General features: G+C 44.3%; 10 protein-coding genes and 2 long non-coding RNA genes across 24 annotated transcripts; 6 read left to right on the plus strand and 6 right to left on the minus strand.

Annotated features, from left to right (window-relative positions):
• Positions 1-17782: 17782 nt before the first annotated feature.
• On the minus strand, positions 17783-58230 carry CSAD (cysteine sulfinic acid decarboxylase). Of its 6 annotated transcripts, none has more exons than XM_072654797.1 (15): positions 58099-58230; positions 29999-30139; positions 29363-29489; positions 29170-29260; positions 28510-28616; positions 28072-28187; positions 27178-27257; positions 26403-26457; positions 25710-25826; positions 25535-25599; positions 24671-24752; positions 23850-24049; positions 22920-22971; positions 22719-22808; positions 17783-19370 (listed from the first exon to the last, which is right to left on the minus strand). In XM_072654797.1, exons 2-15 carry the CDS (start codon positions 30119-30121, stop codon positions 19197-19199), a joined length of 1479 nt encoding a protein of 492 aa, XP_072510898.1. In that variant the 5' UTR covers positions 30122-30139; positions 58099-58230; the 3' UTR covers positions 17783-19196. The 6 variants fall into 6 exon arrangements, with proteins under 6 accessions (XP_072510898.1, XP_072510897.1, XP_072510899.1 ...); XM_072654796.1 differs by lacking the exon at positions 58099-58230 and adding an exon at positions 50629-50648; XM_072654798.1 differs by lacking the exon at positions 58099-58230 and adding an exon at positions 47998-48093.
• ZNF740 (zinc finger protein 740) lies at positions 58083-78424 on the plus strand. Of its 2 annotated transcripts, XM_072654804.1 has the most exons (7): positions 58083-58205; positions 60821-61163; positions 72463-72612; positions 73024-73110; positions 73944-74067; positions 74427-74545; positions 75208-78424. In XM_072654804.1, exons 2-7 carry the CDS (start codon positions 61155-61157, stop codon positions 75295-75297), a joined length of 579 nt encoding a protein of 192 aa, XP_072510905.1. In that variant the 5' UTR covers positions 58083-58205; positions 60821-61154; the 3' UTR covers positions 75298-78424. The 2 variants fall into 2 exon arrangements, with proteins under 2 accessions (XP_072510905.1, XP_072510906.1); XM_072654805.1 differs by lacking the exons at positions 58083-58205; positions 60821-61163 and adding an exon at positions 72188-72278 and having other exon boundaries at positions 75208-75425.
• On the minus strand, positions 78307-106096 carry ITGB7 (integrin subunit beta 7). The gene is made up of 15 exons (XM_072654792.1): positions 106027-106096; positions 103389-103598; positions 102807-103008; positions 102473-102643; positions 101163-101404; positions 100551-100709; positions 99799-99894; positions 99559-99648; positions 98448-98591; positions 97978-98168; positions 80806-81029; positions 80404-80620; positions 79980-80188; positions 79573-79733; positions 78307-79159 (listed from the first exon to the last, which is right to left on the minus strand). The coding sequence occupies exons 2-15, from the start codon at positions 103593-103595 to the stop codon at positions 79079-79081; spliced, it is 2394 nt and encodes a 797-aa protein (XP_072510893.1). The 5' UTR covers positions 103596-103598; positions 106027-106096; the 3' UTR covers positions 78307-79078.
• On the plus strand, positions 81246-82061 carry LOC140534137 (uncharacterized). Its single transcript, XR_011977176.1, has 2 exons — positions 81246-81331; positions 81933-82061. It is a non-coding gene; the product is annotated as an uncharacterized lncRNA (long non-coding RNA).
• Positions 106097-107633: 1537 nt separating the features above from the next.
• RARG (retinoic acid receptor gamma) lies at positions 107634-130278 on the minus strand. 5 transcript variants are annotated; one of them, XM_072654799.1, is made up of 10 exons: positions 130044-130278; positions 129184-129237; positions 126101-126432; positions 113849-113997; positions 113330-113471; positions 112485-112645; positions 111913-112089; positions 110729-110933; positions 110211-110369; positions 107634-109044 (listed from the first exon to the last, which is right to left on the minus strand). In XM_072654799.1, the coding sequence occupies exons 3-10, from the start codon at positions 126285-126287 to the stop codon at positions 108845-108847; spliced, it is 1380 nt and encodes a 459-aa protein (XP_072510900.1). In that variant the 5' UTR covers positions 126288-126432; positions 129184-129237; positions 130044-130278; the 3' UTR covers positions 107634-108844. The 5 variants fall into 5 exon arrangements, with proteins under 5 accessions (XP_072510900.1, XP_072510902.1, XP_072510903.1 ...); XM_072654801.1 differs by lacking the exons at positions 126101-126432; positions 129184-129237; positions 130044-130278 and adding exons at positions 115790-115924; positions 116564-116609; XM_072654802.1 differs by lacking the exons at positions 129184-129237; positions 130044-130278 and adding an exon at positions 115790-115924 and having other exon boundaries at positions 108707-109044; positions 126101-126430.
• An 8661-nt stretch (positions 130279-138939) lies between these two features.
• Positions 138940-140926, minus strand: LOC140534140 (uncharacterized). The gene is made up of 3 exons (XR_011977177.1): positions 139866-140926; positions 139375-139483; positions 138940-139114 (listed from the first exon to the last, which is right to left on the minus strand). It is a non-coding gene; the product is annotated as an uncharacterized lncRNA (long non-coding RNA).
• Positions 140927-140958: 32 nt separating this feature from the next.
• MFSD5 (major facilitator superfamily domain containing 5) lies at positions 140959-143341 on the plus strand. Of its 2 annotated transcripts, none has more exons than XM_072654807.1 (2): positions 140959-141055; positions 141724-143341. In XM_072654807.1, the coding sequence occupies exon 2, from the start codon at positions 141742-141744 to the stop codon at positions 143092-143094; it is 1353 nt and encodes a 450-aa protein (XP_072510908.1). In that variant the 5' UTR covers positions 140959-141055; positions 141724-141741; the 3' UTR covers positions 143095-143341. The 2 variants fall into 2 exon arrangements, with proteins under 2 accessions (XP_072510908.1, XP_072510907.1); XM_072654806.1 differs by lacking the exon at positions 140959-141055 and adding an exon at positions 141225-141407.
• A 19133-nt stretch (positions 143342-162474) lies between these two features.
• ESPL1 (extra spindle pole bodies like 1, separase) lies at positions 162475-200312 on the plus strand. The gene is made up of 31 exons (XM_072654808.1): positions 162475-162549; positions 166809-166901; positions 167190-168248; positions 168475-168579; positions 168764-168884; positions 169726-169862; positions 180774-180967; positions 181144-181383; positions 181609-181753; positions 181848-181986; positions 182238-182377; positions 182845-182979; positions 183340-183459; positions 183774-183945; positions 184280-184408; positions 184569-184725; positions 185138-185247; positions 185637-186628; positions 187433-187769; positions 187995-188153; positions 188442-188655; positions 188820-189007; positions 192972-193099; positions 193214-193336; positions 194462-194617; positions 194735-194905; positions 195004-195108; positions 198806-198921; positions 199101-199184; positions 199420-199584; positions 199965-200312. The coding sequence occupies exons 2-31, from the start codon at positions 166821-166823 to the stop codon at positions 200164-200166; spliced, it is 6324 nt and encodes a 2107-aa protein (XP_072510909.1). The 5' UTR covers positions 162475-162549; positions 166809-166820; the 3' UTR covers positions 200167-200312.
• An 883-nt stretch (positions 200313-201195) lies between these two features.
• Positions 201196-210799, plus strand: PFDN5 (prefoldin subunit 5). The gene is made up of 6 exons (XM_072654814.1): positions 201196-201334; positions 201426-201528; positions 201858-201889; positions 203103-203177; positions 203286-203391; positions 210624-210799. The coding sequence occupies exons 1-6, from the start codon at positions 201263-201265 to the stop codon at positions 210701-210703; spliced, it is 468 nt and encodes a 155-aa protein (XP_072510915.1). The 5' UTR covers positions 201196-201262; the 3' UTR covers positions 210704-210799.
• Positions 210800-210876: 77 nt separating this feature from the next.
• On the plus strand, positions 210877-215105 carry MYG1 (MYG1 exonuclease). The gene is made up of 7 exons (XM_072654812.1): positions 210877-211351; positions 211493-211605; positions 211688-211847; positions 213609-213761; positions 213861-213983; positions 214164-214345; positions 214896-215105. The coding sequence occupies exons 1-7, from the start codon at positions 211133-211135 to the stop codon at positions 215080-215082; spliced, it is 1137 nt and encodes a 378-aa protein (XP_072510913.1). The 5' UTR covers positions 210877-211132; the 3' UTR covers positions 215083-215105.
• Positions 215106-215181: 76 nt separating this feature from the next.
• Positions 215182-228524, minus strand: AAAS (aladin WD repeat nucleoporin). Of its 2 annotated transcripts, XM_072654810.1 has the most exons (18): positions 228162-228524; positions 223688-223833; positions 222463-222783; positions 221407-221534; positions 220644-220699; positions 220202-220293; positions 219957-220003; positions 219639-219737; positions 219140-219283; positions 217796-217916; positions 216772-216896; positions 216562-216622; positions 216357-216447; positions 216071-216164; positions 215918-215985; positions 215722-215803; positions 215558-215642; positions 215182-215417 (listed from the first exon to the last, which is right to left on the minus strand). In XM_072654810.1, the coding sequence occupies exons 3-18, from the start codon at positions 222583-222585 to the stop codon at positions 215202-215204; spliced, it is 1632 nt and encodes a 543-aa protein (XP_072510911.1). In that variant the 5' UTR covers positions 222586-222783; positions 223688-223833; positions 228162-228524; the 3' UTR covers positions 215182-215201. The 2 variants fall into 2 exon arrangements, with proteins under 2 accessions (XP_072510911.1, XP_072510912.1); XM_072654811.1 differs by lacking the exons at positions 223688-223833; positions 228162-228524 and having other exon boundaries at positions 221132-221534; positions 222463-222700.
• A 3203-nt stretch (positions 228525-231727) lies between these two features.
• On the minus strand, positions 231728-233180 carry SP7 (Sp7 transcription factor). Its single transcript, XM_072654813.1, has one exon. It carries the CDS (start codon positions 233072-233074, stop codon positions 231836-231838), a length of 1239 nt encoding a protein of 412 aa, XP_072510914.1. The 5' UTR covers positions 233075-233180; the 3' UTR covers positions 231728-231835.
• Positions 233181-284828: the final 51648 nt, after the last annotated feature.

Consider the following 284828-nt stretch of genomic DNA (forward strand, 5'->3'; position numbering starts at 1 on the left):
AAGGGTGCAGCAGGAAGAGAGTGAGATAGAGCTGGGAGAGAGTGAGGCAGAGCTGAGGCAGAGCAGCTAGCTTGAGTGAAAGGGAGAAATTTTGCCTAAGGAAGCTTATTTGTGGGGAGGCCTAATCAAGGGAAAGCTTCAAGATGACAGTGCTCCATATATTAATGATGTATAAACTTCATGGTTATCATGGTGGAATTGCTTTCTGGTATCTGAATAAATATTTTGGTTTCATCTCTGAGGAAGAAAGTTTGTATTTTGCGAATTTGCCCTGGAAATATGCATGCATATCCATAGTGGCTGCTGTGGGTATCGCACTGGCATTACAACAACCAATGCAGGAATATCTTTTGCTTGACTATGCATATTTGTTTCAGATGTTTTATTTTGCTTTGTTTTGTTTTCAATGGGGGGAAGGTGAGAGGAAGAAAAATAATTTTTGTTCATTAAAAAGTGTTAATTTTTAAAGTAAAAAAAAAAATTAAATTAAAAAGCAAGCATTGGTAGCACAGGGGCAACAATCAACAGAAAACTGAAAAGAGAAACCAAAAGGAAGGAGAAAGGACCTCTGTAGTGAAGGGAGAGATTTAGGAGAGCCATTAGGCCTTTTTTAGGTATCTTAGAACAAAGGACTCTGAGGCCTCCAATGGTACTCAGCAAGACTGATGAAAGTTCCTGAGCTTCTTCCCCAACTTCCTCTTCCATATCCCAACTTCTACCTGGGTCTCTCTGGACAATGTGTCTCTCCAGATTCTCTTACCTATCATACAGATTTTTCTTCTGTGTCCTTTGCTGGATCATCATCTCTCTTACCATAGATGTCACACAGGACTATGTTCTGGGCCCTCTTTCTCTTCTCCCTATATAGTATATTTCATTTGGTGATCACATCAGCTCCCATGGATTTAATTACCATCTCTATAATGATGATTTTCAATTCCATCTACCTTGTCCCAAATTCTCTGCTGACTTCTAATCTCCCATCTCAACTGCCTTTCAGACATCTTGAATTGGATGTCCAGGAGACATCTTAAACTCAAACATGTTCAAAACTAAACTCAATATCTGTCCTCCTGAATTCTCTCTACCACCTCCAAATTTCCTGATTACTCCCCCAGGCTCAAAACCTGGATGTTATCCTGGCCAATTCACAATTCCCTATTCCCCACCCCCACCCCCAATATCCAATCTATTGCCAAGGCAACAGATATCACCATTGCAACATCTATTGAATATTACCCTTTCTTCCCTGGGACATCACCACTGCTCCAGCACAGGCCTTCATTCCTGGACTATGACAATAGCCTGCTGGTGGGTCTGCCAGCCCAAAGTCTCTCCCCATTCCCATCCATCCTCCATTCAGCAACTAAAGTGCTTTTCCCAAAGTGCAGGTCTGACCTTGTCAGCACCTGCCCTTATTCAATAAACTCCAAAGGCTCCCTATTATCTCCAGTGTGTGGGATACAGTGACCCTTACTCAAATTAAACTCAAGGTAGAAAGCAAAAAGGAATTTATTGCAATCTCATGAGAAAGGGCACTTCCCAACAAGGAAGTGCACCAGAGTGGATAGAGTACAGCATTATATAGTCCCTAACGCAGAAGCCCACTAGCCTCTCTTCCCATTGGCTGGGAATCCAGGCATACAGTCTAAGTGCTGGGAATCTACCCCAGGGACAAAGAACATGGAAAGGATCGTTGCTCACCAATGAGGGTTTTTGTTACCAAATATGGAACTTCAGGGAAGAATAGCATAAGGGGTGGTGAAGGGGAAGGGTACATCAGGTCATGTCACCAGAATTTTGGTGGTTCTCCTCCGTCCTGGAGCATTTGATTTGCCCAAGGGGGATACTTGGTTATTTTAGCTTTGGCAGGAAGGGTTGGGGTTTGGGGGAATTCATGCCTGAGGGGTCTTCACTTAACCTGATTTCACTCATCCAGGATCAAATTTAAAAATGTATTTAAAGCCCTTCATAATCAAACCCCCACCTTTGTAGTCTTATACTTTATTCCCCAACATGTACTCTTCAATCCAGTGACACTGATCTCCTACCTATTCCATGAACACTCCATGTCTTTGCTCCAGGCATTTTCTCTATTTCCCATGCCTGGAAAGCTCTTCCTCTTTATCGTGACCTCCTACTCTCCCTGGCTTCCTTCAAGTCCTAACTAAAATCTCATCTTCTATAGAAAGCCTTTCTCAAACCCCCTTAATTCTAATACCTTTCCACTTTTAATTATCTCCTCTTTTTGTATCCCCAGTGCTTAGCACAGTACCTGACACATAGTAGATATTAAATATAAGTTTGTAGTTGTTGTATTCGTCCTTTGTTTTCAAAGAAGACCATGACATCAGAGAAATGATGACATGACTTGCACTGGACTTTGTTTTGAGTGAGGGAGGGCTGTGCAAGGTCACCAGTCTCACTTTCTCCTCCTGAACCATCTGGATCCAGTGATCAGATATTCATCAGGATGACTGGAGATGACCCAGGATGCAATGGGAGACCTTGGTCTTTTCAGGTATTCACTTAGAGGGAGGTAACACATTGAGTAAATAGGCCTCTTTAAGAAGTAGTCAGGGAATGGCCCTTTCAGTGAGCAAAAGAAAAAAATAACTAAATCACACTGGGAGGAACAGAGAAATTGTTACTATTGATAATCAACAAATATATGCTTATTGACTTGGCAGATTGGTAACAGACACTACAATATACTCTTTTTTTTTTTTTACTATTTTATCTATGTATTTCCTTTATCCTGATCTTGCCTCAAAAAAGAGTGACCAAAGACTATCTGGAGAGTCACAAAAGTTTAAATTAGGGTTAAGAGACAAATCTCTGCTGGAAGGTTAAGAATTTTCATAACTAGGAGTTCTACAGGAGTAGTACAGTTGTAATTGGGGTGATGCAACTAGACTGCTTTCAAAGACATGGTCTTTGCCTTTCAGGGGTCCAGGTCCCATCACCCCATCACTCCATAAAACGGCCTAGGAGGGAACCTCATGGACCTGAATCATATTGTTCCTAGACAAAAAGAAATGAACTTAGTATTGTTAATAGAATGTATCAGATTAAATTTCTGTCAGTCAACAAACACTGATTAAGTACCTTCTGTGTGTGCCTAACCCTATGCTAAGCTAGTAAATGTCATATCATAAACTTCCTTCCACCCCCTACCCCCACCCCAGAAAATAACAAAGGCTTGGGAAGGAAAGACCCAGTTAAGCTTCATCTAATTGAGAGGAAGGAGCAGAAAGAACTGATTTGTCCAGTTGTTTTTGACTCTTTGTGGACCATACTGTCCACAGGGTTTTCTTAGCAAAAGATACTAGAGTGGTTTGCCATTTCCTTCTCCAGTTGGTTAAGGCAAACAGAGGTTAAGTGACTTGCCCAGGATAGTTTGTGTCTGAGGATGGATTTGAACTTTGGTCTTCCTGACTTCAGGCCTAGCACTCTATTAACTTTGCCACCTAGCTAACTGACTATCAGAAGCTAGCTACGACCCCACAGTGACACCTAATGGTGGCACATTAGATAGGGATAAACACTAATTTCTTTGGCACAGAGGAGATTCCTCCCACCAATGCAAACTGGCACCTTCTCTGCAAATCATAGTCTTAAAGAGATTAGAGATTATAAATTGCCTGAAGCACTAAGAAATCAAATGAATTACCTAGGGCCACACAGCCATGATGTGTCCAAGGCAGAGCTTGAATCCAAGTCTTCCTGGTTCCAATGTCAGTTCTATATTAAGTATTCACACACTGCCTCTTGTTGCTTAAGTAGTTATAATTTTATGCTAGGATAATATTAAAGCTGTAGCTTCCTCTCACAAGGGTTTTTTCATATAGTAAGACCACTGTATCTTAGAGGCATCTTCAAATGAAAAGGTGATGAAATTCAGATGTTTTGGTAAATTCTCATATTCTTTTATCTATGAATGGTTGGCTATTTCCCCCATTTAACACTTGTTAATTTGGAACAGCAATCTCCAGCCAGTTTAAAATGAAATCAGCTTTTCCATGAGGAAAAAGGTCAGTCAATATACATTTATTAAGCATCTACTGTGTGCCAGGCATGCTGCAGATACAAAGAAAGACAAAAACATACCTCTACCCTTAAAGAACTTACATTCTAAGAGAGGAAAGACTTGAATGCATGGCAAGGGAAGGAATATTTTCCATATAAATATTTGCTGGTGAAAATTGCCTAGCTTAATGTCTTTAAAAGCACCTTTACAAGTGGCATAATTAGGTCAATGAGAATGGTAAATGGAAGATAGTTTTTGAAAATCTGTCCTCTGCAGGATCCTTCCCTTAATCCTACAAACATGCTCAAGTCTCTCCCATCTTTAAAAAAAAACAAAAAACTTTTCCTTAACACTGATTATTCCTTCAAGTCCATGTCCTCTTGTCTCAATATCCTTCAAAAAAAAAAAAAGTCTACACTTCCTGCCTCTACTTCTCTTCCAACAGGTCACCACTGAAATGGCTTTCTCCCAAGTCACTACCCCGCCTTCCAATTACTTCTCGTCCTCCTTGACCTCTTTGTAACTTTAGACACATTGAAAAACTCCTTCCTGTTTCTCTTCCTCCTTCTTTTCTTCCATAATAATAGCGAACATTTATATAGGTGTACTATGTGACAGGCACCGTGCTAAGCACTAGACAATTATTACCTCATCTGATCCTCACAACCACCCTGGGAGGTAGGTGCTGTTATTACCCCCATTTCACAGATGAGAACACCAAATTTTCATGGTTCTCTCCCTGCCTCTCTGTTCACTTTCCGTATTCTTTCCCTATCCTACTCCTTCAATGTGTGAGTCCCTCAAGGTTCTGTCCTTGGCTCTTTTCCCTCTCACCTTTCTTTCCCATGGTAATCTCACCTGCCTTCAATGGTTCCAATTGTCATCTCTGCACTGAGGATCACAGAATTCTTCTGAGAATATTGTTTGTTTTTGTTTTTCCTCTGAGATTGGACAGTTCCTTGTATATATTCAAATATCTAAATGAATATGTGATCTCATGAATTTGGAAGTTCCTTTCAATAACACAGATCCCAACCCATCCATCCCTGCTCAACCTGTTCTACTCATGTTTTTGTCCTTCTATAATTTTGCTGCAGGGTGTCCACCCAACCTGCTGGCAGCTTTTGTCATGTAATGTACCAACCCCTTTGTTATGTGGACATTTTAGCTGGTGAAAGAAGAAAAACATTTGTATGTATAACACTGATAAAATCAGCCTAAAAAGGAACAGCCCATTAGATAAAAATGCTCAAGGAGAGAGAGAGACAAGATGTTCAGAAAGGAGAATCATCTCTTTTGGAGACCAAAGCCATGACAGAAGGTTTGGATGGCTGTACCACATAGTTGTCCATCAACTCATTTACATATTACTGTTACCAGGGTTGTGACACATGTAGCTCCTGGTAGCTACTGGAAGAGCTAGCTAGAGGAGAGGAAAATCATTCTTTTGTATGTACAGTCCATTGGATTTATTGACCTTTGGTACCACATACAGCCCGAGAGATGGGAAATCTCTCTGGTTCTTGTCTGTGTTGCTTCTTTATGGCTTATAAGGGAGAAGCAGAGCAGGAAAGACACACAAGATTTTCATCCACTTTTCTATGAGCTATGCTGATTAGAGAAGAAGCTTGGTTTTGCTGAGAATATACTGGAGAAAACAGAATGCCATGTTATTTTGAAGAGCTGGGTGGGAAAAAGCAGCATGGTTCTATCATTATCTACAGATTGAAAGTAGAAAACTTCCCCAGAACAGATCTGAGAAGCTTTGTAGTTCTCTGGTTTAGAGGAACTTCTTATCCCTATAATAACTTAACACTTTGCCTTGCCAGAGATGTCTATATGCTAAAAGAATATGACACTATTTCAGAATCCTCAAAGCAGTAGAAGCAGCTTTGCCTGACAAGTGGTGGAGATTGCCTGAAGATATCCAGGGCATCAAGACCAGCAGTCCAGTCATGAATTCCTGCAGGTAATGGGTTCCATTACTCAAGTGCCTTACTATAAGGTTTCTGTAGCTATATGCCCATTCCTGCTGACATTATGTATATTAGTGGGAGATTATGATCCAAGGTTTATAGGTATAGTATTACATTTCGATTACTCCTGCTCTTGTCTTCTGGTGAGAAAATGTTATGATTATTCCTTTCTTTGTTTTTTCCTTAAGTAAATGTTTATTTTTTAAAGAGTCAGTGTTATCATTGTGAATGATTTTGTGCAAATGGGAAGTATACCAGTGGGGATTCGGATTTACAGTAACACATGGTAGGACCCTGAGAGTGATTCGTATCCATGGGGACACCCCTTTAGGGAACTATTCCAACTTTCAAAGTAGCTGTAGGTGGGGTGACTGAGCCTGCCACAGCGCAAGAAGAGAGAAAGGCAGGTGTGATCACTCCACCTGCAAGAAGAGATAGATATAGGACAATAACTAGTAAGGATGTTTGGACTGAGTGAAGATTTTTTGTTTTGTCTTGTTTTAAGAAGAGGAAAGACAGGGAAATGTTTGTAGGCAACAGGACAGAACACTGTACTGGAGTCAGAAGGTCCAGATCTGAGTATTGGTTCTGACATTTACTATTGTATTACTTTTATAGAATCATAGCTATAGGGAGAGAGGAGACTTTAGAGATCATACCTTGTCTGATACCTTCATTTTATAGATGAGGAAACTGAGGCCCAGTAAAGGTGACTTGCTCAAGGTCACAGATCCAGAATTCAAAAAGAGGTCATTTTTTTTAAAACATGAGAAGAGAAACAGGTAATATACCTATCACAGGTATGGATAAGAAATGAATTTTTAACTAAACAATGAACTGAAGCAATTATAATATATATATACATATATATACACACACACATATGTATATATATACGTGTATGTATACACGTATACATACATATATATGTATGTGTGTATATGTATATGTGTGTGTATATATGTGTATGTGTATATATATGTATATGTGTGTGTGTGTGTGTATATATGTGTATATATATACATACATATATATATATAAAAACAGAAGCCACCCTCCACTTTTATATATATATAAAAACAGCCTCCACTGCCTGGTCAAGTAGGTTGCATCTCACTCCCCCTTTCTAGGGTTCTTTGATCTCTGCCAATGGTTTCAGCTCCCACCAAAGGAATTCCCCCAAGTGTAGGGGGTGATCCTGTGTACCCCAATTCCATTTAGCCACTAATAGTCACATTAGTTTTGATACAGAAAATAAAAACACAAACTTACTCCTCCAACACATGAGAGGCAGAATCCTCCTCCTTCCCTTTACACTACTTCAGTCTCTGAGGAATAAAAGGCTCTCAGCTTAGTTCATTACTTATAGGACATAGTCCTAGTTCTAAGTCCAAAATTCCTCCAAAGCTTGAGTCTCAGACACCTTGGCTTCTTAAGGCTTCCATGTTGGGCAGGCTGAATGTACCACTCCATTTGCAATCCTGGATCCAAGGTCTCCAGGGCTCGAATTCCTCATCCTGTGGGATCACCTGAAACTGAAGGAGGACACATAACACACAACAGAAACAAACACCCCAGCTCCATTTCTTGGAGCTGGGGTGAAAGAAATGAAGGAGAGGAAAATACATCTCCCCTCACTGGTTCAGTTCATGTCATCCTCATTGTGAGTAAACTGGGATCTTCACCCTCTCAGTGAAGCTATTTTTAAAATTTAATTAATTAATTTTTCATTTTCAACATTCACTTTTATAAGATTTTGAGTTCTAAATTTTCCCCTTCCCCAAGACAGCATTCAATCTGATATAGGCCACACATGTACAATCATTTTAAACATATTTCCACATTAGCCATGTTGTAAAAGAAGAATCAGAATAAAAGGGGAAAACCGTGAGGAAGAAAAAAAAGAAACAGAGAAAATAGTCTGCTTCCATCCGCGTTCAGACTCCGTCGTTCTTTCTCTGGATGTGAACAGCATTTTCCATCATGAGTCTTTTGGAATTTGGATGAAGTTATCAAGAGAGCAGCAGAGAGTGAGGGGAGCAGAACCAGGAGCACATTTTACACAGTCACAGTCCCACTGTGCAATGACTGGCTTGGTGGACTTGGCTCTTCTCAGCAATGCAAGGTTATAAGACCACTCCAAAAGATTCATAATGGAAAATGCTGTCTACATCCAGAGGAAGAATTAGAGAGTCTGAATGCAGATCGCAGCATACTATTTGTTCTCTCTTTTTTTGTTTTGTTTTTTCTTTCTTGGGGTTCATTCCATTGGTTTTAATTCTTCTTTACAATATGACTAATGGGAAAATGTTTAATATGGATGTATATGTATCAGATTGCATGCTGTTTTGGGAAGGGGCGAGGGGAAGGAGGGGGAGAAATTTAAAACTCAAAAGCTTGTGGACCTGAATGTTGCAAACTCAAATTTAATAAATATATTTATTTTTTTAAAAAGGGAGAGCAAGCAGCAGAAAGACAGCTAATGGCTAAGTCTCACCAGTTTCAAAGACACAGGCAGGGTAGGGAATGAAGAGGTCTCCATGTTAGGCAATCTAGACATGTTCCAAAGGTCCCTAAAAGGCACCTCCAGTGTTAGGGGCACTGGACACCAGGACTGAATCTAATCATCTGTGTAAACCTAGAACAAGATGGGCCATGGGTTACACTTGGGACCATGCTGCTCCCTAAGTTTTTGCAGCTATAAAATGAGGGGATTATAAACCAGGTGACTTCTAAGGGCTCTTTCTAGCACCAGATCTGTGATCCTACAATCCCTCTCCCCTGATCCCAGCTCATCAAGCAGGTTTCTTCTTTCCTCTTTCAGTGATTCTCAAACTCTTCCATGGTGCTAGAACATTTCTGTTTAAATTGTTGTTGTTGTGTTCGTCCTTCATTTTCAAAGAAGACCATGACATCAGAGAAATGATGACATGACTTGCACTGGACTTTGTTTTAAAGGAGGCAGGGCTGTGCCAGGTCACCAGTCTCACTTTCTCCTCCTGAGCCATGTGGATCCAGTGACCAGATATTCATCATGATGACTGGAGATGGCTCAGGATGCAATGGTGGACCTTGGCCTTTTCAGGTATTCACTTAGAGGGAGGGAACGTCCATTGAGTGAATAAGCCTTTTTAAGAAGTAGTCAGGGAATGGCCCTTTTAACGAGCAAAAAAAAAAACTAAATGAAGCTGGGACAGTTTCTATAGAGCAACAGTTACTATTGATAATCACTCTAAGCCAGCCATTAAATGGAACTTTTTAAATGGGCATTGAAAATGAAAAGCATTTTCACTAGTGACTCCTCCATGGACTCTGCCTGAAACTGAGGCCTAGAGTGTCTAATGAATATTGTATGTGTCCAAGGACAAAAAGTGACCAGTCCTTCAGAGGCCTTACAGTTCAAACCCTTTATGTGAGTCAAAAGTAAACAGTCCTAGAAAGCTGGATAACTCACTGTAAGATCACTAATAAGATCCAAAGACTAAAAATGTCCAGGATTTCAAGAGCTTTTGAGTCAGACCCCCTACTGAGATCATAGGAGAAACAGAGGCCTAGGGAGCTTCAGGGATCTGTATGCAGTAACAGGCAATTTCCTAGACCTAGAGGTAAGAGGGCCTTAAGACCATTTTGACTACAAACTCCTCTCCCAGGTATCTTCCTGAAACTGAGGCCTAGTGAGCCAAAAGACCATTGTATGATCAGCCAGAAGGGTCCAAGGAATAAACGTGACTAGTCCTCCAGAGGCCTTCATGTGCCTCTAAAGGAAACAGAGTCCTAGAGAGCTGACTGGACAAGTGCAAGATCACCCCCAAGCTCATAGGATGAAAAATATCAAGGCATTCAATGGCTTTAGAGCCAGACCTCCTACTGTAACTGAGGGGGTGGGGGGCTGGGGGGAACATGAGGATAAGAGAGCTTGAGGGACCTGAATGTGATCACCTACAGGCTCCTAGGCCTAGAACAAAACTTTGATAGAAATTTTGTACTAAAGTCCTTTAAAGTTATTATTTCTAATGTCTACAACATCAGGATCTTTAAAAAATATTGGCTGGGGATCAGGATGACTCATCTTCATGAGTTTGAATCTGGCCTCAGATATTTACTAGCTGTGTGACCTTGAGCAAGTCACTTAACTCTGGTTGCCTGTAATGTTAAGGGAATTTGAAGATCTTCCCTGCCTTTTAATAGGCCCATGTGACCTGCTTTGAGCTTTGGCCCAGCCCACAGCTTGAGTCACATGAAACCCATGGTGGGAAGAGCTTGATGAATGAGTGCAGCAGGAGAGAGAGTGAGCTAGAGCTGAGAGAGAGAAGAGGCAGAGATGAGCAGAGCAGCTAGCATGAGTGAGACAGGGAGTGATTTTGCCTAAAGGAGATTGTTTGTGGGGAGGCCTGGGGATGGCCGTGCTCCTTTTATTGGTAATGTGTACAAACTTTGTTGTTACCACAGTGGAAATGGCTTTCTGGTATCTGAATAAATATCTTAGTTTCATCTTTGAGGAAGAGTTTATGTTTTGCAAATTTACCCTGGAAATATGCATGCATGTCCATAGTGGCTGGTGCGGGCATGGCATTGGCACCTCATTGCCTCAGTTTCCTCATCTGTAAAATGAGCTGGAGAAGGAAATGGCAAACCACTCCAATATCTTTGCTGAGAAAAACCCCAAGTGGGGTCATGAAGAGTCAGACATGACTGAAAGGACTCAACAAAAAAAAGTATGTTAATAATAGGAAGGGAAAACCTTGGGAAGCAAACTGAGAAGAGTTCCCCTCTATGAACGAATACAGTTGCAGTGTTGTTTATAAATGTCTCATATGAATTTGAATTGTATGAGACAATTCTCAATGCCAAATCACTCCCCTCAAGAAGCTAGATAAGTTGTACACCTGGAGAGGTGAAGAATCAACCCTACATTCATGATACCCACATCAAAGCTCAGACACATGGTGAAACCCCAGTCTGACACAGGAAGGTGCCTTTCCTTACCCATTACATTTTTGCACTGCTATGTCCCTGACTCTCAGATCTTTCTACCAGTCCCTGGCCTAGGGCCTAGAGCTCTGGATTTATACAGACAGGATTTGGTCTTGGGTACAGACTTCAAAAATAATTTTTCCCTTTGACTTGTTATGACCCTACCCAGGTCTGCCTCTGCAAAAATCCCCAAATCCAGCTTGAATATTCCTCAGTCTACAACTCTACAGATATGGGTACAGATCTCTGATCTCCTACAAAAGTCAAGGTCACAATGCATATATCCTTGGAAATAACATTAATAGCTAAAATATAGCATTTTAAAGTTAGCACAGCACTTTACATTTGTAGTCTCACTTGAGTCTCACAACCTTGTGAGGCTGGTGTTTTTGTTTCCATTTCAGATAAGGAGACTTAGTCCAGTGACTTGTCCAGGGTCACACAATTAATCAGTGGCTGAGGCAGCATCTCAATTTCCTGACTCCAAGATTCAGTCCTCCATCTACTATACCACTTAGAAGATGTAGTACCATCTGTTTTGCTTCTGCATCCTAAGGACCATTGGGCCTTGTCATTTGACTTGAAACAGAAACTGATATGTGTTACCTCCTCTTAACAGAAAGTGAGTCTTTAAGAGACCAACCATCTGGTTTTTCCCTTTTGTTCTGATTCTTCTTTCACAACATGACTAATGTGGAAATGTTTAATACGATCATATATGTACAGGCCATATCAGATTACATGCCATTGTAGGGAAGGAGGGAGAGGGGGAAAATTTAGAACTCAAAATCTTATAAAATTTAATGTTAAAAATGAACAAAAAAACCAATTATATATTTTTTTTAAAAAAGAGACTATTTATTTGTATGCCCAGTGCTTAGCATAGCTTAATTGATTAATAAATCCTTTTTCATTTCATTCATTGGGTCCAGGATAGCTTTTATACCCAAATAAAAAGGATTCCCAGTAGCCCATAAATATTCAATACAATTCTTTTTCTCTGATGAATTCCACTTTCCATAGGGTCCTAAAGTCTTCCAGGCTTTTGCACCATGCTGTAGTAAATTTCAGGAAGGAACAGACAAACAATATCCCCAACCTTTTGGAGTCTCACTTTCCATAGGGTTGCATGCATTATCCCAGATTCACAATGCCCATCTGTGTTTTCAACTCCCCTCAGAAGAAAAATAAACTTAGGCAGCACCTTGACTATGAAGTGAATCTCATTCAGTTTCATTCAGCTGATAAACTTTCATACCTACTATGTGCTCAGCACTGTGCTAAGCCCTGAAGACATAAAGAAAGGCAAAAGACAGTTCCTCTTCTCCAAGGATTATATTATTAGTTATTAATCACAATATAATGGAAGAAACAAAATACAACTATGTGTAATCAAGTTATAGACAGGATAAATTGTGGGTAATAAACAAAGGGAAAATACTCAAATTAGGAAGAATTGGAAAAAGCTTCCTATAGAAGGTGGGGTTTTAGTTAGGACTTGAAGAAAGCCAAGAAAAAATGAGAGCCTGTGTAAATACCTACAATTGGGAGATGGAATGTGTCTTGTCAGAGAAACAAGACTAGTGTCACTAGATCACAGAGTACATAGGATGGTGTAGGGTGTAAGAACACTGGAAAGGTGAAGGGCTTTGAATGACAGAGGATTTTATATTTAACAGAAGAAGTAATAGGAAGTCACTGGAATTTACTGAATGGATGACATGGTCATACCTGTATTTTAGGAAGATCACTTTGACAGCTGAGTGGAGGAAGGAGTGGAATGGGGAAAGACTTGCGGTTGGGAAACCAACCAGCAGGGTATTAAAATAGTCTACGTAGGAAGTCATGAGGATCTGTACTAAGGTGGTAGCTGTATCAAAGTGAGGGCATATTTGAGAGATGTTACACAAGTAAAATCCATAGGCCTTGGCAACTGATTGGATATGGGGATGAAATAGAGTGAGGAGTCAAAGATGACACCTAGGTAGTTGAACCTGGGTTCCTGGGAGGATGATGATGCCCTTGATCATAAAAAGGAAGTTTGGAAGGGGAGAAGGTTTGGGAGGAAAAATAATTACTTCATTTTGTTTGGGTTTAAGATGTCTAAAGGACATATAATTCAAGGTGTCTAACAAGCAGACGCAAGACTGGAGGTCAGCAGAGATTTAAAAATCATCAACACAGAGAGGATTGAATCCATAGGAGCAGAAGAAATCAGGGTCCTGGACTTTTAAAGCCCTGTAAGATAACCACAGTTAGGAGAATGAAAACCCAGCCAAGGAGACAGAAATGGTCATACAATTGAGAGGATGGGTCAGGACAGAGTGGTATCACAGAAGCCCAGAGAGAAAGGATGTGATTAACAGTGTCAAAGCTTACAAAGAGGATGAGGACTGAGAAAAGGTCATTAGATTTGGCAACTAAGAAATAACTGGTAACTTTGGAGAGAGCAGCTTTGGTTGAATGATGGGATTAAAAGCCAGACTGTAAAGAGTTAAAAAAGAGAATGAGAGGGAAGAATTGCTTTGTGTATCTATTGTAGATGGCCTTCTCAGGAAGTTTAGCCATAAAAAGGAGAGATATGGGGGTTTAGGGGGTGGTCAGGATGCATGAATCAGGTGAGGGATTACTTAGGAGAGATGGATGATCAAGTGAGAGGTTTTGGTTTTGGTTTTTTTAAGGTGTGGAGTGCGGGGAGAGACAAGGGTATGCTTGTAGGCAGTAGGGAAGCAGTCAGGAGATAGGAAGAGATCTCAAATAGTGAGAGAATGGGGGTGTGGGGATAAAGTAGCAACCTGCTAGAGGAGACAGATGGAACAGGATGATTTGTGCATGTAGAGGGATTTGTCTTGACAAAGAAAAGTGCCACCTCATCTACGTGAGTTGGGGATGAAATATGGTTGTAGCAGAAAGCACCCTGGGTGACATGAGATAAGGAGGAGCTGAGAAGCAGCTCCTGGGGGATGGCCTCAATTTTTTCAGTAAAACATGAGGCAAGATTCTCAGCTGAGAGGATGGGACAAGGGGCAGGCAAGGGAGATTTCAGCATCAGCCTTCTAAAATTCCTGAGAGCGCAGAATCCCCTAGAAGGAAAATAATTTGAGGATTCAGAAAAAAACATTTTCCTTTTATTTTCCAGGCTTCCACATCTTTTTTTCTTTTTGTAAATAGTATTTTTTTCCAATTACATGTAGTTTTCAGCATTCATTTTTTCCCTCCTCCCCTCCCCAAGCATTCCAATAGAGACTACAGATGCACAATCAATACATTTTTCCTTTCTATGGAATTCACACTATTTGATTAACTCATGGTATTAACAGAAGACAAATTCCAGTTCCCTTGCTGCCTTATATTGTGGCTTTAGTCTCTTACCAGTACTTCTCCTAGCAATGGACTTGAGTCTCTGGGCACTCTATCCAGGAACTTCTTCTTTCGCTTGAAGGCTTTATTCCAGGGTTTTACAGGAAATCCCCTTTCTTCTATCCAGGAGGTTGAGGCTTCAAGAACTCTTGCATTTAAATTTGCTAGAGGCAACTTTCAAGAATTCTTACCACTTAGCAAAGTGGGTTCCCCTCACTGGCTCCCAAGTCTTGGGCTGAGAGGGGAAACCAGCCTTTCTGAGGATCCAGGGATCCAGAATCTATCCTTTTCTGTAGACTTCTGTCTCAAGGCAGCTGTTAGCAGATTACAGGAGTAGGTGAAAGTAAACTCTCCCCAGAACGAACTTTTGATATTAACTCTGATCTGTGCTATTAAGATCTTTCTGGGAAAAAAGCAAAAGGAGGAAAAAAACCCAACCCACCAAAGATCTGTTGTTTTTATAATCTGGTATAACCAGGTACTCTTCCCATTAAAATCTGCCCTACAATAGCAGCAGCAAACCAATTAGTGTATGGGTGACGTGCCAAGGGGCATGCCCATACCTTCCATACAAAGATATAATTAAAAACCCCAAAAGCTTAACCACCTTGTAGATCATAAAATGAGATAATATATGCCTTGAAAATTTTATGCGGCTATTATTATCAAGTTGATGGGGAGTTCCCTTGATCAGCCTCTGCGGTATGAAGGGACAGATAGAAGGGATGTAGCACTGTGCATGGGAGTCATAAAGACCTGTGTTCAAATTTGCTTTAGACACAAATGACCCCAGGCAAGGCCCTTATCCTTTCTGTACCTAAGATGCCTCATCTGTAAAATGAGAGTGGAACTTGATGGTTTCTAAGATCTCTTCCAAATCTGAGTCTATGATCCTATTATTTTATGAATCCCCTACATATCCACACCTGACATATTCTTTGAGGACCAAGTTAAGTTTCTGCCTTCCCCAATGATAACATTGATCTTTACCTTTTCAGTCTACAACACTTTTTGCACTTACCTGTACTGCATAGTTGCTACCTTGTCATATTCTATAACTGGGTGAATCCAATAATTTAGCACTTTCTATGTCACTATGTCCACACAATACTGATATAGCATGGTACCTTTCTGTGCCAGTTCCTTCTTCTGTGTCTTCTTTAACTCTATTGTGTTTCATATTCTTTTGTATTCTATAGTGCCTAGCAGGATGCTAGGTACATAAATTCCTACCATTTGACCTTTGACTTCTTGGAGAACTAAAAGGAACAGTAGAAGAAAAATTAAATCCTATATACATGTAGGTGTTAGAATCTAGGAAGAGGTGGATGCATATGAATATGATACTGTATGGGGAGAATTTGAGGTTGTGAGTAGTTGATTCTTCCATTTAAAATGTTCAATCAGTCCTGGAAGTGATAAGAAAATGCACCTTCTTCCCCTTAGTAGAGCTGGAAGTAGATGCAGTACACACTGTCAGACATGATCAGTGTGTTGGTTGGATCTGCTTAAATATCTTTCTTTCTTTCCAAGGAAGATTCTATGGCAAGTGGAGGAGGAGGTGGGAATGTTTAAAGGGAAATGCCTATGGTATCAAAAAACAAATGGCAACAATAAAGCATAAAGAATAAAATTTTAATTGAGAATTGTTATAAGTTTACAACGAACTTTCCTTACTCAATTCAGGTCTCAGGACTGCCTTCAGAGCTCTCATCTGTGTGCCTACCTATGTGTGTGTGGTTGGGAGAATGGGGTTTGCTTTCTCTGCTGATCAAAACCCTGCCTCTACCATCCAGTCACTCTCTTCCAGTTTAGATTTTTAGAAGCAGATTTGTGGCCTACTCCCCAGCTCCCCCATCCTGAGCTTCCCAGACTTCCCTCAGAAGAACACTCAAAATTATGCTTGCTGCTCATTTAATGGGCACACCCATTTGTTAGGATCCACACAGGCATCTATAGGATACTCATGGCCTATGCAAGACATCCATATGTAGTGTCTGAAAAACTATAAATAGGATGCTCAAGGGGAGGCACGGATAGATATCTGAGGAATCTTGTCCACCCCTCTCTAAGGGAGACTTCTGTTCTTGTCTTCAGGGGAGTAGGACCAGAGGTCCTCAGGGACCAGAGGTCATTCCTGTAAAAGAAGGGGTACCTCATATGGGGTCATGACCCACAGTTTAAGAAACACTGAAGGGGTCTCAAGTAGAAAAAGTTTGAGAAGCCCTGCCAAGAATTAGACCTCCCCAAATATTACTGGTCTATGGGAATAACCACTTGAAAATAAAAAAGCCACCAGCTTCCCTGGTAGTGATCTCTTAACAAGAAAGGGGACTCAAAGTTTACACCCACCAGTTTGGCCCCTTTTCATCAAATGCTGTTTACACAAAAAACTACCACAAATAGTGAAAAGTGAGCAAATACTTTTACATAAAAAGTCAACAGAGACTGGAGAAGTTCTGACTAGAATGTATCAGAAAGTACACGAGTGAAGAGTTCTTTAGATAGGCAATCTTGCTCTTTAGGCAGGAGTGAGGTGAGATCTTGCTTAACCAAGTAAACAGCCTCCACCTAACCCAAGGAGAAATTCCCAAAGTTTCTAAGAAAGTAAGCAAGGAATTACGAAGCTAGCTTCCCCTCCATGTCTACAAGAAAGCCTTTCTATTTCTCCTGCTTGGAATTGGTCCCGAATACGGAAGCAGGATTGTCATTTTTTAAAGAAGGAAGCGAAGAATGCCTCTCTTCAAAACTTTCTGCACCAACTCAACCCCTCACACATACATCATTCACCAATCAGGAGAGTCTCATGAAAACTGCTCCAAGCTTGGCTGGAAACCCTGGTCACACAGCCAAGTTCCTGCCCCCCAAAATTTTAATGCATATCTTACTACTTTCAACCCCTAATGTTCTCTACCACTCTTCCCTAACACAACAAAAGCTAGAGAAGGTCACACAACCTTTCTGATAGGTATGTTACAAATTCATGTTATCCAACTTCAACTGGGTCCTCCGTGAAGCAAAGCAATCTTTTTATTTCTCTCCAACTGAATCTCTCTCTTACTTCCCACAGAAGCCATTCCAATTCTTCTCCCCTTTTCTTAAGCCTTTCATACATCACCTTCCCTGCAACATTTCAGCTGAGGGCTTCCTACTTTCCTGAGAAAATTAAGGTCATTTTACCTGAGCTCTCTCATTCCCACTTCTCTTCACCTGAAAACCACCTGACATCACTCCTCACTCTCTCCTCCTTTTTTCTAGTCTCTAACAATTAGGTGACCCTTCCCCTTGCCAAGGTCAATCCTTCTACATGTGCCTTTGATCCCATCCCTCCTCCTATAATCTCCAATAGATGGCAGGCCCCACTTCTAATCTAACCTTTCCATATCTACCGGTTCCCTCCCTTCAAACATATCCTAGTCTCCTTCATTTTAAAAAAATCTTCCCTAGATCCTATCACACACTCAAGCAATCACCCTCTATTTTGCCTCCCTTCCTTGGCCAAACTCCTGTCTTACACAATAAGTGTAAGGCAATAAACCTCTATTTGCTCTCTTCTCACTCACTCCTCAAGCCAAACCCCAACTCTCTCCAAATGATGATCTCCCATTTGCCACATCTGATGGTCTTTTCTCAGCCTTCATCCTTCTCAACCTCCTGAAGCATGGGAGGCTACTGACCATCCTCTTCTCCTGGATGCTCTCTCCTCCCCAGGTTTTTCTCAGTTTCCTTTACTGGCTCATCATCCATGTGATGTGGGTACACCTGCCCTCTTCTCTGCTTTCTCTTGCCAGCATAATTATCTCTGCATAGATGACCCACATGTTTATGTACACTGCTCACCTCTTCCCTGAGCTTCAGCCCTACATCACCACTGTCCTGGAGTCATATCCAAAAGAGAATTTATCATCTTTGCCCCCAAAGCAACCTGGCTTACAAACTTCGCTATTCCTGCCCAGAGCCTGCTGGTCTTCCAAGTCTGTGACCTGAGAGTTACCCAGGTCAGTAAGGCTCCTCTCTCCTGCCACACACAAAGATTCAGTTGCCAAATGCTCATGTTCAGCATCATCCCTAGCATCCTACCTCTTCCTTCTTCTCACATATGTACCCTTGCCTAGATTAGTGCAAAAGTCTAAGTGGACCCTCTGCTTTGTCTCTTCCCATCCCAGTGACCCCTCTAAATAGATGCCAAAGTGGTCTTCCTTAAGCACAGATCTGACTGTCACTCCCCGACAAGATGAACTCCAAGTGGCTCCCTATGGCCTCCTAAAGAAAACGCAAAGCCATGTGTTTATTTTTCAAAGCCCTTTAGAGCCTGGATCCAACCTAGCTCACACTCTCAGATCTAGCCAAAATGGCCTTTTTTTGTTCCTCACACACAACACTCCATTTCCTGCCTCTGTGCCTTTGCCCTGACCATCCCCCATGCCTGGAATGCACGTCCTCCTTCCCACCAGCTCCTAAAAGCTCCCTCTTCCTTCAGTCTACATCTACATGAAGCCTTTCCTTATCCCCCTTAATCAGTGCCCTCCCTCCCAAATTAACCTGCGTTGAATTACTCCATCTTTATTCTCATTATATGTTCATTCTGAATACACTTATCTATGTAGTTACCACCTCCTCCACAGGAGGGATTGTTCTCCTCTTTGTGTTTCTATTCCCAGCACTCAGTATAAGGCCTGGCACACACCAGGCACTTAGCAGATGCTTGATACTTATCTAATTGATTCCCTTCTCTCCCTCCACCACCTCGAATTAATTTCATTAACCAAATAATTTCAGGGCAAACAAGTAGAAAAAGAATGTAAAGAATGCCTTAGGTTTCTAAGAACTGTAGCTTATTAGTCAGCCTAGGGAAGTTACAAGTCCTGCCCTAACCGCTCTAGCTCATCCAAGAAGAAGTCTAGGTCGGCTGGGCGCAGGGCTGGGTTGCCCACAATCAGGCGGAAAAAGTTGGGCAAGGTTCTGTGGGGCTGGTAGCCCACCATCATGGAGCCCTCTTTGACCATCCGCTCCTTCAGCATCGGCGCCACCTGCAGGAGATATTGGCAGGGCTCAAAATTCAGTCTGGGAGAGGAGAAGGGATGGCATGTTTGCTGGCCTCTCTCCTCCTCCCCATCCTAACCCCCCACAACCACCTTCCTTCATAAACCAGAGGGCTAGTAAGGCTCCAACTGCTTCTCCAACTGTCATATCCCAGACCATTTATCTGGACTTTGTGGTCCCTCGGCAGTCTGCTTTTCTTTCCCAGCCCCATGTAACACTTTCCATTGAGCAGGCAGGTCTGGTGCTCAATGTCATTAATTCATCTCTGACTGAGATCCAGACCTGTCTAAGATCATATAAGATAGTAAGAAGCTAGATCTTGTGACTCTCTTATACTACAAGGTCCACTCCAAGCCTTTACAAAATCCCACCCTCACCATCCACTAAATCCTCTCCCACCACTGCTTTTACCACCATGCTCCGTTGTCTCTGACATCTTCCTCTCATTCCCCCTCTATATCCAATCAGTCAATACACTCAAGTGTAATGATTCCTTCTCCCTCAAAGAGCTTGAAGCCTGTTCACAATGACAGAATATAATCTCCTTAAAGGCCCTGCTTAATTATGTCTTTACAACCCCACCATCCAGCATAGTACCTATGCTACAGAAGGTCCCTAATAAACACTTAGGACATAAATATGAAACAAAAGGACACACTGATGTCACAGGAACTAGGAGGAAGGAGAGAGCAATGTGGGCTAGAGTATTCCACCTACAATACAACAGATTCTTCTCTTCCAGCACTAGACATGTTCAAGCCCTCACTGCTTTGTATTTGGATTATTGCAATAACACTCAGGCTGCTCTCCTCCAATCATCTCCCCCATCAGCCATCTCTGAAGCCACATTCCATGTGACCACCCAACTACTATCACTAAAATAACACTTTCATCCCACAGCTCTCCAGCTCAAGGACATAGAGTGGGCCCCTATTACCTTACTGGGTCAACTCCAAACTCCTTGGCCTAGCAATTGAAGTTCCTCCTGTGATCTGGCCCCACCACACATATCTAACTATATCCCCAATTACTCAGCAAAGTGAGACTATGGACCACACAGCTAGAAGGGACCTTACAATCCAACCTCCTTATTTTACAGAGGATAAAAGCCTAGTGACTTGTTAAAAACCTTGACTGAGATTACACAGACCATGAGCAGCAGGCATAGGATCAAATTCAGTTCCTGGGACTCCAGATACAAGGGACTTTTCACTAACATGCTGTCTCTCCACACATGGAATGCTCTGCTTCAGTCAGGTGACACTTACTGTTCCCTGGTCATCTGCCAAGCTCCTTCCTACCTCTACTTATGCTGACTAGAACATCCCCCCTTTCACTTTTGCCTCTCCAAATCTGACTCATCCTTTCACTCCCAAGGCAAGTCCCACCTTCTCCAAGAAGCCCTCACTAACTCTTCCAGTCCACGTTTTCTTTTCCTTCCTTTCGACTCCTGTAGCTTACAATCTTGACTATAAAATTGTCTTTTATGGTTCTCTAGGGTCACGTCTATGCCTAAACTCTCAAAGACTACAACCTTCCAGAGGGCAGGGGCTGTCATACTACCAAATCTTTCATAACATTTTGCAGTTTTGGGCCCATCTATTTCAATGTTTCAGTAATCTGGGAATTCTCTGGTATGGACATTCCCTCCGTCCATGTGGCTCAAAGCTTTTTTACAAAGTGAGGAGCTGATCTCTGAGAGCTGCCATTAATGAAGAGTTCATCTCCTCCATCCCCCTCCCCTACCCGCTGCCAGCCCACTGGCAAATTCCCCAAATTTAGCTGAGCTGGTCCTCAGTTGATAAAATGCATGCGCAGTCCTTCTCTGGGTAGAGTGGGCACATAATAAATGCTCAGAAGCATTTCCCTTCCTTCCTCTAGGGCAGAGCTTCTTAATCTGGGGCCCACTGATAGATGTTAGAGCGCCAATAAACTTGGATAGGAAAAAAATGACATCTTCATTTTCACTAACCTCTAATTTGAGACTTAGCCCTTCCTTCAATTATGAATAAACCATCATTCTGAGAAGGGGCCCAGAGGCTTCTCCATACCCCACTAGAAAACAGTCTATGCCCCCAAAAGGTTAACAGCTCCTAGAAGAAGACTGTATGATATAATGGAAAGAACACAGAATTTGGTGTCAAAAGGCCTGGGTTCAAATCTTGGCACTACTCCTTATGATTTGACCTTGGGCATTTTTTACTTCATCCCTCTGACCTTGGACTGTCTACCTGCAAAATACAGGAGTTGGATGGATCTTTAAGGTCCTTTCTAACTCTATAGTTATAGTAATAATCTATTACCTCTTTTCAAATTAACCGCTCAGTTCTACAACTTTTAGTTAAAACAAATACTACTAACAAATACCCCTCTGTGCTTTTTTCCTCATTTGTCAAATGAGGGGGCTGCATGAAATGATGTCTAAACTCTCCCAGCTCTACCATTCTATGACTCTCTAACAAATCTCTTACTTTACACAACTACCACATTTAAGAATTTTAAACTACATTTGATCCTCACAGCACCTCTATGAGGTAGACAGGTCTGGTTTTCTCATATTCCTTTTATAGATAAGGAAACTGTGGTTTGGAGAAGTTCAATGAGTTTTTTGTGGTACTTGGTCATCAAAGGATCCCCGATTGAGGGTCAAAAGAGCTGCATCCCAGCTACACTATTTATTACCTAATAGGATCTTGGGAAATCAATGAATATCTCTGGGCCTTAGCTTCTTCATCCGTAAACTGAGGTTAGATTAGAGGATCTCTTTGGCCTCTTCAAGCTCTAAATCCTAGGAAGCTGGGATTTGGCCAGAGTCTAGTGGCCAGTAGGAAGCTATTACCCAAACCTAGGTCTCCTTCCTTTTAGGCACAGTTAGCCAAAGTCTGACCCTCATCTCAGTCTTCTTGTTTTTTGGGTGGATAATCTCCCTGCTGCTCCACCTGACCCCACCCAACTCAAACTAGAAGCTTCCCCACTAAAAGGACCGGGTATCCTTTCTGTCCTTAGTGTAAAAGGTATATTATAGCCCACTGCACATGTTGGGCTTGGCTCAGGAGAAGTTGATACACTTCTATTCACTCTTTTATCTTCTTGTATTCCAGAAACAAGCCTTGTTTTACTCTCTTTTCTGCTTTCCCCAAATAAAAGTCCAGGGAAACAATGAATAGGGGGCACTGGGCTCTCTCTTAAAGTCCCAACCCTACCCAACGATCAAATGCGAAGCAGAGACAATGTGTTACATATTTCTGACCACCAGGTAGCAGAAGTGAGCCGCCTAAACTTTTCCCCCAGCTCTAGGCCTAGAGGAATGATCACCACCACCAGTGTTTACTTACCTTAGCCAGCTTCTTGCAGTAATCAGCACTGTCTTGCTGTCCACGAAGGCTGGGGGGCACGTACCAGAAACATACATTTACAAACTCTGGCTGGGAGGGAACAAATGCAAAGTACAGATCACTGAAATGAGTAGACATGGGGGAAGCCGATGTCCATCTCCCAAAGGGAAAGGAGTGAGTACAAAAGAAGAGCGGTTATACCTCCATGACCAGCTCAAAGCCCTTCCGCATCTTCATCTTCTCTACAAGGTACCTACAAAAGAGCAGGTGCCACAGTGGATGAGGAGAAGGAGGGAGAAGGGGCAGAATAAACTGTGGCATGTGATAGACTCTAATTGCACCATGGGAAATGACTATGAGGAGGTCAGAGAATTCTGAGAAAAGAAAGCAGTATCAGGAGAACAATGTACACGGTGACTATAATAAAGTGAATGAAAAGACACTGAAAAACATCCAAGATTACAACATAATGGTCAGTTCTGATTCCAGTAGATTTATGATGAAAAATAACTATCATGGGCTCAGAAAACTGAATGTGTAAAGTCTGCTGATTTGCATGTTTGGGGGTTGGGTTATTGGGAAATACTTATGGTATGAAAAACAAAAAAGTATCAGTGATACTTGAAGTAATTAAATTTGTATGATTAGAGGCAACTAGGCACAGTGAAGAGACTTGGATTCAGTCTCCCATCTGAGAGATACTGTATGAACCAAGGCAAGTCACCCAAACTTTCATTCTTCTAGACAGCTCTCTTGGGCCATAAGTTGCAGAGAAGGTGCCAAACTGCACTGGTAAAGGGAGTTTCTGACACCAATGAAATCGCAGGTGCAGACTGTAGCCTGAAATTAAGTAACATGTGAATAGAAAAAGAGGGAAGGATGGAGTCATGTAAAGACAGGTGAAAAAGGGAAAAAAGATAGCAAAAGGTCAAAGAAAGAGAGCCAAAAACAAACACAGAATGAAATGGAAAAGGGGAGAGGGAAATAGAAGAAAGAGGTAAGGAAGAAAAAAGAAACGTAAGGACATGGAGCACATAGTCGGGTACAGAGGCAGAGACAAAGAGACAACTCAGTAAACAGGGAGACTCAGAGAGACATTCTAAGGGGCTTAAGCCTCAGGGGCTCCCATACCGGGTAAGGGTGAAAGCCCAGTCCACACGCTGCTCCAGCCCTGATCCGCCAAGAGCCTTCCACATGAGCCACAGCTTCAGGCAGTCTACACGACGGCCACACTGGATTGCTTTGTCTCCTGTGTCCAGAGACACATCGTAGAACTTGTCTTGCTGAAACAAGTAGGTGGCCTGGGCTCCGTGACATTGCTTCAGCAAGTTCTACAGGGGAGAAAACCCTAAGAAAGTCCCCCAATACTCATCACCTCCAGTTCCTTCTGCCTGGTTTGGGAAAGGACCAAGCAGGTCATCCCATCTGCCCATTCCCCTCGTTGTCACCAGAATCACAGAACCTCAGAGCTGGAACCAACTTTCAAGACCATCTATCTAATCTGACCACCTCAGAGGCTAAACCTTGACCTGGAGAGGTGATACATGAAACCTAGAGGAGACAATTTAATACTGCAGAACAAGCACTGGACCTGGAGTCAGAGGACCGGTGTTGGAATCCTGCCCCTTGGTATTTATATGACCCTGGTCAAGTCACTTAATTTCTTAGCTTCACTTTCTTCATCTTTCAGGTGACTTCTAAGATCCTCTATAGCTTTAGATCTAGGATTCTGAGTTTTCTCCCAGTCTTGAGTTCTTCCCGGCTCTAACCACGAGCTCCCCTGTTATAATTCCAGACTTGAACTTCTCTCTTTTACATAAAATCAGGAGAATGGGGAATGGAGAGAGTGAGGGGCAGTTAAAGGTATCCAGTCAAGAGAGAAGGAAAAAGATGGGGAATGCTCTGATGATGCAGGGAAAGAGAGTACACGAGAGGGTCCAGGAAGAACCCACCGAGGTGTCCCGAAGGAGGAAAGCTGAGCACTGCAGTCCAGCCGCAAGCAGTTTGTGGGGATTCCAGGATACTGAGTCAGCCCTGTGGAGAAAGTAAAAGCAGGGTCATCCTGTCTCTCCCACAGCAGCCCAGTCAAACTGCCCCTCACCCATGCCAGCCCAATTATCTCCCCCTCTTCAAGATTTCTAGGGGCTCCCTTGCTCCCTAACCTTGCCCCTACGCCACCAGTCAGGAAGGACTCCCTTCTATCTATCTCCTACCTCGGACCCTCCAATCATTCCTTTCTCCAACACCTGACACTGACTCCCTCCTTTTAGCACGTCCTTAGTCAGTCCTCCTTCCTTGTTCTCAACTCAGAATGTGAAGAGTATAATTCAGATTTTCTCCTAGTCCCTCAGCTGCTTCTTCTACAGTCTACATGGAGTAATTCTAAATCTTTTCCCTTTTCCTTCAACTTCTCCCAAGGTCTTTAATGAACTGGTGGATCCACTTCCGCCTCTATAGCAGAACCCAGGAAAGAGAAGAGAAAAAGGAAATCAAGGGGAAAAAAAGAGCAGAAACAGATACAAAGGGAGATAGAAATGGAAATGATGAAGGAGAAACAAGAAGACAGAACAGAGGACAAAGACAGGAGAAAGAGAAAATCTGAGACAAAGATAAATGTACACACATACATACATATACACACTGGGAAACCATAAAGGGGGCCCAAGACAAGAAGAGATGGGCTCTCTCATCCATCAGCAACCCAGCTTCCTCTAGACAGGAGTCCCATCAGGCATTATGCCGCCAGTACTGGAGAGTTACCTGTGCCTAGAGACACACACACACACACACACACACACACACACAAACACACACACCTCTGAATGCCGTCCAGCAGGTGTCGGTGTGTCTGAGAGAGCAGAACGCTCCCACCCCAGGCTGCCTGTTGGAAGAGGGAGTAACAGTAGGGGTACAAGCCTCCTCCTCTGAAGTCCCCTTACTCCCCCCAACCCACCCACCTGGCCCTGCCCCAGGAGAAGACGAGGCACTCACATCCACATGCAGCCACAGCCCATGTTTCTGGCACACATCGGCAATGGCTGCCAGGGGGTCAAAGGCCCCCAGCACCGTGGTGCCCGAGGTGACACTGACAAGGAGTGGCACAGCACCCTGTGGGTTAGGAGAGGCAAGGATAGCATTGGAAAATTCAAAGATTTCCCCTCACATCAACACAGATGATCTGACTCCCCCTAAAACATCTCTGCAGTCTTCCTAGCCCAGCTCACTCCTCCATTTCCACCATCTGCTATGCATAGCATCACAGTTCTATAATCACAGTCACAGACCTAGAAAGAACCTGAGAGTTCATGCAGTTTGTTCCTCTTAATTTAGGAACGAGGGCATTAAAGCCCAGAAAGATCAGGTGAGTTGTCAAAGACAGAACCAGCTGGACTCTCAAGTCTCTCTCTCCAGATGCTTCTTTATCCCAGTCTCTCTGGTTTGTACTATACACACTCCCCAGTCTCTCCTCCCAGCATAGAAGCTCCCTGAGAGGGGGATCAGAGTCCTCTTTCCTCCCCCTGTGGGTTCTACCCCCTTTCCACAATCCAGGACCACCCTAAGCTCTGCACACAGGTGAGCAGGTAGATGAAAAGCACCAGAGCAAGCCAACACAGTGGAAGAGACAGAAATGAAGGGCCTTGTACAGGCTGCTTCCCGTACCCCAGTCCAGCCCCCCTTATTTACCTCAGCCTCAGCTTGATTGATTTGTTTTTCCAAGTCCTGTGGGATCATCTTTCCCCTAGAAAGGGAAGCCAAGGGGACAGAAGCTCTGAATCCCAGCATCAGGAGGGAATTCAGAGACAACAAGGGGCAGCACATACCTGAGCAACTCCCCTTCTCCCCAGCCACCCTAACAAATCGTTCATCCTGAGGGGACCCCCACTGCTCCCTCTCCCAGGGTCCCTTCCACTGCCAGACTGCTTAATTATCAGCAAGATTTCATTTCAACAAGCCACAAACTGTTTCCCTGCAACTTTTAGCCACTATTATTATTCTACCCTTTGGGGCTAAGTAGACTAAGGAGACTTGAAGCAATGTCATTTCTAAAAAGTGAACACAAATTACTCTAAATGTGTCCCAACCAGGGCACAGACATGGTGGGGAACACAAGGATGGAAGTGTTCAGAAGCTCTAATCCTGGCCTTTTCTATTGAAGGGAGGGCAACAGGACCACGGATCTAGAGCCAGAAGGTAGAATGAGGCCGTCCTTATTTCTGGCCCCAGGAGGCCAGAGGGCTTGTCCAAAGTCACACAGGAAGCTGTGTCAGAGGGGATCTGAACCTAGTTCTTCTGACTCTGGAGCCTAGCACTCTTTGGGAAGAGAGGACTAGACAGAAGCATCCACACAAAGGGAAGAGAGGAATGTCCTACTTGAGTGAGGTAGACTAGGCCTGAGAGCAGTAAACAAAAGACATGTCAGTCCTGGGTCTGGGGCCTCACAAACAGAAGCGACATTCACCTTTCATCAGCCTTGACCAGTCGGATGCTGTCTGTGCCCATGCCCAAGAATGCAGCTCCTTTCTGAATAGAGTAGTGACTCTGTGGAAGGAGAGAGACAGAAAAAGACAGAATACAAGGTACGGGATTAGGAAGGGGAGAAGACAACAGTAGAAGCTGGGCCCAGCAGCCGTGACAGCTCACTCTGCTGCTGCAGTTTGGGTAGCATTTGCTCTTAAGAATTAAAGGTGAAAATCTATCTTACACTACAGGAAAGTAGGAGAGTAGGGGATAAGCAGGGTGGGGTGGATGATGGAAGGGAGGGTAAATGGGAGGAGGAAGCAATTAGAAGTAAATACTCTTGGGGAGGGACAAGGTCAAAAGAGAGAAGAGAAGTAAGGGGGGCAGGATAGGATGGAGGGAAATATAGCTAGTCTTACACAACATGACTATTTTGGAAATCATTTGCAAAACTCCATATATATAGCCTATATTGAATCTCAGTGGGGATCGGTGGGGAAGGAGGAAGGAAGAGAAGTTCGAACTCAAAGTTTTAGGAACAAATGTTGAGAATTGTTTTTGCATACAACTGGGAAATAAAAAATACAGATAATGGGGTATAGAAAGTTATCTTGCCCTGCAGGACAAGAGAGAAGATGGGGATAAGGGAAGGGAGGGGTGTTAGAAGGGAGGGCACATTGGTGCAAGGGGCAATCAGAATGCAAGGCATTTTGGGATGGGGGGAAGGGAGAGATGGAGAGAAAATTTGGAACTCAAAATTTTGTGGAAATGAATGTTGGAAACAAAAAAAATAAATTAAAAAAAAAAGAATTAAAGGTGAGTATGGAAGATCTGAGGACCTTTGGCTAAGCTGAGAGGAAAGCAGGGATGGGAACCTCAAAATGAAGCCTCACACCTCCTGTGATGTGAAGATGGCCAAGGGTGGCAGAGCCCGAAGTCCCCTTTGTTTGCAGTCAGGATACCGCCGGTAACGTGCCAAGTTCAGCGCATACATGTTGGAGATGGAGCCACCTGTCATGGGGAGCATTGGGGATGGATGGTGATGAAAGGGAGAACAGAGCCCTCACCAAGTCTCCTGCTGCCTTTTCTCCCACCTCCCACAGGAGAGAGCCCCAGGATGGCAGATACCCTGCAGGGAACCCTGATCCTGAGGTAGCTTTGAAAGACAAGGGTTAAAAAGAAATGCTGCATCCTCCCTTTACTTGACCTTGGACCCACTGGGAGGGAATACAAGGCAGACATCCAGCGTTCTGTGAGCTCATCTGGTATCTGGGTACGTGCCGGGTCATCAGAGAGAAGAAAGCAATACCCCCTTCCCTTCCCAGGGCCATACCCGGGCAGAAGACCCCGTCCCCGCTGCTCCAGCCCACCAGGGCCCGGAGTTTCTTCAGCACCTCTTCCTCCATGAGAACAAACACTGGAGCAATTTCATAAGTGTACCTGGAGGGAGGAGGGACAGTGAGCAAAGAGAGCAAGGATGCTGCCCACTCATCTCTTTAGGAAAGGAAGGAGATCATGACAGAAGCCTTGACAACGAGACAGGAAATACGACATCCAAAAGGGCAGGGATTGGGGCTCAAGGAGTCAAACCCCAGGCTCCAAGGGCTCAAATTGGATGGGGCCTTAGACACCATCAAGTCCAACCCCCTCATTCTACAGATGAGGGAACCACAGAAAGGTACTCAGGTGACAAGCCCAGGGCCAGCCCAAGACCAAGGATCTGAAGCAGGATTGGAATTCAGAGTCTCCTCATCCAGGTGCAGTACCGTCCAAGAGGATGGAGGAACAGAAGCCAGAGAGACATCAGAGGATAGCAAAGGAAAGAAAGGGGCCCGTGGGTGACAGGAGAGAGGGAAGGGAGAACAGGAGGGTCAGAAAGAAAGGTTTCATCAGGGAGTCTATGGAAGCGTGGAAGAGGAAGAAGAGGCCGTCCTCCCATCCTCTCAGGCTCTTTCCCTGCTCCTTTCCTAAGTGTGGGCAGAGGGACACTCACTGACTAGTGTTAAGGGTCTCTGTGATGATCCGACCAGCCAGAGCATGAGGGTCCAGCCCTGAGAAGAGCTGATTGAAGAACCGAGGATGACCTGGAGTGGAAGAGAGCAGGGAAGCCAGGACTGAGCTGGGGTCACAAGCCTAGCCTTTACTGGGCTCAGCCCATCCTTCCACACCCTAAGTCCCAGACCCACAGGTCTTCACGCTATACTGGATGATGGTCCGGCACCGGTCAAGGATCTGTTCCTGCTTCTCTCCATGACTCCGTAACTCCAAATCGAGCAGCTTCTTCAGTTCCTCTGGCTCCTTCCACTCACAGACCTAGGCAAGGAAAGTTGGCGGTGGATGTGAGGACAGTTAACCAAAAACAAGGAGTATTTGCTTTGTATAAAGCTCAGAAATAAGTACCATGAAAGAACTCCAAAGAACTCCAAACCCTAGGGGTTTAACACATTAACATATACAGGAAAAAGTCACACACACTTACAAAAACAATACTGCAGATGAACAAGGTAAAAATTTAACTGGTAAGAGGTTGCAGAGCAAGAAAGCTGTCAGAAGGGAAAGTTAAAGTCCTTTGGAAACAAGAATAAGTATGATCTGACAGAGTTGAAAAAGAAGCACTATACTTTTTTTTTCCCTTTTAAAAAATGTTTTTATTTTACTTTTTTCTCAATTACATGTAAAAACAATTAACATTCATTTTTATAATTTTTGAGTTCCAAACTCCCCGACTCTCTTCTCTCCTTGAGAAAGCAAGCACAAGATTATACATGTGCAGTCAAATCAAACATATTTACAAGCAATATACTTTATGAAGGAGAACCCACCTTCTGAGAGGCATCAGTTCCTTTTCTTACAGCCTCATCCATAACAATGCCAAAGACATCTTGAAGTAGGGCTTCACCAGCAGGTAGATCCCAATCAGGGGAGAGATGGTTCAATTCAGCCATTTGAAAATCTGCTGAGGTCTGCAAGTAAGAGATGACAACTCACCTGGATTGGGAGCCTCAATGGACCCCAGCTAGCTGAACCTCCCTCAGCTTCAAGCCAGCAATGGAAAACCCAAAAGAGGCAGGAAAAGAGAGTTCCAAAGAGTATCTGGGAATAGCTAGACTTTTTTAAAAAAGGGGGGGGGGGGAATATAAAGAGGAAGAACAGCTGTAAATTCCAAATGGATTTAGGAGAAAGATAACCCTACCCTCCCAACCAACTGTTGGTTCAACATTCACCAGAGTTGGAGAATGAGAAGAAATCTGAGTGTCTCCAATACTTATTTGGAGTAACTGGGTTGAGACACTGGGCAGCAGAAGTTAGATGGAGGGAAACTAGAGGAATAAGAAAGTCATGTGGTTGTAACATCATCTCTGATGACCACCGGGCCAAACAGAATTTAGTAGTCTGAAAAGGGGGAGGTGGAGGAGGTTGGAGGAGGCTAGAGAACGATGGCAGGGTGAGAGATAAGTCTCTTAGAATAAACATTAGCCCAAAAGCTATGATGTGAAAAGGAGAAGAGCAGGGTCCAAGTTAAAGGCTTATGTATGAGCTGTTTGCTATGGGGGTAGAAGGGACGGAAGAGGGACAGGGAAAGAAAGATTCACACTTTGAATCAAAACTTCCCCATACATGCATGGTGCCCAGAAGGAGCGTTGCGAAGACACCATGGGCAAAGCAAAGACAGTCGTGCTGGAGTGTTGGTTTCCCAGGTCACGGGTGTTTCCTACACATGTACCTCTCTACTAGTGTACTCTGTGTACACTAATGCTGTGTAGATTCCATCCCGTTTATGTAAGAGATGTTTTGTTGCTACTGTCCTTGCTATTTTAGTAAGTGCCTTTGCCTTGAGAACACTGTGTCCTCTGACTAACTACTAAATAATTCAATCAACTAGCCTTTCTCAGACCTGTATCATTAGCCAGATATCGTGCTAGGCATTGAGATACAAACACAAAAACAAAACAATACTTCCCCCAAGGAGCTTACATTCTATAGAGAAACAACATAGACATAAACATGCATATACAAACTAAACATCAAGTAATTTTTAGATGGAGGGAACTAGGAACTGAGTAGATCAGGAAAGGTTTAGGTGCTTGAGTTGTGTGTGTTCATCTTTTGTTGCCAAAGAAGACCATGCCATCAGAGGAATGATGACATGACTTGCACTTGACTTTGTTTTGAGGGAGGGAGGGCTGTGCAGGTCAGCAGCCTCACTTCTCCTCCAGAGTCATCTAAATCCAGTGACTAGATAGATATTCATCAGGATGACTGGAGATGACCCAAGATGAGGCAGTTGGGGTTAAGTGACTTGCCCAAGGTCACACAGCTAGTGAGTGTCAAGAGTCTGAGGTGAGATTTGAACTCAGGTCCTCCTGACTCCTCTACTGGCACTCTATCCACTGTACCAACTAGCTGCCCCAGGTGCTTGAATTAAGCCTTAAAGGAAATAGATACAGGTAAGAAAGGAAACTATTACAGGAACTGGGAGGAAAGGGGGCACAGTAATTCAGTTTAAAGGAAGAGAAATGGGAAATAAAGTATTGTACATGGGGGGCGGAGCCAAGATGGTGGAGTAGAAAGACACACATACACATAGCTCCGAACCCACAACCCATAGAACATCTGTATAAAGTAACTCACGGCGAATTCTGGAGCAGTGAGGCCACAGAACAGTGGAGCGAAGGAGATTTCTGTTCCAGAGGGACCTGCAAACCTCTCGCAAAAGGTCCGTCGTGCTGTGGACACGGAGCCCAGCCCAGCCCTGCTGCGGCCGCGGCACCGAGAGGAACAGATCCGAGCAGGCTTCAGGGACGGAATCTCCAGCGGCCGCGTGGGTCCCTCCACCCACAGGTGACGGGGGTCAGTGAGAGGGTCTTTTTGGGTGGCTGACAGGGGAGTGGGGTGTCCCTGTGGCTCGGGCCCCCTCGGGAGGCAGAAGCTGAGGCAGTGGCAGACCAGGGCTCCCCAAGCAGGCAGGAGCCTGGATCCATTGTTGAAGGTCTGTGCATAAACCCCCTGAGGGAACTGAGCCTGAGAGGCGGCCCTGCCCCCACCTGAGCACCTGAACTTAATCTCACACTGAATAGCAGCCCTGCCCCTGCCAAAGCCCCGAGGCTGGGGAACAGCATTTGAATCTCAGACCCCAAGCGCTGGCTGGGAGGATCAGGAGGTGAGGTGGGTGTGAGGAGAATATTCAGAGGTCAAGTCACTGGCTGGGAAAATGCCCAGAAAAGGGAAAAGAAATAAGACTATAGAAGGTTACTTTCTTGGTGAACAGGCATTTCCTCCCTTCCTTTCTGATGAGGAAGAACAATGCTTACCATCAGGGAAAGACACAGAAGTCAAGGCTTCTGTGTCCCAGCCCACCCAATGGGCTCAGGCCATGGAAGAGCTCAAAAAGAATTTTGAAAATCAAGTTAGAGAGGTGGAGGAAAAGCTGGGAAGAGAAATGAGAGGCATGAAGTCAAAGCATGAACAGCAGGTCAGCACCCTGCTAAAGGAGACCCAAAAAAAATGTTGAAGAAAATAACACCTTGAAAAATAGGCTAACTCAATTGGCAAAAGAGGTTCAAAAAGCCAATGAGGAGAAGAATGCTTTAAAAAGCAGAATTAGCCAAATGGAAAAGGAGGTTCAAAAGCTCACTGAAGAAAATAGTTCTTTCAAAATTAGAATGGAACAGATGGAGGCTAATGACTTTATGAGAAACCAAGAAATCACAAAACAAAACCAAAAGAATGAAAAAATGGAAGATCATGTGAAATATCTCATTGGAAAAACAACTGACCTGGAAAATAGATCCAGGAGAGACAACTTAAAAATTCTGGGACTACCTGAAAGCCATGATCCAAAAAAGAGCCTAGACATCATCTTTCATGAAATTATCAAGGAAAACTGCCCTGAGATTCTAGAACCAGAGGGCAAAATAAATATTCAAGGAATCCACAGAACACCACCTGAAAGAGATCCAAAAAGAGAAACTCCTAGGAACATTGTGGCCAAATTCCAGAGTTCCCAGGTCAAGGAGAAAATATTGCAAGCAGCTAAAAAGAAACAATTCAAGCATTGTGGAAATACAATCAGGATAACACAAGATCTAGCAGCTTCTACATTAAGGGATTGAAGGGCATGGAATAGGATATTCCAGAAGTCAAAGGAACTAGGACTAAAACCAAGAATCACCTACCCAGAAAAACTGAGTATAATACTTCAGGGGAAAAATTGGTCTTTCAACGAAATACAGGATTTTCAAGCATTCTTGATGAAAAGACCAGAGCTGAAAAGAAAATTTGACTTTCAAACACAAGAATGAAGAGAAGCATGAAAAGGTGAACAGCAAAGAGAAGTCATAAGGGACTTACTAAAGTTGAACTGTTTACATTCCTACATGGAAAGACAATATTTGTAACTCTTGAAACTTTTCAGTATCTGGGTACTGGGTGGGATAACACACACACACATGCACACATGCACACACACATAGAGACAGAGTGCACAGAGTGAATTGAAGAGGATGGGATCATATCTTAAAAAAATGAAATCAAGCAGTGAGAGAGAAATATATTGGGAGGAGAAAGGGAGAAATGGAATGGGGCAAATTATCTCTCATAAAAGAGGCAAGCAAAAGACTTATTAGTGGAGGGATAAAGAGGGGAGGTGAGAGAAAAACATGAAGTTTACTCTCATCACATTCCACTAAAGGAAAGAATAAAATGCACACTCATTTTGGTATGAAAACCTATCTTAACAATACAGGAAAATGGGGGATAAGGGGATAAACAGGGTGGGGGGATGATGGAAGGGAGGGCATGGGGAGGAGGGAGCAATTTGAGGTGGACACTCATGGGGAGGGATAGGATCAAAAGAGAATAGAAGTAATGGGGGACAGGATAGGATGGAGGGAAATATAGTTAGTCTTATATAACACAACTATTTTGGAAGTCATTTGCAAAACTACACAGATTTGGCCTATATTGAATTGCTTGCCTTCCAAAGGGAAGGGGTGGGGAGGGAGGGAGGTAAAGAAGTTGGAACTCAAAGTGTTAGGATCAACTGTCGAGTAATGTTCTTGCCACTAGGAAATAAGAAATACAGGTAAAGGGGTATAGAAAGTTATCTGGCCCTACAGGACAAAAGAGAAGACGGAGACAAGGGCAGAGAGGGATGATAGAAGAGACAGCAGATTGGTCATAGGGGCAATTAGAATGCTTGGTGTTTGGGGGGGGAGGGGATAAAAGGGGAGAAAATTTGGAACCCAAAATTTTGTTAAAATGAATGTTAAAAGTTAAATAAATAAATTTAAAAAATAAAAAAATAAAGTATTGTACATGATGAACAGCAAAAAGACTGTTTGGCTGGATGAGAGTGCAAGAAGAGGAACACTATACAATAAAGTTGGAAACTGGAAATCACTTGCCAAGGAAATTCCTTATCAGGTATGGGTTGGACTAAATGTACTTTTGAGGCCCTTTTCTGAAATGGGGGAATAGGAGGAAAGATGACAAGTAAAAATCATTATCTCTTTAAAAAAAAAAAAGTTTAGTCTATTAAAAGTAAACACACCAGTAGGGGCTCATGAGCTAAAATTTTTTGTAGCAACACCTAGACTTAGCTAGACCTTCTATATCTACTGAGCCAAGCCACACAGGTGAGGCTAGTTTTTCTCCATAAAAACAATTAAACTGGGCTCAGATGCAATCCAGCTCAGACTCTTGTCTAGCTGGGATTGTGTCTGGCCCGCTTGTGAATACAAGCGTCACAAATGCTTAGGCTCCTTAAGAGGCAACCCAATTAGGCGAATCCTTAATAAACTTTGTTTTCTTTGGTTCTAACAAAAAAACAAAAACAAAAAACAATTAAACTGTCATCAATACTTACGTGATCCAATAAATTTAGGCTTGAACCACTGATGTAATTTGTCAGTTGCCTAAGGCAAAGAAAGGAAGGAAGGAAGGAAGGAAGGAAGGAAGGAAGGAAGGAAGGAAGGAAGGAAGGAAGGAAGGAAGGAAGGAAGGAAGGAAGGAAAGGAGAGAGGGAGGAAGGACAGCTACAAACCAAGAACTCTTCAGCCTTGAGAGGCTCTCTGGTTCCATGTGAACCAGCACACCCTCCTGACCTGGTACACTTTCCTATACAGTGATGAGAGTTTCATTAAACTGAATTAATGCTGTATCTTTGCTGAATATCCTGTCCATGCTATTATTGTTAAGTAAACCTTCTTTTGTAAAATGTTAACTGATCAATAACTGTCTCATTTTGTTCCAATCCCAAACCTGAACCATTAGGCTAGTCTGAGATAGTCCTGGCCTAAAACCAGTGCAGGCCCACAATATACCTTGAACCTTTCAGAATAGATTCCAGGGCACTCAGGCCCATGAGAGTTAGACTAACCAACCTCCCCAGAAGGATGCTATATTTACATCTCCTGTAACACAAATAAGTGTCCAACAATTCGACAAGTATTTTTACTCCTACTGTGTGAGTAGGATGCTACCAAAGGCACTGGAGGAGATAGAAAGTTTACATAAGATGACTCCCTGCCCATACAGTACAATAGGAATATATGCCCTACACATAAATTACTATAATACCAAATATATGTATTAATACACAAGAAATGCACCAAAGTGCTACCTGAGAAATTGAGGGAAGGGTTATGCAAATTAGGGGAACCAAAAAGGGTCACGAAGAAGATGCCATTTTAAGTTGGTCTTAAAATGGGCAGAAATTCTACAGGTGAGGGATGATCATTCAAGGCATAGTGAATAGTGTGAACAAAGGGAGAGGTGGTAAAATACTGTACCCTTGTAAATACAGTATGACTAGAAGGGAGTGTATTGAAGGGGAATAGTCTGAGAAAAGGCTGGAGAAGCTGAATGAGGAAGACTTCAGTAACTCCAGAAAGATTTGAACTTCTGACAAGGAGTTTAATCATTACTCAGGAGACAACTGGCAGAGTTTTGAGCATAGGGATAAAAAGTTTGGTTATATGAATAAGAAGCATAATGTAAGAACTCTGATCAATGAAATGACCAACCATGACTTCAGGGTATTTTTTTTTTCTGTATGTGATTCTTTTTTTTAAAGTTTATTTATTTTTAGTTTTCAACTCCCTCCCCCCTCCCTTCCCAAGACAGCCTGCAATCTGATATAGGCTCTACATATACATTCCTATTAAACATATTTTCACATTAGTCATGTTTTATAGAAGAATTATAACAAATGGGAGAAACCATGAGAAAGAAACAAAACAAGAAAACAGTCTGTTTGCACTCTGCATTCCGACTCTACAATTCTTTCTCTGGATGTGGATGGCGTTTTCCAGCATGAGTTTTTTGGAATTGTTTTAGGTCCCTGCATTGCTGAGAAGGGCTAAGTCTGTCAAATCAGTCATTGCACACTATGGTTGTTACTATGTACAATGTTTTCCTGGTTCTGCTTACTTCACTCAGCATTAGTTCATATATCTTTCCAGGTTTTTCTGAAGTTCGCTTATTTGTCATTTCTTATAGCACAACAGTATTCTATTACATTCATATACCACAACTTGTTATCCATTCCCCAATTGATGGGCATCCCCTCAATTTCCAGTTCTTGGCCACCACAAAGAGAGCCCACCACAAATGGGTCCTTTTCACATTTTTATGACCTCTTTAGGATACAGCCCTAGAAGCAGTATTGCTGGGTCAAAGGGTATGCACATTTTTATAGCCCTTTGGGCATAGTTCCTAATTGCCCTCCAGAATGGCTGGATCAGCTCACAGCTCCACCAACAATGAATCAGTGTGCCAACTCTCCCACATCTTTTCCAACATTTATCAGCTTCCTGTTTTGTCACGTTAGCCAAGCTGATAAGTATGATATGGTACCTCAGAGTTGTCTTGATTTTCATCTCTCTAATCAGTAGTGATTTAGTGCATTTTTTCTTATGATTATAGATAGCTCTGATTTCCTCTTCTGAAAACTGCCTGTTCATATCCTTTGGCCATTTATCAATTAGGGAATGACTTGTATTCCTGTAAATTTGACTCAGTTCTCTATATATTTTAGAAATGAGGCCTTTATCAGACACACTAGTTGTAGAAATTCTTTCCCAGTTTTCTGCTTCCCTCCTAATCTTGGTTGCATTGGCTTTGTTTGTACAAAAGCTTTTCAATTTAATGTAATCAAAATTGTCCATTTTGCACTTGATAATGTTCTCTCTCTCTTGCTTGGTCATAAATTCCTCCATTCTCCATAAATCTGACAAATAAACTATTTCCTGCTCCCCTAATTTGTTTATAGTATCATTCTTTATATTTAAATTGTTTACCCATTTGGACTTTATTTTGACGTACAATGTCAGATGTTGGTCTAATGCCCAGTTTCCGCCATATTATTTTCCAGTTTTCCCAGCAGTTTTTCTCAAATAGAGAGTTCTTATCCCAAAAACTGGGGTCCTTGGGTTTATTAAACGGTAGATTGCTATATTCATTGACTACTGTGTCTTATGTACCTAACCTATTCCCTCTATTTCCTAACTAATACCAAGTGGATTTGATGATTGCTGCTTTATAATACAATTTAAGATCTGGTGTGGGTAGGCCACGTTCCCTAGCATTTCTTTTCATTAATTCCCTTAATATTCTGGATGTTTTGTTCTTCCAGATGAATTTTGATATTATTTTTTCTAATTCTATAAAATAATTTCTGGTAGTTAGATTGGTATGGCACTGAATAAGTAAATTAATTTAGGTAGAATTGTCATTTTTATTATATTAGCTCCATTTTTCCAATTATTTAGAACTGACTTTATTTGTGTGAAAAGTGTCTTGTAATTGTGTTCATATAGTCCCTGAGTTTGTTTTGGCAGGTAGACTCACTTTCAGGGCATTTATGATGATGCATACCACTCTCATCCTGAAAGGGAGGTCAAAGACTCAAGATGCAAAATGAGCCACACATTTTTGGACATGGCTAACGTAGGGATTTATTTTGCTTGACAATGTACATTTGTTAAAAAGGATTTTGTTTTCCTATTTTTCCACTGGGGATGGGCTACAAAGAGAAAGAGACAAGGGTTAAAAAGTAACAACAAGAACAAAAACCCCAAGCAAAATGAGAAACAAACAAAAGGAAGACCAGAAGTAATCACAGACAAGCAATCACAAAGCTACATGTTAACTTTATTATATACTTAAATAGAAAAAGCAAACTGTACATAGCAAAAGTTCAGTTTCCTATGCAATCCTCTCCTATTCTATGATATATATGGAAATATTCATTTTATTTGGCACTTTTTAAGTTTAGAACAAAAAGAAATGGAAAAAAGAGGAAGAAGAATGTAAATCTGACAGAGGTAGGAAGGATGGTTCAGAGGAGAAAAGAGAATTGACAAGAAGATCAGTTAAGTGGCTATTAAAATCGTCCAGGTGGGAATGGTCCAGTAGAAAACAAACCCCTTAAAGACAGGACCTGTTTTCTCTATCTTTGTCTTTTTATCTCCAACACCTACGATACTATCTTTCATATAGTAAGATCTCAATAAATACATACTGAATTGAACTATTGGGGAGCGATAAGGGCCTCTCCTAGAGCAGTAGCAGGGGGAATGGAGAAGAAAGCACCAGTAAGAGAAATCTTGGGGAAGTATTTGATAAGTGATTTAATATGACCAAGGCTACACAGGACCAGAAAGGGGAGGAAGGTAGAAGAAGAGGAAGAAAGAGTGAACTCTGGATAATATCCACCTTAGGGGCTCAGAGAGATTGCAGGGAACCCCTGGAGATGACAGAGAGAAGGCCAGCAGAGCGTGATGTCTCAAAAACCAAGGGAGAAGAGGGGGTGCTTCACAGTGTCATATGTCGTAGAAAGACCAAGGAAGATGAGGACCAGAAACAGGACATTTGATGATTAAAAGATGGACTGGGTACCTTTGAAAGAGCAGTTTCAGCAAGAGCAGTGTGAGCAAAGGCCAGGGTGAAGATCAGTGACAGAGTGGGGACTGAGGATGTGTCAACAACTTTTTCAAAAAGTTGATCATAAAGGAGAGGTGCGAGATGGGCTCTAGGAGGCTAGAAGGATGAGGAAATAAGTATTTATATAGCACCTACTATTCCCCCAGGCACTTTTTATAACTATTATCTCATTTGATCCTCACAATAACCCTGGGCAGTAGGTGCTATTATTATCTCAAAGACACCAGGTACTTGGGGATTAGCTGAGAAAGGACCCCAAATAGCTTACATAGCTTTGGTTCTTCCTTCATCTATATCTTCTGTCTCTTATCTGCAATCCAATTTCATTGTTTCTTCCTTTCAGATGTCTCCAGAATCAGTCTTTTCCTTTTAATTCCTTGTCTTGGAATTCATGACCCTTCTTCTGGATTACTTTTAATAGCCTCTTTTTTGCACAACATCATTGACTTGATTCTCTTCTTCCTCCCACTCCCTTTCCACTTTTTACTGGCAGACTAATCTTCATGTGGCACCAGTTCTGTCGGAAACCTTCAGTGGCCCTCAAAATTCATTCATTCTTTCAACAAACATTAAATGTCTGCTAGAAGTGCTGTGTGCTTTGCATTCAGGATCTTCCATAAAGGGACATTTACTGATGGCATATAGCCAGGAGAGTTGTTACAGAATCTTAATCCATAACTGGGAGGTATGGTAGGTGGGTGGGAAATAAACTCTTCCCTTCAATACTGAGGCAAACTGAGATTAAGTGACTTACTTGCCTGGGGTCACACAGCTAGTAAGTGTCTGAGGCCACATCTGAACTCAGGTCTTTCTGCCTCCATACCCAGTGCTCTATCCACTCCGTAATCTAGTTCTCTAGAAAGAAGATGCAAACCTTTTCATAAAGGGTAAATGTAGAAGGAAGGTGGGAGATGTTGCTGAGAAGTTTTGAGGACTAGAAGAAGGTAATTAAGTGAGCTCATTTCAGATGTTAAGTGGACAGTTTGGTGGCACAATGGATAGAGCGCTACCTTTGGGATCAGAAAGAGCTGAATTCAAATCTTTCCTCACAGACTATGAGATCCTATCACTGAACCTCTCCAGCCTCAGTTTCCTCTTGGTAAAATAAAAGCCCCTACTTCTCAAATGATCCTCACATATATATATGAAAATGAATTCATATGAGTATATGAAGGACTTTGTAAACCTTAATGTGTTAGATAATGTTATCTACTAGTGAAGTAGGAAGTAGGAGGCTACGCATCTGCAGTGACTCCCAATTCTTTCTCTTCATTGATTAAGTGCAAAAGTGAGAATCAGAGATGCAAGGAGGCTATCAATATTGATGCCAAAGAAAACAGGTTCACTAAAACATCCTTTAAAATTTATAAAAGAGAAAACAGCACAGAGAATTATAAATACAATTACAAAACATTCTTTATAGGAATAGGGACTTAACCTATGGTTTTCATGTATAGGGAGAAAACAGGAAGAAGTAACCTCTACCAAAGTAGGTTGGCAACTATTCTACAATTTATGGTCTCAGAGAGTTGTCTAGAGCCCTGGGAGGTTAAGTGCACAGAACTAAAGGCAAACAAATAACTGGAAAGAGATTAATTGATCATGTATGGGTTATGTCAATATGAAAAGAAATTATAATACTGACTAAGTTAACTTATCAATTTAGTGCCATACCAATCAAAATACCAAAAATGCATCTGAAGGAACAAAAGTTAAGCATCTCAAGGAAAATAATGGGGAAAAATGTGGGAAGGAAGAGGGCCTAGCAGTATCACTTTAAGTCTGAGGGTGGACTGGGGTGTCTTTGTCTTCTCCCCTACCTCTGAGTAGAAGAAAACCTTATGACCTCAAAATGGTTTAGACTTGTGTTTCCCATTGGATTTGGTAGCAATATCCCCAGAAAAGCAGTGGCTGAACAGTGTCTGCAGTGGGAGATGAAAGACAAATTAGATATACCAAGGAGAGATAGTTTTATTACTGTGATCTCAGAGGAAAGTTACATATAACTCAAAGGGTTCAAGAAACCTGCAAAAGTCTTCATGAAGGTTCCAAAAAGAGGAAAAAAAAAAACAAAACTGGTGAAGCCAAGAGTTTATCCTATAGCCACTTGATCTAAGTCTGAACCCATTCTCCCTAGAGAGCTTGTATGTATTTATAATGTTAATTATGAAAGTTAAAGATCTTCCCTACCTATTAATGGGCCTGCCCATTAAGGGAAGTTTGATTAGGGGAGATTTGTTTTATAGAAAGGCCCATATCTTTTGTTAATTTCAAATGAAGCATTGGTTCTCAAGGGTTGTGATGCCCTCTGGCTCTGAAAAGTGTATATATACTCTGAAGTGACATTTTGTGTTGGGGCTTACTCACTGGAAGTGTTTGTTTGACCAGATAAGACTCTGAGTAGCTGCTAAGGAATCCCTGGCTTTGAAAACTCAGATATTGGTGCTTCTCTCTCTGGTAACTATACATGTATGATCAGACAGATCTGTCTGTTGATCTGTGATGTATGGTCAGACAGTTGGAAGCCCTGTCTGTTGGTCTTTTTGTTTATAATTTCTGCTCATAATTTCTGTTTGTATTTTCCCTAAACTTCAGGGTGTTTTCTCCCCTGATGATATATGTGCTTGATTAAAGTAGACTGTTGATCCCTCTAAAGTTGCTTTCCTTTTAGAAAGGCAGATCTAAGAACCTGTACAGCAGGCCCTCCTGTATATGTCAGGGTCCTTGTTGTTACAGTATTGAAGGGAAGAGTTTATTTCCCACCCACCTACCATACCTCCCAGTTATGGATTAAGATTCTGTAACAACTCTCCTGGCTATATGCCATCAGTAAATGTCCCTTTATGGAAGATCCTGAATGCAAAGCACACAGCACTTCTAGCAGACATTTAATGTTTGTTGAAAGAATGAATGAATTTTGAGGGCCACTGAAGGTTTCCGACAGAACTGGTGCCACATGAAGATTAGTCTGCCAGTAAAAAGTGGAAAGGGAGTGGGAGGAAGAAGAGAATCAAGTCAATGATGTTGTGCAAAAAAGAGGCTATTAAAAGTAATCCAGAAGAAGGGTCATGAATTCCAAGACAAGGAATTAAAAGGAAAAGACTGATTCTGGAGACATCTGAAAGGAAGAAACAATGAAATTGGATTGCAGATAAGAGACAGAAGATATAGATGAAGGAAGAACCAAAGCTATGTAAGCTATTTGGGGTCCTTTCTCAGCTAATCCCCAAGTACCTGGTGTCTTTGACATAGTCATCTATTTGAACCCCCCATTCCCAAATCAGCACTGAAACTTTGTTTACTAAGCCAAACTCAATGACTACAAGTTCAAAACAAGGTTATTTAAGAGAACAGGATAGTGAGCAGTCCTGAATTCTCTAGGTACCTAAATGGCTATAGTCCATTCCCTTAAACATGTCTCTGAGGGGAGGTCTAATCTAACTCCCAAGTAATCTCTCACTCTCCCCAGCCAGAGGGAGGGGGAGATACATCAGTCACTCCATCTGACTCCATATCCTGCTTTTGGGGTGCCCTGTTCCCAGCTCACCCCTCAGTCCTCTCTGGCCTCCAACTACTTTCACTCTTTGCCCACATCCTTTAGTAGCTGCTTTTCCACCCCAAGTAGATTTCAGTCTTCCTTTGCAAAATGGCTTGCTAAAAGCATCTCAGGATGCATGCAAAGACTTCAGAGAGATTATAGTTCTCAAAAGCAAATGTAGCATCCAAATCCTGGGACATATACAAATAACAAATTTTAAAGTTGAATGACTGGGAAAATAATAGCAGTGTTAGTGGAGACAAGGATGTCAACAGGGGAAGCTTATTTGAAGAAGATGAGAAAATCAGCTTGGAAAGTGATCCAAGTAGAGATGTCCTGTAGGCAGAAGACAAGAGCCACAGAGTAAGATGATGAAACTCAAGATATGGATTTGAGAGTTTTAACTACTAGAGGAATGGGAAGGGAGGAAAGCAAGGGGGTAAAATGCTTTGGTAAATACCCACCATTGGGGATGGAAGGAGATAGAAGGTAGAAAAGAATATAGAAAAAAGAGATGTTTAAAAGGTAGGTGGAAAAATTTTAGAAACATAGGGTGTCATGACAATGAGGGGAAATGTATTTCAAGGTCCCAGTGCAAAAAGTTGCAATGTCCAAAGAATGAGAACTAAGAAAAGGCTATTTACTTGACAAAGATATTACTGGAGACCTTCAAGAGTAAAGAGCTTACGAAAGTGATACAGGCAGAAAATATATTGAAGGAATTAAGAAAACAGAGGCAACCACTGTAGACCATTATTGAAAACTTCTATGCCTTGTACATAGGTAAGTGCTAGACAAATGCTACATTAAACTGAATTGAAACTGATCATCGAGAAGACAGCATCTACCTGGCATGTGCCTAGGGGGCTCAAGCTGCTAGCATGACTTAACGTAGTCTGCATTAAGCACAGGAGCAAATCCTTAGAAAAATAATGAAGATTTAGGGCTGGGAACTATGGATCTGTCAGTATTCTTTCCAAAGGAAAGCTAGACTAAGCAAGTCACCATCCTGCATTATGATTATTCCCAATCCATTTCAGTAACAAATTAATCTTCTTTAGGCACAGTTATAATCATGTCACTCCTCTACTTAAAATTATTCAATGGCTCCCTATTGTTTACCAAAGAAGGTACAAATTCCTTAGCCTGTGATTTGGGGAGCCCCTACATTTGGCACCACTTTTTCTTTCATGTCTGCTCCCCACCAAATATTTTATACTCCAGCAAAACTGGACTATTTATCTGTCCCTTTACACATTCTAGGTTATCTCACTTCCAAGCCTTCATTCACACTTTTCCCTAGGTTCTCTCCATTTCCAGTTCAAAGATGTTTTTTTTTGCCTGAAATCTCCCTTGATCTCTGCAGCTGAGAAATATCTTTCCTTCCTGAGACTTAGCATAGAACTTTGTTTCTTCTTCTCTTATAAATAAACATTTATTAAACACCTACTATGTGCAAATATCAACTATACTAAGTATACAATATGAAAGTCCCTACCCTCAGGAAGCTTACCTTCTGCTAGGGGAACAGAACATAGGGAAAACCCAGATAAATATGCTTCCTGGGAAAAGTTGGCTCATTTTTTAGTCTCTGAATATCCCTGGGTCCCAGGGAAATGATTCACAGAGAGAGGCTGACAGAGCAATTTCTGAGATTCTGGCACAGAGAAAGGACTGACCCCTCAACCCTGAGGTCAAAATGGTCCTTTAGCAAAAGGTGCAGGATTCCCACCACAGGGTAAAAGGTTGCTTTCTGAACTTTGTATCCTCTCTTCATCTGTATCTCCATTCATACTTCAACAGAGAAGATGGCCATATCAGTTGTCAAGAGACAAGCACAATTCAAGATGCTGCTGCGGTCAGGCAAGGACCAGGCAAGGACCAGGCCACTAGGGAGTCAGTTCCATAGTAAAACCAACACTGTCCAGGTGAAGAGCTTCAATTCTTATCTATCTTGTTCAAGTGACCCCATTTCAGTCCATCTCCTCCAACAAACTGCCCCCTCTCATCTGCACTCCCACTTTTTTAAAAATACATTTATGATTTATTAATTTTTAACATTCATTGTTTTCCAATTTTGAGTTCTGAATTCTCTCCTTCCCTTTGGTCCCTTCCCCATCCATTGAGAAGGCAAGCAATACTAATTATACATGTCTTTCACTTATTTTCAATCTCTTCCTTTCTACTGATGCATTCTCTACTACCTACAAACGTGCCCATGTCTCTTCCAACATGATAAAAGCTTTTGCTTTATCCTTCCCTCCCCTTCACTATGCCATTTGTAGCTAAAATCCTTGAAAAGGTCCTCTATATTTAGGTGCCTCTACCCTCTCTCTTCTCGCTCTCAACCCTTTAAAATCTGGCTTCCAACCATATCATTCCACTGAAACTGCTCTCTCCAAAGTTACTAATGATCTCTTAGTTGCCAAGTCCAATGGTATTTTCTCAATCTTTATTCTCCTCCATCTCTCTGCATTTTTTGACATTGTGGATCACTCTCTCCTTCCTGATACTCTCTTTTCTCTGGGTTCTGCCCTGGTTCTAATCACTCCTCAGTCTTCTTTGGGGGATCCTCTTCCAGATCACGCCTATTAACTCTAGGTGTCCCACAAAGTTTGGTTCTAGGTCCTCTTCTCTCCTTCCTCCATGCTACTTCACTTGGTGATCTCTTTAGCTCCCATGATTTAATTACTCTCTCTCTGCTGATGATTCTCAAATCTACCTCTCCTGCCCCAAACTCTATGTTGAACTCTAATCTTGCATCTCCAACTGCCTTTCACACTCCTTGAAATGGATGTACAGTAGACATCTGAAACTCAATTATGTCCCCTAAAACCATCCTCACCTCCACCACCCACAACCTAGGAGCCATATTGGACTTTTCACTATCTCTCACCCTCATATCCAAGCTGTTGCCAAGGCCTGTTGATTTCACCTTTGCAACATCTCTTGAACATATGCCCTTCTCTCCCGACACTGCCACCACTCTGGTGCAGACCCTCATCATCTCACACCTCGACTACTGCAATTGCATGCTGATGGGTATGCCTCCTTGAAGTCTCTCCCCACTCCAGTCCAATCTCCATTCAGCCACCAAAATGATTTTCATAAATCACAAGTTTGAGCATGTCAAATCTACTCAATAACTTTTACAGGAAAAAAAAAAACTACCTTAGCCTAGCTTGGCTTATAGAGAGATGTAGTCTCTACAAGTCAGAGGAATCAAGAAAGGCTACCTGGAGAAGGTGGCATCTGAACTGCTCCCTAAATCTCGATGAGCTTTCTAAGGGTAAGAGGGAGGACAAAGGCACCAGGTACAATCTGGGGAAAGACTCAAAGGCAAGGAATGGAATTCAGGGGTCAGGAAAATAAATATCGCAATGCTTTATGGAGGTCTGGAACTTCCTTGTGAGTCTGACACCTACACTTACCCCTAATATACAAATACCGTCTGTCTGCCTTGGTGCTTGCAGGGCCAGGTCCCAAACAAACAAACAAAACAAAAAAGTGAAAGTGAAAAATACTACAAAGTGCTACTAAAAATAAAATTTAAATTTAAAAAATTAAATCAAAAGAAAAAAAGAGCTTCCCCTTCCCAAAGAGGAAAGTACTCCTGTATATGCAGTCCACTGATATCTCAAACTAGCCCAGACAAGTGTAACCAGGCTTGTAGAGCCTGTAGAGGTATGAATTACATTCAACCGTAAGAGGAGATAAGTTAAATTTATCTTGCTTTTTTTTTTCTCTAATATAGGACTTTGCCCTTTCTGAGCATGTCAGGAAAACAAGTAAAGCCATTAAAAGGAGACAAGGGCTGTCTTCAGAGTTCCTCATTTATGGGCAACAAACAGGAATGCATCCAAGAAATTGTAACAAAGAAAAAGAACTGAAGGTGGAGAATGAAGAAATTGTCCTACATTGATTCTGGAGGTCACTTCTGTCAGAACATTTTATGAGAATTAGGTCAGACACCAGTGCTGGAGATAAAGGGGAAGCTCAGTAGGTTTACTTATGGAAGAGTTTCTGCAGATGAGGAGGGGCCTTAGAGCCAGAAAGGCGGGGTTTCAAGTCCCACTTAGGACCAACAAAGGCTGTGTAGCCCTAGGCAAATCACTGAACCTCGCACTGCTCTATGGCAGTGATCTACAGAGTAGGGATGCAAGGGATTGTGGTCTGACTCCAAAGGGCAGGGCTTATCTCCAACAAGAAAATTACACACATCCCCTAGTGGTGGTTGTTGCCTTTTTATGCATACCATGCCCCACCATATTCTATCCTTTGCTCCCCTCAGAAATGGGATCAGTGATAATGTGAGTAAGAGCCCTGCCTTTTCCTTTTTCAGTGGGACAGAGCAAGTCAAACAGGATGAGCAGGCATGAACAGTTTGCAATATGCATCACAGATCTTCTTATCTTTCCCTCCAAACCCACTTCTTTTCTAAATTTCCATATTTCTGTGGACAGTACCACTATCCTTATAGTCATCCAAATTGGTGCCATTCTGACTCCTCACCTGTCCTCATCCCAGGATCCACTCACTTACCAAACATCCCTTCTATCTCCACAATATCTCTCATATCAGACACAAAGCCACCACCCTAGTTCAGACCCTGATCACTTCCCACCTGGACTACAGTTTCCTTAACTGGTCTTCCTGACTCAGTCTCTCCCCATTCTAATCCATTCTCCACACAGCTAGCTGCTAAAGTGTTTTTCCTAAAACACAGGCCCAATCATGTTATTTACTCCCTTACTCAATAAATTTCATGGCTTCCTAGTGATTCCAGGATAAAATATTTCATAATCATATCATCTGATTTTTATTTCTACTTTTGTGTTTTATAATGTATCTAATTATTAGTATAGTAGTACATGTATACAATTTATAACTAAATTCATATATACATATATGTACACACACATACTCATATATATATATAAAATGCACGCTCAATTTTTTTTTTTTTTTTTGCTGAGAAGGGAAATATTGGCTACCACTGCTGTGGTCAATTACAAATTGCAGAGAAAGTGCCAACCTGAACTGGCAGCTCCCTATCTCAATGAAATCACAAGTTCAATTCCTATTCTGATCCTTGGAAGCACTGATGGAGAAACTGAGTCTAGATGGAAGGGAAGCCTGGACTTCCCAAGGAAACCAGCCTAGATCACCTGGCCAGAGGAAACTTGATTTCTGGCTAGATGTCCAAAATTTACAGTCACACTAGTCATAGGTAATCTGGGACAAAAATTCAGGAACGAATGGTTAAATCCCTTCAGGCCTTAGTTTTCCCAATAAACCATTCACTGGGAGCAATTCCTTCCCTCAATAAGTGCTTACCTTCACAAATAGGAGAATTGCTTCAGCTTCAGCCTTGATAAAATTCCAAAGGGTAGGATGAATCTGAGTTGTAGGCTGATTGCCCCCTTTGACTGAATTTTTTTAAAGTTAATCTTCAAAGGGTCAGAAAGCTGTTACCTCTTTTCCCTCATCAAAAACATCAACCCATTACAAGGAAAAGTGGATAAGTGGATAAGCTTTCCCTCTCTTCTCTAGACTATGTTGCAATATTTTCTTTACTAAAAAAAGGATGTGGTTAAAGTCAGGGAATGTCTCTAGCTCATTCCAGTGACTCCTGACCAAAAAGCTCAGCTGTGTGCAGAGACAACAATTTCTATTACCCAACCAAAGTGGTCTCTTAACAAGAGAAAGTGAAGTGATGAACAGGAATAGGAATGGGAACCGGGTGAGGGGCTTAGCTCAGGATTTAATAGAGAGGGAATGCTAGAGGTCAAGAGATAAAGGAGGAAACCAAGGCTTCAGAGAGGAGAAGTGACTCGTCCCAAGACACGGACTCAAATCCATTTCCTTGAACATCAGTTTCAGTGCCATTTTCGCTATGCCATGTTAAAGCCCCATTACTCCAATAAAAGCTTCAAGAAACAAAACAAAACAAAACAAAACAAAAAAACAGGAGCTATGTTGTGTTTCTCCATAGGATAGAGATGTCAAAAAGAAAGAAAAAATAAACCCTGACCACACAGCCCCCCAGGTGGACCCTGGAGAAAACAATTTAATCAGCACTTATTTAGCAAGGCTTAGTAATTGCCAGATTCTAGAGATACAAAGATAAAACACCTGTCCCTGCTCTTACACAGCTCACAGACTAGACAGGATGAAGGGGAGGAGGCTGTTCATGCAGCTACCTCAGGCAGCTGGAACACGGCTCTGAGTGAAAGAAGTTCAAGCTCAGCAAGAGCACCGGAGAAAGGGATAGGCACACCTGAGGAAACCAGGGAAGGCTTCCAAGAGAAAGATGGAGAAAAGCCCTGAATAATGACCCTGAAAAGCAGGGACGAGAAGCCAATCCATTGCAAGCTCAGGGGGCAGATGCCAGGGCACAGCATACTGAGTTCTGGGAACAGATGGTGGTCAAGTTTGGCTGAAATGTAGAGTATGTAAAGGGGAGTAACGTTCCAGCTAGAAGAAAGCTAGACTAAAGAAGAAATTAAATGATTCTTGAGAAGATTGTATTTTGTCTGGGAAGAAGTAGGGATCTACCAAAGGCTTTAAGTAATGAAATAACGTGGTTAGTTCTATGCCTTGGGAAGACTGTCATATAGCACATCAGAAAAATCCCACTGGGACAAATGAGATTCCTCATAACCTAGAACAACTGTGGGGAAAAAAATCTACAGAAAATAAAAAAATTATAGAAATATAAAGAAAACATAAAATCTAAGAAAAAGCAAAAATTGCAGAAATGATTCTGCCATGGAAAAAGAAATAATGATAATTCCCTTTTACAGGATAAGACGAATGTCATACTTACCTTTCTATGTCATTTGAGTTATTAGTATGCCCACTTTACAGAAGAGGAATCTGAGGCCCAGGCACACAACCATTTAAACTCAGGTTGCCCAGACTATCAGGGCAACTCTTCCTCCAGTGGGCCACATTAGAAGGCTCAGAGGCAGGAGCAGTCCTCCTTTTGCTCTTTGTACCCCTAGAGACTAGCAAAGCACCTTGCTTAATAAGTGTTTGTTGGATCAAATCCCCACAGTTCTTTCTCCATTTCTCCATTGTGGGGAAACATGACATGGCTCCTCTTTCATAAAGATTACAATCTAGTAAAGGGGTCAGCATGGTGTACACCCAACAGCCTTGGATGTGACATCAGAGGACATGGGTGTGTAAAATTATGCTTCCTCAATTTCTTAATCTGTAAGTGAAGCTAGGGTCCCTCCCAGCTCTAAACCCTGTGATTCTATGGGCCCTACCCCCTACCCTTGACTGTAACATCTGTTCCCTACACAAAACATGTACTACTTCTAGCATCCTTATCTACTTATGCCTATTTATTTCTTCCCCTCTCCTTCAGTAGAATATGAACTCCTTGAGAGCAGAGATTACACCTGGCACATGGGAGATACTTAATAAATGCTCCCTGAAAGGAGAAGAAAAGTTGGGGGATAATCCAAAAATTACAGAGGATAAGAATTGATTGCTTTCTTTGAGAGGAAATAAAATTCTATTGTTTTTCATCTTTTCATCACTGTATTCTCCAAGCACAAAAAATGTTTGCTGAACTTAAGTGAAGGAAAATTGAGTAGAATGGAACTGAACCTGGTGCTTTCCACTTCTATTGTAAATAACATAAAAGCAAACAGCTTAACATTTCTGTCTAGCTTTTAAATCTCTTTCTGACCTGGGCCCAACCCCTCTCTCCAGTCTCAGGGCCCAGTACTCTCCCTCAAGCACCCTGAGGTCTGGGCAAGGGACCTCCTTTGGTCACCCTTCCTTTGCACTGGCCACCACACAGGCCTACAATGAACCCCCTCCTCCCCTGTGCCTCAGGATCCCACCTTTCCTTTAAGATGAAGCTCAAGAACCATCTTCTACATGAAGCTTTTCCTGATCTTGCCTTGTTTTTATTCTATATTTTTTCACTCTATGTTTAACTGTACATACTCATGCATGTCCTTGTTGACTTCCCCATTGGAACTTAAGGTCTTCCACACACAGATCATTTCCTTCTTCATTTTCATGTATCCAGGAATTAGCACAATGGCTGGCACACAGTAGGTGCTTAATAATTGCTTGCTGACTGATGGATTGGTACAACTTGGGCTAGACCCATCAAATAACTTTTCCCATCAAGAAGCCTGAGAAATACAAGAAGGAGAAATTGAGAGAGGTTTAAGGAATCAATATTTTTCTACTAGAGGTAATAAAAGGCAGCAAAGACTTCTAACTGAGGTGACACAGGTGAGGGCCAGCTCAAGGAATCAATGGAGATACCTATAAGGAGCTCTTCTATTGAGAGTCTAAGATTTAAGTCTAACTTTAAAAAACTAAAGTTTTGCCCTTCTCAACAAAGATCCAAATTCCACAATTTACCACCCAAATTGATAATGTAGTTAAAGATAAACCAGAGCAAAATGACATAATGCCTCTTATCCCAGCAACTAGGAGGAGGATTGGTCTCCCCGCTGGACCATAAGCCCCTTGAGAGAAGAAATCCTCATACACCTCTGAGTCTCACCCAAGAACCAGAATCCTCCACAGAATACAATGTATGTTTTCCATCCTATGTTTATGGAATGAATCAATCATCATTCTGCATGACAATGCTATTCGTTTATATCAAGCTTGTATAAGCCAAAAAGCAGTGGAGGTCAAGCAAGCCAGAACCGCTCTACATCTGTATGGGGGATTATACTTTCCAAAGCTTCTTTCATATTCATTTTTACATTTGATCCTCTTAATTACTGAATTAGAGTAGGACAGAAGTTAGTACATTCACTTAGGGAGGGGAAGCTAAGCTACAAAAGGAGAAACGACATCACATGGTCAAATGGCTAGACAGAGAAGGAAACTGAGTTTGAAATCCAAGTCACCCAATCCTTAACATACTTTCAGTTGTTACTGTCCAATGGTTCAGTCGTGTGACTCACTGTGACTCCATATGGGGTTTTCTTGGCAAAGATATTGGAATGGTTTGCCATTTCCTTCTCCAGTGAATTGAATTAAGGCAAACAGAGGTTAAGTTCTTGCCCAGGGTCATATAGCCAGTGAGTGTCTGAAGATGGATCTGAATTCCGGTCTTCCTGACTCCAGGTCCAGCACCCTATCTACTGAGCCTTTTGGGTGCCTCCATAATATTCTTTCTACTATAACAGTATTTCCTTTTAAGACTGGCATTTCTATAAGAGCCATTCGTTAATAGATAAATAGTCAAAAGATATGGACTGGTAGCTTTCAAAGGAAAAAATCAACAGAGATGTGAAAAAAAAGGCTCCAAATCCCTAATAATGAGAGAAATTCAAATGAAAGCAATTCCCAGGTTCCACACATTAGACTGCCTAAGATAACAAAAAAAGAAAATTACAAGTGTTAGAGGCACTTCAGGAAAAGACACACTGATACACTGTTGACTGAACAGTGAATTGGTTCAGGAATTTGGAACTATGCTAAAAATGTCACCAAATTATGCATGCCCTTTGAACCAGCATTTTCACTACTAAACTCCAAAGGACAAAAATGGTTTTAACAACCTTTTTTTATAGCAGAAAAAACCATACACTAAGGAGACACCCATCTATTGGGGAATAGCCAAAAAAATTATGGTACATAATAACAATAATACTAATAGCATTTATATAGTGCTTTGAGGTTTGCAAAAAGCTTTACAAATATTTTATATTAACCTCTGAGCCACTCTGGGAGGCAGGTGCTATTACTATCCCCACTTTACAGATGAGGAAACTGAGACAGAGATAAGTGAAGTGATCTGTCCAAGCTGGTGGCCAGCCAGCAAATGTCTGAGGCCACATCTGAACTCTGGTCTTCCTGACTCCATACCCAGTGCTTTATTTACTGCACCACCTAGCTGCCAAGAATGGAATGTAATATGTCCCCAAAAATGACTAAACTAATCTTTCTGCAAAAACTAAAAGATTTTTATGAACTGACCACAAAGTGAAGTGAGCAGAACAAATTTATACAACAACAAAAACATAAAGAAAATAACTTTGAAAGACTTAAGAACTCACTGATTCAATGACCAGCCCACAATTTTGGGAGACCAAGAACAAACATGCCATCCAACTCCTAACCGAGAGGTGATAGGCTCAAACACAAAACAAGACACTTTTGTGTAAGGCCAATGTGGGAATCTGTTTTCTCTGTTCTGCTTTAAAGTCACCCACAACCTGACCCCAACCTCCCTTTCTAATCTTACTGAACACTCGGCCCTTGCTGGTTCTACAAAACGAGGCTCCTCTCTGCTCCTCAAGACTAACGCTTATTGCTGTGTCTTTGCAATGGCTGTCCTCCATGGCTGGAATGCTCTCTCTCCTGCCTCTGCTTCAGAGAATTCTCTCTTCCTTCGAGAAGAAACTCAAGCACCACCTTCTACATGTCTTTCCTGGTAACCCAAACTACCTTGTATTTAGCTATTTCGTGTTTACTTCTGATTATTCTGCATATCCTTTTATATATGTTTGGTTTCCCTAATAAGAATGAGAGCTCCTTCAGGATAGATTATTTCATTCTTTCTATCTGTGTGCACAATGCGTGGCACAACAGTACATACCTAATAAGAGCCAGACTATCTATGATCTCAAATGGCTTGGTAGAAAATGGGGATCCCCTGAAGGGGGGATCTGAGCAAAGAAGTGTTGTGATCAACCCATGGCCTAATTTACCTGGTTTCCCTAGAATCAACACAGAAGATGGAGGAGGCAAGACAGAAGAAAACTGGAACACTGGTTAGGAAGATATAGCAATCATCCAGATATGCTGTAATGAGGACATGGAGTAGAACAGTTGAGGGAAAAAAAGAGGTTCAGATAAGCTGGAGAGATATTGTTGAAACATTCTCTTTCTGAGTCTTCTCTATTTTTGTTACCACTCTCAGAGCACAAGAGGCATTTGGTTTTCTGTGACAGAAAAGTACAGCAAGCAGTTAAGTAGGAGGAAGTCCCTGGAATTTTATACATAGGGATAGGGTTTGTTAGCATTTGACAAACATTTGTTAATGTGATTTATAACACCACTAACCAAGAGAGAGCTTAAAATTCCTAAGCTACTTGAATTAGCACCCAACTGATTTCCTTAGACTCCCATCTTGTCTTCCCCTTCCTTTTAGCCCTTTCCCAATTCCTCAGCACCAATACCAAACAAAGAATCAATAAAGGAGATGAGCTTCCACCTACCTGTTTTGCAGTCTTTCTGCGCTGGGGACAGTGGGATTGGAAAAAAAACACCAAGAAGCTTTGGGACAAACATCTATGAATTTCCTTCCCATCCACAAGAGGAAGCCCAATGAGTTATGAATACCAATCCTTCACTCTTCTACATAAGAAAAGTCTTCTCTTCCTCTGCTGGGGATTTCAAGTGTTAGAAAAGACTTTCACGACAAACAATAGAATAGGAAGTCTTGGTTTCCTTTCTGCCTGAGGTTCCCAAAGTTCTATATCTTTAGAAAGGGTGTTTCTGATCAAAAGCTGTTCCCCAAATTGATAACGTTAAGTGGTCAAAGGATTTGAACAAATAGTTCTTAAAGAACAGCAAACTATTACCACATGAAAAACTATTCTAAATCACTAAAAGAGAAAGGAAATCAAAACAGCTCTAAGGTACACCTCACAATTGACAAAGATATCAAAAGAAGGGAAAAGTTGATGTCTGAAGGACTGTGAGAAAACAGGCATATTCATAAGAGCCCCAGTAAAGCTGGATCCAACTATCCCAGAAAGCAATTTGGAATCCTGAAAAGAAAGTGACTAAAAGGCTCCGATGCTAGGCATGTAACTCGAGGAGATAAAGGCCCCATATTAGGCGTAAAGAACTGAAAACAAAGTAGATGCTCAAACAGCTAAATAAGTCTGGCTACATGAATGTAATGGAATATTACTGTTCTGTAAGAAATTATCAATATGATGGATACATAGAAGTATGGAAAGACTTACAACTGATGCAGAGTGAAGAAAGTAGCAACAAGAAACTATACACAATAACTACAAAACAATATAAATGGAAAGCACCACCGCAAAATAATCAAAAGTGAAGGTTGCAAAATTGCAAATAAAAAAGCATGGCCCCAGTATGGAATATTACAAATATTTTCCAGACTTTTTTAATGTGTGGATTGGTTTTTCTAAATTTTTTCTCCCCTTTTTAAAAATTCTTTTCTATAGGAGTTGGCTTTTTGAAAGATGGAGAGACTGCACTGGGAAATGTAAGTGATGTAAAAAAAAATATATCAATACAAAATGCTAGGTGGAACGGTGTTAGAGTGTTAGATTTAAGAGATAAAGCCAGCAATCTAATCCTTCCTTGGACTCTCAGTGACCCAAGAGCAAGTCATTTAACCCCTCTTGACTTATTTCCTCACCAGTAAAATGTAGATAATAATAACAACTACCACACAATGTTATGGTAAGGATCAAATGAGATAACATATGTAAAATACTTTGTAAACCTTCAAGAGCTGTATTTTTAAAAGGAGCTCTCCCTAGAGAACAGCTGACTATGAGCCACGCCCTCCAGAAAGATGTGTAAGAGAAAACTTAGGGTATGTTTTTCTACCAACAAGCATATAAGGACCTAATACCTAACAGGGCTGAGGGAGATACAAAGACAAAAATCAAACATCCCAGACCTCAAAAAGGATACATTTTAACAGTAAGATAAGATAAGACACAAGCAAAGTCAAGCAAAGTAAACTTGCAAGAGAAGGTTCATGATACCTATGTGCCCATGAAGGGAGTTTGCACATTGACTCTTAGACACTGGGCAGGCTGTGTATGGGACACTAATTCATCCCGAGGTAAGGGACTCAGCCTCCCCTCCCACCCACCCAGGGTACCTAGCAGTGAGTGTTCCTGGAATAACTCCCGATATTTGGTATAGAATAGGGAATTAATAGACTTTCTGACCTTTAAAACCAACTAGTTGCAGCGTGCACAAAATTCTGAGATGAGGATGTGGTTGTACTTGATGAGATAATAGAAAGCACATGCTCATGATGAAAATGATAGTTATGTAGGGAGAACACAATTATGGACACAGAATCTCCATTCAGGAATAGCACTGGATAAAATATTTTCTGTACCCAATTCATGGTAATGTCTTAACCCTAACATACCATGTGGTATATAGTCACAGAATTGAGAATAGACCATGTCCTGGTCTTACTGCTTTGCTGCCATCTGAAAAAGCAAAAGAGAGATACTGGTCCATATTTTGGACTAACTAGAGTAATGTATCTTGCTATGTGAGCAAGTACAAAATTAAAATTAATAAGTACAGACTATGTTTCAAATTGTGCAAAAACATAAAAGGGAGAATTTGTGAAAGCATGTTAAAAACTTTTTTTAGTGTCTCTAGTAATAGTGAGAAATTTCTTCAGTTGAAAACTCTTTCCAGAATCCTTCTTTTAGAAAAGCTGAAAGCACAAAAGCTAGAGTTTTCCTGTGAAATGGAATAGGCATCATAACCAAACTTGACTCTAGTCTAGATGGGATCACTGCCTTCCCTCCCACTGTGGGTGCCATAACCCAGATAAGAACATGGTCTTCTTTTCTGAATTTTGAAGTACTTAAGGGGAGTGGTGCAGGAAGGAATTAAGTAGTTCCAGAATGTCAGCCCAAAGCTATATTTTAACATATTATGACCTTTTCCTTTTTCTAGATTCCTATAAATGTTCTGTCAAATCATTTTTGGGCAGAGTTATATCAGAGGACAAGGAAGACTGTCATTTCTAGACATCTTTCTCTCCAAACTAAAAAATCCCTTGGATATGTTGTTGTTGTTGTTCAGTTGTTTTAGTTGTGTCTGACTCTTCAGGACCCCATCTGGAGTATTCTTGGCAAAGATACTAGAGTGGTGTGCCATTTCCTTCTCTAGCTCATTTTTTTTTACAAATGAGAAAACTGAAGCAAACAGGGTTAAGTAACTTACCCAGGGTCAAACTGTTAGTAAGTGTCTGAGACCAGATTTGAACTCACAAAGATGAATCTTCCTAACTTTATTTGTGTGTTCGTCCTTCATTGCCAAAGAAGACCATGCCATCAGATAAATAATGACATGACTTGCACTTGACTTTGTTTTGAGTGAGGGAGGGCTGTGCAGGTCACCAGCCTCCCTTCTCCTCCAGAGCCATCTGAATCTAGTGACCAGATATTCATCAGGATGACTGGAGATGACCCAGGATGAGGCAACTGGGATTAAGTGACTTGCCTAAGGTCACACAGCTAGTGAGTGTCAAGTGTCTGAGGTGAGATTTGAACTCAGGTCCTCCTGACTCCTGCACTGGTGCTCTATCCACTGCACCACCTAGCTTCCCTCCTAACTTTAAGACAAGCACTCTGTAAATTTAATAAAATTGTTCCTGGCAGATTTAAAGAAAAAAAATAGAAATGCACTATCAGCTTGGGGGTAGGGGAGGGTGGGGAAGGATGACCAAAGGAAAACTCATGCAGAAGACAATGCTGGAGCTAAAACCTGAAGGAAACCAGGAGTTCTAAGAGGACGGAGAGCAATCCAGGCATAGAAACTAACCTGGTGGGAAAACAGATTGCAACACGGGAAAGGAGTAGTAATGTGCAGTAACTGAAGGAAGAAATATTGGTGCCCCTTTGGCAGTCTCGTGGCAAAGCCTACCAACTCCCTCCCAAAAATGTTTTCAAAGTCATAAAATAAAAAATTACAAAGGAAAACAATTACATTGAAACAGTCATTAAATTACTCATAAAACATTAAGTTCACAGACCCTAAGCCAAGCAACCCTAGATCTTGGGATCCAGAAGAAAAGGGGGCACAAGAACTGGCCACAGGATGACCAGAAATTCCCTCTACATACATTTCTGACAAGTGGTCATCCTGCCTCAACTTTGAGACTTGCGGGGGGGGGGGGGGGGCGGAGAGGAAAGTGGAAGGAAAGGCAGTTCTTTAGTTTTCTATATTTAAATACTAAATGCTAGCGATCATATAGAACAATGAGAGATTCTGGAAGAGGGATTATCAGGACGAAGTAGCAGAACAGAATCTTGGATGCAAAGAGAACTACAGGCAGATTCCAGAACTGCTTTCCAACAACCTTCGCATCCCCACCTCGGCTACCCACTTTTGTTGCCAAGTCCCCTGGCCCCGCCCCTCTGTTGTCCACGTGATCCACTCAGATGCCCTCTACCAAGATGGCGGCCGGGATAGGCCCCCTCTTCCTTTGCGCATGTGCGCTCCCGCCCCGATTCCATTAGTCCCGCCTCCCAGGCTGCACCTCCGGCCCTACAGCTTTCTTTCCCTCCCGCTTTCTCGCTCCTACCCGAGTCGGCTGGGCCCGGAAGTGGATGCCGCCGCTCGGCGGAGAGGACGAGGGGGAGGGGGAAAGTGCTTCCGGGGAAACGGGCCCCGGGCTGGTGTTTGTAAACTTGCCTCGGTCCCTGCGGGGGCAACGGCAGCGGCGGGGCTGGCACCGGAGAGTGAGCACTGGGGAAGGGGTTCTCCCGTACGGGAACACTGCTGGAGGCTGCGCCCGGCAGGTAAGAGCTCGTCCTGGAGAGCAAACCGCAGCTCAGGCAGACGACTGCGCCTCAGGCCCCTTCGTAGGCCGCGGGGGAGAAGCGCGGGCGCGTGCGGAGCAGGCGGGGGAGGAGGAGGAGGAGGAGCAGCAGGAGCAGCCGCGGACGGCTACGCGCGCGCGCACTCCTGTCTCTCTTTCTCCCCACCCCCTCCCGACACCCTACACCCCCGGCTCGGGGCCCAGCCAATCCTGCCGGAGCGCGCGCGTGCGCGCGGCCTCGTCTCCGGGCGAGAGGGCGGGGGGCAAGGGGGAGCCTCGGGCACGAGCACGCAGCTCGGCCGCTCTGCTCCCTCCGCGCTCGGCGCTCTTGCTGCTCCACAGGCCGCCCCCCTGCCCGGGGAGCTCTGGAGGCCCGCTGCGCCTCCGGATTCCCCAGGTGGGGTCCGGCCCGGTAGCTTGCGCCCACGTGGGACCCAGCCCGCGGGCCGCGTCCCTCTTCCGCCTGACCGCTTGACTACCGGCGCTTCCCTGAAACTTTTCTCGGGCGCAGCGACCGCTGCCAGGGGTCCCTCCAAAGGCCCCAGGGTCTATTCGCTCCCCCTCTCTCCACCTCCTCCCCGCCACTGTGTGCGAGACGCCGGAACCGTGCACCCCCTCCCCGGGGGACCGGCCTCCCCAGCCTGGAGGGCGTTGTTCGTGGTTTCTGCTGCCCAGCCGCCCTCCTGCCCCGGGGAGAAGGGCAGAGGGATGAGCCCCTGCAGCCTTGCACGTCCTTAGCTAGCTGCGGGAGCTGGGGCAGGTCCCTTACTCTGGGCATCTGTCAGATCTAAAGGAGGGAATTCCTTGTGTCCCGGGCCTCCGACAAGGAATTTTCAAACTGGAGTACGGGGTAATAGATACAGTGCGGAGTAGAGGAAGGAGCACGATTGCCCCCCCCTTTGCCAAATTCTTGAGCCTTTTTCAGCCCTCTTCCTTCTTGCACCGTCTGTAAAATGCCCTGCTTTCTTCCTGGACGCTAGGTTTGGGGGACATTCTCTGCCTGTTGGGTCGGCCCTTTGCTATTTTCTCTGTAGTCTCGACTGACCTCAGAAGCTTCCTTGAGTTCATTTATGTCTATCCCCGTGACTCCCAAACTTACATATCCATCCCTTTCCCACTGCCATCTTGAGTACCATCTGCCTTTTGGACATCTCTAATTGTATAGCCTATAGATTTCTCAAACTCATAGGAAATTGGGAAAATCATTTAATCACCCTAGACCTGTTTGTTTTTTTCATCTGTAAAGTGAGGAGCTGGGCAAGATGGCCTTTGAGGTCCTTTTCATCTATGTCCAGAATAGATTTCATTTATTGTCTCCTCTCCCTGACAATCAGACCCTCTTCTTAACTGCCCAATTTCAGTCACCCAAGTTAATGACTTGAGTCCTTTCCAATTAGTGGCCGAGTCTTGTGAATTCTACCTCGATTGCATTTCTTACATCTAACCCTGTCTCCTCGCTATTATGGCCACCACCCTAGTTCAGACCCGTATCACCTTGAACTGCTGCAATAGCCTCCTCCTGATTGGGCTCTGGTGCCTCTCATCTCCAAACCTTCCTTTAAATTGCTGTCAAAGTGAGGCCCTAAACATAGGTTTGACCCTAACCCATCCTTGCTCCAGTATGGGAGTTCATAATCTTTTTTTGTGTTATGGACCCCTTTTGGCGAAGCCCATGGATTCCTCAGGATAATGTTGAATGCATAAAATAAAATGGAATATTACAAAGGAAACCAACTGTATTGAAATGAAGATGTAATTCTTTTCCATCTAAGTGCACAGACCCCTCCTGACCCCTTTACATTCATCCCAGGTCAAGAAATCCTACTCCCCTGGCTCCCTGTTGCTTCCAGGATAAAAGGTAGACACCCCTCTGTCTGGCAGTTAAAGCCCTTTCCAGCCTGATTCCAGACTACCTACCTCTTCAGACTTGTCTATACCTTACTCCTCTCTCTGCACTCTCTAGGCAGGCCAGACTGGCCTGTTTGCTGTTCCTTACACATAACATCCATTTCCTGTCTTTGCCCTTGCATAGAGTATCCCTCAGGCCTGGAATTTTCTCCTTGTTCATCTCCATTCCTTTGTAAAACTTAGTAGATTCCTTCAAAACTCAGCTCACACTCTGCCTCCTACAGGAAGCCTTTCATAAATACCTCCATCAGCTGTGCATAGACTTCCCCTAAAAAATTACTTTCTATCTACTTATGTTATTTCCCATGATTGTCACTGCTCCTTGAGGGCAGAATCTTTATGTCTATATTTCTAGCACCCAAAACAATGCCTAACACATGTCAAGGGCTTTAGTAAATGTTTGTGAACTGCTTTGCTGGGGAGTTAAATTTTGATTCCTAATTATAACTAATTGTTTCTTGGACAGAGAATCTCTCCGGGCCTCAGTGTCCTGATCTATAAAATGAGGAAGTTGGATTAGATGATTTCTAACATCCCTTTCAGCTCTAATGATCTATGTATGCCCAACTTAACATGATTCCTCTGTGTGAGCTTTCGTAGAAACAACTCATAAAATAATTCAATCCCATAATACCATTGTCCATTTCTCAGCAGCTGGATCTCTGTAACCCTCGTCTCACTTTCTAGTTTCAGGTTTCTGAGACAGATTCAAAGCTACCTCCAGAGACTTGAGCTGGACACTGAAGACGGCAGGTTTTCATTCTATTCTGAGAACAGACAGGAACCCGTCAGAAAACGGCGACTGAGGTTAAAGAGCCCAGTTGTTGGGACATCATCTTCCTTTTGGAGGGTGCTGAGTTCCAGCAGCAGCCCAAGGCCTCTCAGTATGGCAGCAAGGGCATACAGAGGACATGGAATGAGGAGACCACAGTGAAATGTTGATAGTTCCCTCTGAATACATACTAACCAAAGGAGTAAGAAACTCTTGTACTGTTGGATCAAGTAAAGTGGAGTGGGCAACATGGCTCAGGTAAGGCAGTCAAGAGTGCTCTTAAATCTGTGCCACATCAGACTGTAGATTTTGTGCTGTGGTGGCAGTCATCCTATGTGGATGAGCCAAGTGCTGTGCTGGGCAGAGGTAGAGAAATATTTCCCTGCCAGAACTATACTTTGGACTGGTAAAATATCTAAAGTTTCTCCTGAAGACTGTCCAGCTCTCTGCAGCCTCAGTAATGAGGTTGTAGTACCTTGGAGGATGGGGATGGGAAGGGTGAGGAAGGGGGTACCTTTTTAAAGTGAAAACTTTTTTTAAACAGTGGACTTTGCCAAGTTTTTTCTGCCATACAAACAAAAATTTGCCATGGACTTGTGGCTAGAAGTTGGGAAATGCTGGCCTAGAGAAAGGAAGAGAGGCAATCTATAGTCTTTACTTTCAGTGAGCTCCTAGTCAAACAGAGCAAATAAGGTATATGCCCCAGGCATAGATGTAATGCTTAGAAAGCAATGCATAGGTAAGTGCAGATAAAGTACAAATTGAGTACTTACCTGCTAAGGGAATTATGGTGGGTGAAGAGAAAAAACACCAGAGTTGGAGAAGAGAATTTTATATTCTTCCTCAGACACTAACTCACCATGTGAGCTTTGGTAAGATCTTTAAGCCTCAGTTTCTTCATCTGTAAAATGGGAATAGCAGTGACTCATACCTGTAGTATCTGTCTCATGCGATTGTTGTGAAGCTAAAATGAGATGAACATGTAAAAGATTTAGGTAACTGTCAACCCTTGTTATTGTTGGGAATAGTCTAATAACATTAATAAGGGGATAATTCCAGGAAGGGAGAATAGTTTTAAACAGGGTTTTGAAGGGTCAAGGTAACCTTAGGAAAGGATATGCTCTCAACTAACTCTGACTTTCCCATTCAACCTACTCTACTTGCCAGGCTATATGCAGGGGGGACAGGGATGTGTGTACTTCAGCCCTCAAAGAAAAGCCTGTCTCTGCCCATACTAGGTAAAAATTATCTTTACTTTCAAGCCATATGGATTTCCATTTACAACAAAAAGGACTGCGGCAATTTTAGTATCTCTTTAGCTCATCCCCTTTGGTGGAGCAAAAGAATCCTTAAGATTGTCCAGACTCTAGTTTCTTCTGTAGCTTCTTTTTTAGGTCTTTGCTCATCATGTACCTTACTTAGTCACTAGTAAGTACCCCTGCTAGCCTGGGAGCGTGTTTCTGATAAGTCATTTGGCCACAGACCACCAAGGTCTCTTCTCTCTCTGAATCTCTCTTAGGTGTTCACATCTCTGCAGCCACAGTTTGCCCTGAAAGGCATGTGATGTATGGGGTATGATAATATGTTGATGAAGTTGCTAAAAGCGCACATTCAGGGAGAAGAAAATTGTTTACAATGCTGAATCTTTCTAGCGTTTGCTTCACTACTCTTATTGCTTATGCAGTGTCTAGGAAAACAGCAGCTTGTCCTTAATATGACCACTGGCATTCAGAAGCCACAGTTGAATTTAATGCTTCCTTCTTTCTTGGGCTAAACCTGACTTGGTGTTTTCAAAGCCATTCTCGGGGAGGGGGGGCGGTGTTTGAATTGGGGTTAAGTGACTTGCTCAGGATCACACAATGAGCAAGTGTCTGAGGCCTGATTTTAATCAGGTACTCCTGATTCCAGGGCTGGTACTCTCTCCACTGAAATGCCCACAAAGTCACTCTCTTAATCCCCCAGCTCCAAACTTTATTGTGCCCATTGTTGGTTTTTAGGGGCAAATCTCAAGGCACTTTTGTCTTTGCTTCCAGCGACTTCTCTTCTAATTATCCCTTGCCCCTAAAGTAATTTGGGCAGCGAGCTGGTACAGTGAATAGAGCACTGACCTTGGAATCGAGGAGACTCATATTCATGATTCAAATGCAGCCTCAGGCACTTAATAGCTGTGTGAGCCTGGGCAATCACTTAATCCTGTTCGCCTCAGTTTCCTCATCTATAAATTGAGCTGGAGAAGGAAATAGCAAACCCCTCTTTGCCAAGAAAACCCCAAATGGGGTTCCAGAGTAGGACACAGCTGACATGACTGAACAACAACAAAAACCTAAACCAATCACCAGATCCAAGTAAGGACCCAATATGTAATTCTCTTTTTATGGTTTCTCTGCCCCCTAAAATTCAGTGTGTTCCCTGTAAAGATCTGTGTTCATGTATTGTCCACTTTGAGTGAAGCCATTCTTAGTAGGTTTCCCTCTACAAACTTTGGTCAGAGCTGACTTGATCTTGGGCTGAACTTGGAGTCAGCAGGACTGAGGTTCAAAGCATTCCTCTGACACAGACAGGGTGGGCACATGTGAATCGTGACCTGTTTCTAAACCTTAGTGTGCTCAGTCATAAAAGGGGGTATTGTGAGGATCCATTGAGTTACTCTGTGCCAAACTCTAAAGTGCTATCTGAAAATTGTCTATTTTTTTGTCATTAACAAATGAGAAACAATGGATGAAGAGAATCTTAGTCACAAGTTAGCAGTATATTTCAATAATCTTATAGTTATGTCCATAACAATGTCAAAATTGCATGAAAATAAAAATGCAGTAGTAATCAGAACAAGGTAACATGTAGGCAGGAATGGAGATGTTATAATTCATTTTCTTATTCTCCTGTCAAATACCTTTTATTTACATACTCTGGCAAACCAAATCTCACATGAAACTGGACATTGGGCATAAGCAATTTCAACAGTCACAGACACCAAGGACAGAAATCAAAATCGTAACCAAGAAGCATAAGATGGAAATGAAAATGATAATAAAGTGGTAACAAATACTTCCTTACTGTTATTCAGAAGTTGGTATGTTCTCCATAATGATTCCTGAATCTCTGAGAAACAGCTTAGAAAATCTTTTCCAACCTATGGATAATTCTCTAGATCAGAGATCTGAGAATTCTGTGTGTGTGTGTGTGTGTGTGTGTGTGTGTGTGTGTGTGTGTGTGTATGTGTGTGTTTCAATTTAGATAATTATCTTTTAATATTCATTGTTTTCTTCGTAATCCTATACATTTTATTTTATGCATTTAAAAATATTATTCTGAGAAGGGGTCTATAGATTTCACCAGACTACCAGAAGGGTTCATGCCACAAAAAAAAGTTAAGAATTCTAGATAAACCTATTATAGATACCCAGAGTACTATCAGACTTCATGTTCATCCACTGTAGCCACAGCCCAATAATTTTCAGCTCGAATGATATAATTAAACTTAGAGTAGTTGCTTAATAAATACTTGTTGATCAGTTGGTTGTCCTTAAGCATATTTGCGTTCTGTGTGTCTGCATTATTCACACAGATGAAATATAGCATACTTTTTCCCATAATAGAACCACATTGTGGCTTCCTTAAATCTACCAGTGAGCATAGCATTAGATTCCTTTTTAAGCACCTACATGAATTAGGTTCCATTTCCCACCAAAAATGTTCCCATGGTAACAATAGTCTTATATGCCACTGGTGATGAGAATAAAAACTCACATTTACCTGGCATACAGCACTTCCTAATAATACTTGGTTAACTAGGCAGTATAGGAAATCTTAGCCTTTTATAAATAAGAAAGCTGAGGCTCACTGATTCACTGAGGCTACAGTTAATCGATGTCAACAGGACTTAAATTCAGGTCTCACCTGACTGTCCAGCACTCTTTCTGCTTCAGTCTAGATATTTTCATTCTAAAACAGGCAAACCAAATAGAATCCTAAATATTAAATAGTTGAATTAAAATCTTATAACTACCCACTTTTATATTCAGTTATACTTTCAAGTTATCCAAGTTCATACATCACAGAATTGAATCTGTATAGAATTCCATTTAAATTAAAATGTAAAATGTAGTTAAAGATGAAACACATAATGGCATTTGCCAAACTATATTCCAATAGTTGAGATGCCCGAGAGTCTCCTATAAAGAGAAACCCTTCATACAGACAAACACTTGTCATCATTACATCAAATACAGGTCATTTTCATATAGCTTTCACCACAGTAGACTTAGGCAGTTCAAATTTTACAGTCCAAAAATCAGTTCACTACTAGCCAAAGCCAGAGAAGTCATTCTTAATTCCAAGACATAGTCAGTCTTCTTTTTCATTCTAACTCTAGACTGCTAGAATTTCTTGAAGAGCTCCTTCTTCCCTCCCTCCCCCCCATTTTTTTTCCTCTTATAAAGATTTAGAAAAGTCTGAAACAATTTCTAACCCCTTAAATTCACTCCCTTCCCAAATTTTTTTTTTAAGGGTATATCAGCATACAGAAGTTTAAGTGGTGTGCTCATATGTACACACATATACTTGTACACATAGACACACAAGCAAATTTAACATTGAACAATAAAAACTTTCAAAGTAAATGAGTCAATGCACCTCCTTCCCATGTTTGCACCTATAGGGAACTTCAGGGTTTGGCAACATTGTATACTGTCAGATTAAATCTGCCTTGGTTAGTTTTGGTGAATTACATTTTCTTCCCCCAACCAAACCCCCCCCCCTTTTTTTTATCACTGAGGGATGGTATTCTGGCTATGGGAGGAGGAAGGGATGTTTTTGGTAATAAAGGCAATAACAAAAACAAAAGATAGCAATAATTTTTAAATTATGTGATAGAAATAGGATAGGGTTAGGGAATGGATACCTTGATTTCATTGGTATAAGGAGCTCCCTGATGAGGAAAACCATCTACCAATACAGGCTCACACATTCCCTGCAACTTGCCATCTTAGAGAGTTGCCTGGAGTGCTGAGAAAGGTTAATGCACTTGATCAGGATCACAGAGACAGGACTTGAACCCCAATTGTTCTGCTTTCAGGCCCAATTCTCCATTACACTGTGTTGCTTCTTATGATTGAAATAACAAAAAGAAGTCTTTTTTTTTTAATGGTGGGGGAGCTAGTAAATGAATAAAAAAGGAATGGGGGGGGGAAATTTTTCTGAGGGACTAAGTCCATTAGAAAAATATAAACAAATTGATGCTCCAACCTGATGAATTTAGCCAACTTTTCCAAATCCTCTTAAGTTCCCTGGTACATGTGAAAAATAGAAGTCATATCATTAGGAAAGCCCTTTTAAGGGACTCATATATAAGGTTCCAATTTCCATTTTAACTTCCAGGTAGTTTACAGAGGAACCCCAGTTGTCATAATTCCCCACCCCCACCCCAAGAGCCTAATCATTCTAATTATGTCTCCCTTCTAATCAGGCAACAAACTTTTGTTCAGACCCTTCACTAAGCATTGGGAAAATACAAAGGATGGTTAAAACAGTCTTTCCCCTAAAGGAGTGTACAAGTATATGCTATATACTATAAAGACACCAAATACCATTGCCCCCTTTCCTCCTGACCCCTGCACCCTAGCTAGCCCATAAAATGCACACTTAGTCATAGACCATCCTTGCTGACAAGACATGATGGCTACTGCAGCTTTGCACAGATCAAACCTAAAGTAAGACTTCTGTACAGCTACAAGAGGACTCTCATTTTTCAGCCTCTTAGGGACAAGAGTGTTATTAAATTGACAACGTATCTTCCAAAGTGCCCAACATCGCTAATAATTTTCCTTGTATTGCTTTAAAATCTTTTCAGCTCTCTTCAAACCTCTTATGGCATCCACTCTCACCACCTGCTCAACACAGGAAAAGTTGAGGCCATTCAAAAGAGCCTCTTCACTCCTCATTTCACATCACTCAGATGTCTCCCCCACTTCTGTATCCTCTCTCATTAAGAGATGACCTTTCTCCTTGCCAGGACAAATACTTGTGCATGCAAGAGGGATCCCGTTCCATCCCATCCTCTCCAGCAGATTGATCTATCATCCCCAGTCTTTCACTATTCTTCGGTCTTTCCTTATCTACTAACTGTGTCTGTGACCTACAAACATTCTTTTGACTCCCCCATTCTTTAAAAACAAACAAAAAACCGAAAACCTTCACTTGAATTCATCCCAGCTAGCTCTCAGCCTATATCTCTCCTTCTCTTCTTGGCTAAACACCTTGAAAAAGCTGTCTACAATCACTCCCTTTACTTGCTCTCCTCTCACTTTCTTGTAAATCTCTAAGTCCTCTACAGTCTGACTTTTGACCTCATCATTCATCTGAAACTGCTCTCTCCAAAGGCAGCTGTGATCTCTTAATTGCCAAGTGTAATGGCTTCTTCTAGATCCTCATCCTTTTTGTTTCATTGAAACATTGTCAGTCCCTTCTGTCGATCTTTCCTTGTTGATTCTTCTCCTACCTGTATGATATCTACTTCTTAATTTCTTTTGCTATTACCTTCTTCCAGGTCACATCCACTAACAATGGATGTTTTCCAAGATTCTTTCCTGAGCCTTTTTCTCTTTTTCTTGTATATATGATTCTCAAACCCCTGTAGGAAAATCCTCTAAAATTATCATCTTAATACCTATTAACAAACCATATAAATATTTACATTTTTTAAAATTTGGTATATTTCAGGGTTCTTTGCTGCATAGTGAGAGAAACATTGCTCTATAGTAACTCACTTGATGATCTCATTAGCTCCCACAGACTGAGTTGTCATTTCCATGTAGATGATCTAGCCCTAACCTCTCTTCTGACCTCCAGTCTTACATCCGTGACAACTGCCTGTTGTGCATCTTGAATTGGATATCCCATAGACATCTCAAACCAGCACCTCCAGAACGGACCTCGTTATCTTCCTCCCAAGCCCTCTTCCCATCCTCCTTGTTACTGTTCCTTCTCTTATTGCAATAATAAATCTTATTGATTACTGTTGCATGCACCACCATCCTGTCAGTCACCCAGCCTTACATCTTTGGTGTCATCATTCACCCCTGACTTGTACCCATTATCCTCCTCCCTACCCCCACTTCACAAGGGCTGTTGAGCTCCAGTCCCTTCTCCCCAGAGCAGCCAAAGGGCAGGTCTGGCCTTATCTCTCCAGACTCCATCAGCTCCATGGCTCCTCTGACCTCTCTTTGCTTTTTAAAGCCCTCACCCATCTGGCACCTTCTGCCTCTCCCTCCTTTAAGGGAGGGATTGTTTTGTCTTTTGTGGTGGGGGGGATTCCCAGCACCAGCACAATGCTGTGGTTGCACATACTGTGTACCTAGTGTTTATTGACTGGCTGCCGATTGACTTTGCTTTCTTTGTTATACTCTTCAACCTAGCCACACTGACCTGCTTGATGTTCTTTAAACATGACACTCCATGTCCTGAATCCTTGCCTTTACACTGGCTCTCCTCCATGCCTGGAATGTACCTCCTTAACTCTGCCTCCTGGTTTTCTTCAAGACTCTGCTCCCATCTCACCTGCAGGAGACATTTGCAGGCCTTTTCTAACTCCACCACCTCTCTCATCCATCTCCCTCTGACTATTCACACAGCCTCTAACTTAGTTCCAGTCCTCAGGACCTCTCACCTGGACTATAGCAGCAGCCTTCCCGGTTGATCTCGCTGCCCCAAGAATCTCTCCATCCACACGTCACTCTGTTACCTCTAGGATAAAACGTTGACTTCTCTCTTGGCCTTTTGAAACCCTTCATAACTGGATCCTGGCTGACCTGTGCAGCATCATTACACATTGCTCCCTAGCATGTGTTGTGTTCCAGCCAAACTGACCTTGCTGCCCCTTACACATGGTACGCCATTTCTCATCTCTGTGCCTTCAAAATGACCATCTTTCCATATGTGGAATGTACTTCCTTATCTCTTTGAATCCCTCGTTACCTGCTTACACCTGTACTGCATGAAACTTCTCTTGGTTCCCCAGCAACACATTCCTCATCTTCAACTATCTTGTATTTTTTTGTTAATATACCATGTGTAGTATACACAGTGTGTAGTCTAACACATATAACATACATACACTCTATCTATTACCTGCAGATATACTGAGTGTGTGTATTTACACACACGTATATACCTCCCCCCCGCCATATAATATGTTGCTCCAGTAGAATACACCCCTTGGAGCTGTTTTATTTCATCATACCCTGTGCCCTCAGAGTAAGCACCTAATAAATGTTTGGTAATTTGTTGGTAGAAAGTGGAAGAAGACCCATTTTGTCATTATACTGAGGTGGAGGCTCTTTAATTCTCTGATGAAACTTTAAAAGCCTTGGAATCCAAGGAGCTTGTAATTTCTTTGCAGTATTGTAGGTCCCAAGTTAGTTCTTGTTACTACCTTTCTATTATGCCTTTGGTCTCCTTACAAGTGGAAAATTGTATATGCATATATATATATATATATATATATATAAATAGGAGGGCTTATAACACCCTTTTCTTACTTCTTTTTGGGGAAAACTGCTTGCCCCAGGCTTAATGAGCATTACTACAACGTCTGAGTTTTTTCCTTAATTACCTCTACCCAGGTGCCTTCCTCTTTCTGTGTTGCCTTAGAATACTCTTAGTTCCACGTCTGTGTCTTACACTACATATCCCATTTATTAAGTTTCCCCTACTAGGATCACTTTGAGGGTTCACACAGCTTTCAGTCTTCAAAATAGGAATAACTACAGTGTCCCAATGAGCCATTTATTTTAGCTAGATGACGCAATGGGTAGAGCACTGAACTTACTTGAAGTCAAGAAAACCTGAATTCAAATCCAGTCATAGAAATTGGCTTTGTGATCCTGGGCAAATCACTTGACCTATCTCTGCCTGACTTGATTTCTTTTTCTATAAAATTGGGATGATGATAATAGCATCTATCTCTCAGGGTGGTTGTGAGGATAAAATGAGATAATATTTGTAAAGCACTTTGCAAACCTGAAAGTGCTGTGTAAATATTAGCTATTATTATTGGCTAGTGGACTATTAGATGGACTTAACCAATCCATTTTGGAGACTGGAGTGGAAGACAAGGGGTAGAAACTTGCTTTAGCACCACTTTATAGCTAAGAGACCATGTGACTTTTAGTCCCCTAATTTGAGGAGTAAAATTATATCTGTATGTCTACATTTATGAATCATATTTGGTCAAATACAATTATCATATAGTCAGCTTTCAAATCCCCACTTTGTAATTGTTCTAGCCTTGGAGAGCTCTCTATTTAAAGGGAAAAATGAGATGGTTGTCCAGAAGAAGCACATGCACACAGATATACACACACACATACATACATATAGAATCTATAGCTCCAATAAAGTCCCCTCCAGAATCTCATTTTGGTTTGGATATAATGTCACCCTCTGTTCTTGAAGGCTGAGCTAGGTACAAACTCTAGTGGGTTGTACTAAATGGAAAAGGCTTCACGTAGAGGTGTGGTGATGAATTATAGATGATGTATGTGTTATCTCAGTTCAGAGGAGCTCATCACCAGGCTGCAAGGTGATGGAAGATTTTTGGCCATACCAACTCTGAAAAATCATCTTAAGTTAGGAATTGAAATACATCAGTAGAAAAAGTATTCATCCCACCAAGATGACCCAGATCCTTGATGCATACCGAATTTGAAGAAATGGGAAAAAGATCAGTTGGAATCAGTTACTGCTTAGCAAAAAGAAGTCTCTCTAGTAAAGAAATTAGTAATATAGACTGGACAGATCAGGGAAATGCCTTGGGTGCTGAGAGATAATATTAAAATCTGAATAATTGAAATAGATGATGATTTCCTCTAAATAGTGCAATATTAAAGATAGGACAAATCTGTCAGTGGAGATGACACAGTGGATAGAATGCTGGGCTTGAAGTCAGGAAGACCTGACCTAGATTCATACACTTATTAGCTATGTGACCCCTGGGCAAGTCACTTCACCTCTGTTTGCCTCAGTTTCCTCAACTGCAAAATGGAGATGGACAGCCCCTACTTCCCAGAATTATGGTACAGATCAAATGAGGCTCTTAGCACAGCACCAGGCATATAAAAGGTGCCCTAGAAATACTTTTTCTCCTTCCTCACTGATACTCTCATAGTAGATAATAAATACTTGTTGTTGAATTCAGAATGAATATAGTCACAAATCATTAAAAGAGACCTTTGGAGATTGTCTATTCTAACCTCATCATTGAACAGACAGGTTTGGATACACATAAGTAACTCGGTCAAAGTTTGTCCTCTTCCTTGGGTCAGAGTGAAAAAGTCGAAACAAGAGCACAGAACTTGGGGTGAGGAGACCATAAGAAAGTGATTTAACCCCCCAGAGCCTCACTGTCTTCACGTGATAGATGGGAGGGAGGATATCTGCACTGTCAGTTTCACAGTTTGGTGAGGAAAGAACTTTGTGAACCTTAATATACTCTGGAATAAAGCAGTTCTAAATTATTGCTGATCTGAGGGTTCTCAGAATCTGAGGTCTTTTCTGAGGGTGATAGGAAGACTTTCCTGGGGCAGAATTTTCATCCCCTACTTTCTCTTCCCCCATAATCCTTTCCCCTTCCATTTCAGCTGAAATCTGAACCTTGGCCCTACTCACCACATCTTTGAGACTGGAGATGACTCAAGGGCTGAGCAAGATCTCTCAAGACTACTCTGAATAGGGTTAAACTCTGGTTCAGGGCAAGCCCATGACTCAATTGAAACCAAACTAACCAAGAATACGGAGTATTGTCAAATAACAAATCACTGCTCAGGGTTCTATATGCCCAACCTCCGTTATTCTCCTTAGTTTCGTATGTAATAATAATAATAGCTATTTATTATTATAATAATAGCTAACATTTATATAGCTCTTGCTAGTGCCAGGCATTATGCTTAGCACTTTACAATTATTTCATTTGATCCTCACAGCAATGGGAGCTGGGTCCCATTATTATCATGCACATTTTACAGATGAGCAAAGTGAGGCAAATAGAGATTAAGTGACTTGCCCGGAGTCAACACAGCTAGTAAATATCTGGACTCTTTCTGACTCTAGGTCCAGAACTCTATCCACTTTGACATCTAGCTGTCCCTTTTATTTTAAGTAAAAGACCAATTTTCAAAGCAAACAACATGAAAAAGCATATCAGAGTAAAATAATGACTGGTTCCTGGTAGGATCAGTCAAGATCAATCAATAAGAGCTCCTTATGTGCCAGGATAGTCAAAATGGACTTCCTAGAGAAGGGAATGTCAAGTAAGGATTAGAAGAAGCTGAGGAATTATATCTTGAAGAAAAACAGAAGCCATCTCAGGCAGGAAGAATGGTAAGCTTTATAGCTGTGCTTCAAGGGAAGCAAAGATAGTGTTTGGTGTTGTTGGGGAAGAGAAAGGCCATTCTGGAACAGAGGTTGGCTTGCGCAGAGCAGGGGACCAGTTGTGTGGGTGAGGGAGCATCACCAAGATTAGTTGAACCTGTCAAGTCATCTGACCTCTCTTCTCCCAATCTAGGCGAGTCTCCTAGCCTGTGAGGGCCTTGCAGGTGTGAGTTTGGTCCCCACGGCAGCCAGCAAGAAGATGATGCTGAGCCAGATTGCCAGCAAACAGGCAGAGAACGGGGAGCGAACGGGCAACCCAGAGGTGCTGAGGTGCTCAGGCCAGGTACAGCACTGCGAGTTGAGCAACCTGGTTTTCCGTAGAAAACTCTGGGCTTTTTGTTCAGCCAGATAGGGAGATGTCCCTTCCTTTTCTCGGCGCCACCAGTTCCCATTGATCATGTTGGGGTGGGGTAAATGGGCATTTTTTTACATCTGAGGGAGGGTCTTTTCCCTACCTCTAATCTTTGGATGCTGCAGCCTAAGAAGCTGTGAGAAAATAAGAACAGAGGTTACCATGAAGCCCCACTCTCTGATCATTGGGAGAGGGCAGAGGGAGGAGTCCATCACCTATGACTCATTTCGGGGCTAATCATGTGTCTGACAGTAGTGAGAACCTCTTTTCTTATCCTGTCTCTGCCAGTTTTTATCTCTGTGGAGTAGACAGAAGCTTTAAATATGATCTTGTGTTTAAAAGGGTCACCGCAAAGATGGAGAAAAGTCCCGAAACCGAAAAGATGACAGCGCCACAGCTGAAGCTCCTCCACCGAAAAAAGTTAAAAAGGCAGGTAATGGGGAGGGCATGGTTGGGGCTGAGGGATACCCTTCACCCTCTGCTTTGCTAGGATCATTGCCCTGAAGTCTAGTGAGAAGGCAAGGTGAGACTTCAAGGCCCCACACTGCCAGGTACTGCTGGACTTGGGCCAAGGCACTTCACCTCTCTGAGTCCTAATTTCCTCTTATGTAAAATGGGGGTCATTGAGTACAGGGAGCATAGCAGAGGCAAAAGAACACTGGACTTGTAGTCAGAGGTCTAGCTCCTTTAGCATTATGTGTAGGGTAAGTCTTGGGAGCTCTCTGGGCTAGTTTCCTAATTGGTAAAATGGAGACGATGATGCTTTTAATCACAGAAGAGTTGCTAGTCTGCGTAGGTGATTGTACACCAGAGAGTTCCCTTCACCAAGACACCCCCCCAAAAAAATAATAATATACCTCAAGTTGCTGTGAGGATAAGTGTTTCACATTAACCTTAAAACAGAATGTAAATATTATTAAGATTAGCTAGGATAACATAATCAGATGATGAATAGAAAAAGCTTTGTTCAAATTGTTTCTTCAGTTCTACAGATCGCTGTTGTTATCTGGTTTCTGATCTGGATTAATAAGACAGGGAGGAGGAGGTGGGGACATATGGGGTTGAGATCATCTCTCATGTTCAGATTTGCCAAAGTGAACCATTGCACCTTCATCCCCAAGCTTGGGTTGACCTGACCGCAGTAATGGAGATAAAGACCCTCTTTAGTGTAAGCAGAAAGCAATTACTGGAGATGCTAGAGCAGAATAGGGGCAGGCCTCGGGGGCTCTTCTTGAGGTAATGGACCTGGTTGTCATCCCCAGATGGTGGTTGTGGAGCAGAATGGCTCTTTTCAAGTGAAGAGCCAAAAAAACTTTATTTGTGAGCAGTGCTTTGGAGCCTTTAGAAGTAGTTATCACCTCAAGAGGCACATCCTCATCCACACAGGTAAGCCTTCCACCTGTATCAGGAGAGAAAAGAATCCCGGACACATAGGAGGGACGGGAGAGAGAGAGAGAGAGAGAGAGAGAGAGAGAGAGAGAGAGAGAGAGAGAGAGAGAGTGTGTGTGTGTGTGTGTGTGTGTGTGTGTGTGTGTGTGTGTGTGTGTGTGTGTGTGTCTCCAGTGGTCTTTGCAGGGAGTATCTTCCACCCCTCTTGGAATACCCTTCCAAGTGTCACTGACTAGGGCCACAGTAAAGCAGTCAGTGCAGAGGTAAAGGGGGATGTAGATCTCAGGAATGTACCTGGGATAAGGGTCCCTATCATATTGAATTTTCCTGGTTCTTCTTTTCTCTGCCGTGTCCAGGGGAGAAACCATTTGAATGTGATGTATGTGATATGCGATTCATTCAGAAGTACCATCTGGAGCGCCACAAACGTGTGCACAGTGGGGAGAAACCCTATCAGTGTGAACGATGTCAGCAGGTACCACCCCAGTCTCTCCTCACTCACCCTAAGCACATATTCCTCTTTACCACCAATATTCACCAGGGCTTCTTAAACTTTTTCCATTCCAGACCCCTTCAGTGCTTCTTAAACTGCAGTCCCGACCCCATATAGGTTACACTACCCTTCCTCAGGTTGAGGTCAACACAGACCTGCTTGCTATAAGAAGTTAGGCTCCTCAACCCTGATATCTCCCTGTATCCCTCAGCTATGATGGGATCAGCATCACATGGTGACCTAAATGAAGTCTTTAGAATTAGTCTTGTAATGAAAGAGGGCATTAGCGCTGTCCCCTCATACCTAGTCTTGACCAGTGTCAGCACTGAAACAGTGTTTGTTGTAGGACCCATTGTCCTTTTTACTGGGGAGAAGTCAGTGTAACTGCTATGGCCCTCTATGTAGAGCATTGAAGTGATATTATAAGATATAGAGGGCGTTGGACATGTGCTGTCAAGCATTTCCCAGTGTGATGGGAGATTTAGAACCCCACACTCAGCATATAAACAAGTGCAGTATCATCAGAACCCAGAGATGAGGGTACAGGTCAGGTCAAGATGGAATAGTGGAAGGTGAATTGGGCCCAGCTAACTGGTTCTTCGGTTTTCTTCCTAGGAGTTTACTCTCTCTTTTTCTCTTCTCAGAGCTTTTCCCGGACAGATCGTTTGCTCAGACACAAACGGATGTGCCAAGGGTGTCACTCCAAAACCCTTGATGGGCAGTTTTCCCTCTAGGCATGGGGCCCAGGGTGGTGGGAAGGATCAGAAGAGCTTGCTGAAGATGCTGCCCCCTCTGGTTCTGACGGTGCCACCACCTCCCACACTTCCACATGCCTCTTCTTGCTTCTCTTCATGGAGGAGGGGACCAGGAGAGTCAGAGACCTAACCTACATCAGAGGACAGGGCACCAGAGCCACAGCCCTGTACATAAGCTGAGATTTTGGTGGCTGGAGGGGTTTTTCCAGCAATTCCTGGGAGGGTTAACCAATCTCTGAACCCTTGATTAAGCCATGGAAAGGGACTCAAGATACAGGACCAAGACAGAACAGCGGATCACACAGCCATGAACTCCACATGGGAGTGGAAACTGGGAAGAGGTGTGTGTGAATGTGTGTATATGTATATGTATACATAGGCGTATATATGTACATGTATGTGTGTTTGTGTGTGTATACATATATATGCACATGTGTATGTGTGTGTATATATATGCATATATATTGAATCCAAAAGTGATTTCACCAGATGAACTGTGGACATAGGTCACGTGAAGGCATGACAGGGCAAAGCAGGAACTATGGTCCTGATCATCCCCCACAGATGGAGTTCTGGTTGCGTTTTGCCTTCAGCGTTTATATGCCCTGTACCTCACCACCTTCTCTGAGGTGGGTGGGAAGCGGCGATGGCTGGCAGCTGAGCTTACCATGGGCTAGAGAACAAGGTCCCTGGGAGGAAGGGGCAGCTTAACACAAGCAAGAGTGGATAGGTACCTCCTTTCTCCCAGTGGAGTAGTGAGAGTTGTGCCCATATATGTTAAAGCAGTGTGTGTGACACCAATACTGGATGGGGCTGGCTCAAGTGCCTTTTGGAGGAAGCTATGGAAGGAAGCCTGGGGTTCATACCCCCCTCCTTTTTCTTAGGGACCCTAAATCTTGAGGGTGGCTTCCATGTAGCCTAATTTTCTGATTGCCTTCCCCCAATGCCGCTGGAGTTCAAATAAAAGTGGATGGGTTGGAAGTTTTGGGTGCCAAAAAGTGGATCAGCACTGTGCCCTCTTAGGAGTTCAGCTAGCTATGCTGTGTCAAGATTAGACTTGAGTTGGGTCACAACCTGCTGAAGAAGTAAATGAAACTGGAGTCTGCCTTTTATCTCATTCCTGAAGTGGGGAGGGGGCTGTCTTTCCCCTGTACCTACCCACCCAAGTCCTATCACTGTATTGAGATGAAGATGGTTGCTTCCTCATAATGAAAGAATGAGAGAGGGTCTTGAATCCTAATGGCCCTGAATGTGGGAGGGAGCAGGGGGGCTGCTTGTAATGACTAGTGGAGCTAATGTGGACTACATTTCAATCACTGCTCTGATCCCCATGTCCACTTGTTCCATGCCCCAAAGTTTGATTGATTATAAGTGTTTATGTGTGTATGCAACACCTGTGTGGATGTTTCAGAATATAGAGTAATGGCAAATTGAGCCAAGCACCTCCTCTCTCCCAAACCCAAAGGGTTCTTGGGAAACTGAGTAGCATCTCGGTGATTTCAGGGGATTTGTATATTGAGGATTTTGTTATTTAACAAATTGAGGGCTCTGGTGTTTCTGGCTTAAGCTGAGAGCTAGGGATTCTTGAACAATGGCCATTTGGAATGAAATCACTCCTTCCCTTAAGGCAAAAGGTGTAAGGGATCTCTTTGGGAAGTGTGGCAGTGTCTCTATCCCTATCTCCCATCTTAGTCTGGGAAAGTTGAGTCAGTTATCTGTGTCTTGTGAGTAGGGTAGGATAGTAGGAGGTGGGACTAGATGAGAGCAGGGCTGGAAGAGTTTGTAAGTCCTTTAGTCCTTAAACTTGATGAGCAGGGGAATGGTGGCAAACATACCCACTCCCTATAGACAGGCAGTGGGGGCCAGAGAAAGAAGGAAGGAATCCTGCTTGTTCGAAGAAGGAGGACTCAATGAAGTCAGGGATCCTTGGCTTTCAGATTCAGCACTGGCAGCATCTGAGACTGCTAAGTCCTCCCAGTTTGAATTTCACACCCATTTCCCCTGGCCTGAATTCTATGCATTCCTCTTCCCCTGTGCAGTGAATGATCTCTGGGAGGGGGAGTCTTAATGAATGTCAGCCAGCTTCCTGGGTGTCAGGGAGGTGAGCCGGGGTCTAGGAGTTCCTTAAATGTCAACAATGAAGAGTCTTATGAGAAGCAAGGATAGATTTAGAAAGATAAACCACAAACAGCTCTTAAAAACTGGGAAGGCTTCTTCCCACCCCACTCCCTTGCCTTGTAAGGCTAATTTTGGGGGGAGTCAGGGGTTTTTTATGGGGGTGGGGAAAAGAGTGGGAAATCATGTGAATGGGTTATGTGCTGATGTGTTGTAAGTCCCAGCTTTTGCCAGAGCATGCGAGGGAATGAGATGGAGCTAATGAGTGTACAATGAGGGACCAGGCCAGGACAGCTCACAACCATCACTGGCATGGGGGGAAGCCTGTGGCTAATTCTGTTGCAATGGGTGCTAAGACTTTAGAGGAAGGGGTGGGTGGATAGAAGGAGGGGTGCTGCACACCTACCCACCCAGGCCTAGGAGCCTCACCTAATGGGAGAAACCACAGAAGATTGCAAGGACTCCTGGATTGAATCCTCACCACCCCCCTCTGTGCTGCAGATGCCACAGCTGGGAGGAAGGGGAGATGAGCCAGTTCATAGGGGAGTTGCTACATCAATGTAGCATTTACCCAGATTCCTATATCTCCTCCAGCTCCCATCCTTTTTTGTCCACCCCAGCATCTGAGGGTCATAAAGACCCCTTTACCAGCCCACAGCGGCTGTTTAGCTACTGATAACGCCCCTTGGCCTGGTGGCCAGAGGGGAAGTAGTCTCCCTGGCCCCCTGTTCCCAACTCCCTCTTCCCACCATCCTACACAGGCCTTGGAGCTTTTATTTTCATCATCCCCTTCACTCTCACCCTCCCCCCTTTTTTTTAATACACTTATTTTGCTATTGGGGGGCGGGAAGGGAGTAACAGATGGACAAGAAATTTTAAATGGTAGTTTTTATAAGATGTTATAAACTTGTATCTTTTTACCATTCAAAGTGCAGTGTATGTTCCTTTGTGACATATTTAGAATATTTAAATAAAATGGGGGTTTTCTACAGTGTCTGCCTTTCCTGGGAAAGGGTCAGGTTGTCTTTATCACAAGTTGGAGAAGGAAAATTTGGCATCCCCACTTAAGCCCTTTTTTCTTTTTAAACCTTATCATGCCTCCCCTATCTGGATTTAAAGGCAACATAATTTGGTTCATGGTGCTGCCCTGTACTATGGAGGAACAGGGGTAGATGTGGTGGACCTGAGTAGGGGTAGAAAATCTCTGAGGAGGTGCTTTCCAAAGGCCCTGAATATATAAACAACCAGACAAGAAATCTACACTTTGCAGAACCAGGCAGCAACAAAACACCTGCTGTTCAGTTGGGCTATTAACCCTCCAGCAGCATCAACACAATAACTTTAGCCTTGGGTGCAACTCTGTCATGGGGTTAGGAAGTCTCTGGCCCTTGTAGGGTGAGGGGGGGGTTTTTGGCGCCCACTTTTTTCTTCTTTGTTTTTTTTCTTGTAAATGCAACAATTTGTTGGGTAGAAAATTGCCACAGGGATGAGATGGTAGGGAGCTCTTTGACTAGGGTGTCCCTCACAGCTTTGCCCCTGTTAGGAACAAGGGTGAGAAGCAAGCCCTGAGAAGACTCCTGGGTCAAGTTTAAGAAGGGCCTTTTTGCTTGTGTGGAAGGGCAGAATCCAGCCTGTGAGCAGCGGCTCACTGAGGGCTCTCATCATTCTTCTGGAATTGAGGATTGATGGTGGTGGTGATGGCACTCCTATACAGGGGGTTATCATCCTAGGGGAAAATGAGAAGACATGGGATGAGGGTGTCAGAAACTGGTAAGGGAGGCTGATTCTGCCTTCACCTGTCTTTTCCTTAGTCCTCAGGTCCCCTTGAAACAGGCCTCACCTTAGATGCCAACAGAAGACAGATTGGAATGGAGAGGTACAGGACAGCAAGACAAAGAGAAGGCACAAGATTAAGGAACTATGGAATAGGGAACAGAATCATGGAGCCAGCGATAGGGATGCTCTAGGTAAGCAGCCAGAGCTGAGGAATATGGAGCAGGGAACAGGGAAGGTTGGCTGTGAAGGTGTCCTTGCTACTGTAAAGGCCTGTGAGCCACAAACAAAAAGTGATGAGAAAGAGAGGGGCTGAGGGCAGGAAATATGAAAACGATGTTAGGGAGAGTGAGAATGGCTCCTCACCTGGTTCCAGTTGAGTTGCTTCCTTTCCTTTTCAAAGCGATTGTACTCTCTCCGGTCGTATATTTCCACAGTTAGTCGATAGACCAGGACAACCACCAACCCCACTACCACTATGCCCCCTGTACAACCCAGCACAATGGCCTGGGTATGATCTGATCCTCCTGAAAAGTGGAAGGATGGTTACTAAGAGAGCCTGAGGAGCCTAGAACCTCCCTAGGAGGATTGCTTACCCAACCTGTGTCCATGGATACCTCCTTATACCTAGAACCACACTAAGCCTGTTGTGTAATACATCCAAGATTCACCACCCCTTCCCAAAATGTCCGTCCGCCCCCCACCATAGCCTTCTTCACCATGTCCCTGAGTCCCCCTTCTTCGGTCCCCACAGCAGTCCCATCCATACTCACTCTCTCTAGGTCTCACTCTCAGCACAACCCTGCCTTCAGCCTCATTCTCCACCAGAAAGAAAAGCAGCTGGTTGTCCACAGTTCTTTCCTTGCACCAACCATCATCCAGCAGAGGCATCGAGCTCACTGATACGTTGGCATGGGCACAGGCCAAACTGCAGTTGCTGGCCAGTGGCCCTGTCTTGAAGGCCCCACATTCAGCACAGTCCCTGTCCCACCAATGCCAAGAATCACTCACTGACATTCCCCAATAACCCCTGTCCCCAAACCCACCCACTTCAATTCAATACACTTTAATTAAGAGCCTACTCTGTAAAAGTCACCTAATGCAATGCCTTGGGCTTCCCTTTGTATTACTTGGGTCTTAACTCCTTGGAGCTCCCCTTTCCTGGCTTACCCAAACCGTAGCACCCACACTCTTCACCTGTGCTTCTCACACGGTGTCTTGCAGCCTGGGCACTGATCACACAGGGCACCATAGTAACCCTCCAGGCACTGGCACTGGTTACAGTGACATGAGCCATGTCCATTACATAACCCACTCGGGGTGGCACACTTGCTCGTGTCCTTGCTACATTCACAGGCTTGGCCTGTGTGGTTGGCATCACAGTGACAGACTCCACAGTGGCACTGACCAAAGCCTATGGTGAGACAGGAGAAAAAGAAATGGGCAGAAACTAAGACTCCTCTCCCCTTATAGGCAAACATCCTGCGGTGGATATCATCTGACTCCCCTGGGTGCTCATTTGAGCTGTCCTGCTTATCCAGCATCTCCTGAGCACCCTCCCAGAGACAATATTCACCCTCTTAAAACCTTCCCAGGTACCTGCACAGAGGATGCCTTCATGCCGCTCACAGCTGGCATTATCACACTCGCAGAGATCTCCTGAGCTCTGCCCACTGCAGCTGCACCGTCCACACTGGCACTGACCCTTCCCACTGCAAAGGGGCCCTGTCCCATTGGGTGCCCGGCATCCAGACTCCAAATCTGGTGACAACAACTCTGCCTCTGAACATTCACAGAGTCGACCAACATGACCAGGAGCACAACTGTGGGGTGGGAGGACAGGGCAAGAAAAGTGGAGAGAAAAATATTTGATGAAGGGCTTGCACCTCCTCCTCTCTATCCCTTCAACCATGCTCCTCTCCCTTCCAGTCCCTGCTCTTCTCTCCTCTCTGATCAAAGAAGATTGAAAATGAAAGTGGGAGAGGGAGGAAACTGCCCACATGTATCTGCCAGTCCAGACACCAAAAGTATAATTTGGTGAGAGGATGATCAGCAGGACTTCATGGAAATAATATCCAAGAAAAGATCCAGCAATAAAACCTATAGTCTCAGATTTCTGCATAAGGTATGGATAATACTCAAAATGAATTAGATATTAACGTGATAAGTTAAATTCAGTTTTACGGATACCACTGAGCTTTGGTGACGTGGGAATCAGAACTAGAATATGGCTCTAAAGGAGTGTATTTTACTCAACTGAAACAATATATTAAAAGCAGCAGTAGAGTAATTACAAGACACACTCTTGTGAGTGAATCTATGAACTAGAGAGGAGATTTGAGTGAGGATCTGGCAGAAAGATACAGAGAAGCAGTATTGTTGTGTAAGTAAACTAAAGACCAGCTGGCTAGAAGGAGGAAATAGGTGAGGAGTTTGGGGAAAAGGTCATAAGCCTAGCAGAAAGGCATGAGAAAACAGTGATGGGAACCTTTTGGCTATCCAAAGCCTGCTGGAGTGTGCACGCTGTCTCTTTCTCTCTCTTCCTCTGTCTCTGTCTCTGTCTCTGTCTCTCTCTCTCTCTCTGTCTCTCTCTCTCTCTCTCTCTCTCTGTCTCTCTCTCTCTCTCTCTCTCACCCTCTCTCATCCACACACACACACACACACATACACACACACGAAGAATAGCTAATAAATTCTTGACTTAGTTATAATTTAATTCTTTGAAGGTGGAAGAAGTGACAAGGGGAATTGTTCTTTGTGGTCTGGTTTTGATCAATAAGGAGGAACTGATTATTGAATTGGACATCATAAAAACCTTGGGAGGAGATGACCACTACATCTTAAAATTTACGAAAGACATGAAGAAATAAGCTGGGCAAAGCCTGGTGTCTGCTTTTGAATTACAGAAAACATTTCAAAAAGTCAAGATAAAAAATAGGTTGGCTCTCAAGGCTTAAAATTCTAAAGGCTAAAGGAGAAGCTCTCAAGAATAAAATTCTAAAAATTAGAAAAATGAAAAATACACATAAAGAAAAGGAAACACTTTAAAGAGACTAATGTGGATGCAAAGAAAGGTACTTGGGGGCCAACTTAAGTTTTTAAAACACACATACAGACAAAAATCTTATTGTAATCATTTCTTATGTGAAAGTGGCCTTGGGTCCTCAAAAGAATGTACAGTTTTACAGGTTCCATCAAGTTCAAAAGGCTTCAAATATGGTACCTACAATAGACTGTTGTCAGAGACTCATGGCCAACAGGTTGGACCATTAGATTATGAACTCTCTGGCCATGGTCACCCGCAAAACACACACAAAAAAGTAGACTGGCCCTCAGTGCTGTGCCCCCTCCCACAGTAAACTTGACTTTCTTACCAATCAATCAGTGAACATTTATTAAGGACCTACTATGTGCCAGGCACTGTGTTAGGCAAGTCAAAAGGTTTTAAGAATTTGCATTGTTTGAGAGAATTCTGGGAAGATGGTGGAGTAGGTCAGAAAATTCCAGGCTCTCAAGATTTTCCCCCACAAAGAGTTAAAACAGCACCTTAGGGCGAACAAAGTGTGGGTAAAGATAAATAAGAATAAGGATGCAACAGGGATCTTCCTGGGACAATTCAAGAAGATCAGAAGAAAAATCTCAGGATGAGATCTGGTCCCTGTGAAGACTAAAGACTTCCAAGCTAGGGTCCATTTTAACAATAAGCCTCTTAAACAACAATCAGCAAACTCTGGAGGTAGTTGGTTTGAGAGGTAGCCTTGGCCCCAGCCAAAAGAACTTCCACCCTCGAGATAGTTGGGGGAGTTGGGTGTTTGAGCCCAGGAAGATGGAAGGAACGTATGCTGATAAGGAACACCAGACCCAGCTGTACGGCGAAGAGCAACAGGGGCAAAAAGGATGCAGCGCAGGCCTGGTGAGTGCAGAAGCAGTGGGGCAGAAAGCCCCTGACTGTGGGCACTTACAGGAGGCTGGAGGTGACTACAGAAATTAAGCTATTACCACAAAAAATGCAGAGGTAGAGGAGAAAGAATCCAACCATAGAAAGCTATTTTGGGAATAGAGAAGACAGGGTTCATCTTCAGAGAAGGATACTGAAGAAACCCCCAAAGAGTAATGTCAAATGGTCACCTGCCCAAAAAGAATTTATAGAAGATATTTTAAGACTAAAAATCAATTGAAAGAGATGGAGAAAAAAATAAGAATAATCCAAGAAAAACAAGAAGATTATGAAAGGAAATTCAACCAATTAGAAAAGGAGATGCAGAATCTTAAGGAAGAAAATGACAGTTTGAAAATTAGAATTGGGCAAAGTAAAGCCAAGAAAATTATAAGAGATCAAGAAATAAATTAAACAGGATATGAATAATGAAAAAATAGGAGAGAAAGTGAAACATCTCATAAGAAAAACTCCAGATTTGGAGAATAGATCAAGAAGAGAAAACATAAAAATAATTGGACTAACTGAAAGTTATGATCAGAAAAAGAATCTTGATACAATATACAAGAAATAATTAAAGAAAATTGTCCTGAAGCATTAGGGTGGGGGGAGGAAAGGGGAAGACAGTAGAAATAGAAAAAATCCATCGATCACCAAAGATCCTATGAGGAAAACTCACAGGAATATCATAGCAAAATTTGGAAACCCTCTGCTTAAGGATAAAATATTAAAAACATCAAGAGTAAAACAATTTAAATATGATGGAACCACAATTAGAATTACACAAGACTTAGCAGCAGAGACTTTAAAGGACCACAGGTCTTGGAACGTAATATATTGAAGAGTGAAAGAACTGGGACTCCAGCCAAAAATATCATACCCTGCAACATTAAGTATTATTCAGAATGGGAAAAAAATGGACATTTGATAAACTCTCAGACTTTCAAGACTTTGTTAACAAAAATCCTGAACTTAATAGAAGATTCAACATATAAGAACAAAGAGAAATATAAGGTATATACCAAAGATTGATTATAAGGGATTCATAAAGACAGACTGTTTACCTTTTATATATGTAAAATGTATGTCTAAGACTTATTAATATTTGGGTAGCTCATAACAAAGACTGGGGTAAACTCGCCTATGATATTAATTTTAAAAGTAAAACCATTTAGGAATAGCTAAAAAGAGTAATTATTTTATGCAAATAAGGTGAAAAGGAAGAACTGATACAGAGAAATTAGATGAGGGAGGAGGACTGGTAGTTCTGGTAACCTACTTTCATCGGGAATGGGTTTGAGAGGGAAAATAAGTATATATTTAGAAGAATATAAAAATTAAATTCAGAGGAAATAAAATGGTAGGGGCATAGGGAGGGGAGAGAGGACAAGGAAGGGATCTTTAGAGGGGAGGGGGAGGGAATAGATAAAAGGGGGTCTAGAAGGGTGTTTAGATTTATGGGAATGGGAGGCTAGGGGAGGGATCCTTGGAGGGGAGTGGGCAAGTAACTGGAGGGCAAAGTAATAGGTAGAAGTTAAGTAAAGGATGCAGGAGGGATAAGAAACGAGATATGCACAAACATAAAAATAAAAGATCAGGTGTAGAATAGGTCTGGTTAAATATATGTATATATGTATGTGTGTATGTATGTATCTTAAGCTATAGAGAAACATATCTCAACTTCATTGTAGTCTTTGGTGGGGGGAAGAAGGGGAAAAAGAACAAAGTAAAAAAATGTACAGCAGAGAACAAAAGAACTCACAAGGAAGCCAAGAAAATATGGACATTTTTCAACACAGCAAGTATTACTTATCATACAGGCTTTCTTGAAATGAAAATTTATTGTTACATAATTTGGATCTTCTTTTATGTTCTGCTATGCACGCGACATGTTTTTTTCTTTTTAATTTTGTATTTGAGTTTCAATATTTAAGTTTATGATATGTTTTTGTTTCTTTTCTCTATTCTGTATTTGTGTTCTGGTGTTTGACTCTAAAATAAAATTTCTAAAAAATAGAATTGCATTGCTTTTTAGACCATTAATAAAGATTACCTTAATTGCTGGTACTCTAAAAGTGATATTTTGTTCAATGACCAGCAGTTGGAATGAAATAAGCATTTATTAAGTGACTGCTGTGTAGCAGGCTCCAAGGTAAGTGCTTTTTACAAATATATTACTTGATCCCCACAATAATCCTAGGAAGCAAATGCTTTTATTATTCCCATTTTCATATTTTGAGGAAACTGAAGTGAAATGCTTTGCCCAGGCTCCCACTGATAATAAGTGTCTGAGGTCTGATTTGAACTCCAGTCTTCCTGACTCCAGACCCAACACTCTTATCCACTACCCCAACCCAACTAATGATTTGATCCATACTGAAATTCTCATTTTTTAATAAATGAAGCCAGAAGACAAAGGGAATTTGCAGCTCAATGAAAGTAATACTTGACAGGTTCTTGTTGAAAAGGCAAATGAAGGAGTTACTAGAATTGTTTTTTAGTGTGCTCAAGGAGAAGACAATATCATGGAATTTTCAATCACCTTACCTCTCAGTGATTAAGATGAATACAAACAAACAGATTATCTAGAGATAATTGCAAATCATATGCCAACATCTGCTGTAATGGATAAAGAATAAAAAAATTCTACAAAAAACCCTGACGGCAAACCTCCAGAAAACTTGGCGTGAGACCTAACTACGCCAAAGCAACCAAGAACATTTATAAGTAAAACAGGAAGTAGGACAACAAATAGATGCAAAATGGAACCAATTTCCTGGCTTTTCTATAGTTATCTGTCTTCATAGTAGAACCTCTACAGTTGAACTCTTTAACACCCTAGCACTGGTACTATAAGAAGAAATGGGATAGCACTAAGGAAGATAAAGTCAAGAAAAGCCCTTACTTCTGTGGCAGGAGACAACACAATTATAAAAGTGTTTAGGGATCAATTTTCAAAATACTTCTAAGAGGGGAAGATTCCAAAAGAATAAAAAATATACTGATAGTATTATTACCCCCAAAAAGCAACCAAAAAGACATTAGCAACTATTGGCCCACATATTTCCAGATGTCTAATGTCTATGAGGAAGGAAGGGAATTAGAGGGACTAAGGAAGGGGGAGGGTTCACAGAATAGGTAGCACCTGATTTGAACCTTAAAGAAAGACAATTCATAGGACAGAAGAGGAGCCAGTATACTCCAGGCACCGGGAATAGTTTATGCAAATGCATAGGGTACTGAGTTCTAGGAAAGAGCTGAGTGTCCTGTTTCAAGGGAGCGCATGGGGAGAGCTGGAAAGACAAGTGGGAGCCAGATTATGGAAGGTCTTAAATGGTGAGCTAAGGAGATGATTTTATCCTGAAAACCATAGGAGAACTGCTCAAAGTTTTTGAGTGGGAAGGTGGCTCAGTTCTAACCTGGGACTTGGAAAGATTTCCAAGTAGCTGTATGAAAGATGAGCCTGAGAAAGGTCTGGGAGACCAATAAGATGACTTTCCTGGTAGTTCAGGCGAGATATGAAGAGGGTTTGGCCTAGGGCAGTTATTATATGAGGAAATGAATGCAAGAGATCTTGTAGAAGTAGAATGTACAAAAATCAAGAAGATTAAGTAACTGACCGGATGTGGAGGATGAGAGAGGGAAGGGGAAATGAAAATGGAAGGGAATAAACATTTACATATAGCATGTACTATGTGCCAGGTACTGTGGTAATACCTGTTTTTGCAAATATTATCACACTTAATCCTCATAACAAGCCTAGGTAGCCCTCCCTCACTCAACTCAAAGTCAACTGCAATTCATGTCATCATCTTGATGTCATGGTCCTCTTTGAAAAAGAAGGATAAAACAACAAACCTAGGGGTGGCTAAGTTATTATTAAACCCATTTAGTAGCTGGGGAAACAGGCAGGCAAAGGAGAAATGACTTGCCCAGGACCACATAGTTAGGAAGTGGCAAAGGTTAGATTTGAATTCAGGTCTTCCACACTCCAGACTCAGCCCTTTCCATTTCACCATCTAGCTGCCAAGAATTAAGAGTCAAGACTCCAAGGATATAAACTTGATTGACTTAGGAAGTTGGTGGTGGCCTCTACAGAAACAACGAAGTTTAGAAAAGGGGAGACTATGATTTCAGTTTTGGATATGTAAACTTTTGAGATTCCTATGGCACATCCAGGAGGAAAATCTCAGGTTGCTGCTAATGACGATGGTTAGCATTCATGGTTGGTTAGTGATGCACTTTACTTTTATTATCTTACTTGATCATGCATGACTGGAACTCAGGAGTGATTATAATTCCTTATAGATGGTGAGGTTCATCATTATACAATCAGCAACATCAGTGAACATTTAATAAGTACCTACTATGGGCTACAAAGAAAGGCAAAAATACAGTCCCTGCCTTCAAGGGGAAGTCTGATAGGGGAGAGACAATATGCAAACAACTATGAACATACAAGATAAATATACAGTATACATGGGAAGTAACCTTAGAGGGAAAGGGGACCAAGAAAGGCCTCTTGCAGAAGATGAGATTTGCATGTGGTAAGGTGAGAACTAAGTCCTGAAGGAATCCAGGGAAGCCCAGAGGTAGAGGTGAGAAGGGAGGGCATTCCAGGCATGAGGGACATCTGGGTAAAGGAATTAGAGAACAAAGTGTTGTGTTCCAGGAACAGAAAGAAGGCCAGGGTCACTGGATCAAAAAGTATTTGGAAAAGCATGACAGGAAAGAAACTGAGAGAGGTAGGAAAGGGCTAGGTTGCGAGGGCCTTTAGAAGTCAAACAGAAGATTCTGTATTTGACCCTGAAGACAGTAGGGAGCCATTGGAGTTTACTGAGTCTTGGGTGAAGCAGTGATATGGTCCGCTGGCAACTGAGTGAAGGATGGACTGAAGTGGGGGAAGGTTTGAGGCAGGGAGACCACCCAGCAGCCTACTGCAGTGATCCAGGTATGAGGTGATAAGGCCCTGCACCAGGGTGATACAGGAAGTTGTGTTGGAGGAGAAAAGTGGACAAACATAAGAGATATTGTGAATGTAGAAATGACATTTTGTGACAGATTAGATACATGAAATATGTGTAGTTGAGAACGACACAGAGGTTGTAAGCCTAAGTGACTGCGAGGATGGAGGCACCTTTGATTCCAGATGCTCTTTGCATAAGACATTTGTCTAATTGAATCAGGCCCTGGAACACTAGAGTATACTGCATAAGAAACATGACCACTCAAAAGAAACTGACCTATCAATGCACACAGCACAAACCAAGTGGATACATGTTATTACCCAGATTATGAAATTAAAAAACCCATTGAGGGGGAGGAGCCAAGATGGCAGAGTATAAAGACACACATACGCTAGCTCCGAACCCACAGCCCATAAAATATCTGTAAAGAAGAACTCCCAACAAATTCTGGAGCAGCAGAAGCCACAGAACAATGGAGTGGAGGAGATTTCTGTTCCAGAGGGACCTGACAACCTGACACAAAAGGTTCATGGAGCACCAGACCCAGAGCAGAGCCCAGCCCTGCCTTGGCTGTGCGGCACCAAGAGGAGCAGATCTGAGCGGGCTTCAGGGACAGAATCTCTGGCGGCTGCGTGGGTCCCTCCACCCACAGGTGGTGGGGGTTGGTGAGAGAGTCTTTTTGGGTGGCTGACAGGGGAGTGGGGTGTCCCTGTGGCTCGGGCCCCCTCGGGAGGCAGCAGTGAGGGCGGTGGTGGACAGGGGCTCCCCAAGCAGGCAGGAGCTCAGATCCTTTGTTGAAGGTCTCTGCATAAACCCCCTGAGGGAACTGAGCCCGTGAGGTGGCCCTGCCCCTACCTGAGCACCTGAACTTGATCTCATACTGAATAGCAGCCCTGCCCCCACCCAAAGCCCTCAGGCTGGGAAGCAGCATTTGAATCTCAGACCCCAAGTGCTGGCTGGGCAGAACGGGAGGCAAGGTGGGGGTGGAAAGAAAACTCAGAAGGCAAGTCACTGGCTGGGAAAATGCCCAGAAAAGGGAAAAAAAATAAGACTATAGAAGGTTACTTTCTTGGTGAACAGGTATTTCCTCCCTTCCTTTCTGATGAGGAAGAACAATGCTTACCATCAGGGAAAGACACAGAAGTCAAGGATTCTGTATCCCACACATCCAAAATAAATATACCATGGGCTCAGGCCATGGAAGAGCTCAAAAAGGATTTTGAAAATCAAGTTAGAGAGGTGGAGGAAAAACTGGGAAGAGAAATGAGAGACATGAAGTCAAAGCATGAACAGCAGGTCAGCACCCTGCTAAAGGAGACCCAAAAAAATGCTGAAGAAAATAACACCTTGAAAAATAGGCTAACTCAATCAGCAAAAGAGGTTCAAAAAGCCAATGAGGAGAAAAATGCTTTAAAAAGCAGAATTAGCCAAATGGAAAAGGAGGTTCAAAAGCTCACTGAAGAAAATAGTTCTTTCAAAATTAGAATGGAACAGATGGAGGCTAATGACTTTATGAGAAACCAAGAAATCACAAAACAAAACCAAAAGAATGAAAAAATGGAAGATCATGTGAAATATCTCATTGGAAAAACAACTGACCTGGAAAATAGATCCAGGAGAGACAATTTAAAAATTATGGGACTACCTGAAAGCAATGATCAAAAAAAGAGCCTAGACATCATCTTTCATGAAATTATCAAGGAAAACTGCCCTGAGATTCTAGAACCAGAGGGCAAAATAAATATTCAAGGAATCCACAGAACACCGCATGAAAGAGATCCAAAAAGAGAAACTCCTAGGAACATTGTGGCCAAATTCCAGAGTTCCCTGGTCAAGGAGAAAATATTGCAAGCAGCTAGAAAGAAGCAATTCAAATATTGTGGAAACACAATCAAGATAACACAAGACCTAGCAGCTTCTACATTAAGGGATCGAAGGGCGTGGAATATGATATTCCAGAAGTCAAAGGAACTAGGACTAAAACCAAGAATCACCTACCCAGAAAAACTGAGTATAATACTTCAGGGGAAAAATTGGTCTTTCAATGAAATACAGGATTTTCAAGCATTCTTGATGAAAAGACCAGAGCTGAAAAGAAAATTTGACTTTCAAACACAAGAATGAAGAGAAGCATGAAAAGGTGAACAGCAAAGAGAAGTCATAAGGGACTTACTAAAGTTGAACTGTTTACATTCCTACATGGAAAGACAATATTTGTAACTCTTGAAACTTTTCAGTATCTGGGTACTGGGTGGGATTACACACACACACATGCACACATGCACACACACATAGAGACAGAGTGCACAGAGTGAATTGAAGAGGATGGGATCATATCTTAAAAAAATGAAATCAAGCAGTGAGAGAGAAATATATTGGGAGGAGAAAGGGAGAACTGGAATGGGGCAAATTATCTCTCATAAAAGAAGCAAGCAAAAGACTTTTTAGTGGAGGGAAAAAAAAGGGAGGTGAGAGAAAAACATGAAGTTTACTCTCATCACATTCCACTAAAGGAAGGAATAAAATGCACACTCATTTTGGTATGAAAACCTATCTTACAATACAGGAAAGTGGGGGAGAAGGGGATAAGCAGGGTGGGGGGATGATGGAAGGGAGGGCAATGGGAGGAGGGAGCAATTTGAAGTCAACACTCTTGGGGAGGGACAGGATCAAAAGAGAGAATAGAAGCAATGGGGGGCAGGATAGGATGGAGGGAAATATAGTTAGTCTTACACAACACAACTATTATGGAAGTCATTTGCAAAACTACACAGATATGGCCTATATTGAATTGCTTGCCTTCCCAAAGGGAATGGGTGGGGAGGAAGGGAGGAAGAGAAGTTGGAACTCAAAGTATTAGGAACAACTGTCGAGTACTGTTCTTGCTACTAGGAAATAAGAAATACAGGTAAAGGGGTATAGAAAGTTATCTGGCCCTACAGGACAAAAGAGAAGATGGGGACAAGAGAAGAGAGGGATGACAAAAGAGAGGGCAGATTGGTGATAGGGGTAATTAGAATGCTAGGTGTTTTGGGGTGGGGGGAGGGGACAAATGGGGAGAAAATTTGGAACCCAAAATTTTGTGAAAATGAATGTTAAAAGTTAAATAAATTAATAAAAAAAAAAAACCCATTGAGTTACTCCATCAGCACATATTTCTTTTAAAGGTATTTCAGATGGACAATGAACTAGCCCAGAACTGAATAGGGAAAGATCAAATTTTGTCATTTCTTCCTTTATAACATCTCTTACATACATCCCCCTTCCCTCCATTCACACAACCATCACTGTAGCTCAGGCATTCATCACCTCTCATCTGGACTTTGGAAATAGCCTCCTAATTGGTCTCACTCACTCAGATCTCTCCCCACTTTATTCTCCCTATAGCTGCCAAAGTGATTTTCCTAAAGCACAGGTCTGACCACATCACCCCTCCCTTTATTCAATAAATTCTAGCGAGTCCTTGTTACCTCCAGAATCAAATATTAAATCCTCTGGCATTTAAAGCTCTTCACAACCCAACCCCTTCCTACCTTTCCCAGGTTTCTTATACTTTACTCCCCTGGCCCAGGCATTCTATGATCCAGACATACTGGCCTATTTGCTGCTCCTTACATATGGTATTCCATCTCCTAACTTGGTTTCTGTGCCTTGGCTCTCCCCCATGCCTAGAATCTTCTCTTTCCACTGTTTCCTTTTATATTCAAAAATCACTGGCTTCTTTCAAGACTCAGCTTAAAAACAAACCAAATTTGAACACAGGTCTTCCTGACTCCAGGCCCAGTACTCTATCCACTGCATCACCCAGCTGCCCTTGGAAGTAGGTGCTCTTATTATTTCCATATTACAGTTGGAACTGAGGCAGAGGTGAAGTGACTTGCCCAAGTCACCCAGCTAGTTAGTGTCTAAGGCCAGATTTGAAGTCGGGTCAGGGAACTAGAGCTCAGTGCTCTACCCACTGTGCCACCTGTTTTCAATACAACTTTTAAAAAATGTTTACAAGGTATAGAGCCAAGATAGAGGAGAAGAGGCAAGGACTCATAAATAATGCCTCAAAAAAAAAAAAATACTGGAATAGCAGAACCCACAAAAGGATGGGGATAAAACAATTTTCCAGCCCAAAACAGCTTAAAATTTCAGCAGGAAAGGTCTGTTGCACTGGGGTGAGAGTGGATGCAGTCCAGTGCAGGCTATAACCTAGCAAACCAGCAGTAGGCTTTAGGAGTGACTGAATCAGTGACAACAATGGCACTTTCTAGACTATTCAGCCCACAAATGATAAGGTGGGGGTGGTCAGACAACTGGTCAGAAAGAGATTACAGTGGTTTCTTTGTTGGCACCAGGGACAGGACTGTTGTATTGCCTATACTTGGATCTGGATCACATTCATGAGTATCAGTCCCAAGGTGAGTAAAGACCACCAGCACATCAGAGGTTGGGACCCTAGTGGAGCTGGGACCCCAGTTACAGTTCCCAGACAAAAAAGAATGCCTGTGGTTGCTCATGGACCAGAGCATAGGCCAGGAGAGCAGTAAATATTCTCATACTACCAAGCTCATGCTAACTCGGAAAAACTGAAAACTTACAATCCCCAGAATTACCTCCTAAGACAGCTGCACAAAAAAACCCTGAATCTTGACACTGTGCCTTCTCCATTTCAGAAGCAGAGCCCCACTTTAGCATAGAGTTAAAAGTCAAGAAATAGGCTGGAAAAATAAGCAAACAGCAGAAAAAGATCCTGACTTAAAGACAGTTACTATGATGATAGGGAAGATCAAAATACAAACTCAGAAGACACCAAAGTCAAAACTACTACATCCAAAGCTTCAAGGAAAAATATGAATTGGTCTCAGGTCATGGAAGCACTCAAAAAAGACTTTAAAAATCAAGAAAGGTAGAGGAACAATTGGGAAGAGAAATGAAAGGGATGCAAGAAAATCATGAAGAAAAGTCAACCACGTGGTAAGGGAGGCACAAAAATACAATGAAGAAAAGAACACCTTCAAAAAAAAATAGGCCAAATGGTAAAAAAGGCACAAAAATCCAATGAAGAGAATTGACCAAATGAAAAAGATATACAAAAATTCACTGAAAAAAGAACTCCTTAAAAAGTAGAACTGACCAAATAGAAAAGGAGATGCAAAAGCTTACTGAAGAAAATCATTCCTTAAAAATTAGAATTAGGCAAGTGAAAGCTAATGATTTTATGAGAAATCAAGAAACAAAAGCAAAATAAAAAGAATGAAAAAATAGAAGAAAATGCAGAGTATATCATTGGAAAAACAACTAACCTGGAAAATAGGTCTAGGAAAAATAATTTCAGAATTACTGACATACCTAAAAGCCATGATCAAAAAAAAAAAAGAAAAAGAACTGAGACATCATCTTTCAAGAAATTATCAAGGAAAACTGTCCTGATATTCTAGAACCAGAGAGTAAAATAGAAATTGAAAGAATCAACCAATCACCTCCTGAAAGAGATCCCAAAATGAAAACTTCCAGGAACATTACAACCAAATTCTAGAGCTCCCAGGTCAAGGAGAAAATATTGCAAGCAGTCAAAAAGAAACAATTCAAATATCATGGAGCTACAGTCAGGATAACAAAGATTTAGCAGTTTATATATTAAAGGACTGGAGGGCTTGGAATATGATATTCCAGAGAGCAAAAAAGCTAGGATTACAACCAAAATTGAGCATAATTCTTCAGGGGGAAAAAAATGGAACATTCAATAAAATAGGGAACTTTAAGCATTCCTGATGAAAAGACTAGAGCTGAATAGAAAAAAATCTGACTTTCAGAAACAAGACTTAAAAGAAGCACAAAAAGGCAAATAGGAAAGAAGAATCATAAAGGAGTCAATAAGGTTAAACTGTTTAAATTCTTATATGGGAAAATGGTACTTGTAACTTCTAAAAACTTTCTCATTATTAGGGCAGTTAGAAGGAGTATACATAGACAAAGGGCACAAGTGTGAGTTGAATATGATGGAATAATTATCTAAAAAAATAAAACTAAGGGGGAGAAAGAGGAATGCACTAGGAGAAGGACAAAGGGAGAGGTAGAATGGGGTAAATTTTCTGACATAAAAGAGGCTTGAAAGAGCTTTTACAGTGGAAGGGAAGATGGTAGAGGTGAGGTGAAGCTTGTGAACCTTACTCTCATAGGAATGGCTCAAAAAGGGAATAATATATATACTTAGTTGAATACAGAAATCTATCTTACCATACAGGAAAGTAAGAGGGGGAGGGAATAAGATGAAAGAGAAGGGGGGCTGATAGAAGGAAGGGTGGACTAGGGAAGGTGAAACTCAGAAACAAATTACTTTTGAGAATGGAGACAGTGAAAGGAGACAGGGAGAAGAGGATAACAAGAGGAAAATAGGATGGAAGGGAATATACAGTAATCATAACTATGAAAAAATTTTTATAGCAGGTTTCCCTAATAAAGACCTAATTTCTCAAATAAATATAGAACTGAGTCAAATTTACCGAAATAAAGGCCATTCCTCAACTGATAAATGGTCAAAGCATATGAACAAGCAGTTTTCAGATATAGTAACCAAAGCAATCTATAGTCATATGAAAAAATGCTCTAAATCACCTCTGATTAGTGAAATGCAAATTAAAACAACTCTGAGCTACCACCCTACACCTATCAGAATGGCTAATATGACTAAAAAGGAAAATGACAAATGTTGGGGGGGATTTGGGAAAAGTGAGACACAATGTATTGTTGGTAAAATGGTATACAATCATTATATAGAACAATTTGGAAGTATTCCCAAAGGGGTATAAACCATCTATACCCTTGGACCAAGCAATATCACTACTAAATCTGTATGCCAAAGAGATCACAAAAAAGGGAAAAGGACCCACATGTACAGAAATATTTATAGCACTTCTTTTTCTGGTGACAAAGAACTGGAAATTGAGGGAATGCAGAATGCTATTGTGCTATGAGAAATAAAGAGCAGGATGGACTAAAAAACAAAAACTGGAATGACTTACGTGAACTGATGCCGAATGAAATGGGCAGAACATTGTACATAGTAACAGTAACACTGTGCAGGGATCAACTATGATAGACTTAGACAATTCCAAAAGACTCATGATGAAAAATGCTAATCACATCCAGAGAAAGAGCTATGGAGTCTGAATACAGATCAAAGCGTACGACTTTCATTTGTTTTTTTGTTTTTTCTTTCTTGTGGTTTTTCCCTTTTGTTCTGATTCTTCTTTCACAACATGACTAATGTGGAAATATGTTTAATATGATTGTACGTGTATAGCCTATATCAGGTTGCATGCTGTCTTTGGGAGGAAGAAAAATTTGGAACTCGAAATCTTATAAAACCATTTTTACATGTAATTAGAAAAAACAAAATACTATTAAATGAAAAAAAAAAGGATGATGAGCCGAATACTCTAAAAAATCTGGAAAGACTTACATGAACTGATTTTGAGTGAAACGGTAACAGAAACACTGCAATGATCAACTAAGATAGACTTAGACCAGGGGTGGGGAACATATGGTGTAGAGGCCCCATGTGGCCCTCCAGGCTCTCAAGTTCAGGTCCTTTGACAAACTTCACACAGCAGATCCCCATAATAAAAGGATTTGTTCCGTAAAACTTGGACTCAGTCAAAAGGCCGAATTCAAGGACCTAGAAGGCCACATGTGGCCTCAACACAGGTTCCCCACCACTGATTTGGACAATTCCAAAAGACTCATTATGGAAAATGATATTCTACATCCAAGAACTATGCAGTCTGAGTGCAGACTGAAGCATACAATTTTCACCTTTTAGTTTTATTCTCATGATTTTCTCCTTTTGTTCTGATTCTTTTCACAACATGACTAAATGTAAACATGTATTTAACACGATTGTACATGTATAAACTGTATCAGATTGCTTGCTGTCTTGGGGAGGGAGAAAAATTTGGAACTCAAAATCTTATTAAAGTATCTTTACATGTAATTAGAAAAAAATAAGATACTATTACGTGGGGAGGGAAATGATGAGCAGGATGCTATAAGAAAAAACCTGGAAAGACTTACATGAACTGAAGCAAAATGAAATGAGCAGAACCAGGAGAACATCGAATGCAGTAACAGTATACAGTACAGTAACTGTATGATGATCAACTGTGAATGACTTAGTTATTCTTAGCAATATAATGATCCAACACAATTCTGAAAGACTTAGGAGGGAAAATGCTCTCCATCCAGAGAAAGAACTGATTGCATCTGAATATAGATCAAAGCATCCTTTCTCTTTACTCTCTTTATTTTTCTTGGGTTTTTTTTTTTACTGTGATTTCTGTCACAACATGGAAATGTTTTGCATGACTGCACATGTATATCAAATTACTTGTTTTCTCAATGAAAGAGTAAGGGGAAGGAGAGAAGGGAAAGACTATGGAACTCAAAAAAATTGTAGAACATATGTTAAAAATTGTTTTTACATGTAATTGGGGGAAAAATAAAATACTTTAAAAATGTTTACAGATGACAGGAAGCTTGAATGAATAGCTAATAGGTGAGAAGACAGAGTCAGGCTCCAAAAACATATGTTGACAGGCTAGAACAGGCTGATTCTATTAAGATAGAATACAATAGGTATTAATGTAAAGTCCTACATTTGAGTTCCAAAAATCAACTGCACAAATACAGCACAAGGGGGACAGGGCTAGACAATATGAAACATATGGAAAAGATCTGACAGCTTTAGTGAACAGCAAGCTCGATAGGCATGACAAGGCCACCAAAAAACACTAATTCAATCCTGCATCAAAAAAAGCACAGAATGGGCTAGGTGTACTCTGTCCTGATTGGACCACATGTGGCATTTGATGACAACTTATATTTACCTAGCCCTTGAAGATTATCCTCACCGCACAGATGAGAAAACAGAGGTTCAAGGAAGTTAAGGGAGTTGCTTTCAGTCATCCTGCTAGGCAGTGTTAGAGTTCAGACTCATACCCTGATTTCAAATTCAATACTGTCTTCCCGACACCATGCTGTGTTCAATTATGGCTACCACTTTTCGGGAAGGACTTCCATAAACTGGAGAACAACAGATTGTTAAGGGGACTGAAGCTCACAGAATAAAGAGGGAGCCCATGATCAATACTTGACACCAGATGCCAGCGTTAGGAGCATTGATAGCAAATAGAAAGGAAGATTTTGGCTCGAATTAAAACTCAAAAGCTTTATAATAATTCAAGAGCTATCCCCCAAATAATATAATTATTATAATATATATATAATGTTATTATAAATATTATCATTGTGTATATATTATAATATATATAATATTAGGAAGTAATGAGTTCTCCAACATTGGTCAGGGATGCTGTAGAATGGATGGATGCCTGTTTGGATACAGATTGAACAAGGCAATATCTGAGTTCTTTTTCAATTCTGAGATTCTCTGCTTCTCCTAGGTGCCCTCCTGCCCTTCCCCAGATTCAGCTCCTGCTTTCCACCCCTCAGCATTTCTCTCATTTCTATTCTCCCCTCAGTGCTCCTTAGACCCAACCCCTTCGTTCTCAGTGCTCCCCAGTCCCTTCCCCTCACCCTTCTATTCCCCAACCCTACAAAAAAAGGAATAATGGTGAACTATGACCCTGGTAGTGTCTCAGAATATATGTGAAGGATATAGAAAAGGGGGCATGAAAGGTCAGGAGGGGGAATCTTGGAATGCTGAGTGTATCAAAGGATAGAATTTAGGGTGAAACATGGACTATCTGTGAGAAAGGAGATCCTGAATGAGTGTGGGAAAAAAGTCAGGGCAGGTGTAGTTCTAAGACAGCAGGGACGGCTTGCTATATAAGAGAACGCTAGAAAGAAGGGACCCCTCACCTGCAGACGCCACACTGGAGGTCACCTTGGCCGTGACAGTGTGGGGCTTGTAACTGCATGTCGTTGCAGTTACAGTCACACAAGGTATGCAGCTCCACACTCAGCTCCTCAGAAAATCCAAGAGCCCGGAGTTTCAGAAGATGGGGCCCAGGGAGGCAGCTGGTAGCACGGATCTTTACCCAGAAATTCACCTAGTGGGAGGAGGCAGGGTCAGCACACACAACATTTACACTCATAACCCAGAAAACTCAGTGAGAGGGGAGAGCATGGGGGGGTCAAGGTGTACACACACATACACACACACACAGCTTCCAAACTCTCTTCTCATTCTAAGGATATAGCAATTCAATAACGCCCCCAATTGCAAGGTCCAGAGTCCCTCCCTGCTCCTCTCTTTTTCCTTCATTCCTGATAGCACTCCCTTTTCCTTTCCCACATCATTCTACTTCCCATCCCTGCTCCCATCTCACCGTTTGGTTAATTCGGACATGGCTACACTGGCCTTTGTCTCCAGTGTTTTCCCTGATCTCAGAATCACCACACTGGGACTCATAGGAAATGTGGATCCCAGAAGGAGGTTGTGAGTGCTCCAGAGTCACGGTGGAAGACAGGCTCTGAAGGGATGGCGTTAGAGAATCACAGTGTGGGGATGAACCTCTCCCTCGTCCCCCAACCCAGTCCCCACACAAAACTCCCTCTGGTCCAACAGCCAGTTCCCAGCCTCTTTACCCATCCTATGGACCCCTTTTTATTCAACACAAGAAAATAAGAATTTACTAAGGTCCATGCTGGGCCCTCTCAGTTCTACAAAACAAAGAGAATTTTAAGACAATGTCCCAACCCTCAAGGAACTGAGAAATAGGACAGTGTGAGTAAAAAAATAAATGGTCTAGGAGTCGAGACCTGCATTCCACTCCCAGCTTACTGTGAACTTGGACAAATCACTACCCCCGGACCTCAGACTCCCCGTCTGTAAAATGAGGGAGCTGGGCTGGAAATCAGGGGTTTTCTACAACCCACAGCCCATCTGCTGCTTGTTTTTGTACCACCCACAAGCTAAGAATAGTTTTTTATATTTTTAAATTTTTTTTCCTTTTAAACATGTCAAGACCATTCTTAGCTCATGGGGCACCAAAACAGGCTGTGGGTTGGCCCTAAGGTGGTAGTTTGCTAACCCCTGGACTAGAAGATGATCTGAGGCTAGTCAAGGACAGGAGCACTGCATAATAGAAATACTAAAAGATATAAGCAAATTAAATTAGATGTGCCCTATTGGACTGTAAATTGTTAGAAATTAAGGACCATATCTGATTCATCTCTATATCCAATATATCTTGTGTATAACAGGGACAAAGGAATAAGGGAAGGAATGAAGTGAGTGATTATGGTTCAGATCAGAGCTAATTGTGAAGGTATATGAATTTAAGAAAAGATGTCTTCCTTTTTGTTTTGGCCACCCCATCAAGCAGTTCAGTCCTTCCTCCAGACCTTTGAATGGTCCTCTTCTCCACCCCCAACCCCATTCATCTCCTTTGCCCATCCAGTCCCTTTGCTCTTCTCCTCTCCTGGTTCCAGTCTTACATTATATGCATCCATGATAAGCTGCACAACATTACTGGAGTCCTCACTTAGCTCCCCCACAGCTGACTTGGGGATCAGCTTACTCAGCTCCTAAGGAATCACAGAGATCATTAGAGAGGTTCCAAGGGGGAGAAAAAGGGATCTAGCTAGCAGAAATTGAGGAGAGTGGAAGGTTGGAGATGTAGGGGAAATGAAGGGGACTGGGGAGACATAAGGGTCTGGGGTCCAGAAAACGGGCACCTGGTAGATTGGCAATGCAGGACTAGTGACAGCAAAGATGGGCTGGATGTTGGCAGCAGATAGAACATGGGCTACTTGACCCACAGAAGGGTAGTCCTGAGAAACAGAGAGAAGAGAATCATTATTTTACATACATATACCTATCTGTATCTAATGGTAGCCACAGGGAGGGGGAAAGGAGAGGGAAGAGAAAAAAGAAAAAAATTTACATGATAACTTTATTATATATTTAAAAGGGAAAGCAAGTTGTACATAATAGACTTGCAGTTTCATGTGCAATCATCTTTTTTTATTATACTATGTTATTGAAATGCTTGTTTTATTCCATAAATTAAAAATAAATAAATACGTGTAATGTGCTTTGCAAAACTTAAAAAAAGAAACAGAGAGGGACTAGGTCATTTCCATAAACCCATGGGTAGAGCCACACAGTCACTTCCATTTTGAGTGTCCTGGACTCCTTTGGTAGTGTTTGGTGAAACCTATGAATCTCTTTTCAGAAAAATGTTTTTAAATTTATAAAATAAAATATATAGTACTTTAAAGGAAACTAGTTCTATTGAAATACAGTGATCAAAAACTTTTTTTTTAATTCAAGGACCCCAGAAGAAGACCCTCTGCTCTAAGGGGTGTCCTGTGTCTAGGCAGCTCCAAGGGGGCAGAGAGGCAGGGGATGGGACCTGGCTGAAAGGGAGATGCTATAGCTGGTAAAAGAGTCAGGGCTTAAGGGATGAAAACAGAGAAGCTCTCACAAAATCTCGGCTTCGGCTGTAGAAACCATTAGCATCCAGGTGGCAATGTCCATCACTGGGCATGAAGATGCCACCCAGCTTCCCATCCCCTGCCGTGTGGAACGTGTCATCTGATGTAAACACCAGCAGCCGGGATACATTTCTCCAACCAATCTGCTCCTGGGGTACAAAGAGTGTGATAATGAGGTGAGGGGGAAATCTATATCAGTGACTGGAAACCTATTAGCATGTCCACCTATCTGACAGATAGTGGCAACATTGAGAGACTCTTTCAGAGATTGTTTTGTCCATAGCTCTGCTGTTGGGGTTTTCTTTTTCCCTCCAAACCCTCTCAACCCTTTATCCATGAAATTCTCTGCTATTCATATCCCCTTGTTCTCCAGCCCCCCATTCCCCTAGACTCTCTAGTCTTTTCCTCCAGACCTCCCGGTAGTTTAGTGCTCCCTGCTTTGTCTTTCAGGCCTCACCCTCCCAAGACCTAGCTTCCAGCATTTTTCCCCCGCCTCCCCTCAATCCCCAGTCTACTCTCTTTGTCCCTCTCCCAACACACACGCACGCGTGCGCGCGCGCGCACACACACACACACACACACACACACACACACACACACACCTGGCAGAGGGCAGCCTGCAAGATGGCATCAAAACCCCCTTCAGGTGAGTCTAGGTTGCCTGATACACTCTGTTGCTCAACCTTATGCTCAAAGGCTGAGGCATTATCAGTGAGGGGCAGCACGTGTCTGAAACTAAAGGGTGGCTGGCATTTTTCTAGTCGTGTGGGGCATGGATGTTGAAGCTTGGAGGGCACTGTGTTCACAAAGGGCAACACCGTCTTGTCCACAAAAGAACCAAAGCCTGGAATAGTGAAAAGAAAAGGGTGTCTAGGAAATGGAGGGGAGGGGAGGACCGAGAGACAGTTTGGGCTGTTGCACTCCTGGGAGCAGGGAACTCAGACCTCAGACTCAGATAGTGGTCTGTGAGGCACCTTTTGGTTGATACACTCACAATCTAAATACTGAAAAGGGCTTGTCAATGTGTCAGGGACAGTTGATCTGTATACCTGAACAGGAATACCCAGACAAACTACTGTCTAACTCCTACTTTTGGCGGGGGGAGGAAGCAATTAGGGTTAAGTGACTTGCCAGGAGTCACACAGCTAGTAAGAGTCTAAGGCTGGATTTGAACTCAGATCCACCTGACTCCAGAGATGGTACTTTATTCAGAGCACCACCTAGCTGCCAGAAAAGGGATTCCACTTATCTTCTGAGGCAGGCCATTCCACTTTTAAACAATTATAATTAAGAACTTTTCCCCTTAAATCAGGCATAAAACTGTCTTTACAATACCTATCCAGAACAAATCTCTTCCACTTTCAGCCCTTCACATACTTGAATATGGTGGATACATGCTGGAAGCATCAAACATGTAGGGTAGGCTTTGGGGTGGACAGAATAAAATGGCTAACTGGATGGGAAGTGATTAGAAAGTTGTAAAGAACAGAAATTCGTGAAAATTAAGGGATAAAAAAAAATTTAGGAAAAGGGAAAAAAAATGACTGGGGATATTGGTCTAGGAAGATGAAGTCAGACCAGGGAAAGGGAGTTTGGGGATGGAGGTTGTTTAAAGGATAGGAAGGGATATGAACGTGGAGTTCAGGCTATGGCTGAGGGGTAAGGTCTGGGTGAGTCTTGTACAAAGCTACCTACAAGTCCAGGGCCCCACCTTTGCGGTAAACTGGGATGTTCGGGGAGAGAGCCCAGACCTTAGACAACTCTGGAGTCCAGATATAGACAGCCTCACGTGTACAAGGTGAAGGGGAGGGTCTTCAGAGATACAAAGTAGCCTGAGGGGCTGGAGACCAGGCCAGGTGTGTGTCTGGAGGCTGTCCTGGTTTAGGGGTAGCCTGGGATGTGCTGAACTCACCAATGCGCACCGAGCGGGTGACTCCCCGCAGCTGGACCAGGAGCGCGTGCCCCAGCTGGCGCACTCGCTCCAGGTCGTCTTTCATTGAGTAGCTGAGGTCCATGAGGTAGTACAGGTCCACCGGATAGCCCTCCACTCGACGGAAGCGGACCCGGAGCCGCTGTGTCTCGCCTGTGGGTGGGGTCCCGGCCAGACCGGGGGACGGTCATCATCCCTTCCAAGTGCTCGCGGGCCGGGCCAGGCTTCCCAGCCCAGCTCCGTAGGGTTGGGATCCCTTCTCCTGCCCTCCAGCCGCCCCCAGCCCAGTCCGTCCCTCCCTCGCCCCCAGGCTCACCCGGCCGCAGCTTAACCCGCACCCTCTGCGGGGCCAGCTGCGTGGCGTCGTCGCCCTCTGCGCCCTGGCTGAGGGGCTCATCTTGTAGCACGTCCTGCTGTCCTCGGGGCTCCTCCAGCTCGTCGGAGGGGCAGCCCCGGGCCAGCAGCTCCCCACGCCGGGCGCACCGCCGCCCCTCAGCCTCCCCTACCGCGGTGAAGTTCTGGGGGCCGGGAGAGAAGCCGGTTAGGGAGCCACGTGCGTCCCACCCTGTCCGGCATCCGATCCAGCATCCCCGGCGTCCTTCATTCTCCGTGAATCCTTAGTTGCACTCTCTCCCAGGCCTGACTTCGCAGTTTCTCAATGCAAAAGCCCTGGACTCCCTTCCCCATCCTACGGTCCCCTCCCTGCGTACAGAGCTTCCAAACCACGGCCCAAGGTCCAGGCCCTCAAACTTCCTGTACAGAGCCCGAGGTGACACGCAAAAAAGAAAGCCGGGCCCCCACTGCCACGCACAGCACCCACCACACACACACACACTCAGTCACTTGTGCCATACGCAGACCCAGACTCATCCAATCACAGCCCAGAATGCCCCCTCACCAGTTGCTTGCACCAGGCGCAGCTGTGGTGGGAAAGGATGCATTCTCTACAGGAGGAGACTGATTGGCAGGCCCCAGAAGGTGACGGATCAGTATCTTCTTCCTCCAGGGTGTCATCTGTAGATAGGACCCTGGCATCTGGCTTCTTCTGGCCACTACTCAAAGCCAGCAGAAGCCCTAGGGATATTGCAAAAGCTCCAGCTCTCATAGCCTACAATGGAAAGCAGGTGAAAGGTCTGAAAGTGCTACAGTGGGTCAACTTTTCCCGTGAGTCTTTAAACTTAGCCTGTGGTCTCCAGTCCAAACCCCACCCCATCTCCTTATCTCCACACCCCAGAGTTTCACTTCCCCCTATAGAGTCAGTAGTTCTTTAAGATTTGGAGGGGGCCGAGGTCAGAGATGCACAGAGGGAGGACAGACTGCCTTAGGTTCCTGAAGGAGAGAGGAACCGGGATCTCAACTCCAGACTATTCAGTAAGGTCAGAACAGATTAGTTTTCCACCTTCAGAAAAGTGAAAGAATTGAAACTCAGATCTGCATTCAAGGAGGGAGTGTGATATCATTGAAAGAGCATGAGATCAAGAGTCCAAAGAGCTGGGTTCAGAGCCAGTTAAGCTGTGAGAAACTGCAAATTATTGGCTTCTCTGGATCTCACTTGCCTCACTGCAAATCAGTTGATAAGTCAAACATTTATTAAGCACCCACCCGGTGTACAGAGCCCTGGGGAACTAAAAAATCACCTATTTCCAAACCTGGCTGCTTGTGATCTAGTAGAAAATGAGAGGCTAGGATTAGATAATCTGAAAGATCCCTTTCCAGCTGTGACATTCAGGGATTGGAGGGATTGTCAAAGACATGCAGGTATTAGGATGGAAGAGAAGGCTAGTGGTAGGGGGAGGGAAGGCAGATGGGAGGGATTGGGGAAAATAGGGTATATGGAAGAAACAGAGAGAAGGGAATGCTCCTGAGGACTGAACGGAGCAGGAGAATCAAGCTTAAACTTTCTAAGGATCTGGGGTGGGAGAAGGAAGGGTTGAGAGTTAGGAAACTACTCTCTCCTACCCCAGAGGAGGCTTTAAGGGTTATGTGACCTGAAGGCCAGATTGTAGCCGATATGAAATCTGGAGGGCCAGATTTCTAGCCATACAAATGCAGACGAGGTATCTGTGCGCCCTTTTTCCAGGGTAACTGCAGGCCAGAGCGAAGTGAGCCCAGGAATATGGGGAAGGGGTGAAAAAGAGGCAGGGGGATAGAGTTGCTTCCCCTTTTCTCTCCATCCCCCAAGCTCTAGAGTTAGGCAGTGTACTGAATCTGAACCGCCACCAGCACCCCATTTTACTAGGGTATGTGCTTTGAGGGGCCTAGGGCTTAGAGCTTCAGTCTAACCTCGTTTCTGTGTGGTTAATGTATGTGTTTGTGGGGGGAGAGATGAGCACCTTTCCTGGCTCTGACTCATTTCCTACAGAGCTCAGGGCCTCCACCCTTCTCGAACCCCTAGTCCCAGGGACAAACTCAAAAACACAGTTTGTAATCTTCACCTTCCTCTTATCCCTTTTGGTGGGGGAGATTAGTGGTCTTCCCACTGAGCCCCATCCTCCAATTTCTCTTCCACCCTACTCTGCCCTTTTTTCCCCTCAAATCCCTCTTTCTTTTACTCCATTACCTTTTCACATTTTTACTGGCTCTCTCTCTGTAACAGTCTCTCCCCCCACCAATCCTCCCTCTTCCTTTCTTCCTCCTACTGCTCCCTCCTCACTGTCCTTCCTAATCCTAACCCCCATCATCAAAGTCCAAGTTATGTCTTTCCTCCATAACCCTAACTGGCTCCCTCCATTTCTCTTTACTATTTCTTCTCTCTTACATTTACTTTCTCTTCCCATCTGAGTGTCCCTTAGTCTTCTCTTTCTCCTCTAGTCTCTTCCCATTTTTCTGATTTCTGTAGGTCCTAACCCAGGGCCTTAAATCATATTCGCCCTAAAGTACACAATCCTCTTGTTATTTCCTTCTTTCCCACACACTGGTAGGAAAACAAAAGCCTAGAACACAGATGCCCTTGTCCCAAGTTACCTTCCTGCTTTGGTACCGATGCCTCTGTTCACAACCGTACAGGGTTGTACCGTTGATGGACACTAGGAGAAGATGGGACCAATGCCTATTGGTCACCCAAGTCTGTTTACCCTCTTTTCCCTAGAGAACATATGCTCATTTGGGAGTCTGAGTTGGGAGAGCTAAACAGATATTAGAAACAAGATGTGCTGAGTTGGGACCCAGGGAGAAAAAAGAATTGCAATGAACTTTGGGGTACTAAAGAAGTCCCTTCCTTTTCTCTCCCCTCTGTCCTCCCTCAGTGCTCTGCCGAGAAAAAATGAGATCAGAAAGGCAAGTGTGCATGAAGTTATGGGGTCAGGGCTTTACGGGTCCCTTCAGGAGCAGAACAGTCATCTTAAAACCTAGACAAGGCTCCGGAATCTTCCCTTACTCCTTCCTGACCATGGGACTCAGAAGGTCCTCAGGCTGGGTAGCCCAGGGGTCCAGCCTCCCTGGTTCAAAAACTTTCCCTTTCCCATAGGAGGAGTGGAGGACGGAGTCCGAACTTGGAGGGAGCTACAGGTAGGGGGATTGGGTTCTCCAGTACTCACAGGTGCAGAGCTCTCTCTCTTGCAGTATCCGCTTTTGTGCTATTTGCATCTGCCGAGGGGCAGACTTGGGAGGAAGTGACACACCCAAAGTTGGAGGGGGAACTTGGGGGGGGGAATATGTGCGAGTGTGCAAGGTTGGGGGAAGGGAGGATGGCTAGAAGATACAGAGACAGGGAAGACACATGAAGGAGGGGCAGTAAAAAAGATGGGAAAGCCGAGGAGAAACTGGGGGGTAGTGTTGGTTGGGAGTCATTGAAGAGAGAGAAGGGAGGGATGGAGATACCTAGGGTAAATCTGGAGAAGGCAGAATGGGAAATGACGATGATGGAAGGGCTGTAGGGACTGGAGATCAGAAAAGTGAATGATGGGGGAACAAGAAAAGGACAAGATGGGGAGAAAAGATCTACAACTAAGGGGTATGGATTGAATGAGCATGGCAAGGCTGGCCTTGGGTTCACAGTTAGGGAGGAACCAGGACCAAGGGAAACCTCACAAAAGCAGTTTGGTGGTGCAGTTCATAGAGTAACAGGCCCTATATTGTCAGGAGGACCGGACACTTACTATAGCCAATGTGACCCTGGGCAAGTCCCTTAACCCGGATTGCCCCCCCCAAAAAAATTAAAAAATAAAGTTAAAAAAAAAGAAACTTCATTGTTTTGTCTGCGGTAGAAAGCAACATCGAGGAACTAGGGAGTATGAGATCAAACATTAGGAATGGGAAATGTGTTGGGGTGACTCTTTGCCTAAATCCTTCCCTTTCCCCATCCTATAGATACTAAGTAAACAAAGAGTAGCCTGGAAGTAGGAAGCCTGGAAGGAAAAGACGATGATCTGCTAGAGTTTGAGGAAGCTGCCCCCTAATCATCAACCCTCCTAAGAGAGAGGCAACTGATCCCCATGTCATCCACTCCAGCCTTCACTCTTCAGTAGTTTCCTCTCCAGGTCCCACTTTCTCCTGATTCTTGATTGCTTAGTTCACAGCTCTCCACTTGTGACCTGTTCTCTTTCCTGTATCTCCCCACTCCTGGCACTGACTTTTCTGAAAAGATCCAACCCCCCAATTCCTCAGTTTAGGGCGAGGTGTGTGTGTGTGATAGGAGACACATGGTCCAAGCTTAATTTTAACCTCGGACAAACCATTACCCCACCACCCCTACCCCGACCTATTTTCTCTTCTGCTGAGGATCTCAAAAAGGCTCTTCCAGATTTAGATCTAAGATGCTAAGGCTCTAAGGTTGTCTGAGGAATGCTTTGGAGGGAGAACAGGCTGAGTGAAGCACACATAGCCACACCCTCTAGTGGCCACAGAAGATATAGGCCCAGGTAGGAGAGGGGTGGATCTACCTGGTCCACACACCAATCCCTCCCTCTTCCCAGCTAAGAGTCCCAATATGGTTTCCAGATCTCATTCCCTTTGGCTGTATTCTCACATATCTGCCTGGGGGGGGAGGGGAGGAGAATGAGGACAAAGCCTGGAAGGGGGGAAGGGGAGGGTGGGAGAAGGGAAAGAGCACCTGGCAGACCACTAGCCCTCACTTTAGGCCTTCAGGCAAGTCCTACTAGCCTCCCTCAATTCCACCTCCCCACCCAGAAGAAGTCAGATCCCATGAGTTTCCATCACTTTATTTTGCAAAAATAGAAAACTCAGCAATATGCGATACAGCGGGAGGGAAGGGGGATGTAAACAAAGGGGGGGGAGGGGACAGCACCCAGCCCCCCCAGAGAAAAAGGGGGGCCAGTGGGAATTTTATTTGGCAGCTAAATACAAACCAGGGGTTGGGAATCAGAAGGGGCCCTGGGCTCCACCCCCAGAACCCCCAGGGGGATGGGGGGTAATTCCAGGGTGTAAACAAAAGCTAATAAATAAATAAGAGGCTTCCTCTGGGTAGGGTAAGGATCAGCTAAGCAGCCCTCCCCTCCCTGGGCTGAGCTGCTCTGGGGTATTGTGGGGGGAAGGCACTAGGGGTGGAGAGGGAGGGGCTCCCCAGGCCCCTCTGTAGTGTAGAAGGGTTCCGCCCCGATGGCTGAGATGGGGGGCGGGGGACACCCAAGGCACATGGTAGGGCTGGAGAATTCTTAACGGAGGATACTTCCCCTTTTTGTAGGGGAAGCATGGGGAAAGGGTGAGTACATGCTGGAGCCATCAGCAAAGAGGTGCAGAACGGACCTGCATCTGCCCCCCTTTACTGCCCCCAGAGGACTGGGGGGGACCAGCTACCCTCTACCCTGAGCCTGGCACACAGGGAGGCAGAGGGCAGTATGTGTCAGGCAGGGGGCATTGCACAGCGGTCACAAGGAGGTGGAGGCGGCTGGCCCAGCCCCCCTGCTCCTCCCTTTGGTCTCTAGTGTTCCTAATTATTCCTGGAGGTCTCCCCTGGCAGGGGTGGGGGTGGGGATGGGGATGGGAGGGATGGGAGACAAGGTCCTCACCTACTCAGCACCAACAAAGGTTCTCCCCCTTCTCCCTGCTGGAGAACTGAGGGATCCTGATGTCCAAGAGAGAGCTCCTAGATTCATAGCTGAGACCCCATCTCACCCCTCCCATTTGATCTCCCTAAAGTGGGAAGGAAGGCACAGGAATCAGGTCCCAGCCAGAAAATTATGGGAAGGAAGCCCAGTTAGGACTTGGTGAGGGTAAAGGATGGACACGTAGCCCAAGAAACTTTGGCAAAAACAAGGAGCTTGAACTGGTGCTGGTTTGGGGAATGGGAGTGAAGAGAGGGTACGTAAGATCCTCTCCCAGTCACTGGTGGGGATGGTCAGTCTGCTACCCGGGTATCTGATAACCCCTTACCATCACCACCACAGCAGGGGGAAATCAGGGGTCAGGGTCAGGGGCGGGGCTGAGGTCCCCATCACCCCCACCCCCTATTCCCTCATCCTCGCTGGGGGGCTCTGGTCGGGGGCCAGGCTGCGAGGAGTCGTCCTCAAACATCTCAGGGTTCTCCAGCATTTCCCGGATCAGGGGAGGCATTGGGCCTGGGATCTCCATTTTCAGGGTGATAGCTCGTTCTGCTCCTGTGAAGAGGGCGACCCCATAGAACATGTGATCAGAACTCACTGATTCTTCCCTCTGACCCACCTCCATCGCACTTGGGACTTCCCAGCGCAGACAGCCTACTCCAGCCTGACTGTAACGATCCCTCTGGCACCAGACACATTCCTAATGCTCTCACATCTCTGAGCTCTTATAATATTGACCTCTCAAACTGGGAGGCCTCTCCTCTACCCAACCCTATCTCTCTGCTTAGTCCTTCCTAATTTTGCTCTATAGAGGCAGCTGAACACTGGACCTGGAGTTAGGAAGACCAGAGGTCAAATCCAGCCTCAAACACTTTCTAGCAGTGTGACCCGGGGCATGTCACTTAACCTCAGTTTCTCAACAGTAAAATAGGAATGATAATAGCCCCTACCTCCCAGGATCAAACAAAAGAATATTTGTACAACACTTAGCACAAGGTCTGGCACATAGTAGGTGCTCAATATTTGCTTACTTCCTTCCTCTTTCTTCCTGGAAGCCTTTTCGGAGAAACTGTACCCACTTAACTTTCAGTGCCCATGTGGAAGGGCCCAGTTGCGCTCAGGGAGTGGAGTATATAGTGTAAAGAATTTGCTTTGGAATAAGATCTGGGTTCGAATGCAAACATTAACATGAACTAGTTATGTGAGCCTGGGTACTGAGACTCAGTTTTCTCATCTGCAAAATGGGACGATACCTGTACCATCTGCCTCGCATGGCGACTGGGGAAAGACTTTTTTTTCAAGTTTGTTATTATACAGTAGGAGTAGTGGTAGTAGTGGTGGTGGTGGTGGTGGTAAGTAGTTGTAGTTACATAGCACTCTAAAGTTTACAACAGGCTTTACCAATCTTATCTCATATGATTCTTATGATGACCCTGGGAGGTTAAGTATTATGATCCTGAGACAGGCAGAGGCTAAGTGACCTGCCCGGGATCAGAAAGGTAGTATGTGTCTGAAGTCTATTCCATTTCCCCCCATCAGTCAGGGTACCTCCAGAGAACAGGCCTCCTCTGAATTTCCTTCTTCTCTCCCTCTCCCCCAACCAAGGACAGAGTTCTAGGACAGAGGCTGGGTGTGTAGGAAATGTGGTTCCCAAGTGGACCCAGTCTCTCTCCCCAGTTCACTCCTCCCTCTATCACACCCTTCCCCCCTTCCAGGCTGACCCTTGGTACTGATGCCCCGAAGGTCAGTGATCTTCATGAGCATTCTGGGGAACATGTAGGGCTGGCTGGGTCGCCGCCGCCTTGCATACAACCTCAGAGCCTCCAAGAGTGGCTCCTGCAATTTGTCCACCTTCTCTGGTTCCTCTAGGTCCATTCGGTCTAGGCAAGTGGGGGAGAAGAGGCAAAAATAAGACAGAATATTGTGGGAAGGGATGGGAGAGGACATAGTAATAATGGAGGACTGGAGACATCAGGAATGGGGACCCAAAGGAGGGGGGACCCCACTGGGGGTGTCCTAGAGCAAAGCCTAAAATTGCTCATATTATCCCCACTCAGCCAAGGAAGAAGAGAAAACTTATAATCCAACCTGGTGGGAATAAGAAAAAAAGGGCTAAGGTAATCTCTCCCAGAAATAGCTGCTTTAGAGAAAAATTGGGCCTGTAGGGTCTGGACGGATAAGTGTGTCAGGAAGAAAAAGGCTATGGGAGGGTCAGTAGATACCAGGGGACATGGAGTACCTCCACAGATGAGGCAAATGGCACTGAGCAGTCCAGTCTCCGTGTCATCCATCTCAAGAGGCAACAGCTGCCCAGCAAAGGCAAAGACCAAGTCTGTGAGAGGCCCAAAGCCAGCATTGTGCATCTGGGTCCGATTTAAGGTGAGACCATCAGAGAAAGTCATTGTGTCCTGCTCCGGGGTATATCGAGTGCAGATCCGAAGCATCTGAGGAGAAGGAGAGGAGTAAGAAAAGACACAAGGAGGGGAGGTGGTTCAGGAGGGGTCCTGGCCTAACTGGGGAATGGGAGGAGGCTCGAGGAAGGGACCTGAGGCTAGAGGACAGGGCTCAGGGAGAGTGAAGGAAGAGGAGTATCTAGCACCTGTCAAGAAAGGGAGTGAAAAGGGCCAACTGAGGCATGACATCTGGGGTGGGGCAAAGGGCAGGGACAGTGGACACACCATGAACAACGTATCGACTTCGAGGATAAGTCCCAAGAGTGGGTATAAGTGGAAAGAAAAGAAACATAAAAGAAGGAGGGGTAGGAGCTAGAAAGTCATTTCAAAGAAGGCTTGAGGTGAAAGGGTTTGTCTACTGGTCAGTGATCAGTCCTAGGCAAAGAGATGGACCTCTTAAAGGGTTCTGGGAGTACTGAGTTCCAAGGTGCTAGAATGGGGAAGGCAATATCCTTATGGTCAGTCTTAAGGAGTCAGGAAGAGGGGGAGAGGAAGGAAGTTCAGGAACCTGTGTTCAAGGATTTTTGGAGCAATCAGAACAGATATGCATAGCACTTTTAGGTTTACAAAGAAGCTGTGAGACAGGTTGTATAGATTATGATGTGTGGCATTATTTCCATTTCACTGAAGATCATGGAGACCAAAATTCAAACCGAGATCTCCTGACTCCAAAGACTGTATCCTTTCTGATATACCACTCATACTACACTGCTTAGGTGGGCAGCAACAGAAACTAATGATCTAGGGAATATTGGAAAAGAGACCGAAGAAATCCAAGAAATCTTAGAAGCTAAGAAGGCAGGGGATTGGCTTTGATTGAGAGGGGCCTTGCTGGGTGAAAAGTTAAGGATCTCCCCCGGGGGATACGATTTATAGAGTGTGGGAAGGTCCTGAGGGAGAGGGAATCTAAGGGAAAGTGAAACCTAAAGAAAGTGTTCTTAGACGGTTGCTAGGGTTCCCTGGCTCTCACCAGGATGTCCAGGCAGGCTGCCTTGAGGAGGGTGATCTGATCGGCGATGCTGAGTCCTGTGAAACCTGGAAGTCTCTTGGCAAACTCCACAATCTTGATGATACATTTGGTGGCCAACTCACTGAATTTGTCCCACAGGCCTAAGTCCAGCTGCACCCGGTGATCTGCACTTGAGTTCTAGGGATGGGAATTGGGGAGTTACAGGATCAAGGGCCATGGTGACCTACTCTCAAATTCCTGTCCCAATGTGGGCTCACAGTAGATACTTTGTAAGTGTATACTGAGGGGCAGCTAGATGGTGCAGTGGAGAGAGCCCTGGCCCCAGAGTCAGGAGGATCCAAGTTCAAATCCAACCACTTGCTATCTATGTGACCCTGGGCAAATCACTTAACCCCAAGTGCCTCTATTGATTGTTCCCCATTCCTAAGGAGGTCCCTTGAGAACCCAATTCAGTGTATCTTCTTATCCTAGCTTGCTGACCATCTTGCCTCTCAGTATGTCTAGGGGACCTATCCCCCTCCTCCTAGTGCCCATCCTGGTGTATCCCTGACCATGTTGTGGCCACCACTCACCGTTGTGTACTTGCCCAGCTGGCACAAGGAGGGGAAGGTCTCCTGATGGGCCTTGCTGACCTTGGCGATTAGCTCCTCCAGCTGGGGGCTCAGCTCATAGCTGTCAGGAGGACCCTCTTCCTTGACCTCCTTTTTCTTCTTGTTTCGGTCATTCCGGACAGCTTGGGACAGGGCAGGGAGTGAAGATAGAGGAGCGCAAGGAGAGAGGTCAGGGCACCCAGGTCCGTCCCTGCCCCTCTTTCCTGTGTCTCAAAGTGATCCCCTTCCTCCCTCCAACACCACCCCCCCTCATCCTTCCATTCCCCACATGAACTTCGGCTCCCAGGCTGCCTCCCTGGGCTCAGGGCCTATAGTCCCGGCTCCCTCTCTCTCCAGGCAGCAGGACTCCATTCTGCCCTTCCTGTCACCCCTGCTGAGCTACCGAGGGAGCCAGGGAGGGGGTGGGGGGTGGGGGTGGCAGGATACAAGGCCAGCAGGATATCCACTTATAGCCTTGGCAGCGCAGTGGTGGGGGATGGGGGAAGGAGAGGGAGCCAGCACCCCAAATCCGTGCTAAAGAGGAATGGGGAACCTTTAATACGCCCTTGATTTTTCCTTGTACAATCCCTAATTCCCACTCCTATTTGGGGGAAACCAAAGAGTTAAGGCCCACAAAACGGCTGAATTGGGGGAAGAGAGAGAGGGTGTGGGGGGGGTCCTCCTTCATAGTCCTCAGTGGTAATAAGTGTGGAAGTCTTGCCAAGGTAGGGGGACGGCAAAAAGGGCAGGGCTTCAGAGAGTAAGGCAAGGGACAGTCACAGACACCCCACTGGCTAAGCAGCAGGCAGTGTGGGCAGGGGGCCTACCTTCCTTAGACATCCCAACTTCAAAGCACTTCTGCAGGCGGCAGTACTGGCACCTGTTTCGGGTCACTTTGTTGATGATGCAGTTCTTATCCCGATGACACGTGTACACCATGTTCTTTTGGATGCTTCGTCGAAAGAAGCCCTGGTGATCGAAGGTGAAAGAATGGAGGGTCGTCATGCAAACATTCCTAGAGCCCCAGGCTCCCAGTCACTGCAACCCACCCAGAGCCTTTCCCCTCCAGCCTAGAACAGTGTACTATACCCAAAGCGCTTACCTAAACACCTCTTTGCCCCACCCCACCCCACCCCACCCCAGATTTCTGCTCTCTTCTCTCACCCTGCCTGACCCCTTAGCAAGGTGGTTGGCACACAGCAGGTGCTTAACAAATGCTACACTGACTGACCTACCAACCCTTAATCTTGGTCCCCCACCCTTTACATTGGACCCTACCCGACTTGCTCTGGGGGAGGGGGCGCTTCGGCCCAGTTCAATGGGGTCTGGACTTTCCCACCACACACCTTGCACCCCTCACAGGAGCTGACCCCATAGTGATAGCCGGAGGACTTGTCGTTGCAGACGAAACATGGCTTATAGACTCTGGGAGGTGGAGGGGGTGAGGGCGAACTGGGCACCATTTCCTCGGAGCTTGTGCTCTGGGTCTCTACGGCTGGGAGGGGAAGGAGCAACGTGAAATTAACTGAGGTGCCCCCCACAGACACACATAACATGGCTCCTCCTGCTCATTCCTCCAGCCTTCTGGCAACAACAACCCACAGTAACACAGCCATGCAAAGGACAAGGAAGGAATAGTAACAAAGTTGAGGCTCCCTCCCATGGACACAAATCCAACCTGACCATAAACAAGTTGCCTCCCCCCATTTCCCCACATGCATACAATAAACACCCACCCATCTGCAATCCTACAACAAAGCCGGCCTCACCTTCGGCTCTTCTAAAACAAAACCTAATTCCCCCCCACCTATATCCAAAGGAACTCAGCCCAACCTGAGAAGTTAACCCCTCAGTTTCCTCATCTGTAAAAGAGCCCATTTGGACAGATTCTAGGACCCAACCAAAAAAGAAGCAGGGTTCTGAGTGTCCAACTTTTGCACTCACCAAGGATCTTTCACCTTTTTCCCCACCCAGGATTCATACATGCCCATCTTCCAATGGCCCCCTCCTTGGGGCCTCTGGGAAAGCAATGGGTAAGTAGGGAGCTGAAGTCTTATGGAGAGCCTGGAATGCTGGGCCTCCTTTTTTCCAAAACATAATAGGGTAGGAAGTTGCCCTTTTCCCCTCAGGAAATGCTTTTAGTAACATGCCCCTATTCCATAACTTCTCAGTGTCCTTGCCCTAAATCTATCTGGGGTTAAGAGAGACTGAGAGGTCACCCTGGGTGAATGTAACTCAAATGCCCAAGCTCATCTCCTGGCTATACTGCACACCCCTTCCCCCCAAAAGAAGCATATAATCCTAGTACTGTAAACTGAGAAATTCTGTTATTTTACAGATGAGGAAATAGAGGCCCAAGTAAATGAAAAAGCTTGCCCAACATCACACAGGGAGCTGGCAGCAGATCTGAGACAATCAATCAAGTCTCATTTAGCCCTCACCAAGCATGATTAAGTACCTACTAGGTGCACTGACACTCTAGACACTATTCAAATTTGGGGGCAAGCTAGAATTTAAAGGAAGAGGAAAAGACCAAAAAGGTGGGACTCTGAAAATGGGGCCCAGGGAGGGTAGAGACAAGGGGGGGCATGTATGCAGAAGCATGTTTGGGAGTCTGTGGAGCATACATGCCTGGGAAGGCATGCATCAGCATGCAAGGAAGGGTAATGAGGGAGGAACGACTTTGAAAAGTCTGTCTTCTCCACTCCTGATTACATTACAGAGCTGCTGAACTTAAAAACACCCAAACATGGCTTCCAAAGTAGGGTAAACCCCAGAGTAATTAAGCTGAGCAGAGACAAGACTGCTTTTTATATTTGGTGGCTGTGTGTGTGTGCCCCCATTCTCAAGCATTAGGTAGGTCAGGCTGATCGGAGGGAGTCTCACAATTAGAGCAAGAATTTCCCTGCTTTGTGAGTGAATGAAGGAATCCAAGAGGCATTGGCCCACTGGGGCCCACCTGGGATTAGTCCCCAATCCAACAAGGAGGGTAAGCATGGAAAGAACATTCAAGAGCCAGATTACTGGGTTGCAGCCTGACTCCGCCCACCCTGAGGGTGGGATGGGGGAAGGGAGACCTAACCCCCCCCCTATTTACATAAGAATCCAGATGGGGAAGAGAAGGATGCCAGAGTTCCATGCAAAACAGAGGGCAGGGGCAGTAGCTATTCCTAAGAAACCTGGAAGGGGTTGGACTGCCAAATTCTTTCCCCAGACCCATTTTCCCCACCACACTTTCCTCTAGATGAACTGGGCCCACCAGGCTATGAATGGATTTGGGTGCTCACCTCGGGCATTGACGCCTTCCTTGCCCTCAGAGAGCTGCCTCATTTCCTCTCTTGCGAAAGGGCCCCGGGTGGGGCCAAGCCGGCATGGGGCAGTGCCAGCCAATCCACAAAGCAGGGGGGTTCGAGGAGACAGGCCTAGGGGGCAGTTTTTCTACTTGGATGATGCCATCACCCCTGCCTGGGCACCCTTGTATAACAGCCCTCCCTTACTACCCCCCACCCCAATCTCCAAACCCCCAAGTCCAACTAGTGATTCCAGGACCCATGTGGGGAGGGAGAACCTCCTCCAGAGAGACCCTAACCAATGTTGGACCCAGCCCTGTCCCCAGCAAGGGCCCCCTAGGCACGACAGGCTTGGCTGGGGCAGAATCAGGGGGGCCTCTTTTGGGGAAGAGGAGGTGGTGGGCTCTGGGTTTTTCTCCTTTTAAAGTCCAAATTGCTGAAATTGAGGAAATTCCTGGCCAGCCAGTAGAGAGCTTCAAACAAAGTCTTTATAACCCGCTGTAAATGCTCCCAGCTGCGAGGCCCAGGGTACTTCGAAGCCCCAGGCTCTGGAGTAGACCCACACCTCCTCTTAGTCAGACACACAGAGGCTCTGAGACACACCGACACACACACGCGCGCGCACACACACACAGACACACAGACACACAGACACACACACACACAGACACACACACACACACACACACACACACACACAACTGGCTCCCCATACCCCCAGCCCAGAAAGACCCACAAAAAAGGCAAAAAAGAGACTCAAAAATCACTCACCCAGCAACATGGTGGCACACTAACAGCATACACACCTATGCTCACCCATTCCTAAAACAGCCAACAAGTACCCCCAAAAGACCCAGTAAGTCCTGGAACACATTTTTACTTAGCCCTCTTCCTAGCTGGCCAACAAGGTTCCCTGGTTCTCCTTAACTGCTTGGCACCCACTGCCAGACGGAGCCTGGGCTGTCCGGGGTAAACAGCAAAGATTCAGTACACCCCCCCCCCCCCCCATGGTAATCATGAAGAGAGGAAGTGGTCAGTCAATGCCTAGGGGCAGTTTGGTGCCTGCATGAAGTGACAGAAAGGCCCTACCTAACTCCACAAAACTCTAGTTCCTGGAATACCCCTTCTGTCCTCCCCACCCCTAGCCCAACACTACAACAATCCCCTTCACCCAGACAGTGATGGGGCAGCTGAGAATTCTGGAAGGTTTGGGACATACCTCTTCCTCCCCTGGCCCATCCCTGAAATGCCAAGACCCAACCTCCCTCGGCCCCTACCCCCCCCATCCCTTTTCATCGAATTCCCTTAATTTCCACCACCATCACCACCACCACCCCCAACCCCCCTCAGTCAAGTCATTAGATCTGAGCGGCTCTGCTCTGGAACCGAAAAACGGCTGAACTTGTAAACAGCACTACTGAGTGCCAAGGAGTGAGGCGCGTTGGCGGGGGCTCTGGGCTCGGTGACCGGGCTCGCACACTCCCACAGCGCCCCCAATCCGCCCTGCCCTTTTCCCTTCTCTCTTCCCGCCCCCATCCTTACCATTCCCAATCCTCAACCACCCTTACCCTCCCCCCCTCCCTAAGGGGACCTGGGCCCTATGGAAATTGTGAATAGCAAGTTGGAGGGGGGCAGGTCACAGCCTCCGGCTCCCTTTGCCCCCCCCCTAGGCTCTGCAGCCCACTTTTCAAAGCTGCCTCTCATCTGGACTTCATTTTTACTGCCTCCCAGTCCCGGCTTTTTATTACAGCTCTGGAGAAGGGGGCTCCAGGGCCCCAGTCTTCCCTCCCCAGCTCTATCTATCCCACCCCTCACCAGAGGAGGGCAGGGTAGGTATTTTGGGGCCCCAAGGAGGAAGAAATGTCCCCTCTCTGCGACCAGCCTTTCTTCTCACCCCCCCAACACACACACAGACACATACATTTCTTTCTGACTCTGCTTCCTTCAAATTTGTATATGGAAAAGACCCAGAGGGAAACTCTGCCCTCTTGGTGCCCATCATCGCTGTACCCCACCCCACCCCACCCATACAGGGTCCTTCCTCCTGAAGTAGTGAGAGGGAGCAGGCCTGGGTTACCCCCTCCCCCCAGCTCACTCCCCACTCAAAGTACTACACAACCATCCCTTTACACATACAGGGGAGGGGGACAGGATGCACTCTCAAACATATCACTTTCCAAAACCACCCACCCCCTCATCCACTGTGGGTCACACACTCCGTCACAGTCATGCCACAAACATCCACACAGGCAAACTGTACACACTGCACACCCAGGGCCACACAGGCAAAACCCACTGGATTGGGTGAGCTAGGAGGTAATCTGCAGAGAGAGAGGGAGAGACACACACACACACTATACACCACACACACACACCACCCAGACACATACTGAGCCACAACAACCACACACTCCTAAGGTCACAAACATACACACGTTGAAAATAACTGTCACCCACATTTCCAATATCAAATGGTCGCCCACAAAAAAGAATCACAAGGGTCACCCTAGGGACCTTAAAACTTTAGACACCCTCCTGAGCTGGGCTGAGTGTTCAGACTCCTCGAGAGCAGGGTCCCCTGGTTTGTAAATTGCACCAATAAACTCCAGGGTCTCCCCCGCCCCCAAAAGAAACCTCTAAGCGACATTAACCACACACTCCTGTTATACACCCACTATGGAAATCACCTACTACACACCAACTGCACACACCCAAAAAAATCTCCGAGGGCCCCCCACATTTAAAGGGCCAGTACGCCCCTCTCTCCTATACTCAAGGATTTAAAGGGCCCTTGTCAAGACATCTATTTTAAGTCTACCCCCCAAAATAACATTTAAAGAGCCAGGATCCACCTCTCCTGCACCCCACACCTCCGTCCCAGGCGGTACCTACATTGCAGACTGGAGGACTGCGACCAAGCAAAGGACTCCAGTCCGGCGAAGCAGGGGCTGCCGGTGGCTTTGCGCAGCAAGCCGGCCCCGGGCCCCACCGCCCCGTACAGCCGTCTGGGGCTCCCGGCAAACGTTTCCATGCAATCGTACATCGCGGCTCCGGGCGGAGGAGGCGCAGAGGGAGCTGGGCGCCGGAGACCTGCGGGCAATCCCCCTCCTCCCCCAGCAAGCGCCCCGCTACTGGAGGGAGGCGGGGGAGTGCTAGTGCCGGTCTCCGGGCCGCATAGGAGGGAGGCGTGGATGGGGGGGATCCCCAGTCAGGGGGAGGGGGCCGGGCGGGGCTGCAAGCCGGGGCAGCTGCGGTCCCGCTCGCTCCGGGCGGGCGCCGAGGCTGCTGGAGCTGGGGAGACCTTTTGTAAAAGCGAAGCCCGCAGGGGTGGAAGGGGGTGGGGCTTGGAGAGTGGAGGGGGCCGGGCACGGAGCGGGAGCCCTGGAGTCAAGCGCGCGCGCATACACACACACACTCACGAGCGCGCGCAGGGAGCAGAGATCCGTGCGTGCACACAGCTCGGAACGCACGCATATGCACATACTGGGCAGTGCACGCACATGCCCTGACGCATGGGCAAACAAACACGCGTGCAGGCACCCCTCGAAGCCCCGTGCACCCTGCAGAAGCCCGTAATTTGCACCCACGCGCGTGCAGAGGGCAGAGGCAGGAGCGAGAGAGGGGGTGTGCACACTCTTCCCTTTCCCTCACATCCACACTTTCCAGGCAATCCAACCGGAGGAAAGAAAGGAAGCTAGGTCTGGACTGGGGTTAGGGAAGGAAGGATGCAGGCGTCCTCCCGCCCCCAGCACCCGCAGCCCCGGGTCCGGAGCTCTCGCTCCCCTCCCCCTTCTCCCCCCGCTCCCGGCCGGTTCCTGAAGCTCCGCCCCCCCCCCCGGCGCGCGCTCCCGCCCCGTGCTCGCTCGGGGCACATTCCTGCGGCTCCAGCTCGGCCTCCTCTAGTCCCCGCCCCCTCCCCACCAACTCCTCGTCCTGCGGCCGAAGCGCGCGCCCGACATGAACTCTCCGGGAACCCCCCTCAGGGCTGGCGGCCGGGCGCGCTCACCTCCCCCTGACCCGGCCCCGCCCGGCCCCGCCCAGCCGGCCGCCGGCCCCGTCGGCTAGAGTCCTTCTCCCGCCCCCCGCAACCCCCACGAACCGCGCAGCCCCGGAGGCACCCTCTTTCAAGCTCTGGGGTCCCTGACTGTGTGCCTAACACCTCCAACCCAACCCCCGCCACACACACACACGCACACACGCACTCACGCACGCACATACACACGCGACTCCTTTCTGCCCCCAGGCTCCCACTGCCCTCCGGGCTCCCAACCTCCGCTTTTAGGGTCCCGGACTGCACCGCAGGACAGCTCCAAAACTGCTCCTCCCAACATAAGTGCCCCCCGGGGATTCCCAAGTGCCCAACCCAGATTCACCAACTACCCCTGCCCCAGAATAAACAACTTCCCCCAAATACCCCTCTAAAATGCTGCTCCCCAGTATTGTCAGTTGCCCGGTAGGATCATCGTGCCCCCTCCTGAAATCAATAACTCCCATGACCCCTCAGGATCACTAACGCCACCCAAAATCAACACTGTCCACCAGAATTACCAAATGCCCCCTCTCTGGAGAATAATCACCTGTCCCCTGGATCATGAACTCCCCCTTGGGACCACTAACTGCCCCCAGGATCACAAATGCCCCACGGAAGTTTCCAGTGCCCTCATCCCAGTATCAGTCACCCTCCCGCGGTAGGACTAGGGGGAGACCCGGGGCTGAAGGGAGCCCTGGAGCTTGCTGGGGACCCAGGCCTGGGGAGGAGGGACCAGGAGCTGCTGGGGAGGGGGGCACGGGGACTGGGGCAGAGCGGGTGGAGGGAAGCTGGTCCACGTCAAGAGTTTGCCCGGGCGGAGTCGGGGGGCCTGGCCCCAGGACAGCGCCAGCGGCTGCTACTCCCGGAAACCGCCCCCCCTTGTCCCTCCCCCACCCCATCCATCCCCAGTGCCCCGCCCCGCTGCCCGGCCGCCCGGCCTGCCCAGCCGGCTCGGTCAGCCTGGCTCACCGGAGGGAGTGGGAGCGCCGCCCGGCCTGGCCCACCCCCCCAACACACACACACACACACACACACACACACACACACATTAACACACGCACACGCACACTGCTGGCCCTCCCCCCCCCAGCCCAGGCAGCAGCGGCGGCGGCAGTAGGGCGGGGCGGGGCGCCGCTTTTCTAAGAATCTCTGATGCAATTGGGGGGGAGGGTAGTTAAGGGGTACAAAGGACTTGAGGGGACACATACTGGGAACAGGATTGGAAGGACAGATAGCAGACGGGAGCACGGGGTGCCACAGTTTGCTGGGAGGTGAGGGCGGGCGTTAAAGGTGGGGTTCGGGGGCTGGAGAGTCAGACTGGGGAGGGGCAGAGATGGACTGGGAAGGTGAGATAGACCATGCGAAGGGTGCTTGTTGAATTAGGGGAAGGGGGATACTGTCCTCTTTCCAATCCGGGGTTAAGCTACCCCCTCATCTTTTTAACTCCCTCTTCTTGAAGGGGGCACCCCAACAAATAGGTGATGGTATTTTTTAACTTGGAATTGAGCCAGTGGCAGGGTTTGGGATGGGAGAGTAGACTCAGGGCAGTCCCGTGAATACTCTTGTAACATAAATTTACATGTGGGGACCAAAATGGGGGTAACACCAATTCCCCAAAACCCAGGTGGAATGGATAAAGGGATCCCAGTTCTTCAATGCAGGCTTTCAGTCCCCCACCCTTCCCCCTCCACCCTTCCTCTCCCGAAAGGTCCCAATTAAGTCAGGCCCGCCTGGTTGGTAATTAGAACCAGAAGTGGCCAGGCCACAGGGAGGGGGACTGGGAGGAGGGCACATGAGGAGTGGGGGAGGAGGGTTCCAGAAAGCCCCAAACCCTCGCCAGCCCCACTCTTCCCAACACCAGATGCTCCCCATTCCACATCACCCTTTCAGAGTTCCTTCCCTGCCTTCCTAAGAAAGAGGTGTCCCAGGAGGGGAGGGGCATTAGGGCACTCTGCCTAGCCTGGCCCCCCTCACAGCCTTGGGGAAAGGTGTGACAGGGAGGAGGATGGGGAGCTGCTCAGCTCCCCCCTTACCCCCAATGTTCCCCCTGCCCTTATTGCAGCAATTAGGGCCATTACTCTTCTAGCATTTCATGAAAACCAGATGTTTTCCACCAGCCTGGGGGGGGATGGGGGCACACTGCTTGACTCACCCCCTGTTCTTGTGCCCCTTCCTTCTGACCAGCCTCCCAATGGCACACTCAAGCACATGCACACAAGAGGAGGGGGAACAGGGTATCTCCTCCCCTCCCCCATAAAGAAAGTGACCGTCTAGGCATAAGTTCTATGGGTCTCGAATGGTCTTACCCTCATCATTACCCTTCCCCCCACACTACCCCTGGCACAGATGGATTCTAGATGACATGCAGGCTGGAGGAAAAGGGGGGAGATAACTTTCTTTATCCCTCACCCCCCAATCCTCACTCTTGATCAACTGTTTCTCTTTTCCAATTTACTGGGAGGAGGGGTAGTGTTACAGGGCAAAGTGGGCACGGCCTCAGGGAAGAAGACTTGGGTTTTGGAGCAGCCCCTGATGGGAGGATGGCCCAGGGCAATGGGAGGGGTCTCTGGAGCTCGGGGAGGTGGGACTAAGGGGTGGGGAGCCTTGGACTGGGATAGGGGCCTTCCATGGGAAGGATTGGATAGAGGGGGGCCAGGGAGAGGCTGGAGGGGGGGTGCAGACTGGGCCCCAAAGGCGGCGGCTTGCCCAGCTCCCCCCGCCAGAGAGGTTTCCTGTTGCAATCAAAGCCCCGTTTGTGTCGGCCTGGAGCTGGAGCCGAAGGAGGAGAGAGCAGGGAAGGGGAGGGAAGGAAAAGAGGCGGTAGTCTGGGGTTTTTTCCTTGAGCCTGCCCAGTGCCCTCACCCGCTTGTTTGCACTCTCTGCCTCTGTATCTGAGTCTCAGTCTCCCTTTGTCTCTGCCTTTCCTAACTCTATCTTCACGGGTGTCTCTCTGCCTAAGGATTTCCCTTTGTTTATGTCCCTCTACCCATCCCTCTGATGACTTCTCATCTCATTTATTTCTCACTTCTGTTGTCTATGTATGTCTATGTGCTCCTTCACCTGACCCCACAGAGCTGGGCAGGGCACTTAGATGTGCAATGAAATCCCCATATCTTAATAACTCTGCTACCCCCCCCCCCCCCCCACCAAATGGCAGAAAGGCCTTTTAAGAACCTTCCCCACCCACTACACTCTGCCCCCCTGCCCTGGGTTAAGTTAAGTGCAATAGTGATACATTCTCAACATTCAGAAATTGACTCACCCTCAGACACAAAAGAAAGACCCTTAAATTCTCACAGTGAAATACAATGTCTGTGGACACACACATACACGAAGCCCTCCCTGCCTTCTCATGCACACAAGCCTCTACATGCCTCCGCTTAGCACGTGCCTCCCCAACCTCCCCCCACCTTGGCTCCTTCAGACACATCTCACCCATTTAAACGCAACAGCGGGCTCCTAGCTGGTACAGCAGAACCCCAACTAGCGAAGGGAAGATTCTGACGGGGCTAAGGACAAAGTGTGAACGTGATCAGACCGGGGCAGGTCTAAGATCATGCATTTCACTGACCCTTCCCCGCCAGTCTGATATTTTTCTCTCAAAAGGACTGTGAATAAAGAAAAAAGAAGCCAGAGATTGCTGTGTGGGACAAAATATGGAAGGGAAGGTGGGGTGGGGAGGAGAGATTGGGGTCTAAAGGGAAAAGGGAACCCTCACCACTGCCCAGGGCTTCCCTAGGAAAGCACATGGTTCCTCTTCTCTCCTTTTGTTTCCCTCTTTGCTCCTACCACTATAGCTTTCCCATGCATCTCCCCCACCCAAGTTGTCTGAGGCCCAGGCTTTCCCACCCCCAACTACCACAGCTCTGCCCAGGCCTGTCCCCAGCAGCCGCACCCTCCCCAACCCTCCCCAGCTCCCAGTCCTAATTCCTGTTCCTCCTCCAGAGTCTATTTCCCTACCCTTAGCTTCAGGGCAGCCTTTGGAAAGGGGATCCTTGCTGGTCTCTGACCCCTTCTCCAACCTTAACCCCACCTTGAACCCTACACCCTGACTTATAACAGTAATATGACCAGAGACTGGGTCACAGGGTCACAGAATGGGAACTTGGTTTGTAACCCAGAATTCCTGGCTCCCAGGTGTCTGGACTGTCTCCCTAGTATAAGGATTCTTAACCTGATGTCATTAACCTGCCTTTTTTTAAAATATAGTTTAATACTATTTCAATATAATGGTTTTCTTTTATAATACCATCTATTTTATTTCATACATTTAAAAACCTGATTCTGATAAAGTTTCACCAGACTGCTAAAGGGGTCTGTGACAAGAATCCTGCTCTAGAGTCTCTCCCTCTAGGATCATACTACCATTTGTTTCTCCTAACATAGACACCTTATTCCAATGAAGAATGGGGTCCAAAGTCCCCATGATTTTGCAATAAGTATGCTGACAGGGCAGGGGTCTTGGCCTTTCCAATCCAGAGCTCTAAAATCTTATTAGAGACAGAAAGAAGATACAGAGAGGTCTACTGGGCTTTAGACGAAGAGGATACATTGTTTCTTCCCATGCACCTGCATGCCATCCACATAATTTCACCATTTTTTAGGCACACGTAACAAAGACTGGCCACAGCAAATCCATCAGACCCCTAGCCAAATGGCTCATCACACACTTCCTAGGTCACCTTCCGCCCCTGCTTTTTGTGTAAGAACAGTACACATGAATGTACATGTACACATGTAACTACATAGGGGCACACACACTCATTGACACAAACACACATTCACACTATGTCTGCTCTCTCCAGATGAGCTCACTCTTTCCAGTACAGTTGCCAGCCCAGCCTAGTCACCCCTTTCCCTCCTTCCCCCAACCACACACACATACACACCATTCTCAGTGGCCCCTCCTCAAATATAGGGTTCCTCTCTCTCCTTACCCCCTCCCACTATGTCTTCATTTCTCTATCCGGGATTCTCTGACTCCATCTGTCTCTGTCCCTCTCCTTATTTCTCTGCTTTTCTTTCCCTTTACTATCTCTTTCCTTTCTAGTTTGATCTGGAGGCCTCCCTCTCTGCCTCACCTGCCCAGTCTGCCTCTCTATAACCCTATCCCACCCTGACTCCAGTTCCTAGGACTATGGGCACACCTTCCCTGAGAAAGGATGAGGGGAAGAGGTCACAAGTAAAAGGGGCAGGATACCCTACGGGAGGAAGGTGTGTATGTGTGTGTGTTTGGAGTCAGTGGGGGGAATGGAGGAGGACCAGGTGACTGTCAGCACCCAAGGATTTCATTCAAAGTGGGTAGGGTAGGGGGCATGTTGGGATCTGCACTGTACACAGGAATTGTGCCAGGCCCCAGAGGAGGGGAGGGGCACAAGTCCCTCAAAGAAGGGAGGGAAGATAATCTGAGGACACCACCCCCTCTCTGGGGCCCCACCTCCCCTGTTTAAATATAAAGTTCTCCTCCTATAGGACAGCCTCCAGAATCTCAACTCAACTCATCCACCTTCAGAGCCTCAACCCTGGGTCTCTTTTTCTCCATTTTGGTTTTGGGGTTATTCAAAAGTTTACTCTTCTGAAGCATAGACTGTACCCACCAACCGAGAAAACGATTACAGCTCCTCAGCCTGGCTTCCTAGACTCCTCTGCCTCCCTTGACCCCCATACTTCTAGGTGATAGGATGCTAGACCTGGAGTGAGGAAGATGTGGGTTCCAATCTGGACTCAGAAGCTTACTAGTGGCGTGACTCTGGGGCAAGTCTACAAGCCTCAATTTCCTCATCTGTAAAATGGCAATAATAATAGTACCTACTGCCCAGAGTATGTTGGGAGGAGCAAATGAGATAATGCTTCTGTAACGCTTTGCAAACCTTCATTTGCCATATAAACATGTCAAGTATTATTATTCAGCAACAACTAAATGCCCATGACTAGAATTCTCAGGCTCCAGGACAGCCTCTCAAACCCCTAGTTCTTCCTCTTCTGCTTTCCCCAAGCTATTTGCATGCAAGAGTAGTCTTCATTATAACTACTTCCACATGGCCAGAGCCTCATCACCCCCACCCCCCAACAAACACTCCATCAGAACAGTTTTTCCAGAAGTACCCCAAGCTCTCATCCCTAACTTTCCCACCGGGTGTCTTAAGAATCTTGGTTACCATCTTCCCACTCTGTATAACAATCAGCCTCAATTGGACCCCCCCCCCCATATCTGATCACCCTCCAACCTCCTTGTCTCCCCTTCCCCTCCCTTTACCCTCACAGCCCCTGAGACTCACACAGAGAGGCCATCTCCTTGGGGAGGTCAGGCTGGCCCAGGCCCCGGAAGCCAGGACTCAGCATTTCAAAAGGTGGGGATCCCCGAAGTCCCCCAGAGAAGGTGAAAGGGAAGCTTGTCGTCCCAGGGAAACCAGCCCCAGGTCCCAGGGCGCTGGGGACAAACAGACGATCCTTATTGGCAGCCATAGCGGTGGCATGGGTGGCTGAGCTCTCTAGGGTCTGCAATGGGCAGGGGGGAACCTCAGCCACAACCCCCGCCCATGCCCGACGCCTGGGTGCAGGAGGCTCCGTGCCCACCTTGTCCAGCCCAACCACCAGGGTTCCAAGGGTCCTGGAGTGGAAAAGAAGAAAAAAGGCCAGATGAAGGTGGGGAGATCACCTTTTGACTGTAAATACACTTCTTGTGCCTCACTCCCAGGACAGTCACCTTCCCAATCTGCAGCTACTAGTCAAGGGCCCTTGGAAATTTAGGGGAAACACACAAGAGACTTTGGGCTGGGGCTTTGAGACGTCCTCTAGATCCACTCCAGAGTAAAAACAGGCTTGGGGCCTGCGCCCTGGGGCTATAGTCTGTCCTACGTAGGTGAGAGAGGTGAGGCAGGGGTGGAGGGAGGTGAGGGGTCAGACCTCAGGACAGATAAGTTGGGGTTAACAATGGAGGAGGAGAAGTCTGGTCTATTCAGAAGCTGATGCCGGTGTCTATTTCTCAGACCCCTTGGTGTTTCCTTATCTCTATTAATCTGTGTACACTTCACACTCAGCTCCTCCTCAGCTACCCTTTTGGCACACTTATCCAATTCCCCTTTTCTGAAATTCTTATGACCTTTTCTCCCAATTTTCCTTCCCCCTTCTATTAACTCTCTCCTCTCCCTTTCCCTAGCTTCTCTCTCTTTCCCTTTCAAATTCCCTCAACTTCTTCAACTCTCCCATCTTTTCCCCAAATCTCTTTCCCTTCCCCGCAAATGACTCTTTCCATTTCCTTCCTTCCTTCTCCCTTTGCTTCCATCTCGAACTCTTTCCTAGGTTCTCCCTCTCGTCCTGCACCACCCTGCTCACTCTGATTTCAGCCTGTATATATGATGTCTGGGCTGTGCTGAGCCCAGGGTATCCTCTCCTAGGGCTGCGGAGGGGGAGGGGATTGAGAGAGGTAGACACAAAAAAAGACAGAGAATGAGAAAAAGAGATAGAGATGGGAAGGGTTCCTGCAACTCTTCTCATTTCAGCATCTACTTGTGGGACCACAATGATCTCTCAGTCTTCACACTTATCATTTTCTGTTTGTTTCTCTTACCATCTCTCATCTCTGGATATCTGTCTTGTATTTTTACAATCCTTGGTTTATCTGTCTTCTACTTCTGCTTCCATCTCTATGTGTATATGTGTCTATCTCCCATGTGTCAGACTCAGGCCCCCAGTGATGTATCTTTCCATTCTGGTTCTCAAACCTGGTCATGAGACACCCCCTACCACATTAACCTTGCACCACACCCATATACCCACAAGTCTGACCTTCCAACCTCAGGGGCCCCATCTCTCTTCCTTTCCCCTTCTCCTTGCAGTCCTTATCCCAGGTGGAGCCAGGAGTCCTGGCTCCCAGAGGCCCTTGGGCCACAGCCCAACAGGCTGGGCCACATTCCAACTGTATTAACCCCTTTGATGCCAAGGGTGAGAAGCTAGAGGCTCCCCCCACCCCACTTACCCCTCCCTGGCCTTAGTTTAGACTTGAAGCCAGGATGCCTAGGGTCTCCTATTCTGGTTTCGTTTTTTCCCTTCACATACTGAGAATCTAGACTGTAGTGTAAAGAGAAGGGACGCTGGAAAGGGAGACAGGAAGGTAGGAACCCAGAATTGGCTGCTCAAATACTTGGGTCTCCCTAGGGAATGGGGTTTGTAGATGAAGGAATAGGAGCTGCCTACAAGGGCTAGGAAAGCTTAGTTTCTCTTTCATTCATTGTAGATGGGAAGCTCAGGCCCAGGGTGGGGTGGGGGGACTTTGGGGTTGGAGGAAAAAGGTGGTACAGGGAGTAAAGAGAAGCACTGAGTTGGATATGAGACACCTGGGTTTCCCTGGGGAGCTGTCTGGAAAGAAATGTTTTTCACCCCTCTACCCCACCAACATCCCAACCCAGAGAGTGGGCCCAGTTGAGGGGTGGGCTGCTTTACAAAGCAACTTCTCTTGTAACTGAGGGGGGGGGGGGCGTGGGCAGGGATGGAAGGCGGATGGGAAGGGGGGCATGTCTCTCTGCCCAGTCCAGCTAAGCTTGTGGAACAAAGAGGCTCTTGTGACTGCTCTCCCCCCGCCACTTCTTCACCCCCCCTGAATAAACACGACCACCTTTTTCCATGACCCCATCCACAGTCCCAGTGGAAGGACTCAGGCATCCTTAGACCTCCTGCCTAGGCCCCCTGGCTGCTGCAGAGAGTATGGGGGTGTTTCCTTTGGCCCTGTGCCAACCTCAGAGGAGCCCAGACCCCAGGGTCCCCACCCACTCCCATCCCCAGGTGTCTTCCCTACACTAAAATGGCCCCAGGAAAGGGCAGTGCCCAGGGGGGAAGGCAGGCAATGCCAGTGGAATGTGTGTGGGCATCAGAGGGCACGGGCAGGGTGGGGCAGGGGGGAAACTGGAGGTGCCAGTTAGGTGGCTTTTTGAGCCAGGGGGGATGTGCCAGGGTGGGGGTAGGAGGAGGCGTGCCCACCGCTCCCTACCAGGGCCCTGAGCTATGGTGTATGAAAGAGGGAAGGGGTGTTGTTTGGGAGGTTATCCCTACTCCCTTCTCCTGATAAGGTGGGGGGGGGGGACACAAGCTACATTTCCCTAATACTGCCCTCTCTTCACCTCCCTCTAAAATGTGGACACAGGTGAGGTTTCCTCACCTCAAAAGGTCCCATGTCCCTTCCCCAGAAATTAATCTATGGCTGGAGAGCAGTCATCCTTCTGGACTTAGGGAGTGAGACTCCAGCTACCCTGGACATCAGACCTAGGTGCTGGATCTAGCTATCTCAACTTTCTGACCTACCCCTCTTTCTCCCATTCTTATCCCTTGATCCTCCTTCCCATTCAAACAGACAGCACACACTTACCCTTGGGCTCTCTCCTACATACTGGGCAAGGCTGAGGGGACAAGGCTGTGACTGCTAGAAAGAAACAAGCAAAAGTCAGTAAATAGGGTTGGAGGAATAGGACTCTAGGGTCCTTTACCTAAGTCTTTCAGTCTTTCTCTGTCTCACCTGGGAGACTCAGAAGAAACTCTTTCAACCTATACAGTTGGGGAGGGCAGGAATACAGACTTAGACCCTCTTATGGAAGTGGGGGCAGAACGGAATGGAATCCCTAGATCCAGGAGTCCGGTCGGTCCCCTAACACCTCAGGCTCCCCCACTTCCCTACAGCTCCCACACTGTTTTGCTCTGTTCCTGACACTGTCCTTTAAATCTCTGCTTCTCATGTCCCTCCATCTAGTGTCAAAGGGCAGGAGAACCTCTCTGCCCAAAATGACCATTTCCCCGGCTGCTCCAGGGCTGGAGCTGTGCACCCCCTCCCTGGTTTTTAAGGGGAGAGAACAAAGCTCACAATCATTCCCCATACAATCCCTCTTCCAAATAACTCCCTGCCTCCAGTACCCCGGAGGAGAAAGTGGGGAAGGTCAGAATCTGCCCCAAGTTCTTCAGATCACCCCTTCCACTCCAAGCTCTGGGAAAGGATAAGATAAAGTTTCCCCACCAAGAAGATTCCCCAACCCTACAGATTCTCCCATCCCAGAATGCACCCTCTCAGAGTACCGATATACCCTCCTTGGGTCCAACTAAGCCCCCAGAAGGCAGGGAGGATTTTCACCCTCAAGTACCCAAGAGGTAGCCTTGCTAGACCACTGCTCCCTTGCTTGCCCCCCTCTCCCCACTGCAGGACACTGGCATCCCGGCCCTCTTTTCCTTCTGACTCACCTGAAGGGGGAGGGGGAAGGGGAATCCTCGAAGCCCGGAGGTCCCAGAATTGGACAGTCTTGGTGATGGGCAGGCGCTAGAATAGGGGTTCGCGGTCACGGGGGGATATTGGGGGGGGCCCACGGGCTCTAGGCTAGGACTGTCCTGGGGCCTCTTGGAGCCTGCCCGCCCACGTGACCGCCCCAAAATATCCGACACATTTTCTCCCAAACCGCACACTGACTCCGCAGGCGGGGACACGGAAAATATTTTCTTTCTTTTTTCTCCCTCCCTCCTTCCCCCCTCCCCTCCCTCCCTTCCTTGCCCTGCCCCCCTCTCCCCCTCCTGCTCTAGCTCCTCCCTCCCGGACGGCTGCCCGGGCCCGGCTCCCTCCCTGGTGCCCTGGGGCTGGGGAGAAGGGGGGGTTGGGGAGAAGGGGGGGCGGGGCAGCCGGGGACGCCTGAGTCTCTGCCCCTCCCTTTCTCTTGGCCTTTGTTGCTCGGTCCCGGGAGAGAGTAGGCATGGCTTAGGGGCAGAGAAGGTCAGTGTCTGGGGTGCCAGGATGCCAGCCCCCTTTCTGAGTTTTGCTTTATCCTACTTCTCTGTTGTTGGGGGGTGGGGTGGGGCGGGGCAGGGATAGTTTAGCTTGGCTGGGTACTGTCCGGTTATCCATCATACCAACCTCTTTTGCTCACTGTGTGTCACTAATGTGTGGGGGGTGGTGGCTACTACTCACCCCCAAACATTGGGGGAGTGGCACTGACAGGGTCATGCCAGCGTCTTCAACTACATACGTACGCACACTTTTACCTTCTTTCCTTTCCCCATTAGATCAGAGGTTCCTTTCCCACCCTTCCCTTCTTCAATTTAATAAATATTTCTTTTTTTTTTTATTTTTTTATTTTATTTTTTTATTTTTTAATGTTTAACAATCACTGCCATATAATTGTGATTTTATCCCCCCCACCAATAAATATTTCTTAAGCGCTTATGTGCCAGGCTGTGTGCTTAGAGCTGGGGATACAAAAAGAGGAAAAAACAGTCTCTGACTTCAGGAAGCTTCCAATCTAATGGGGGGAGGAGGGGAGAGACAACATGCAAACAAATATCCCAGTCAGACCTTCTTTGACTTAAAAGGCAAACTGGTTTGACTGGTGGGGATGTGTAAGGGGATGTTGAAGCCTTAGCATGAAGACCCCTTTTCCCTACTCTTCATTAGAATGACCTCTGTGAGACAGGGCGCCTGGGTCCCTTGTTAGCTTGTATGTTTCCCTCCTTCTCCAGTGTTGTATCTGAAAAGAAAGAAAGAAGTTGGGGGGGGGGCAGGTGAGGGGAGCGAGGGAGGCACCAGGGCACTGGGCTAGTGGATGGGATGTGGGAGGAGTGTTGGATATGAGAAAGACTGGCCAGAGCTTGAGAATATTGAGTATGTCTGTCTCTGTGTGTATGTGCTCAGCACACAATGTGTGTTCCATAAATGTTATTGACTGTGAGTGGGTGTGTCTGTCACTGTCTGATGGCATTTGTGTGTCTGTGTGTCTAAGTCCATCGCAACCACACACTAAATTTCCAGCAGTGTGACAAAGAAGGTTTGCCCCATTTCAGACCCAGTTGTTGGATTTGGGGGAAGGGGAAGGTAAGGGGAAAACATTGAGGGAGGAGCGTAAAGAAGGGGTGGGATTCTGGGAGTTTAGGCCCCTCCTTGAGTCCCCTCTCTCCAATCATCTACCTCTTTAAGGGGGAGCCCTAAGAAAAGAGGAGGCGGGATGGAAAAGGGTAGGCTTCGCTGGATGATTGTGGAAACTGGTCTGGGAGACGCTGCCCAAAAGAATTTATTCCGTCTTCCACTAATTACTCTCTAGGGTCCAATAGGTACTCGGTTAGGAGACTTTGGAGAGACGGGGACTAGGACTCCTGGGTACCATCACATTTTCCATTTCGGATTCACTCGTTGGTTCTTGGGCTGCTAGAGATTGTTGAAATAATGTAAAGGAGAAGGGCTCTTTCTCGGTCCCGGGAGAACGAGACGCTGGAGGCTAGGATAACTAGGTCTTCTCTCGGTCCATGGGGCTGGGAGGAGCTAGGAATCAGTCCTCCTGGGGCCCAGTCCCCGGAGCGGCCACGGCTGCTGTTGACATTACTCGGTTACTCTGGGAGCCACGCTGGAGCGGGGAGGGGCTGTCAGAGAAGTTGGACCTAGGCATCCTGGCTTGGAGGTGGACCCAGGCGTCCTGGCTAGGGAGATGGTGGAGCCCCCGTGTATGTCTTGGGGGGAGAGGGCTTCTCTACACAATTAACTCTTTCTGCTCAGTATAGTTTGGGGAGGGGGGCGGAGAACAGAAGGGCGGAACCCAGTTGCGGTTTGGAAAAGCGGTCTAGATCCGCTTCCCTGGCACATCTGTACTTGGTTTACAGTGAATGAGTCTCCTGTTCTGAGCCGGGCGGGGACACCGTTACCTCTCCCCTCCTTTTCCCGGGCATCCCCACACAAACCCAGGCACCACATCCCAGGATACCCTCCCTAGGCATCACCTTCAGGCCAGCTCACCACCGGAGAGAGCCACAAGCCCTCCCTTCTCTTTACCAAGAGGAGTCTTCGAGCAGAACAAGCCTTGTTCCAAGAGGGGGAAGCAGGAATGGAGACCATGATAGGAGAGAAAGGGACGGGGACAATCGACTGAGGTGGGGGCGGGGAGGAAGCTAAAAGAGAAGGGGAGGCAGCTACTGTCTGCGTGTTCAGACTCTAGATTTAATTACGTCCTAAGGGTTCCCTTCATCCCTAGTCAGTCCGAGCAGCCAGCCCTTGACTTTGACAGTCCAGCTCTATCTAGGCTCCTTCTCTAGGAATACACACACACACACACACACGCACCACTCCCACTCTGCTTGAGAGTGTCCAACAACCGGGGTCTCTGTAGCGCTGGCCTGAAGTCAAAGCAAATAGAGAGCCAGTTGGGGGCTGGAAGAGATGAAGGAAGGGGGAAAGAGGGGAACAAGGTACAAAACTTAGAGCTGCCTTTCACCCCATTGGTCCCAGGAGGCTGGAAGTCAGAATTCCTGGTTCCCCAGTTGGGTTATTCACCATTGAGAGTTAATGAGGGACCCTGAATGACACAGTTCTCTGCCTCCCCTTCCCCTTTCTTTCCCTCCAGCACTCCTTTCATGCTAGCCCCTCTACTTGAGGTCATGGTAAACTCGTTGGTCAATAATGCAATCTGATATAATGACGTCATGGGGGATCCCTCTGGTCTCCTGTTCCTATTCCCCAGAATTAACCTACTCCCATTCTGTGGTGCAAAGAAAGGGACAGAGTCTAGGTGTTCAACTCATCTAGTCTTCCTTTGCCATGTAAGCCAAAATTTGTCTCCTACCTCAAGGGCAAAGAAGGGAACCCCAGACCTTGGACCGTGAGTAGGAGGAAGAAAGGGCAGGGCTAGGAAGCTAAGGATAGAAGAGAAGGGCGGAAAAAATAAATGACCACCAGAAAGCAATGTATTTGAGACACAGAGCCACTTAGAGAAGCACCTCCACTCCTCCAAGAACACCTCAGCTTCTCAACCTGTGCCTTTTGAATAGCATTACTGAAGTACCCTCCATTCAGGATGTTCTCAGTGCTCCCTTGGTAGAGGTGAAGGCAGTTGACAGCTTGGGGGTATGGGGAGATGCACATAAGGCTGGAACTGTGCCAGGGCCTCCAAGGGAATCATTAGGGCATAGAAGTGCCCATGGGGGAAAGAGCACCAGGGAAGCGTTAGAAGAAAACATGTTTTGTACAACATAGCCCTGACTCCCTGGTCTGCTCTCAGCCCCAAGGCTTGTGCCAAACTTACCCCCCCTCCTTGTTCACTCTGTGCCAACCTGCTGATCTTCCTCTTGCCAGCTCCCCCCACAACCAGGAGGTGCATCTATGTATGTGATAGGGGAAAAGTCACAAACCCTTGGGGATGTCTTGTGATAACATCACTTCCTCACCCTTCCTCCCTTCATAGTTCACTAGACTATGAGCTTCTTGAAAGCAGCAACTGTCCTATGACTTTCTTTGTATCCATAGCACTTAGTCTGGTGCTTTTTTTTTTTATAAAGCACATAGTAGGTGCTTTATAAATGTTTATTTGTTGGCCTAGTTCCTACACCTCAGGTCCTATCCCATACTACCGTTAGAGCATCTTTCTCCATCTAGTTACTATAGGGACAGCTGGCCATGACCTCAGGAGGGATCCTTCCTATCTGGTGGAGAGGGGTGTCTACCTCTCTGTTCCCCATGTCTGAGTTCAGCTCCAAAGGGGGTAGTGAGCACCCTCTGGTGGTCAGAGCAAGAGGTTAGGAGACTTGGATGCCTGGGTCCTGTCCTTGACCCTGTCCTGGTATGAATCCTTTCTTCCTCACATTCCACTTCTCAACACATAGAAAAGGAAAGCAGGGATCCAGAAGGGAAAATTATGGAGTCTCCTGGGATGGAACTAAATAACAGGATTACTAACTCCCAGCCAGTAAGTCCCCTCTGGGTCAGATCATCTCCTTCTCTCCAGATGGAGCCCCTATCAAGCAGAAAAGTCTTTTCTTCTCTCATAGCCTGCCTCACCCAAAGTTAGACAAGTACCAACCTGTCTTTTACTTGCTGAATCTTCAATGAGAGTGTATAGCCATGCCTTAAACTGTTTGAGGCTCTTTGAAAGTTTCTGTTCTAGGTTTGCTAGTGTGTGTGTATGTAGTGTATGTATGTGTGTGTGTATGTGTTCTTTTTATAACTTCTAAGCCCCCTTCAGTAGAGGGAAGGGTTTAAGTCTCCCATAGCCTGCTCAAACACCTCACGTCTTATCGTGGATTACAGAGATACTTATTCCTCCACCCTAGCATCTACCTTGAAGGGTTGTTGTGAGATCAAATAAGATAATACTTGTAAAAAGCACTCAGCAAAGTGCCTAGCACATAGTAGGCACTAAGTAAATGCTTATTCCCTTCCCTCCCCTTCACAACTAAGGACGATAGGAATCTTGGAAGCCAGGGAAGCAGTCCCCCACTCCTTCCTGCGGAGAAGTGGGGAATGGGGTGAATGCCAAGCTATCCCTTCTCTTTCCACCAGGGAGCAGTTACTTCAGTCTGAGGACAGTACTAGGGTCTCTGGAGAGAGTAGGAGGGGCTTTGTGGAAGGGGTTTTCAAGGGGGGGGGAATATCACTAAATGTTCAGAAATGTTAGAACTGAAAGAGACCCTAGGGATTATCTAGGCCACACTTCGCTAGTGGGCCAAGGCAATAACTTGCCCAAAGTCACACAACAAAGTATTGTCCAAGGTCACAAGAAGACTTGAATCTTCTAATTTCCCTATCCAGTAATTTTCCCATGATAACATGCTTCCTCCTAAGGCAGGCTTTCTGCTGACTCCATGGCTGTAAAACTCAAGAAAGCCACAGAAAGAATAGGGTTAACTCCTAAAGTTGCTTTGACCCATTTTCTTCCTTATGCCCTATACCCCCAAGGCCAGAGAGCTGGGTGAGGCCTTTGTAGCACCTCCATCCCCACACCCTGGGACTTCCCCACTCTGGAAACTCCCAGAACTTGGACATCTTGCTCCCCTTTCCCCTCCCCCCACTCCTTGAACCCTTTTTTTTCTCCAGTGAGGTCTTCCTCAATCTCCTGCAGGCACAAGATCTACCAGTATCCACTTTCCAATTCTTGGTTTTTCTCCTTCAGACTTAACTCCTTCTCAAAGCCACCAAAGGGATGCCGAGTCTGTAACCCTGCCTGTCCCAGCCTTTGTAATAGGAAGGGAGGGAGGAAACCTAGATGGGGTGTTCTTCCAGGGGCCCCAAGTATCTGAGGGTTTGTGGGGAACAGCTGCTTAGTTTCCCTGTGTCCAGGTCCCTTCTTCTGAAACTTCCATCTGTCTAGAGTCAGGGATGAAATGGAAGAGAGAGGCAAGATTAACCTAGAGGTAGGCTAGGGGTCAGGGGAAGGACTATCTGGGGGTGCAGAGATGGGTGGAGCCATCCACTCAGGATCATCGCAGCTCAGCGAGGCTCAGGACTAATCCAGTCCCACCCTCTTCTCCAGCTCTATCCCTCCCCTTGCAGCACCCCCATTCTGCTACTTCTGCTGCTGGATGGACTTCTCTCTGGGCTTGCGCTTGGGGCCTCAGGGCAAGAAGGCTCTCCCCAGACAGTCCCCCAATTCTTCTGCTCACTGTCCCCCTTCTTCCTGTCCCTGCCCCTTCTGTCCTCCTCCTGCCTGCCCTTGTTCTCCCTACCCTTTCTTTGTCTGCCCTTCCTGTCCTTCTGCCTGCCTTTGTCCTGCCTGCCCCTATCTCCCCTGCCCATCCTGTGCCTATCCACCCTTAGCCTGCTCTCACACCCCCTGCCCTGCTTGTTCACCCTGCACATGCCCTGATTTCTGCAGTCTTTGCCCTGCCTGTCCCCATCCTCCCTGCCCTAGCCACCCCTCTACCTGTTCCCATCCCACCCCTGGCCCCACCTGTCCCTCCTTTAGGGGCCAGGGAACCCGTCCTTGCTCCCGTTGTTGCTATGGCAACAACTACAGCTGTTATGCTCAGGGTCCCAGCCCCCCTGCCAGCTGCTGCAGCTGTTGTTGCAAGGGTCTCCAGCTCTCTGGGGGTTGTTGTTCAATGGCTTAGGTTGGCTTTTGTTCCTTTGTGGAGTTTGTCCTCCTCCCAAAATTCTTCCCACTGCTATTGCTGCCTCTCCCTCTCTAAGTCTCCCTTCCTGGAATCCCCTCAACCTGGGGTGGTCTAGGCAGCCACTCCCACCTGGAGGGACAGAGAGGCTTGGCTGTTCCATTGGGCCAACTGGGAACTACTTGGTAGCCCAAGGACCATTCTCATCGTCATGAGAACTTCATCATCTGCAACTTCTAGGGGCCAAAAACATTTTTCCCCCCTAGGTTAATGAACTTTCTCAGCTGTACTAGTCTTGGGGTGAGAATCTTCTTAGTATCTCTCACTGGAACAAGAGACTTCTATACAGGTAAGAGAAACTTTATTCATTTGAGAGAGTTGGAGGATATTTTGTTTATACTTCACACCACTCACTCCGACCAAAATCCCTGAGAGCCCTCAAGGGACTAGAACCCTGGTGCTCTGTTGTCCAGACTGGCCCATCTCCTGGGATTGGAAAAAGAGACTTAAGTTGTGATTTTTAACCCCCTTCCCTCAGATCTCTCTCCCTTCCTAAGGCTCACCTTTGTGTGATGTTCTCTCTCTGCCTACCACTATCTTTATGTCTTTCTGACTGTCTCTCTTCGTAGATGTTTCTGTATTTAGGTATCTCCCTAGTCCCATGACCTCAATCCCTTACTCCCCTCCCTCCCACTCCAGGTAATCTCATAAGTGATGTTCTTGCCCATCTGGTCTAAGTGGGGAGTGGAAATCCGGGAGAGGAGAACATCACGTGGTTCTTTCCAACACTTCTTTCCACTTTGTTTTTCCCAAATACACTTGCTTCCAGTCACTCTCTTTCTAACCTACCTTTGGCCCTAGGGGAAGGCAAACAGCATCCCATAAAGACGTTAGAGTTCAGATCTAATGGTCTAATACTTCTGAGGGGCAGAAGGCAAGAGTCTTCTTTCCTCACTCTACGTTTCTCTTCCAAACTGTCTCTGGGCCATTGTGTATTTGTCTCCGGGCCATTGTGTATTTGTCTCCCCCCAAGTCCTTGGCACTGTGACTTTTCACCTGTCTCACAGTCCTTCCCTCAGTATATCTTCCCTCTGTCTTTCTGCCTCTCATGCTGACTCCGGGACATTTTATCCTTTTCCATCTCTCTGCCTCTCTCCCTGTGTCAGGCTAAACTCTACTCTGTTTCTTCTGTCTCAATTTCCTCTCCTGTTTCTATATTTTGGTTTTCCCCTTTCCACCATCTTAATCACCCATCTCCTCTGTCTTTCCCCTCTTTATTTCACTGTCCCTATCTTCACCTCCATTTTTGCTTTCTTCTGAAACTTGCCTTTGTATTTCTGCTACCCCCTCCCACCCCTCCACCCATTTTTCGGGTCAGTTTTGGTTTTTTCCATTACTCTTTTTATTTTCCCTTCTGCCTTTGTCTTTTTTTTTATCTCTATCATCCCCTCCATCTTTTTCTCTCTTATCTCTCTCTTCTGCCTGTCTTTACCCTTTTTTCTTTCTCCTTGGGTCCTGCATCTCACTTGGACAACATAAGTGTTTCCTGTTCTGCCAGGACCCGAACGTCTCCTCTATTTGTGCCATGCTCATTCCTGAAATATTCCATTTGAAGATTTCCATTTCCCCACTAAGGAAAGGGAAGAAGAATTGTCAAAACAGTTCCCAGAATTCCTCCCCAAACTGAGGAGCCAGGACACCCTGCCTCAGATACATAACAAAGAGGTCCTGGTGAGGGGAATTTGGAGGTGTGGGGCTCTCAGCCTTTATCCCCTCCAAATCCTTTTGGTTAGACTGGTTAATTTGTAAAACCCTGGGGTTTCTTCCCAAGTATGGTTTAGTCAAAGCTCTTAAGAGCCAGCAAAATCCCAAGGAATGGTTTTGTTCAGAATGGGCCAATAATAAAAATAAATACAGATGATAATTTGTTATTGTTCAGTCGTGTCTGACCGAACCCCATTTGGGGATTTTTTGGCAAAGATACTGGAATGGTTTGTCATTTCCTTCTTCAGCTCATTTTACAGGTGAGGAAACTGAGGCAAAGAGGATTAAGTGACTTGCCCAGGGTCACACAGCTAATAAGGGTCTGAGGTTAAATTTGAACTCAGGTCTTCCTGATTCCAGGCCCAGTGCTCTACCCATTGTACCACCTAGCAGCTTAGATAATTATTACACAGGTAATTTTACCTATGTATTTTCCCCCATTTAACAGGTGATTTGAATTTTACACTATTCAAAATAAGGAATAAAACATTCCCCTTCTTTGGAGGAAGAGTCATAGACCATGTTGTACTTCTCCTTATATTTCTATGTAGCATGATCCCATTATGTACAAGAGAAAAGCTCAAAAGGAAGAAAAATCTCATTCAGTCATGGGGAGGTAATGCAAAGCTAAGTGGCAGAACATTCAGGTAGGGTGACCTTGGGGACATCACTGCATTCGTCTGGGCCTGTTGTTCCAGCTGAAAAATAAGGAGAATGATCACTTCCTATCTCTCAGATGATGAAAGGACCAGTAAGATGCTACAGATGAAGAAGTTTGGATTGAAATTCTTGTTTTTACTGTTATAGTAGAGAAAACTTATAATAGACATTTAAGATAACATTTTTAAGGTTTGCAAAGGGTTTTAAGGCATTATTTCAGTTGGCATAGAAGGTATTACAATATTGTTCCTATTTTACAGATGAAAAAACTGAGGCTCAGATTGATTATGTGACTTACCCATAGTCATGCTAAGGAGGATGTGTCTTGATTCCAAGGCTAGTGTTTTTTCCACACTTGCCCTCTACCACCAGCCTCTCCATCTGCAGCCTCAGCCCTAAATGGAGGTCTGTTCAAAAGGAATCGCACATGACTAGATTATAGTAGGATGTTAGATGAGTCCCTTTCGACAAGCATCTTAACTACCTGGCCCATTCCTGCATTCTCCAGCTGTGGTAGAATGTTGTAGTACATATGAGGGAGGGGGTGGGGGTGGGCATGTGGATTTAGTTGGCTTCCCTCAATTCAAATTCCAAGATAATCTTGGGTAACTCACTTAGAATCATAAGGTTATATATTATTTTATATTATAATGGGTAGAGGGGGTGGGAAGGGGAAGCAGAAATACAGAAAATAATACAATACATAATCATAGTCTTAGAGACAATCTAGTCCAATTCCATCATCTTAGAAAGAAATAAACAGAAGCCTAGGAAATTTAAGTGACTTGCCTAAGATCACACAGATAGGGTGAAATGAGATTTGAACTCAAGTCCTCAGACTCCAAATTCAATGTTCTTTCAACTGGACTTTAATTTCTTCATGTGCAAAATCAGGCAAAGGTCTTATTAGCTGATCTTCCACGTCCCAGCTCCACGAAGCACCAAGACTTATAGAAACAGCTTCCAGAAATTCGAAGGTAGGCCCAGCCTGGTCAAAAGCAGCTGTGCAGTATCATGATTTTCAAAGCTCATCTAAGCCAAAGCCCTCCTTTTACACACAAGGAAACTGAGGCCAACATAGTGGAAGTGCCATCCTTCACCCTAAAGCCAGACTAGCCAAAGCTAGGTGTGAGAGTAGAGAGAATGGCTGGAGTGAGGAGGACCCGTGTTCAAATCCAGCTGCAGACACTAAGGCTTGCGGTAAAGATGAAATGTGCAAAGTGCCTTGCAAACCTTAAAGCACAGTATAAAGGCTAGCTGTTGGACAGGGCTGGATAGCCAGCGCAGGTGCCCGCTGAATCTACCCCGCCCCCCCCCGCCCCCCGGTGGTGAGGACTAGATGATGGGGAAGTTTGTACGGTGCCTTTGCAAGCTAGCCATATATGAGACAGTATTATTACTGCACATGATCCTAACAACAATCCTACACACACACACACACACACACACACACACACACACACACACACACACACACACACACACACACACACACACACACACACACACACACACACTCTCCTATTACTCCCATTTTACAGAGCCGGACACGAGGCTGAGAGCGAGGAAGGGACTTGCCCAGGACCCTACGGGTACATTTCTGCCTCCAAGCCCCGCAGCAGCCCCGTCTCGGGAGCGGAGGCAAAGCGCCTTAAAAGTTATCAGCAAGAGGGTTACGGGAGGCGGGGGGGGGGGCGGAGAGTTGGAAGAGGGTGGAGGGGCAAGTGGGAGGAAGAGGAGGAAAAGGAGGAGGAAGGAGAGAGAGGAAGGAGGGGAGCAGAAAGGGTAGGAGAAGGAAGTGGGAGAAGGGGAAGGAGGAGGAGGAGGAGAAAGAAGGGGGAAAGGGAGGGAAGGGGGAGGGGGAGGAGGCAAAGGCCGGGCTTTCTCGGACCCAGGTCCCCTGCCTGGAGGATGCAGCGTTCCGGCCACCCCGCCTCGGGGCCCGCGCGGAGCAGAGGGAGCTGCCCAGCCCCGCAGAGGTGAGCCGGGGCCGCTCCTCGCCTTCCCAGTCCAGGCGTCCGGGTGCGTGCCAGGGGTGGGGACCAGGAGCGCCGAAGGCAGGAAGGAAGGAGGAGGGAGGAGGGAGGAGGAGGGTGAAGGGAGGGGGAGGAGGAGAGGAGAGGAGGCCCCGCCCCTCTCTTCTCCCTCGCCCTCCCCCGCCTGAGCTGGGACCTCGTCACGTGACGGGGCTGTCATGGCGGGGCCCACGGCGGCCTCAGGCCAGCCGGGCTCCCGGAAGCGAAGCGAGGGGCGGAGGCTTCAGCTGGAGCCGGAGTGGGGCGGGCGGGAGCCGGACGCGACCGGGAGCGTCCCCGCAGACCGGGGCAGCAGGTGAGAGCGGGGGAGAGAGCAGAACAGGGCCAGGGGAACGCGGCGAAGGGCGAGCCCGGGCTAGGGAGCCGCGCGCGTGGGGGGCTCGTGGGGACAGGGCGGGGATCCCGGGAGGAGGAGAGCCGGGGATGGGGTTTGAGCGTGGGGAGCCGCGGAAGCTGGGCTGCCCCGAGCAGGGATCCCGAGTGTCCCTGGACCCGGGACACCGGCCTGCCTGGTCCCTCCGGCCGGGGCTCTGGGGGACCGCGGGGAGCGTCGTCGGGTGAGGGCATGGAGCTGCGCCCTGCCCGCCCTTACCTTTCGCCCTCTTCCCCAGGTCAGCCCGGGCCCCGCCATGCTGGTGACGGCCTACCTCGCCCTGGCCCTAGTGCTGGCCGCCTGCCTGGGGCTGGAGCTGTCCGGATGCAGGGCCAAGGCCCCGGGCAGGGCTTGCTGCAACCCTTCCTTCCTCCGATTCCAGCTAGACTTCTACCAGGTCTATTTCCTGGCGCTGGCGGCGGACTGGCTCCAAGCTCCTTACCTCTATAAACTCTACCAACATTACCACTTCTTGGAGGGCCAGATCGCCATCCTCTATGTCTGCGGCTTGGCCTCCACCGTCCTCTTTGGCCTAGTGGCCTCCTCCCTCGTGGACTGGCTGGGCAGAAAGAAGTCTTGTGTCCTCTTCTCCCTCACCTACTCCCTTTGCTGCATGACCAAGCTCTCCCAGGACTACTTCATACTGCTTGTGGGCCGGGCTTTAGGTGGACTGTCCACAGCCCTGCTCTTTTCAGCTTTTGAGTCATGGTACATTCATGAACATGTTGCACGGCATGATTTCCCTCCTGAGTGGATCCCTGCCACCTTTGCCCGGGCTGCTTTTTGGAACCATGCACTGGCTGTAGCAGCTGGCGTGGCAGCGGAGGTTGTGGCTAGCTGGCTAGGTCTTGGACCCGTGGCTCCCTTTGTCGCTGCCATTCCCCTCCTCGCTCTGGCTGGCATCTTGGCCCTCTGCAACTGGGGCGAGAACTATGACCGACAGCGAGCATTCTTGAAGACCTGTGGAGGGGGTCTTCGCTGCCTCCTGTCCGACCGACGGGTGCTGCTGCTAGGTACCATTCAAGCCCTGTTTGAAAGTGTTGTGTTCATCTTCATCTTCCTCTGGACACCCGTCCTGGATCCTCATGGAGCACCGCTAGGCATCGTCTTCTCCAGTTTTATGTCAGCCAGCCTGCTAGGCTCTTCCTTATATCGAATAGCGACCTCCAAGAGGTACCACCTCCAACCCATGCACTTGTTATCCCTTGCTGTCCTCATTGTTGTCTTCTCCCTCTTCATGTTGACTTTCTCCACCAGTCCAGGCCAAGAGAGCCCAGTGGAGTCATTTGTTGCCTTCCTGCTCATAGAGCTGGCCTGTGGTTTGTACTTTCCCAGTATGAGCTTCCTACGAAGAAAAGTAATCCCTGAGATGGAACAGGCAGGAGTGCTTAACTGGTTCCGGGTCCCCTTGCATCTGCTGGCCTGCTTAGGGCTCCTGGTCCTCCATGACAGTGATCGAAAAACAGGTACCCGGAACATGTTCAGCATCTGCTCAGCTGTCATGGTCATGGCCCTGCTTGCTGTGGTGGGACTCTTCACTGTTGTGAGGCATGATGCTGAGTTGAGGGTGCCACCACCTGCTGGGGAGCCCTGTGCCCCTGAGCTCTGACCTAGACCTGGGGACAGACTGAACTGTTGAATCCCACCCCCAGGGGGTGTATATGTCTCCCTTTTGCCCCTGAATTGTCATCTCTTTGGCCACATGGGTTGTGCTTGCCCTGCCAAATGCTGTGGGCAGGGAGGAATGGAGGGGTGAAATAGATTTGAAAATCAAGGTGCTGGAAAGGGCCCCTGTGTTATTTCTCATCAAGACAAAAGAACCTGTTTTAAAATAAACTCTTTGAGTTGAATGCCAATTTGATTTTTCTTCCCCTCCTTTCTAGTTGGTCCAACCTTAATAGTAATTGGTAAGTAGAGATTTTCTTGTAGGAGGCAAGACTATATAATACATCATCCAGAGATGGGGGGTGGGGGAGCAGGTGGAGTAGAATCTCTTGAGGTTCTAAAGAGGAGAAACACTGCTTAATGATCTGAAAGGAACAAATCAGTGAGGTCAGGAATCCCCTTGGCCGCTTCACCTCTCCATCTGCTTGAAGTTAATCTCCCTAGCTGTCAAGTCAAGTCCATGCCCTATTGCTCAGGTTAGAGGATCAAGGTAGGCTAGATAAATTCCCAGGATGCCAGGCCACTAACTAGGCAATCTTTCTCAGAGACCAAGAGCTTTATTGTGTTATCAATAATTTGGCAATTCAATCAGTAAGCATTGGTTAAATACTATGTGCTATGGCCTAGCAGCATGGCACTGTGTCATGTATGAGAGATGTAAAGACAAAAGTGAAACAAAAGGCTTATGTTCTTGGGTATGTTTATAAAGCCCATACAGAATGAATAGAAGGGAGTTTTGGAAGGGAGGGCACTGGTGACTGGGGGGCTCAGGTAAGTCTGCCTGCAGAATTCACATATTTGAAGGAAATGAGGGATTTCAAAAGACAGGAGGAAAAGCTTTTCAGGGTTGGGGGACAGCTAGCACAAAGAAGGGGACAGAGATGAGAGGGATTGTCCTGTGTGAAGAATCTCAAGAAGGAAAGTATGGCAGAACTGAAGACCTTGTGGAGGGGAAATGTAGGAAGACTGGAAAGGTAGGAAGGGGGAAAGAGCTTTCTATGTCAGAGGATTTTCTATTTTATCCTTTTTTAATTTAACTTATCCTATTTTGTCCATTACAATTTGTTGAGTAGGGGAATGACATGGTCAGACCTTCACTTTAGGAAGAGCATTTTTGCAGTTGTTTGGAGAATGGATCAGAGTGGGAAGAGAGGAGGCAGGCAGACTAATACAGTAGTCCAGGTGAAAAGTGTTCAAATGCAAATTAAGATAACTGAAGTTTGATCCCACTGAGTAAATTGGCAGAAGTGATCAAAATGGATAGTGAATGTTATGGGAGCTATAAATTTGTCACAGGCCGGTCACAGGTGTCAGTGACTACACTGAGGTCAAGAAGCATAAGATTTGAGAAGAGGCCATTAGGTTTGGCAAATTAATAGATCTTTGGTAACTTTGAAGAGAAGATTTTCAGTTGAAGGAAGCCAGACTGCAAAGAATTTAGAAGAGACAGAATGGAAATAGGGGCAACAATTTTACCAATAGGCCACTGAGGTTAAACTCAGTTCACTTTCTCCTCCCATATGTAGGAGGCCACCCGTCTTCCACTCTGACCGTTGACCTTTAAGTCCTATCTAAAATTCCACCTTCTGTAGGAAGCCTTCCCCAGCTCCTCCATCATTCTTGATTCTTGATTCCTTAATTCTTAAAGCTTCTTTTAATTATTTCCTATTTATCCTGCATATAGCTTGCTTTGTTCATATTTGTTTACGCCTCCCCCCTTAGGTAGTAAGCTCCTTGAGGTTAAGGACTGCCTTTTGCCTTTTTTAGTATCCACAACCCTTGGCACAGTGCCTGGCACATTTATAAGGGTTGAGTAAATGTTGATTAATTGGTTGACCACTGCCTCCTGTGTTGACCCCTTTAAGGAGTTGCTCCATTTACCCAGTTCATTTCCAGGTCTTGAGATCAGAATGATAGGTCACTGAATGGAGGCTCTGAGGATGAGGATTCTGGTGTCCTCTTGTCTGTACCTGACTCTTCCCCACCCATGCTGAGTGAGCCACCAGGAAGGCAGAGGTGGGAATGCCAGCTCTTCGAGTCCCTGTGGAACCACTCCCTGCCCCACCTGCGATCTTATCTGCTCACCTGCACTCTCCCACCAAAGCCTGGGGTGGGGCTTAGTACTGGCCTATCCGGGGAGGGAGAGAGGGGAAGGAGCCTGGAGAATCTCCAGGCTGTATGCTTTTGGGAACTGTGAAGGGTGGAGAAGAGAGCTTGCAAAAAGGGAGACTAGGCCTTCCCTAGGTACCAGGCTACTGCCTAGACAGGAAGATCCAAGGCATGCCAGGCTTCCAGTCCTGCAAGTCTTGACTCGTGAATAAAGATAGCATCCTCTGGTGCCAAAGGAATGTAGGACTTCCAGAGGGTGGGGGGGGGATGGTCCCCTCCCCTTAGAGCTGCGCCCCCAACACCACTAGCTCAGGAGAGAGCCAAGTAATATGATTCTCCCTGAGCCTAAGAGTGTACCACAACAGATTGGACACCTTTTCCTTGGTCTCTCCTATGAGACAGGCCTGGGTTAAGAGGAGATGAGCTAACAGGCCCCAGGCTTCTTCAAATCCACTATGATTTAAGAGGATTATCCTAATTGAATTGAAACTGGGGACTACATTCAATTTGATTAATGATATCATTGGAGTTGCTATTCTAATTCATTTGAGTACATGAAGAGCCCCCGAACACCAAGTCTTTCATGGGTTCTGAGCTCCTGAAAGTCCTAGGAACAGAATTGCCCACCAGACCCTCAGGGTGGAGAAGGGGCCTTGGTATCTCCATCAATACCACTAATAAGCATCTACAGCTACAGTAGAACCAGAAAAGAAAGTTTTCCATGTCAGTAGTCCTTGGTATCTTCAAATACTTTGGAATCAGAAACTGATGTTGTTTTATTAATGAAAATGACAGCAAAGATGCATTGCCATCTGCTTTACTGCTTCACCCTAATGACTCTTGGGCCTTTCTGACTGGCAGCTAAATCTGTAAAGTGGATTGTATGGCCTCCCAGTTTCCCTCCAGGATCAGATCTACAATTCTCTGATCTTGCTCTTTTTAAGTCACTGTGCTAGGTGATAATGGCACAAAGACCAAGGTGAAAAAGTTCCTGCCTTCAATGAATTTCCATTTTAAGTGGGGGTGGAGGTGGGGATGGAAGTGGGAAACATAAAATATACTTATGAAAGCGTGGACAAAATATATCTCTGTGTATCCCATGCCTGGAATATACTCTTGGGCTTCTCTGTTTTCCTTCAAGACTTAGCTTGTATCATCTTCTGTTTGAAACATTTTCTGGTCTCCCTAGCCTTCTCCCCCAAGGTTATCTTCTGTCTTGTATGTGCAGATAAACCATTTAGGGATCTATTTCAATTATCTCAGTGAGAAGCAATGAGGACCTAGATCAGAGTTGTAGCCACGTGAGTGGAGGGGAGACAGGTACACAATAGATGTTGTAAAGATAAAAATGACAAGATTTGGAAACTGGTCAGACATGGATTGAGGGAAAGTGAAGAACCTGAAGGACTACAAGATAGTGGTGTCCTCCATGGTCATGGAGAAGTTCAGAACATGGGGAGTTGGTGCATTGAGTTTGAGATGCAATCAGAACATCTAGTTGAAAATATACAATAGGCATTTGGTGATTAAAAAAAACAAAAACAAAACAGTTCATGCCTTTAAGGAAATCATATTCTACTGGAATGTTTACATTCATCTCTTTATCTTCTTTTATTAGTGCTCTTTTATCTTTCTATTGGTTTTATTAATGATCTTTACATTTTCTTCCTTTTCTCTCTTCCTTTCTTCCTTCCTTCCTTCCTTCCTTCCTTTCTTTCAACATTTTTGTCACTTCCCACTTTCTCCTTCTACCCAATAACACCCTCCCTTATAATAAGTATGATCAAGCAAAACAAATCAACATATTGACTAGAATTGCTTACATCCCTCTAGAGAATATAGCTTGGAGACAAACCAATATACCCATATACCAGTATGTCCAATTTTGAGTCTCTTGGTTTTTAGACTTTCCAGATTTACAGAAGACCATCTGACTTGGAACTTGCAGTCACCCTGGTAGAAAATCTGTCCCATAAAGAAGAATGTAAAGGAAGATGGACTGGGACCTCAAGGAACCTGGGTTTCCCATTCATTCTCCAGTCTATACGGTTTGACCAGTTTTCAAGTTTTTTCCCACTTCTTTCTCTCCATTTTTAAAATGGATGTTTCTGTACAAAATCTGTCATTTCATAATCTCACTCATTTTGATAATTTGGGGGACCTTCATTTCCTCATCTCTCACACATTGAACTCACCATTATAAATAAAACAGGCAAGTAAAATCAATCAATGGTTACAGCTGACACTATGAGTAACTTTATGCACCTGTAGCCCTCCACCTCTCTATAGAGAGGAAATGTTTTCCCCACCCCATCCTTTGTTGCCTAGAACCAGAATTAATCTGAATTAATTTGCCTTTTAGTGTTATTTGCATTATATTATTTTTTACCATGTGTATTATTCTCTTTGTTTTAATTTCTTTACTCTGCATCATATAAGTCTGTTCCCCACTAATCTTAGTGGATCCTTGTTTAATATCCAGTCCAGATCCTGTACCTGGGACTGTGGGACTTCTGACCTGATTGATGAGCATTCAACACATCTCACCCCAACCCAGAAAATTCTTCCTTCTTCTAAGACATCTTTCTGCATGTTTCCTCTTTCTGCCACCTCCAACTTTATATCTCTGGCTCTAAGGGCAATAATCAAATCCACAATTTTTGTTCAGTTGTTTCGGACTCCTTGTGACACTGTTTGGGGTTTTCTTGGCAAAGATACTGGAATGGTTTGCCATTTCCTTCTCTAGATAATTTTTCAAATGAGGAACTGAGGCAAACAGGGTTAAGCGACTTGCCCAGGGTCACAATGCTAGTAAATGTCTGAGACCAGATTTGAACTCTGTAAGAGTTTTTACTGGCATTCTATCCATTGTACCACCTACCTGCCCCAAGTTAACAATACAGTTCTTAGAAAGGATCTGTCAACCAAATGCCCTATGATTCCAGTCACTATCTTTGTGGTTTTTCTAACCAAAGCACCCCTTTTTAACCAATATTCCCCTCTATGCATTGTCTTCCCCTTTTAGAATGTAAGGCACAGGTTGTACTGTATTAAAACTGTACTATATTCTTGTATTTGTATCCTTAGCACCTAGTACAATATATGGCACGTAGTAAATGCTTACTAACTGCTTTTTCATTCGTGCATTCTTTACATTTCTCATGTTTCTCATTCCTTATAGGATACAATAATATTCTGTTCAGTTCATATGCCACATACCCCATACCTGAATCAGCATCTGTATCTCCAACAAATGGTTATCCAGCTTCTGTTCGACAGTTTCACTCAAAACAGAAAAAATTAACTCTGGAGAAAATCCATTCCACTTTTTGACAGTTTTTATAATTGTTGTTGTTTTTAGGTCAAAGCATATGACCATTTTAGGAGGATTTTTTTCTTATCATGATTTTAAATTGCTCCCCAGAATAGTTGCACCAATTCATAGTTTTGCAAGTATGTACCCATCTTTCCACTGAGCCTCTAGTGTTTACCTATTTCCAACTTTCATTGTCTTTGCCAGATAGCTGAGGTCAAACCTCAGAATCGTTTTTCATTTGTACTTCTCTTATTAGCAGTAATTTGGAACAGACTTCCATGTAGTTGTTAATAGTTTTCACTGCTCCTGGCTCAGCAGGATGGATATGTTGGATCTGGAGTTAGGAAGAGAGGAGCTAAAATCTTGCCTCACACACGGACTACCTGTGTGCCTCTAGACAGGTCACTTAAGCTCTAGGGTTAAGTGGTTTATTCAGCTGTAAAATGAGGGGGTTGAACTTGTTGGCCTCTATGATCCCTTCCAGTTCTAAACCTATGATCCTATGAGACCTGTTTGTTCTTGTCTTTTACATTCCATTTATACATTGAAGGACAACTCTTTTTTTTTTATTATTATTTTTTAATGTTTAACAATCACTGCCATACAATTGAGATTTTATCCCCCCCACACCTACCCCCCACTACCCCCCTCCCTCCATACAATTCTGCATACTCGACTGCATACAATTCTGTATAGATTCTACATATACTTTCCCATTGAGTATATTTTTACTATAGTCATGCTATGTAGTCAGACTAAAATAAATGAAAGAAATCGTATAACAAATCAGAACACGATACACAAACACATACACATACACAAACATGATCTGCTACATTTTGTAAGTGACTTCCATATTTCTTTCTCTGAGTGTGGAAGGCATTTTGCCTTGAGAACCACCTTTGGGATTTTTTTTTTTTATTAGAAGTTTTTGTGTTATTACAAAATTCCAAGTCTACCAGAAAAAACTCTCACACACTGTGGTCGTTGCTGTGCACAAAGTTCTCCTGGTTCTGCTCCTTTCACTCAGCATCAGGTCATATAAGAAGGACAACTCTTAATCTTACATATTTGAATTATTTCTCTATAGATCTTGGATAACAGAATCTTCTCCAAAATATTTGATGCAGAGATTCCCCTCCCCCGCAATAAACAACTTATTTTCTCTTCCTATTTGCATTGATTTGCATTTCAAAAGTTTTCAAATTTTTAGATATTGAAAATTGTTTTATCTTTTACGTTCACCTCTATCTCGTTTTGTTAAGAATTCTCCCACTAGCCCTAGCCGATAGCTTTAGTTGTTAAAAAGTTTTTATTTACATTAAGACTAAATATGCCCCTCTGTAACTTCCACCTTCTTATGTCTTGTTAGATCTTTTGTGAAACTAAGCGGAATGAGACTAATTGAATCCCTGCCTTAGGTATTTAGTAATGGTGTAACACCGGGCAAGTCACTTAACCTCTCAAAGCCTGATCTGTAAGATGAGGAGGTTAGATTTGAGGACCTCTAACATCCCTTCCAGATGTAAATCTGTGGTCCTAATCCCTCTTCCACATACCAGCCTGAATCACATTACCTACCTCATGTAAACACACACACACACATACACACACACAATATTTGATATGTGGCTTTTTCACTTGCTTCCCTTCTTTGTGTTTTTAAATTAATTTTATTTGTGCAAAAACTTTTCAATTTCATGTAATCAAATGTATTTTGTATAATTGCCTCTAATTCTTTTTAAGAAATATTTTATTTTTGAATTTTATTTTAAGTTTTTAATATTCACTTTCATAAAGATTTTGAGTTCTAAATTTTCTCCCCCCTCCCCAAGATGGTGTGCAATCTGATACAAGTTCTACTTATACATTCATATTAAACATATTTTCACATTGGTCATGTTGTAAAGAAGAATTAGAACCACTGGGAAGAACTCTGAGAAAGAAGAAACAAAACAAAAAAAGAGAGCAAATAGTATACTTTGATCTGCATTCAGACTGCATAGTTCTTTTTCTGGATGTGGATAGCATTTTCCATCATGAGTCTTTTGGAGTTGTCTTAGATCCTTGCAATGCTGAGAAGAGCTAAGTTTATGAAAGTTAGTCATCGTACAATGTTGCTATTACTGCGTACAGTGTTCTAGTTCTGCTCATTTCACTTAGCATCAGTGTATGTAATAATACTTTCCAGGTTTTTCTGAAGTTGGCCTGCTCATCACTTCTTATAGCACAATAGTATTCCCTAATTGCCTAATTCTTGTTTGTACATTTCTGTGAAAGATCTCTCAACTGGTTCTCTTGTAATTTTGTAGTAGGATCATTAGTATTCATGTTAAGTAGAATTTATTATGAGACATAGTGTAGGATATTGCTCTACCCTTAATTTTCTATAGAATGCTTTCTTTTAATTTTTATGAAATAGAAAGTTTTATCTGAAAGTAATGTTGGAACAATTTATCAAACATTGAGTTATTTAGTTAAAATATTTCTGATTCTTCCTTTTTCTAATTTGCTCCATCAATCTACTTTTCTATTTTATAACTAGTACCAAATAGTTTTGATGATAGCTACTTTATAATATATCTTGAGATCTGGAAGTACTATATCTCTTTTATTCTTAATCTATTTTCATCATTACCCTTGATATTCTAGATCTTTCATTCCTAAAAATGAATTTTGTTATTATTTGGTCTAGCCCAGAAAGTATTCTTTGAGTTATATAACACTAAATCTATAAATTAAGTTTGGTAATATTATCATTTTTCTTATATTAGCACGGCCTATGCATGAGCACTGAATATTCCTCCAATTATTTGAGTTATGCTCTATTTCTTTAAGGAATCTTTTGTAAATTGTCTATGTAAGTACTCGGTGTGCTTTGGTATTTTACACAAATACTTTACACATCTAATAGTTATTTTGAATGGGACTTCTATTTATCTTATTGCTTCGTGGATTTTGTTAGTACTATTTAAAAATATATTTGATTTTTGTGGATTTCTTTTTTTAGGCTATAACTTCAGTGAAACTATTAGTCATCTCAATTAGTTTCCTTGCTGATTTCTTAGGAAGGAGGGGAAAGGAAATAAGCTCTTATCTTGTTTGAATTTCACAACAACCCTCTGACAGAGGTAGACTCTAGGATAGCCATTTTACATTTGAGGAAACTGAGGCAGTTAGAGGTTACCCAAGGTCAAAAAGCTAGTAAGTGTCTAAAGCTGGATTTGAGTGCAAGTCTTCCTGACTTCAAGGGCAGCACTTGATCCATTCCTCCATCTAGCTGCTTTTAGGATTTACTAAGTAAATCAAAATGTCACTAGCAAAGAAGAACTGGTTTGTTTCCTTTTTGCTTCATGTCTAAATTTCTTTCCCATCTTATTACAATTGCTAGTATTTCTAGAACTGTGTCTAATAATAACAGAGAAAGCAGTCATCCTTGCTTTCCTCCTGTTTTTACTAGGAAAGCTTCTAGTATTTCCTATAATGCTAACTTTTGGTTTTAGATAAATACTTCTGATATTTAAAAGATTCTCTGATGAGATGACCAATGTTGGAGGGGATGTGGGAAAAATGAGACACTGGTGCACTGTTGGTGGTATTGTGAGCTGATTCAACCATTCTGTAGAGCAATTTGCAACTATAGAATACAAAAGAGATAAAAACCATAAAGGAAAAGGCCCTATATGTACAAAGATACTTCTAGCAGCTCTTTTCTGGTGGCAAAGAACTAGAAATTGAGGGGATGTCTGAACAAGTTGTGGTATGTAATTGTGATGGAATACTATTGTGCTATCAGAAATGATGAGGAGGATGCTCTCAGAAAAACCTGGAAAGATTTGCATGGGCTGATGCAAAGTGAAATGTACAAAGTGAAATGTACAAAGTAACAGCAATATTGTGAGATGATCAACTGTAAATGACTTAGCTATTCTCAGCAATACAATGACCTAAGATAGCTCTGAAGGACTTATGATGAAGAATGCTATCCATCCCCAGAAAAACAACTGATGGTGTCTGAATATAGATTGAAACGTTTTTGAGTTTATTTTTCTTGATTTTTTTGTCTGTGTTTTCTTTTACAACATGACTATTATGGAAATGTTTTGCATGACTACACATGTATAACTATATCAAATTGTTTGCCTTCTCATTGACAGTGGGTAGGAAGGAAGGAAGGGAGAGAATTTGGAACTCAGAGTTTTAAGATGAATGTTAAAAATCATTTTTACATCTAACTGGGAAAATAAAATACTAAATAAAGAAAAAAATTTAAAAAGATCCTTCTGTGACAGGGGTTCTTACTCTGGGGTCTATGACATAAAAAATATTTTGGCAACTATTTCAATAAAATTGGTCTCCTTTGTAATCCTATATATTTTATGCATTTAAGAACATTATTCGGAAGAGTTTGTAGGCATTACCATACTGTCAAAGCAGTTCACGACACAAAAAAAGGTTAATAATTCCTGCTCTGTGCTTGTACTTTGTAGGGGTTTGCAGGAGCATAAATTGATATTATATTTTCTTAAAAGCTTTTTTCTAATCTATTGATATATTCATGTGGTGTTCAATATTTTTGTTTTACGATGATTAATTATGATGCTTTAATAATGTTGAACTGTCCTTGAATCCCTAGTATAAATCCAGTATAAATCAGGGAGTGATCTTTTTTGAAAAATCTTTTTGTCAGGATTTTATTTAAACTTTTTGAGGTGATATTAATTAATCATGTTCTTCTATAGTTCTCTTTATTTCCTTTATCTTTTCCTGGTGGAGGTATTATGATTATATTTCTTAAAAAGAGTGTGGTACTTGTATGAGACTTTAAAACTAAATAAAGGTGTTTGTATTTTAACCTAGAAGCAACAGAAAGTCATTAGAGTTGATTGAGTAGAGGAGTGATACTGTCAGACCTGCACTTAAGGAAGATTACTTTGGCAGCATTGTGGTACAGACTCTCTATAGCCTTTGGAATTCCTAACCTAGTTACTACCAGAGGCATAAGACAGCATACTTCCCTCTTTTCTCTGTGGCTGGACAGACAGTATATCTGTCACTTGTGGAGGGGTGGAGGGGTGGAGGGGGAAGGAAGGCAGGTAAAGTATGCCAGCAAAATCTTTGCAGAGGAATAAAGGTCTGGGGGGGTTAAGAGTTGGTGTATGCCTCTCCATAGTGAATATGGAGGCTGGTAGAGGAGGAGTATTTAAGGGACTAAAGCAAAGGTGGGGAACCTGGGACTTTAAGGCCACATGTGTCTCTCTAGGTCCTCGGATACAGCCTTTTGACTGAGTCCAAGTTTCACAGAACAAATTTTTTTTTAAGGGGATTTGTTCTGTGAAGCACGGATTCAAAGGGCCGCAGGTTCCCCCCTTCCCCATTAAGGTTTTCCAATGCAATTCATAAGGATTTTTGCTGTCTTTTGGGTTTTTTTGTTCTGTGAATTCAGTTGAAATTTCTCTACATGGGGCAAACAATTCCTCTTTTGGGGGCATTTTTGAGAGTTAGTGGGAACTGGGGAAATGTTCAATTGTATTCCTATATCATAATTTGTTTGGTCATCCCTCAATTTCTGGAAGTCTTTGTTTCCAGTGTTTTTGCTATAATTTAAAAGCGCCTCTCAAAATATTTTTGTGGAAATGTGTCCTTTCCTTCTTTTGATTTCCTTCAGGTATATGCCTAGTAGTGGTAACACTGGATCAAAGGGTATGCAGTTTAGTAACTTTTGGGATATTGTTCCCAATTGCTTTCCAGAATTATTAGATCATTTCAAAGATATGCTAGAAGTGCATTAGTGTTCCTGTGTTCCCTCCTCCTCCCCAACAATTGTCATTTTTATATTTTTCCTCCTTTTCTTTCCTTTATCTTTGATAGTCTGATGGACATGAAATGGAACCTCAGAGATGTTTCAGTTTGTAATTCATTCTATTATTATTAATAATTTATGACATTTAAAGTATAATAGTTCTTCACTTATATTTCTTCTTTTAGTAACTACCTATTCAATCCTTAGAACATGTATATATACTATTGGGGGATTAGCTTGTTTTTACATATTTGAATCAATTCCCTGTAGCTTAGATAGCATATCTTTATCAGAGAAATTTGTTGTAAAGATTTTTCCCAGTTAACTGTATCCCTTCTAATACCAACTGAATTGATTTTGTTTATACAAAAACTTTTCAATCTTATATAATCAAATTATCCAATTCATCTCCTATAATCTTTTCTATAGTGTTTTTAGTCAAGGGTTCTTCCTTCTCTTCATAATTGTAAATGGTATTTCCTTCTCTAACTTGTTTACGTTATGTTTTACATCTAGGCCAAGTAATTCATTTGCAGCTTACTGTGGTATATGGTGTAAGATGCTGGGCCAAACCTAATTTATGCCAGAGTGCTTTCTAGTTGTTCCACTAGTTGCCAAATAGTGAGCCCCTATTCCATAAAGTGAGGTCTTTGAGGCAAACACTCAGTCACAGTGTTTGTTTGCTTCTACGTGTTAGGTAACTAATCTATTCAAATGATCAAATTTTCTATTTTTTAACTAATACCAGATAATTTTGATGACAACTACTTTGTAATATAGTTTAAGATCTAATACTCCTAGGTCTCTTTCATTTGTACTTCCCCCCCCCAGTGTATCCCATGACATTCTTGACTTTTTGTTCATTCAGATGAATGATATTATAATTTTTCTCGTTCTATAAAGTAACATTTTCCTAATCTGATTGACATCTCATTGGATCCAGAAATTAATTTAGGTAGTATTTTTTCATCACATGGCCAGACTACTCATAAACAGTAATTCTCCAATTATTTGTCTATCTTTATTTGAGTTGAGTATTTTGTAGTTTTATTTATATAATTCCTATAGGTGTCTTGGTAAGCAGTCTTCCAGGGGCAGTAGGGTGGCACAGTGGAGAGAGTACTGATCCTGGAGTTAGGAGAACCTGAGTTCAAATCCAGTTTAAGATTATATATTCTGCAGTTATTTTTAAAATAATTGGTTTGTTTTATTTCTCTTCCTGATAGTAGTGAGGGAATTAGAATAGCAAGTGGTAATGGGAATTGAGTGAACCACCTTGACTCCATCTTGTGATTCAATTCTGAGGCTAGTTCAGTTCCCTTCCTATTCAGTTATGGGTCTAGTCCAATTTCTCTCTTGTGAGAAAACTTCATTCAATTGTGGGAACAATGCCTTATTGCATTTTTTGAATCTAGCCCCGAGTGGCTGGGAAACTGGACCACTTCGACCTGCTGCTTTAAAGACCCTTAACTAACCCATAACCCAGGTTATGCTGACCAGAAATCTAGCCGGATCTGAAGACCGATGCAAGGAGCTTTCTCATAACTATGCATCTCAAGCAATCCATATGTCTTATCTAAAAACTGGCCCACATTGGTCAGTTATTGTTTCCATGTTCCTTTGATTGAATACAGACACTTGTGGGGAGTGAGATATCTCTTTCTGATTTCAGGGAATTGTGCCTATTTTCTCTGTCCCCCCCAACTTGGAAAGACCCTAATCTTTCCTCTATTAGAAATCAGAGTACCTAATTTTCTATCAGATTAATTGTTTTTTTTAATTAATTGATCTTATTTAATTGTTTTTAATCCATAAAAATCTGTCTCCCTCTGAATTCAGAGGCCAATGCCAAAGCTGAGGGGCCTGGTCCTGATTTCTTAGGCAGTTAGCATGCATTGCTTAATAAATTGATCTGCTAGGAAGCTCAGACCTTTGATTCCTCAGTCACTTCAGGAAATCTTCCTGTTACAATAGGTTTTGCTGATGACGTATAGAGAAGCTGATACTTTATGTAGGTTTATTTTATAACGTGATACTTTGCTGGTTATTAATTGTTTTGATTAATTTTAGCTAAATCTTTAGGGTGCTCTAAACCATCATATTATCTGAAAAAAAAAAGGGGGGGGTTTATTTGTTTCCTCTTTGTCTCTGCTTATTTCATCAGTATTATTTGCAACATAATCCTGGCACTTCCACCATGAACTCCTGAGCCTTTGAATGGCTTTTAACATTCAGACACCTGCTGATCTGCAGTTCCAATCCTGACCTTGTATATGGTTCAGGTTGGCTACCACAGTCTCCTATGGGTACCCTCTGTTCCCTAGAAGCCTCTCCAGCTTAGCCCTAATCACTGAATGAGCACTGTTGCCTCAGTCAAACTGATACCTGCTAAAGACCTTAGCTTTAAAAGGTCAAAATCCCAGCATCATCAACAACATTCTGCTATTTTTTTAAGCACCAAAAACCTAACTTTTTATGAAATGTGGAGCCAGTGAGTTGTTTTGTTCACTCACAGAATTACCTTCTAACTTTTCCTCTTATATGTTTGAATTTATTCAGCTGTCAAACTTTTAAAAACTTTTCAGTCCAACCTCATTTCCTAATTGCTGTGGTTTAAGTTATAGCCTTGTTACATTATAAAATATAATTAAAAAAAAAGAAAAGAAACACCAAGGAACAGTTTTGTTGAATGTAAAGCACTGGTGTCAGTGACTGTCCACATTCAGAAGGCTCATCATCCTTGTGCACACACTGCGTATGCTGGTTGTAACTCAAATCAGCTTACCCTTTTGTGTTAAGATTATTTCACCAACTGCTACAGTCAATAAGATCAAATCTTTGTATGAGATAAAACAGCTGAAATTTTATTTTTCTACTGACATTTCTAATACTGGTGCCAATGTTTACCAATAAAAATTAATTACATTTTTAAAAAAAGGCCAAGGCTTCCACTGCATCTGGGGCCATGTCCAGCGCTCCTGATGTGTATGTGACCACTGGACCCAGATGGCTCCAGAAGAGAAAGGAGGCCTTCCTTACTTAAATCCAATTCACTTGTATGTCATAGCATCACCCCCCATGACATCGTGGTTTTCTTTCAGAATGAAGGATGAATTCCAACTGGAGTATAGATAGGAGCTGTCTTCCTCTTCAGCCCTTCCCTCTTGTCTACACCGAGGTTCCCCTGCTTCTGGAGACACTTTCTTGAGTTCCTTAACTCTCTGGTAGTTACAAATAGCCAACAGAATCATCACATTCCGAATTTTTATCCAGATCTCACAATGACTCTATAACAGGAAAGCAGGCTCTTCTTCTCAAGGTCTACTTACCTGATGGTCTATCATTGTATTCCACTGATTTTTTCAGAAATCTGACCCCATTTCCCCAATGTCTGTGGTTTTGATGCATTATGTTTGTAGTGCCTTGATCATTCCCCATGGCTTTTTTTTTAATTAAATTTTTTTAAATGAACAAAAAGCCATATTTTTCTTTCTTCCCTTCCTTCCTCCCATTGAAAAAGCAAACAAACCCCCTTGTAACAATATACATAGTAAAGAACAAATTCCCAGGTTGACCATGCTCCACATCCCCAAAATTTATATATATATATATATGTATATATATATATATATATATATATATATACATATATATATACACACACAGGCATATATACATATACATACACACACACACACACACACACACACACACACACACACACACACACACACACACACACACACACACACACACACCTATGTGAATGGCTACACCAGTTCACAATTCACTACTATAGAATGTACCTCTTTTTCCATAGTCCCTCCAACATTTGTCATTTTCCTTTTTTGCCAGCTTTCCAAACTGATGGAGTTGGAATCTCAGAATTGTTTTAATCTGCATTTCTCTGATTATTTGTGATTTGGAGCATTTTTTCATATGACTATTGATAGCTGATAGCTAATTGCCTGTTCATATCCTTTAACCATTTTATCAGTTGGGGAATGGCTCTCTTAGTCTTATAAATTTGAGTCAGTTCCCTGTATATATCTTAGAACTGAGATCATTATCAGAGAAACTTGCTGCAAAGATTTTTTTCTCCATTTACTTGCTTCTCTTCTAATTTTAGCTTCACTGGTTTAGTTTGTGCAAAAACTTTTTAATTTTATGTAATCCAGATTTTACCTTCTGTGACCTTCTCTGTCCATTGTTTGGTCATGAACTCTTTTCCCTTCTCCATAGATCTGACTAAATGTTTTCCTCTGCTTCTAATTTGTTTACAGTATGGTCCTTTATGTCTAAGTCATGTACCCATTTGGAACTTATCACACATCAGTGTGAGATGTTCCTTTATTCTTAGCCAATCTGCTTTCCCAACAGTTTTTGACAAATAGTGAGTTCCTCCTTTTGAATTTTGTTATTTTTTTTCTCAGCACAATAAGGTAATCTTTTGGTATTTTGACTGATATGGCACCTCTTTTCTATAAAGAGGCAAATTTGAGTGTGAAGGTTGGCCTAGCTTGGTCTCATTGTGGCTCCTCTGAGTTGTTCTGTGAATCTCTACTTCCTGGGATATCCCCCCACCCCCAATCTTCGAGATTCAGAGATATGCATCTTTAGGGCCCTTTCCAGCATCTCAGGATGTGTTAGTTAAGCTCAGGATGGAGTGTTAGAGACTTTGGAGCTCTTAGACCTGAGCTGTCCTAGTCTGAGCACCTCAGTACCAGGATAATTGGCATCTCCATAGACTACCAGTTGCTACTCTCTGGAGCTGCCAAATTCCCCTCACCAGGGCTTTCCAACTACTGGGGGCTTTATCAGGGGAACCCTCCCCTTGTAGGCTATCCACTTCCTTCTCAGATATTCCTGGACAGTGCCGTTATTGGCTTTGCCAGTACAGACAGATGGTTGGGCAAATCCTTTCCTACTGACTTACTTTTTGTGCAGATCTGGTACAGCAGATGATGTCACTTTTAGTTTCTCATTGGATTTCTTTTTTTTTATTTTTAAAATTTTTTTGTCTTTTTTTTTTTGAAAAATTAACTAATTAATTTGCTTTCAGTTTTCAACAATCACTTCCTTAAGTTTTAAATTTTCTCCCCCTTACTTCCCCCCTCCCTCCCCGAGATGGCATGCAATTTTATATGGGTTCTACACATATATTCTTATTAAACACATTTTCACATTAGTTTTGTTGCATGGAAGAATTAAAACGAATGGGAGAAACCATCTCAACCATTTCTAGATCGTTATTCAGTATAGTGTGAATTTCAGGGTTCTGCTGGAGTCAATATGCCTGCAGTTCTGATAAATTGCTTCTCACAGGGCTGTCATGAAGATTAAATGAGACAACATAAATCCTTTTGCAAACCTTAAAGCACTCCGTAAATGTAAGCTATTATTATTCGATGCACAAAGAATTCCCTGCTTCGTAAAGTGGCACTTCTACTTGACACTGAGCTCAGTTCTTTTCCCAACTCAGAAGAGTCTGAGGTAGACCCTTATGACAGTAAAAATTGTTTGCTACCAAAGTCCCTACCTTGGTCAGAGTGGATTCTGGAGGGAAACCATACTCTGAGAAACAGTTTTCTTATAACAACTTAGCAACTGTCACATCATTCGGACTTCTAGTTGGCTATATCTGTGTTTATGGTTTTATTATTTCCTTCCAAAGATAGTCAAGCTCCAAAGATTTGGTGGTATTTATACTCTCTGGGGGTGGCTTGGTGGTAAAATGGATAGAGCACTAGCCCTGGAGTTGGGAAGATTTATCTTTCTGAATTCAAATCTGGCCTCAGACACCTACTAGCTGTGTGACCCTGGGCAAGTCGCTTAACCCTGTTTGCCTCAGTTTCCTCATCTATAAAATGAGCTGGAGAAGGAAATGGCAAACTATTCCAGTATCTCTGCCAGGAAAGAGTCAACCCGACTGAACAAACATTTGAAGGCCTGAGGCAAACATAGGCTAAGTGACAATGCTCTATCCATGGCATCATCTAGCAGTCAATCTGCTCCTTATACCTCCATTATCAAATATAAAATCCTCTGTTTGATTTTTAAAGCCTTCTATAACCTGGCCCCTTCTCACCTTTCCAGGCTTTTTATTTATTAAAACCCATCGCATATTCTATGATCCACTGACACTGGCTGCTGTTCCTCACATTAGACTCTGACTCCAGGCTTTTTTACTTGCTATCCCCTTCCCCATCTCACCCTGGAAACTCTCTTCTGCTTTCTAGCTTAGTCTCAGCTAAAATCCCAACTTTGTGTAAAAATGCTAGTGGTTTCTGTCTATTAATTATCTCCTATTTATCCTGTCTCCATCTCCTGTATACATAGCTGTTTGCCTGTCTCCCCCATTTGACTGAGAGCTCCTTGGAGTCCAAACTTGGAGGCCCTTTCTTTGTGTCCCCATCCTTTAGCACAAAGTAGACATTTAATAAATGCTCATGCCTGACTGACTGAATAAATAAAAAATTGTAAGTCAGTACAATTAATAGGTAATGCTACCACAAAGCAACGTACTAGAATTTCCTAACCACAGATAATCTGAACCAATGATTAGCATACGAATAGGTAGGCCACATCCAATAAGTCAGTACCACATGCAAATAAGCAGAAACATCGAAATCATTTAGTTTATGGTTTTAGGCATCATTAACTTCCACAAGCGTACTCATCGTATTAGTAATTGTATGAAATACAATGAAGTCGTCATGAATTTTCACTGGGAAAAATTTGTTTTTGACTTTTATTGATGTCTTTTGTTTTTATATCACCTTTCCCCCCCAAATACATCCCGGCCTTTCCCCTACCTGAAGTCATCCCTAATAACACAGAATTTGAAAAAAGAAAAAAACCTGGTTCCTCAACACTAATCAATAGGTTACATGTAATATTCCACATCCTTCATTTCCCACTCTTCCCGAGGGGGAGTGGTGCATTTTCTCCTTCCTTCTCTTTCTTCTCAGAGTGAAGCCTGATGACAGGGTCCAGTTTCAGGCTTTTGTTTTCGACGCTTTTCTATTGTTAACCTTGGTGCATAGGTTTACCTTATTGGGCTCATTTGCCTTCGCACGGTCTGCAGGCCATTTGTCACATCCATCATTTACAAAGGCACAGGTAAGATCCCATTACACTCATGGCTCGCCTCATGCTTGGCCATGTCCCGCTGGACAGGTATCCTCTTTCTTCCCGGACCTTGGCTTCTCCCAAAGGTGCAGTTATAAATATTTAAAGATTATGGGGCTTTTATTTGGAAGTTTGGCCTCTCTGGGGCATAGGGGTAGCAGCCTGAGATAGCAACGAAAAGAACAGTTCTTAGAAAATGCTAAAAAGTTGGACAGGCTAACAAGAATTTCCATAAGAAAACCAGTATAAACATTGGAAATGAGCATCAGAACATGAAAGACAAAGGAAAACTAGCAAAAAAAAAAATCACTTTGAAATAACATTCAGCCCCAAACTCAAAACCATTAACATATATACACATATATACACACACATACACATACACAATGTATACATGTACATGCGTACATACATACATAAACAGAAATGTGTGTATACATGTGTGTGTATGTATATGGTACATGGGCTGTTGCCCTTGGGTCACTGAGGCTCAAAAGGTAGAGAGAGACGCAGGCAGAAGGAAAAAGGAAAGGGTTCTACGAAGTCCAGGAAAATCACACGCCCAGGATTCACAAGAGGCATTAACTCCAGTGAAAAAGTTATTTTTAAAAATCAAACTTCTCCCCCCTCCGAGGCCACTTAGGTCTCCTCTGCATTTTCCTCCTCCGAGAAGGGACCGGATTTGCCGGAGCGGAAGGGTCAACCTTCCAACCTTCCTAGAAGAGGAAAAAGTAAACAGTGAGAGAATTCAATTTTAGGGTTCCGCGCCCCAAACCGCCCAAAGTAACGCCCCACCCTGAAGCTCTTCATCCCGCCTGGGGCGGGGAGGGGAAGGATTGTAATCACGTGCTCCGATGGGGCTAGGGAGGAGGAACTACGACTCCCGGCATCCAATGCGAGTCGCGCCTAAATGACGGTGGCGCCCGCTGATTGGCCCGACTCTGATATTTGAATGAGGTGCTGGCGCGCGAATAGTATGGTACCGTCCGGTCGTCTCTCCGAGTTCTTGCTTTCTCGTGGCTTCCCGACCCCGACCTAAGGCAAGTGGGTGAGTGGGTGGGGGGGCGCCTTTTACCTCCAGGATCTTCGTCTTACCGTTGGGGAAATTAGAGGGGGCAGTGGGGGAGGGTGGTTCTCCGGAAGCGGCCTCGTTTGTTTTGACTGAGGCGTTGGGGTCGGGGCGAAGGGGGAGGCCGAAGTTTTGGCCTCTGAAGTGAAAGGGACGGAGGCCAAGGGTGACCCTCCCTCGGCCTGGCCCACTGACCCCAGGCGTGCTGGGTGGGGGAGGGGGACCGTGTGGGGGTCACCTGCGCCAGGAAGGGATGAGCCTGCTTGTGTGGACAAGGCAGGCCCCCAAGGGTCATTTTCATAGGAAAGATCTGCCTTCTATAATGACATCTCATCCTAATGAATCATTCAGGCACTACGTGCCGGTCACTGATAGACGGGAGGGAGGTAGAATCTACGGGAACTTGGCCGCAGATTGGGTATGGGGGGAGGGGAGCAGCGAGGAGTCCAGGAGGACCCCGGGTTCTGAGCTGGGATGATTGGGAGGGCGGCGGTATCAGCCCTCCCCATGACTAGGAAAGTTAGGAAGAAAAGGTAATGAGTTCAGTTTGGACATGTGGAGTTTGCGATGTCTAGGAGAGCTCCATTTGGAAATGTCTGATCGTCAGGGGAGACGAGAGAGATTGGAGCTGGATAAGTAGAGATGAGAATTGAATCCATGGGAAGTGATGAAATCACCCAGGGAAATGGTATAGAGCTAGGGAAAGGGCATACTTTTTTTGTAAAAGGACCGAATAGTAAATATTTTAGGCTTTGTGGGCCAAGAGGCAAAACTGAGGATACCATGCAGGTGCTTATGTAACAAGAAAAAACAAACTTCCATGACTCTTATTGAGATTAAAAATGTAATGATAATTGGGTGCAGATTTTTTTTTTAAATGTCTCTTAATGAATAGAATGGAATTTTTTTTCTGGGGGATAATATTTTGTTTAATTGGGGTCCAAACTGGGGTCCTCTCATTAAAACTGATTGCAAACATTCATTAGTTAATGCTGATTTGTAATGAGGGTTTTTTTGTATTTCATCTTTGAAAATGTCTTTTCACATAGGGTATGCTAAATACTGATATTATTCCAGGAGCATGTGATTTTAATTGAGACAAATGGCTGAAAGTCTTTAAAGTAGTTTGTTTTCTCTTAACGCATTTCTTTGACTGCTGTAAACACATTTAAAGTTTAATTAATTTGCGTGACTAACAAATGAGCCACTTGAAAATTTTTCATTTTTGTGAAGAAATTCTGCTTTCATTTAAAATTTTCTAATTTTTCTGATCATTGCTTTCCTGTGAATTAGGAATATTGTGTGACAAGTGCTTACTCTGGTATATGTTGGTAATAGTCTTTTAGCCCAGCTATAGTGTTATTGGCAGCTAGATGGCTCAGTGGATAGAATTTGAGGCTTGGAGTCAGGAACACCTGATTCCAAATCCTGTCTCAGACATTTACTAGTTGTGTGACCCAGGTAAGTCACTTAATTTCAATTTGCCTTCATCTGCTGAAGAAGGAAATGGCAAACCACTTTGTCTTTGCCAAGAAAACCCCAGAAACAGTGTCCTTGGGGTCACAGAGTCAAACATGACTGAACAATAATAGTGTTATTACATAATGGAGGTAATACCTTTTCTTCTAACTTAATAGCAAAATAAACCACACTCCACTGTTCCTTAAAAGACCAACATTTGAAGTCCACTTTTTTGACAGATGCTTTTGAATTATACTTGTATTATTATATGTCAGGAAATGCCAGGCCTAGAGGCCTGAGGGCTACCCGAGTCTTACCTTACCTATCGCAGGTCTTTGGCTGGCCAAACTGGATAAACGTATGAGAGAAGAGACTTTCCAGAGTCGAACAAGGGTTAGGCTTTATTCAGGGTCTTGGTTACATGTGCAGGGGGAACTCTTCCTTAGGAGAGAGAGAAATCTCTCAAGGAGGCAAAGATCTTACAGTAAGAGATTGGAAGTGGGAGAATGGGAGAATGGGAGAATGGAAGAGGGGGAGAGAGGGGAGAGAGAAGAGAGAAGAAAGGAGAGAGGGAAGAGGGGCCTTCTGTCCTCTAATGGCCCCTCAGCGCTAAGAGCGCCTTCAGGCTTTCCTGACCCTACTTAAGCTCTCCTGCCGCATAGTTTGCACCTGAATACCGTGCCTGTTAGACAACAATAGGTGTGCTCAGACCCGGGCCAATCTCGAGGGTGGGGATGCTCTCTCCCAGCATTTTTCCCACGGGAGGGAAGAGGCGGAAATGCACGAGATAGCCCGGTCTCACACCTCAATTCCCTGCTGTTCCCTGGGGGGCCTCATGAGAACTCTAAGGTTTAGAAGTCCTCACCTTTACCGGCCCAAGACTGTCCACATGGAACTGAGCTTACACCCCCAACAAGGAAACAGTATTTCTTTGATTTTTTTTAAACCACTTAAAATGTAAAAAAAAACCCAAGCCATTCTTAGCTCACAGACTTAAAAAAGCGGATTGCCAGATTGAAAAAAGAGGAGAGGACTCAGGATAGAGCTCTGTGGGACATCCATAATTAGTGGGTATGACTTGGTTGAAGATCTAGCACATTAAATTGAGGAGTGATCAGTCATATAGGTAGGAGGAGAACCAGGAGAGACTCATGTCATGAAAACCTAGAAAGAAGAGTGTCAAAGATGGTGATTGACATGTCAAAGCTGTAGAAAGGTCAAGAAGGATGAAAACTGAGAAAAGGCTGTTAGAATAGCAGGGAGCAGTTTTGGTTGAATGATGAATTTGGAAGATGGAAGTAGAGAATTAAAGAGAGAGAGCTACAGAGACGGTCATTTTCTTAATCTTAACATCACCCACAAATGCTCCACTTCTGTGTTTATAAACCCTGATAGTCTCTTATCTGATCACATTGTCATTCCACTTCTGTCCTTTGACCTCTTCCTCACCGTTTTCTAGTTCCTTACCAGGCCATCATCCCTGCGATGATGATACTCTCCTCCCTTCTCCATCTTGACTACTTAGTGAACCTCTTCAAGTGTACACTTTCCCCTTCTCTTGAATGTCTTGTTCCCTTATCCAGTCACCAGTCTTGCCCTCCTAAGCTTTGGTCCTGGATTGCTCTCACTTGTCCTCTGCCTGTGCCTTCATTCCTACTCATGTGCTGCCAGATAAAGTAGGACAAAATAAGTAAAACCATGTTGACTGGATCTACTACAAATTTATGTTACATAAATTCAACTGGGCTGTTACTACACAAGTCAGTCCTTTAAAAAAAAAAGTCCTAATTGACTCATTATCCCACTCCATATCAGTTCTTCCAAACATTTTCATCCCTCCTCAAATCTCCCATTCCTATTACCTTCTGTCAGCTGAGAACTTTGCCTCTTATTACACTGTAAAACTGGAAGAAAGAGCTTTCTTCATGGATGGCAGCTGGGTAGCACAGTGAATAGACTATGAGACTTGGAGACAAAAATTCTGCCGCAGATACTTATTAGCAGTGTAATCTTGGACAAATCACTTGACCTTTACATTTCTTATCTGTAAAATGGGGATATTAGGACCTACCTTATAGGGTTGTGAGGATAGAATGAGAAAATTTTTGTACTTTGTAAGCTTTATTGCACTAAGTAAATGCTAGCTGCTATTATTGTTATTGTAACACCTCTGTAAGATAAAATTTCCAAGTATTGTTGTCAAGTCCATATGAGGAAACAGGGTCTGTGAAGCAGTGACTTATCCAGGATCATGTGGCCCCTTCAGTCAGCTTCTTGTTTGGAATAAGCATACAATACACAATTTGCACTATAACCAATATGCAAATAAATATTGTATTGCTTTGACGATAGATATGTGGTCTCCACTAGGACTTCATCTATAGCCTTCACCTAAAAAAGTAACTGAATTCTTGGGTAGGTCAGTCCAAGTGAATTTATCACCTAGTGGCCAATTATCTTGTGATTAACTTTTTAAAAAATTTATTTAGGTTAGTCCCTGAAAGACTTGCTAGCAGGGCAGTATCTGCTAGAGCCAGTGTCTCATTTGTATAACCTTCAAAATGAATGAGGGTTGTACTTAACAGAAAGGAATACTAGTTGTGTAAAACAATTGATATGCAGTCTAAGTGGATAAAGGCCATTCATTTGCAATGAGAGATTGTTAAATGAGATAACATGGGTGTTTTTGCATACTTATTTAATATTGAGTTTACCTTTCCATCTAGCTAGACCTAGCTAACTTCCTGAATTCTTTTTCTATTTTGTCAGCTCTTATGGGCCATGAGGAACTTTAAAGGAGCAGATTTTGGAAAATGGATGAGCAGCCAAGAGGAGGCCAAGGCTTTGCTGGTTGAACTGAAGGTTAGGGTGGTTGGTGGGCTGGGGTGCTTTCTGCCTTTTAGAGACTGGAATGTCTTCTTGAGCTTTTTACCAACCAACATTGAGTAATATTATCAGTCAGAGAGGACCTGGGTAGTAAATGGGATACCAAGCTGGGATGCCTTGGAGGTTAAGAGCTTTTCCATCCTTTTTGTTAAGATCATAAGACAAAAGACAGACATTATTACTGAATGATCCTGATATCCAGCCTCCTTTCTCTATCTCCTTCCTTCTATTGGTAACCTAATTTATAAACTCCTTTCCTTTCAGGAATTCCTGTCCAGACCTCTGGATAACCCCACAGGCCGTTCACTTGCAACAGAACAGCGACTGGCATGTGATGGCATTTTGAGGGCCTGCAACCAGCAAGTGGTGGCTGGGCTGACTTGCCCCGATCACCTGGGCAGCCTCGTAGAGCTGGCAGAGTTGGCCTGTGATGGCTACTTGACGGCAACCCCCCATCGTTCACCCCTCTACTTGGAACGGATCCTCTTTGTCCTCTTGCGGAATATTATTGCCCGGGTGACCCCAAAAGCTGTTCGTCGCCTGACCCAATCATTGCATGCCTGCCTAGTGCAGCATGTGCCTGTGGGTACATCCCAAGACTATGAGGCTATTGCCCGAGGCGCCTTCTCTTTGCTTTGGAAGGGGGCAGAAGCAATTGGGGAACCGCAGTCAGCCTTCTCTGTTCGCCTATGGGCCCTGAGCTTTCTCGTACTCCTGGAAGATGAAAGTACTCCCTGTAAATTCCCCCTTTTTGCTTCCCCAACTGCTTGTCAAGCTGAAGCTGCCTGCCGGCTCTTTGAAGCTAGCGGGCACCCTTTGAATGAGACAGATGCCTGCTTCCTCAGTGAACAGCTCTCTACCTGTGTGATCAAAGTGCTGGTTGGTGAGGAGGCGTGCTCCTTGAAGCCTCTCTCTCCCTGCAGGGCCCTGTGCCTCCTAGAGCTTACCTTAGAGCGGTGCCGGCGGCTCTGCCAGAGCGGCTGCTGTGATGAAGCCACCAGGGCCATAGGGGAAGCCCAGGGTTATCTAGGAAACACAGACTTGGCCCCTAGCCTCCAGATGTGCCTGTTTGGGGTAGAACTGCAGAGGTTGCTGGCAGGAGCCCTTGGGGCAGTGGGTGAGCTGTTGCACAAGGCTGCAGTTCCCCTTGGCTTTGGTGTCAAGGGCCCATCATCCTCACTTAGGGCCCTTGTTGAGACTTGCCAATTCATCATCTCTGTCCTCGAGAGTGATCCACTGAAAAAGTATGACATGGACACCATCCTGGGCTTTTCTGCCTTCTTGGGCAGATACTGTCATCTTCTTCGCCGGCTTCGGGACAGTGTAAGCGATGTATGAAGGGGCAGTGGCGGGGCGAGCTGGGAGCTCTTACTCTCGCCTTGATGGGCTTGTTACTGGGCCACATGCTGCCAGCGATGTTCAGAGTTGGCAGCAGTCATTTCTAACCACCTTGCTGCCTCTCTCCTGGTCTTTCTTTTCTCCAGCTCAGGCTCTTACATTATACTTGCTTCTCCATTAACTACTTTTCTGCTGCTTCTTCCTCTTGTAGATTCCTGTGGATTGCCCAAAGCAGCAGCAGGTCTTGGCTCAGATGCATTTTCATGGACTCCAATTCTATACCAGGATGGTTTATGATTTCTTCAATGGTTCTAAGGTACTCTTGGGTTGGTGCAGCGGGGTGAGAGAGCTTTTCCTAAAAGTATCACTTTGATCTTGCTTGAAGGACCCAAATGGACAGGTTGAGTATTGCTGTTGCTGCTGTTTTTTCTTCTAAATGGTGGCAGGGGTTTCCTTGAGATAATCCTGCATTCCCTGCTCTCACACCTGTGTTTCTTCAGGTAACTGATTTGGCTGACATGACCCAGCTAGTAGAGAGCTGTTGTTGTGCTGTTGTCTGGATGCTGGAAGCTTTGGAGGGCCTGAAGGATCAGGAGCAGGCAGAGTACCTTGGAGTCACTGGTGAGTGCCTAGGTGTTCTCTCCTAGGGTTCTTTCTGCTTCTTGCATACTATGATGGTATGTCCACATAGAACCTTTCCTAGAAGGCTGGCCAAGCAGTTGATGCTTCCTGTGGGCCACTGTCTTTGTCCCTATGGAAGTTAAAAAAGACTGTAGAAGTAACTGTTCTCATCCCTAAACCTAGGCTGGAGAGGAGATGGTCATGTATGGCCATCCTTTCAGTTATCCATAGTAATGGAAATAAAACAGTGGAGTGAATGTTTAAGGAAATACATTACACATAATATGAGTTCACATAGTTGAAAGTCCTACAGATAGAGGGAATAAAGAACAGGCTAAAACTAATCTAGGAAAACTTTTATGAAAGAAGTAAAATACTTTTAAAGGAAGATGAAGGAAAGAGTTGTTGGCACATGAAAAACAAATTGATGCTAGCAAACTGTGCAGTGGCCTGGAAAGAAGTTGTTTATTTACTTTTTGATGAGACCTATGATTTTATTGGGTCAGATATCTCCCTAGGAGGAGTACCCTTTATCAGTGCAGTTTAGATACCTGCAATTTAGTCTTTTAGGGTTTCCCAGGCATGGAAAGCCTAGGTCAATTGTGCAGGGTCACAGCCAGCATATATAAGGAGGACTTGAGCCCAGAACTTGCTAACTTAGACCTCCATTTTCTCTTCATGTTCCATGTCACTATTTTTACTTAGGGAGAAATAAGTCTGCCTAATGGTCTGGCATGGTTTGCCCAGGCTCAGATATTCCCACCACCCCATTTAGCAGTTGAGACAGGAGTAGGGAATGGGGATTGGACCTTTTCTGACATTGCTTCCTCTTGCGTGGCAGCCTGTTGCACCAGTCACTTGGCCTATAGGTTCTACAGCCAGAAGCTCTATGCTGAGGCCAGCTCTGTCACTGAGCCTTTCTGTCAGAAGATAGGATTGGCAAAGCCTGGAACATACCCTGGTGTCCCTCCAGAGAAGGTGAGGAGTCAGGAGTGGGGGAGGAACGGACTTGGAGAATGGTTGAGATTTGCACAGTGCATGGGCAGTGTGTTATGTGCGGCTTTATCATAGATACTCTCAGGCTGTGCCCACTGACGTCAGGGCTCAGTAGAAGGGAAGCTTTGTCTTTTTTGCTCAAGAAGCTAAGGCACTTGGTAAGTTACTCACACCAGTCTTAAGGTTTCTCTTTCCTTTTCTCAGTCTTCGTTTACCTGGTAATATTGTCTTGGTTAGATGTAAATTTCCATGAGAATAGAAACTACACCTCTCTCCTTCCTTCTTTTTAAAATCCATGATTTTTTTTTTGAACATGTCATTTCCTCATATATACTCCCTGAAGCTCTTTCCTATAAAAAAGAAGTTACACCAATTTGACCTGTTAACAACCAGTTCTGATAGAGCAAACACCATTTTTCACCTATCCTTCCCCCCCCACCCCCCAAGAAAATGGATGTGGTCAAAAAATATTCTTTGCTGGTTAAATATATACAGTTAAGATTGTTATGCATTTTATTTTCTTGGCTCTGTGAAAGCATCACTACACGTTACTTCATTGTATCCTTCCCATATTTCATATTCCCTCCTCTTTTTTAGTTTTTTATTTGTATTTTTCAAGAAACAAGTATTTCAGTCTGGCCTTCCCACTATTCTTCTCTCCCACTGAACAAATTAAAAACAAAATGAAAAACAGATCTCAAAATATGTATTTGTATAGTCTGGCAAAACAAATTTCCATATGAGCCGTGTCCAAAGGTATATATCTCTTTCTGCATTTTAAGTTCATCACCTCTTTCAGGAGGAGAGTGGACTATTTTACCTTCATTCTTCTGGACTCATGATTTATCATTGCCTTGACTAGAGTTCAAAATCTTTCAAAGTTTTCTTCCCCCCATAATGTGTTATTGTAGTATATATTGTTCTTCTAGTTCTACTCACTTCACTTTGTATCTTCATAAAAATCTTCCCAGTTTTCTCTGAAATTGTCCCATTTCATTATTTCTTATGGCACAGTGATTTTCCACTGTGCCACAATATGCCACAATATGCCACAATGTGATTAACCGTTCCCAACAAGAGGAAACCCCCTTATTTTCCCTTTTTTTTTTGGCTACCACAAAAGGAAATGTTGTATAAATATTTTTGTACATATAGATCCTTTTAATCTTTTTTTGATTTCTTTAGGGTATAGGCTTGGAACTGGTATTACTGGGTCAAAGACTGCACAACTGGGTAACTTTCTGGTATAGTTACAAATTGTCTGATAGTTATGAGGTGGAACCTTAGAGTTGCTTAAACTTGCATTTCTTTAATTAGTGATTTAGAGCATTTTTCATATGATTGTTGATAGCTTGGATTTTTTCCTTTGAAAACTTAAGTGCTTCTATGCTTTGCCCATTTATCGAGGAGTAGCTCTTAGTCTTATAAATTTGAATCAGTTCTTTATATACCTTGGGCTTTTGGTTTTGTTTTTGGAGGCAATTGGGGTACTTGCCCAGGTTTACACAGCTAGTAAGTGTCTGAGGCTGGATTTGAACTGGGGTCCTCTTGGCTCCAGAGCTGGTGCTCTATCCACTATGTCACCTAGCTGCCCCTCTTACATATCTTGGAAATGAGACCTTTAGCAAAGAAACATTTTGTAAAGATTATTTTTTTCTTTTACTTTTACATCTTCAGTCTTCAAGATTGTTTGGCTTATGACTTATTTCCTCATCTATTCTGCGTTCTCTTTCCCAGAACCTCTCCACTCCTCCCATGTCTTTTCCCATCCAATTTCCCTTTTCAGTTGAATATATTTCTATTTTGACATCTTTGTGTGTGGAAGGGGATATGATTGCGTTCAATCCTTCTTTATCCCATTTATGTGAGAATAAGGATCGTTGGATGCCCACTCCCTTAACCCTTTCCTCCATGACTCTATATTTCTAATGTTATGCACTTCTATTGTATAGTAATATATAGTAATGATTTCCCTCAGTCAACAAGCATTTATTAAGTGATATGACAGGCACTATGGGGGAATAAAAATCCAAGTAGAAAAAAAGCTAGTCACTCTCCTCAAGGAACTTACATTCTAATAGGGGAGGATAATGCATAAAGGAATAGAAAAATAGTGAGAGAAGGGAGTAGCTGATGATCTGGTAGAGAGAAAGTCTTGTTGAGGTGAGTCAAGAGTACAACCTGAAGACAAATTAATCTTTCTCTTCTATTTTTGTTTTTCACCTAAGACCATTAAAATAGAACAGAAACACTGACAGGCCCACAATCATTTTCATTTTTATCTCTGACCCTTAAAGACATTAGGATTCTGAGAAGATGTTTGTTTCTCATTCCTCTGTTAACACATAAATAGTTCATCCTCACATATTTCCTTTTACTTATACAAATATGTATGCCTTTCTATGTTTCTTCTGGCCTCTGCGTTTCCATGTTCAGATGTCTGCTCAACTCTGGCCTTTTTTCATCAGGAGTGCTTGCAAGACCTCTAGTCTGTTAAAGATCTTTCCCCCCTCTATATATTATACTTAGTTTTGATGGGTAGGTTATACTTGGTTTTAAACCTTTATCCTTTGCTTTTTGGAATATTTTGGTAGAAATCCCTCCTGGTCATGCAGCATGATCTTTGTGATACATTGCTGTAACCTTGTTAATATTTAAAATTTTGCATCAATATTCATTAGGGAAATTGGTCTGTAATTTTCTTTTTCTGTTTTGGCTCTTCCTGGTTTAGGTCTCAGCACCATATTTGTGTCATAAAAGGAGTTTGGTAGAATTCCTTCACCTGTTTTCTCAAATGGTTTATATAGTATTGGAGCGGATTGTTCTTTTCATGTTTGGTAGAACATTGCTTATGAATTCATCTGGCCCTGGAGAATTTTTCTTAGGGTGTTCATTAATGGCTTATTCAATTTCTTTTTCTAAGATGGGATTATTTAAATATTCCATATCCTTTTCTGTTAATCTGGGCAATTATTATTTTTCTAAATATTCATCCATTTCATTTAGATTGGCAGATTTATTGGCATACAATTAGGCAAAATAGCTCCTGATCATTGCTTTAATTTCTTCTTCCCTGGTGGTAAATATACCCTTTTCATTTTTGGTATTGGTAATTTTGTTTTCTTTTTTTTGAAAAAATCAAATTAACCAATTGTTTATCTATATTATTGGTTTCCCCCCCATAAAACCAGTTCCTACTTTTATTTATTTACTTAAATGGTTTTCTTAACTCTCTGCTCTTAATGTCATGGTCGTCTTTGAGAATGAAAGACAAACACAATTTCTTACTCTCAATTTTATTAACCTCTCCTTTGATTTTTCAGGTTTTCCTATTTGGTATTTAATTCGGGATTTTTAATTTGTTCTTTTTCTTGTTTTTATGCCTAACTCATTGATCTGCTATTTGTCTACTTATTGCTGTAAGCATTTAGAGATATAAATTTTGCCCTAAGTACTGCTTTGGTTGCATTCCATAAATTTTGGTGTGTTGTCTTAGTGTTGTTATTCTCTTTTAATGAAATTATTGATTATTTCTATGATTTGTTCTTTGACCCACTCATTCTTTAGGATTAGATTAGTTCCCAATTAATTTTTAATCTGTCTTTCCATCGGTCTTTGTTAAATATAATTTTATTGCATCATGATCTGAAAAGGATGCATTTAATACTTCTGCCTTTCTGCATTTGGTTTGTGAGGTTGTTATGCCCTAATTAATATGTGATCATTTTTTGCATAGGTGCCATGTACTGCTGAGAAAAAGGTGTATTCCTTTCTTTCCCCATTCAGTTTTCTCCAGAGAGCTATCATATTTAACTTTTCTAAAATTCTTTTCACTTTGTTAATTTCTTTCTTGCTTATTTTGTGGTTAGGTTTATCTACACTTCAGGGAGGGCAAAGTTGAGGTCCCCCACTAATATAGTTTTACTACTTTCTTCTATAACTCATTTAACTTCTCCTTGAAAAATTGGGATGCTCTACCATGCGGTGCATATATGTTTAATATTGATATTATTTCATTGTCTGTGGTACCGTTTAGCAAGATGTAGTTTCCTTCCTAATCCCTTGTAATTAGATCTACTTTTGCTTCTGCTTTGTCTGAGGTCATGATTGCTGCGCGCCGCCCCCCCCCCCCCCCATTTTTTACTTTAGCTGAAACATAATATATTCTGCCTCAGCCTTTTCCTTTTTCCCTCTGTGTGTGTCTTTCTGCTTCAGATGTATTTCTTGTAAACAGCACATTAAAGGACTCCAGTTTTGACCCACCCTGCTGTCTGTTTCCATTTTATGAGTGAGTTCATCCTGTTCACATTCACATTGATGATTATTAACTGTGTATTTCCTTCCATCCTATTTTTACTTCCCTCTTCTTTCACCTTGGCCCTCCTCACCAATGTTTTACTTCTGACCACTGTCTCTTTCAATTAGCCCTCCCTTTTATCTGCCTTTCCCTTCTGTCCCCTTCCCCTCCTACTATCTTACAGGGTAAAATACATTTCTATACTCAACTGAGTGTGTATGTTATTATCTGTATTGGCCAGATCCAATGAGATGTTCAAGTGAAACTCATCTCCTTCCTTTCTTTTCCTCTACTCTAATAGGTCTTTTGAGCCTCTTCAAGTGAACTAATTTACCTCGTTCTACCTCTCCCTTCCCTCTTTTCTCAGTGCAATCCTCTTTTTCACCCCTTAATTTTTTTACATCATCCCGTTTGTTTAAGTATAGTCGTTCTAACTGCGCAAATAGTGATACAGTTCTTAGAGTTACAAGTATGATTTTCCCCTGTAAGGATGTAAACAGTTTAACCTTATTGAATTATTTGATAGTTTCTCTTTCCTATTTCCCTTTTTATGTTTCTCTTGAGCCATGCATTTTCTGTTCACCTCTTTTCTTTTCATCAGAAATGTTTCAAATTCTTCTATTGTCCATTTTCCCCCTGAAGGATTATGCTCAGTTTTGCTAGATAGTTGATTCTTGATGTTATCTAAGTTCCTTTGCCTTCTGGAATACCATATACCCCCTCCAATCCTTCAATGTAGAGGCTGCTAGGTCCTGTGTAATCTTGACTGTAGATTTGAATTATTTGAATTTTTTTTTCTGGCTGCTTACAGTATTTTCTCCTTGATTTGAGAGTTCTAAAATTTCGCTGTAATATTCCTCGAAGTTTGCCTTTTGGAATCTCTTTTAAGAAGTGATCGGTAGATTCCTTCAGTTATTATTTTGCCCTCTGGTTCTAGGATATCAGGGAAGTTTTCCTGGATAATTTCTTGAAAGATAACATCCAAGTTCTTTTTTTTTTTTTTTTTGGTCTTGGCTTTCAGGTAGTCCAATAATTCATTAATTATCATTTCCTGGATCTATTTTCTGGGTCACTAGTTTTTCCAATGAGATTTTTCATATTTTCTTTTATTTTATCATTCTTTTGATTTTGATTGATTGATTCTTGATATCTCATGGAGTCATTAGATTCCACTTGCCCAATTCTAATTTTTAAGGAATTATTTTCTTCAGTTAGCTTTTGGTGGCCCCTTTTCCATTTAGCCAATTCTACTTTTCAAGGAGTTGTTTTCTTCAGTGAATTTTTCTACCTTCTTTTTCATTTGGTCACTTTTACTTTTTAAGAAATTGTTTTCTTCGGTGGATTTTTGTACCCTTTTCCCATTTTTTGTACTTCCTTTACCAAGCTGTTGGCTATTTTGTTAATGCTTCTCTTGGATAATTCTCATTTCTTATATCTCTCTTACTTGGTTTTTGAAATTCTTTTGGAGCTTTTTCAGGACTTTTTTTTTGGCCTGAGACCAAATCATAGTTCTCTTTGAGACTTCCTTTGTGGGTGTTTTGACATTGTTGTCCTCTTCTAATTTTGTGTTTTGATCTTCCCTATCACTGTGATAGCTTTCTATGGTCCTGGTTTGTTTGTTTTTTCTCATTTTCCAGGCTGTTTTGTGACTTTTAAAGTTGAACTCTGCTCTTAGGATACGGGGGCACCGTCCCAAACTTCTTGGGCTAGACGGGCCTGGCTGCACTGAGGTCTCTGGGCCTGGCAGCTCCCCTTCTGCCCTGGGGTCACAGGATGGCAGCTCCTGCTGCTCCCAAGGCAGGAGGTCTCCCAGCTGGCCCATTGGGCCACAGGGCCTTGGTTGCTGAGGTGTGTTGGAGCTGCAGGCCTCCTGCTGGACACTGCCTGAGCTGGGCTGCACTCCCCTTTTACCCGAGTGAGACAAATCTTTCCTGCAGTCCTTCTAAGTTATCTTAGGCAGGAAAATTGTTTCACCCCGTCCTTTTGTGGATTCTGCCACTCCAGAATTCATTTTAAAGCATCTTTTTAAAATTTGGGGTGGGGGGGGGAATTTAGGAGAGCTCAGGAAATTTCCTGCCTCTTCTCCACCACCTTGGCTGTGCTGCCACATTGTAGTTTTTATTTTTATTGATACCTTTGGTTTTTAATCACCTAATCAAATATTCAGCACCTCAACCGAATCTTATTGTATTTGCAGTTGTACCACAACTGAAACCTTCCCATTCTACAAGGAAGGAAGGAATCAGTTTCACATTTTTCTTAGATGAGAAAATTACATTATAATTAGCAGTGTTCATTTTTAGTTTTTTCTTTCCATTTACACAGTTGTTATTATGTATACTGTTTTCCTGGTTTTGCTTCTTTCTCTCTATCAGTTCAGCTTGTTTTGGCTGTGCTTTTCTGTATTCCTCCTAAGTAATGTTTCTTATAGCACAGTCATACTCCATTACATTCATGTACCAAAATTGGCTTAGCCATTCTCCAAATGATGATGTAGAATCTACCTTTCAGTCTTTGATATCCTTGGAGTATATGACTAGCAAGTCAATGATTAGCAAGTCATTGATCTCCTGGTTCTGCTCCTTTCTCTCTGTATGAATGCGGCAAGGATTTCTTAGTATTCCAAATCACACCAAACCTTTCACACAGTTCCCTCCCTCCTTCCTTGTCAGCATAATTCTGGCCTACCCAGTCTAAATATACTAGTGAAAGTTTAGTTAGATTACAGTATTTCCATGATTAGGCAGCATTGTCTAGTGGAAGAAGTGCATTTTTCCCCACTTTACTAAGCCTGAAAAACTTTTTTAATATCAAAACTTTTTTTTAGGGCAACGTCTATATTTTTTTATTAATTTATTTGTTTTCATTTTTTTTTACACAAAAGAAAATAGTCTCCTTCATTCTGCAGTCCAGTTCCATAGTTCTTTTTCTGGATGTGGATTTTGCCTCAAGTCCATTAGAAATTTTTTAGGTTCTTGCATTGCTGTGAAGGGCTGTCTACCAGAAAAATTCCTCACACGCTGTGGTTGTTACTGTGTGTACAGTGATCTCCTGGTTCTGCTCCTTTCACTCAGCATCAGTTTGTGTCCTTCCAGGCCTCTCTGAAATCTTCCTTTTCATCATTTCTTATAGCACATTAGTGTTCCATTACATTCATATACCACAACTTGTTTAGCCATTCCCCAATTGATGGGCATCCCCTTGATTTCCAGTTCTTGGCCACCACAAAGAGAGCCGCTATAAATATTTTTGTGCATGTGGGACCCTTTCCCATTTTTATGATCTCATTGGGATACAGTCCTAGAAGTGGTATTGCTGAGTCAAAGGGTATATGCATGTTTTTGTAGCCCTTTGGGCATAATTTCAAATTGCTCTCCGGAATGGTTGGATTAACTCACAGCCCCACCAACAATGAATTAGAGTTCCAACTTTCCCACATCTTCTCCAACATTTATCATCTTCCTGTTTTGTCATGTTTGCCAATCTGATCAGTGTGATGTGGTACCTCAGAGTTGTTTTGATTTGCATCTCTCTCATCAATAGTGATTTAGAGCATTTTTTCATATGACTATAGATAGCTCTAATTTCTTCCTTTGAAAACTGCCTGTTCATATCCTTTGACCATTTTATCAATTGGGGAATGATTGGTATTCTTATAAGTTTGACTCAGTTATCTATATATTTTAGAAATGAGGGCTTTATCAGAGATGCTAGTTAAAAATTCTTTCTCAATTTTCTGCTCCCATCCTAACCTTGGTTTCATTGACTTTGTGCAAAAACTTTTCTATTTAATGTAATCAAAATGATCCATTTTGCATTTCATAATGTTCTCTTTCTCTTGTTTGGTCATAAATTCCTCCATTGTCCATAAATCTGACAAATACACTATTCCTTGCTCCCTTAATTTGTTTATAGTGTCAGCCTTTACACCTAGATTGTGTACCCATTTACACTTTATTCTGGTATATGGTGTCAGGCATTGGTTTATGCCCAGTTCCTGCCATGCTATTTTCCAGTTTTCCCAGCAGTTTTTCCTCAAACAGTGAGTTCTTATCCCAAAAGCTGGGGTCCTTGGGTTTATTAAATAGTAGATTGCTATAATCATTGACTATTGTGTCTTGCGTACCTTACCTATTCCACTGATCTCCCCCTCTATTTCTGAGCCAGTACCAAGTGGTTTTGATGATTGCTGCTTTATAACACAATTTAAGATCTGGTGTGGGTAGGCCACCTTCCCTAGCATTTCTTTTCATTAATTCCCTTGAGATTCTGGACCTTTTTTTCTTCCAGATGAATTTTGATATGTTTTCTAGCTCCATAAAATAATTTTTTGGTAGTTTGATTGGTATGGCACTGAATAAGCACATTAATTTAGGTAGAATTGTCATTTTTATTATATTAGCATGGCCTACCCATAAGCAACGGATGTTTTTCCAATTATTTAGATCTGACATATTTTGGCAGGTAGACTCCCCCAAATTTTATAGTGTCTTCAGTAACTTTAAATGGGATTTCTCTTTCTATCTCTTGCTATTGGACTTTGTTAGTAATACATAAAAATGCAGATGATTTATGTGGATTTATTTTATATCCTGCAACTTTGCTAACGTTGTTTATTATTTCAAGTAGATTTTTACTTGATTCTTTTCTAGAATTCTCTATGTATATCATCATATTGTTGGCAAAGAGTGATAACTTTGTCTCTTCTTTGCCTATTCTAATTCCTCCAATTTCTTTTTCTTCTCTTATTGCTAAAGCTAACATTTCTAATACCATATTGAATAACAGTGGTGATAATGGACATCCTTGTTTCACCTCCGATCTTACTGGATATGCATCTAGCTTATCCCCATTACGTATGATGGTTGTTGATGGTTTTAAGTAGATGATGATTTGGAGCACTTTAAGATGACATGGTTGCTAATAGTTTACAATTCTTTTGAAAACTGTGGTTTGTAGCCTTTAAGCGTGTATCCATTGAGGAATGAATGATATTTGACTCAGATAGCTTTTAATTTCCTACCCACCTTGGATATCAGACTCTTATCAGAGATATTTGATAGAAAAAAGTTTTCCTCAGTTGACAGCTTCCTTCTTAAACTGCTTCCCTTGATTATTTTTTTGTGTTTGAATGTGTCTGTCATTTCTCATGGTAACCTATATCCCTTGCTTAAAAATTATCCTCTGCCCCGAGATTCCACTGAGGCTCTGCTCAGGGTGACGGATTGAGATTCAAAGGAAACAGATGAAGTGTTGACTTTACTTCTGAGGAGGCAGCAGTCTGAGGGGATGATGTCTTTAAAAAGAACAAACTTATTTACCTTTTGTTTTTACACCACCTACATTTACCAATGTTACCTACACCTAGCCCTTCCAGAGATCTGGCTTGGACATCCTTTGTAATAAAGAAGAAAAGAGAAGGTTCATTGAAACTAACCCACATGTCAAAGAGTCTGACAGTACAGAGTGAAGTACTTTGGGAGGTAGTTTGAGCTGTTTCTTGAAGGAAGTGACAGTGAGAGGGGCAGTCCTGGTGTGGACAACAAAAGGCTTGTGAAGCAGCCCTGAGTAGTGTGTAGAGGTGCTAGATCAGGGCGAGCCTTCCAGGAAGTGGTAAGGAGGAGGCCTGTACATGGGAGAACAGTTGGTTTAAAAAGGAAAAATCACTACTTTTTGTTGTTACATCGTGATTGTTTATGAAATCTATCTCTACCCACTTTCCCTACAAGTGCCTCTCTGCAAATCATCTCTTGAAACAAAGGTTTTAAAAGAAGAGCAGTGGGAGCTGGGAGAGGCAGCGTTTAGCCAAACCTTCCAAAGTGCACCCACGTGCCCTTCTCCTACCCCCACCATCCTGCCCCAGCTTCTGAAAAGGAGGGGGAGGGGGGTGTTTTCTCTGTTTTCTTTTTGGTCATTTATAGTATTCCATGTGTTTTCTTGTTCTTTTTGTTTATATTGTCTTCGTGCATATTCTCCTGGTTCTAGTTACTTCACTGCATCAGTTCTGATAAGTCTTTTCATACTTTATGTTGTATAATATTCCGAGTACCCTAGTATGTTAATGTACCTTAGTTTTATCCATTTCTCAGTCTTTGGGCATTTTATCCCCATTCTTTGCCACCACAAAAGGTCTGTAATGTGTTTGTGTATCTATACATGCATATACACATACATACATACGTGTGTGTATAGAGAGAGAGAGAAAGAAAGAGAGAGCCTCTTTTTTTGACTAAATGTATATATTTTCTCTTTTTGACTTGTTGGAGCATAAGCCTAGTGATGGAATCTTTAGGTCAAAGGGTACGGATATATTAGCTAAAAAAGCTTAATTCTAAATTATTTTCCAGAATGATATTTTCCTTCAATATCAACTCATCCCTTCTTTTGTCATCTGTTAAAATTCTAGGTGGGAAGAGAAACATCAGACTTGTTTTGATTTGCATTTCTCCTTATGATTAGTAATTTGGAGCAATTTTTCCAAAGATTTTTGTTAATGGTTTGAAATTAGTCCTTGGGTCCATCTGAAGTCAGTTGGGGATATACATGCCTCCTTAGTGGTGTCTTTTCTATCTTCCTTACTCTTTAACTTGTGACAGCTACACAAGTGCTTCCGGTTACATGTTGAGAGCCTGAAGAAGCTAGGCCAGCCAGCCCAGGGCTGCAGGATGGTGGCTCTGTGGCTGACAGCCCTGCAACCCTGCACCATGGAACAAATGGCGGAGCCCATCAGCTTCTGGGTCCGTGTCAAGATGGACGCTGCCAAGGCTGGTGAAAAGGAATTGCAACTGAAGTGAGTAGTGATTCTGATAAGGAGAAACCATCTCTGGGGTGGTTTTTTAGTCACTATGCCTCTGAAAGATTAACATGCCCCATGCAAAATGATAAAGGATGTCAGTTCCCTCCAGTAGGGGAGGAGAGGGACTCTCCCAGTGAAGGGGAGGCTTTTCCTAAGCACTTCTCCCATAGGACCCTCCGAGATAGCCTCATTGGTTGGAGCCCAGAGATTCTGACACCCTTGCTGGTAGAAGAGCTTCGAGGATATAAGGCCATTCGGGCTGACACTGGACAGGAGCGCTTCAATGTTATTTGTGACTTGCTGGAGCTGAGCACAGAAGAGACACCAGCCGGGGCCTGGGTACGGGCTACCTACTTGGTAGAGCTTGCCCAAGTGCTGTGCTACTATGACTTTGCCCAACATGCTGACTGGTGAGGTTAAAGGATTGGGATGGGAGTTCTTGGGGGAAGGACTGGCCTTTATCACATACCTTTTGGCTCTTCTTTGTTCCCAGATAATCAGGGCCTAGACCCTATTCAATCTGAGCTGCATATGTAACCTGTGGAAGGTTAGCTTCCCAGGACTGTTCACTACAGACTCCTCCTGAGTGTTACCATGGTCCCAATAATGTCTCCCTTCCACATCTTTTCAAACAGCTCAGCTCTGGATGCTGTGCAAGAGGCCCTGAAGCTGCTGGAATCAGTACAGCCTGAGTGCCAGGCTGCAGACCAGTTTTTAGATGATAAAGCTCAGGCTTTGCTGTGGCTCTATATCTGTACCCTGGAGGCCAAAATGCAGAAAGTGAGTAGGTCTGGTACTGGGTCAAGGTGGGACAGGCAACCTCCCTTGTTCCTTGGACCAGGCCTGGATCAGACCCTGTTTTTCTATCCCTCAGGGCATCGAGCAGGACTTGAGGACGAAGTTGCAGCCCAACTTGATAGAACTAGAAACCAATGACCTGAACTATGATGATAAAATACAGGATGACCATTTTCTTTACAGTAGCATTGCCTTCAATCTGGCCGTGGATACTGGTGAGGGCGTTAGGAGCGTGGGAAGCTGGGGGAGAATGCAGTGCTTTTCTAGGGAGCCGAGGTCTTGCTGGCTAAAGTTCAGGGTGAGATGGGATCACTTAATTACATCTTAAGAGTAGAATACAGCTGAGGTGGGAGTAGGGTTGGTATGCATGGGGCAAGGTGGTTATTTTTTACATGTTTTCTCTCCTCAGAGTCCACATGTGTCATGTTTTGAGACAGGCCTTAATGTCATCTCCTCTGATTTTCAGCTCATTCTAAATGCTTAGATCAAGCTCTGGCACTTTGGAAGGAGGTGCTAAGAAAAGGACAGGTGCCCACCGTGAGATGTCTACAACAGACCACTGCCTCCCTCCAGATCCTGGCTGCCCTCTATCAGCTGCTGGCCAAGGTAATGAAGTGGAGGGCATTTCTGATACTTTGTAATCTTTGCAGAGCATTGTTTACAATACCTTAGCATGCAGTGGTTGGTAAAGAACTGTTTTGAATGAATCCCTCTGGCATGAAGGAACTTGTGTGACTGCTGGATATAGCTTCCCAGGTAACTGAGGATCAAACATAGGACGTCAGAGACTTTGTGGTCTCTTTGATTCTCTCACCTTCCAGATTACTTTCTGATCTGGGACCTTCATTGGAAATCCTGAGAACTGCAGTGTTTGGTGTTATACTTCTTAGTACTTCTTTGTTGTTAGGTTAGAGGTCAGAGAACTGCCTTTTGTAGAACAGGATCTCAACCTGGCCCTAGGCCAAGATGGTGGAATTAAGATCAGAAGGGACTTTAGGGAACAGATTGGTGAAGGTTAGGGAAGGAGTTTGGTACCTCTGGTATTGCTGGTTGAACCATTCCTGGGTTCTTAGCCCCTACAGGCTCTTGAGACACACTTGTTGCTACGTACACTCTCAGAAAATGTTAAGGACTACATTAGAGCAGCCAGTGCCTCCTGCCATATCACCCAGTTCCTTCTGACACTAGACTGTCCCAGCTATGCACAGGTGAGTAATGGACCAACCCTGGCTGGTGCCTATAGGAGAGAATAACGCTAAAGCTTTATATCTCTTTGCAGATAAAAAATGGAACAGGGGTCATCTATCTCCCCATATGTCTCCTTCTTACTCCTCATAATACTCAGCAGAGATAAGCTATAAGGAGTTTGCAGAATGGGTAGAAGCAGTGGGAAGAGAAGGCTTTTAAAGCTACTTTTTAAAAACTTGTGACCTATAACCTTTTAACTGGATTATGTCTATACCTTGGTTTTATAGATGAGTGATATTTGACTTAATAAATAATATTTTAGCTTAGCCATTTGTTGCTTTTCCTCATACTACCAACCAATTCCCATATTGTGCCTATAGCTATATTTGGAGGAGGCAGAGTCCAGTCTGCAGCTCAGTGATCACAACAGTGATGGATACGTGCTCCTTACCCAAACCTGTGCCTTACTTCGAAGTCAACTTTACTGCATCCTTAAGAAGGTACCTCATCATTTCTCTTTTTGGTAAAGAGTTGTCCAGATTGAAAGGTCTTCCTGTGTGGGGATAGAGAGATGACTAACTTGGAAGGGATGGTTCCAGCCTTTTCTCCTTGAAGAGGTAAGACAACCAAAAACTACTTGGACTTAGCTACAAGAAGACATGGCCAGGACTTAATTACTTATCTCTGAGCCTCTATTTCTTACAAGGCCATATCCCCTCTGAGAAGATGGAAGTGGAAAAAATATTAGCTATTTCTTGGTGGCAATTCTCCTCAGTGTTTGTGTATATCTTTTTTCTGTACTACCCTTCCTCAGGTTGCTGAAGGCCTCTCTTTGCTGCTATCTGTGTTGCGGGATTCAGCCCTTCAAAAACCTTCTAAGGCCTGGTACTTGCTACGGGTCCAGGCCTTGCAATTGGTGGCTGCCTACCTTAGTCTCCCCTCAAGCAGCCTTTCTGTCCGGCAGTGGGAGCAGCTTTATACTCAAGGTACATGTATACGTAAGGGGAAGAGGGCAAGGGCACCCCCATGTACCAGAGATACTTTGAGGAGATTCTTTCCATGCATAGTTCAAGGGAACCTGTTTATTGAAGTGGCCAGTTTCCAAACCACCAAGCCTATCTCTGCCTCATCTTAGTTCTCTGATTTGGATCTGTGAGTCTGGAACTGTCTAGGAACTTTCTTCATAGCTAAAAGCAGCCACTCTTCCTGCACTCCCTAGAAATGCTAAGATTTTTTACTTATTCTGAACTTGGGGAAGTTCTGTCCATAACCATTTTCTTTTTCTCCCTCCTTCTGCCCCACCACCCTTTCTAAACACAGGCTGGCAGACCCCTGAGATAGCTCTCCTTGAATCCCACAAGCTCCTCCGAAGCATTATCATCCTTCTGATGGGCAGAGACCTGCTCTCTGTTCAGCAGGCTGCCGTGGAAACTGTCTTTCTTGACTATGGTAGGTCCTTTCCTTCTCTCTCAGACTTGTCCAATAGGTTCTGGGGGAGGATGTCCCTCTGAAGTTTAGAATACAGGATCTAAATAAAGGACATGCCTATTTTTGTCTTGGGGGTGTCTGAGAGTTGGGATATGGCAGTGTCTTCCTCCCCTTGGTACAGGTGACAACCTAATACAGAAGTGGCAGGTTCTTGCAGAAGTTCTGGGCTGCTCAGAGAAACTGGTAACCTTGTTGGGACGTTTGGGCATTGTAAGTGAAGCCAAGGCCTTCTGCCTGGAGGCTTTGAGGCTCACGCTGAAGTTGCAGTGTCCACGCCAGTGAGTACAGGGGAGGCAAGTGGTAGGGAGAGGGCAGGAGGGAAGGAAGGCATGACTCCTTAATATTTCCTTAGAAGCAGATATGTTAGCACTTGGGAATTGTTCCAGAGCTAGGTTCCAAATGTCCTGTCCTGTATTAATGCCCACAATGTAGGTTTCAGTTTCTTCACTTCTGAGCTCCATTTGCTCTAAGGCATTGGTACGGAGGAATGGGGAAGAAGGGAGTTTTCTCAGGGGATGTTCAACACAACTGTCCTTCCTAGTGCTTGTGAGCTCTTTTGTTAAAAGTGCCAAGAAGCTATGGATGCCAAAGGAGAGGACCAGTGGGAATCACAGGAAAAAAGAAAAAGGGAAAACCTAGTGATGGCTTTTATTTTTCCTTCTACTTCCTCCTCCCCTCCCTAAAAAAAAGGTGTGCCCTGTTTCTGGTGCTAAAGGGAGAACTAGAACTAGCCCGAAATGATCTTGACCTTTGCCGTTCAGATCTTGAGCAGGTGCTATTCTTGCTTCAGTCTGGGACAGGTGAGTGACCTATGACCTTAAATGGCAGAGAATAATGAGAAGAATTAAAATGGGTGGAGTAGCACAAACTAAGTCTTTTCTGAGCAGAAAATTTATCCCTGGCTTCAAAGCAAATTTTCAAGTGACCACCTTCTTTGTACCATAGAAGGAATTGGACTATAGAATTGAAAATAGTTATATATAAGAATAGGAAACCTATGGAGAAAGTGGATTCCCCCCAGACGGCTTGAACTTCAGAGATATCTGGGATGGTTTGGTACTATTTTGGGATAGAAGGATGACTTTTCAAGAAAATCTTCCTGCCCTGTGATTCAGTGATTTCATGTTTGATGGGATTTTAGAAGTTATTGTACTGACTTGTACCTGACTTAGCTTCTTGATCTCTCTAGAATTTGAAGGGATAACCCAGTTGCCAGATAATGTGAAAAAGATCCATCCCCAAAAAGGTCCACAACAAACTCGAGTACTGCCCTGTTCTGAGCTCCCAGAAGAAGAACCTTTTCTGAAGGGCCCTGCTCTTCAGCTGGTAGCTACTGTGGAGAAGGATCCTGGCTCTTTGGTGTCCTCTCCTGTTCTGAAAACCAAGCCTCAGCCTTGCCTTGTCTTCCTCTCCCACTTGCCTGCCTGCAAGTGTACACTCTGTACTGATCCTGCTCTTTTAGCTATCTGCCTCCGATGGGTGCTAGCCTCTGCTGGAGTAGAACTCTCCTCAGGTCATCAGGCAAAGGGTCTGGACTTGTTACAGTTTGTGCTCAGGAGATGCCCAGGGGCCATAGACCATCTGGCACAGGTTTTGCAGGCTACTCTGAGCCAAGAAGTCCCACCCTCACCTGCCCCAAGATTCCTAGAGGACCTCATTGCTCAGGCTTACACTCACTTGGCTCTGGAAGGCATAAACCATCCACCAGACAAGGGCCTATGGGGAATCTTGGAGGCTGGGCTGAGTTTTGTTGCTTCTAGGACTCCCCGCCTGAATCTCTGGCATGCCAGTCTACTTGTGACAAAGGCCTTGGCATTGACATACAATCTCAGCTGCTGTACCACTCAGCTCTTTGGGAACACTTGGATCTGGCAGCCTCCAGTGGGGAAGTTATCCCAGACTTCAAAGGCTTCTCAAAATCAGAGCCAAAAGCTTGCAGGAGAAAGAGGAAAGCAGATAGCCTCTGATGACCTGTCCCTCCATAATACCTCTCTAGAGGATCTGGATGCGAAGCCTTCCCCTGCCCTATGGCCAATGGGGAGACCTTGTACCCCAAAGCAGCCAGGGCAAGCTGGACCCCATGCACCCTTCACTGTGTTTGATGAGGAACTTTCTAGAAAGAGCAAGCTTGATTTAGCCAAAGCACCTAGGGTGAGGTGCAGAACCCAGACTCGTCTCAAGGTAAAGTGGAGGAACTAAATTAAGGGTTTGGGATGTTAATGATTAGTTGAGTGTTTATTGTGTGCAGTTACTAACTCTAAGGAACTTCACATTTGCCATGCATATTCCAGACAGGAGGCTCGCCTGGTATTAACTCTATCGCTGTCTTTGGTCTTTCCTTTCTTCCCGTTTTGGTGGTGTTATTGTTCAGTCGTTTTCAGTCGTGTCCAACTCTTCATGACCCATTTGTGTGTGTTTGTTTTTTTGCAAAGATACTGGAGTGGTTGGCTGTTTCCTTCTCCAGCTCATTTTACAGATGAGAAAACTGAGGCAAATAGGGTTAGCTGACTTGTGCAGGGTCACACAGCTAGTAAGTATCTGAGACCAGATTTGAACTCAAGATGAGTCTTCCTGACTCCAGGCCCAGCACACTATCCACTGTGCCACCTAGCTGCCCTTTCTTTCTCTTCCAAAAGTAAATGCCCCTTGAAGGCTTTGGGGACCACTGAACATAGATCAGGTGGCAATGTGTGTGGAGGAGCCATCATGGAATTCTTAAGTTTTACAAATCTCAGTTACAGCCATTATCACTCCATAACTCTATAACGTGCTGCTCAGAATGGAGAATGAGAACCCATGAAGGTGGCCAAGATGTATAGTTTGTGTGTGTGTGTGTGTGTAATACGTATGTGTGTGTATATTTATCTATCTATCTTATATGCACACACATACACACATATGTATATATATACATATATGTATGTGTGTGTATACACACATACAGATATATAATTTTTCTGTCTTTCCTATTTTCTCCATCCATAGGTTAACTTTAGTGATGATGAAGACTACATCCCTCCTGAAGGACTAGCTGAAAAGCCCAAGAGACGAGGGACTACATCTCGAGGCAGGGGTCGGGGTGGTAGGGCCTCAAGAGTAAAGACAGATACCGGAGATGCTCCAGGTAGCTCCAAGGATCAATTTGCCCCCAGCAACCGAACCCGCAGTAGCAGGAAGGAAGTGGTAGAGGAACACATCCGTCAGAGAGCCCTTCGACGTCAGACAAAGTTGGATGTGGAGCTCATGCGGACCATTCCTGAAGAACAAAAGGCTGATAAACTGGATGTGAGCTTTGAGATTCTCCAGGATTCTGATGAGGACGGTATGGCCTCAAGTGTGACAGAGGGAGCAATACACTACTGAGGACATCTAAATAGTCAGAACTTGAGATTTTTCTGTAAAGGGGAACTCCAGATCATAAGATGACTGAAGGAATGGTAGTTTGGGGCAATAGAGGAGAAAAATGAGGTCACTGTGCCTTGGCACAGTGGTAGGAGGGTGAGTAGAGACCAGAAGTGAGATATGACAGGACTCTATCTTCCACTAGGTGGTCTACCAGCATGGCACGACACAGCCGTGGGAGAGTGTGAAGTGGTAAGACGAGATGCTCACAAGGATGTTCCACCTTTCATGGCTCCTGAGAAGAGGGAAAGCAACAAATACCATGGCGTGCGTTCCAGGCTCGCCTCTGCCCCTGCAACCTTTGGTGAGTGGAAGAGCCCTGAGGGCTTTTAGGAGTGGGATGGGGGGGTGGAAAGAGTCTGAGTCTGGATGTCTTGCACCCCCTCATGACACTTCTCTCATTGAAGTTTCCAGATAAGTTTAAAAGCCTCATGGAGAATGAGAACCCATGAAGGCAGGCAAGATAGATAGTTTATATCTTCACATTCCCTTTCCAGACTCAGGATAGGGGCTTGATTGCTGAAGAAAAGGTGTTTAGATCAGTCAGAAAGTGGGAAATTCACCAATAGAAAGTGATTTGCCCCCATCCTAGGCCTCTCTACCCTTGACTCCGTCTATGACTCCCTAAGGATTGCCTTCCGCTGTGTCAGCCACTGCCCCCCAAGTGGGCTCTACGCTCAGGTGTGCCGTCTCCTGGCTTTGTGCCTGGGTCACCGTGATCCCTATGCCACTGCCTTTTTTGTCACCGAGTCAGTCTCTATTACCCCTCGACACCAGTTGCTCACCACCCTTCACCGGCAACTCCAGTAAGTAACACTCTCTTCACCCTTTCTGGGCTCTTTTTGAGATGGACTCTTGCTGAAACTAGGCCTTCTGGATTTGGAAGTCTGAATCTGACATTGGCCACTCTCTGAGGGAGCTGGTTAACCTCCTTTCTTCTACCTTTATTCCTGGCTGGTGTTACTCACAGCAAGGCACAGAAGCAACAAGCGCTAGATGTGACTGAGCAGCTACAGAGGCTGAATCTACAGGAGGAGCCCAAGGGCATCCCCTTCACCCGCCTCCAGCACCTCTTTTCATTCAGAACCCCAAGGCCTGGCTGCTTCCCTGAGCCTGAGAAGGAGAGTTTCCAGGAACTCCTGGCTCAGATTCCTAGCGGTATGATTGGGAGTGGTGTGGTTGGAATGGAATTCTTTTGTCCTACTGAGAAGCTAGAGTTTGAGCATTGACCACTACCATGAACTCTTTTTTTTGTGAGAGGTGGAAGTTACTGACCATAAGGATGCATCCTTCAGGGCCCCTAAGAAAATAGAGAGCTTTTTCTCCCTTCCCTGGCCCTTAGGAGGGATGTTACCTAATCTTATGTGTATGTCTCGATTTGAAGTTTCCTAGGAAAAGAGATTGTAAAGCCTAATGGAAGAGTGTGTAATTCATTCCCTTGGTTTGCCATTCTATGCCTGCCAAATATACATAGGTTATGCTTAGAAAATCCTCTCCTAAATTTTGTAGCCACACTAGAAGCTTGCGGTAGTTAATCTAGTTAATCTGAGTGTTCTGTATCCCATACTGTGAAGTTTAGTCAGTCAGACAATATCAGTAACAAAATGAACAGAAATCATATCATCTCAATAGATGCAGAAAAAGCTTTTGACAAAATGCAGCACTTATTCCTATTAAAAACACTAGACAGCATAGGAGTCAATGGAGTTCTCCTTAAAATGGTAAGTAGCATCTATCTAAAACTATCAGCAAGCATTATATGTAATGGGGAATAAGCTAGAAGCTTTCCCAGTAAGATCAAGGATGAAACAAGGATGTCCATTATCACCACCGTTATTCAGTTTTGAACTTGAAATGTTAACTTTAGCAATAAAAAAAATTGGAGGTATTAGAATAGGCAATGAGGAGGCAAAGCTGTCACTGCTTTGCAGATATGATGGTATTACTTAGAGAATCCTAGAGAATCAACTAAAAAACTACTTGAAATAATTAACAACTTTAGCAAAGTTACAGGATATAAAATAAACCCACGTAAACCATCAACATTTCCATATGTTACTAACAAAGACTAGCAGCAAAAGATAGAAAAATCCATTTAAAATAATTGTAGACAATATAAAACATTTGGGAGACTACCCAGAAACTGTATGAACATAATTACAAAACACTTTTCACACAAATAAAGTCAGATGTAAAAATATTTGTTGGTCATGGGTAGGCTGAGCTTATATAATAAAAATGACAATTCTCCCTAAATTAATTTACTTATTCAGTGCCATACCTGTCAGCCCTCCCTCACTCAGAGGCAACTGCAAGTCATGTCATCATCTTGATCTCATGGTCCTCTTTGAGAATGAAGGACAAAATTATTTTATAGTGCTAGAAAAAATAACAAAATTCATCTAGAAATTAATCAGCAAGGATTTATTAAATGCCTGCTGTGTGCCAGATACTGCTAGGTGCTGGAGATATAAACACAAAAGAAAATAGTCTAACAGGGGAGACAAGTACATAACTACAAAGATATGAAGAGACTATGAGGCAGAGAAAAGGAGAGTGCATTTAGGATTTTAGACATACATTGCAATGGCAGGGAAAGAAGATAGAGTTGTGTATGAACATCAGAGAGAAGGCCAGTCACTGACAGGAATGTCCAGTGAGGTCGAGTCACCATGCTGGTGCCATATTGTTGAGAGCTTTCAAAGTTAAACAACAGGAAGCCATTGGAGCTAGTTGATTAGGGAAGTGACAGTGAAAATAAGAAAGTGTTGGAACAATTTGGGAGAAAAGTGTTGAAGGCCAGAACTGAAGTTGTAGTTGTGTGATGAATAGAGAGAATGAGTCTGTAGCAAGAAGTGTTTTGGAGGTAGAATGGCAAGATTTTGCGATTGATTGGCCATGTGGAGTGAGGTTGTTGAAGATAACACTGAGGTAGCCAACCAAGGAGATTGTAAGGATAAGGTGCCTTCAAAAGAAACTGGGAAGTTTGAATGAGGGAAGGGTTTGAGAAGGAGGATAATTGATTCAGTGTCAGATATGTTGCATCTAAGATGTCTCTGATATATCCTGTTTGAAATGTATAATGGGTAATTAGTGATTCCGGCCAGAAGCTCAGAGCAGATGTGAGAACTAGGTAGTCTTTTATTAGCCAGAAGCTCAGAGCAGACATGAGAACTAGATAGTCTTTTATCAGCCATCATCAGCATAAAGATGATGGTTAAATATCTGGGAGCTGATGAAGTTACCAAGGGAGAATCTAAAGTCAGAGAGGCTAGGACAAAACCTTGGGGAACACCCACAATTAGGGTCCATGATACGGATGATGAACCAGCAAAGGAAACTGAGAAGGCAGTGGTCACATAGGGGGAGTGTTCGGCCTTGAGGCCGAAGGGCTACCCAAGTCTTACCTTACCTGTCGTAGGTCTTCGGAGGCCAAACCGGATAAACGTATTGAGAGAAGAGACTTTCCAGAGTCGAACAAGGGTTAGGCTTTATTCAGGGTCTTGGTTGCATGTGCAGGGTGAATTCTTCCTCAGGAGAGAGGAATCCTCCTCCTCCCAAGGAGGCAAAGATCGTACAGCAAGAGAATGGGAGTGGGAGAGGGGAGGGACCTTCTGCCCTCTAAGGGCCCCTCAGCGCAAAGAGCGCCTTCAGGCTTTCCTGACCCTACTTAAGCTCTCCCACTGCATAGTTTGCACCTGAATACCGTGCCTGCTCTCAGCCTTTAGCTAGTCAACAACAGGTGTGCTCAGACCATGGGTTAATCTCAAGGGTGGGATGCTCTCCCCAGCAAGTTTCCCATGGGGAAGAAGCAGAAATGCACGAGATAGCCCGATAGCCCGAGTCTCACGCCTCAATTCCCAGCTGTTCCCTGGGGGGCCTCATGAGAACTCTGAGGTTTTAGAAGTCCTCACCTTTACCTGCCTGAGACTGTCTACATGAAACTGAGCTTACAACCCCAACAGGGGAGGCAAACCAGGACAGATGAGTATTGTGAAAACCCAGAGAAGAAAGAGTATCCAGGAGAAGAGGGTGGTCACATGTCACATGTAGTAGACAAGTTGAGAAGGAGGAAGACTGAGAAAAGACCATAAGATCTGTCAAAAGATCGCTGGTAACTTTAAAGAGAGTAGTTTTCATGGAAGGATGAGATTAGAAGTCAGATTTCAAAGAGTCAGGAGGGAAGTGGAAACAGAGCATTGACCTTTTTCAAGTCGTTTGGCTAAGAAAGGGAGACTAGGTATAGGATGATAGTTTGAGGGGATGGCAGAGGCTATGGATGGACTTTTTTAATGATAAGGGAGGCATGGGTATATTTGAATGTATTAGGGAAGGAATGATGAGAGAGAATGACCAGACAAGTTATTGGAGAAGACTAGAAGTGGCTTGTGGAAGTGGCTCAGCAAGGAGAAGAGCTACTTCTTTTTCAGAGACTGCAGGAACAAAGGAAAGAACTGGGAAATGATGAGATGGAAGACAAGTGAAGGGAATGAGTGCTGACATGGAGTGAGAGATCCAGGGTAAAAGAGTTTGTCTGCCTGGGACCAGTGTTCAGTGGAAAGAGTGAAGAGTGTTGGGAGTGTGACCTGGGGGTTGTAGGAATGAGGAAAAGGATGAGGAGAGAACAGGACAGGACTGCAGATCGCTTTAGTATAGGGACAGGGAGAGAAGCAGTAGGAGTCATAATGGGGACTTGTTGCAGAGAGAGCTGGGTTGGGACTGGGCCTGCTTCTCTTCAGGTGGGTGGTTGGCCCTGGCTGGCAGAGGTCAGCCATGCCTGACTCCTTGCAGTATGTGAATGTGTACTCTATTCAAGGTATGAACCTGCCATGTGCCGTGAGGGGTGAACCCAAGAAGACAGTTTTGGTCAGTAAAGAGTTTACTGTCAGATTGGGGAGATGATACTTTGTCATGTAAAAGATGACTTATTAGCCACTTTCTTGTGTCTGTACCACTGAACCATGAGCTGTATAGAAATTCAGAGGAGGGAGAAGTTGCTGTGGTTTAGGACAGTTAGGCAAACCTTTACGTAGAAGATAAGACTTAATCTGAGTCATAGATAGAAAGCGGAGGGAATTCCCTTCTAGTCACTTACAACTGCATGTGTATGTTTCTGTCTTAGGGGTGACAGTGTGTGTGCTGGCCTTGGTCAGCTTCCAGTCTGGAACCACAGGAGATACATTACTGTTGACACGTTTAGAAAAGAATACTCCCCCTGTCACCATCCAGATACCCACTGCCCAGGCTAAGGTAGGGCTGACAACTGGAGCTTATGGCTAGAGTGACATTGTTTATTTGGGTAGAGGAGGGGGATGAAGGTGGAGAGAGGGGTAACGGGAGATGTTATTATTTTATCTTTAAAAGCTGCCTCTGAGTTCGGCCTTGGGAGAGTTTGATGCAATCCAGAAGGAACAGAAAGAGAACAGTAGCTGTACGGAGAAGTCCAAGTGGTGGGCGACTCGGCTGAAACTTGATCGAAGGATGGAGGTACTGGGTCGGGGGCAAGAGAAATACCCCATCCCCCTCCTCTCTGACCTGCAGGGTTCTGCCTAGAGTATTTCAGTCTCCTGGAATATGTGTCCTTTACAACCAAAGTGTATGTTCCCCAGCTTAAGCCTCTTGTTTAGTAGGCAGCCATAGTACAGGAGAACTATGTACATAGTATAGCATCAAGCTTGAATTTCAGCTCTAGCATGTGCCTGTGTGACCATCAGGCCTGTTCATGGAGCTGACAGTACTCACACTGTCTCCCTGATGGGGTAGTGCCATGACACTGTTTGAAACAGATTTCTCTTGGTATCTTGTTTTATATTAATTGTATTTTTCTTGGCATTCCCCTCCACCTTCCCTGAGAGCCATGCCCTAGGACAAAGTTGTTTTTTTTTTTAAAGAAGAATAAGAGGGGGAAAACATCTGGCAAAACTGATTAATATATTTAAAAACTATAAGGTTCTACGTAATGTTACATGCCCATGGGCCCCTCACTTATGTGCAAGAGTAAGGGCCAGGGAAAGTATCTCCCATTTCTCTTCTCTGGGGCCAGATTTATTCTTTATCATTTCACACCACGTTTTCTGTTGTTTTGTGATAGTTGTTGTTTCCATTATTGTAATCTCAGTGTATGCTGATGTTCCTGGCTCTGTTGATTTCACTGTTATCAGTTCATGTTGATCTTCCACATTTGTCGTTTTTTATAGCACAGTAATATTCCATTATATTCATGTACCACAATTTGTTTATGCATTTCCCAGTCAGTGGGCACCTACTTTTCCAGTTCTTTGCTTCCCTAAAAAGTGCTGCTATAAATATTTTGGTGTCTTTTTTGGTGTCTTTTTTTTTTTTGTCAAGGACTTCCTTTGAAGATCAATGAATTGTTAAATAATAGCTGGCTGTGCTTGCATTTTCCGAGCAACCCCATATTCAATATTCAGGTGACTTTTTTTCGTCTCAGCTCCTATTAAGCTTCTCCTGGCATTAAAAAATGAAAATTTTTTTCTCATCTGCTGCAGTTAGTAAGGAGGAAATGTGAGTCAAGTATCACAAAAATGTTGCCAAGGTTCTATCTCTACAGTATAATTTATTACTTCTCCCCCTCCCCCCACCCCCATTTAGGTCCTCATCACTTCCCTGGAGAAACATGTACTGGGCTGTTGGAAAGTGATGCTGGTACCGTCCACTAGGAGTCCAAGTTTGACCCAGGAGGCCTCCTCCCTAAAGGACTCACTAGGGAAATGTGGTTGGAAGTCTCCTGACTCAACCTTGCTGCAGGTGAGTTAAGGAGAAAGGGGTTGGGTAAAGTCAGGTAGGGGAGAGGAATCTGATCTATCCAGAGGTCAGTCCAATATTTCCTTAAGTGAAATTATGATAACTGACTTTTCCCTGCAGGTGGTTCTAGGTGCTGCCCATACCCTTTCCCCTCAGGACGTTCAGGCTTTAGCCCATGGCCTATGCCAGGCCCAGCCAAAGAGAGCCCAGGAGCTATTACAGGAGGTTGTTGAACGTCAGCAGGGCCAGACCAGGCAGAGTAATGGGCACTTGGTACTGGTGTTAGATAAGGTGAGGGTTTTGATCTGTGATCCTGTATTCTCATATGAGGGTTTTCCCTGCCAGCAGGGTCCAGATCAGAATAACAACTTCTGTTTTCTTCTCCTCAGGACCTGCAGAAGCTGCCCTGGGAGAACATTCCCAGTCTTCGGGCACAGCCTGTCACTCGGCTGCCCTCACTCCGATTTCTGCTCAGCTACTCACTTATCAGAGAGGTGGGAGCAGAGGCTGATTTGGGTGAAGACCTGAAAAAGGGAGGGGCCGTGTGGCTGGGGGAGAATGAGAAAGGACTTGAATCTTGAGGAGGAGAGGAGAACCAGGGTAAACGTAGAAAGGAGGTTTAAGTATTTTCCTGAAGGTTTACCTTATCCAGACATTTGATTCTGTACTGTTTGTAAACATTAGTGTATAGAATTGTAGATTTAGTAGAAGGCCTAAATTGTCAGGGTTAGCAGAAAAGCATCCCTTTAAGAACCTAAGGGAGCAGGGCTTCCGAAGACAGCTAAGACCATCCAAAGGTCAACAACACCCTCTTGTTTTTTTCTCTCTGATCAGTTATCTTGTTGCCTGACTTGGTTCTACTTCCTTGCCCAAGATTCATCTGCCTGTCTTGTTTTCAAGTCCCCTTCCTATGTCTTGGATTTTCTTTCCTGTCTGCTTCTGTGGGCTTCATTTGCTTGGCACACCATTCTGTCCCACTCATTTGGATCTGCCCTGCTCCTCCTCACTGCCCTAGTCCCTTCTCTACTGTGTGTCTCACTTAGATTCCCTTACATAAGGTGTCCTTTTTAGACCCCCTTAATGACTGTCTTTAGTGAAATCTGAGCTTCTCTGATACCTCTTACAGCTCCTTATTAGTCCCTGTCAGTCCCAGATTCTCTCAAGATTTTGACAATTTAGTGTCAATCCTGCCTTGTGTGAAGGACCTTATGGCTTCTCTCTGTACAACAAAGGCTGAAAAACACATGATTTGGGCAGGGGTAGAAAAAAATAATCTATGAAAAAGAACTTCACCCTGAATGTTAGGTGCTGATCATTCAGATTAATACGATAGGTATAGACCTTGTTAAAACCTGAAGATTGGATGTTGCAGGATTTGTTTGGTGGCTAGTCTTTGCCAAGGTTTTAGTTGTCTATGTGCTGTATGGGAGGATCAGTGCAGGAGAATATTGGAAAGCTCTGATGCTGCAGTGCCTCTTAGTGCCTTTAAAGAAGGGGGTCCTTATGGAAAACTGCATTGCATATGAAGTGTGGCTAAGATAAATATGCCGTTGAGTGCTGGACTTGGCTTCTGGAATGCCCTCTTTGTGTTCAGTTATGAACTGCTTGTGAACTATGAATTGAGAAGGGATTATGGTATACCGAAATGGAACCTTAAACCTAGACCTACCTACTTGCCTTGTCAGAAACAAATTTAGTACTAGCTCAAAAAATTCAAGTTCAACAGTAAAAAATTGAGTTGGGGTATATCACTGTACATAAGTAGAGCCTACAAGGTGATATTTGAACAGGCTCCTAAAAAGTGAATCCCCTGGCTAGCCACTGGGGCCTCTAGTGCTGACTCAGACTGGTTTGCAGGGCTTAATTCCTCCCTTTCTCAACCCTAACTCTCTCTTCCTTAGGTCTATGTAGGAAGCCATCCCTTCTGCCCGAGTCCAAGAACACAATTTACTTATCTAAATACCAGTTTATTTCTGCCCCAGATTTACCTACATAAATCACAACAGTCTCTTAGTGCAGCAATCTGGATCACCTCCTGTCAGCTGAGCATTTGCAGAATATATTTTAAAACAGCACAACTAAACAGTATTATACCACACGGAGAGTAGGGGATAGCTGCTGACCACCAAGGCCATAATCATTGTGGTGCTATTGAGAAGGAGCCAAGAAACAAGCTCCAGAATTGTTTAGACCAGTCACTGAAGTCTGGGACACCTGCAGCTAGTTCATAAATTAAATCAGGCATTTATTTGGTGGTTTCCATGCTTTAAAATCAATGTCTCCGGTCACTAGAATCATATGACCAGCACTGTTCCTCACAAACCAGAATTCTGGGAACTACCTACAGAGCAGGTGACTATGCCTTGAAAACTTGATGGCCACTCAACCCTCATTCAGAATTTGTGCCTTTCACTGAAAATCAGCAGTAGCCCCAGGCCTTTCTGCTGGCTTACAGCTTTTCACATTGCATATTCTTTATATACCCTCTAGGGTCGTGCTCAGGGCATAGCTTCATCTTATGGGGAGATTTAAACCCAAGTGTAGCTGGTCATACTTGCTTCAAGGCTTCCCTAGTAATCCAGTATCATTCATGGTTCTTGCTGTTGTGATAGGTCACTACAACCTTATTCATCAGGTTTGTGCCTTTACCATCCTTCAAGCTAGAAAGCCCTCAGTTCTTGCATGTCCATCAGTGCTTAGGTTTGTGACTTTCTCCATCTCAGAGTGACTGTCCTTGTCCTGGCAGATAACAATGGCACATGTGTTCCTCCATTCTGGCTCCTTCCAGGGCCTCCTATCCACCTGTCATGTCTGCTGGTGGCAGACTGCGTTCCAGTCTATGGCCTTTCCACAAACCTCATCTCATTCTTCTGAAAACTGATGTTTACCCTCCCTCAGACTGACAAAACAAAGGCACCCATCTGATTTTACGATAACATTTATGCTGCCGTGTCTCTTCCAAGACGTTTGAGTTTCTTTATTTTGTCACTGATTTAGTTTGCTGTAACATATAATTATGTTCACATTTCATTCTACTCTACATATAGCCCTTATCACCATTATTTCTTGGTTCCTTTAGGAGAGTTATAAGCAACCTAGACTGACTTTAAATCAAGTTTCATTGAGCCAAGATTAACTTATAAACATGCCAATTAATGTTGTAGGAAGTTCCTCCAGGTGAGGAGTCACAGGTTCCACCTCCATTCAGGGACAGGACTCCTGGAAACTGGAAGACACCTAAATTGGAGCCTTTCCTGAAGTCCAGATCATTATCTCCAATCCAGTGACTACCTTCTTTGTTTCACATCTAACCCTGATTTCTATCAACCCTGTCTATTCAACATTTCCCCTCCTGTTTTCCCCTTCTCACCTCCCCGCCCCCAAAAAAAGATACCCTTTGGGAAGGAAAAAGACTTTATGGTCCAGGCCTCCCTCCCTTTGCTGCTCTGGCTCTCCCCAAGTGGAGTGGGTCAGAGACTTAGCTTTGACTTCTGTTTACTAGCTCTTTCACTGTGGTGTGATCACTTAAACAAGTTCCAGCACTCAAAGTTGTGTGATGGGGCAGGTATGGGCCAGCAGGGAAGCATCCTTTGAGGAATTCAAGGATATAAGTCATGAGGTGCATGAAAGGTTGTGAAAAGGTCACACCCCTGGCCAGGTCTGGATTTACCTCTGACCAGAGGTACATCCATCTGCCTCCCTCGACTTCAACTCCCAAGCCTTTGAAATTAGATTCCCAGCTTTCTGTTTCCCTTAACCCTGGCACCTGCAACTACCTGCCTAACCTAGTTTTAGACCCTTTCGCTTATTCCTGGGATTTTTCTTTTCTAGGCCTTATTGGCAATCCATTCTCTGCCACTCTTTCTGAATTTCTTCTGCATGTTCCTACCCAGTCTATCTCGCTTATTCCTTTTATCTCAGCTAAGAGCTTCCTTGGCTGGCCCCAGTCAAGACCTCTGCTGCCCTCTGCTGTCATAAGTGACACCTAACACTTCTCTACAGCGCCTTGTTAAAGGATGTCATTTCAAGATCATTCTTATATTGGGACTTGATCCCATATCTAAAATAGAGATAATATCTCTAGCATCTGCCCAACAGGCTTGTGGCAAGGCAGTAGAATAAAGACTTAAGACATCAAGGTCCCAGCTCTGTCAGATTAGGGGATAATGAACATTTATCTTACTGATGCAGACCCAGGCTTCATCAGTGTGGAACCGGGGAGTGAATCCACAAAGTACCTTCTACATCCTGAACCCACAGAACAATTTGGGAAACACAGAGGAGCGGTTCCGAGCACGCTTCTGCAGGTGGGATGGGTAAAGAAAGAAGAATGTTCAAGGGTCCACTCCTAGACGCCTGACAGGGAGGGGCGGTCAGGAAAACGGGTTCCCTGGTGTCACCTCTTTAGTATCTCCTTTACTTTGGGCCTTTTTTCCTGTTGTTTTTTCTTCCATTGCACTTTGTTATAGTTTATTCCTCTCCACAGTGAGACTGGCTGGAAGGGACTGGTTGGTGAGGCCCCAAGCCAAGAACAGGTCCAGGCAGCCTTGACAGAGCATGATCTGTATATGTGAGTACTGGGGTGGGAAGAGACTACATCCCCAAAGGGACAAGAATGGGGTCATCTGGGTCCTGTTACCCTTTCTTAGGAGACCTCTTGAAAACTGAGGCTGCAGAACTCTTATTTACTGAGAAAAGTTCTGCAGGAAGGAGCTGTTGATGATGTAGGGGAGAGTGAAAAGAAAGGGTAGTTTAAGGAAGAGAAACTGAGTCACAGGCTGTAGCTCATTCCACTTCTGCATCAGTTATGCAGGGCACGGGGCTGGTGCCTCTTTCCTGGACGGGCAGGCAATCCAGCGGCTCAACTGTCGAGCAGTGGCCTTGTTGTTTGGGTGTAGCAGTGCTGCCCTGGCTGTACAGGGGAACCTGGAGGGGGCTGGCATCGTTCTCAAGTACATCATCGCAGGCTGGTGAGTCTTGACCAGGAGCATTGATTTTGGAGAAATAGAGAACTTTCCCCCAAGCCCCCTCTTCCCTTTCTCCCCCTTCCCCCCCCAGGTGGCTCACTCTAGGGCTTTCTGATTCTCTCTAGCTTTCCCTTTCTCACACACACACACACACACACACACACACACACACACACACACTCCAGCTTTGAATTCTGAGCCATAGCTCAGCCAATTCTTTCCTTTTCTTCATTATCCCGTATCCAGAGCTCTCTTATGGCCCACCTTTGCCCCAACTCTGTCCCCCAAATGAACTGGCAAATGGTTTTGGGTTTTTTTTCCCTCTTAGCTCTTATAGATCTATCCCAGGCCTTTTCTTAACCTCTTTTCCTCTGTTCTTCTAGCCCCCTGTTCTTGGGGAACCTGTGGGATGTGACAGACAGAGAAATAGACCGTTACACAGAAGCGCTGCTGCAGGGCTGGCTGGAGGCTGGCTCAGGAGCGCCCCTCCTCTCCTATGTCATCCAGGCACGCCAGGCTCCCAGACTCAAATACCTCATCGGTGCTGCCCCAGTAGCTTATGGCTTACCTGTCTCCCTGCAGTGATACCCAGAAGAAGTCTCCTTATAGTCCTTACCTCTGGTTTCTTTGTTCAAACACCCTACTTCTGAAAAACCCCCAACTCCGGTTGAATATTTAATTGATTTTTTCAGTATGTGTTTTTACTCACTGTAATAAAGTTATTACTTAAACTTTGTTGTGTCTGGTTTCTCCGGAGGGATTACTAAAAGCATTTCCCAGCCCTTGCCGTGCACCTTCTTTGTTGGTGCTTTGTACTGTTAAGTTTCCACCACCCTGGCTATCCTTGCTTTGTGCCTCCTCTTCTCGTTATTTCACTTAAAGGCCAACATTTAAGGCAGAAGGAGTGAGGAGTACTGAGTGTGGGGCAGTGGTGTGGCCATTAGAGACTAGTGGAACTGACTCTCCCAACAGATAACATTTCTGAGGAGGAGCGGAGGGGCAAGCGGGGTCCAGTGGCCTTTCAAAGACCTTGGCCCTGGCTCTGAGATCCGAGTACCAGAAGGCTGCCTTCCAGGGTGGCCTGGAGGATGTGATGCCCAGTGCGCTCAGTCACCAAGCGCTAAGGGCCTCCTGGTGTGCCAGGAACTGCGGCCGGGGAGCAGGCCGGTGGGAGGAAATCCTTTCCGAAAATCTGCCACTTAGTATCAGAGTACTGCCAGGAGGACTAAGAAACTGACACTTAGGATGCAGCCTGCGCGAGTCGGGCCAGCACTCGAACCCGGGACTCCCGTCCTGCCTCCCCACCTTTTCGGCCCCGAAAGCCTCAGTGAGATGCCCCCTTCCCCGGGGCAGTTGGGGGATCCCGAGCGTGGCGAAGGGAACACGATCCGGACACGACTCTGAGTAGCACTGTATTTCTACTCCGCACACTGCAGGGCAACATGCTGGATACATTATGGCCGGCGGGGCGGGGCGGGGCGGGGCGGGGCGGGGCGGGGGGAGGCTGGGGGGGGGCGGGGGGCGGCGCTCCGGGAGCAGTGGGCCCGCGGGAGGCTGACGGCCCAGGATCATAGAGAGCGCGGGCCGGGCGGGCGCCTCCGGGTGCCATAGAGACGCGGCCGGCGGGTGGCTAGAGCGCCTCCCACGCCCGGCGCGCCCCGCCCTCGCCCAGCCTCCCAACATGGCGCAGTCGGTGAACATCACGGAGCTGTCCCTGCCGCAGCTCGAGCTGCTCAAGAACCAGCTGGACCAGGTGAGGCCGGCCCGGGGCGCCCCGGACCCCGGACCCCGCCCGTCCGCGCCGGGCCCCCCCTCATTCTTGTCTCTCCCCGCGCCCCTTACAGGAGGTGGAGTTTCTCTCCTCATCCATCGCGCAGCTCAAGGTTGTCCAGACCAAATACGTGGAGGCCAAGGAGTGTCTGAACGTGCTCAACAAGAGCAACGAGGGTATGGGGGTGGGGGGGCGGGGGAAGGGGAGGGGGAGAGGGCCGGAGAGGGCGAGGGTGTGGGCTGGGCTTTTCTGTAGTAACCCATCGCCCAAGTTTGAGAAGCAGCTCTTCAGAAAGCCTTCTCTGCCCCCTCCAGCCTCACACCAAAGGCCTTCCATTTCTTTCACACTTTGACTTAAATGCCAAATGTCAGAAGCTCCCCCTTCCTTCTTCTTTTCTCCTCGCTCATTTTTGGTTATCAGATTGAGTAGTTCCAGCCTGGAAAACCTCCTGGTTGGGTTTCCTTTTAGCGTCGTCCCCTGGTGTTTATCTCTGTTACCTTCACAGGGAAAGAATTACTCGTGCCATTGACCAGTTCTGTATCCTTCCACTGGAGACTGCCGGTTTCCTTCCCACCTAGAAAACGGTTTTGGTTCCTTGGGCAGAGTCCTTTCCGTACTTGATTGAAAAAACTCCTCGCTCACATGGGGCCAGAGGATGTTTCTTAGCTACCTTGCCATGATCTAACCTCAGCTCTCTTCAGATACTTAAGTTCAGGTGATCAGTGGGAAGGGAAAGAGTTAATTGCAACTACCTGATTCAAGTTTATACTGGCCCTTTGAGTCCCCTGGAGTCCCCTAATCAGATTGAGTATAAGACAATGTCCTGGCTACCACAGGATTAGTAGAGCTGAGATCAAGCAATATCCTTGTCCCTTAGAAGCTTATTAGTAAACTACATACGAGTCACAGAGAAATAGAGATGAGGGAAGGAAGAAGACTTTGTGGGTATTGCTTCACAATTTGAGATTAACTATCCCTTTACCATGTGTCACTATACTTCAACAGGCTATTCTGGACATTGCCTACGTCAGGTTTATAGAGAAAATCCCTGTATTCTGTAGTCTAATAAACTTCCTTAAACATAAATAAGTACTGATGGAAGATAAACAGTTAACTAATAGACGCTGAATGACTTCACATATAAATACATGTAAATCAGGAGCCAAGTTGTTGGTGGGTTTGGAAGTGAGGCCTGAGTTTTATATTTGGTGGTGGTGTTCAGTCATGCCTGACTCTTCATGACTCCAGATTTTTTTGGCAAAGATACTAGAGTGGTTTGCTATTTCTTCTCCAGCTTATTTTATGCTGGATATGCACACTTTAAAGATGAAGAAATGGAGGCAGATAGGATTATGTGACTTGCCTGGGGTCACACAGCTATGTCTGAGGCTGAATCTGAATTGGTACTCTGTCCACTGTGCTACTTTTCCACTGCCTATATATTTAATAGGCTTGTGGAAAGTTATCCTTTATCAATATGAGTACCAATGGGAGTTAACATTTCAGGAAGAGAAATGGATTTGTTTTTGAATGTGAGCAGGTGGAAATGAAATTTTCAGTTATAGGGCACCTTCTTATGGTTTCTTTAGGGCTCTCTGTTCACAGAGAATGCCTTGACCGTTCTCCTCCTCTGTCCATTTCACACTATACTAAGTTCACAACTCTCTAGCTTCAGAACTTCTGGCTTTTGAGAGGGAAAGTGAAGGTGTCCCAGGCTGGGCCAGCCCTTTCCTTAATCCTCACCCCTCAGATGTATGTACCTGGGAAGCTACATGATGTGGAGCATGTTCTCATTGATGTAGGAACTGGCTACTATGTGGAGAAGGTAAGTTGGTGCAAGAGGAGGGGTTGGGAGATGGCATCATTGACAGGACAGTTGGGATATCTCTCCCCAAGAGTCCATGAGGGTCATTAACTTCTCCTCCTTTGGCAGTCAGCAGATGATGCTAAAGACTTCTTCAAGAGGAAGATTGACTTCCTCACTAAGCAGATGGAAAAAATTCAGCCCGCTCTGCAGGAGAAGCATGCCATGAAGCAGGGTGAGCCCCTGGGTTCTAGGTCGAGTGAACCTCCTTTTTGTTTGATTCTAGGCCTATCACTGTCTTCCCATCTTTCTCTGTTGCCTTTGTCTTTCTCTGGGTGTTATATGTGCTTGACTTGGCAATTACCACATATCGAGTACCCCCTGTGAGCAGAGATGTGCCAGCTCTGGAGGGTAGTCCCAGTTTAGTGGAGGGTAAAAAAACACGTATACCTCTGAAGATCTGTGACTTCATCAGTGTAGGGGCTCCCTCCGTGGCACAAGTTACAACTCATCCACATTCTATGAGCATGTGCAGTTCTTGTCTTTGTCTTTCCATTTCTCCATAGCTGATCTACCCAGTGGGCTGGTAGCATTCCCTTGACTCTTTTAACATTTCCAGGGTGCCAGTGTAGCAGTCTGTCTGCCCATCTGTTACACAACTTCTTACTCTAACTTCTTTGGTAATACGCCACACCCTACTTTTGCCTACCATGCAGCTTTTCACTGCACTTTGGGTCAGCTGAGTGTTGATTCTTTTGAGATTGTAGAATTCCATGCTTCACACTCATAGCATCATCTGGAAACTACCGTGGATAAAAAGAAGGGCTTTTGTGGCAGGGATCAGTTTGTAATTACACGAAGTGGTATTCAGCTGCCCCGCTGTAATTCAACCCGATCTTAAACTACCTATTCATTTCAGGACCCAGCTCATCTGGGCTACCTGTAATGCCTTTGTGAGATAAATATGTACTGAGAGACTAACTCAATGGGCTCTCTGTGCAACTGCATGTCATAATTTGGACAATATTCATTCTTCATCCACTTGTTTTTTCCTGAGTGGATTGCAAGGCTTATCTCTTTTGGGTGCTTTTTTGTTTGTTTGTTTCCATTAAAGATCATTTTTTGCATTCTGGGGTTTAGTGGCTTTAATACAATATCTTCCGTAAATGGGGCCCCCTGGAGGACCTCAAGGTAATTGCATTTTGACACTGGCTAGTAAGTGTCTGAAGCTGAATTTGAACTCAGGTCATCCTGACTCCAGACATAGCCCTCCATCCACTATGCTACCCTGGATTACATTACATCCAGTCACATACCATGATTTTTCAGGCATTTCCCATCCAATTGCACTTATCTTGTTTCCAGTTATTTTTGTTTCAAATGTGTTTGTAATGAAGGAAAATTAGCACATCAAGATCTTACATTCTCTGTATCTTTCTGTCTGTGTGACCGAAGAGTTGCGTCTAATATAAAAAAAAATCATCTTTGAATGCTTTTTCCTTTCTCATGTTTTCATCAGGGCTACCTTCAATTTATGTGAAAATAATTCTCATAAATATAGGAGTGAGAAAAGAGTCCATAGTGGCTTTTTGATCACCTTTTTGGTAAAGTTACTTATGATCTTTTCTTTTAGAGTTTCCTGTTCTGAGATATCTTTAAAATTGATTGGTTGATGTCTTTAATATTGTGACTTCTTCAGCAAAGATTTGTTCTGTGTATATTTGGCCAGGTCCAACCACTCATTCTGATTTCATCTGAAGTGCCATTTCTTCTTGATTGCATCCAAATATGTTATTCTTAGTATTGTTAATTATGAAAATAGGTCATGACAGCAGCATGGGCAGAGCTGATGCATTTCATGCCTATTTTCCTTCTTTGTAGTCTCATCCACAAACACTCTGATCTCACTCAACTAAGTATTTAAATTTTGTTATCTTTTGGTTTTTTACATCACCTTCATTTCTGAAAGTACCCCATCTCCACTGAACTATACCTTGTAAGAAGGAATTTCACAAAAGGGAAAAGGGGATTGAGTTCAGCAAAGAAAGCAGTATGTCAACTGCCTCCAACAGTGTTTGCAGGATTCCACACCCATAGTCTCTTACCTCTGCAAAGAAGAGGCTGGGATGTGCATATTCTCAACTTTTCTCCAAGCCTAAGGTTTTTGGTCATTATAACCATACAGTAATTATAATCATTCTTCAAATAAACTGCCCACAAGCTTGTTTCCTTTCTACTGTTTTTTTGCTTTTGTTTTTTGTGAGGGGGCAAGGGACGAATACTTCCTACTCTTCCATTGCCCAATGTATGTGGCTTTTGAAGATAAACTTATACCCTAAGTTGGTATTACCGGGAGTTCCCATGTCTCATGGTGTTTGTTTGCTGAGGTGGTTTCAAGGCTCATCTTGGCCTTTTCATTGCGGGGGCCATATTATATCAGTTAAGCTTCTCTAAGAAATGGTGAGTTGAAACATTCCCTTTAAAAATCATTTTCCATGGCACGTAATAGACTCTTAATAAATGCCTGTGGGTTGATTGATTCTTGACTCTTCACTCTTATCCCTTCATTGTTAATCATCTGCCAAGTCTTGTTGATACTACATCTTAATATCTCTCACATCTATCACTCTCGGAAGCTACAAATCATATATTTCAGGCCTTCATTAACTTTTATGAAAACTATTACAGAAGCCTGCTAATTGGTCCTCCTGCCTCAAGTCTTTTTCTTTTTTAATTCAATTTTATGTTATTTTCAGCTCTGAATTCTTTCCCACCCTCTCTCACCGCCCTACCCATTGAGAAGACACGAAAAATAAAATACCCATTACAAACGTGTAGTCATGCAAAACAAATTCTAGAATTAGCCATACCAGGAAGGAAGAAAGGAAGCTTCAGTCTGCATTGAGTATCAGCTCTCTGTCTGGAGGTGGATAGCATGTTTTCTCATGAGTCTTTTGGAAATATAGTTGGTCATTATGTTGATCAGAATTAATAAGTCTTTCAAAGTTGATTTCTCTTTACAATATGGTTGTTAGTGTCAATATCGTTCTACTGATTCTGCTCACTCTGCTGTGCCTTTTAGTTCACATAAGTTTTCCCAGGTTTTGCTGAAACTATATCCTTCATCATTTAATAGCACAATTGTGTTCCATCATATTCACGGCTTGCTCAGCCATTCCCCAATTGATGGGCATCCCATTAGTTTCTCATTCCTTGCCACCACAAAAAGAGCTCCTATCAATATTTTTGTATGTATGGATGCTTTTCTTCCTTCTTGGAAGTCTTTGGAGTATAGACCTGGTAATAGTATCACTGGGTCAAGGGTTATGCAATTTAATATCTTTTTGTCCCTACCACAAGTCTTTCCCTTCTCTAGTTCAACTCTATGTAGCTGTCAAACTGACATTTCTAAAGTGGAGATTTGATCACATCACTGCACTGTTCAGGCAGCTTCAGTGGCTACTCTGACTCTTCTGATTGGCATTTAAACTGGCTCCAATCTATCTTTCCAGGCATGTTACTCATTGCTGTCCCTAATACACAGATTCTAAGCAAATTGAGCTACTTGTTTTTCCTTGTAAAAGGCATTCCATCTTCCATCTCCATGATTTTGCAAAGGCTGTCCTCCCTGACAAGAATACTATAGGCCTTTCCTGTTTTCCCTGTTGTTACTGCCATCCCCAAATCATTTGTATTTATTTTGTACATATCCCATAGTTACCCATCTATAAACATGTTATATTCCCCCAGCTTCTTGGATGCATGAACTGTCTTTTTATTTGCATTCCTAGTGCCTAGTAATAATTAGCCCACAGGGACACAGTGCTTGCTGATTGACGGATTGATTGATAGCCATATCAGGTGAGGTAAAAGCATGGGTGATATACTAAGTATTAATTTTATCTCAAACTATAGTTTTCATTTTTTGTGACATTCAGTGCTCACTTATGAGTCCTTTATTCTTGTAGGTCAACAAGCGTTTATTAAGTGCTTGCTATATGCCAGGTACTAAGCTGAGTCCTAGGATACACAGAAAGGCAAAAAACATATTCTGCCTTTAAGGAGCTTATTTTCTAATGGGGGACATAGCATGCAAAGAATCATACATTCAAGTTATTTACAGTGGAAGATAATCTCAGAGGGCATATACAAGAATGAACATATTTATCAAAGCTCTTATTGCTTTCACCCTAATTAATCTGGAACACTGAGAGAGGTCACTTGTGTTTATGCCAGAATTAGAAGACATGTGATTCCTTTGTCCAAAAATAGGGCCTAATTTAGTAAACCTAGGATCTTTTTCCAATGCAAAGATCTTTAGCGATTTTTATTTTAAAAAAATTTTTATTCTGAACTTAACAATACAAAAAAAAGCATTTTCATAACACAAAACAGAACACAAAAGAGAATTCTATATGAATTGACCAGTCTCCATTTCATGCTGTTTGCTTTTTTAAAAGAATGTAGTAAATTCTACACATTACTTTCAAAATTGTCCTGCTTGTCTGCTTCCCTCAGAACTTCCTCTTTTATGCATTTAAAAAAATATCATGGTGGCCCTCTTCCTTTGGACATCTAACCCTGACTGATAGAAAAGTAAGGTAAAAAAGCTTTTAAGAATAACCAGAGTCAAACAGAAAGAATCCACAGAATGGCCATGTTCAAGAGTGTGTGTGTGTACGCATGCATGTCTACACCTTGTGCCTCTGCAGACATGGTTGGTCATGGCATTGATCCAAGTTTTTGTCTTTCAAAGTTGTTTCTCTTTACAATGTTACTATCTGCATGAAAGTTGTTATTGTTGGACTCACTTCATATGTTCATACATGTCCTGTCTTCCTTGCCTTCTCTTTTACTCTCTTAAAACCCTTCACAAGAGCCATTCCACCTGCAGGAGCTCTTTTTTCATATTGAACTCTAAGTACTATTTGGATATAATCAGGTTCTCAAGAGACATTCTTTAAAGTCCTCTCTTCCATTAAAAGTTCATTTTTTTTCCTCTGTAGATGATATTCATCTTTTCAGGGTAAGTTATAGTTGTTTGTGAGTCTGCCTCTTTTGCCTTTTGGAATATCATATTCCACAATCTCTCATTTTTTAGTAAAAGCTGTCAGGTTTTATATTGTCTTGCCTGTAGCTCTTGAAGCTTGAACTGTTTCAAGGTGCTTTTAGTATTCCTTCTTTAACGTGGGAATTCTGAATTTGGGATACCAAATTCTTGATACTTTTCCTTTTGAGACTGCTTTCAGGTGAGAATAGTAGATTCTTTCTGTCTTTGTTCTTTTGTTCTAAAAGATGCAGGCAATTTTCATTTATGATTTTGTAAGTACTGTGTCCAAGTCTTTTTTTTTTTTTAAATCAGTTTTCAGGGAGTCCAACAATTCTTATATTACCTCTCCTTATTTGAGCCAGTTGTTTTTTGGTTTTTAACTATCTTAGGTTTTTGGGGGGGATTATTTAAATTTACTTTTTTCTAACTGTCACATGGAATAACTGATTTGTTCTAGTTTTCAAGGGTCTCACTTTACTTGGGTAAGGTTTACTTCTTTTTCAGTTTCTCATTTTGTGCTTTATAGAAGATCCAGTCCCTGCCCCTGCTGCACTTTTGGATGATGTGGTTGGCCCTGCTTCATCTTGCCCTGGTTTACCTGATTTCCTACACTTACCTCCACCTCAAAGAGTTAGGCCCTTGTGGATCTTTGAGGTTCAGAGTTCTGACTCAAGGCCCTCTCTGGCATCTCAGGATAGCCGGGACAGAGGCTTAGGAACCTCAGGGTGCCTGGGCTCTCCTAACCCAAAGGCTGCTGCACCCCAGTAGTCACTGTGTCATGCTGTAAAGCTACCACCACTCTTACCCAGCTCTCTGGATGACTGCTGCATAAGCAACAAATTTGCTTTCATCTTAAACTTCTGGCTTTCCCACTTCTTCCATCTTCTTTTACTACCCTGAGGCCTGGCTTCTTCCTGATGACTGTTTCACTGGCTACCTTTTTCAGTACTGGGTAGACTTTCACTCCTATCCCTGGTTGAAGGTGGGGTAGGGTGGGGTATTAGAAGGTTCCTTTCTCCCCATTTATTCTTCAGGTTCTCCCTCTACCTCCATTTCTTAACAACCTCTCCTCTGTTCTGGAGTTCACTCAGTCATATTTGCCAGTCAACCAAGATTCCAGTAGCTGTTATCTACTGACCTCTGGGACATGTTCCTCCTTTCCTCCACAAGTTCATTCCCCGGCTCATAATCTTTTTTCCTCAACTCCTGCCTTCGTACTGGGGAACATCATCATATATACTGATACTCCCCTAAACACACAAACGTCTCATTTCCTCAGTTTACTCATATCCAGTGACTTTGTCCTCCACTCTCTCTCAGCTACATGGAGAGAATTGATCTTTTCATCACCCACAAGTGTTCTACTTCCATGTTTTAGAAACTCTGAAATTTCCTTTTTGATCATAATCATAGTCATTCCTCTTCCTCAATCTTGACATTTCAAAATCTGTTTTCTCCTCACTGTGACTTCCAGTTCCTGCACCCTTGCCTTAGTTCTTTTCTAGGCCATTGCCCAATCACCACTGGGTGGTGAACCAGTTAACTTCTCACAGTTCTGGTCTCTCGAATCCCTTGCTCCCTTATCTTGTTGCCTTTCTACCTGCCCTTGTGCCAGGAATTCTCTCCCTCTGGCTTCACTAGCTTCCTTCAGACACTAGCCTAAAAGTCCCTCCTCCTCCAAGAAACTTTTCCTGACCATTCACAAAGTGCTGGTGCCTTTCCTCTGTTGAGTATCTAACTTACCCTGTACCTATCTTAGTTGTGCCTCCATGTGTGCCTGTTGTCTCCTTCGTTAGACTGCCCTTGGGGGTGGCGTTTTTTTAATTTTTGCTTTGCATCCCCAGTGGCTGGCACAGCGCCTAGCACATAGTAGGCTATAATAAAGACTGACTACCTCTCCCTGGGACTTTACGATCACGCTCTCTGGGGGATATGCTCCGGTCTTTCTGTCCCAAGATAAAGGCTTCCAGGTGAGGCTTGGCTAACTTTGACCAGGCCTTTCCTTGCTAAAGTCTCCCGTCGTTATCTGGGCGAACCTAAGGGTGATGCTGCCCGGAAGTCTCACTCGTATCGTCTTCAGGAAAGTAGGGAGGGTAGTTGGGCTTCTCACACTGACTCCCAAACCATTTTCCAGCGCACTGTCACTCCTGTTTTCCTGTGCTCACCTTTATAATCCCCGAGGATCCCGTTTTAAAACTCTCAGCCCAACACCCCCGCCCCCCAGCCAAGGCCGCACCGCTGCCTTCCGCCTTCGGCCCAGACTCTCGCACAGCCTCGCCGGGGGTCGTGGCTTGGTGCATGCCGGGGCTGGAGGCCGACGACCGAGAGCGGGGTTGGTCGGGAGACCCTGCCCGGCGCACGGGGGCGCTCTCCGGCTCTCGCTGGACCCTGACCCCTGTGCCTCTCTCCCCCTGCAGCTATCATGGAGATGATGAGCCAGAAGATTCAGCAGCTCACCGCGATGGGGGCGTCCCATGCAGCCGCAGCCAAAGCCTGAGGGGGGTGGAGGGTGGGGGGTGGAGGGTGGGGGGTGGGGGGGGAACCGAGAGCACGTGTACAGAGCCAATAAAAGTGCCCGCTGGGCCCAGCCGGATCCTCGTGTGGCTTTTCTCTACCCACGCTGACCCCGGGAGGGGGAAGGGCGAGGTCAAGGCGCCAAGTTCCGGAAGTGACGTCGGGCCTCGCGGTCCGCCTCAGCACCGGCCCAGCGATCGCGGCTGGGCTGGAGGCGCGGCCCGTGCGGAGTCCGTAGGGCCGGGGGGAGCGGGGTGCAGTGTGGTTCGGGGGGGCCGGGAGCCAGGAGCCGGGGACCGCGATTCCACATTCCCCAAGCCTCCCCCGGGAACGCCTGCGGGGCGGAAATGGCGCGCGCTCTTCCGGCTGCCCTCGGGTCCCCGCCCCTCGAGTTCCGCCCCTCGAGTGCCGCATGGGTCACCTCTTCCTCCGCAGCCTCCTCTTCCTGGCGCTTCCCTCCACGCCGTTGCGGGCCTCTCGCCGCTCGGGCCTCGCGCCCGCCCCGTCCCCCAAGCGGCCCCGGGCCGAGCCCATGGCGCCAGCCCGGCCCCGCATCGGGACCCACAACGGCACCTTCCACTGCGACGAGGCGCTGGCATGCGCCCTGCTGAGGCTGCTGCCCGAGTACCGGGTACCGCTGCCGGCCGGCCCCGCGCGGGGCCCGGGGGGCGGGGCGGGACTCCCCTCCCTCCTCCCGGCGTGCGCGGGCGTGCTCGTGGGGAGGCCGCGAGCGCGCGCCTGACGCCCCTGCCCACTCTCCCTGTCCCCTCAGGAGGCCGAGATCGTGCGCACCCGCGACCCGGCGCTGCTGGCCACCTGCGACGTGGTGGTGGACGTGGGCGGCGAGTACGACCCGCAGCGACACCGCTATGACCACCACCAGAGGTGCGGGCCCGCCCCCGCCCCTCCCCCCTCCCCGCGCGCCGTCCCCGCGCCGGGCCCGCGCTCAGCCCTTCCCTCCCCCCAGGTCCTTCACCGAGTCCATGAGCTCCCTGCGGCCGGGCAAGCCGTGGCGGACGAAGCTGAGCAGCGCCGGCCTGGTCTACCTGCACTTCGGCCAGAGGCTCCTGGCCCAGCTGCTGGACGCCGCCGTGGATGACCGCGTTGTGGACACTCTGTACGACAAGGTCCGTGGCGAAGCACGAGCGTTGGTGGGGGGAGCCGGGGGTCGTGGGGGCGCTGTCTGCCTCAGTCTCCTCACTGCCCCGCTCCCACGATCGTCCCGGTCAGACGAGATCCGTGTCTGAATGACACCGTCATCGCAGTAGTGTTATCATGGGGTATAGCCAGAGCACCGGGCCAGAAGCCAGACGGCCTTTGGGCAAAGTGCGAAACGAGCGGCTCCCAGTTTAAAGCAAGGGGGGCCATCTCTCACCCAGATGGGGAGCAAGTACGGTCAGCTTTTAGCCTTTAGCTAACCTTGCTGCCATGGGGCAGCCCGGTGGTGCAGCAGTCAGGAGGACCTGAGTTCAGATCTCACCTCAGACACTGGACACTCACTAGCTGTGTGACCTTGGGCAAGTCACTGAACCCCAACTGCCTCATCCTGATGAATATCTGGTCACTGGATTCAGATGGCTCTGGAGGAGAAGTGAGGCTGGTGACCTGCACAGCCCTCCCTCACTCAAAACAAAGTCAAGGGCAAGTCATGTCATCATTCTCTGATGGCTGGTCTTCTTCGGCAATGAAGGAGGAACACAACCTTCCCACCAGTCTTCCCTGCTCATGCATTTGTACACACACTCCTCTATTACTGCACCCTCAGCAAACTTGAAAGTAGCAGCCCAAATCAAGAGTCAGTTCAACCTGCTGCCTGCTTTTGTACAGCTCTGAGCTAAGAAGGTTTTTTATACTTTAAAGTAAATTTTAAAATTTAAATTTTTTAAATTTAAATAAAATTTAAATGTTTTTGAGAAAAAGAGTGCATCTTAGCCCTGACCAGCACAGGAACCAGGCAATATGATCTACCTGATGAAAAAGGATATTAGATCTGGAAGAAAAAAAACCTTGGATTCTCCAAGAGCTTTGGGCATTTTTTATCTGTAAATTGGAAGGAATGTAATATCTGCTTTGTGGTGGTTGTTTAAGAAGATTACTTTACTGAGAGCTTACTTTACTATATAGGTGCTATTGTTTGTTAGAAAGCTAAATCTGTTGTGATGAAAAAGAATATTGCATTCCTCCACTCTCATGTGAACTCATTTTGGAAAGAAGCAATGTCCTGAGTTACGCATACCACCTTCCCTTCCATATCTGCAGTGAAAGCACAATGTAAAACATAGTTGTTTTTGTTTTGCTGATCAGTCTATACTTTAGAACCCTGTTTCAAGCTTTCTTGCTTCAAATCCTTTTCTTAGCATATCATGTTATATGGGGTCATTAAAAGATGTCATCACATGGAAGGAGCTACAGCATTGTTATTCATGCTACAGAGACATTTGAGCCTCATTTTGTACTTTCCAAAGCACTTTGACACGTATTCCTTTTTAACAGTGTGAAATAGGTAGGATAGGTGTTAGCTCCATCTCACCTGAGGTCGGGGAGTCCCAGACAGGTATGGGGCAGCTTGTACAAACTCATTTAAGAAAGTAATGACCACTGTGCCATGAAAAGGGCTGTTACCTAACTCTCAGCCAGCACATTTCCTCAGTCCTGAGGCCTCCAGAAAGATAGTGGGCATAGTCTCAGCTCCACCAGTCTCACTGTGCAAGTCACCTACCCACTATGAGCCTCAATGTTCCTCATTTGTTAACCAGGGATAATTGTTGGAACAAAGGGTAGTTGTGCCCTCGAAGCCACTTCCCCGAAATTACACTGAGAAGGGACTTAACCTGCCTGCCTTCCTTCCTTAAGTAACCCAGCCCCCAAACCCCTGTCCTTTCCTACAGATGTATGAATATTTTGTGGAGGAAGTAGATGCAGTGGACAATGGCATCTCTCAGTGGGAGGGAGGAAAGCCTCGATATGCACTGACCACCAATCTGAGTGCTCGGGTTGCCCGGCTTAACCCCACCTGGAACCAGCCAGATCAGGACACAGAGGTAGGAAGAAGGGATGTGGCGAGGTGAGTGGCATCAAAGGAAAGTTATTTATTCATGGCAAGTTCAGGAGCCAAGTGCTGACTTTTCTCCCCTTCACAGGCTGGCTTTCATCGTGCCATGGAGTTAGTACGTGAAGAATTTATACAGAGATTGGATTTCTATAAGCGCAGCTGGCTCCCTGCCCGGGCCATTGTGGAACAGTCCCTGGCAAACCGATTCCAGGTAGGGAAGGGGAGAAGTGTTTATGAAGTGCCTGGTGTGTATTAGTCACTGTGCTCAGCCCTTTGCCCGTGTGTTTTGTTTTGTTTTTAAGAGAGCTCACAACTCCATTAGACACAGTCACTACTGGCAGTAAGAGGATGAAGCGTAAATCTTCCTCTAACTCCCACTTTCTTCCAAAAGGTGGACCCAAGTGGAGAAATTATAGAGCTGTCTCAAGGTGGCTGTCCTTGGAAAGACCATTTGTTTGATCTTGAATCCGGGCTCACCCCCTTAGTGCCCATTGCATTCGTGGTCTTCCCTGACCAGAATGGACAGTGGCGAGTACAGTGTGTACCAAAAGAGCTTCAGTCCTTCGAGAGCAGGTAAGGCCCCATAGATCCTCAGATCCTTTCCCAGTCTTTTGAGGATCAGGTTCCGCAAGTTCAACCTTAGAAGAAACTCACTTGGAAACTCGCTTTGTTACCCTTCAAACCCATCATATAGCCCTTCACTGCCCCTTACCTTTTTTTACTTAGCTATTTTTTTTCAGTTAACATTTCTCTTTTTCTACATACATACCTTGACTGGAAAAAAAAAAAGCAAAACCAAATGTGTAACAAATGTACATAGTCAAGCAAAACAAGTTCCCATGTTGGCCATACCCAAAAATGGATGAGTCATTCTGCATCGAGTCCACCACTTCTCCGCCAGGAGGTGGGTAGTATGCCTCATCATTGGCCTCCCAGAATCACAGTTGGTCGTTGCTTTTTTTTCCATAATTTCTTAAAATACTTGTTCAGCCATTCCCCAGCTGATGGATGTTGCCTCAGTTTACAGTTCTGCTCCTTATCACAATCCTTCCTTTTTGGGGCACCCCATTTATTCCTTAAGTTCTCCCTTGCTCCACTTCCAGTGTGCTCTCTCTGCTCACAGGCTGCCCCTACCTGAGCAATGGCAGGGTCTTCGAGATGAGACCCTAGACGAAATTAGTGGGATCCCTGGCTGCGTTTTTGTTCATGCCAATGGCTTCATCGGTGGGCACCGCACCAGAGAAGGTGCCCTGACTATGGCCCGTGCCACTCTGGCCCAGCGCCAAACTTCTCTGCCTTCTCATCAATAAAAATTCTCAGTTTATTGTCTGTATTCTAGTCTCTTTATAGTTTCCCCTCAATTTAAAGTGCCAAATCCCTCCCTTCATTAAGAAAACAAGACAAGGAAGGGAAATAAAAGGAACGTTTATTAAAGATGGCTGGTGGGGGAGTGGGACCAAGAAGTTCCTAAAGAGGGATCCCAGGGGCTAGAAATGAGGGCTGTCTCGGTAAACAGAGGCACATGGGTAGAGCCACCTCCCCCAGCAGGAGGCTCCTGGGTCCTGCCCAGCATGGGGCTAAATCGTGGGAATTGGGCATTGACAAAATACAGGGGAATGTGGGCGATCCGGCCTGTGGACCAACACTGTAGAGAAATTGCAAGGGAGAGAATGAACTATCAGACCAGACTGCAGCAACCCAGCTCCAAACCCTTATCCCCATCCTGGGTAGTCCTCAGATTCGTCCCATCCCCACCCACCACAACAGCTAGGAATCCCCCCATACCACACTGAGCAGAGCTCCTTTGTTGAAGGATGGGTGAAAGGCGATCAGCTGGGCCCAGGCACCTGGTTCCCCCTGTACAATGCCACTGGAAACAAGGTGGGGGAGAAGTGAGAAGGGAAGAGAGAAATGATGATGGAGTCAGGGGAGGACCAAGGGGCACTCACCAGGGAAGCAGTTCAAACACAGGGCTGTTCCGAGTCCGGAACAGTAGAATGACAGGCTTGCCATGCTGGACCCGGGGATTTCCTGCAAAAAGGGTGGCAAGGACAGATTCAGAGCAGACAAGAACTCAAGACGGGCTCGTGGGGCAAATGCTGATAAGCAAAGTTGGTGTGGGTCGTCTCCCTTCTCACTTGTTACCTTTCATGAGCACAGCCAGACGCTCTCCGCTAGGGTCCCAGACCATGGAATGAGCTTCTCCCCCCAGCCTAGAGAACACAGTGAAAAGTGATGGGAGAAGTGAGACAGATCCTTCTCACCTTCCACACACCATGGTCCTCTTCCTTTGCTCACCTTTCCTCCCCATTGGGTGTCTGTATGGTGGTCTCGGACAGATCTGCCACGATGGTAGCTGTCTTGGCGCCTCCAACCTGCCCTTTTCCCTCCCCTGTGGAAAGGGCACATGATGAGGCCCCTTCCCACCTCAGAGGCCCTGACAGGTGAGAGGAGGGGCCTCCTCTGCCTATCCTCCCGAGAATCCAACTACCCCAGTTTCCCCTACCTTTCCTCCCAATCCCCCAGGGCTGGGTCTGTTAAAAATGTTTGGGGCCCTCCACTCTCCCTCGAAAGCACTTCTTACTACTGTGCTCGGGGAAGGTCAAGGAGTAAATCAGAGGCTCTCCTAGGACTGTGAACAATAGGCGGTTCCCATCTGGGCTCCAGCAGCCAGTCTAAAGAAGGAGGAAAAGGGATCGTCACTGAGCGTGAGGATATGATGTCCCAATGGGAAAGACAACTGATGACTGGCCCACCCACTCCTACAGGGTCCTGGGATCCCTCTGTACCTGACAACGTCCTGACAGGGTAGGCCACCTCTCGCAGGTCCACATTTGAGCTTCCCAAACCCTGCACCAGAGAGGGAGGGGTTGGTTACAGACTCCCAAAATTCCAAATGTCCAATTTTACTCTGCCCAGAAGACATTCAGTCTGTATTGTACCACCATGCTGGGCAGGGCAAAGATAGGCCTGTCTGCTCACTCTGACTCCTCACTCACCGGAAGATGGCAGAAGGTGTGGTGGCCAAGACTTTGCTGCCATCAGGGGACCAAAGCAGATAGGTGACACCACCCCCCCGGAACCAGGGAAGGGGAACGCAGGCCTCAGTTGAGATGTCCCATACCTGAAAGCGCAGGGAGAAAGTATTCAAGGGAAGGGGTCAAATATTCCCAATTATTTCCCAAAGGGTTTTTATAGGTCCAGGAGAACTGGGAACCAAGTGGTTGACAAGATTGTAGGGAGTATGTTTAGGCTAAGTACAGCTTCATTTCACCTCCCACCTGGACAGTTGCAATAACATCCTGGTTGACCTCTCTCCCCCAAGTCCTTCCCACTTGGATCCATCTTCCCCAGGCTGTCAAAATGATCTTTCTAAAGCCTAGGTCTGACCATGTCTATCCTCTAGCCAGTCAATGTCAGGGGCTTCCTATTACCTGCAAGATCAAATATAAAATCCTCTATTTGGCTTCTAAAACCTTACATAATGTAGCCCTCCTTGCCTTTACACCTTCTTACACCTTTCTTCCCTCCATGACCTTGAAGCTCCATGTGACCCTAGCTCCCCTGCTGTTCCGGTAGTTTTCTCACTGACTGTGTCCCAGGCCTGGAACCCTCTGCCTTCTTTCTGCATCCTGGCTTCTCTGGCTTCCTTCAAGTCCCAGCTATAATCCCAGGAAGCCTTTCCAGGTCCTTCTCAATACTAATGCCCTCCCTCTGAGATTCTCTCCAATTTGTCCTGCAATCTCTTGATGGTGACATAGTTGTAGTGTCTCCCCCAATTACATTGTGAGCTCCTTGACAGCAAGGAATGTTTGTTTGTTTTGGGGGAGGGGGACTGTCCTTTGAATCTCCAGGACTCAGCGCTGTTTCTGACACAGAACATGTGCTTAAATAAATGCTTATTGACTACAACCTGAACTATGGAAAACAGAACTCCAAACCCAGCCTCCCTCCACTGCCCATCATCAGGTAAAATGGTCTTTTCCAGGAACAAGGAGATACTAGAGTTAGATAACAACTTACCAAGATAGCAGCATCTATAGGTGAGGCTGAAAGCAGTCTTCCTCCATTGGGGGACCAGGCCAGGCTGGTGACAGGGCTGTGCCCAGGATGGGAAAGCACCTGGGCACAGCCTGAGGAGGGTCTGCAAGGATAGGAGGTTAAGGAGAAGGTGACAAGGTGGCCCAAGGAAACCCAAGAGACCAGCTTCCCAGCTTTCCCCGGATTGACTCTTGGTCAGAACTTCTCAGCCCTTCAAGGCCATCCATTGTTCCAAGAAAGAGAAGGATGATGGAGTCCAAGGATGAGATCATGGAAAGAACAGAGGACATAATGTCCTGATCCCACTGAAGAGGGGACCCAAGGCCAGAGGAACTTCTTTAACCTTGAGGAAAGGCCTCCCTTCTTTGCCAGAGTGGGGGACGAAGGGGGTACAACAGTTCTGTCAGGCTCAGATGATGCATTGGTTAGTTTTGTGGACATACTTTTTTCTCTCTTTTTGTTATGAGGGATGGGTCCACGGGAAGGAGTTGGGGGATATATTCAAAAATGGAGGTGATGCAAAAACCAAAATCATTTTTTAGAAAGAAAAAAGAGAGAAGGAAAGATTCCCTGACTTGTCAAGTTAGGAAATACTAGATTAATGAGGTTAAGTCTGTGGTGACTGCAGTCTTCAAGAAACCACTGAACAGGGGTATAAACAGTGGGGTAAATGAAAATCTCCTTTTCCTTCTTATAATAATAGTTAAAATTCATATATAGCATTATTATGTGCTAGACACTGTGCTAAGCACTTTAAAATTATTATCTCATTTGATCCTCACCCCCATTTTATAAATGAGGAAACTGAGGCAAACAGGTGAAATAACTTGCCCAGGGTCACACAGCTAGTAAGTGTCTAAGAGGAGATTTGAACTCAGGCCTTCCAGACGCTAGGCCCAGCACTCTATCCAGTGTATCACCTTGCTACCCTTTAAATCATCTTTTCAGCCCAGAGCCAGTGCTCTGACTGGGCAAACTTATTCCGTTTCCAAATGATGCCTGGCTCTTTTCTGCCTGGAGCTCATATGATGACATGACCTCCCCTTGCAACTCCTTTCAAATCCCATCCCAGGATTTGATTCCTAATTCCAGGCCCTGCCTCCCCCAATCCCTCACCTGTTGCGTTGCATTCAATCTCTGATTCTCTACCTATTTCTGTCCCTGGGTTCTGTGTTCTATTTGCTCTATTGGCCTCAGAGTTCCCAGAGGGAAAAGATAGGTTTTCTCTTCCTTCTGGGTGGTCTCCTCAAAAATAAAACTTCTCAGGCTAAGACATGTGAGAGAACCTCAGGTTAGAATGCAGGGCATACAAAGGAAGGAGCTTACCGGGTGGACAGGGAGTTGGGATCCAGGGTCCAGATGAGAATACAGCTTTGACAGGCCACGGCCAGCACTGAGGCACTGAGGGGCTTCCAGGCAAGAGCGGCCACATTTCGCTGTAGCCGGTGCTTCAGAGAGGGGACTATGGTGCTGAGAGGAGAGGAGGACAAAGAAGGAAAGGTTTAGAATTAGGAGTAAGTGTGGCAAAAATGGGGTTGAGAGAGAAGAAAAGGTGACTTTGGGTCACTTAGGGAAATAGGTTCAAGAGGGAAGGATGGGCAAGAGAAAGTTGCAAAAGCAGGATCTGGGAAAAGGAAACGTCAAAACCTCAGAGAAATTCAGAGATTTCCCAGCCCTTGCCCCCCAACACAAACATACAATCACCCCAGCTATGGGCAACTCTTAAATTCTTAAAGAATCCTAGTGGGGAAAAAAAGTCCAGGAGTCGAAATGATCACAGAGTCAGGAAAACCTACGTTCCCGTGCCCCACATGCCCACATATACCTGTTGGCATTGTACACACGGATAGAATCATCCAACAGCACCACTGCAAACTTATTGGTATGAGGATGCCAGGCAAAAACCCTCAGGCAGCAGCTGGACCTAGGGTGTAAGTGAGCATGAGCAAGAGGGATCTGTGCTCCCCAATCCCAGCTCAGTCAAATTCTTTTCCATTTGAGGAGCTATTTTTGCTCATTTCGTGGAGGAGGAAAGATAAACAGGACATTATCTCAACTCTAATCCCTGAGCCTCCAGACCAGAAGCGTCAAAGCTATGGGGTTGTCACCCAACTCCCAGGAGCCCCTCTTGTAATCTCCTTACCAATTGGTGACCTGAGCAAATTCAGCAATCAGATCTTCACTCCTGAGCTGTAAGGGTATAAAGGAATGAGGATGGGGCATGCTGGGATGGAGGGACACCACTCTCTTGACACCCTTCCCCACACCCCTTTTGGGGGATTTAACCCTTTTCTCTCCCAGAGGGATTAAAACCCACCCTCCCTCTCCCATCCCATCTTATGCATTTTTAAGGGTTACAAGGAGGGGGTAGGGTTAGCACAAACTCACTGACAGATGGGGAAACAGAGACCCATGGAGAGAGGAGCCCCACTGACACAATGCCAGGGCCCAGCTTGATGCTGTCTTCACCCACTTGAACACTGTGGGGGTGAAGGAGACAGTTATCACTGAACGATCCAATCAGCATCTGATGCATGCACTAGACACTTTTAAGCTGTGACTGATCCTTTTCCAAGGTGATCTGTTCTGGATACACCCTACAAGTACCTCATTCACAGATTATTTAGTGGGAATGACAGATACAATAAAGATGGGGTTCAGGGGAAAAGAAGCACTAAGGTGGGCAATGGAAAAGAGCTAAGGTCAAGGGGACAAGTGGGGGAAAAGGCAAATGAAATTTTCTGTGAACCCTAATGCATTCTATGTACTAGCCATCATTATTCATTACAGAGGAAAAAAGAAGGGGGAGTAGCAGAAAAGAATAACTTACCTTCCTCCTCAGAGTTAGCAACCTCATTCAACACACCTGAAACCCCCATATCACGCCTGTAGGGAATGGAGAGACTGAATGAGACTTCCACATTCCCCTCAGCCCTCTGCCTCCCCCAACACCTGCCTTCAGAGTGCCAAAATCGTGCCATTCACTCTGAAGTATGTTCTGGGTGGTCTCTATGTGCAAGGCACTGTATTAAACACTACATAAGACTGGAGAACTGGGAAGGTAACATTCAAAATGTTCTAAGGACACTTGCCAAATATAAACAAGCAAAAATGAACAGAATACAAAAATGTCTGAGCTAAAGCAACAGCACAGTACTGAGCTGTATGGGATGATGGAGGAAGGGGTACAGGGAGACTGGGAAAGGGTCTAAGTGCTTAACTACAGATCCAAGGGTTTACACTTAGAGGGATTCTCTGTTCCAATCCCCCCTTTTTATAAGTGAGGAAACTGAGGCCTGGAAGAGGGCACATACTTGCCTAGGATGTGACAGGTGATAAGTAGCTGAATTCACTTGAACTCTGACCTCCAGGGCTCTTTCCACTGCTCTCAGATGAACCAGAGTCAGTGAGTAGAGAGAGACCCTTGAAGCATAGACTAAGATTTGTCTTTTAATACGTTAAGTAATATGGTTTGATAAATGGTTTTGACCAGAGGAGGCCACAATGACAACAGTCTTTGAGTAAAGGCCAGTGGTAGAAATTTCAACTTCCCCAATGTCTATAGACCCAAGGATTCCTGCCCCCAGCCTCACCAGGCATTGATACATCTCTTCCAGATACTCTCACGGTGATGGATGAAGGCAGTTTTGGTGCCATGGTCTGGACGCCCAGGGGTCTTCAGGGGGTCTTTTGTCAGATGCAGAACAGGAAGGTTGACCCACTGTGGACGCAGGTTTTTGGGAAGGAAGAAAGAATTAATTTTTCCCTTCCTATCCCTTGGCTTTACAAGAACTTCCAAACTTCAATAAAATACCCACTCCTTCTCCCTAACCTCTCTCAAAAAAGGCACAGTATAGTGGAAATGGCACTGGAACTCTTCACACAAAGACAGATCTAAATAATTGGAGAAATAATTGCTCATTGGAAGGCTAAGCCAATATAGTAAAAAAATGACATTACCTAAATTAATTTATCTATTCAGTGCCATACCAATCCAGCTATCAAAGAATGACTTTATAGAGCAAGATTCATCTGAAGAAAGAAAAGGTCAAGTGCTTTGTTAAAGCATATGTGGCAAAGTGGGAAGTTTGTTGGATATAAGGATTAAAACCCGATTTTGTATCCAGGACTTTCTAGTTATAGTATCTCTGAGCCTCAATTTCCCCATCTGTAAAATGCAGGGATCAGACTGGATTAGACATTCTTAATCTGGGGTCTTGTGAACTTGTGTGTGTTTTAATATTCTGATAATTCTGTTTTCATATAATCGTTTCGTTTTGTTTTTCATGCACTTGAGAACATGACTCTGAGGAGCCTGTGGGCTTCACCAGGTTGTAAAGGGGATCCAGGACCCCCCAAAAGTTAAGAAGCTATGTCTTAAATCAGCCAATAAGCATTTAATAAGCGCCTACCACGGGTCAGGTATTCCCCAAGCCTGGTACTCTGTTCCCATCCAGCAACTGCATGGCCCCGCCCCGCCCCTCGTAGCCCCGCCCCTGCCCCGCCCCAGCCTGCTCTGGGCCCAGCGTTTGCCCCTCCCACTTTATTTAACCCCACCCACTTCTTCCAATCCCGAACCTTCCCTCTCATTCCGTTTCTTCCTTGCTCCACCCCCCCGCCTCCTAAGCCTAGCGTATCTAGTAAGTTACCTGACCCCGGAAGTCAGGGGGCGGGCTCTCATAGCTATCACCCGTCACCAACTCGTTGTTGTACTCGTAAAGCGTCACTTGGTCCCAGGGTGGTGACGGTGGGAACAACGAAAGGGAGCACATTCTGCGAGGCGGCTCGGCTGGGAGCCAGCCGGCCCCACCTCCCTGAGGTCCCACGCGCCGTCGGGCAAGGAGCTGGGGCGCGAACGGGTCGCCGCGCGGGACAAACGGCGCCGCCTCCGCGCCTGACGGAAGTAGAGGGCCTTGAGCGCGGAGCGATGGGGTGGGATTTCCGGTTGCTGCTCGCGCCTCCCTGGCGTCCTGCAGAGGAAGCGGCGTGAACACGTCAGCAGGTTACCCGAGTCCTGTCGTCAGCCACTCCCTCGCATTCTGGGGTTTTCAATAAGCCCCGTTCAGAGGAAATCCCTATTTAAGCGCTCTCAGGCCTGTGAGCAACCTGGGACCGAGGAGAAGGCCCAGCCTGCGACTTCCGTGAGGGAAGCCCAGCGTTCTTCTGGGAGAGGATTGCCTGTACTCCAGGCAGGAAGATCGTGGGAACTTAGGACACACGTGGGCCACCTCCCCGTTCAAGGATGTTGAAATCCCCTTAGCCCCATCATCTACTGGCGGTCCTTTACCAAGTCCCGTTCTTGTGCCACACTGGGATCCCCAGTTCCTGCAGCCCCTCAATTCCTGGGCCTATATGGACCCCTGTCTTCTCCCCAAAGATTTTGGTGAGAATACCCAAAGACCCCTCATTATAAAGGGCTGGGAAAACTGGAAAGCAGCCTGGCACAATTGGAGTTGGTTTCACAGCTCAGCTTGTGCCAGGCTGAGTTCCCAAGGTGACTTAGGGGTGTAGTGTGTCCAGGGAGGACTAAACACCTCTAGTGTAAGGCCTCGGAAGCCCCTTTTCAGGGCTGATCATCCACCTTTGGTATCCACCTGTCACTCAGCTCTGCCCTGCAGCTCCAAGAGGTAGCATTGCACGGTGACCACACCCTTGTGCAACTGACCCTGTAGACTGGCCAAACAAGGTGGAGGGTAACTAACAGGGCTGAAACGCACAAGTTAGGGGGACGTCTACCCCAAGCAATGCGAATGAAGCCTTCCTCCAGGGGAATGGGTGGGTGAAAACAACCTGTTCCAACAGCCACGAAGGCAGTGGCCAAAGCTTGGTCAATACCTCCCGGTACTGAAAATACCAAGGCCATCCATTACATACCCGTCCTCTTGGTTTTTGTCTTGCCAATGGACCTTGATGACTCTGGAAGAGAGAATGAGACTGAGGACTTTGTGCAATTCTGCCTCACTTCAATCCAATTCAGGAGCAAGTCAACATAGCACCCTTGTGATGTCATTGGTCCTCTTCTAAAAGGAAGGAAAACAGAGATAATAACAACAAAATGTCATGTTATATTCAAATAAGAGGAGCACGGAAGAAATGACCTTTTGGGTCTATGAAGAGAAGGATTCATGACTGAATGGGATAGAGAAGATCACAGAAATCAAATAGATAACTTTGATTACATAAAACTAAAGTTTTTTTGTACAAACAAAACCTATGCAGTTGAAATTTGGAAGATTATAGGTAACCCGGGAAAATCTTTGCAGCAATTTTCTCTGAGAAAGGTTTCATTTTAAAGACAGATATAAGTAACCAAGTCAAATTTATGACCATTCCCCAACAGAAAACGTCTTCCCTCTCACCCCCTCAATCCAATCAGCAATTGGCAAGTCTTGCTAATTCTACCGCTGTAATGTTTCGTCAATCTGTTCTCTTCTCTGTACTCACAGCCAACACTCCAGTTCAGGACCTTGTCAGTCAGTGCTCATATGAAGTATTTGTCCAATAGCCTCATTTCAATTTTTTTTCTTTTAAAAAATATTTATTGATTTATTTTTAATTTATATTTAAGAATTTTTATTCCATCTGAATTCCATTCAGCAAAAAATATTCAGTACATATAAAAAAAATTTGAAAAGCAAAGTTCCACACCTATAAATACTCACTTCTGAAAAGAAACTGGAGGGGAGATATCTTCTCATATTTATTCTTTGGGGCCACATTTTGGCAACATTCTTTTTTAGCTTTTATCGTGGTTGTTCTTCCATTTATGTGGCTGTAGTCATCATGTATATTGTTTTTTTGGCTTTGCTTACTTTGATTTGCATCTGATCATGTAAGTCCTTCAATGCTTCTCTGTATTCCTCATATTCATACAGTAATATTCTGTATAATAACCTTCTAATTTAACTCCACTCTCTCCCCTTTCCAATCCATCCTCTATACAACTGCCAAAATGTTGTTCCCAAAACATTATTCTGACTTGGACACTCCTTTGCTCAAGAATTATAGCACTAACCTCTTGGGGTTGTTGTGAGTATTAAATAAGATAGTAATTGTAAAGTGTTTAGGACAGTACCTGGGATAGCATAAACACTATATAAATGTTAGCTGTATGAATACAGACTTTACTTAAGTGGACCAGTGCACAGACCTCTAGGATGAAGGGAAACAGGAAGGAGGCTAGGACCAGCCATTTAAGAACCAGAACGGTGAGTTTAAAGGAAATATGCCATCCACAAAACTTTTTAAACCCTCCCAAAGTGATGTAGTTCTTTATCAAATGACTCCTCTTAATTAGACCATTGGGACTTCTTTAAAAAGTAACCTTGAAGTTTTGTAAGTGTATAATTTTATAAACTCAACATTTAAACCTATAACTTAGTCTTGTTTACTAATTTATTCTAACTTAGTTTGTTCAACACCTGCTTCAGACACTTATTAGATGTGTGATGGTAAGCAAGCCACTTAACCCTGCTTGCATCAGTTTTCTCATCTGTAAAATGAACTGGAGAAGGAAATGGCCAACCACTCTAGAATTTTTGCAACAGAACCCCAAATGAGGTCACGAAGAGTTGGGTATGACTGAAACAACTGAATAAGAACAACTAAAGGAAGCATGAGATAATGAATCTGACCAGGCCTATGTGACCTTTATGACCTGAGGCCATAAAGATTGTTATATATTTAGAAAAATTTTCAGTCTCTATGATATAATTTTTCTTTTTAAGAAGATTGGCCCAATCCCCAATCAGGGGTTAGGGTTATCTTTCTACCTCATGAACCTGTGAGCACATTATATTATAAGCACATTAAAACATAGGTTTTTACCTCTAATTTTTGCATTGTGATAAGATTTATTCTGCAGCACTTACCTATCACACAAATTCAATAAGAGACATTTCTCCTATAACATTGCCTATCTTATCAAATATTATTCTCGATTCTACAACCAGCCAAAATGGCCCAGTTGCTCTTCTCTGATCATTCTGTCTCCCATCTCCATGCCTTTACATGGAATTGGAATAGAATCCTTTCCCAGCTGCACTTCATAAAATCCTTGAAAGTTCAGCTTAAGTGCTCCCTCCTAAAGGAGACCCATTTTGAGCCCCATTCGATCACTATGTCCTGCGCCACAAAAAACTTTGTTTATTGTATTTTGTATTATCCTGCTCATGCATACTATAAGTGCAGTGCTATAGTGTCCTAAAAAATACCCTGTTATGTATTTGGTACTTTTCTGTGCTCATGTATTATGAGTGGCAGGGTGGCACATTGGAAAGAGCAGCAGCTCTGAAGTCAGAACTTCCTACACCTCCTCTGAAGCTTCTTTGGGACTCAGTTAACTCCTCTCTAAAATGAGAAGGTTAAACTAGATGATCTCTGTGGTTCCCTCCAACTTTAGAACTATGATACTTTGTTGTTCCCCCCGCACCAGCCCCTATAGAATACAAGACCCTTGAGGACAGGACCTGTTTCCCTTTTGTCTTAATACTCACTGTCACTTAATAAATGCTTATAATGGACAAAGGAATGAATAACTTGGGTCCGGGGAGATGCTGAACTACCAAATTGTCTAATCTGAGAGACATTCTGCTTCAAAAATGTCACCTACCTCTTAGGGGGCTGCCTACCTTGACACTTTCTACTTTTAAGTTAGACAAGCCAAGAGAAGAATGATAAATATGTCTCCAGAAGACAGGCCAGTGTTAATGGGAAGAGAACCACATTGCCAGTTAAAAGAGTCAGGTGCCTGCTCTAACACCAATTGGTTTTGTAACCTTGGGCTAATCACTTCACCTTCCCAGGATTTAGGGCTCAAAGGAATTTTAGAGATAATCTAGTCCAATCCCCTCATTTTATAGTCAAGAAAACTGAGCCTCAGAGAGGTAAATTGACTTAATCAGCCTTACCTACCAAGCTAAAGTTCTTTTTCAGTTACCAGTTTACTTGGGTAAAATGAGGGGTGATTAGAAGATTTTAAGGTTCCCCTTCAGGTCAGATCCCACATCATTTCTCTTGCCTTCTACTATTAGCATGATTAGTTTATTGCCATAAACTGAAATTGTCACTTTGTCCACTGTAAACAGGACATTGACAAGCTGGAGTCCTTTCAGGAGAAGGTAAGCATAGTGATAAAGGACATGAAAGTATTCCACAAAACCTGGGGAGGAGAAAGAAGGGATGGTGAGAATTGCTTCAATTATTTGAAAAGTTGTCATATGAGAGATTAACCTTGTTTTGCTTAGCCACAGAGAGAAGAAATAAGGAGCAAGGAGTAGAAGGTACAGAGAGGCACACTTCTCTTTCAAATAGAGACAGACTCCTTAGCAAATATAGCTGCTTCCAGAGCTCTAGCCCATTCCTCTTCCCAACACCTCTCCCATCAAACTTTGACTGCATGAACATATCAGGTCATGGATGACTTTGACTGGATGATCCATTCAGGTTCAATTATCTGAGGCCTTTTCCCACTCAGATTCTATGAAGACCCCTCAAGTCTAGTCCTGATGCAAGAAGCAATGAGAACGAGAACAAGGGGTTCCAGAGAAAGCTAGTGAGAGCAAGACTTACTGAGTAGTAGGGGGGCCATCCTGAGCACTGAACACCAACCTCCATTTCACAGTTTTGCCTAGTTCATTTCTTCGATGAAGGATATGAACAGGAAGTTTTCAAAGGAAGAAATCCAATCCATCAGTAGTCACATGAGAAAATTCTCCAAATCGCTAATAATTTGAGAAATGCAAACTGCAGCAACTGAGCTTTATTAAAACACTTTACACCTATCAGGTTGGTAAATTGACAAAAAAAGGAAAATGATACATGTTGGAGGGGCCATGGGAAAACAGGTACATCAATGCACCCTTTGGTGGAGGTGTAAATTCACACCGGAAAGCACATTGCAATTGTTCAGAATAACCTTTGACCCAGTGATATCGCTACTATCTACACCTCTAAGATCAAAGAAAGAGGAAAAAGATCTAAATGTACAAAAACATTTACCAACTATTCTTGTGGTGGTAAAGAACTAGAAATTAAAGAGATACTCATCAGCTGGGGCAGGGCTGAACAAATCACGGTCTGTAAATGGCAGGGAACTTTACTGTGCCAAAAGGAATGGTGAACAGCTTTGTAAAAACCTGGCAAGACTTGCATGAACTAAAGAAATCACAGTATTGTAAAAACAACAGCGTTAAAGGCCTTAAGAACCCTGACCCATGCAGTGACCAAGCACGGGGACTTAGGATGAAGACCTCCCCTTGGCACCAAGGGATGAGTTCAGGGGTGAGAGAGAACTCGAGGCAGAATGAGACATATCGGTGGACATGGTCGCTGTGGGGATTTGCCTTACTTGACTATCCATATTTGTCTTCCTTTTTCTTTTCATGGCGGGTGGGAGTGGGAAGGAAAGAAAACCAAAGCTCATCAATCGTCATGATTATCGGTTAGGGCGGCCCATGGAGCTGTTTGTTTGACACAGTCCTGACGCATTGCCCGTTCGCTCCACGAGAGGGCAAGGTTGTCCAGGCTAAGTCCCGGGAGCGAAGGGACACAAAGCGCCCCCACTCCAGCCTCCTAGGGAACTCGAGAGGAAACTGAGGCGGCGGGAGGGCAGGGACCGGAGTTATCCGAAAGGAGCCCCCTGCCGAGGGCGTCTGGGGCGGTGGGCCCCGGCCACGCGCCCCGGGTCTGTTGGCCGCCAGCGCTCCACGATCCTGGCCTTGCACCGTTCAGTTGGCACGTGCTCCGAGCCCGGGCCCTGCGCCCCTATCTGCCCTGGCTTCGCGCCGTGTCTGGTGGAGAACCAGCAGAAACCCCAGATGGCATGGGGGAGATCAAAGGGCTGGAGAGGCTGGGGGTCTTGGGGAGCCTGCCCAGTCTGAGAAGCAGAAGCGGGGGGCCAGAGACCCTGTTCCCTCCTTCCGGCACGTCCTTTCCGGGGTTCTAGGGTTCTCCAGCCCCCCAGGACACCGGGGCCGCAGCGCCGCTAAGATTACTGCGCAGTCTTCTCCAAAGTCCCTTTGATGGAGCGGGGCGGGCAGATTTCACGCTCGGAGTGCCCCGAGGAATAGTGACCCGGTGCAGGGCAGGGCTGGGTGAGGTGCCGATCCTGACCTTCTCCCCACCCCGCGCCTACACCCCTCCCCCAGCGCTGGGGACACCAGCCCAGGACGTGGAAAGCTGCCCGGGTTGAGCCCCGGGCTCTGGAGAGGAGCTGGAGAGCTCCGCCCAGCTCAGCAGGGGAGCCCCGGGGGCTGGGGTCTCACAAAGCCCTATTGTGGCTCGGGGATCTCTGGTGCCACAGACCAGCTTTTGTTCCCCCGCGGCTGCTCCTCCCGTGCGGCGGATTGCTAGGTCGGGGGCGGGGTGGGACGTGGGCAAGGGTGGCCTAAGGCCGGACCAGCCCACGGAGAGTCCTGCCTAAGCGGGAGGGGTCCGACGCAAATCCCCCCTTGTTCTCACCCTCTGCCGCCGAAGCCTCCCTCTCTGGACCTTTCTCAGATCTCCGGGTGCCCAAGGCTGGGTCACTCGGAGGGGCTTGGCTCTGGATAAAAAAGTACCCAGGGTCTCCAGCCCACGGATTAGAAGAGCACAGCTAAATTTAAAAAAGCTAACTCCTGATGGCATGCTGGATGGTGTATTTGCTCTGCAAACAAGTGCAGAATAGAATGCAGCTATAGATGTTCCCCAACTGGGTGAGAAAAGTATTTCCCTTCCCCTTCTCCTTTGTCCCGTACGTCTACCCACTACCACCACTCCACCAACCCAGATCTTACCCTTTCCAACTGGACACCGTATCAAATCAGATATTTATTAAATTAAAAAAAAACAAAAACACGAAACAAACAAAAAAAAACCTCCACGAGGGAATGACCCTTCCCTCCCATGATCCCCTTTCCCCTATCCCTAGGTGATATCATCTTCCTTTCACCTGGAGCCACTGGGAGCTTTAGGGTGGGGTAAGAAGAGGATCCAAAGGCACCGAGCGGTATCGACAGTCACTGAAGGTGGACTTGGGAGCATCCCAAGTCCCAAGGTGGGAGGGGGTTGACAGGTTAGTCAGAGGCATCTAATGTCAGATTTGGGACTTTACCTTTCTATTTTTTTCCAACATCCTCTCTCCCTGGTATCTCCCCTCCCCTAACTTCCAAACACACAGTGCCTTAGATATAGTGGGCACTCAGATTTTAGTTGTTGATTCCTTTGATCGATTCTAGTCTCAGAGAAAGCTTCTCATTCACACACACACCTCCTTCTCCCCAACCCCCATCTACAGTCCCGGACCTGTCAGATTAGGCTGCCTCAAGGTAATATTTCTAAAGTGACCAATGAGGTTCCCTGTGATTGAGACCACAGAACCTAGAATGGGAATGGGGGTGGGGGTGGAGGGGAGTATCCAGACCTTGATCTGGCATTCAAAGGAGCTGGAAAGTAAGCATTGGTGAATTAACACAAATACTTCCACCTCCCTCCCCCCTCCACATACACATTAGCATGCACATGCACACACACACACACACACACACACACACACACACACACACACACACACACATACACACACCCAGAGGACTTGATGTTTCACAGTTTCTGGCTGGGGCTGGGAAAACCCTGGTGTTGGGGAAAGTCCCTTTACCAGTGAAACCCCAATAATAGCATCCCTGATATCAGAGAAACCCCAATTGACAAAGATCCCATCAACAAACTCTTTTGAGTATAAAGATCCAGCTAACTGACCCACCCTGTTAGCAGAAATCCCATAAAAAGAGAAATCCCACTCATTAAAAAGAGACCACAATTACAGAGAAACCTCATAAATTGAGACTAAAGGAGATGTCATTAGCAAAGTCCCCACTGATTGAGACTTTGTTAGAAGAGAGAGACAGAGAGAGAGAGATCTAGCTAACCCATCTGGAAGCAAAGACTCTTGCTACTGGGATCTCCCCTAACAGAGACAGACCCCTATTTATCCCTGGCCTACTTCTGCCTGACCCGTCATCATAACTTAGATAAATAGAATTATTATTAATTATCACTATTCATTATTCTCCATTCATAGGGTGGGTTTAATATGCATAGGCCTGGCAGTCACCTCCCTCACCTTGGAGGTCACCCCACCACTGGGAATGGTCCCCACCCTACTCCCTATTAAGCCATTAACCCTACCTCCCAGGTTCTGGCTCCTGAAGAGGGGCACCCAGGGGACAATAAATTATCATTATCATTGTGTTTATAAAAGGAAGAAAAAAGCTGTGAAAATGAAGACACGGAGCAAAAGGTTGGGAGAGAACAGAGAGTGGAAGTTGGAGCTAGGGAGAAATAAGGAAAAGAAGGAGGAACTTGAGCTGATGATGTCAAAGAGTTTTAGAGAAAGAAAGATCAGGAATCTAGGAAAATCAAAGGTTAGAGGGCCCAGAGGAAGCACCCAGCACGATACCACGCTCATAGTAGGTACTCAGTAGACATTAGCTGAATGAATAAATGAGCAGTGAGATGGAATGAATGAATGAAAGAAGCCCAGATCAACCCCGTAGGAGACTCGATTGATGATGGGCCCCCGATCCACCCACTATTAATCAATACATGGAAATGGGTGGGAGACCAGAGATAATTCAGGCTAGGGGAATGCAACCAACAGTTAGAGTTTGGGGAGCTAGGATAAGGAAAATGGCAGAGATGATTCAGGGGAAAGAACACTAGGAGGGAGGATAAAAGAGGACAGAGGGCAGCTGGAGGGATTGAAGACAAAAGGCTTGGGATGTGGAGTTTGGAGGAACAAGGAAAAGTCAGGGTTCAAAATGAACAGGGGAACAGTAGGCTAGTTGGGAGAGCAGCTTAGGGAGTATGCCAAAATTAGATGGGCTAGAGTGATTGTAGGCGGAGGGCAAATCAGGGATTAGGGAACAAGGGGCAGTGAGATTGGGGCTGAGTTTGGGGAGTGTGGTGAAACAGAAAAGTAGCAAGGGAGGTAAGGGACAAGCAGTATGGAAAGGGACCAAGGCAAGCTGCAGAGAATAAACCGATTCATATCTCCAGAAGGCTGCTCTGCTCTGGGCTGCCTCCTGGGGCTTTCTCCGGTGGAATGGGGGAAGCTGTTGGCCTGGGGGCTTGGCTCCCCTCCTCCTCTGCTCCCCGAACCTCCCCCAGTTCTTTGGGGCCGGAAGAAGGGGGCCCAGGCCCAGGCTCTCCGTGGGTGCGCTGGTGTTTGCTCAGGTGATCACTTCGGGTGAATCTCTTTGAGCAAAGCAGGCAGGTGAATTTCTTCTCTCGGGTGTGAGTGCGGACGTGCCGTTCCAACTCGTCTGAGCGGGTGAACCTCTTGCCACAAAAAAGCCAGTTGCAGACAAAGGGCCTCTCTCCTGTGTGCCAGCGAAGGTGGGCTTTCAGGTGCGAAGCTTTCCCATAGACTTTGCCACAGCCTGGGATGTGGCAGCTATGGATAGGTTTCTTCCTCAGCCCAGCAGCCGCTGCCCCTAGTCGCTCTAGCTCTTGGCAGTTAGGGCAATCACAGGTGGAACGCCCAGCGCCTCCGCCCCCATAGGCACCACTGCCTCCTGTGCCTGTACCCCGAGGAGGCTTGTTCCCACCACCTCCCTCTAATTGCCCTCCATTGCCTACAGCCTTAGGTTTGTAGACATCCTGGGACAGGACATGCTGGGGCCCAGGAGGGAGAAGGTGGGGAGCTGGGTAGGGGGCAGGGTTGAGTGGAGCAAATTCAGAAGGGTAGGTGGATAGCTGGGGGTTGAGTGGAGTTTGAGTTGGGCCAGTGGACAGAGTCCCTTGTAACCCATCACTCTGATTTTGCCCACCACCTAGCCAGTTGCCTCCCGGGTGCATGTCCCACCATGGGCTAGGCGTGTTGCCAGGGCCAGGGGAGATGCCTGCATGGATTCCTGCCTTATACCATGAGCCATAGGGGTGTGTCATGTCCAAAGAAGTATAGACACTGGGCAGGCAGTCAGGAGAGCCATGCCCCTTGGGCACCAGTAGCCCAGGGTCCTGGGTGCTTGTGGGCCCAGGGAAAGAGTGAGAGAAGGGGGTATAGTCATTGGTATAACCCGAAGCTGGGGCTGGAGGGCTGGCTGTGGAAGAAAGGAGGCCATTGGTGCCTGCAAATGGAGCTGGGTAGGCATCACCCATGGCTTTGGGGGCAGAGAGTTCGCTGCCCAGAGGGTAAGGCTTCTTTGCACCTGCTTTGTTTGCAGTAGCTGAGTCTGGGAGAGGGTTGGAGCTGCCAAACTTGCTGCAGGCTGCAGTCAGCATTGCCAAGGGGCTGGAGCCATAGTGTGCTTCCTCCTGTAGAGAGGGAAAATGTCCATAAGTCAATGGAGAGGATGGGAGCCAAGAGCATTGGGGTGTACCTGAGCTGAGAGGGACTCAACTCAGCAGTCTCCCGGCCTCCTCTCTCTACTCAAATCCATCTTCCGCTCAGCTAGTGATCTCCCTAAAGTACAAGCTGGACCATGTCACCCACACTCTGCCTCCCCTCGTACCTCCAGACTAAAATACAAATTCTTTTGGCTTCACAGTGTCTAGTCTTTTTCCACATTACTCCCTTCCACAAATGTTCCAACAGCCCTGGTCTCCGTGCTTTTTCCTCACACACAATATTCCCTCTCCTCATTCTGTGTCTTTTCCCTGGTGGCCTCCATGAAGGGACTGCTCTCCCTTCTCTTCTCTAACCCCCCAACTTTCCTGATTTTCTTCCGTGGTCAGCCCAAATCCCACCTTCTGCCTTTCCCAGTCATTTCTCCTATCCCCCAGAGTGCCAGCACCTTTTCCCACTCCCTTCCCCGTTTTACCATACATATCTTGAACATGCATAGTTATCCGCATGTTGTTCCCCAGATTTGAAAGTGAACCCTTTGAGGTCAGGGGTGATATTTTTGCCTCTTTGTATCCCCAACATTTGCCATGATGCCTGCTACGTAGTAAGCCCTTAATCAATGCTACCTTCCCAGAGCTGAATATACACTTGCTGTCACTATTTCCTATTCATTTCCTCTAAGAAAACAACTTACTTCCCCTAGGGTCAGGGCCCTGAGTAAGCTATCTCTTGGCAAAGTCGAGGAATAGGGAGAAAATAGGAGGGGAGAGTAGAGACACTGAGACATGGAGAGTGAGCAAAAGTGACCACTGAGCCAAGACTGTGGCTGGAGCTAGAATGTCTTTCAAGACTGTAGCAGCTCCATAAAACGCCAGCTGGCGCCCCAACTTTGGGTGGCTAAAAGAAGTAATGCAAAGCAATGTAGGCTCAGATGGCCTGGGATTTTAGAGCCCTCCCTAAAACTCAAAGGCAGCTCCACTTTTGCCTCAGTGCTCCCCCACCCATATGGGGCTCCTGCCCCCGCACACCGATGGACAGAGGATGAGCAGTTTCTATTAGAAATGCCAGGATGCCTCCCTAATGGCTTCCATGACCACGGTGCCAGATCATAGGAAATCCACCTCACCACATAGCCTGGCAAAATTTGAGTTGAAAGGCTATGCTTCTCTTACTGAAGAACTTTAAGTTTCCAGTGTTAATTTGAGGACCATAAGGAGAAATCCTTGAAGCATCTTTTTCCATCCAAGACCCCCCCCCCCCCCCCCCCCGCCACCTACACACACACCTAGGAGGTGGTTATAATTATTCTCCTGTCTTTAGCATTCCACCAAGAAACAGACTCTCAGATGTTAACATCTCTGACCCTTGTGGCCAAGGGAATGAGATGTCACCTGCGCTCCTTACCTATCTGCTTAGGCTCCCTGGGAGCTGGGACTCAGAATTCCTGGGTCCCAGCAGCTTTGTATGCATAATGCACTGAGTGACATTCTCCAGGAACCCAAAAGTCCAGCATTCATAAACCCCTCACCAGTTAGCTTCCAGCAATAGAGGTATATGGGACAGATATGTAAGAGCAGTGTGTAAGAAGGATGCAGAAGAGGGCTGTGGAAGAGGGTCCTGGAGCTGAGGGTAGGGCAAGGCTTTAAGTACTTGCTTCCTTCTTTCTGGTCCACCTTCAACAAATTCTATTGAAAGACAAAGCTGACCACCTCTAGTTAGTTTGGCTGAAGGTTCTGCTGACCCTTCAAAGTCCCCCATTACAAAAGTCCTCATCTCCCCTCTCAGCCTGGCCACAGTAACCCAACCCCACCCACACCCCCTCAGTCGGCTAACTTTCTAAAGCTAGGGAGAGTATTTTAAATCAGGGCAGGGCTGGGCAGACTCTGGAACGGGAGAAAGGAAGGTAGGTCTGAACAGGACAGCAATGTTTGAGGAAAGGAGATGAAAACAACAGAGTTAACTTTGAGACGGAGAGGAAGATAGAGACACTATGAGAAATAGGGAGAGACTCCAGGGACCAAGAAAGAACAAGAAAAGGAAGTGAAACAGAAGTAAAGAGATTAAGGAAGAAAAAAGATCACTGGAGAGAGGAGAGAGTCCAAGGGGGAAGAGATATGGAAATAGAGAGACAGGCAAAGATAGTTATTTTTAAAACAGACAAAAAGACAAAGGAAAAAGAAAAATAAAGGAAGAGATTGAAGGGATAAACAAAGTTAGCAAAAAGGACTGCAAAGAGAGGGAATAAGAAAGAGGAAAGAAAGGAAAAAGTGGGAGTGGGTTCCGAGAAAAAGAGAAAAGAGGGAGAGTGGAAGGCAGACTTCCCACCTAGGAGAAAACTAACCCTGGTTCTGGGCCCCAGAAACCCCCCAGACCAAACTCCCTCCCCATTTTCCTCCCCCCACCCCCCCAGCCCTGCCCGGCTCCGTTGGTTTCTCTGCGGTTGGTTTATTTTTAAAAACGCCGACGCCGTCCCCCCGCCCGGCCCTCTCACTGTGGCCACAGGGGCCTCAGCCAAGCCCTGGGACCCCACCCAGCTGTGGGGAGAGAGGGAGGAAGAAGGGACGGGGTGGGGGGATGATCTGGGGCCTCTCGTGGACCCCAGACTCAGAGAGAGATGGTCTCTGAAGAGACAGGGGAGGGGTGAGGTGGAGATAGGCAGGACCCTGGGGTCTATTTCAGAGTCTATCCAGAGGCAGGAGAAGTGGGGGGGAAGGCGGGGCAGGATGCCCAAGTTTCCATCCCTTTGTACCTGAGTTTTCCTCTACAGAAATAGGCAATTCCTTCTCTCATTCATTTGAAGCCCTGGGCTTTGTTAAAGCTTAGGAGAGCCCTTCCAAGCTCAGATATACTTCATTCAACCCATTATCTCCCCTCACTCCTTCCTACGATAGTCCAATTCCCAGATCGAATGTGATTCCTTCCTGAGACTCAGGAATATAGACCTCCCCATTTAATTCCTCTTCCCCCTAGTAGACCCCCTCCAACCCGGAACCAAAGCCTTTTTATGGACTCTGGAGGTACCTGGTCTACCCAAATCATCCAGAACCCTAAGAGGGGTGAGGGGAGGAGAATCATCACAAATTGCTTCCTTCCCTCTCCTTCCTTTTCCTTTCCTTTGCTTCCCTCATAAATTGCTTCCTTTTGATTTATGTTAGTTGAATTTGAGATCATAGGATCCACAGATTTAGAGATAGAAGGCACCTTAGAGACTATTTAGTTCAAACTTCTCATTTTACAGATGGGGAAACTGAGACCCAGAGCACTGTATACGGAATCAGGAAGACCGAGTTCAAATCCTGCCTCCAAAACTTATTAATTTCATGAATCTAGACAAGTCCTTTAACTTCACCCAATCTCAGTTTCTTCATCTGCAAGACAGAGGGAAGGAAGAAAGAGAGGTTTGTGTTCCGTGGTTCTACAGTTCCAAGTTCTGTGACTGGCCCCAACACACAATGTGTGCCAGGGCTGAGATTTGAACGCAGGTCCTCTGATTTCCAAATATAGCAGTCCTGGACCCTGGACCAGAGGGAAGCAGAAGAGGGGTGTTGTGTGTGTGTGTGTGTATGTGTATGTGTGGTATGACCCAGCATAGATCCTTTATCGTATTTCTCTCAGATCTTCTTCTCCCTATCTCTAGCCTATGTTATACATAATAACTTAAGAAATATTAGCTGATAGATTATTAATTTCTAATATCCAGGCTTTCAGTTCCAAGCTCCCCATTATTTTCTAAGCCTTCTTCATCCCTAGTTCTCATTTCTTCCAATTTTCCACAGTCCCGCTTCTTTCTTCCTTCTGCCCATCTTCCAGGCTGTATATGTGTTAGAAGTAGTATGAGGAGCCATGAGAAGGGCTAAGAATGGGTATCCTCTGCTCTTTTGGCCTCAGTTTTCTTCTGATCTCCTGGTTATCCCAAAAGCTAGACCAGCAAAAAAGTACCAGTTGCAATGGGGACTCCACAACTCCCTTCCACCTTAACCCTCTGCTCCCCATCCCCACCCTCCAAATATAGAAAGGCTCCTTGGGTGAAAGAAATGAATATAGTTGGAAAAGACTCCAGTTTATAGAGAATTAAGGGACAGAAAAGAGAATCAGTTTTTCATACATATAACTCTGGTCCTGTACACTCTGCCCACCGGGGTCCAGAAGGCCCCTGCTCAGCCCTTCCCCCTGGTACCCTCGCCACGTCAACAGCCCTGACACCCAATGACACCATCACCTTTTGGGCAAAGATACCTGAGCTCCTTCTTTCTCTACACACAACCCCTTCCATAGCCCAGAGAGAGGACCTAATCATCTTCTCCTTCTCTCTTTCCAGGCTGGAAGAGGAATATAAAGTTCTGGGCCCCATATGAAAAAATAAGATAGTGTTCTGAGACACAGTACCCCATCTGCAAGGACACAGGCATGCAGTCCACAAATATACTCATGCACATATAGAGACAATCACAATCCTTGTTCCCCAGACCCACAGATCATCACATAGGCACGGATGACACTCATATACACCTACACACCAAACTTTGGCAAATTTACTCTTTTACATTCCAACACAGAAGCAAATGGGTGAGCAGAGGGACATACAGTCATACTGAAACACACACAGAATCTGTCTTTGAACATGCAAAGTGGCCGTAGTGCTTATTTAGACTTTTTCTTGGTCTAAAGAACAGAGGGGAGGACTCAGAACTGGCCCACATCCAAGAGACCAATGAGAACTGAGGACCCAGGAAATCAGGCTGGGTGATCCCTAAGGTACCTTCCAGTTTTAAATGGTATGATTCTCAAGACACAGAAAGATACATAGAAATAGAAAAACAGAGAGAGAAGGTGAGATGCAGAGAACCAGAAAAGAGGCCCTGAGTCTGAGCTCTGGGATCCCACTGCCCCTCCCCACTCTCAGTCTCCCTCTCTGAATCCTCTCTAGTTTGGAGTTTCAGTCCTACACTCCCCACCCTTATCCTCATCCTCTCAGAAGCCAAGGGTCCTAGACCAGACCTCAGAGTGCCCTTGATTCGTTCAGTCACAGAAGCTAGAGATGCTGGGGTCCTAGCCCAGAGTGGAAGTGACCCAACCCATTCAGGAGCCACCCACTCCCAAAATAGAGCTAAGTTTGTCTTTGGCTGAAAGCTAAATATTTGCAAGCCGGGCAGACAGCCCTAGACCCCATCCCTCCCCTTGAGTTCCCTCTCTGCTCTGGACTCAGGGTCCCTTCTACAACAGCACCCCACCTCCCAATCCTCACCCCCACCACCTCTGACACGCACATGGGCTAGGACTGTCCCAATCTCTCTTAAAACTCTCATTCTTTTCATTACACTGTTCCCAACCCCCCACCTCCAGGCTAGCATCCCAATAATCCAGCCCCCTCCCCAACACAAACCAGACCCAGATGACGCTTGGGGCCAGAAGTCCCTGGAGATGGCGTCTCCTCAGCCCCATCCCCAGCTGTCCACTCCCTGCCCCCTCTGGCCTCTGTCTTTTATTTCTTGCATTTCACCTCCTGTAACCGTAAGCATGTCATCCTGTTTCCCTGCCCTTTCCTTGGCTCACCTAATCCCTGCTCCCTGACTCGTCATCTCTTCCTTCCATCTCCAGCCTCTGAACTGACCCCTTCTCCTCTCCCTGCCCCCATACTTCTCTCTTTTCTTCTCCCCCCACTACACCTTTCCTGGCTCTGTCCTTCCATTTACATCTTCCTAACTCGCTTTCAGCCTGACTTATGCTCCCCTTTCCTACTCACCCCCTCTACACATCAGGGGAACTCTTAGCCCTGACTCCAGAACCTAGGTCACTGGATTGTGTATGACATGGGGAAGACTGAGGCCCACTAAGCCCCAGGACAGCTGTCCCTACATCTGGGAGGGTGGGGGGAAGGAATCAATTACCTCTAACAGGGAGGACGCCATCCTGGGGCCAGGGAGTGGGTCCCTGAAGGGACTCAGATGGAGCCGGGGGATAGAGATCCAGAGAAAGGGAGAAAGAGAGAAAGGGGAGAGGGGAGAGGGAGGGAGAAAGGTTGACTGGGAGAGAAGAGATCTAAAGTTAGAAGGAACTGGGGGGGTTGGGGTGGGGGGGGCTGCTCTCTGTCTGTAGGGATCCACCCTCTAATTACAGCTTTCCCTTCGGAGAAGGCTCCCGATCCAATGAGGAGGGCGAGAGAGGGAGGCAGAGGGTCCAAATTTCCTGCTCCATTTGCTGAGCTCCCCAAAGAAGGGATCTAGGGGAAGAATGGAAAAGGGGGCCCTGGAAGAAGAAGAACAAGGCAGAGGAGGGACCCAGGGACCTCCTTAGTGGAGGAGAGCTTGGGAAAGGGAGGGGACTTAGGTGCCCTCCCCGACCTCCCAACTTCTCCCAAGGCCCTCTCAGTCTAGGTACCTGAGGTGTCCTGGGTTGGCTGTCCCGGGTCCCTCCTTTCCAGGGGTTCTAGGATTGGGAATGGATGGGAGGGGGTGGCCTCTGGGCCTGAGCTAGGTCCCAGCTCTTCTCTGGCTTCCACGCCTGTGCTCACGCTGGATCTAGCCCCCGACCACTCCAGCTCTGATTCCAACTCCACTGTCCTGCTGCTGCTGTTGCTGCTGCTGCGGCTGCTGCTGCTGCTGCTGCTACTGAGGGAAGAAACAGGAGGGAGAAGGAACAAACCCCAAACCACTAATTAGAGATCCAGGGTGGGGGGGGGATGGGGGATTGGGGACGACACTCACACAGAGACTGGAACACACTGACACACACTGACAAATACTGGGAGGACACACACACACACACATACACAGGCTGACAAAGGCACACAGTTATGCATACCCAGACATACATAAAGAAAGACAGATATACATACTGACAAATGCAGCCACAAATGTGTTTGGTGACAATACGCAAAAACATGAACGCGCACACATACCACCCAGATATACACATCTCCAGTCACACACAGACTCCCACACACTCTCCAGCTCCTCTCCCCCTAAATCAGGAACGCTGAATCAGGGGGAGAATATGTGTGTTGAGTGCCCATGGTGTGTTGTGGGGAGGACCTGGAGGATTGGAGGTTTTTGCTGTCCAGGTTCCAGGAGTCCCTGTCTGGAAAAGGGCCTGAATGGAAGGAAGAGGATGGACTGAAAGGAAGATCAGGGAAGCTTGTTAGACCCCCAACTCTCCTCCTAAAGCCTTAGTTTCTTTGCTAGGAAAACCATTCATTCAATCAATCAGTCATTCATTCATGCATTCAATAAATGTTTGCTGAGTAACTGAGATTATAGTGAGACACAAAATGGAATAAAATATAGCCCCTGCTCTCAAGGAATTGGCAATCTGAAAAGAAAGAGAAGATACACACACACACAAATTAAAAATATAAAGACTGTGTGAGAGAGGTACAAATACACTGAAAATGGGCTAGTCATTTCATTTCTCCAGGTCTCAGTTTCTTCATCTGTAACATGAGGGTGTTGGAGTAGATAACTGGTGAACATTTCTTCCTATTCTAAATTCTACGAGTCTCTGATTGTATGACCATGTTATTAGAGTTCAGAGGAGAGAGAGAGAGAGAGAGAGACAGACAGACAGACAGACAGACAGTCAAACAAGAGAGACACAGAGAGAGAGAAAGGCTCAGAGAGAACAGTTCTAGCTTAGAGGCATCAGAGAAGCTTTCATGGAGGATGTGAGTCTTGAGTTAGGTCTTTAAGGGCAGGTGGGATTTCAAAAGTCAGACATGGGAAAGGAAGGATGAAAGAGGATGAACCAAAGCCTACTTCACTTTGGGCAATGGAACTCATGCATCAGACTGCCTAGTATCCGGATTTCAGAATTCCTAGGGAGAGGGGACAAGATAGCAGGAGGATCATCTCTCATCCACTTTCCTGGTTCCATTCTGACAGTCCGTTTCTCCTCTTCATCAAGTCCTCCTAGGAGACCACCTAGTTAGGGGTTGAAGTGGACAGAGTGCTAGATCTAGAATCAGAAAGACATGAGTTCAGATCCCACCTTAGACACTTACTAGCTGTGTGACCCTTGGTAAGTAATTTCATGCTGTCTGCCTCATTTTACTTATCTGTAAAATGGAAATAATAATAGCATCGACCTCCAGAGTTTTTGTGAGGAGAAAATAAGATATTATTTGGAAAGCACTTCGCAAATTTTAAAGCTAGCTGCTGAGGCAGATGAAATACAAGCAGAGCTTCAATTATCCCTTAACATTCTAGGGCATTGAGACAGAAATGTAATTTCTATCCATTGCCCCATGATTCATCTTTATTTGTGACAATGCTGTCCGCAGGGAGTTAACTTTCTAATTTATCATTGACATGCCTCAGTTCATTCTTTACTGAAAGGATGGAAGGTAGATCTCAGGAAGGACTTCCTAGCTGGGAGAGTTGGGGAATGTGGGGGAGGGGAGGGAGAGGTCTCAGCCAGGGACTGGGAAAATAAACCCAAAGTGTCTGACGTGAAAGCTGGGGCCTGGGGATGCTGGTGGGGCAGGAGGAGTGGGCCTGGTATTTGAGTGGTGGAACCGGCATCTCTCCCACAGAGGGGCCCAGCCGGCTCAGGTTGTTTCGTAAGATATTTTCCCCCCTCCCACCCCACCCCAGCCCCACCCCTGAGAGGAATGATACCTTGTCCCTTTCCCTTTTCTCTCCTCACATCAGTCCCCTTCCTTCTTCCCCCTCCCTGCCGATCTTCATTTCTTCTTTGTTTCCAAAAGAAGATGGGGAGGAAGGAAAAGGAACTCTAGAAATTAGTATTGGGGGTATCCGGGCACGAAGGGATTTGAAACTCAGTCTTTCAAAATTCCAAGGTTTCAAGAAATGATGAGAAAGAGATTTAGAGTGGCAAAGACAGAAAAAAGTAAAGCGACACCAAAAATAAAAATTTAAAAAAAAAAAACAACAAACTTCTGAGACAACGAGACAGAACTGCAGAGAGATAGGAGGAGTAAATAAATGACCAGAGGAAATGACCTGGTTTGTCGAGTAGGCAGAGTTAAGTGGGCCCGGGCAGGTGGAGGGGGGCAGGAATCCTGGTATAAATAGCTTATAATTGTGTCTGATGATTACATGAGCCTCCTCCACCCGTCTATCCAAGAGGAAATACCCAGGATGGGGTGTCCCGGTGACCTTTTGACCCCAAAACCCTAGGTGCTGGACATCAGAGTCCCTACCTCTCAGTGGGTGGCAAGGGAAACAAATTATCCCAAAGGCAACCTAGGAAGCAGGGATTTAATTACGGGCAGGCCATAGTGGAAACTGAGGCAGTGGGGGAAAATAAAAGGGAGAGAGAAGCAAGGATAAAGAGGAGGTGATTAATATTAAGAGCCAAAAGAGACGTGAAATAAAGGTTAAGAAAGAGAGGAAGAGATAGGAGGGAGAAAGTGACCAAAGAAGGGAAAAAATAAGAGATAGGGCAGCTAGGTGGTATAGTAAATAAAGCTCCAGGCCTGGAGTCAGGAGGACCTTGGTTCAAATTTAGCCTTAGACGTTTACTAGCTGTAACTAGCTAGTGACTAGTACTAGCTGTGACTCTGGGTAAGTGATTTAACCTCAGTTTTCTCATCTCTAAAATGGGGATGATAATAGTACCTACCTCCCAGGGTTGTTGTAAAGCTCAGATGAGATAATCCTTGTAAAGCACTTACCGCTGTATAAGTATTAGCTATGATTAGGATTGTTAGGTTGAAAGAGAAGATTGGACAGGAGAAAAAGGAAATCTTTCCTTTCTCCTTCTCCCCATTACCAACAATTTCAGAAGGGTAGATTAGGAAAAGGGCACCTTCCCTATAGACGACCAAGACCTAAACCTCCAGAAATTGGATCTTGTTTTAATCCTATTGGAAAACAAGAAGCAGCTTTGTGTAGTGGATAGAGAGCTGGCATCCATGCCAGGAAGCAACAGCTTCATGTTCTTCCTCTGACACATACTGGCTGGGTGGCTGGGTAAATCACTTAACCTCTCCTCGATCTCAGCCAACAATGCCACCTGCATTGGTACAGGGAGGTTTCCTTTCTATCAATGAAATTACAAGTCAAGTCTCTATCCCAGTTTGGAAGAAGAAGCTGGGATCTTCAGAGAGAAATGGGCAGAATGAAGGAGACTTGGGAATGGATATACTGGCCTAAAGGCTCAGTCATCTGGATCCCCTCTGCCTGTCTAGCTGCACTATCTGCCCTATTCCCCAGCCCTGGGATACTGAATTCAGACTTTCTTCCTTCTGCGCTCTGCCACCCCACACCTAGCCCCACGCCTGCAAGTCCTATGATGAACCGACCAGGCTCAGCTATCTTCTAGACCCCTGACAGAGGGAAGGATCCCCCCTCCTCTCCTCCCACCCCTCTGCCTCCCTCCCTCCCTCTTCAACCCTGCAGGAGGTGGAGGAAGCACAGGAGAAGGCGCCATGTGGCAAGGGCGGGTGGAGGCTGCGGCTCTGGTCCTTCCAGTATAAACCCCCCAGGCATCTGGTTTCCATCCACCACCCCCCCCACCGCCACCCCCGGGGGCCCCTCGGCCTCCACCCACGGCCACCCAGACGCTGGTTTTGGATGTCCCATCGGAGAAGTAGTGGGCCGGTACCATCCTTCTTCTATTTACTGCCCCCCTCTCCTCAACCCCAGGCCTGGGCAGGCCACAAAGAGACCCCCCCCCATATATGCTATCACCTCCTAGTTCCCTGTTCTCCTTTAAAAAACAAACCCAACAACAACTGAATGTGGAAATCAAATGAAATTTGTTTCTAGGTGGGACGGATGTGAAAATTTTTTCTATTTTACATGTGATGAGCTTTGGAAAGATCACTGGGAACTTTGGGGTATAAGTCCATTTGCCAGGTTCCAAGAGTTCTCTGACCCCTTGGGAAATCTTTGTCCCTCTTCCTTTTGGACCTTTCAGTGTACCAAAGTGGTCTTTCCATTAATGTTTCCCTCTCTTCAGCCTTGGGATTCTTAGCAAAGAATCCAGAAATGTTAGCTCCCCCGGAAAGGGTGACCTGAAGATGCACAGCCTGTGATAGAGAGAGCCTTACAACCCTATTTTACACAGAGCACAGACATAATGATAGACACCCAGCACTCGGAGAGAAACCCACCCAGACATGTCCATGTGAACCGAAGATCACGTGGACAGACATACTCTTAGTGATCTACACTCCAACTCACTCTGACCCTCCCATTGAAAGCCATCCTTAGTACTGACTCAAACCTAGAGACACCCACACCAATGCACACATCTACTCCAAATGATGAACACATAGATAGACATCCTGATGGACGCATAAGAAAATAGACAGATAAAATAGCCCACTCATTCATTCATTCATTCATTCGTTCATCATACATTCTTAAGCCCCTTTTATGTGTCAGTGAGACGACACAAGGACAGAGTGGATGAAATCTCATTTCAAATCCTACCAATAACATAAACTGGCTAGGTGATCTTGAGCACAGTCATTTAACCTCTCTCTGCCTTCCGGAAAGTAAGTTTCAGAGCAGGTGCCGAACTGCATTGGTGGAGGGAGGTTTCTCACTGGAAGTTCCCCGAGACCAGAGGTCCTGAAGCATTTGCAGCCTACAAGACTCAAAGTGAAGCCCAAGTCAGATTAAAGGTAATTAGGAAATTTTGAATAAAATGACTAAAAATACAATAGAACATAAATAATGTTAGTCAATCTGAGGCTGCAGGTATCTTTATACATATACAAATCTATGTATATACGCATTTACATATATATTACAGATATGTATTGTTGAGGAATGTTAAGGGGTCCCTTGAACTTGTCTTTGACCGTATACAATATACCCTTTATATACATAGGCAGCTTTAAAGGCTTGAAACTGAATTTAGACTTTTGGGATGCCCTGAATATATAAAATGCATGTATGTGATTGTATAAGGAATGATAAATAGTCACTTTCCTTGGGCCATAAACCTTAGATTTGACCTTAGTTTGAATCTTGGCTTGATATTAATTTTATCTTGGGCAAGGCTACTGCTAATCTCTTTGGACCTCATCAGTCTGCCCATCTGTAAAATAAGAGGGCTGGCCTAGGTCAGGGTTTCTTACAGCAGCCCTGAACCCCTTCTCAGAATCATGTTTTTCAATGCATAAAATAAAATACATTAGATTATAGAGGACAATGATATGGAAAATAATTATTAAACTGTTTAAAAAACAATCTCACTGTCTCCACTGAACTAGATCATTTCTAAGATTCTTTCCAAATATATATTATTGTACAAATAATAATGCATAATATCTTTCCCTGTGCCACAGGCCCTGGATTTGTAGTCAGAAGACATTGATCTGAATTCCAGCTCTGATACTAATGACCTATGTGACAACAGGTAGGTTCATTTGTCTCTTTGGGCCTCAGTTTCTCTGTAAAATAAGGGGCTTGGACTGGATGACAACTAAGGTCCTTTCTGGTGCTAAATCTGTCATCTAGCTTTATGTTGCATCATAGAATTAACTGCCTTTTTTCACATATACTGAATGACAAGCATGCAAATACATTCACCTTGATATACACAGAGACTCATTGTAACACACCCTGGGGTTTTCCTCTTTTTCCCCCTTTCTAGTATGCTCCCATGAGCCCTTGGGAAGGAATGGGAGTGCCTTAGGATAGGAGTCTGGAGGAGGGGGCCTAGTGATTAATGGATGCTGTCCTAGGGACTAGTTCCATTCCAGCCCACAGGGAAAGGGAGCATCTTCCCCTTCCCAGGTGATGACGGGAACTGTAGCCCTTTCTGAGGGTGTGAGAACTTCCTCTCCAGCTTTGGAGAACTTGCCGCTTCCCTCAACCTCCATACTGTCCAGAGTTCCCAGTCTCAGTTGTCTCCCTGGGGCTTGTTCCTTCTACTCTCTGGGGAACCCCGGCATCCCCCTCATCTCATGTTCCCCCTTCTCCCACCCTGGCTCTGTGGCCCAGCTGACTCATCACTCCCTCCATGGAGCTCCCCAACCACAGGGGCCTGGAAGAGAGGCTCGGAAAGTTGTGCTCATGTCCCGGGCCCCTGGGCCGGCCACTACTCACTCCTCCCACACACACACTGCCCCAGCCCTCACCCCCCACTGCCACTTGGAGAACAAAGCCACAGCAGGAATTCTGGGGACACAGAGAAGATATGTGAGGGGCCACGACAGGATTCCTGGACAAAGGCACATAGAGAAACAGGGACTGACACGCAGGGACACAGAAGAAATAGAGAAACAGAGAAGGTTACAAAGACAAGGACACACGAACAGAAGGGGACACTTGAGAGTACGGTGTAGCTCTTCCACAGGGCATAAAGCCATGCACAAGTCTAACAGGAACTTGCCCTTTTCCAGGAGATAAATCCACTGTATCTCTGGGTCTCTGTGTTACCAGTTCTCTCTATCCCTGAGCTTCCACTTACCTTTTAGCTACTGCGTCTGGCATTCTGGGGACAGGACATAGTCAGTTTGGGAACAATTACTGAATTTTGTTTCTGTGATTCAATTCAAACACTGAGTAAACTACATATATAAGATGCTGTGCTGGGTGATAGCAATGCAATGATTAGAAAAACAAGAGAAAATCTGGAACTCAAAATTTTGTGGAAGTGAATGTTGAAAACTAAAAATTAATTAATTAATAGAAAAAATAAATAAATTATTTTGCCATGCTCAAAAAAAAAAAAGAAAAAAGAAGAAACTTCCCCTGCCCTGGAGGAGCTTACCCTCAAGAGTCAAGTGAAATCCAAGGATCCTGGAATTAGATCTGGATGAGACCTTACCTGTCATAGAGTCCAGCCCCCTTGTTTTACAGATGAGGAAACTGAGGTCTGAGAGGATTAATGTTTGACCTGGAGTCCCACAGCTGGTTAAGTGTCTGGGGCGAGATTATAACCTAGGACTTCCTGATTCCAAGTCCATCTTTCTATAGACCAGGGGTGGACCTCAAGATGAAGGTTCCCTGCCCCCTGCATAGACTAAAAAGGCTGCCTCTCTTATATAATGTATATAAAACTTTTTGCAAAAACTAAAAGTTAAATCCCAGCTATGAGGGGAGATGAGACACATAGATACCTATTTACCTTAAAGTCAAATACAAACAGGAGAGGTCCAGGCAAAGTACTCTAAGGAAGGAAATAATCATGTATTAAGCACCTACTATGTACTCATGCACTTTGCTAAGTGCTCTTACAAATATTATTTCATTTAATTATTCACAATAACCCTTGGAGGTAGGTGCTATTATTGTCCCCATTTTCCAGTTGAGGAAACTGAGGCAGGAAGAAGTTAAGTGACTTGCCCAGGGTCATACAGCTAGAGTCTGGGGCTAGATTTGAACAAAAGTCTTCCTGACTCCAGGTCCAGAGCTCTCCCCACTGTGCCACTGGCTGCCCTAGAAAAATATATGGAGGGAGATGAGACTTGCAGTTGGGGTTGGGGATGGAGGGAGCTGAGCCTCAGAGAATTTGGGGGGTGAAGGGAGGAGGTGAATAGGAATTATGTTCCATGCCTGGGGGACAGCCAATACAAAGGGACAGAGATGGAAGATGGAATGTTGTGAAGAGGCAACACAAGATGGCCAATTTGGCTGGAATATAGATTGTGTGAATGAAAGTAATGAGCAGTGAGTCTAAAAATACAAGATGAAGCCAAATGCTCTCAAAGGGACAAACAGAGGAGCTTATATTTTATCTAAAAGACAATAGGGAGCCATGGAAGCTTCTTGAATAGGGGAGTGCCCACCATCAGATCTGTGTTTTAGGAATACTATGATCAGTTCTGGGGTAGTTTAGAAAGGGGGAGAAAATGGAAGCAGAGAGGCCAATTAGGAGTTTATTAAAATAGCCCTTGTGTCAGAATGAAGGCCTAAATTGTATTAGGGGCTGTGTGAGTAGAAAAAATAAAATTGATTGGTGATAGAATTAACCAGGACTGGTACCTGGTTGAATATAATAACAATAGTAATTTAATAATAACTATTATTATTATAGCTAAGATTTATATAGTGATTAAGGGGGCAATGATATATATATATATATGTATATATATATATATAGAGAGAGAGAGAGAGAGAAAGAGAGAGAGAGAGAGAAGAGGGAGGATGACTCTGATGGTGCAAACCTGATTAAGTGGAAGCGTAATGGTATCTTCAACAGACAGAGATGTTAGGAGGAAGAGAGAACCGGAGGCAAAAATCGGTGAGTTTTGTTTTGGATGTGGGAGGGAAGATGCTTTTGTGGATATACATGCACTTGCAAATGTCCAGTAGGTACTGGATGATGGTGATGCATGAGTGAAGTTCATGTGAGCGATGAGGGCCAGAGGTAAGGATTTGCCAGCCATTTGAATAGCAGTGATACATCAGTTCAAAGGGGGAGCTCATAAAATCTCCAAATGTGTAGGTATATAGAGATAGGAGAGAAAATGGGCCCAGGACAGAACCCTAGGGAATGCCCAACTAAGAGATCAGGAGACAGATGATCCAGCAAAGGGGACCAAGAGAGATCAATCATACTGGGAGAATGAGAACCAGGAAAGAGTGATGTCTCAGAAACCAAGAGAAAATAGAATGTCCAAGAGGAATAACCATTGTAATGATAATAGCTAGCATTTATACAATGCCTACTGTGTGCCAGGCCCTGCGCTAAGTAAGTACTTTACAAATGTTATTTTGTTTTCTCCTTGTTACAAACTTGTGAGGTAGATACTATTATTATCCCGATTTTACAGTTGAAAAAACTGAGGTAGGGTGATGTTAAGTGACTTGTTCAGGATGATACAGTCGATTTGTGGTCAGATTTGAACTCAGGTCTTCCTGATGCCAGGCCCTTTGATCCCATTGTATATCACCTCACTAGAAGGCTGGTAGTGAATGATATGAAGTCAAAAACAAGGAGGATGAAGATCATTCTTTGGATAAGAAGGATGTGAACAGTTCTTCAAATAATTGCAAGTTCAATTCAATAAACATTTACAAGAACCAAGAGAAGACACCGCCTCCCTTCTTTGCTACACTGTAGGACTGTGGCTATGGAACTTTACTTCTAATGGATGCACTGGCCTGATGTTCTGGTTAGTTTTGCCATACTGCTCCCCATCCTCTCTACTTCCCTCATTGACTTTCTGAGTCTTTGCTCAGGGAGGACCCTCCAGATAGGAGAAGGGTGGGAGAGGGAATTTCCATGGGAAGGAGGTGATGGAAATACAAAAGACAGAAATATAAATTGTTGAGAAGAGAGAGATCATTGGAAATCTTAGAGAAGGGTTGGTTGGGGGTGGGGCTGGGAGCCCAAGTTTGAAGGGTTAAGAAGGGAGAGGAGAGTGAGCAAGTAGAAGCCACAAGTGTCCATGGCTTTCTTTTTTTTTTTTTTTCTAGGAGTTTGAGAGTGCAGAGGATTAGGGCTGTAGTATAATAGATTGAGGGGATTGCAAGGTCAAGTGAGAGATTGTTAAAGACAAGGTAGACGTGGCCATGTTTGTGGGCCATCAGGAAGAGTCAGTAGATTGAAGATGAAGGAGAGAGAGGAAATAATCTTTGTGAGAGGAAGTGAATGGGTCAAGGGTAGGACTGACAAGAGAAGTCAGTGACCAGAGGAAGAAAGGAAACTAGGTTTTATTAAGCACCTACTAAGTGCATTTTGTGCAGGCAGACAGGTGGAGAAGTGGGTAGAATGTCTGGCCTGGAGTCAGGAAGACTCATCTCATCTTCCTTCATCATCAGATCTGGCCTCAGACACTTACTAGCTGTGTCACCCTGGGCAAGTCATTTCACTCTGTTTACCTCAGTTTCCTCATAAGCAAAATGAGTTGGAGAAGGAAATGGAAAACCACTCCAGTATCTTTGCCAATGGAACTCCAAATGGGGAGGGGTGAGGGTCACAAAGAATTGGATTGATTGAAAAAATGACTAAACAAGGTGTACTCTACAAATATTGTCTCATTTGATCCTCATGACAACCCATATTATTGTTATCCCCATTTCACAGTTGAGGAAACTGGGGCAGACAGAGGTTAGACCACACTGCTAGTATCTGAGGTCAGATTTGAACTCAGGACAGTACTCTATCCATTGTGCCTGAGACAAAGGATGAAAGGAGACCAGCTAGAAGGCTCTTATGATAGCCTGAGTAAGAGGTCATGAGGACCTGCATATGGACAGTTATGGGGAGAATGGAAAGGAGTGTAGATGAGAAAGACCTTGAGGTAATAGGACCTGGCAACTGATTGGGTATGGGGGATGAGGGAGGAGAAAGGGTCAAAGATTACTGAAGATTTGAGCGCAGGTGGCAAGAGAAGATTGCCATGTTATCAAAAGGGGTGGAGGAGGGAGGGAGGGAGAGAAGAACTTCAGAAATTAGGGCAGAGGGGGCAGTTTTGAAGAAAAATGAAAGTTTTAATTTTTTACATACTGAGATCAATCAGAAGGTATTTAATATTAAAGTGCCTACAATGTGCTGGACACAGAGCTAGGTTCTAGGTATGCAAAGACAAATGTAAAGCTGTCCCTGGCTTCAAGAAGTTTCTGTTTTTTCGGGTGAAACAAGAGCCAACCTCTCTCTCTCTCTCTCTCTCTCTCTCTCTCTCTCTCTCTCTCTCTCTCTCTCTCTCTCTCTCTCTCTCTCTCTCGGTATATATACACATAGGCAATAAGATATATATATATGTATACATAACATATATAAATACATCTGTATTAAATAGGTTACAAACTAGATAAAGGATAATCAAGGAAAACACTAATGTTTGGAGGGATCAGGAAAGACTTTAAATAGAAGGTGGTACTTGAGCCATCTTTGTTAAAAAATTGTCCTTTATTAATCTTTTTAATTCTTCCATCACCTACATTTCTTGATAAATCATTCTCCCCTCCTCCTTCTCTCAGAGAGCCATCCCTTATAAGAATAAACAAGAGGGGAAAAACCCAAGCTTGAGCTGAGTCTAGAAGAAAATTAGAGATTCTGTGGGGTGGAGTATACAGGGAATGCCTTCCACAGAGACAGGAGATGTGGGTTTGTAGATGAGGAACAGTTAGAAGGGCAGTACAGAAGGATGTGAAGAGGGGTAAGGTTTGGTAAGGCTGGAAAGGTAAGTTGAGGCTAGACTGTGAAGGGCTTTAAGTGCCAAGCAGAGGATTTTTCTATTTCTATCACCTTGAGGTGATAGGGAAACTGGAGTTTTTTTGAGCAAAAGAGTGACCTAGTCGAAGCTGTGCTTGAGAAAAATCACTGACAACTTCAGGGAAAATGGATGGAATGGCGAAGAGACTTCAGGCTGGTGGGAGGTTGATGAGGATGTGAACTAAGGAACTAGGGTTACAGTTAGAGAAGAGAGAAGGCTATCTTGGGTCCAGAGAGCATTATAAGAGGCCTGTATTAGAACTGTATTTTCCCTCTCGTTCTTCCCGTTTTTAGTCTCCCTCTTTTCTTCTTTCTTTCCTTCTTTCTTCCTTCTTTTCTGTCCACCTTTCTTTCCATCCACCCCTCCCTCCATCCCTCCCTTTTTCCCCTTTTTTTTCTTTCTTTCTGCCTGATCTCACTCCTATCTTTCTCCAGCATCAAAACTAGGAAGCAGGGTTTCTGCATCCTTAATCCATCTCAAAGGCCCTTCTCCTCTCTACCTCAGAGAATTTGGAACCCAGGAAAAAGAAGGAATGATGGAGAGGAGGAAAGAGTGAATGAGAATACCTAACCAAGTGCCTGGCACATACTCTGATGAATACACGAACTCCTTGGATCTGGGCATTCCCTCCACAGATGTCAATCACAAGCTACCCAGACCTCCTTATTCTGTGTGCTCCTTGTCTCTGTTTTCCCAGAAATTTTCCACTAAGGATCTCATCAATGGACCTGAGTTCTCCCTTTGGGTCATTTAATATTTTGTAAGTGCTGGTGTAGCCTCCTTGATCTGCCCATTTGTGATCTCTCACCCCAGCTACATGATCTTTCCCAGTCTTTCACAATGTTTTTTACATTACTTTTCACACACCAGTTATCATCGGTAGCCCACTATGGGTTTCTCCATTGGTCTTTAGGTCACCTGAAATTTTAATTCTTTTGGGACCACTTTGGTCCATGATTCTTAGCAGCTAGGTGGCTCAGTGGATAAAATACTGGGCCAGGAGACAGGAAGATCTGAGTTCATAATCTTGCCTCATATGTTTACTAGCTGTGTGACCCTGGGCAAGTCACTTAACCTTGATTTTTTTCATCTGTAATATGGGAATAATGAAAATTCCTACCCCGAAGGATTACTCTGAGGACCAAATGATATCATATTTCTAAATCGCAGTGCCTGGCACGTAGTAGGTGAAGTACAAATGTTTATTTCCTTCCTCTTCCTTTCCCCCTTCCTAGCCAAATGGTATTACTCACAGAGCATTGGGGTATTTTTTAATGGGCTTTTCCGCCGGGAATAGCTTGGGATCCCTTAAAGCATGACGTGATTTCCTCAATGCAGTCCTGCCAGGCCTTCTCTTATTCAGTTCTGGGCCCAGCTCAAAGCCATCCATCTGCATTGCCTTCCAACGTGTGTGCACTCATAGATGTACTCCATGGGATGCCCATTCAGCTTCATGGCATAATCTGGTCAAGAGTCATGTTTTGTCTACTAGGTTTTTTTGTGTTTGTTATTTGTTTGTTGTTATTGTTAGGCATGGCCCAGCCTGGAGCATGCTCTGTGACATCCTTCTTGCTCTGGAGTCAGATGGCTAGATGTAGGCCAACCAGTGAAGGGAAAGGCTTCCAGTGTAGACGTCCATCCCCTTAAACTCAGCTGTCCTGGAGATGCCCCAAAAGTCTTGGTAATGTTTTAAGCTTTAGTAGTTTGAAGTTTTAGTAGTAGTTTGAAGAGGCTGTTAGATAGCACAGTGGGCCTGCAGTCAGGGAAACCTGAGTTCAGATCTGGCCTTGGACAATTATTAGCCATGGTGACCCTGGACAAATCACTTATCCTCAGTTTCTTCAACTGAAAAATGGATATAAGCACCTACCTCTGAGGGTCATCATGAGGATGGGGTGTAAAACACCTGGCAAATAGTAGGTCACTTGTTTCCTTCTTTCCTAAAGGAGGGTAGGAGTGGTTAACCGCTAAATCAGGGGTTTTTAACCCGGAGTCTATGAACTTATTTTTTTAAAAAATGGTTTGATAAACTGCATTTCAATATAATTGGTTTCTTTGGTAATCCTACCTGTTTTATTTTATGCATTTTAAAACATCATTCTGACAAGGGGCATCTAGTCTTCACCAGATTGCCAAAGGGTACAAAAGAAGCCCAATTCTCAAGACTCAGATGCAGACCAGGGTCTTGTGTTTATTCTACTTGCCTCACCGGAGAAAACTTTTCTCTAAACCTGAAAGCCATACACACATATATTTGGGAGTGTGTGTGTGTGGGAGAATCCATTCTAGACTTCTGTGACTTCATCTACATTTCAAATCCCCCGGAAGACATCCTGCTGAGCTCAAATCTGGTCTCAGACACTTCCTAGCCTCAGTTTCCTCATCTGTAAAAGGAGCTGGAAAAGGACATGGCACAACCACCGTGGTATCTTTGTCAAGAAAACCTCAAACGGGCTACTGAGAGTCGGACAAGGGTGAATCTCCCAGTAAGGAAACTCCCTCCACCAATGCCTTTAATTTGGAGTCTTGGTTGCCCGGGGCACTGAGAGGTGAAGGGGCCATCTACGTGTGAGCTGTTATCACCACTAACGGCATGCTTCATCCGGCTTTCTCTCCTCCGGACACCCGGGGCTAGGCCCGCCGCCCGGCTCGGGGGGACCACCTCCGACCGAAGGGGACGGGGTGGGGCGGTGCCAGGCTGGCGGGGGCGGGGCGGGGGGCGGGGAGGGGGCGGGGCTCGGCCGGGCCGGGCGCCCGGGAAGGAGGCGGCTGCATTTCTGCGGTCCCGACCACAATTGCTGGGAGTCGCGTCCCGGAGACTGGCGGCGCTGACTCTGCCCGCTGCGGCCGCGCCGATTAGAGCCCGAGAGGGAGCGCCAGCCCAGGAGGGGGTGGGGGCGCTCCGCATGTCCTCCTTCCCCGGCTAGCCCCCCAGCCCGCCCTCCTTGCCGCTCCCAGGACCCGGGAGCCCTAGCCACCCCCACCCCGAGGCTCGGGTCTGCCTTCCCCTTTGGACCTGGACGCATTGAACCGCCCCCCAAAGTCCCTGAAGCCTGGCTGTGCAGCCCTCTTGACATTTTCCAGGTTTCTGACCCCGGAGTCCTGCTCCCCGGCTCCCCGTGCCCTAGTCTCAATCTAAGCTGACGGGGTGTATTTGGGGGTTCCCCCTTAGCCCCTTCTCAGCCGGGGAGGCGAGGACAGGCTGGGATGGGGCGTGTCCGAGCCTGAAGAGGACGTGTAGCCCAAGCCCAGCCTGGAGTGGAGTGTCCCCCACTGGCTGTCCAGTAGCCGCTCCCCCTTCCTCTCTTTCCCTCCCCTCCCCCTAGCAGTGACCTCCAGCTGCGGTGGTTGGGAAGAGGCTGGCCCCTTTGATCTAGGAGCGTGGCCACTCCCCCCAGGCGCCCTATTAACCTCCATTATCCCAATTAGGCAGCCCTCCCAGGCCTGGATGCCGGCTTCAAAGCCCCCTCGGTTAGGTGGGGGGCGGGAGGTGGGAGGGGTGGCTTAGCTTGGGCTAAGGAGGGGGATTCAGGGAAAGGGACCCTGCAGCCTCCCCACCCCGCCCCACCAAACCACCCTCTGGGCACCATCCAGCCCCTGCCGAGGGCCGGACCTCAGGGTCCCAGACCCCCAGTCCCTAAGACTAGACAGGAAGAAAACTGTTACAGGATGAGGTTTCTTGCACTGGGCAAGCTGGACCCAGGTATCCTAGTGCTAAGCTGGACTGTGATGTCCGTGGGATTCCCCTGCTTTATTTCTGGGGAGGGGGAGCTGGGAACCACCCCTTCCCCCCTCAATCCTATCTCAGTTCCCCTCTTACCCACCACCCCACCCCCCCTCCCTCATGGAACAGTTTCCGCTGAGGGAGCCAGAGCCAGGCCTAGCACAGTGGCCGCTTCCTGGAACATTTTCCTGTATCCGAAACCGCGGCTCCCTCCCCAAGGACTGGCTGATCAAGGCCAGATGGGAGCAGGGATTGGGGGAGGGGAGAGGAGAGGAGGGAGCCGGTGGCTTACTACCCTGCCACCCCCCAACACACACATGCACACCGCAGGGAGCCCCTGTGCTGACACAGGCACACAAACGCATTTTGCACACCATGGTCACACGCAGGGGACACCCACGGTGTCATGCCTGGGTTCCTCAATACAGAGGCACAAAAAGGCTACAGAATCCCACGTGTGCACAAATATCGTCACAGACACTATGTAGCCACACACTCTTACCTACCACGTTGAGCTGGTCCTGCGTCCAAGTTCTGTCCTCTTGTCCCTCCCTGATCCCGGACCATCCTAGCACTTCTCTCTTACTTAGATAAGATAGAATTCCAAAACACAAGGATGAATTCGGTGGGGAACCCCAGCTCCACTCCTGGGGTAAACACCTCAATCAATCAATCAATCAATAAACAAGCATTTATTAATCCTCCACACTGTGCTAAGTGCTACAGGTATAATGAAGTAATTCCTATCAGAAACCTGATAAGAGACACAAGTATGGATAAAGACATGTACAGCATAAGTCTAAAGTTAACAAATACAAATATATACACAAGGAGTTAAATCCAAGGTATTTATTTTGAGAGAAAAGGCACTAGCAGTTGCAGAGACCAGGAAGTGCTTCATGCAGCAGATGGTGCTTGAGCTCTCTTTTTAAAAATTCATTTTAAAAATAAATTTTTATTGATGTCCTTTTTTAACATCACCACAATTTTCCGCAGTATCCCTTCCTGTTCTCTTCCCAAAGAGCCAACCAAAATAACAAATAATATTTTTAAAGACAATAAAAGGGAAAAGAAGAGGAAAAATGTCAATGTAACTCATCAATACATCCAAAAAAGTCTGAAAATAAGTGCAAGTTACAAACTTGTGGTCTTCCACTTCTGCAAAGGTGGGGGTTAGGGGTGTTTTCTCATATCTCTTCTTTTAAACCATGTTTGTTCTTTATAAGTTTGCAACATTCATTTTTGATTATTTTTGTGGTTATTTTTCCATCTACATTATTGTAATTATTGTGAGTATTACTTATATTGGTCCTGCTTTCTTCACTCTGCATCAGTTCATGTAGATCTTTCCATGCTTTTCTGTATTCATCATCATATTCATTATTTCTTACAGCATAGTCACATACCACAATTTGTTTAGCCATTCCCCAATTGGTGGTCATCTACTTTGCTTCTAAGTCTATCACAAAGACTGCTGCCATTTATATTTTGGTGTGTATGGGGACTTTCTTTTTAACAATGGGATATAAACTTAGGAGTGGAATTTTCAAATCAAAAGGAACAGACTTTTTAGCCACTTTATTTACATAATTCCAATTTGTTTTCCAAAATGGTTCTGTTTGAACAGTTGCTGTGTTGGTCCTTCATTCTTGAAGAGGACCATGACATCAGAGGATGATAATATGACTTGCAGTTGACTTTGATTTGAGTGAGGGAGGGCTGTGCAAGGTCATCAACCTCCCTTTCTCCTTCAGAGTCATCTGGGTCCAGTGACCTGATATTCATCAGGACAACTGGAGATGGCCCAGGATGCAATGGGAGACCATGGCCCATTTAGGCGTTTGAACAGTATTAAAGGAAGAGCAGACCTCTATAAGTTAAGCAGAGAGAGAATTCCAAGCACGTGGGACAGACAGTGCCATTATTTCTTTTCATTGAGGGCTCCAACCAAGAAGTTTCCATTTGTATATCTACAGCATCTCTCTAATCAATCCCCTCCTCTCCAATCATGTAGCTACCAACCTAGTCCAGGTCTTTATCACCTGGAATTTTCTCCTGTTGATCTTCTTGCCTCAAGTCTCTCTTCACTCCAACTTATGGTCCCTACAGCTGCCAAAGCGATTTTCCTAAAGCACAAGTTTAACTATACCATTTCCTTTGCTCAGTTAATGCCTCTAATCTCGAGGATCAAATATCCACTACTTCAGTTAGTATTTAAAGTTTAGCACTACTTGGCCCATTCCTACTTTTCAGGTCTTTGTATATATTCATCTCTCCCCTCCATTCATTCTGTCCTCCAAAAAATTGGCCTATTTTGTGGTCTTCAGTCCATCGTCTACCTCCATGTCTTGGTACTGGTCTTTCCCCCATGCCTGGAATTCACAGACTCCTTGTCTCTGCCTCTTAGTATTCATGGCTTTCTTCAAGAATCAACTCAAGTACCACCTTTTACAAGAAATTCCATTCCCCCATCACCTGTTAGTACCCTCCCTCCCACCATTACCTGGTGTTCATATTGTATAAATTATGTCTATACATCTGTAGCATGTCACAGGTTGGATCTCCAAAGGGGTGACCACTCTCAGGTTTTAGGGTGAGTATCCACTGATAAAGCTGTAGTTCCTAGAATATGTCCAGTATGCCTTTGGTCACATTGTTTCCCAGCTTGGAAAGCGGTCTTCTTTACCTATCCGGACTAAAATCCTAGGAAAGTGATACCTCCTCTAGGAAGCCTTCCTTCATCCCACAGGTAGTTGACAACCTTCCCACTTAAAACTCACATAGCAATTTATTTTGCAACTCTCTGATGAACTTCTGTAAATTTTTTTTTGGGGGGGAAATGGAAAAAAGTTTAGACCTATGATTTCATTAGTGCAGGGAACTTCCTGTATAGAATTTCCCTCCACTGGATGTAGTTCTACAACCTTATGTAACTCATAGTCTTAGAGGGTTGTCCAGAACACAGAGATTGACTTTTTTTATAAAAACACATGTCAGAAGTAGAACCTGCACCCAGATCTTCTGGCCTATCTTTCCACTCAGACAAGCTGCTTCTCTATCATCAAACAAGGCCTATTCTATTTATCTGTATGTATATCTTATCTCTTTAATCCATGTTGGCAGATATAAGAGGTTTATTTAAATTTTGCCTTTCTACCTGTCTCCAGAGAAAGACTGTTGGGGTCTGGATAAAAGACCTAAGCTTGCTGCTTTCTTCCTTTTCCTTCTTCCTTCCTTCCTTTCTTTTTTTCTTTCCTTCTTTTTCTCTTTCTTTCTTTCTCTCTCTCTCTTCCTTCCTTCCTCAAATTTTCTTTCACAAAATGACTAATATGGAAATATGTTTTTCATGGTTACACATGTATGACCTATATCAGCTTTCTTACCATCTAAGGGATGGAGGGAAGTACAGAATTTAGAAATTAAAACTTAAAAATAATATTAAAATTCTATATATATGTAATTGGGGATGAAAATAAAAGATTATTTTTAAAAATAAAATAAATTTTGCCTTTCTCCCAGAACCTAGCAGTGGCATGTCTGCACATGATATGCACCTAATAAATACTTATTGAACAAATGAGAAGCAAATAAGGAATATAAGCTGCTGTGAGATCAGATAAGGGAGAAATCATTTCCAGCTGGAGAAAGAAAAGAATGTTTCACCAAAGAGGTGGTTTGAGGAATTAAAGCACATTGGTGAAAATCGAGTAGGATGTTAATAGACAGAGGTAAGGCTGCAAAGGAGGGATTTCAAATGTAGCCAACTTAATAAAAAATACAGCTGTTGATACTGAGCACGCAGGGAAGGACCATGAAGGACACGAAGAGGACTTTTAGATTTGATAAGAGGAGGAAGTCTTTATGTAGTGCTTACTGTCTGCTGGTCATTGCGCTTTGAGCCTTTAACAAATATTATCTCCTTTCATCCTCACAACAACCCTTTGAGGGAGATATTATGATTATCCCCATTTTACAGTTGAGGAAACTGAGGGAGACATACATCAAGAGACTTGGCTAGGGTCACACAGCTAGTAAGTATCTAAGGTCAAATTCGAATTCAGATCTTCTTTGTCTGATTCCAGGACCATTACTTTCCCCACTGTGACCAGCTGCCTGATAAATCAGGTGACAAAAGATACCTACTGGAAGTTCTTTAATAGAAAACTAGATGATGAATTAATGTTGGCTTTCTACTATTACACCTAAGTATTATATGATAGTGCATACATAATATAGAACATATTTGCTCAATTCAACACATTCATTTATGGCAATTGACATTGTGACTTGCCTAGGGTCACACAGCTTCTAAGTGGCTGGAGTCAGGAAGACCTGAGTTCAAATCTGTGCTCTATCCACTGTACCACCTAGCCACCTCTTCAATTCAGTAAGCATTTATCAAAAGCCTTATATATTCAAGGCCTGTGATAGGTGTGTGGTATACAAAGAAAGACATGGTGGCACTCCTGCTGTCAAGGGGCAACTAACATCCTATATCTCTTTTGCCTTTTGTAGCTAAATTCCTTGAAAATGTCCTAAAATAGATGCCTCCGCTTTCTCTCCTCTCAGTCTCTTCTCAACCCTTTGCAATCCAGCTTAGACGTGATCATTCCACTGAAAATGCTCTCTCCAAAGTTACAGATGATTTCTTAGTTGCCAAGTCCAATGGTATTTTCTCAGTCGTCCTTCTCCTTGACCTCTCTGCAGCATTTGACGTTTTTGATCACTCTTTTCTCCATGATACTCTCTTCCCACTAGATTTTCAGGACACCTGAATCTCCTGGTTCTCTTCCTGCCCAGAAGAATGATCCTTCTTAGTCTCCGTTGCTAGATCCTCATCCAGGGCTTGTCTTGTAGGTGTCCCATGGGGTTCTCTCTGGGTCCTCTTCTCTTGTCTCTCTATTTTACTTCACTTAATAATGTCAGCATGAATTTAATGAGCATCTCTATGCTCATGGTTCTCAAATCTACCCATTCTGCCCCAACCTCTCTGCTAACCTCCAGTCTTCCATTTCCAACTGCCTTTCAGACATCTCAAAATGGTTGTGTAGACATCTTAAACTCTATACGTCCAAAACAGAACTCATTATAGTTCCCCCCAAGCCCTTCCCTTCTCCCACCTTCCCTATTGCTGTAGAGGGCAACATCATCCTCCTATCCCTCAGGCTTACAGCCTAGGAGTCATTTTGGATTCCTCACTATCTCTCACCCCTCATATCCAAGTTATTGCCAAGGCCTGTCGATTTCACCTCTCAAATGGATCCCCTTCTCTCCTCTGACATGACCATCATTCTAGTACAGGCCCTCATCACCTCGTGCCTGAACACCTGCAGGTAGTTCTGCCTGCCTCAAGTCTCTCCCCACTCCCCATCTTTTATTCAGCCACTAAAGGGATTTTTCTAAGATACAGGTCTGACCATGTCATTCCCCCTACTTAATAAACTCCAGTGACTTCCTATTGCCTCCAGGATCAAATACAAAATGGAAATGCTCTGCTTGACATTCAAAGCCCTTCACACCCTAGCCCCCTCCCACCTTTCCAGTCTCCTTGCTACCCTCCCCATTCTCCTCAGTACAGTGACAATGGCTTGCTTGCTGTTCTGTGCACAAGACACTCTATCTCGTGGCTCAGAGTATTTTCTCTACCTGTCCCATATTCATGGAATGCTTTCCCTTCTCATCTCTACCTCCTGGCTTCCTTCAAATCCCAGCTAAAATCCCATTTCTGGAAAGCCTTTCCCAACCCCTCTTAATTCTAGCACTTCTCTCTGTCAATTATTTCCTATTTCTCCTGTATAGAGCCTGTTTGTACATATAGTGTTTGTTCGCTATAGCCTCCCTCCTTTGACTGTGAGCTACTTGGGAGTAAGGACCCACTTTTGCTTCTTTTTTGTATTCCTACTCCTTAGCATAGTGCCTGACACCTAGTAGGTGCTTATGGACTGACTGAAAAAAATATGCATGATTATTTCTGCTACAGGAGAGTGTTGTAAATAGAAAGGAGAAAGAGATCCATACTGAGATCTGAGCTGTTTCTGAGTTTCCCTCGAATCCTGCTCCTTCTCTACTTCTATCTGGACCACATGGCCACATACAAGAAGCCGTAGAGTGTGCCCCCACTGGGGACTGAGTCTAAAAAAGGCTGTTGAAGTAGATTCCTTGGGAATTTCCAGAGGAACTGAGCTAGGGAGGAGCTTTAGAAGCAGGAGAGAAGGTAAGGCCTCGAAGCGCCACAAGATGGCAGCAAAAAACTATTTTGTGACCTTGACAAAGTTTTCCTCTCCCCATTTGCTCCATTTGCTCCATTTGGGGAGGGGTTTGAAGGTGGGCTGACTCGGTCCTGAGCAGGGCAAGCTTGCTAGTCTGAGACATTTGCCTTGAAAGTTGAGGCCAAGGTTGAGGATGGAAGAAATGAATGATCCTGTATCTCCCTACTTCTTACCCATCAGGATATAGAAGCACTGTTTATCCTAGAATTATCAATATTCCTAGATTATAGGATTTAAAGCTTGAAGGGGACTCAGACATCATTTAGTCCTAGGGTGACCAAAGTTTTAAAGTCTTTGTATTCTGCTTTCAGTAAATCTTCTGGTACTTTCTATTCAATTGGGAACTAAATTCCAGAATTTACCATGTACATGTACTTAAGAAAATGGTGTCATTTCAAAAGAAAAAATAATGAATAATAGTTATTTACCAAATAAAGTTATTTGGTAATATGGTTATCAAATAATAATTATTTCCCAAATACTCCTCATATTCCTTAGATAAACTTTTCTAATATTTGTTCATCAAGGGAAACCTTGATGACTTCATTTTATAGATGAGGAAATCAAAGTTTAGAAAGGTAAATGGATGAAAATAACATTTCTGTAACACTTTTCTAGCCCTTCATATGTATTATCTCATTTGAGGTTTACAACTTTGTGAAATGGGTTTTACAGCTATTATTATCCCTATTTTATAAAGGAGAAAATAGGCTCAGAGAGCTAATAAATGTTAGGGCTGCTAAGAGAAGCCAGGAGTCCTGATTCCAACTCCATCCCTCCCCCTACTGTGTCGCAGGAACTCCACAGCTTCTCTTGGTTAACTAGCATTGAAGCATACAGTATGAGAACTGGGAGGGACTGGAGGAGTTATCTGATCCATCCGTTTTATCGGATCTAGTTCATTTTACAGATGAGCACACTGAGGCCCCGGGAGGTAAAATGACCTGCTTCCGGTTACTTATGCAGGGAGCTGGTGGCAGGGAAAGGACTAGAAATACACTCTTTCCTCCTCTCAGTCCAAAACAAATAATCTTTAAGAACTGGGCTTCTTCCCCGTTACTTCCCCCTTACACAGAAACAAAAGGGCATACCCCTTCCTCATCAGATGCTGGAGCAATGCAGGCTTCCTAATTATGGCACTGGACAGAAAGTCTGGAAGCTTATCAATCCAAAAACATTTATTCAGTGCATAAGGCATAAGGCGTAGAAGGTGCTATGAGATCAGATAAGGAGGAAATCACTTCCAGTTAGAGGAATAGGGAAAGCAATGGAAACATGATGGTTTTGAGAATTCAGGCAAAGGAAGCATGATGTAGCTGGAGAGATCTGACCTTGAAGCCAGGATGACTTGGGCCCAAGTCCCATCTCCTACGTGTACTGGCTATGTGCTTATGTTTGGTCATAAATTTCTCCATTCTCCTAAAATCTGACAAATAGACTTACTCAGTGCCATACCAATCAAACTACCAGAAAATTATTTTCTGGAGCTAGAAAAAATAATATCAAAATTCATCTGGAAGAACAAAAGGTCGAGAATATCAAGGGAACTAATGAAAAGAAATGCTAGGAAAGGTGGCCTAGCCCTACCAGATCTCAAATTGTATTATAAAGTAGCAATCATCAAAACCACTTGATACTGGCTAAGAAATAGAGGGGTAGACCAGTGGAATAGGTTAGGGACACAAGACACAGCAGCCAATGATTATAGCAGTCTACTGTTGTTAAACCCAAGGACTCCAACTTCTGGGATAAAAACTCACTGTTTGACAAAAACTGCTGGGAAAACTGGATAATAGTATGGTGGAAATTGGGCATAGACCAATGCCTGACATTGTATACTAGAATAAAGTCCAAATGGATACACGATCTAGGTTTAAAGGCTGATACTATGAATAAGTTAGGGGAACAAGGAATAGTTTATTTGTCAGATTTATGGAAAATAATTTCGGTTGCTTTAAGCTAACTGTGTCTACTAGCTGACTGTTAATAGGAAGCATACAGGTAGGGGCTTAGTTAGAATGTTAAGAATAAAAACCCACAGGGTGGGTTGTGGGTTCTAGGTTATAGGAAATAGAAGCTGCCCTCTGAGGACCTTACCTGAGAGTACAATTGAAAGTTGGGAGAGTATCCCAGAAAAGTTGTTACACACTGGTAGAGATGGGAATGACCTGAACCATTGTAGGCATGGGGTAACATAGCAGAAGGGAAAAGTAGCTTACAGTATAGTCAGATGTCTCAGGAATAGGTAAGGCCAAGGTCATGGCATCAAGGTCCTTTTCTGAGTGTTGCTCTCTTGAAATCTCAGACTATTTTACTTAGCATTTTGTGTGGTGTACATTTCCCTCTCCTGTCATTTTTATCAAGCTACAACTGTATGCAAATGAACTCAAGAACAATCTTGGAGAGGAATGAATCACAAGAGAACAAGTTGCCTTCCCAGATCAGGCCTCCTCTTCCTAGGAATTCGTGGAGCTTTATTGTACTCTACCAACCAGTCCTGTCTATGCTGCTGACTAATCTCCCTTAAGTTAGTGACTTACTTCTTTTCTGGAATTGGTATCCTCCCCAGGCATGGCACCAAGCATAAATGAACAAGCACGTAAGGACCTACTACACACAAGGCACTGCATCTAGTAGTGCTTTGGGTATTGGATACAAATGCAGAGAGGTGGCTAGCGGTTGGAATGGTAGTTGGAGCTGGCTGGAGCAGTGGGTAGAGAAGATTGGGAGCCAGTAAGGTTTGACTTCAAATCTCTCAGACTTAATTGTGTGACCCTGAGCAAAGTCACTTAGCCTTTATTATTCTCACTTTCCTCATCTTTAAAATGGGACCAATAATAACACTTACATCACAACAAAAAGCTTTTTTGCAAACCTTAAAGTACTATATAAATGTTAGCTTTCTCCTCCTCCTCTTCTCCTCCTCCTCCTCCTCCTCTTCCTCCTCTTCTCCTTCTCCTCCTCTTCTCCTCCTCCTCCTCCTCCTCTTCTCCTCCTCTTCTCCTTCTCCTCCTCCTCCTCCTCTTCTCCTCCTCTTCTCCTTCTCCTCCTCCTCCTCCTCTTCTCCTCCTCTTCTCCTTCTCCTCCTCCTCTTCTCCTCCTCCTTCTCCTCCTCCTCCTCCTCTTCTCCTCCTCCTCCTCCTCCTCTCCTCCTCTTCTCCTCCTCTTCTCCTTCTCCTCCTCCTCCTCCTCTCCTTCTCCTCCTCTTCCTCCTCTTCTCCTCCTCCTCCTCCTCCTCTTCCTCCTCTTCTCCTTCTCTTCTTCTTCTCCTCTGTTCCTTCTCCTTCTTTTCCTCTTCTTCCTCTTCTCCTCCTCTTCTCCTTCTTCTCCTCCTCCTCCTCTTCTCCTTCCTCTCCTTCTCCTCCTCTTCCTCCTCTTCTCCTCCTCCTCCTCCTCCTCTTCCTCCTCTTCTCCTTCTCCTCCTCTTCTCCTTCTTCTCCTCTGTTCCTTCTCCTTCTTTTCCTCTTCTTCCTCTCCTCCTCCTCTTCTCCTTCTTCTCCTTCTCCTCCTCTTCCTCCTCTTCTCCTTCTTCTCCTCTGTTCCTTCTCCTTCTTTTCCTCTTCTTCCTCTTCTCCTCCTCTTCCTCCTCTTCTCCTTCTCCTCCTCCTCTTCTCCTCCTCCTTCTCCTCCTCCTCCTCTTCTCCTCCTCCTCCTCCTCCTCTTCCTCCTCTTCTCCTTCTCTTCTCCTTCTTCTCCTCTGTTCCTTCTCCTTCTTTTCCTCTTCTTCCTCTTCTCCTCCTCTTCTCCTTCTTCTCCTCCTCCTCCTCTTCTCCTTCCTCTCCTTCTCCTCCTCTTCCTCCTCTTCTCCTCCTCCTCCTCCTCCTCTTCCTCCTCTTCTCCTTCTCCTCCTCTTCTCCTTCTTCTCCTCTGTTCCTTCTCCTTCTTTTCCTCTTCTTCCTCTTCTCCTCCTCTTCCTCCTCCTTCTTCTTCTTCTGAAACCAAAATGATAACCCTGAAATAGTTTTGCCCTCAAGGTTCTTTCATTTCTACTGGGGAGGATATAGCAAGTACACAATACAAAGTAACTTGGAAGACAGTCTTTGTTGAATGAATGAGTCATTCAGTGTTATGATTAAATATGTATGTGAGGTTTTTTTTCCCCCCAAAAGCAATTTAAAATCGCCGGTCATCTTCTGTCTGGCCTATTGATACTTTTAAGTAACTTTTTTTTTTTTTTGAGGCAATTAGGGTTGCCTCAGACTTGTCCACAATCACAAAGTTAATTAGTTATCTAAGGCCAGATTTGAACTCAGTTCTTTCTGACTACAGGGGCAGTACTCTATCCACTGCACCACCTAGCTGCCTTTTCAATCACTTTCCATTGACCTGATCTGGGCCAGGAGGTAGGAAGGTGTTTGAGAAAGAGACTTTGGCTTTTTGAGAAGACCTGAGTTGAAATCTTAGCTCTTCCACTTAGAATACGTGTGTCCTTAGGTCAGTCACTTCTCAGTTCCCGTTTGCCTCCTCTGTAGAATAAAGAAGATTTCAGGAGAGGTTGAATTCTTCCAACTCACAATCTAATGATCTCATGATGAAACATGTTGCCCATCTCCTGACAGAGAGATGATAGATTCAGGATATAGACGTATTTTTTGGATATGGTTGATATAGTCATTTGTTTTGCTTGTCTAGGCACAGGATTTTCTTTTTTTAATTAGAGAAAGGATGTGGAGGGGGAGATAGAGTTTTGTTCAGGGAAAATAATTTTAATTTAATACTTAAAAAGTCCTATGGTCTATGAAAGCAAGGCCCACAGGGGACTGCCCGATTTGTCATCCAAAGCATATGGTGTAACTCCCCTTTTCCAGGCACAGAAAACACGTCCCAGAGCAAAAACAGCGAGATGGAAATTGATCCAAGACTCCTGGATCCTGGATCCCAGCTCTATGGACACCAGCCGGACTCAGGGCCCAGAGCCATGAAGCAGCTGCAAACAGTTTCCTTTCTATCACAGCAGTGACTGCTACCATTGCAGGGTTTACTCCCAACTCCAACCCACCAAGCCTGGAGACAGATGGGAAGGCAAATAACTAAGTATGTATCATTGAAATCTAGGGACACAGAGGCCTCAGGTCTGCCACCCTCCTAAGCCCTCTTTGGCAGGAGGATGAGAGCAGATGGGGAAGAACTGATTTGATCATAACCTGCCAAAGAGCTGCTAATGGTGCCAGGCTGCAGAGAAGGCCAGGCATGAGGTTAGGGGAGGGGGAAAGGCTGGCAGTTTTCAGGCAGCTGATGGAAGGGGAGGGTCCCACATGAAGACTAGACTCTTCTCTTGGCATGAGACTGACCCTGCAGGACTAGGAGATGGCTTCAGGGTGAAGCCACACCACTGAAGGACTAAGGTAATGCTGAAGGACATCATATAAAGTAACAACCATAATAGCTTACCTTTGTGTTTACCAAGCAATGTCACCTTGTAAGAATGATGAAGGGGATCCGGTTCTAGAAAAACCTGGGAAGACTTGTACAAATTGATACAAAGCGAAGTGAGCAGAACCAGAACAGCTTAGACAAAAACAACAATGTTATACAGTTAACCCTTCCACATCATGGCATTCCCCATTGAGATTTTCATACATTGTGGGTCAGCATAAGAAATTGAATGGGAATTTTGGGGGAGTTTTTTGGAAACCATAGATGACATGTAAAGGCCAGTAGATGATACAGAAAAAGTTTAGAAACTTAGAGGAGGGGGAGAAAATTTAAAACTTAAAATCTTATAGAAGTGAATGTTGAAAACTAAAAACAAACTATTTTAAAAAGAGCAAAGTAGAAACTCGAAAAAAGTTTAGGAACTCAGAAATGCATAAAATATATGTCTAGTGTAATATAATATATTCATATATTATATTATAATGTAGTATATATTAATATAATAGTATAATATCAATCCAAATTTTATAATAAGGTACTGTAAATACTCCATAAAAAAAAAGAAAAAATTCAGACTTCTCTGGTATGAAGGGAAGGCCAAAAATTTTATATGGATTTTTCCAGATCACAGAGCACCTTCACCCTCCAAGATGCAGAAGGGATAACTGTAAAGATAAGTAACTTTGGAAAAAACCTAGGAACTCTGATCAACACAATGACCAATTGGAATTCCAAATGACTCGTGATGAAACGTGTTAGCCACCTCCAGATAGAGAGATCATAGGCTCAGAGTACAGACTGAAGTATATCTTCTTCCCTTTTTTTAATTTTTGGATATAGCTTATGAAGGAATTTGTTTTGCCTGACTGTACATATTTTCAATAGGTTTTGCTTTTCGTGTCTTCTCAATGGACGATGGGAGAAAAGAGAGAATTCAGAACTGAAAATAAAATTGAATTAAAAAAACAAACAAACCAAAGAGATGTCACAGATAGTATCTGCTCTGAACCTGTTAAATCAGAGCAAAGGATAAAGGTCAGCAGAAGTGATGTTTCTACCTTCATTTTATATATGAAATAAAGGTAATTTGGTGTGCTGAATGTTGGTTGTTGCCCTGTGGCTGATCAGACCAGCATGAGTTCAGAAGGTTCTATCACAGGTGGGGCACAAATAGTCCAGATGAGCATTTAGAGTGGAGATGTCTCAGATTCTGGATATTATAGGACGCCTGAAGAATTAAAACCTAAGTGCCTCTGACACTGGCTTTGGGATCCCAGGCAAGTCCCTTTAACCTTTTTGTGATTTAGGCAATTCCTTAAGAAATCTATTATGATACAGACAAGTTGTAGCCTAACTTGGTAGAGACAGCCTCCACATTCTGGGAGTTTCCTATGGTAATTGAAACACAGATCTTTAGAAAGTTTACAGTTGAGAGAAATCAAACTCAGAGATTTTAAGTGACTTGGCCAGAGTCACATAGTGAGTGGCGGTATTCAGCAATATATAGGCAGCAAACTCTCTGGGGCTATGGAATTATTACAAGGGTTTCTGGAATTCATATGGAAATCCATAAATAAGCAAACAGACTTTTGGGAGGAGAAGGAGAATAAGGACTGGACTGGTGATTCCAGCAGCATTAGGGAGCTCTCAAGCCATGGTACTGTAGCTAACAATGCAAGTTGGCACCTATTCTGAAATTTAGAGAGAGATACCTGGAACAGTGCAAGGTTGAGTGACTTACTCAGGTGCAGATCACAGCACCAGGGTGTTTCAGAGGGAAGACTTGAACTCAGATCATCCTGGCATCAAAACCAGAACTTTATGCACCATGTGTCTCCCTGTCTCTATTGTATTTTCTGTGCTATAGACTGAATAAATGTTATATGCAAGCAAATAAGTATTAAAAATGTATGCAGGTCTTGATTTTAAATTCAAATGTTTTATTAAAAACAATAACAGCATTTATGTAGCACTTCTATGCTATGTACTGTGCTTTTCTTTTTTAACGTAGTAGTATTTTATTTTTTCCAATTACATGTAAAGATAATTTTCAACATACATTTTTGGAAAGATTTTGAGTTCCAAATTTTTCGCCCTCCCTTTCTATCCTCTTCCCCAAGACAGTGAGTAATCCAATATAAGTTATATATGTGCCATCATGTAAAACATATTTCCATATTATTCATGTGAAAGGAGAAATAGGATAAAAGGAAAAAGGCACAAAAACAAAAGTGAAAATCATATGCTTTGAGGTTCATTCAGACTCCATAGTTCTTCTTCTGGATGAGGATGGCATTTTCCATCATGAGTCTTTTGGAATTATCATAGATCCTTGTATTGCTGAGGAGACCTAAGTTTATCAGAGTTGATCATTGTACAGTGTTGCTGTCACTGTATATGATGTTCTTCTGGTTCTGCTTACTTCATTCAGCATCAGTTCATTTAAGTTTTCTTAAATCATCCTGCTCATCAAGTCTTAGACGTGCAATAGATACTATACTTCTTAATAATAATAAACAATAATAACTAATATTTACATGGTGCCTACTATATCTACTATATTCCAGGCAGTGTGCTAAGCATTTTACAACTGTTATTTCATTTAATCCTCACAACATTATTATTCTTCCCATTTTACAGGTGAGGAACCAGAGAGGAGTTAAATGACTTGCCCAGGGTCACACAGCTAATAGATGTCAAAGACTGGATTTGAAGTCCAGTATTCCAGGAGCTGTGTGACCCTAGGAAAGTCACTTCACCCAGGTGGCCTCTATTTCCTCATCATCTGTAAAATGAGCTGGAGAAGGAAATGGCAAAACACTCCGATATCTCTGCAAAGAAAACCCCAAATGGGTAACAAAGAGTAAGACACAACTGAAATGACTACATAACACCATCGTCATCTTCAGCATCAACAACAATTTCTTGACTCTAGGCCCCTCTATCTACTGTGTCACCCAATAAAATAAAATTGAACATCAGTACAACCAGCTACCTCTGCTTAATAATGATTTTTATTTAAATTAATTTGAACGCATAAAGCTTGTCATTCTTCCTAAGTGTTTATTAGGATTCTTTATCCATTTTTATTTGCTCTTCCTCTTACATGGGTTGACTTAGCATGTTCTTCATTCTTCCAGTTCAACTTGTTCTCACAGATAGGATTTCCTAAAAGCCTTGAAAGATTTTTTTTATATTCTTTATACTTGACAATCTTCCTTGAGTTATAGTATTTTGTCACATCAATATAGCACAACTTATTTAATCCTTCTCCTATTATTAGGCATTACAGGTTTTGCCAATTTGTGTGCACATGTATATATATTGCTGTTGTGAAAACTGTTGGGAGAAAAATCTTCTTGTTTTTATTATATTTTCATCATATTACTAAAAATGGAATTATTGGGTCAAAGGGAATTATTTTGGGGGGTAATTTTTATTGTGTACCAACATATTTCTCATCGATCCATTGTGAGTCATAAAATACAAATGCATTTAAAATGAATTCATATCTATTATCCTTCTGAGAACTTCCCCAACTTTCACTTTCATATGCCAACAGGCATTTGTTGGGTTGCCAGAGGGTAGCTACTGCCTTAGTTTTAAGGCTAATACTTTAGCTCATGGGTCACCTTTTGTGTGCTAGTAGACTCAATTAGTTGTTAGCTAAGGCATTTACTAAGATGGTATAGAAAGAACAGTTATTACACTCTCCCACAAATACACACTGAAATCCTTAGAAAGAGTTGATTCAAACTTAAAGTAAACAGTTCTGCTGTTCAGTCATGGCTAACTCTTTGTGACCCATTTGGGGTTTTCTTGGCAGAGATACTGGAATGGTTTTCCATTTCCTTCTTCAGCTCATTTTACAGATGAGGAAACTGAGGCAAACAGGGTTAAATGACTTAACTCAGGGGCACACAACCAGTGTCTGATGCTGAATGTGAACTCAGATCCTCCTGACTCCAGGACTCTATCTGATGTGTCATCTAGCTGCCCAAAGCATAACAGTAGAGAGGCACATTTGTAGGAGTTGCATGTGGCAAAGGCAACTCAGAACTCTTGGTACTGTAGAACTGTAAAGTTCTTTCTTCCTTCAGTACTATGTCTCTCCTGGGTAGGCTACTCCGCTTTCTTGAGCCCATAGCTAGCTCTTTTATTTGTGTTGAGGAGTCAGGCTCCTTAAGGCTGCTTTCACCCTTGAGGGAGAAAGCAATGGAAACATGGTGGCAATAGAATCTGTGCCTATTTGTGCATGTGTCTCTGCACACCCCATCCTGTTCCTTACTGGTCCATTAGTTCCAGGGACATGGCTGATGGATGTGAGGGGACAGATGAACATGAATATCCTTTCCTCTTTTCTGTCCTCTGCTACCGGCACTGAATAGCTTGCTATGATATATTAATTATTAAATTACTGTAATTAATATATTATTGCATTATTAAAATTAGTAAACATTATTATGGTTATATAAAATTATGATGATATATAAAGCAAACCATTCAAGTTGGTATATACACACACACATGTATGGGTCCAAAGGCTTGACTGCTTTCAAATTTTCATCATCTTATCAGTTGCTTTCCTACAATGGCCAAGATATTGTAGTCCTCTCCAATTAATTAAATAACTTATTCACTCATTGTTGTAGGAAAACGTCTTAATGATTCCTTTCACTTTGTTTTTTACATTCTGGGCTTATGTCAATAAGATGGGAAGGGAAATTCTCCACCTTACTTACAGTATTTTTTGTCATTAAGTGTTTTGCTCCAGGAACACTAATTGCATTATGATTATCATGATGGAGTCCACATGTTTTTACACTAATTTTAACTGAATAATAATTTTAACTAATTTTACACTACTTTTAACTAAAAATTACAATAATTTTAACTGATGGAGTGTAAAGCACATAGAATTGCAGTCAGAAGACCTAGGTTTTGGTCTTAGCTAACACTTAATAATAGCTGTGTCATTTTGTACAAATCCCTTTCCCTCTATGGGACTCAGTTTCCCCATCTATAAAGTAAGGGAGTTGAACTAGATCAGGGTTCTTAATCTTTTTAACACTTCTTAGTTTTGTAACCCTGGGTGAGTCTCTTAACACCTCTCTACTGTACAATGGAGATAAAAATAGACCCTCCCTCCCAGAGTTGTTATGAGGATCAAATAGGTAATAATTGTAAAGCACTTAGCATAGTACTTGGCACATAGTAAGAGTTGTATAAATATCAGCTGCTATTATCACTATGGTTGTTTTTAATTACTGTTATTGTTGCTAATATGTGTTATGATATTCTAGTATTGTTATGTGTTATGATTGTCTGGTATTGGAGGTCTTGTGAAACCTATGGACCCATTCCAACAGTGTGCTAGTAAATGTTTAACAATCAGCTCTGGTAGGAGGGGGGAAGGGGGAGTAGCTTGACCCATTTTAAGTATAATCTGTATTATTAACATTTCTCCATCACTTTCTTAAATGGACAATCAACAATATAATAAATCAAGTCCAGATTTCTAGTTTTCCAATTTCCCTGGTGGGAACGCCAACAGCAAAAAATGGAATAATTAGCTTAGGAGAGAGTGTTTGAGCCAGCTCCAGCACACCCCACCCTGATTCCTTCTGACCCCTGAGGATACCGTTTGTGGTTTGCCTTCAGAATTCAAGGAAACACTACATTTCAGTTAGAGGTTAGTGAAAATAAAGATGTTATTGGTTTTTTTTCTATCTGACTTCCCAGACCTCCTGAAATTTACCAGGGTCCGTGAAGCTAATGTGATAATATTTATAAAGCAACAAGCGCAGGGCCTGGCACATAGTAGGTGCTTACTAAATGCTTGTTCCCCATGTCTCATCATGGCGCCTCCTGAAGTGACTGGCTCCAGATCTATCCTTCTCCATAGACAAAAGATTAAGATATCAGTGAAAGAAAGGATGTGGCTTTGTCTGCTCCAGCAAGGGGACAATTTGGTTACTCAAGTACCCTTGAATATTACTTAGAATATTAACTTAGACTATATTTTAGCATATCTTTTCCTTGCTCAAGAATATATATGTTCTATATATATATACACATACTATATAGTGTATGTACACATACTATATATGTATATATATATGTGTGTATAGTATGTATATATGTATGTATGTTATATATAATACACACACACACACACACACACACACATACATATATATACATATCACCTAAAACTTTCTTGGGGCAGAGAGTAACATCAGAGCACGGGGAGCCACTGCCCATCTTTGATATCTCTCTCTCCAAGCTAGAAATAGCTTGAATATAGATTAATTATATATGAAATAAAAGTGTTTCTGGCAAATTGGAGGCTCAGTCTCCGAGGGTGGTATTAATATGAACATTTTTCCCTTTGACAGAGTGGAGGTACCTGAACCCAATCCAGTATAGACTAACTTTTTATTTCTCTTCCTAAGGATAAGATTTCATTTCTTTGTTTCAAATTAAATAAGCTCCACCTAACCCTTCCTGCTTCTCCTTCTTCTTACTGTCCATGCTTTTCTTCTCTCTAACCCTTCTCTGAAATAGCTTCATGAAATGGGAGGGTAGAGAATATTGTATACAGTAACAGTGATATTGTTTTAAGAAGGACTTTGAATTATAAATAACTATAATTAACTATATTATATAAATATAAATTATATTGAAATATAAATATAAAAATATAAATATTTTATATATAATATATTTTAATATTATTTTTAATTATAATTAATATTTTTAATATATAATAATTTTATATAAATTATATTATATTATATAAATATATAAGTAACTATAAATTAACTATAAAGGACGTCTGAAGAAAGATGCTATCTGCATCCAGAAATAGAACTGATAAATAGATGTACATAATTATTTATATATATGTATATATACATATATCCCTATTTGTGTCTAATGGTAGCCATCTCTAGGACAGGTGCGGGATGGGAGGTAGGGATAATGATAATGATACATGATAATTATGTTCTATGTTTGAAAGGAATAGGAAGCTGTGCATAGCAGATTTGCAGTTTTCAATGTTCAACCATTTTTTCATTCCACTGTTATCAAAAATGCTTGTTTTATTCCATAAACTTAAAATTTCACACATTTTTCCTTTTTTCCAAAATGCATTCATTCTATAAAATAAAAATAAGAAAATAAATCGGAAAAGTAAAAGGGTGGGTAGCTAAGTGCAAATCCTTTCTGAAAATCTATCCCTTGGCTACCCTTACTCCCCTATAACCTTTGTTCTTTGGCATCAGCAATTTCCCCCTTGATCATCTTGGAGGAGGGGATGTGATATGAGGGCAGTAAAGATATAGTAATAATAGATTATCCAGTAATTTATAATCCTTGAAGATAATTGAGCTTTTTCAGTGTGCCTAGGTATTTATATTCCATTACATCTTGCTTTTATATCTTATGTAAATATAACTTTAATATTAAAATAAAAATAGTTTCAAAAATTTTTAATTATTAAAAAATTTAAAATTTTTTAATATTAATATTAAAAAATATAGGTGTAATGGAAAACAGTCAAGAGTTCTCGGTTCTTTATCACTTGCTACTAGTGATACTTAGGGGCACTTTACAACCTCTTCTAAATGACATTTTCCTTACTTGTAAAATGGAGGGGTTGGTCTAAAAGAAGCATTCTAACTTGGTTCTAACACAGGCCCTTCAAAGGTATATTGCAGGAGGAAAATTGCATTTTTTGTTTCAATATAATTGGTGATTTTGTGTATTTTATCTTATGCATAAGATATAGGCATATTATATAGTCTGCAAAGACAACTACCAAAGGTATTCATAATACAAAAAAATATAAGAATCCCTGTCTTCTAGAAGACAGAAGATCTCTGGAGCCCTGTCCTTCCCTTTTCGGCACAATACTATGGTTGTCTGTAAATCCCTTTTTGGAGAAGGAGCCATAATTCTGTGGAAAAGATCTGAGTACAGAAGGCTAGCTGGGTTTCTCAGCTGTCCGCCTCTACCCCCCTGTTTTTCCTCCTTTGGGACTTGGAAAGTATCTGACCACCTTGGCTTCCTGCCACCCCTAGACCCAAGGGACTCCAAGTTGTGGGAAGGCGGTGCTGCTTCGGACAGCTGGATAACCCACACTTCACTGGGACCCAGAAATCCGTGGCACTGAGAATGAGGGGGCAAGAAGAAAAGCCCAGACCTGTATGGTCAGTCAGAGAAGCGTAGGGCCTGGGCAGACTTTCGAACCGTACTCTGATCCATTCGGGTGCCTCAGAGCCCAACAAAGTTTGTTTATGAACGCACTCTCTCCAGCCCACCACCCATTCTCATCCCATGGCCCCAGTTTGGTGGAAGGGGGCACTGAAAGCAGCCCCCAGCCCAGCTTAAGCTACCCTCTCCTCCTTTCTCCCTACCCTTCAGCCCCTGATATGGGAAGGAAAGAAGGGTCCTTTCCAAATCTGGTTAACCAGCTCTGGCCAAGTTCCACCCTGGGAGCGAAAGAGAGATGGTGTCAATGCCCTCTCCTTGGCCTTCTCTGGATAAGATCCTGGGCCCTTGACTCAAAACTCCCTCCCTGGGCCTAGCCCCAAAAGCTGAGCCAAAAAAACAAGGGCAAGGAGAAGGGGAAGCTACTTCTGTTGAAAGAAGAAATTGTCTTTTTAAAGTAAAAAAAAAACAAAAACAAACCCAAACCCTAAATTCCCTAGCGTACGTAAGAGGCGGAGGGAGGGAGAGAAAGGCTGAGACAGAGACAGACAGACAGAGGGAGAGACAGGAAACACAAGATAGAGAGAGACAGAGGAAGAAAGAACGAGAGACAGAGGGGGAGAGAGAGAGTCTAAAAAAGCTGAAATATCAAGCATTGACGAATATAATCGCCTGGCTTTGGGCTGCAGAGGTCTGGGTCAAACCACTTGAGCAGCAAACACCTGGGTTCTTCTCTTGGTTCAGTGGTACTTATTGTGGTCACTTTGGTCTCTCCTTAGGGATTTCAGGGGGGTGAGGAGGGACTGGATCATGTTTTGGATGATTTGAAGTAGATAAAAATAACATATTTGGTCTCATTTTTTTATTATTGTATTTTGTATAAGGCAGTCAGATGCGGGGAAGACTGGAAGATCATGAAGACCCAGTTTGAATCCAGTCTCAGACACTTAACTAAATATGTAACTAAGGGAAAGTTTGGTAACCTCTATCTGTTCCCAGTTTTCTCATCCGTTAAATGGGGATGAGAATACCACCTACCTCCCAAGGGGGTTGTAAAGATCAAGTGAGGTTATCCCCAAATTCTCAATAATTTATAACTAATTTATTACTAAGATTTTGGGGAAACCCTGTATTTTGTAAAGTAGTTTGAAAACCACAAAGCTTTGTACACACGCTGGCTATTATTGATTATTATGCTATTATCCAGTCATTTAGAGTCATGTCTGACTCTTTGTGACCCCATTTGAGGTTTTCTTGGTAAAGATACTGCAGTAGTTCACCATTTCCTTCTCCAGCTCATTTTACAGATAAGGAAACTGAGGCAAACAGGGTTGTGACTCCCAGGGTCACATGGCTATTGTCTGAGGCCAGATTTGAACTCAAGAAAGTGAGTCTTCCTGATTCCAGGCCCAGCACTTATGCACTTGTCACTTAGTTACTTATCATTAGTTGTATATGCTAGCTATTATTATAATTTAATAAATATTTTTTGAATGTTATTTTGATAGGTTCTGTCCCTCTTCTATACAGGCTCTTAACCTGGGGTCTGTGAGTTCATTTTTAAAAAAAATAACTTCATTTCCATATATTTGGTTTCCTTTGAATTCCTACGTATTTTATTTTGTGCATCTAAAAACATGATTCTGAGAAGAGGTCCCTTTGCTTCTGTAAACTGCCCAAAGGATCCAGGGCACAAAAAATATTAAGAATGCCATTTCTAGGGGCAGGTAGGTGGCTCAGTGGATAAAACTCTGGCCCTGGAGTTAAGAGGATCTGAGTTCAAATCCAGCCTCAGCCACTTAGTAGCTATGTGACCTTGGGCAATTGCTACCAAAAAAACAAACAAACCCCAAAACAGAAAAAAACTCCAGTTCTACCTAAGGGCAAATTCTTCATAAATGCGTTGTACTTAATAAATGTTTATTTAATTTAACAATCATTTATCAAATACCTACTAAATACAAGATCCAGAGTTAGGTGGCAGAGCACAAGTAGATAAAAAAGAATTTCTGTCCTTAAGGAATTTACTTGGTAAGGCAACTTGTAAATAGGAAATCAAAAGATGAGGGAGGGAGAGAGACACACAGACAGAGAGAGAGGGAGACAAACAGATAGAGATCATTAACAATATAGAGGAAGCTTGGAAGAATACTGAGGATACAAAGAGACAGAGGTAAGGGGGTGTGCGGCAAACTTTAAATGCTATCTGTGTAGTAGTGGTAGTAGTAGTAGTAGTAGTAGTAGTAGTAGTAGTAGTAGTAGTAGTAGTAGCAGTAGTTGTTGTTCCAGGGAGCAGAGATATTGAACAAAGGCAGGGAGAAAGAAAAGGGGGATGTTTGGGGAATAGTAAACCAGTTTGCCCAGATAGTATCTGAAAGAAAATAGTAATGTTAGAGAATCACATGTAAATGAAAGAGAATAATAATGTTAATGAAATAATATATGAAAAATACAATATATAATAAATGAAAAAAATGTGAAATACTACATGGGCAGCTAGGTGGCGCAGTGGATAGAATGGCGGGTGTGAAGTCAGGAAAACTTAACTTCCTGAATTCAAATTTGACCTCAGACACTGACTAGCTGAGTAACTCTGGGCAAGTCACTTAACCTCTGCTGTTTCAGTTTTCACATCTGTAGAATGGGATAATAGCAGCACTTACCTCCCAGGGCTGTTGAGAGGATCAAATGAGATAATAGTTGTAAAGTGTTCATCATAGTGCTTGGCATATAGCCCAGTGCTATATGAGTGTTAACTACTACTAGCAGTAAAGCACTTTGCAAACTTAAAGCAATGTAGAAATTCTATATGTACAGCTACACGTGTACATGTATGTGTGTGTTTATATATGTGAATACGTGTAAGTATGTATTTGTGAATGGGCTTACATAAATATATATGCAATGCAATAAATATACAAATATTTTTCAGATGAGAAAACAGGAAAGTATAGTGAGACAGGTTGAGGAATCAGCCCACCATCCAGGTAGCACCTGCGATTTTAAAAAAGGATGAAGACCATAATAATGAAGAAAATCAGAAACCAAAAATGCCTCAACACAGTTGAGGTCTAGAGCAGCCGTTACTAAACCTTCTATGTACAAGGACTAGAAAACTGCCACGTCCCCAGTCCCATAATTGTAGCATTCCTATTATTAATCATTAATTAATAATTAATCATTGAAAAACAGGAGGTGAAAAAAGCTTCTAAATTTTAATTTGTGTTTTACTAGTTAGTCATAATTATTGTGTCTGCATCTGCATGAATTTGAAAAATAAAAATATAGGTGGTGGTGGGAGGTTTCAGATCTGTGTTTTTATTCCCCTGGGGGAAGCCTCAGGAACTCCCTACAATATGCAGATTGCCAAATCCTCTGAAACTACATTTTAGAAAGTCAGCTGGGGCACTAAGAGGCCCCATGATTGATCATATAGTTTGTGCCCATCAATCAGTCAACAAGCTGATTTATGTTGTGCCTATTATGTGACTGGCACTGCGGTAAGCTGTTGAAGGGAGGACTTGAACCCGTGAGGTTGGTTCCTGTCTACTCCAAAACATTGCCTCTCTTTTGAAAAATAATAATACATATGTGGGAGCCGTTGTTGACTCAATCTACAGAAAGTATGTTTGCTTATGAGCACAGTGAGTCATTCTGTATATTTGACTGGAGCCAAATAAAGGTCAGATTTCTTGCTGTGTCTGTGACTACCTCCTACAGTAATTCCCCTGACTATAGAGAGGTATAGATTTATAGAGGCCATAGATTAGGTCATCTAATGAAGTCCCCTCATTTTACAGATGAGGAAACTGAGGTTTGGAGAGGTTGTGATTCCTTCCAAGTCACATAGCTATTAAATACCAGAACAGGATGCCCCAAGAGCTATAAAACTGTGCATACCCTTTGATCCAGCAAAAACACTCCTAGGTCTATACCCCAAAGAGATCATAAAAAAGGAAAAAGGACCCACATGTACAAAAATTATTTATAGCAGCTCTTTTTGTGGTGGCAGAGAATTGGACATTGAGGGGATGCCCATCCATTGGGGAATGACTGAACAAGTTGTGGTATATGAATGTAATGGAAATACTACTGTTCTGTAAGAAATGATGAGCAGGCAGATTTCAGAATAACCTGGAAAGACTGACATGAACTGATGCTGAGTGAAGTGAGTAGAACCAGGAGAACGCTGTACACAGTTAACAGTAACATCGTGTAATTATCAACCATGATAGACTGCGCTCTTCTCAGCCATAAAATGATCTAAGATAATCCCAAAAGACTCGTGATGAAAAAGGCTCTTCACATCCAGAGAAAGAACGATGGAGTCTGAATGGAGATTGATGCATACTATTTTCACTTTTTTGTTTTTTCTTTCTTGTAGATTTTCCCTTTTTTTCTAATTCTTCTTTCACAATATGGGAAATATGTTTAACATGATTGTACATGTATTATCAGATTGCTTGCTGTCTTGGAGTAGGGGAGGGAGAAAAATTTGGAACTTAAAATCTTATAAAAATGAACGTTGGTAACTATCTTTACATGTTATTGGGGAAAAAAATACTATTAAGTACCAAAAAAGAAAATACCAGAGCTGGGATGGCCAACTCAACTCGTTTCCTTTAGGAAATTTTCTAGCTGAAGTGATGCCCTCACATGATATTTAACATATACCCAGGAAGGAAGATGAGAAAAAGCCATGAATGGGGCACTAAGATTAACCTAGCCTGGATAAGTGACTTGCCCAAGTATAGAACTAATTAGCAGAGCTGGGATTTGAACCCAGTTTCTTTAACTCTAAATTCTGGCTAGCAAATGGAAGCTAGATCAGTTGATTTCAAATCCCTTCTGGGTTCATCTGATGTTTTTCTAGGAGTTTTAAAAGACTGAACTCCTACAGCAGGCATTTCTACAAACCTCATTTCCTTTTCCTTTCATGCCCAGGCACATAAGAACCAAGTCTTTCTAGAATAAAGTACCCATTTCAAGAAGCTTTCACAGATATGGCATCCACTTTTTTTTTTTTTACCATGATCCCATATGTCTGTATGACATATTCACAGAACATATATCCTGTCTCTTTTTGGTGGACCATGGCCCCTGATTCTCCTGATGCCAGACCTGCCAAAAAGATCTGGTCACAGAACCAGAAACCTAATCAGGTTAGGAATCACCAACCACTCAGAAGCCTTTGAAAGAAGAGACAACTTCTATTATCTATCTCTCTCGTTTCCATCTATGGAGTGGACCACAGGTCTTTAATCTTGGCAATCTTATCCAGCGTCTGAGGTAATGATCCCCATGAACCTTCAGCGCTCACTTCATTTTGGGCTTTCCTAGGCATGTTCAGGGCTCACCTGACTTTGCTTTTCAGCTAATTCTGTCCTTTCTTTAACAGATTTTGGGCCTCTTACTGGGACCTTATAATGTTGCAGGGACCAATATCGAGATTTTGTCTGAACCTTCATCTAGATTGGCCCATGCACTGACAGAAAACTTTCTCAGGGAAATACGTGGGTTGTCCTATATGTGAAAGAGACCCATGAAGGAACAGAACAACCTGCTTTCTTGCCTGAAGCTGAAAGGGCCGTTTCCAAATCCCCAACCTTTATGTGGAGAGGGCCATGTGCTCTGGGAGTTCATTTGTAAACAGATTTCTGAGTGGGGAAGGTCTTTCTTTTCTTTATCTTCTTTTGCTTTTTTAGTTTAATTTTAATTGTAATTTTGTCCTTTCCTTTGGATTGGGACAAATTCTTATAAGCAATAGGCAAGTGATTATTTATAATAACTTGGTAAAATATTGTTTGCTTGTTAAATTTGGATAATTTTGTATGGGGGGTATGATTGTAAGCTACTAGGCAACTAATTATGATAGGTCTATAAGTCCCTACTAAAGACTATTAATTATTAAATTGTTTAAAAAATGTACTGAGTACATCTCAGGGAAGGAGAGAGAAAATTTGGAACTCAAATTTTCTTTAAAATGTTAACGTTAAAAATTGTCTTTACATGTAACTTGGGGAAAAAATTTTTTTAAAGAAATGTACTGGGTGGACATAGTCTTTAACAGGCCATTAAGAAATGTACTATGTGGCTAAGTCTCTTTAGTACAAGGTACTGAGGCAAGACACTTGAAGAGACTATATTTGAGCCTCCCTAGATCCTCAGGGAATTTCCAGAGTTGAGGATATGAATAAATATACTTAAAGTACCCCAGTGATTTGCTATGGATAGCAAATATTTAATTAGGGGAAGGGATTTGGTGGATCTCTATATCAGAGTATGGAGCTGAGCACATCTGTGGGTCATGTATGCTCTGGCTTAATGGTGAAGGATTTACACTTTGGGACTGATCAACCTGGGTTAATCCTTTGGTCCTTGTGTCCATGGAGTGGAAGGCAGTGCCGGAGAAGATTGGTCAGAGCCAAAAAGAACCATAGTGGTCTTCTAAAGGAGAGACAAATTCCACTGATGGCTTTTCTTTTCCCATCTATTGAATGTGTCTGGGCTCTTTCAGCTAGTCACATGAACTTCCATAGAGGGGGAGGGGGATAGTCCTCCTCTACCCAATTACTTGACCATGGCAGCCAATCCATGAGAACCTGGTTCCTTAAACAAAGGATATTGAACAAGAAGATAGCAAGATGGCCCAGTGGACAGAACCCTGGGCCTGGAGTCAGGAAGACTTGAGTTTAAATCTGGCCTCAGACACTTATTATGTGACCCTAGGCAAGTCACGTACCTCCTGTTTGTCTTAGGCTCTTCAACTGTAAGATAGGGATAATAATAGTATTTTCCTAATAGGGTTGTTATGAGGAGCACATAAAATATTTGTCCTTAGCACGGTGCCTGGCACATAGTAGGCATGGTATGAAAACTTGCTCCCTCCTTTCTTCTCCCCAACAATTTTGAGAAAGATATTTTGACATTTTAAATGGACTACCTTGTAAATTTGAAAGGTCAGAAGTTCCTGGCTGTTGACTGCCAGTAGGAGTATGTTTTCTGCTACTACCAAGTTTCTCAGAGAAGAGCACTGATAAGGTGATGAACCATACATCCCTGGCTATCCAGAAGATGTGAACCTATCATGAGTTGCTCAGGAAGTACATTTCTGAAATAAAAATCCCTCAAACCATTAGATGTTTTAAGTATTAACTCTCTGGGAGACTATTTGTCATTTGGTTATTGTATTGTTTTGTGTACTTTTCAATGCATATCTTTTTAGTATTTCTTTTATAATGAAGGAAATAAATAACCATCCTATGCCTGATCTACTTTGTACATTAAATGACCTTGTAGAAGAGATCCTGTTAATTCCTTTCAAGGAAACCCTAAATATAATCCAAACATAAACTTTGTTAAAGATATTTTTTTCCCAAAGGCCTATGCGAATGGGAACAAATGGAGGCAGAGAATTAGAGAAGAACATTCCGACTTTCTCCTTTCAGGACTGTGCTCAAACTGGCTCGCAAGAGCCAACGGTTCAATTGTAAGCCTGAGCATTTATACTTCAGATATCTGAAACACTATAAATCAAGGATTAATATATCTTGTTGTTTGCCTAGATCAAGGGTCAGCAAACTACATCCTTATGTGTCAAATCTAGTCTGTCCTGTTTTTGTAAGCTCTCGAGCTAAAATCTGGCCAGTTGTTGTAGTTCAGGCTGTATAAAAACTGGCACGAGATTGGATTTGGCCTATAAGATGTACTTAACTTGGAAAAGTTATGGAGAAAATGTTAATAATACAGATTAAATTTAAAATTATGTCCTGTGTACATTCCATGTCTATTAGCAAACCATTGTCCCCTTTCCTTAAAGATCAGGCTCTGAGGGAATGAACCCAGGTCTGTGTGAGCCTGTAGCTGGTGGGAAGAGGACAATAGCCACCTCTCCCTCAAACTTGTATGTTCACCAAGGCCTAGTGACCCGGGAAAACCCATGTTAGATACCGAATCTTGTAGCTCAATTTTGGAATCTAAGGAAGAATATTTTTTGAAAGAAAGTGGGGAAGAAATAGAATCTATCACTTATTTCTGGTACTGTCTCTTTTGTTTCTACTGCTTATGCCTTCTGGCCTGTTAATATCTTGGAAGGCTGTAGCATGAATTGAGTAGATTAAAGTAAATTAAATCTAAATCAGTGTCTTTTGTTACTCAGCAGCTTCCTTTGAAGGTTGGAGAATTCAACAGGAATGAACCAATAGCAAAAAGAAATAGACTTATAATTGTAAATTCCTTGGCAGTTAAGATTTTTTAAATTCATTTTAAGAAAATCTTTGTATCTTTTTGTGCCTTTCTTGCATATATGTAACAGACATTGAATAGTGTAGGTACCTGCTCATCACTTCCCAGATTTCACTCCTAGATTTCATCAAGGTCTCTAGAAACTCATCCTGCAAGATCACATCAATCAATCAATATTTATTAAGTACCTACTAAGTGACAAGCACTGTGCTAAACTAAGGGGATACAAAAAGAGGCAAAAGACAGTCCCTGCCCTCAGGTTTACAATCTAATGGGGCAGATAGTAAGCAAATATATATATATATATATCGGATGAATAGGATAATGAGTAAGAAAGGGGATGGCACTGGGATTAAGAGGTGTTGAGGAAGCCTTCCTGTAGAAGGTGGGATTTTTCCTGGGACTTGAGGGAAACCTGGGTGGTCAATAGTTGAATTGGAGGAGGGAGAGCATTCTAGACAGGGGGCAGGGAGAGAAAGTACCCAGAGCTGAGAGATGAATGTCTTATTTGCATACTGGCCAGGAGGCCATGTGTCTCTGAACTGAAGAGTAAAATGTAAGAAAACTGGAAAGGTACAGAGGGCTAGGTTGTGAAGAGCTTTGAATGCCAAACAAGAACATTGTTTTTACTTCTGGAGGTAAGAGGGAGACAACGCTGGCTTTTGTAGAGTAGGTGTGTGTGTGTGTGTGTGTGTGTATATATGTGTGTGTGTGTGTGTGTGTGTGTGTGTGACACAGATCAGACCAGCCTCCCTCCCTCTGATTGGACAGGGTGGACATTGGAGACCTGATCCCAGATCCTCCATTTAAGGTATCCAGGGCAGCCCCCTCATTATTTCTTACTTAGCTGTACTCCTCTTGGACCTTGTCATGCCCTCAGTCTAGTTACCCTTCCCCCCTCCTCATCTCAGCTTCCTCTTCCATGCTATGTTCCCCCACTAGATTATAACTTCCTTGCTGGCAAGTACTGTCTTTGGTCTTTCTTTGTATCCCCAACACTTAACACAGTGCCAGTTTATTGAATGACTGAATACACATCTGTTGAACTGAATTCTTGAGTTATTATCAAGTCTGAAGAGGCTAGTTAAATAGGCCTGAGAAAATTTTTTTCTAGGGACCTACGGGAACAGGAGATGGTTTCTACAAAAATCTCTTAAAGGCTAAATCCATTAGCCTTTTCTCAGTCTTCAATGTCCTTGGCCTCTCTGCTGTCTCTCATGCTGTTGATCACCAGTCTCCTACGAGATGTTCCTTTCTCTCTAGGTTTTGGGGACCCTATTTTCTCCTGGTTTTCCCCCTACCTATCTGACCACTCCTTCTCAGTCTCCTTTGCCAAATACTCATCCCAGGTCATTCCCTCAAATCATGTGTTCTCTAGGGTTCTGTCTTGGCCCCCTTTTCCCCTGCTTCTCCCTTTACTTCACAGTGGATCTCATCAGCTTCCATGGACTTAATTACCATTTCTAGACTGACTGTTAATAAACCTACCTACCCAGTCCAAACCTCTCCAGTTTCCTGTTTATAACTGTCTTTATAATGAGTCAAATTGGATATCCAATAGACATCTTAAATTCATACATCTAAAATGATTTTCCCCTAAACTCTCCCCACCCCCTGCCTCTCACCTTCCCTATTAGTATGATGGCCACAAGATCCTCCCATTCTGCAGGCTCCCATCTCTCAGGCTTACAGTCTGGGACTCCTCACTTTCTCTCACCCCTCATATCCAAGCTATTGCCCAAGCCCGCTTGATTTCACTACAGCATCTCTTAAATGTG

This window comes from Notamacropus eugenii, chromosome 3, assembly GCF_028372415.1.
Source record: "Notamacropus eugenii isolate mMacEug1 chromosome 3, mMacEug1.pri_v2, whole genome shotgun sequence".
Taxonomy (NCBI): Eukaryota; Metazoa; Chordata; class Mammalia; order Diprotodontia; family Macropodidae; genus Notamacropus; species Notamacropus eugenii.

Coding starts and splice junctions, on each gene's coding strand:
- CSAD (XM_072654793.1), bottom strand. CDS start 30,396: ATGTTGAACCAACAGTTGGTTGGGAGG. Junction 29,261..29,362: donor CCAGTATAGCGTGAAGACCT/GTGGGTCTGGGA, acceptor CTTCCACTCCAG/GTCATCCTCGGTTCTTCAAT. Junction 28,188..28,509: donor GGACGGGGTCTTCTGCCCGG/GTATGGCCCTGG, acceptor TCCCCATGACAG/GTGGCTCCATCTCCAACATG.
- ZNF740 (XM_072654804.1), top strand. Junction 72,613..73,023: donor TGCTGAGGTGCTCAGGCCAG/GTACAGCACTGC, acceptor TGTGTTTAAAAG/GGTCACCGCAAAGATGGAGA. Junction 74,068..74,426: donor GCACATCCTCATCCACACAG/GTAAGCCTTCCA, acceptor TGCCGTGTCCAG/GGGAGAAACCATTTGAATGT.
- ITGB7 (XM_072654792.1), bottom strand. CDS start 103,595: ATGAGAGCTGGAGCTTTTGCAATATCCCTAGGGCTTCTGCTGGCTTTG. Junction 101,405..102,472: donor CACCCGCTCGGTGCGCATTG/GTGAGTTCAGCA, acceptor TCACTATTCCAG/GCTTTGGTTCTTTTGTGGAC. Junction 79,160..79,572: donor AGCAACTCAACTGGAACCAG/GTGAGGAGCCAT, acceptor ATTTTCCCCTAG/GATGATAACCCCCTGTATAG.
- RARG (XM_072654802.1), bottom strand. CDS start 126,287: ATGGCTGCCAATAAGGATCGTCTGTTTGTCCCCAGCGCCCTGGGACCT. Junction 112,646..113,329: donor AGTTGGGATGTCTAAGGAAG/GTAGGCCCCCTG, acceptor CCCTGTCCCAAG/CTGTCCGGAATGACCGAAAC. Junction 110,934..111,912: donor CAGCCTGCCTGGACATCCTG/GTGAGAGCCAGG, acceptor CCTTCTCCTCAG/ATGCTTCGGATCTGCACTCG.
- MFSD5 (XM_072654807.1), top strand. CDS start 141,742: ATGCTGGTGACGGCCTACCTCGCCCTGGCCCTAGTGCTGGCCGCCTGC.
- ESPL1 (XM_072654808.1), top strand. CDS start 166,821: ATGAGGAACTTTAAAGGAGCAGATTTTGGAAAATGGATGAGCAGCCAA. Junction 181,987..182,237: donor CAATCTGGCCGTGGATACTG/GTGAGGGCGTTA, acceptor TCTGATTTTCAG/CTCATTCTAAATGCTTAGAT. Junction 199,185..199,419: donor ACAGAGCATGATCTGTATAT/GTGAGTACTGGG, acceptor CTTCTGCATCAG/TTATGCAGGGCACGGGGCTG.
- PFDN5 (XM_072654814.1), top strand. CDS start 201,263: ATGGCGCAGTCGGTGAACATCACGGAGCTGTCCCTGCCGCAGCTCGAG. Junction 201,529..201,857: donor GCTCAACAAGAGCAACGAGG/GTATGGGGGTGG, acceptor TTACCTTCACAG/GGAAAGAATTACTCGTGCCA. Junction 201,890..203,102: donor TCGTGCCATTGACCAGTTCT/GTATCCTTCCAC, acceptor CTCACCCCTCAG/ATGTATGTACCTGGGAAGCT.
- MYG1 (XM_072654812.1), top strand. CDS start 211,133: ATGGGTCACCTCTTCCTCCGCAGCCTCCTCTTCCTGGCGCTTCCCTCC. Junction 211,352..211,492: donor GGCTGCTGCCCGAGTACCGG/GTACCGCTGCCG, acceptor CTGTCCCCTCAG/GAGGCCGAGATCGTGCGCAC. Junction 213,762..213,860: donor AGCCAGATCAGGACACAGAG/GTAGGAAGAAGG, acceptor TCCCCTTCACAG/GCTGGCTTTCATCGTGCCAT.
- AAAS (XM_072654810.1), bottom strand. CDS start 222,585: ATGTGCTCCCTTTCGTTGTTCCCACCGTCACCACCCTGGGACCAAGTG. Junction 220,700..221,406: donor AAGAGATGTATCAATGCCTG/GTGAGGCTGGGG, acceptor CATTCCCTACAG/GCGTGATATGGGGGTTTCAG. Junction 216,897..217,795: donor CTATAGATGCTGCTATCTTG/GTAAGTTGTTAT, acceptor CTGCGCTTTCAG/GTATGGGACATCTCAACTGA.
- SP7 (XM_072654813.1), bottom strand. CDS start 233,074: ATGCTGACTGCAGCCTGCAGCAAGTTTGGCAGCTCCAACCCTCTCCCA.